The sequence below is a fragment of the Dendrobates tinctorius genome, unplaced genomic scaffold (assembly GCF_039654945.1).
Source record: "Dendrobates tinctorius isolate UK_male_01 unplaced genomic scaffold, ASM3965494v1 ptg000050l, whole genome shotgun sequence".
Lineage (NCBI taxonomy): Eukaryota > Metazoa > Chordata > Amphibia > Anura > Dendrobatidae > Dendrobates > Dendrobates tinctorius.
In genome coordinates this window covers 1,185,684-1,474,041 of record NW_027361718.1, presented here as the reverse complement: position 1 = coordinate 1,474,041, position 288,358 = coordinate 1,185,684, and the positions used below count along the sequence as shown (strand labels likewise).

Here is a 288,358-nt window from a genome sequence, read left to right as displayed (position 1 = left end):
TAAAAAAATTGGGGACTAAAAGATCATGTTTGTGGAAAAAATGCAATTTTTTTATTTTCACGTTCAGGCATTATAAACTTCTGTGAAGCACTGGGGGGTTCAAAGTGCTCACCACACATCTAGATAAGTTCCTTGGGGGGGTCTAGTTTCCAAAATGGTGTCATTTGTGGGGAGTTTCCACTGTTTTGGCACATCAGGGGCTTTCCAAACGCGACATGGTGTCCGATCTCAGTTCCAGCCAAAAAAGTCAAATGGCGCTGCTTCCCTTCCGAGCTCCGCCCAAACAGTCATTTACACCCACATATGGGGTATCAGCGTGCTCAGGACAAATTGCACAGTAATTTTTGGGTTCCTGTTACCCCTGGGAAAATAAAAATTGGGGGTGAAAAGATCATTTTTGTGGAAAAAATATGATTTTTTAATTTTACGGCTGTACCTTATAAACTTCTGTGAAGCCCTTGCGAGTTCAAAGTTCTCACCACCTATCTAGATAAGTTCCTTGGGGGGTCTAGTTTCAAAGATGGGGTCACTTGTGGGGGGTTTCCACTGTTTAGGCACATCAGGGGCTCTCCAAATGTGACATGGGTTCCAATCTGAATTCCAGCCAATTTTGCATTGAAAAAGCCAAACGGCGATCCTTCCCTTCTAAGCTCTGCCATGCGCCAAAACAGTGGTTCCCCCCACATATCAGGTATCAGCGTACTCAGGACAAATTGCACAATAACTTTTGCTGTCCAATTTCTCCTGTTACCCTTGGTAAAATAAAAAAATTGGACCTGAAGTAATTTTTTTGTGAAAAAAAGTTAACTGTTCATTTTTTTTTAAACATTCAAAAAATTCCTGTGAAGCACCTGAATGGTTAATAAACTTCTTGAATGTGGTTTTGAGCACCTTGAGGGGTGCAGTTTTCAGAATAGTATCACTTTTGGGTATTTTCTATCATATAGATCCCCTCAAAGTGACTTCAAATGTGATGTGGTCCGTAAAAATAAAATGGTGTTGCAAAAATGAGAAATCACTGGTCAACTTTTAATCCTTATAACTTCCTAACTAAAAAAAATTTTGGTTCCAAAATTGTGCTGATGTAAAGTAAACATGTGGGAAATGTTATTTATTACATTTTTTATGTGCCATATCTCTGTGAATTAAGGGCATACAAATTAAAAAAAAATTTCGCCAAATTTCTGTTTTTTTCACAAATAACCGCAAGTTATATCAATGAACTTTTACCACTAACACGAAGTACAATATGTCACGAGAAAACAATGTCAGAATCACCGGGATCCATGGAAGCGTTCTAGAGTTATTACTTCATAAAGGGACAGTGGTCAGAATTGTAAAAATTGGCCCGGTCATGAACGTGCAAACCACCCATGGGGGTAAAGGGGATAAAGTGAGTGTTTTTCTATAATAGAAAAATGAGGAATTTTTTTTTCCGGTTTTCAAAAGGAAGTCAAAATTAGTGTATTACCAAGATAAGCAGAGGCTGAGGCCTGTGCCTGCACTAAAGCTGGAACAAATATTCTAAGTAGCAGCAAATACAGTACATATGACTTGATCGACCAGATGTTTTATCTGCTGCTGCATTAACCTGATACACTTCAGGAAACAGACAAACCACCTGAAATACCAGATTCAGTTGTACCTGCACTGAGTCCTCTCTCCTGCATATGCCTTAAGCCCCAAATCCATGGACTTCAAATGTTAGCAGATTGGACCCGTGAAAATAACTGGCTCAGTTTGTGGTGGAAGTACTGTCTTGTCCAGCCTCCAGTGTAGTGTCAGATGATATTCTGCAGTGCAGGTGGAAGCTTTGTCACACCCAAGGGGGTCAGATTGCTCTCTGCAGGTATGGAAACCCTTTGGCCGGGGTCATATTGCGTTATGGCAGTCCGTTAGATGGACTGCGTTACACCGCATCATAGTGCAGTGTAACGCAGTCCACTAATGCTGCCATTGACCCCCATGTCGGGCACACCGCGACACATGCCGTAAAGCGGCATGCGTTCGCAATGTGCCATCATTCAGTGACGGAGCCTCAGACGCGGGCTGCAGCGATCACGTTATGCTATACAGTTAACGCAGCCCGTTAACGCTATGCATTGAACGGGCTGGGTTAATGCAATGTGAACCTGGCCTTACATTTGTCAAACTAAATTAGGCTTGAACAAGTCGATTTTCTTTCTACTACAGTTGATGCCAATGATTTGATCAGCTATAGCATCTGCCTGCCTGTCCGATATGTTATACAATGTCCTGCTGTTGCCAGTGCCAATGCCCCCACCCAGAAAGACTTCTCCTGCCTGTAAATAATGTTATATTCGTATTGTGCTACTGCTGCTGCTGCCTCCATAGTTCTGGTACTACACAGCCAGACATTTCCTTGAATGCCCCATCAAATTCTATACTTTACGGTTGCAGATGCTGCAACTTCCACTGGCACTGCTGATAGACAGATCCACACATTTCCTACTTGTTCATTGTGTTTTATAGGTATACTGTACTACTCATGAGAACCATGTGCAGAGTAAGTAAGCCAAAAACTTCTACCACAAAGGGAATATTTTTCATGACTTGACATTGCCTCTTCATTTTCCAAACAGGCCTGCTGCTAAACCCAAAATAAGTATAATTTTTAAAGAGTCTGTTAAACATGCTTCTTCTCCTAACAAACCTTAAACCCATCGCTGCTCTCAAAAAAATGATAATTTTTGGAAAGCTTGTTAAAAAGTAATAGTGTCACAGGTTTACCACGACAGAGAGGAGCTAGAAGACCACAGCATCTGATTTCTCCTACTCCTGCACTGTTTAGAAGCACTTCACCTTCATATTAAATTATACAGGCTTCTTTTAGCAGTGCAGGGGAGCTCAGTTGAGAGCTCTTGGAAGCTTTCCTGCATTAAGGCTCTCAGCTGTTCACTGTTAGCAAATTCCATCTCCTATATAATTTGGGCCCAGCAAAGAACTCATTGCCAGAGCTACAATATGTTGTATGATTTGGGGATGATGGTTTGTGGTTGTTTGAGAAAGCTAAAAAATAAAAATGTGTTGTTTGTCATGCTAGTCTGTTTGTATTGTATGGGTCATATAATTCAGGACTTTCAAGTGTTATAATTACTATGGAATCAGTCTGGCCTCTGGTCAGCGTTTTCCTTCTTTTCAGTAGTGCACAAAACTGTGGCCAATGGCGCTTTTATGCACAGCTATAAAGACTGACACCGCCGGATCATAGGTCAGACGACGTCCAGTGTCCCTGTCTCATTCTGGGGAACCTTCACTGGAGGTTCCGTCTGAATCACATATTTCAAAGATTTACATGGAAATCCCTGTGTAAGTGCTCAATGTAGCGCGCAGGATAAATATGAGCTGAGCCTTACTGCGATCACTAGGAGAAAGAATGAAAAAAATCAGAAGTAGGTCAAGAATTGGTTCTATTTATTTTTTATGCCGTTCCTCATGTGGTATAAGTGACTAGTGGACTTTATTCTACTATTGTATGACCTTAGTCAGTTGTATCCTTCGATACCCTTTGGCTATTACAGCATTGGTTTAACACCTTCTCAACATGCGCCGTACCTGTACTGCTCTGCGGGAGCTACGTTCCCACAAACAGCAGTACAGGTATGGCACACCGATCACGCAGATTCACGCTGAGCACCGCAGCGATCGAGTACGGGTGTCAGCTCTGTGTGAGAGCTGACACCCCGCAGCAATGCCCACAATCGGTGCTAGCACCGATCACAGGTATTTAACCCATCTGATGCCGCAGTAGTGACAGCGGCATAGATGAGCATCACGCAGAGCGTGAGTTGCCTGCGTGCTTCCATCAGGACAATGCCTTGTGATCGCACTGTCCTGATGGTCTCTATGGAGACCCCCAGCAGCAAGATGGTTGCAGGGTCCTGCAGGGAAGTTGCCTTGTGAGCGACATGCCTCCTTCCCTGCCTGTCAGATGCTGATCAGATCAGCAATCTCACACCAAAAAGTGATGTCCCAGGATGGGACAATGTAAAAAAGTAAAAAAAAAAATTTAAAAAGGGTTAAAACATTTTGTAAAAAAAAAAATTCCCAAATAAAGAAAAAAAATCAAATATTTTTCCAATAAACACATTTATGTAAATAAAAAAATAAACCATAAAAGTGCACATGTGGTATCGCCACGTCCGTAATGACCCACTGTATAAATCATCATACCGCCGAACAAAAAGTGCAATAAATAGTGATCAAAAAGATGAATGTAAATAAAAATGATTCTGCTGAAAACGTCATCTTGTCCAGCAAAAAACAAGCCATCATATAGCTCCATCAGCAGAAAAATAAAAAAGTTATAGCTCTCAGAATAAAGCAGTGCAAAAAATTTTCTTCTATAAAATAGTTTTTATTGTGCAACTGCGCCAAAACATAAAAAAGATATAAATTGGGTATCGCTGTAAACATTATCGCTGTATTACCAATTTTACCACACGCGGAACGGTATTAAAAAAAAAAACAAAAAGCAATTCCTGAATTGCTGGTTTTTGTTCATTCTGTCTCCCAAAAATCTGAATAGAAAGAGATCAAAAAATGTCATGTGCCCGAAAATGGTACCAATAAATATGTCAGCTTGTCCCACAAAAATCAAGCCAATATATGGAAAAATTAAAGCTCATAAAATCTGGTGATACAAAAACTAGTTTTTGCAATAAAAAGTGTCTTTTAGTGCATGACAGAAGCCAAACATAAAAACCCGATATAAATCTGGTGTCGCTGTAATTGCACCGACCCGAAGAATAAAGTCGCCTAATCACTTATACCGCACCAGGAACGGTGTAAAAAATAAATAGAACCAATTTTTCACATGCTGTTGATTATTTCATTCTGTCTCCCAAAGATCGTAGTAAGACTCAGCGCATATTTATTTAGATTGAAACCTCAATGTAAGTGCTCAGCGTAGAGCGCCAGATAAATGTGATCATAAATGTCATGTAAAATGTTCCCAATAAAAATTTCAACTCAATCCACAAAAAAAGCAAGCCCTCACTCCGGTCCATCATATGTTAATGGAAATATAGGGGCTTCCATGTTACTGGTAGCACAAAGGCTCTGGAAAAGTGAAATAGCTCCTCGCCCTCCAAAATAAATTCAGCAAATTCTGCACTCCCAAATCCAAATTCTCCCTTCTGAGCCCCAGGGTGCCTAAAACACATTTAGCATCCACATGTTTGGCATTTCTGTAGTGATGAGAGCCCACCTAATTTACAGGTGCGTGTCTCCAGAAGCATGAGTTGGGCATAATGTACTGCTTTTCTAGCACTTAGGGGCTTTGTATATGGAGTCTGCAAACTAATCTAGGAAAATCTGTGCTCTAGGAGGCAAATAGTGCTCCCGAGTCTCTCTGTATAGCTAAACAGTACTGTACATCCCCATATTGGGTATCGGTAAACTCAGGAGAAATTGCAAAGCAATATTTGGGGTCCATTTTCTCCTGATACCCTTGTGAAAATACAAAATTTGGAGCTAAAAAAGATTTTTGATGGAAAAATGTGATTTTTTTTTTTTAATTTTCATGCCTCTATATTGTAAACTTCTGTGAAGTACCTGGGGGTTCAAGGTGTTCAATACACATCTAGATAAGCTCCCAAAGGGGTCTAGTTTCCAAAATGGTGTTACTTGTCTGGGGTGTCCACTGTTTAGGCACATCAGGGCCTCTCCAAACGTGACATAGCATCCGCTAATTATTCCAGCAAATTTTACATTCAAAAAGTCAAATGGCGCTCCTTCCCTTCCAAGCTTTGCTGTACGCCCAAACAGCTGTTTTCCTCCACATACTGTATTGGGTATCTGCGCACTTAGATTAAATTGCACAACAAACTATATGGAGCAATTTCTCCTTTAACCCTTATGAAGATGCAAAATTTGGAACTTAAAAAGATTTTTGTGGGAAAATTTTTTTTATTTTCAACGCTATAAGTTATAAATTTCTGTGAAGCACCTGTAGGTTCAAGGTGCTCAATACACATCTAGACTTGGGGGAATAGGACAAACACCAGGACAGGATGCTAAATATGGGTAAATACCTATAATTATACATTTACACTCACTTTCTTGTTTATAGTAGGGCACTCTATCTATCTGAGATTGCACTCACTCTATTTAAGTCACTGGCACTTTTTATGCGTACCAGCAGAGCATTGTATACTGATTAACTAGGTAACCCACTGACATTTTATACAACCTGTTACTTTATAACACTTTATACGAATTTGGACATATTTTTCCTTGCTTTGTCCTGTCCTTGGTCCCCCTTGTTTTACCTTGGGTCACACTGTTATAGACCTATTTGTATCCATTGTACTATCTTATATGTTGATTTATTTTTGTGATATTGATGTTTAACCCCTAAATGACCGGAGCTTTTTTCGATTTTTCGCATCCGTTTTTCGCTCCCCTTTTTCCAGAGCCATAACTTTTTTATTTTTTCATCTATATGGCCATATGAGGGCTTATTTTTTTGCGGGACGAGTTGTACTTTTAAATGACACCATTGGTTTTACCATGTCGTGTACTCAAAAACGGGAAAAAAATTCCAAGTGCGGTGAAATTGCAATAAAAAGTGCAATCCCAAACTTGTTTTTTCTTGGCTTTTTTGCTAGGTTCACTAGATGCTAAATCTGACCTGCCATTATGATTCTCCAGGTCATTACGAGTTCATAGACACCAAACATGTCTATGTCCTCATTTATCTAAGTGGTGAAAAAAATTCAAAATTTTGCTAAAAAAAAAAAATTGCGCAATTTTCCGAGACCCGTAGCGTCTCCATTTTTCATGATCTGGTGTCGGGTGAGGGCTTATTTTTTCCATGCCAGGCTGACGTTTTAATGATACCACTTTTGTGCAGATACGTTCTTTTGATCGCCCGTTATTTCATTTTAATGTAATGTCTTGGCGACCAAAAAAACATAATTCTGGCGTTTTGAATTTTTTTCTCGCTGCGCCGTTTAGCGATCAGGTTAATGCTTTTCTTTTATTGATACATCGGGCGATTCTGAACGCGGCAATACCTAATATGTGTATGTGGGATTTTTTTTTACTGTTTTATTTTGATAGGGGCGAAAGGGGGTGATTTGAACTTTTAGGTTTTTTTAATTTTTTTTTATTTTTAAACATTTTTTTAACTTTTGGCATGCTTCAATAGCCTCCATAGGAGGCTAGTAGCATGCGCAACCCGATCAGCTCTGCTACGTATGGGCGATGAGCAGATCGCCCATATGTAGCAAATTTACTCCTGTGCTTTCAGTGCCGACCACCAGGTGGCGCTGAAAGCCATATGCCTGGAACAACCATAGAGGTCTCATAGAGACCTCTGGTTGTCCAGGCAACATGACGCCGACCCCCGATCACATGACGAGGGTCGGCGATGAGGTCATTTCCGGCCCGGCGGCCGGAAATGCTATTTAAATGCTCGCTGCCAGCTTTGACAGCGGGATTTGACTAGTTAATAGGCGCGGGCAGACGGCGATTCCACTCGCGCCTATTGCGGGCACATGTCAGTTGTTCATTACAGCTGACATGTCCCGGCTTTGATGCGGGCTCAGCGCCGGAGCCCTCATCAAAGTAGGGGATATGTCTAATGACTGACTGTGTCCATCATTGGACATTAAGGGGTTAATAAAAAAATTTCATTTGATTTACAATGGCATAAATTGACTCTTTGTTTCTCCTCAATATACTAATTGCTATAAGTCGCCAATTTATGGGTATATTTAATATATGGAACTGGTACCTTTTTTGCACATATCTAGATAAATTCTACTGTTTAGGCGGATCAGGGGCTCTCCAAACATGACATGGCGCTAATTATGCCAGCAAATTTTACATTCAAAAAGTGAAATGGTCCTCCTTCCCTTTCGTGCCCTGCCGTGTGCCCAAACAGTACATTTCCCCCATATATGGGGTAAAGGCATGCTCAGGATAAATTGCACAACAAATTGTATGGTCAATTTTCTCCTGTTACCCTTGTGAAAGTAAAAAAATTAGGTCTAAAGGAAAATTTTTAAGAAAGAAATTTTTAAGAAAGAAAAGTAAATGTTTATTTTTTCCTTCCACATTCCAAAAATTCTTGTGAAGCACCTGAAGGGTTAATAAACTTTTTGAATGTGGTTTTGAGTTATGGGTACAGTTTTTAGAATGGTGTCACTTTTGGGTATTTTCTGTTATATAGACCCCTCAAATTCACTTCAAATGTGAGGTGGTCGCTAAAAAAATGGTTTTGCAAATTTTGTTGTAGGAATGAAAAATAGCTGGTCAACTTTTAACCCATATAACTTCCTAACAAAAAAAATTGTTTCCAAAATTGTACTGATGTACAGTAGACATGTGAGAAAAGTTATTTATTAACTATTTTGTGCAGTATGACTGATTTAAGGGCATAAAAATTAAACTTTAAAAATTGCTAAATTTTCAATATTTTTGCAAAATTTCCATTTTTTTCACAAATAAACGCAAGTCATATCAAAGAAATGTTACCACTATCATGAAGTACGATATGTCATGAGAAAAAATTCACAGAATTAGTGGGATCCACTGAAGCGTTCCAGAGTTGTGACCTCCTAAAATGACAGTGGTCAGAATTGTAAAAATTGGTCTGGGCAGGAAAGTGAAAACAGACTTCAGAGTGAAGGAGTTAATGGATACATTTCTGAAAGCTAATGAACAGTTCTTATTTAAAAGATTTCTGTGTGGTACGCTGTCTGTCACACTTAAAGTACTATGATGCTGTAAGGTATACCAATATATTGAGTAGCATAGCCTACTACATTATTCTATACTGGAACAAATATAGAACAAATGCACATAAAGAAGCAAAAAGGTAATAAAACAATGTATATTGAAAAAATATTAAAACAGTTTTGAAAGTATGTTAGAATACAGAGCAAAAAGAAAAAGGGCAAACAGGCAATGAAAAACAACCAAAGAGAGGAACTACAGGTCTGAGGCATGAATATAAATACAGTAAGTCATAGACCATTCACACTTACATTTTCCACTTACCAGTGGAAAAGCCAAACTTCACATGCCACAAATGCAAGCTTGTATACCTGTTGGAGGAAAAGTTGCAAAATCTCGAAGAGAGGTTAGCTAGGTTGAAGATCATTAAGGAAGGTGAAGAGTTCTTAGACAGAGCAGAATTATCTCTTCATGTTACAGAAAGAGAAGAAATTCGAAGTGCACCTGAAGAAACAGAGGAATGGAAACATGTGACTCAGAGAAGCATGAGGATCAGGAGGCAGTCAGCACCCATACTGCTCAGGAACCAGTACCAGGCTCTCACGCAGGAAAACGATGAAGAAATACATCAGGATAAGACTTTGTCCACAAACAGCAACCTTGTACGCCTTCAGAGTACTCCTGGATGGAAAAAGAAAAATGTTGTGAAGAAGAAACGGAGAGTGGTGGTTATGAGGGATTCCAGAAAAAGCCATACACCTGACAAATGCTATTGAGAACTCTGCTATTAGAAGTGGAAAGGAAGAACAAAGACAAAAGAATCTAATTAATAAAAATATTGGATAAATAGAAACCAATCACAAACTAAAATGTTTCTATACTAATGCACAAAGCATGGGCAACAAACAAGGAGAATTGGAACTACTAACACAGGAAAAGAAATATGATGTCATTGGAATCATTGAAACTTGGTGGGACAATACACATGATTGGAATACAAGACTAGAAGGATACAACTTATTTGCAAGAAACAGACTTGATAAACGAGGAGGAGGTGTCGCATTGTATGTTAGAAACGCGTATATCTGCACAGAGATTGAAGCTTCAGAGACTGGGAGTTCTGTGGAAACTGTTTGGGTAAGAATACAAGGACAGAACAATGGAAAGGACACCATTGTAGGCATTTACTACAGGCCGCCTGTGCAAGCTGAAGATATGGATGAACTCTTTATGCATCAAATGGCCATGTTCTCCAAAAAATATGACATAGTTGTCATGGGAGATTTCAACTATCCAGACATTTGTTTGGAATCTCTCTCAGGCAAAACTAACAGGTCAAGGAAATTCTTATCCTCTCTTGCTGACAACTTTATCTTCCAAAAGGTAGGGGAGAAAACAAGGGGAACTGCTACTTTGGATCTAATCCTTATAAACAGGGAGGAAATGGTTGAGGAGATAAGTGGCTGGGACCCAAGGAGGTAGCGACCATGCTATTTTAGAATTTTGGATAACTAGAGGAGGAAGACCTGTGAAGACTCAGACGTCAAGGTTAGATTTCAGAAAGGCAGATTTTAAGGAATTCAGAAAGAGAATTGGAGGGATCCAATGGCTGGATATCCTTAAAGACAAAAATGTCCAGGAAGGATGGGAAATCTTGAAAAATGAAATTCTCAAAGCACAATTGTTAACAATTCCGAAAAGAGGGAAGAATAGGAAGCATTTAAGGAAACCAGGATGGATGAATGAACACAGAACTTAAGCACATGCTAAAAAGGAAGAAAGAAATGTTTATAAAATGGAAAGAGGGAGGCATATCTAAAGAAGAATATAATGCTGTCTGCAGAACCTGCAGGGCACAAATCAGATTAGCTAAAGCTGACAATGAATTGAGGCTTGCAAGAGATGTCAAAAGCAATAATAAAGGATTTTGGGGATATGTCAAAAGTAAAAGAAAAGTCAAAGATGCTATAGGATTTTTACAGGATGAAAATGATGAAATGGTAAGACAGGATGTTGAGAAGGCCAAACTTTTAAATTCCTATTTTGCATCTGTTTTCTCTCAGAAAGGAAATGTAACATCAACTGTTCTTCACTGTCCTATTAAGGGAATAGAAGAATCCAGGATATCTATAAACAGAAAGATAGTGAGGAAACACTTAGCTAACCTAAATTAATTCAAGTCTCCAGGTCCAGATGAATTACCCCCGAGAGTACTGAAGGAGATAGCAGAAGAAATTTTTGAACCCCTCTCCATAATCTTTGAAAATTCTTGGAGAACAGGAGAAGTCCCAGAAGACTGGAGAAGAGCAAATGTTGCTCCTATCTTCAAAAAGGGGAAGAAATTGGTCCCAGGCTACTATAGGCCAGTGAGTCTGACTTCTATACCAGGAAAGATCTTTGAACAAATTATTAAACAACATGTATGTCAGTACCTGGATAAGAATGAAGTGATTAAACAGAGTCAGCATGGGTTTGTAACTAATAAGTCATGTCAGACTAACTTAATTTCCTTCTATGACGGAATCACTGATTGGGTGGATCAAGGAAATGCTGTAGATATAGTATATCTTGACTTCAGCAAAGCATTTGACAAAGTATCTCATACAATCCTTATTGAAAAAATGACTAAGTATGGAATGGACAAGGCAACTGTTAGGTGGAGTCATAACTGGCTTAGTGATCAGACCCAAAGAGTGGTTGTAAATGGCTGCACATCCAGTTGGAAGAATGTCTCAAGTGGGGTACCACAGGGCTCTGTCCTGGGCCCTGTATTGTTCAACATCTTTATCAACGATTTAGATGAAGGAATTGAGGGTAAACTGATTAAATTTGCTGATGACACAAAGCTAGGAGGGATAGCAAATACTAGAGAAGAGAGAGAGAGGAATCAAAAAGATATAAATAAACTGGAGCAGTGGGCAGCGACTAACAGAATGGTTTTTAACAGGGAAAATGCAAAGTACTACATATGGGCAATAAAAATGAAAAAAGCATATACAGAATGGGAGGAATAGGGCTAAGCAACAGCACATGTGAAAAAGACAGGTATACTAATAGATCACAGACTGAATGAGTCAACAGTGTGATGCAGCAGCAAAAAAGGCAAATGCAATTCTAGGATGTATTAACAGAAGCATACAGTCTAGATCACATGAAGTCATTATTTCCCTCTACTCCTCTTTGGTCAGACCTCATCTGGAATATTGTGTTCAGTTTTGCGCACCACATTTTAAAAAAGACATCAACAAACTGGAGCAAGTTCAGAAAAGAGCGACCAGAATGGTGACCGGTCTGCAAACCCTGTCTTATGAGGAAAGGTTGCAGGATTTGGGAATGTTTAGTTTGCAAAAGAGAAGACTGAGAGGAGACTTAATAGCTGTCTACAAATATCTAAAGGGCTGTCACATTGTAGAAGGATCATCTTTATTCTCATTTAGATATTGGAAAAAACTTTTTGACAGTTAGAGTGAGCAATGAGTGGAACAGGCTGCCACGAGAAGTGGTGAGTTCTCCTTCAATGGAAGTCTTCAAACAGAGGCTGGACAGACATCTGACTGGGATGATTTAGCGAATCCTGCTTTGAGCAGGGGGTTGGACCAGATGGCCCAGGAGGTCCCTTTCAACTCTACGATTCTATGATTCTAAGTAAATCTAGTAAGAAAAGGAATCTGTATTGTAAGAGAGGAGGGAACCTGAGAACAAATAATAGTAACAGATTTACCTCAGACCTGCGGTACCCTTGTCCCCCGGAAGAAGGCACAGAGCCGAAACGCACATAGGGGTCCTGGCACCACAGGTCTGAGGTAAATCTGTTACTATTCTTTGTTCTCATGTTCCCTCCTCTCTTACAAAACTGATTTATTTTCTTACTAGATTTACTTCCATGACTTACTTAATACTATGTGAATGGTCTATGACTTACTGAGGGGTCCTGTGTTTAATATTTCGGCAATAAATAATATTTTATTACCTTTTTGGTTCTTTATGTGCATTTGTTCTATATATGTTCTTATGCTCTTTTGCACTGGACCTTCTCCATTGTCCATTTTTTTGTTGGTTATTTACGCTCATGATAATTTTGTCACAGTGTTTTTGTTATCCTTTTATATATTCTAACTATTCTATACTGGTCAGAAATTGTGATTTTTCGGGGGATGATTGCTTCTTCTACCCTTCTTACATGTACACTATAAATAAAACGATACCTATACAGTCTCATGACTAGGCAGAGTGGACAATGCCCCTTACCTTGTATACAGTACATACAGTAGTTTAGTTGTTGCCTATAAGAATGTCTACTTTATTCAAGAAACAGCACCACTCTTGTCTATGGGCAGTGTCTGATAATGCAGTTCTGCATAGAGTGATAATTTACAGTACATGGTAACATATTAAATGTTTATTTGAAAAATCGTCAAAACAACCTTCAGATTCTATAGATAGAGCTTATATTAAAACATTCTGTAAGCAATTTATATACACAATATGTTTTCTCAAGTGGCCAGCAAATATTTTTTCTTGTCCTTTTCAACTTCTTTGTCATATTTTCCACACTCCATTATCTCCTCGTGTTCATTAGCCTCCTTGGTATGTCTTGACCTTCTTACATCATTCTGTGTCTGTCATGTACAATCTCCATGTGATTGATGGCACTTCTGTGGGTGATTGTAAGGGCTGGCTTGGATAATCTCATACCTTCATAACATTTTCCAACTTCTATTTATCAACATTTTTATTATGATTTAATTCAGTGCCAGAAATCTTACACAATCTTCTATAATAGTCAAACTGAGTTTGTTCAATGATTCATTGTTAAAGCTGACTAAAAGGAAGTATGTTATTCCATTCTCCTTAGTTATCTACTGCACTTTGAAAGAATTGTCTCATCAGTCACCATTTTGATGGATTCAAAAGGGCTGGAAAGGAGATAAAAAAAAAAAAAGTTAAAAATAATTAACACTCAGCTTTCCTAGGCTTTCTACTTACCTGTCTAGCTTCCCATTTAGTCTTTCGTGTCCAGTCTTCATTCATAGGCAGCCAATCTTCTTCATGCTACGGATACCATTGGGTCTTTGCTACCTCTGGATCCCAATAAGACTTGAAGGGAATCTGTCACTGGAAGTTGGCGGCCTATGCAAATGGCCTGTGTCTGGTCCGATGGGCGGTGTTTTTTCTTTTTTTCTGCACCCCATCCGTGGCCCCCATCTGTGATCTTTTCCGGAATTCTAGTAGATCGACTCCATAGTTCACGCATGCGCAAAGCAATCTTGCTTCGCGCATGTGCAGTATGCTTTGCCCAACTGCGGGCAAAGCCGAAAATCATTACTGAGCATGCGCCGGTACACTATGTCCCGGAACACAGCGAAATACTTCCGGGACATAGTGTACCGGCGCATGCGCAGTAATGATTTTCAGCTTTGCCCGCAATTGGGCAAAGCATACTGCACGTGATAGAGGCAAGATTGCTTTGCGCACGTGCAAACTATGGAGTCGAACTACTAGAATTCCAGAAAATATCGCGGACGGGGGCCACAGATGGGGTGGAGAAAAAAAGAAGAAACACCGCCCATCGGACCGGACACAGGCCATTTACATAGGCTGCCAACTTCCGGTGACAGATTCCCTTTAAAGCAATTATGACATTAGAAGGCCTAGTGGGTGCAAATACCCATCGGGACCCATGACATGAAGATGTTAACAGGACTGTGAATGAAGACCATACTATGGTGCATTTTTGATGGAGTTTTTCTTTCATACTATAACACAATGTAAAGACAATCAAAACACATATTGTCAAGAAATCCTTCTTTAATTGTGCATTAATTATTCAAATATAAATATGTGAAACAGCCTAAAAGAAAATAGCCATGGCCCAGAATGCTCCAAAATGTCCTAATTTAGTGCATTCCAATAATCCATTATCGTCTACACAAATGGGTCATTTTGAAGGCATTGACAAGCCATTTAATGATAACACAAGCAGCAGAGAAGAATACAGGAGGAAGTTCAAGATTGTTAAAAAGTCATCTTCAGCCAGGTTCTCAAACAATGTATCAAATATCCTACACATTTAGTGTTTTAAAAAGAAACCCTAAATCTTTTAAAGGGATAGGGTAGGATCAACCCTCCTAAACTGTCTATACATCATGCAGATCATAGGAAGCTAAATACTGCAACTTGTATGGTGAAATCTGGTGACAGACACACTTTAAAGGTAAAGTACCATTTGTGATGACGATGATTTATGGATGATGGAGAAGAATGGAAAAATGAACATGAAATAAGTCAATATGGAGTATTGAAATATACATTAACAATTTATTGTTCCCATATTGGGGCACTGCTATTTGGTCTGGTTTTATGCATTAATATCACCATACATTATCGCTGTACTGTCATATCATTATTACACACTGCGACATCTTTGTTTGTAAGGTTCCTCACTTGTACCTATACTGAGTTGATTATCCTTGCACTGTGACATCACTATGTGCATTATCTCTGTTCTGTGTTATCACAGAACAGAGTGATTGCATTTGGTATAAATTTATGCATTGCAAATTTGCTGCAGATTTTCCACTTTCCATTTCAAAGTGTGAAATCCACATAAAATTTCACCCAAAAAACTGACACATGGAAGATTTTAAAATCAGCACCGCAGGAAAATATCAGCATATACATTTTCAACAACATCACAAAAAAACCTCTTAGCAAATAAGTCAAAATGAGATCCAGAGTATTTTATACAAAACTAATCATTTTATTAGACCAACAACAAATTATTTTTATATTTTTTCAGAGTATCACAAACCAAGCAGGGTGAAGGGGGAATTCTACCAAAATACAAAATAAAATAAATTATACGCTAGAAAATAGAAAAAATCATATGAATCAATGATCTGTCAAAATAAAACTGACCAGATGGACTTGGATGCAATGAGACAAATTGTCCCATAAGAAAACATAATGAGCTAGTGCCCTAATAAGACTGATCAGATGGACTTTAAGATTATTGCACAAGTTGTCCCATAGGAAAAATAAAGTGGCAGTGCACGGAGCCTCAGTGCAATACGACAAAAAAAGTGCAGAGAAGTGAATGTAGTGGAAGCAATTAAGTAGGAAGTAAAGTGCACGTGCTATCATGTAACTCATATTGTAGTAGTAGAAAACATGAACAGCTGACATGTGCCTGCAATAGCCGCAGGTGGAATCGCGATCCACCCGCAGCTATTAACTAGTTAAATGCCGCTGTCAAACGTTGACAGTGGCATTTAGCAAGGGCTTCCGGCAAGCGCACCGGAAATACGCTCACCTGTGACCCTCATCACGTGATTGTGGGTCACCGGTGTGTTGGCATGACACCCTAAGGTATCCTGGAGACCTCTATGGTTGTCAGTGCCGGCTTGCTATGACCGCTTAGCAAGTGAGAAAATCTGCTACTGTATATAGAAGCAATCCACTCATCACCTCTATGTAGCAGTGCTGATCGAGTTTTGGCAGCTTCTAGTCTCCTATGGAAACTATTGAAGCATGCCAAAAGTAAAAAAAAAATGTTTAAAAATATGAAAGAAAATAAAAAAAATAAATATTCAAATCACCCCCCTTTCGCCCCATTCAAAATAAAACAATAACTATAAAATCAAACTAAAAATATTTAGTATTGCCATGATCAGAATTGCCCGATCTATCAATAAAAAAACGGATTAACCTGATTGCTGACGGGAGTAGTGAGAAAAAAAAGTCAAAACACCTGAATTACGTTTTTTGGTCGACGCAACAGTGCATTAAAATGCGATAACAGGCAATCAAAAGATTGTGTCTGCATCAAAATGGTATCATTAAAAATGTTAGCTCAGCACGCAAAAAATAAGCCCTCACCCAATCCGAGATCATGAAAAATGGAGGCGGCACAAGTCTCGGAAAATGACGCAATTTTTTTTTTTTTTTAGCAAAGCTTGGAATTTTTTTCACCACTTAGATAAAAAATAGCCTAGACATATTTGGTGTCTATGAACTCATAATGATTTAGGGAATCATATTGGCAGGTCAGTTTTAGCATTTAGTGAACCTAGCAAAAAAAACAAATAAGTGTAGAATTGCACTTTTTTTTGCAATTTCACAGCACTTGGAATTTTTTACCTGTTTTCTAGTAAATGACATGCTAAAACCAATGATGTTGTTCAAAAGTACAACTCTTCCTGCAAAAAATAAGCCCTCACATTGCCATATTGATGGGAAAATAAAAAAGTTATGGCTCTGGGAAGGAGGTGAGTGAAAAACAAAAATGCAAAACCGAAAAAGCTCTGGGGTTATGAGGTAATGGTACAAGACTATACATAACAAGAGAAGACACTACGTAATAAGGAATGGAGCCATACATAGCAGAAAACATGCTGTGTAATAAGGGATGGTGTGGTACATAACAAGAGAGGATGCTGTGTAATAAAGGATGTTGCTATGCACAATAGGAGAAGAAACTAGGTACATCTCTATACAAGAAATTACAATATATACTAAAAGACGGTGCAATACATAGCAAGAAAGTACACTATATAATCAGAACTATACATAACAAGAGAGTACACACTATACAATAAGGGATGGTGCTATACATAATAAGCTTAGATTCACACATTCATGTGAAGTATTGGTGTGCTGCCGAGTTTTTTCCTGGACAGCACACAGATCAATTGAGTGTGTTCTATTCTGATCTTCAAAATCGGATCAGAGTGAAATATGCTCTGAATCTCATAGATCTCATTCTTGGATTTGTGTTTTTCTCACAATAAATATTTGAACACAGTGACCTATCAGAGACGTCTCATCCGATTAATTATTTTTTTTATTTCTTCTTTGCTTGGTCAGACGTTCCAGATATCTTCCAGCCATGATTCGTCTTGTCACACTAATCACTGCAGAAAATAAGGTCCCTTATATATTTCCCATCTAAATAAAAAAAATATCCCACACAGTGTCCATGAATACAAATATGAACCACACTATTGTTACACAATTAGTCATGTAGCAAGCAAACCATAAATTGATAAACCACCACTGTGCCCACCATTAACTATAATTTCTGCCACCAAATAAATATAAAGTAATTAGTCACTGTGATTTTCTTTCCAATTCATTACAAGTCCCTGTCCTATGTCCTCTCTTCCCAAAATTCATTATATGTTCCTGTCCTATATGTAGCATCCACTCCTCACTCCCCATTTCATTATAAGTCCCTGAAAGTGTCCTCTTTCAACCCCAATTCATTATAAGCCCAATTGCATCATCACCACCTCCTTCCCCACTCCCCTATTCATTATAAGTCCCCAAGTCTTGTCCCTCAGACGTCAATTCATTATAAGTCCCTGTAAAGCGTTCCTTCCCAACCTTCAATAAATTACAGTATTTTTTTGGATTATAAGACGCTCCGGATTATAAGACGCACCCCAAATTTTGAGGAGAAAAATACGGAAAAACTTTTTTAATGAAATGGTAGCGCCTCTTATAATCCATGCGTCTTATTGCTTATCGGGGGTGGTGGCTGTAGTGAAGCGGAGTCCCAGGGTAGCCACTGGAGGAGGCAGGAGTGGAGCGTTGCTGCAGGCTGGGATGAGGGGTATTCTGATGTGCGGCGTGCCGCTGCTGCGCTGTTTCCCAGTGGCGTGGCGTGGCTGTGCTGCGCTGTATCCCAGTGGCATGGCTGCGCTGTGTCCCGGTGGTGTGGTGTGGCTGTGCTGTGTCTCGTGTTGCTGCGGGGTACTCTGCCGACATGTTGTGAAAGGCCAGAGCCCCACAGCAGTTCTATTGTTTCCTGTGATGTGGACTTTGAGAAAATAGCCGCAGGGGGCAACGCATGCACAGATGGAGATCTCGGCGCCGAAATCTCGGGAGATGAAATTTCAGTGCTGAGATCTCATCTCCCGAGATTTCAGAGTCGAGATCTCCATTTGCGCATACACCGCCCCGGCATCCATTTTCCCGAAGTCAACCGCACAGGAAACAATAGAACTGCTGGGGGGCTCTGGCCTTTCAGAACATGTCGGCAGAGCCTCCCGCAGCACCATGGGACACAGCGCAACACTGCCACGCCACGCAACCGGTACACAGCGCAGCACCGCCATGCCACTGGAACTTAGTGCAGCACCACCACAGCGTGCCGGTAAGGTATGTACACATTATAAGACACACCCCCATTTCCCCCCAAGTTTGGGGGGAAAAAGTGCATCTTATAGAGCGTAAAATACGGTATATGTCCCTGATAACATCTACACCATGCTTCAATTCAACAAGTCCTTTATAGCATTCTTCCTCATTTCCCAATGTATTATAAGATCTTCTAAGGTACCCTTTCCTATTCCTAAATTCATAAGTCCCTAATAACATTTTCTCTGAGACCCTAATTCTTTATAAGTTCCAGCAAATCAGTTCTTCCTCTCCCTCAGTTTATTATAAGTCCCTAATTATTCATTATACGTCCGTGATAGTATCTTCACCACCTCCCAATTCATGAAGTCCTTTTATAGAATCCTCCACCACCTCTCAATTTATAAGTCCCTGACAAAGTCCTCCCCAATCCTCAATTCATTATTAGTCCTTCTATAGTATTCTCTCCCACCCCCAATTTATTATAAATCCTTATATAGTCTACTACCCTACCCCCTAATTCATAACAAAGCATCCTATCTCCCTCCCCACCCATTCATGCTCTCCCCACTGTGTTAGAAAAAATATAAAAATAATCATTCACCTCTTCAGGCAATCTCCTGGCATTGCTTCCTTCCTCTTCTGGCCAGGTACTTTCTAAATAATGCAGGAGGCATGCTGATGTTATCACGTCACATGCACTTGTGTCATAGAGAAAGCACTTGGCAGGAAATTGAGGATGGTTTTCTACAGCTCAGCTGCCATCTTCTAATGATGAGGGTAATTTGTCCATGGGCTCATCTGAGCCTTGGTCTTCAAGCAATAGGCTAGATTTCCCTCATGATAAGCCTCCCCTGCAGGGGACCCGTCCACCTCTGGACTGCACTGGCATCACCTACTATATGTTGGCACCTCCAAATGTCTCCAATATTCCAATATAGCCAAAGCCTAATTAGCAAATACATGTTAGGTCCCTTATCAATAGGATGTGTCACTACACAGTCTGTCTGATACTATGTTATGATTGGATACTGTCAGTATTTATGTACACAGCCGTTTAAAAAAGGGAATAGAGAAATTTAGTTATTGTTAGCACAGAAGGATAGTATTCACTAAATTCATGTCAAAGGATAATGATGTTGTTGGAATGGGCTACAAAACCATACTTAAGGTGCTGAGTGAGAAGGAGATTACTGTTAGTGCAATAGTAAAAAAATGGAAGAAATACAAAATTACTGTCAATTGACATTGATCTGGGGCACCATGCAAAATCTCACCTCATGCGCTATCCTTGATCATGAGGAAGGTGAGAGATCAGCCTAAAACTACACAGTGTAACTTGTAATGATCTCAAGGTAGTTGGGACCATAGTCACCAAGAAAACCATTGGTAACACATTACGCCGTAAAGGTTTAAAATCCTGTAGGGCTCGCAAGGTCTCCCTGCTCAAAAAGGCACATGTGCAGTCCTGTCTGAAGTTCGCTAATGAGCACCTGGATGATTCTTTGAGTGATTGGGAGAAGGTGCTGTGGTCAGATGAGACAAAAATTGAGCTATTTGGCATTAACTCAACTAGCCGTGTTTGGAGGAAGAGAAATGCTGTCTATGACCCAAAGAACGCTATCCCCGCTGTCAAGCATGGAGGTGGAAACATTATGTTTTGGGGGGTTTTCTATGTTAAGGGCACAGGAATACTTCACCTCATCAATGGGAGAATGGATGGAGCCATAAACCGTAAACTCTTGGGTGACCACCTCTTTACCTCCTCCAGGACATTAAAAATTGTCGTGGCTGGGTCTTCCAGCAAGACAAAGACCCAAAACATAGAGCAAAGACAACAAAGGAGTGGCACAAAAAGAAGCATATTAAAGTCATGGAGTGGCCTAGCCAGTCTCCAAACCTTTAATCCCATAGAAAACTTATGGAGGGAGTTGAAGCTCCGAGTTGACAAGCAACAGCCACAAAATCATAATGATTTAGAGATGATCTGCAAAGAGAAGTGGAGCAAAATTCCTCTTGACATGTGCGCAAACCTCATCATCAACTACAAAACATGTCTGACTGCTGTGCTTACCAACAAGGGTTTTGCCACCAATTGTTTGCCAGAGGGATCAAATCCTTATTTTTCACTGCAAAATGCAAATTAATTTATATAATTTATACAATGTGATTTTCTGGATTTGATTTTTTATATTCTATCTCTCAATGTTAAATTAACCTGCCCTTAACAATATAGACTGTTCATGCCTTTGTCAGTGGGCAAACTTTCAAAATCAGCAAGGGATCAAATAATTATTTCCTTCACTGTATATGATAAAAAATATGTTTATATCATATCCTGATTTCATTACTATATTTACTTGCATACAAATAATAATCGTAAAACAGACATCATTGGTTGAAACGTCAAGTTCATGTATCTGTATTCCTAAGTTGGTATTGGAATAGTAAAGCATCTGTGAAATTACAAAACCATATTGGATCATTAAGGGTGGTTTCACATTAGCGTTTCAGGGCGCAGCGACGGCCTGCGCACGGCCGCCGCTAAGCCCCGCCCCCTGCCGCGCCTCCTCTGGTAGCTCTGCATACGGACGCATGACGCTGCATGCGTCCTGCGTCCTCTATCTTTATCACTGGGGACGCAGGCCGTGCGCAGTATGCATTTGGCGGCGCATGCGTCCTTTTGACGGTGCGCCGAGTGCAACCAAATTGCAACAGGTTGCGTTTGGTGCTGGTCGGCGCACCGTCAAAAGGACGCATGCGCCGCCAAACGCATACTGCGCATGGCCTGCATCCCAGTGATAAAGATAGGGGACCCAGGACGCATGCAGCGTCATGCGCCCGTAGGCGGAGCTACCGGAGGAGGCGTGGCAGGGGCGGGGCTTAGCGCCGGCCGTCGCTGCTCCCTGAAACGCTAATGTGAAACCACCTTAAGTCATGTGCCAAAAATGTATCTTCTTTTATATGATCTAGGCAATTTTTTTCTGCGCACAGCCTTTTCTTTCTATTAAACCACATAGACAGAGGTAAATACTTGCCCCATCAGTTCTTAAAGCCACACCCTTGAGTAGTGACCTGACCAGTTGATAGAAGATGTAAAGCTGGAGTCACACATAGCAACTTACCAGCGATCCCGACAACGATATCAACATGTCAGGATCGCTGGTAAGTCGCTATGTGATCGCTGGTGAGCTGTCAAACAGACTGCTTCACCAGCGATTAGCACAGCGATGCCAAGCGCGCAGCATCGCTGTGTTCGTTAGCGCTGATGCCATGGATCCATGTAAAAAATTAAAATAAAAAATATTGTTATTCTCACCTTCCGACGTCCCGCGCAGCATTCCCGCCTCTCTCCACGCTCCAGTCCCAGTAATCCTTTGCGAGAATGACCGCGATGACATCTGTTCTCGTAGGATCGCGAAGTCTCGCGGTCATTCTTGCAAAGGATTACTGGGACCAGGAGCGTGGAGAAAGGAGGGAAGACTGCGCAGGACGCCGGAAGGTGAGAATAACAATATTTTTTTTTTTTATTATTTTACAGCTGATCGCTGGTCTCCCGCCTGTCACACGCAGCGATGCATGCTGGCCAGCGGGAGATCAGCGACAAAAAAATGTCCAGAGGTTTCTTGCAGTGATCAGCAATACTGGCAGGGGGGCCAGTCGCTGATCGCTGTCACACACAGCGATCTCGCTGGTGAGATCGCTGTTGTGTCACAAAAGTTGTGACTCAGCAGCGATCTCGCTAGCAAGATTGCTATGTGTGACGGGCCTTAATGGTCAGAGTCAGGATGTCAGACAGACATGTGGCATAATATAGTGATGTTTAAGTCTAGATAGCCAAGGTCAACACCACAAAATGGTTAGACACAGGCAGAGAATTTTGGCATGATCAAAGCTACAGCTAGAAACAGAGTTGTATTAGATACCACAGAATTCAACAGGGAAGTTACCAGGATTAAATTCAAAGGAGAAAGCCAGATGTGAAGTTCAGAACATGACATAGGAAAGTTCGTAACTGGAAGAGAGAAAGACCAAACAATGGAAACACTGAAAGTAGTTAGGAGGAGACATGAACTTTAGGTTTAGGCAAAGTCTGATTCTTTTTAAACAAACTGTCAATGGCGAAGTTATTGAGCTAAGCCATTTGGCATGCAGCAAAACACAAAGAATAGAAAGTTACTACAGGAACCATATGGTTTTCTACACTGAACACCAAAGTTCAATAGCCCCAAAATATGTATTAATCTTTAACCTAATTGTCCAGTTTCCCATATATAATGAGCATCAGCGCACCAAATAACCTAGACAATTTTGTCTAGATGTATAATTTCATTCAAGGATCTTTTATAGGTCTTCCTTTCTCTGTCATCCAACTCTTCAACAAATGCCACACAGCACTGACTATTGGTTCAAATATGCTACACCCATAGCACCTTATCAGAATTGATTGTTGTTTTTGGATAATCTATCATTTGGATTGTCTTATTTTAAGCATTCACAATAGTGACTGCTTTATCTTCTTGACCAGGCCAAATTTTACAATTCTAACCAGTGTCACTTTATGTGTTAATAACTCTGGAACACTTCAAAGGATCCCAGTGATTCTGAGATTGTGTTTGGAACAGGTGCCTCTTGTGGTCACATACAACCCTCTCATGAGCATCCTAAGGAAAATTGGTGCTGATCTCCAACCCATATTCCACAGAGACCACAAATTGAAAGAAATATTCCCAGAACTACCACTTCTCTCCTACAAACAGCCCCCTAACTTAAGGAATCTCTTTGTCAGAAGTGTACTCTCATCACCATCAGTGACTGGCACATTGCCATGTAGCAATGAAAAATGCAAAACTTGTACCCACATATTACCCACAAATACAGTCTGCATACCCAACACAAATCAGGACTATAAGATCATGGGTTTCTTTTCATGTTCATCCTCCAATGTGGTGTAAATGATACAATAATACAAGGTGCCCTGGAGGTATCTATATTGGGGAAACCATGCAAAACTTACAAACAAGGATGAATCTACACCGACACACAATCATGAATGAAATGGACTTGCCTGCGGGAAAACATTTCTCTGGACCTGGACACTGTATGACAGACTTAAACGTCTTAATACTAAAAAGTCATTTTAAGGACGACAGAGAGAGAAAAATTTGGAAATTGAAACTGAAAAAGATGTTCAATTCTTTGACATTAGGACTCAATTTAACACCTGGATTTATGACTCACTACATGGATACAATTCATACCTCCACCAGACAGACTCCAGATACATTAACTAAAAAGAACATTCCCACTGCCTCTCCATTTGTAATAAAATTCATAATTTAATTTCTTTGTCTTATCTTTAGGAGGCATTACCTCTCCCACCTCATGAACAAATGTCCTGCTGTAATATCCCTTAAATGTTGTGCCTTTTTCTTATTGATTTATTTGAAATCCAACCTGAAGAAGGAGTCTCTGTGGTCTGAAAGCTTGCAAACCTATATTATTTTCTGGTTAGCCAATAAAGATATCACTCCAAGAATACTTTTTTCATCATTGGGCAGAAAAGTATTCACATTGATTTTCACAAAGGTAACTGGAGAAAATGGACTCTAAAATTTGTTTTTCAATTTCTCCTGAGTATGCTGAAACCTCCTATGTGTGAAAACCTCTGTTTGGGCACATGGGAGGGCTCGGAATTGATGGTGCACTGTTTGACTTTTCGAACGCAAAAATGGCTGAAATTGAAAGTGTAATATGGGCTTTTTTTTTTAAGAGTATGACATGTCACGTTTGGAGAGCCCCTGATGTGCCTAAACAGTGGAAACCCCTAACAACTGAACCCATTTTGGAAACTAAACCCCTCAAGGAATGTATCTAGATTTGTGGTGAGCACCTTGAACCCCAATGTGCTTCACAGAAGTTTATAACGTAGAGCCGGTAAAATAAAAAATCAAATTTTTCCTGCAAAAATGTTCTTTTTACCTCCAAACCTTTTATTTTAACACGGATAACAGGAGAAATGTTCTATTTCTCCTGAGCATGCCAATACTCCATATGTGGAAGAAAACTGCTGTTTTGGCACATGGCAAGGCTCGGAAAGGAAGGAGGGACGTTTCAGAATGCAGATTTTGATGGAATGGTCTGGAGTCATGTCACATATTGAAAAATAGACCCTTTAGGGAATGTATCTATCTGTGTGGTGAGCACCTTGAATCCACAGGTGCTTCACAGAATTTTACAACATTGAACTGTGAAAATGAAAAAAATAAATATTTTTCCACCAGTGTTGTTTTTGATCCAATTTTTTTAATTTTCACAAAGATAGCAAGAAAATGGACCTAAAAATGTATTGTACAATTTCTTCCTAGTACACTGATACCTCTACTTTTGAGGCACAGTGAATAGCTCAGAAGAGAAGAAGCGATATCTTGGAGTTCAGATTTTGCTAGAATGGTTTGAGGGTGCCATGTCACATTGGTAGAGCCCCTGAGGTGCCAGAAATCGCCCATAAGTGACCACATTTTTGAAACTACACCCTCCAATGAGTTCATCTAGGGTTGTAGTGAGCATGTTTACACCACATGTGCCTCTCATAATTTTGTACCATTGTGCAGTGAAAAAAGAATTGTTACATTTTTACCACTAAAATGTTTCAGCCCCAAGTTTTTAATTTTTCTGAGGGCTAATAGGAAAAAATGGACCTCAGTTTGTTGTGCAATTTCTCCAGAGTGCATCAATACCCTACATGTAATCCAGAACTACTTTTCAGGCACAGTGCAAAGCTCAGAAGGGAAAAAAGCACAATATTATAGTCAATATTATAGTACAGATTTTACTTTATGGTGCTATGACGCATTGGCCCTGAGGTGCCAGAACAGCAGAACCCCCTTATGTGACCCCATTTTACAAACTGCTGGATCCTTTTTTTAACATTGAAGTCTGTTGACAACAAATCCGTTAATTAGTCATCCATTGTCTTGCATTTATAATGGATCGTGCAAGCAAAAAAATTGGATCCGTTATAAATGGGAGAACAATGGAAGGCTAATAAAACGGATCTGTTGTCTATTGTCTTCAGTATTAACAAAAAAGGATCCAGCAGAGCTCCTATGACTGTGTAATAGTTACATTTTGATATGTAACTTGCTATTTTTGGTATTCACCTGTTCAGACTAGTTCGTGATGTTTCAGTCAGTTTTTCTGTTATTTATATACGAGGAAAATTATATAGCATCAGTCTGTGTACACTAATAATGCTTCCAGAAAATGATGGGTTAAACAGCAGATCTGAGCAGCAGTAGGTACAAGATGTGAAAATCAAAGAAGAATTCCGAGATGATTGCTGCATCACATATAAAGTAGTCTCTAGATAACAGTTTGTATTTCTTACGGCAAACAATGAGTTAACCAACAGGTTTGATGAGCTGTTGATGCAAGTTAGAGAAAGAACAAGAGAATGTAACGATGATTGCAATGTAATGTGAATAGTCTCTAAATATTCATTCGTAATGCTTACAGCAAAAGATGATGTCAGAGAGCCACTCCAGTAAGTAGTGAATCCCAATGTAGAGCACAGCAAAGGATGGTAGCTATATGGGAAGGGAGCAGAATCTGACCCTGGAGTCCAGATGGGTAACAGCAAAATTCATATGTTCAATATTCACCTTAGCAACTCAGTGCACTGATGTATCTCTTTGTATACTAATGCAGTTACAGCAAAGTGCTCCTGTTTTCAATTTACTCATTTTGGATTTGGATGTACTCATCCTCATTTTTTTTTATAAGACCTGAATTCTGACTGTTGTTTAATTTTGTTGGGCTTGAGCCAGGAGAGGCAAGTCTAGGCTACCATCTACAATGAAGGAATTACTTTTCATGGCAGATGAACATTCACAAATTGTTTAACCCCTTTCTGCCAGATGACGTACTATCCCGTCCATGTGCCCTGGGACTTAATTCCTAAGGATGGGATAGTAAGTCATCATCGATCAGCCGTGCTCACGGGGGAAGCGAGGCTGATCGCGGCCATATGTCAGCTGATTATCACAGCTGACACCCGGCATTAAGTGCCAGGAGTGGTCACGGACTGCTCCTGACACTTTAACCTCTGGCACACTGCGATCAAACATGATCGCAGTGTTCCAGTGGCATAGGGAAGCATCGTGCAGGGAGGGGGCTCCCTGCGTTCTTCCCTCAGAACAACGTGATGTGATCGTGTTGTTCCGAGGACCTCCTCCCTGCAGGCCCCCGGATCCAAGATGGCCACAGGGCCCTTCCAGGTCCTGCAGGGAGGTGGCATGTCAGTGCCTGCTGAGAGCAGGCACCGGCAAGGCTCCTACATTGCCAGTCAGATCGCTGATCTGACACAGTGCTGTGCAAAGTGTCAGATCAGCGATCTGACACTATATAGTGATGTCCCACCCTGGGACAATATAAAAATATTTTTTTAAAAATCCCTAAATAAATAAAATGTTTCCCCAATAAACACATTATTATTATGTAAAGTAAAAAAAAACAATAAAGGTACACATATTTAGTATCGCTGAGTCTGTAACGACCCGCCCTATAAAACTGTCCCACTAGTTAACCCCTTTAGTGAACCCCTTATAAAGAATCAAGGCCAAAAAATTATGCTTTATCATCATACAGTTGAACAAAAAGTGGAATAACACGCAATCAAAAAGACAGCTATAAATAAGCATAGTACCGCTGAAAACATCATCTTCTCCCACAAAAAACGAACCACCATACAGCGTCATCAGCGAAAAAATAAAAAGTTATAGCTTGCAGAATAAAGCAAAGGAAAAATGATTATTTTTATATTACATTTTTTTATTGTATAATAGCACGAAAACCTAAAAAATTATATAAATGAGGTATCACTGTAATCGTACTAACCCGAAGAATATCACTGCTTTATTAATTTTACCACATGCGGAACGGTATAAACGTCCCTCAAAAAAAGAAATTCAGGAATTGCTGTTTTTTGTTCATTCTGCCTCCTAAAAATCGTAATAAAAAGCGACTAAAAGAAGTCATGTGCCCAAAAATGGTACCAATAAAAACGTTAACTCGTCCTGCAAAAAATAAGACCTCACATGTCTCTGTGGGCCAAAATATGGAAAAATCGTAGCTCTCAAAATGTGGTGATGCAAAAACTATTTTTTGCAATAAAAAGTGTCTTTTAGTGTGTGACAGCTGCCAAACATAAAAACCCACTATAAATCTTAAATCAAACCCCCCTTTATCACCCCCTTAGTTTGGGAAAAATAATAAAATTTAAAAAATGCATTTATTTCCATTTTCCCATTAGGGTTAGGGTGGGAGCTAAAGTTAGGGTTATGGTTGGGGCTAAAGTTAGGGTTAGGTTTAGGGTTAAAGCTAGGGTTAGGGTTTGGGCTATGGCTAGGGTTGGGGCTAATGTTAGGGTTAGGGTTGGGATTAGGGCTAGGGGTGTGCTAGGATTAGGTTTTTGGTTAGGGTTATGGTTAGGGTTGGGATTAGGGTTACGGGTGTGTTGGGGTTAGGGTTGGAGTTAGAATTGGGGGGCTTCCACTGTTTAGGCACATCAGGGGCTCTCCAACCGTGACATGGCATCTGATCTCAATTCCAGCCAATTCTGCGTAGAAAAAGTTAAACGGTGCTCCTTCACTTACGAGCTTTGCCATGTGCCCAAACAGTGGTTTACCCCCACATATGAGGTATCAGTGTACTCAGGACAAATTGCACAATAACTTTTGGGGTCCTGCTACCCTTGGGAAAATAAAATTTGAGGGTGAAAAGATCATTTTTGTGGAAAAAATGATTTTTTAATTTTACGGCTGTACATTAAAAACTTCTCTGAAGCCCTTGGGGGTTTTAAAGTTTTCACCACACATCTAGATAAGTTCCTTGGGGGGTCTAGTTTCCAAAATGGGGTTCCTTGTGGGGGGTTTCCACTGTTTAGGCACATCAGGGGCTCTCCAAAGGTGACATGGCATCAGATCTCAATTCCAGCCAATTCTGCACTGAAAAAGTCAAGCGGCTCTCCTTCCCTTCCGAGCTCTGCTGTGCACCCAAACAGTAGTTTACCCCCACATATTCAGGAGAAATTGCACAAAAAATATTGTGATTCATTTTCTCTTTTTACACTTGTGAAAATAAAAAAAATGGTTTTAAATTAAAATGTTTGTGAAAATAAGTTAAAAGTTAAAACGACCCTCTCCAATCCGGTTTCCGCTCTTTATACTCTACTGAAACTGGCCTCACTAGAGTCTCTAATGATCTACTAACAGCTAAATATAATGGTCACTACTCCATGCTAATTCTCTTGGATCTCTCTGCAGCATTCGACACTGTGGATCATCAGCTCCTCCTCACTATGCTCCGGTCCATCGGCATCAAGGACACTGTTTTCTCCTGGTTTTCCTCCTATCTCTCTGACCGCTAGTTTACTGTATCTTTTGCTGGTTCCTCCTCCTCTCATCTTCCGCTTACTGTTGGGGTTCCTCAAGGATCAGTCCTAGGCCCCCTCCTCTTCTCCTTGTACACTGCCCCTATTGGTCAAACAATCAGTAGATTTGGTATCCAGTACCATCTCTATGCTGATGACACCCAATTATGCACTTCTACTCCTGATATCACGACTGCCTTTTTAGAAAACACCAGTGATTGTCCAAACGTTGTGTCTAACATCATGTCCTCACTATATCTGAAACTGAACCTGTCAAAGACTGAACTCCTTGTGTTTCCTCCCGCAACTAATGTACCTATACCTCACATTGCCATTTCCGTGTGTGGTTCCACTATTACTTCCCAGCAACATGCCCGCTGTATTGGGGTCATGCTTGACTCCGAGCTTTCCGTTGCCCCCCACATCCGATCACTGACTCGTTCTTGTTATCTGCACCTCAAAAACATTTCTATAATTCGACCTTTTCTTACTTTTGACTCCACAAAAACTCTTACTGTTTCTCTTATTCATTATCGTCTGGACTATTGTAACTCCCTTCTAATTGGTCTCCCTCTTACCAAACTCTCCCCCCTCCAATCTGTCTTGAATGCTGCAGCCAGGATCATATTCCTCACCAATCATTACACTGATGCCTCTATCCTGTGCCAGTCATTACAGTGGCTACCCATCCACACAAAAATCCAGTACAAACTTATTACCCTCACCCACAAAGCTCTCCATGGCTCAGCACCACCCTACATCTCCTCCCTCGTTTCAGTCTACCACCCTACCTGTGCCCTCTGTTCTGCTGATGACCTGAGGTTAGCATCCTCAATAGTCAGAACCCCCCACTCCCGTCTCCAAGACTATACAGTTGTGGCCAAAAGTATTGACACCCCTGCAATTCTATCAGATAATACTCAGTTTCTTCCTGAAAATGATTGCAAACACAAATTCTTTGGTATTATTATCTTCATTTAATTTGTCTTAAATGAAAAAACACAAAAGAGAATGAAGCAAAAAGCAAAACATTGATCATTTTACACAAAACTCCAAAAATGGGCCAGACAAAAGTATTGGCACCCTCAGCCTAATACTTGGTTGCACAACCTTTAGCCAAAATAACTGCGACCAACCACTTCCGGTAACCATTAATGAGTTTCTTACAATGCTCTGCTGGAATTTTAGACCATTCTTCTTTGGCAAACTGCTCCAGGTCCCTGATATTTGAAGGGTGCCTTCTCCAAACTGCCATTTTTAGATCTCTCCACAGATGTTCTATGGGATTCAGGTCTGGACTCATTGCTGGCCACCTTAGAAGTTTCCAGTGCTTTCTCTCAAACCATTTTCTAGTGCTTTTTGAAGTGTGTTTTGGGTCATTGTCCTGCTGGAAGACCCATAACCTCTGAGAGAGACCCAGCTTTCTCACACTGGGCCCTACATTATGCTACAAAATTTGTTGGTAGTCTTCAGACTTCATAATGCCATGCACACGGTCAAGCAGTCCAGTGCCAGAGGCAGCAAAGCAACCCCAAAACATCAGGGAACCTCTGCCATGTTTGACTGTAGGGACCGTGCTCTTTTCATTGAATGCCTCTTTTTTCTCCTGTAAACTCTATGTTGATGCCTTTGCCCAAAAAGCTCTACTTTTGTCTCATCTGACCAGAGAACATTCTTCCAAAATGTTTTAGGCTTTTTCAGGTGAGTTTTGGCAAACTCCAGCCTGGCTTTTTTATGTCTCGGGGTAAGAAGTGGGGTCTTCCTGGGTCTCCTGCCATACAGTCCCTTTACATTCAGACGACGACGGATAGTACGGGTTGACACTGTTGTACCCTCGGACTGCAGGGCAGCTTGAACTTGTTTGTATGTTAGTCGAGGTTCTTTATCCAACATCCGCACAATCTTGCGTTGAAATCTCTTGTCAATTTTTCTTTTCCGTCCACATCTAGGGAGTTTAGCCACAGTGCCATGGGCTTTAAACTTCTTGATGACGCTGCGCACGGTAGACACAGGAACATTCTGGTCTTTGGAGATGGACTTGTAGCCTTGAGATTGCTCATGCTTCCTCACAATTTGGTTTCTCAAGTCCTCAGACAGTTCTTTGGTCTTCTTTTTTTCTCCATGCTCAATGTGGTACACACAAGGACATAGGACAGAGGTTGAGTCAACTTTAATCCATGTCAACTGGCTGCAAGTGTGATTTAGTTATTGCCAACACCTGTTAGATGCCACAGGTAAGTTACAGGTGCTGTTAATTACACAAATTAGAGAAGCATCACATGATTTTTCGAACAGTGCCAATACTTTTGTCCACCCTCTTTTTTATGTTTGGTGTGGAATTATATCCAATTTGGCTTTAGGACAATTCTTTTTGTGTTTTTTCATTTAAGACAAATTGAATGAAGATAATAATACCAAAGAATTTGTGTTTGCAATCATTTTCAGGAAGACCCTGAGTATTATCTGACAGAATTGCAGGGGTGTCAATACTTTTGGCAACAACTGTACACATGCTGCGCCAATTCTTTGGAGTGCACTTCCCAGGTCAATACGATTAGTCCCCAATCCCTACAATTTTAAGCGTGCCCTGAAAACGCATTTAGTCAGACTGGCCTACCGCCTGAACACATTAACCTAACTATCCCTGTATGACACAGTCAAACGTTTTACCATAACCAGGTTCCCCACATCATGTTCCCACATGCTTTATGCATCTATTAGCCCTCTGTGTCTGTACTGTTACTTAACATTATGGCTGGTCCAAACGATCAGTGCAATTGTTACCACCCACCTTTCATGCCTATGGGTCGCCCTCCCAGGGCTGTGGGGTACTCGGTACTGGGCCGGTCTCTCAGAGGGGAATGTCACAGCAGCGGTGACCCGATCCGTGGCCCTGGGCGCCCATATAAAAGGGGTAGAGTGGTGGAATAAAGTTTGAGTGATTCGTGACGCCACCTGTGGTATTTGGCAAAGAAGATGTTAAGCCAACGCTAAAGACAGATCCTCTGGGACAGATGGTGTGGTGCAGCAATGATGGTGTAGCCCTCCACAGACAGGGCTGTAGTCCCAGGGCAGTGTAGATCGGTGTTGGGGAAGAGGGTGCAGTGTCTGGCACAGAGATGTAGCAGTGCTGGAGAAGTTGCAGAAAGAAGGCAAGGACACAGCGGAATGTAGTTTCTTTAACCTTTACTTTGTAAGTGCAGTCCAGGGTCCAGATTACAGATGGCACGGGAGCTGATTAGCCTGGAAGCAACTCAGGAATCTCTCTATGCAGATAGGTTGTGTAGTCTCCTTCCTAGCGCTTACTTGAGGTACATCCAGTACTGTGTTACACTGAAGGTCCTCCTTCACTTTTGGATCTACCTCGTATGGCAGACAGCTGTAGCCTTCTATCTCCTTTGGCTCACATGTCGCTGTTGTGCCTCCGAGTCTTAGATGGGAATAGAGCATTTACAGCTTCCTATTCCTCTGGTTTCTGTTGCAGGACCTTCAGTATCCAAACAACCATGGAGACCAGGCTTCAGATCATGTGCTCCAGCTGGGAACGAGTTCTCAACTCCGCTCAGTCCCCCAGCTTCACTCTCCACGTCTACATACTTCGGCCTCCTCACACTAACTCCTCATTTTCCTTCCAGCCCCACAGAGAGCACTCCTCCCCCAATTCTGGTTCAGAGCTCCCTCTGCTGGCCCGGAGTGGAAACTGTGTTGCATGTTATGGTTAACTGCTAGAGAGACCCTTCATTGCTTCCAAGCCTGACATCACCCTCCCTGGAGGAAGTCAATGCCACTGTGGCGACCATACTCCTGGGGGCGCCACATCTACCTTTTTTCCTCATAGATTGTAAGCTTGCGAGCAGGGCCCTCTTTCCTCTTGGTATCTGTTATGATCTATGAGATTATTGTTATGCTGTAATGTCTATCATCTGTACAAGTCCCCTCTGAAATATAAAGTGCTACGGAATATGTCGGCGCTATAGAAATAAAATGTATTATTATTATTAAATGTTTATTTTTTCCATTCATTCATGTCAAGCACCTGAAGGGTTAATAAACTTCTTGGATGTGGTTTTGAGTACCTTGAGGGGTGCAGCAGTTTTTAGAATGGTGTCACTTTGAGGTATTTTCTGTTATATTGACCCCCAAACTCGCTTCAAATGTGAGGTGGTCCCTAAAAAAAATGGTTTTGTAAATTTTGTTGTAAAAATGAAAAATCGCTGGTCAACTTTTAACCCTTATAACTTCGTAAAAAAAAAAAATGTGTTCCCAAAATTGTGCAGATGTAAAGTAGACATGTGGGAAATGTTATTTATTAACTATTTTGTGCTTTATGACTTTCTGATTTAAGGGAATCAAAATTAAACTTTAAAAATTGCAAAATTTTCACCAAATTTCCATTTTTTTAACAAATAAACACGTCATATGAAAGAAATTTTACCACTATCCTGAAGTACCATATGTCATGAGAAAACCATATGTCACCAGGATCCGTTGAAGAGTTCTGGAGTTATGACCTCATAAAGTGACACTAGTCAGAATTGAAAAAATGGCCCGGTCACGAAGGCAAAAACAGGCTCTGGCGCAAAAGGGTTAATTAACAACTGTAAGAGAATATGAAAAGGTTGATTTTATTCAGCCAAAGAGGAATCCTAAGAAGTGTGGGCACATCCTGTTAGGCATGTAGGCATGTTAACTAATGGCATGGCTGTGATTGGCTTCTGAAATGATGTCATGATGCACTATAAAAGCCGCCACCGCCATTTTGGGTTCACTCTTTTGTGAATTCAGTTAGGGACAGGACGCTGCTGTTCAAGACTCTGAGGGACAGTTAGAGATATCGATTAGCTATATTGTGCTTTACCCAGGCTAATTTAGCAACCACTGTGTGAAGCTTTCTTTTGCCTTGCAGCGCTGTTCACAGCTGTCTGCAAGGTCTGTGTGTGTGAGTGCAGCTCACGCTGTAGTGTTCTGCTACCACCTCTGGTTGTAGTCCGCTCAGCGTGCGTCACTGCCTCATACATAGTCCTTTTTTTGTTTTATTGCTACTCATTTTTCCTGATTTTTCCTATTAGTGTGCTTCCATCCGTATCCATCTACACTGGTTGCAAACACTATAGGAGTAGATAGCGGAGCCTTTCTGCAGCCTTTCAGTGCTAGTGCCCAGTTTTCTGCACTGTTCACGGCTGTCTGTGAGGTTTCTGTGTGTGAGTGCAGCTCACGCTGTAGTGTGTTCTGCAGCCACCTCTGGTTGTAGTCCGCTCAGCGTGCGTCACTGCCTCATATATTGTCCTTTTTTGCTGTAGTGCTGCTTATTTTTCCTGAATTTCTCCTATTAGTGTGCTTCCCTCCGTATCCAGCTAGATTGATTGCAAACACTATATAGGAGTAGATAGAGGAGCCTTTTTGCTGGCTTGTGCCCTGCAGCCCCAGCCAGATTAGTATTAGCCTATTTTTTGGAGCCTCATCTATTGCATTGTAGGTTACCTTCCTGCATTGTAATAGCTCCAAAAAGTTTGTGATACTAACGCTTTTACATCTTTGGTCACATCCTTTTTGTTTTTTGAAAAAAAAACATGTAAATAAAGTTCACCAAACACTCCACTTTACAGTTGTGTAGGCCACATTAGCTCATATTAAAGTGTAGTCCACACACTTTACAAAATTAGTGTTTCTTATGCCTGTTAGCAGCTGTTCAGAAATAAGCACACTAAGCCCTTAGTACTTTTCTGCCTATCTTTATCAGTCTACCAAGATGAAGAAGGCAGGGAGTAAGGCACATGGTCGTGGGCGTGGAGTTTCAGCAGGGAGAGGACGTGGGGATTCTGTGCCTGCTGCGGGCACCAGTGACTCAGCATCCCCCAGTTTTAACAGGGAACAGTCCTTTATGCGCAGCTTTGTAGGAGCTCGCCATACCGCACTGCTGCGGGAGGGACAAATTGAAGCCGTTGTCAGATGGATGGCAGCTAACACATTGAATTCAATTACTTCCACATCCTCTCAGGTCCAGAGCACTGAAGAGCAACCATCTGTCTCTTCACCACCTGCCAAATTGCCCAGGCAGTCAGAGAGCCCTGGACAGGAGCCATCTCATTCTCTACTTCTGTTCTCTGAATCTCTTGGCTTGGAAAGAGGGGGCCAGCCAAGCAGCATTCTAGAATGTGAAGAAGAAGGAGTATGCAGTGATGCGCAACAAGTTTGTCTCTCTGAATCTGAAGAGGCAGGTGGGCCAGTGCCTATGGTCAGCACACCTCAGTACGCATCTGATGATGAGACTCAGGTGCCACTTTCTGGTGCGTACTGTGCTGGCGAGACTACCCAGGAGAAGCAGGTGTTTGAAGAGGGTAGTGTAGATGATGAGGTCCTTGACCCATCGTGGTGGGAGCAGCTCTGAGGAAGAGATTCCCCGAACGGCCAAGACAGGAGGGAGAGGGAGGGGGCAGACTTGGTTGCCTGTTGCCTCCACTTAGGCACCCATTAGGAGCATTCCTCTTCCAAAACACAAAATGGGTGCTCCCAGAACTTGCAGTGCATGGTCCTTTTTTGACACAGTTGCAGATGACATTTGCTTTGTCAAATACAAGCTGTGTAATCAGAAAGTGATAAGAGGGAAAAGTGTCAGCAACCTCAATACCACAAATATGTGGAAACATGTGCGGACCAAGCACGTGGTGGTTACAAAGACACACTGAAGACCTAGGCCAACCTACAGCACCACCTAGAATCATAGAATCATAGAATCATAGAATCGTAGAGTTGGAAGGGACCTCCTGGGCCATCTGGTCCAACCCCCTGCTCAAAGCAGGATTCGCTAAATCATCCCAGTCAGATGTCTGTCCAGCCTCTGTTTGAAGACTTCCATTGAAGGAGAACTCACCACTTCTCGTGGCAGCCTGTTCCACTCATTGATCACTCTAACTGTCAAAAAGTTTTTTCTAATATCTAATCTGTGTCTCCTCCCATTCAGTTTCATCCCATTGCTTCTAGTCTTTCCTTGTGCAAATGAGAATAAAGTTGATCCTTCTACAATGTGACAGCCCTTTAGATATTTGTAGACAGCAATTAAGTCTCCTCTCCTACCACCTCTTCAGCTCGTGTTGTAGCCTCTTCCTCCAGCTCACACACAGCTGGTTCGGCTTCCTCACAGGATCGCCATGGAAGAACCTCTGGCACTGTTGTCCAGAGACCCAGTGACATTCCACCCACAGCACCACATTCTCTGTCATCCTCACACTCCCAGGCCACTGTACATCCATTGGTAGCACAGGCATGGGAGAAAAGGCGGCCACACTCGGCAAACCATCCCCAAGCACAGGCTCTGAATGCTGGCATTGCAAAACTATTGGCCCTTGGAATGCTCTCATACAGGCTGGTGGAGACTGACACCTTCTGTAACTTCATGGCATTGGCCGTCCCACAATACAATGTGCCCAGCCACTTTTATTTCAGCAGGAAAGCCATCCCTGCCCTGCAAAAGCATGTGGAGGGAAAAATTAAACATACGCTACTAAACGTCGTCAGTAGCAAGGTACACCTGACCACCGATGCGTGGACCAGTAACCATGGACAGGGATGATACCTTTCCCTCACTGCCCGTTGGGTAAATGTTGTGGAGTCGGGTACAGATCTTGAGAGTGGCTCTGTACGTGTTCTGCCAACTCCAAGGATTGCAGGAATCCAGTCTGTACACATTGACTCCTCCTCATACTCCAGTTCCTCAGAATCAGCGCTGCAGGAGCCGTCACAGTCTACCTCCACATGGACCCGTGAATGCTTACCTGTTACGACCGATATGAGCACAGCCATGGCCAAACGTCACCAAGCCGTACTGAACTTAATTTCTTTGGAGAATCGAAGCCACACAGTGCAGGAGCTCTGGAATGCCATCAAGCAGGAGAGCGACATGTGGTTTGTGCCAGCGAATCTCCAGCCAGGCTTGGTAGTGTATGACAATGGCCGAAATCTGGTGGCAGCTCTGGGCCTAGGCAACCTCACTCACATCCCATGTCTGGCACATGTGCTCAACTTGGTCGTGCAGAGTTTTTTGAGGGACTATCCAGATCTTGATGCACTGCTGCACAAGGTCCGCATAGAGTGCGCTCACTTGCGGCATTCCAGCATGGCAAGATCGCGCATTGCAGCGCCGATTCCGCCTTCCGGAACATCGCATCATATGTGACCTACCCACCAGGTGGAATTCAACGTTACATATGTTGGAGTGGTTGTGTGAGCAGCAGGCAGCAGTAATGGAGTACCAGCTGCATCAAGCGCAAACAAGTCGCACTGCTCGCCATTCACACTTCACCACCACTGAGTGGGTCTCTATGAAGGACATCTGCCACGTTTTGCGTGCCTTCAATGATTCCACGCGGATGGCGAGTGCAGATGATGCACTAGTCAGCATGACTGTCCCTCTCATCTGCCTGCTTCAAAAAACACTGCAAGCACTAAGGGAGGTTTTGGAAGAGGTGGAGGATGAGGAGTCACAAATGCCTTCTGCTTCTGGACAGTCTGCGCAATGTGGTTCCTCACAAAGGCCTAGGCAGGGGACACTTTGTGAGGAGGATGAGGAGTCGTCAATGGAGGAGGAAGACATCTCTCCAGAGGAAGGAGGTACACAATGCTCTAGTTGTCAGTATGTAGAGCGAGGGTGGGGTGATGCAGAGCAGGCAGAGATAATGCCTCAAGCAGGGGACAGCGTTTCTTGGCCAGTTGGGAGTCTGAAGCAGATGGTTGATTTCATGCTGCAGTGCCTGAGAAACGATCGCCGCATCGCCCACATTCTCAACATGGCTGATTATTGGGTGTACACCCTCCTAGATCCTCGCTACCGAGACAACTTACAAAGCCTCATAACAGCATTGAACCGGGAGCGTAAAATGCAGGAGTACCAAGACACACTGGTGCATTCCATCATGTTCTCCATTCCACCCGAGAGCAGTGCTGCTAGTGCTTTACAAAGCAGCTCTGTGTGTCGAGGCAGTGGAGGAAGCTCTGCACAAAGAGGGAGCAGAGGCAGCACCTCAGCACAAGACAAGACCAGTATGGCCCAAATGTGGCAAAGTTTTGTGTGCCCGCCACAAATGTCTACACCATCACAGACAGCTCCAGTCAGCAGGAGGCAACGTTTCCGTCAGATGGTGACAGACTACATGTCTTGCCCTCTCAGTGTACTCCCAGACGGCTCTTCCCCCTTCAAGTTTTGGGTCTCTAAGCTGGATACATGGCCAGAGCTTAGCCAGTATGCATTGGAGGTGCTGGCTTGCCCTGCTGCTAGTGTATTATCGGAATGAGTCTTTAGTGCCGCAGGTGGTGTACTAACAGACCGTCACACGCGACTATCCTCTGATAAAGTTGACCGGCTTACTTTTCTGAAAATGAACAAGGCCTGGATCTTGCTGGAATTTGCCAGTGCTCTTCCAGAATAAATAATTGGTTGGCAACAGTATCCAGGTCTCCTGTTGTGTTCATGTTTCTACCACTTGAACTGTAATCCCTGGGCTCCCACACCGCCAGTTGCTGCTCAGAAGTGCCGTCTGCACAGAGAAAAACACTAGTGCCTATGTTAGTGAGGTTCAGTAACGCCAGCTGCTCCCCTGCTGTGTGTCCGGCAATATTTCCTGCTCCCTCCACATTCATCCCAACATCAGATATTAAACATGCTCTAATTAGGCCTTAGCTTACTCCATGATTGACCCTGGGCTCCAACACCACCAGTTGCTGCTCAGAAGTGCCGTCTGCACAGAGAAAAACACTAGCTCCTGTGTTAGTGGGGTTCAGGAACGCCAGCTGCTCCCCTGCTGTGTGTCCGGCAATATCTCCTGCTCCCTCCACATTCATCCCAACATCAGATATTAAACTTGCTCCAATTAGGCCTTAGCTTACTCCATGATTGACCCTGGGCTCCAACACCGCCAGTTGCTCAGAAGCGCCGTCTGCACAGAGAAAAACACTAGCTCCTGTGTTAGTGGGGTTCAGTAACGCCAGCTGCTCCCCTGCTGTGTGTCAGGCAATATCTCTTGCTCCCTCCACATTCATCCCAACATCAGATATTAAACTTGCTCCAATTAAGCCTCAGCCTACTCCATGATTGACCCTGTGCTCCAACACCACCAGTTGTTGCTCAGAAGTGCCGTCTGCACAGAGAAAAACACTAGCTCCTGTGTTAGTGGGGTTCAGTAACGTCAGCTGCTCCCCTGCTTTGTGTCCGGCAATATCTCCTGCTCCCTCCAAATTCATCCCAACATCAGATATTAAGCTTGCTCCAATTACGCCTTAGCCTACTCCATGAATGACCTTGGGCTCCAACGCCGTCAGTTGTTGCTCAGAAGTGCTGTCTGCACAGAGAAAAACACTAGCTCCTGTGTTAGTGGGGTTCAGTAATGCCAGCTGCTCCCCTGCTGTGTGTCCGGCAATATCTCCTGCTCCCTCCACATTCACACTACAACTGATTTTAAACTTGCTCAAATTAGGCCTCAGCCTACTCCATGATTGACCCTGGGCTCCAATGCCACCAGTTGTTGCTCAGAAGTGCCGTCTGCACAGAGAAAAACACTAGCTCCTGTGTTAGTGGGGTTCAGTAACGTCAGCTGCTCCCCTGCTGTGTGTCCAGCAATATCTCCTGCTCCCTCCACATTCACACTACAACTGATTTTAAACTTGCTCCAATTAGGCCTCTGGCTACACTCTATTTCTACTGTAATCCCTGGGCTCCAACACCGCCAGTTGCTGCTCAGAAGTGTCTTTGGCACAGGTACTCCCTCCAGCCCAGCCTGGTTCCAGCACACCAGCTGTTTCCAGGTAGTGTCAACGTCACTTTGGCACCAAAACATTGTCCAGTTGTGTTGTGGTCGGGTTAGCCGACTCTATGGTGTCTGCAGTTTAGGTGCTTCCTATGTGGGCTGCAGGATCTGGCAATAGAGGCTGGTTCCGTAGTGCCAATAGGACAAGCACCCCCTGTAGAACTGTGGGTTTCGATAACTGCGGCCGGCTCGCGGCCTTGCAACGTTGTTTTTCAGGGGTACCTTCTGCTGCCCCTCCAGGTTCCAGTACCGTCAGCTGGTTCTCGGCAGTGCCTTTGGTTTAGGTGCCTCCATCTCGGTATCCGAGTTCCAGCAACGTCTGCTGGTCCTTGGTAGTGCTTTCTGGCACAGGTACCTCCTGCTTAGTAACCGGGTTCAAGTACCGTCAGCTGGTCCTTGGTAGTGCCATTGGCTCTTGTTCCTTCTGCTGCCCCTCCGGGTTCCAGCACCATCAGCTGGTCCTCGGTAGTTCCATTAGCTCTTGTAGCTTCTGCTACCCATCCGGGTTCCAGTACCGTCAGCTGGTTCTTGGCAGTTCCTTTTGCTTAGGTGCCTCCTTTTCAGTATCCGAGTTCCAGCAACGTCTGCTGGTCCTTGGTAGTGCTTTCTAGCACAGGTACCTCCTGCTTAGTAACCGGATTCCAGTACCACCAGCTGGTGCTTGGTAGTGCCATTGGCTCTTGTTCCTTCTGCTACCCATCCGGGTTCCAGTACCATCAGCTGGTTCTCGGCAGTTCCTCAGCCTTCTTGTACCTTCTGCTACATTTCCAAGTTCAAGCTTTCTGAAATGGTTTTTGGTAATCACACTGGATCTCCCTGACGACGACCCTGAAGACGACGACCCTGAAGACCACCCTGAAGAAGACGATGACCCCAAAGACAACGACCCTGAAGATGATGACCCTGAAGACCACCCCAAAGAAGACCAAAAAGATGACCCTGAAGAAGATGACCAAGAGGACAAAGAACATGAAGACAACCACCAAGATGCAGAACAACAAGAGACAGAAGACCAAGAAGCAGAAGAACATTAAGCATAAGACTAAAAATCAGAGCAAAAGATATTATCTAAATTATAAGCAGAAGAAGACTAAGCAGTGTATGGGGGTGAGTCCGTTCCTCCTCGTGGTGCCCCTGGAAAATGCCTGCCGCTGCAGGCCAAACTGAACGCAGATAAATCCTGTTGTAAATCTTTTGTGACTGGCAGAACGGAAGGTGTAATCTTCAAACTTTTATAGATAACAACTACAGGAATGCCTGTCACAAATAAGAATATGATGAAGAAGAAGAATAGGAAGAAGATGAAGAAGTAGAATATGAAGAAGAATAATGGTTGATTAAGAAGAATATGAAGAATGTAAAAAAAAAAGAATAATAGGAAGAACGTGAAGAAGAAGTTGATGAAAAAGATGCTGCTGCTACTGAGGATCATGAAGGAGAAAGTGTGGGAGAAGTAAAAAAGAAGGTGAAGAGCATGGAAGTTGTGAAACATACATATCTGACAAAATATAAAAAAGGTTAACATAGTCAATATCTTTGTAACTCCGAACGTCTTAAAAAAAAATTATTCCTGCTATTCCATTTGATTGGGCTAAACCTCTATGCCTTTAATGTCTCCTCCACCTCCCCCAATACATTCTACATTATTCTTTGTTGTTTTTCTTCATGTAGAATTAACCTACAAGGAAAGAAAGGGTTTATTTTAATTCTGATATTTCTGTCCCATTGACTTGCATTGGTTTACTGTATCGGAATCGGCGATATCCGATACTTTTTGGGTATCGGTCCGATCCAATCTGATCCGATATTTCACGATATCGGAAGGTATCGCTCAACACTAGTTATCATGTGAACTAGTCGAAGCCACTGCACCTTCACTGAGACTTGAGTCCTAGTCCATAGTTATATAGTCTCTTTTATTCTGGTAGCCTTTATTCCTATTAGAGATCTTGTTTTTACTGCATTTAGGATAATTTCTACCAGACTGCAAAGTGCTGCCAAGAGGTTTCTTTTTATTCCATGAAAATATCTAACTAGTTTCAAAATCATTCTTGTCGCACATAAATTTATCTCTTTTTCTTTGTTTTATATCTGCTTGTATGGTAATAAATTTATTATCCATTTTTTATTAAACACAATCCACTGATTGTCTGTTAATCGACTTTTCAATTCAGCCTGAGTTTTCACCAAGTCAGCATTGACTGCTTCATAATTCTGTATGTTGGTTTTGTAAACTAATCGTAACAACTCCTGAGAACTCTTTAACAAAATTTTGTCCCACTCTGTGCGAAACAACTCATTGTCACTGAAATTGGAAATGTCTTTCCAGACTCTCAATCCGCGGGGAACCCTTCCACATTCTATGTAAGATTTCAATGAATTATTCGTCCAAAACAGTCTGATTTCCCTTTCAGCTAAATTCATGAGCTTGAATTCCAGTGACTTTGTGCTTAACGATTGTATTTCACCGCAATGCTCACACTCCTTAAAATAGTTTTCAAAGCCCTCCCAGCCAGCTTGTAAGCCTTTTCTGATGGGTAAAGCCTCTGATTCCTTGTCTTGTGACATCATGAGGAATAAACAATACAGCAAAAACTGCCACCTGATAGCAGCTGGCATCTGTGAGGCGTGCCTGACTTACAACAAAATGCACACTCGATTCAACTGAGAGAAAAGCCGGTCAGCACCGCTGGTCCCGCTGCCAGGTTATGCCATCAAACTCGTGCTGTGTTTTAGGCTCTATACCATGATCTCGGGTGCTTGTGTCCAGAAAATGCAGTTGTATAAATCCAGTGTCAAGAAAGGAAGACTGTAGCACTCACCGATCCAAAAGAAAGGTCCACTTTATTTGCACACAATTAAAACTTCATGGCCGGGTGGCTGAAGGAGAGTGAGTACGCACCGACGACGGACATTTTGTGCCCAATAGCACTTCCACGGGTCAGTTAGTGGAAGGATGTGATGGTGGAAAATGTATACCCCGTCACTACTTTGCTCCTCCCTCCACAGCTGTTGCCATAATAGCATGAAATTCATGAAAAACAATATAAATAACCAAGCATGAATATGAAATCGCACAGTTATATACATGCATATAGGGAGAAAAATCGCATCAACAAATTTGATAAGAATATATAAGAAAAAACGTATGCAATGGCAAAATTATGCATTACTCAGAAAATCCTGTACACTTACCCCGCTAGAAAACACACATTTATTATTGCTATCAGACTAATTCCCATCTGAAATGTGACTGGTAAGCATGTAATTATTTTTGCTTAACATCTGCAACCACCTTTACAAATAAGTGGACAGCATTATAAGAAAATGGACATGTCTACCCTATCGTTAAACCCTATAGGGCCCATAGCATTAGTATCCATAATCCAGTTTGCCTCTTTTGTAAGAGTCTGTGTAAGTTACTACCTTGTGGAGGCAGGCTAACCTTCTTTATCCCCGCAAATGTTAATACCTTGGGGTCACCTGCATGTACTTCTCTTACATGATTGATCAATATTGGTACTCCTATTCCTGACAATATAGATTTATAATGTTCCCTAAAGCGCACATATAATGGCCGTATTGTCTTACCTATGTAGTAATTTTTACACGGCCAAAAGACCACATAGACAACAAAATCTGTTTTGCACGTAATAAATTCAGAAACTGCATGGTTAATCCCCCCATGCGGATAATTTCGTCTGTTACATGATGTCTACAATAGGAGCAATGGCCACACCTGTGGTTTCCTTTCGGGATTCCTGCTTGTAACCAATTCAGATGATCCTTTTTAATGCAGTTATGAACCAAAATGTCTCATAATCTGGTGCTGCGCCTACAAGAAATAAGTGGTCCTTTCTGTTGTGATTTCGCTTTCTGGCCTCCCTCTGGTTATTACTGAAGGTAGTGGAGCTGGTCAGATTGACAGAGGGGTTGAGAGTTCTCTTTCTGGGCTCCCTTTGGTGGTTACTGGAGGTAATGGAGCTGATCTGATTGACAGAGGCTTGCCACCTGATAATGATGATGACAATTGGAGATCTGGGGTTTCAGATTGGGATTTAAGACAGTTGACTCCCTCTATTCCTGCTGGTGATTTGATTCCTGTTCCTCCTGAGGTCTGATTTCTCCAGCTCTGTCCCTGCATGTTCAGCTAACTGGTTTATTTGCTATTCTGTTTGCATTTGATCTGGTTTTGTCTATCTCTTCTTGGTGCGGGTCAGCCAGCTTCGACTGGGGCTGTGCTAAATCACCGCCCATATGTTACTGCTTGTGCCAGTTTGTTTTATTCCCTGTTAGATTGGTCTCTTTTTGCTCTGCTTTCAGAATATACCAGAGTGCTGATATACACTGTGTGCAGAATTATTAGACAAATGAGTATTTTGATCACATCATCCTTTTTATACATGTTGTCCTACTCCAAGCTGTATAGGCTTGAAAGCCAACTGCCAATTATGTAAATCAGGTGATTTGCATCTCTGTAATGAGGAGGGGTGTGGGCTAATGACATCAAAACCCTATATTAGGTGTGCTTAATTATTAGGCAACTTCCTTTCCTTTGGCAAAATGGGTCAGAAGAACGATTTGACAGACTCTGAAAAGTAAAAAATTGTGACATGTCTTGCAGAGGGATGCAGCAGTCTTGAAATTGCCAAACTTTTGAAGCGTGATCACCGAACAATCAAGCGTTTCATGGCAAATATCCAACAGGGTCGCAAAATAACTGCCCATGAATTGAAGAAAATCAAGCGTGAAGCTGCCAAGATGCCATTTGCCACCAGTTTTGCCATATTTCAGAGCTGCAACGATACTGAAGTATCAAAAAGCTCAAGGTGTGCCATACTCAGGGACATGGCCAAGGTAAGGAAGGCTGAAAAACGACCAACTTTCAGCAAGAAACATAAGATAAAACATCAAGACTGAGCCAAGAAATATCTTAAGACTGATTTTTCTAAGATTTTATGGACTGATGAAATGAGAGCGACTCTTTATTGGCCAGATGGATGGGCCCGAGGCTGGATCAGTAAAGGGCAGAGATCTCCACTCAGACTCAGACACCAGCAAGGTGGAGGTGGGGTACTGGTATGGGCTGGTATCATCAAAGATGAACTTGTGGGACCTTTTCGGGTTGAGGATGGCGTGAAGTTCAACTCCCATACCTACTGGCAGTATCTGGAAGACACCTTCTTCAAGCAGTGGTACAGGAAGAAGTCGGTATCGTTCAAGAAAAACATGATTTTCATGCAGGACAATGCTCCATCACATGCATCCAAATACTCCACAGCGTGGCTGCCCAGTAAAGGTCTAAAAGAAGAAAAAATAATGACATGGCCCCCTTGTTCACCTGATCTGAACCCCATAGAGAACCTGTGGCCCCTCATAAAATGTGAGATCTACAGGGAGGGAAAACAGTACCCCTCTCCGAACAGTGTCTGGGAGGCTGTGGTGGCTGCTGCACGCAATGTTGATCGTAAACAGATCAAGCAACTGACAGAATCTATGGATGGAAGGCTTTTGAGTGTCATCGTAAAGAAAGATGGCTATATTGGTCACTGATTTTTTTTGTTTTGTTTTTGAATGTCAGAAATGTTTATTTCTACATTTTGTATTGTTATATTAGTTTACCTGGTGAAAATAAACAAGTGAGATGGCTATATATTTGGTTTTTATTAAGTTGCCTAATAATTATGCACAGTAATAGTTACCTGCACAAACAGATATCCTCCTAAGATAGCCAAATCTGAAAAAAAAAACACCCCAACTTCCAAAAATATTAAGCTTTGATATCTATGAGTCTTTTGGATTGATTGAGAACATAGTTGTTATTCAATAATAAAAAGAATCCTCTCAAATACAACTTGCCAAATAATTCTGCACACGGTGTAGTGGTGGGCGAAGTCGTGTGACTTCAGTGTTTTTTGCATCAGACTCTGCACGGTTTTTTGCGTGATTGCAGACATTGTCTTTCCTTTCCTATCCTGTCTAGTCAGTGTGGGCCCCATCGTTTGATCAGTCTATTTTACTGTCTGTGTTTGTAGTTTCATCTTGTCTCACTGACAATATATGTTTGGGGGCTATCTATTCCTTTGGGGTCTGCTCTGGGGCAGTTTAGATTTCCCCTTTCTTGCTTTAGGCTTAGTTAGCTCTCCGGCTGAGCCGAGGCATCTAGGATCATCGTAGGTACGCTCCACGGCTACTGCTAGTTGTGTGGATAGGATCAGGGGTCTGCAATCCGCTTAGGTACCAACCTCTCTGGTTTTCTGTGGCTTAGCCTTGACCTGCTCTCCTCCTCTGTGACCCATTCATAACACCTTTCGCTACTATTTCCGCTAATTCCTTATCCCTTTCTAGAATGTGCCAGTTTTTCCTTATGGAGGCTAGAATTTGATGATCCATAGGACCGTATCGAAAACAAAATGTGAGTTTCTTTTCTTTTTTACCGATTACTTTATTTTTCACCAAAATCCCATTGTTTGTGGCTGTTTCCCTATCAACTCTGTCCAAAGCCGCTGTAAGAAGTGTATTAGGGTACCCTCTTTGACTCAATCTATTATGCAATTCTGCAAATTGTGTAACGTATCCCTTTTTGGTGTTATTCACCCTATGTGTTCTGAGGAATTGACTATAAGGCAGGGATTTTTTCGTATATAGGGATGAAAGCTGTCAAAATGCAACATCGAATTTGTCACTGTGTCACTGTGGGTTTCCTGAACAGGGAAGTACAAATTGCCCCATCATTAATTTCCACCAAGACGTCAAGAAATTCTAATCTCAATCCACCAAGACTGATGTGAAAGACATATTCATGGTGTTATAATGATTAAAAAAAGATACAAAAGCCTCAAAGTTCTCTCTGGGGCCATCCCACACCATGAAGATGTTGTCAACAAATCTTAAATACAGTTTGATGTGTTTGAGGAAGCTATTACTAGTGGAATAAATTAACTTCTCCTCAAATAATCCTAAAAACAAATTAGCAAACATGTAATCTGATTACGTACAAAAGAGAAAAAAAAAGGAGGACCCGTTGAAGCGCAAGTGCGTGAAATGGCCGTCGGCCACTGTCTGTATGTTCCTCCCGTGCCAATGCCTTTTAATCAATAAAGAATTTTCATGACAGAACAGTGAGTGCCATCACTTTTATTCATGAGTCAAATGTCCCAGGAAGCCGGCAGGGAGGGGGTGACAGGCAGGAGCCTGTGGCAGTGGCTAATGCCGGCGCCACTGCTAAAGAGAAATGAATATTCATTTCTCTTATAGCGCGCACAGTGACACCCACAGCCGCCGACTTCCAGAAGACATCCTACTCATCCTCTTCCGCACCCTCGCAGCATCTCGTTGGTTCCAGCTTCCAGCAGCTCTTCCGGCTGAGAGATCATGTGGCCCTGCTAATTAAGGTAATGAATATACTCGCGTGTCCACTCCCATAGGCGTGGAGGGAATATTCATTAACTTAATGAGAGGGGCCATGTGATCGCTCAGCAGGAAGAGCTGCTGGAAGCCGGGACAAGCCGGAACAAGATGCTGCGAGGGCACCGGAACCAACGAGATGCTGTGAGGGCACGAAGGTGGGTGAGTAGGATTTTTTTTGTAATAGGAAGCATGCATACAATGATGGGAGGGGGGAGCCATGCATACCAGGACAGCGACAGGGGGATCAATGCATACAAGTACGGGAGGGGACGAGCCATGCATACCAGGACAGCAAAAGGGGGAGCAATGCATACCAGGACGAGAAGGGGGAGCCATGCATACGAGGACAGCGACGGGGGAGCAATGAATACCAGGACAGCGACAGGGGGACAAGGATAGGGACGGGGGAGCCACACATACCAGGATAGGGATGTGAGGACAATGCATACCCGGCTTATGCTCGAGTCAGACCCAGTTTTTTGTGGCAAAATTAGATGTCTCGGCTTATACTTGGGTCAGCTTATACTCAAGTATAAACGGTATGTTCCCAAAATGAGATGTGACCAATGTCTTAATAAGGTGACCTTCAAATGTTGTCCAGTCAATGTCATTTTGGCTGCAGTGGTGATGTCATGCTGACAGTGCTACCCTTTAGCATTGATCTTTCTATGATTTTTCAATTAAAATGCATTTACATTTGCTGATTATTGTGAAATTGTGTTCCTAAAAACACTAATTTCTCTATAATCACCCAACAAATGAGTAAAATTGTAGTTTATTTTGTGAAATGATTTTTAAGCTTGCTTAAAAATCACTTTTCTCAGCATCACATGGTTCTGTTCCATGTAAACAGCACATGTACTTTTTGTGACAGTTTATGGCAGGTTTCTGCTCCTATACAGGCATACAGGTGCATATAGATCTCTTTACTGTATGATCAGAAGGCTCAGTTAAAACCATCCCACTGAACACCAAATGTCGTGTGAATTTAGCCTTATAGACACAGAATTTGTTTTTGTTTTTCTGTTTTTGCAATGAAAAATGCAGCATATTACTGTTTCAGCAAAGTTAATGATATTTCTGAAATTTCATGCACATGTTGCTTATTTTTTATTTACAAATTTGAATAAGTGTCTTATCTGCAGTTTATCAATTCTTTCAGCATTTTCACCCATTTTGATGAATGTGAAAAAACGCATCCAATACAGATGTAAAAACCCAGCAAGAATGCTTGTTATTATACACAGTTTTTTTGTTTCTGATGCAGAAATGTCTTCTGAAATACTCGAGTGGACATACCCGTAATATTGATGTGGTTACTTTGTTCTACTGTTTGTTTTTAAGCAACATACAGTGCATTTCCCAGTCTAGTAACTGAGTAATGAAAGAAAATGTCATTTGCCCAAGGTCAGCCTCTTCATTTGTTTGCAAGTGTTGAAATAATGATCATCTGATAATTAATTTAATAAAATGAATTCTAACTAGAGGACAAATATAATGTCACTACCTTTGGAAATATTATATTATTGTCTGAACTGGTCAGGAATAAAACCAATGCTCTACTATATACAGTGGGGAAAATACGTATTTGATACACTGTCTATTTTGCAAGTTTTCCAACCTACAAAGAAAGGACAGTACACTTCAACTGTGAGACACAGAATCTAACAATAAAAAACTGAAAATCACATGGTTTTTGCGTAATTAATTTGCATTCTGTTGCATGAAATAATTATTTGGTACAGTAGAAAAACAGAACTTAATATTTGGTACAGAAATCTCTCTCTGTAATTACAGAGGTTAGGCATTTCCTGTAGTTCGTGACCAAGTTTGCACACACTGCAGCAGGGATTTTGGCCCACTCCTCCATACAGATCTTCTCCAGGTCTTTCAGGTTTCAGGGTTGTCGCTGGGCAACATTGAGTTTCAGCTGCCTCCAAAGATTTTCTTTTGGTTTCTGGTTTGGAGACTGGCTAGGCCACTCCAGGACCTTGAAATGCTTATTATAGAGTGTGACAGATCGCACAGGGGAAGGGGTGTGTTGCCTTCACTCACCTCTGAGAAGGGGAGAGAAGGACCCAGCAGGGATCGGCTCTCTGGCGCCACCACTTGCCCCATGTCAGTCAGGTAACTGCAACGAGGGCAAATAGTCGCCGGAAAGGCTTCACTTATAGGTACGAGCTATTGAGGCACTCCCAGTGAGGGGGGCATATACATCACTAGTCCAGGCTGGGGATATATGTATATAACCCTCCGGACCGTCACTGTCAGGGCTCCTCACTAACACAGTACGGTATGCTGCCATCATTTCCTCTTTCAAAAAAAGCCCCATCCAACAGCAGGCTTATATCAGGTCAGAAACCAGCCTGGGTAGTGTATAATAGCCAACTGAGTGTGTGTACATGGGGATTCATGTATCGAGATAAAAGAACAGCCCAACATTAATTTTGTATTTAATCACCGAAAAGGCGCACTAGAAAAAAAAAAAAAATATATATATATATATATATATACACAAGAGCAAATATATACAGTCAGGAGTGTAGTACAAGGGTAGGGTGGTTACAATTACCGTGTTATGCAGCATGTGACCACAGGGAGGTGCTGATGGATCACTTGTCCAAATCTTAGTAATCTTAGTTACGTGATTCCCCTGGCTGTGTCAGCTAATGGTCCTCCTGCCAGTTGAAAACTAAGTCCAAAATGAGGGGCTACATAATATCTCCTAGGCTGCTCCCTCCCACACTCTGCACTCACCCCTGAGCTGGGCCACCTCCCTCCTCCCAGATCTGAGAGTATGATTTTCCAGCCAGAACCAAGGATGGCCCATAACTTTCCGCCCATAGCTCCAAATGGGTCGGCAGCGCCGCCACTGGGTTCCGCTGGATTTTATCTGTACAGGGAGACCAAATACGGCTACTGTATTTAATTCCTGATGATTACATTGATTACTCATCAGCTGTTTCACAAATGCAATTTCCTCTCCTGAGCACGATATCAAATCAGGAGTTTTGTTTTTTTGCTTATTATGGGCAGCACGGTGGCTCAGTGTATGGCATTGCAGCCTTGCAGCGCTGGAGTCCTGGGTTCAAATCCCACCATGGACATCTGCAAGGAGTTTGTATGTACTCCCCGTGTTTACGTGGGTTTCCTCCCACATTCCAAAGACATACTGATAGGGAATTTAGATTGTGAGCCCCATCAGGGACAGTGATGATAATGTGTGCAAACTGTAAAGCGCTGCAGAATATGTTAGCGCTATATAAAGATTATTATTATTGATCTCCAATCATATTTTTAAGAGGATTTGAATAGAGAATAAGTTTTTTTACATATCAAGAAGATGTGCTGGATAATTATGGATTAACTTTACATGAGGACTTGAATGCTATTCCCTGCACCTTCATGGATAACTGCACCTTCTGTATCAATTTAAGGGTGAGCTGATAAACTTTTCTTTTTATTTTATTCCTGGTAGCTATGCTTTATATCTCCATAACACAGGGTTCTGGAGGTGGCTAAATGGTATGGGCGTGTGGGGAAAGGAATGCCGATTCCGATTATTTGCTCAGCTAGGTTCAGAGATATTGCATTCTTTTATTATAGGTCATTTTCTAGATTCCATATATCAATGCCTTTTACTGTTGTGGCTGAGATCTCTTGTGCCACTATGGCAGACTGAGTGAACAAAGGGTCCCTTTTTGCTGTAGCTGCACAACAGTTCACACCTTTGTGATAATTACTGGGGACACACTGTCTATGCCTTTTCAGCCCCCCTGGAGAGGCGCTTTAAAAGACTTCTTGCTAACATTGGTCCTGGGGAATCCCATGGGTGGGGGGTTGAGTTTGGGAGCACGCATTCTGGGCCACAGCAACTGATAAGAATTCCATCAGATAGAAAAATTATATCAAGTAGATATCATTTACCTATATCTCACATAGAGCCACTCCTTAGTTGCCCTGGCTGTGTGTTTCGGGTCATTGTCATTCTGGAAGACCCAGCCATGACCCATCTTCAATGCTCTTACAGAGGGAAGGAAGTTGTTGGCCAAAATCTCAAAATACATGACCCCAAGTATCCTCCCTTCAATTTGGTGCAGTCATCCTAACCCCTTTGCTGAAAAACACCCCAAAGTGTGAGGTTTCTCCCACCATGCTTCACGGTTGGGATGATGTTCTTGGGGTAGTACTAGTGTTGAGCTTTCCGATACCGCAAGTATCGGGTATCGGCCGATATTTGCCGTATCGGAATTCCGATACCGAGTACCGATACTTTTTTCGTATCGGATACCGGAATCGGAAGTCCAAAATGCAATGAGCCACTTTTGTGGCTCTGATTGGCTGCCGAAATGACGTCATCATGATGCGCTGTCTGTGCGCATCATGATGCGCCGTCAGTTCGGGCCTTCGGGGGGTCTGTGCCGACTGTCCGGGGGTCTGTACCGGCCTGCCGGGGGGCTGTGCCGACTGTCCGGGGGTCTGTACAGGCCTGCCGGTGGGCTGTGCAGGCTCCGGGGGTCTGTGCCGACTGCCCGGGGGTCTACCGGCCTGCCGGGGGGCTGTGCTGGCCTGCCGGTGGTCTGTGCAGGCTCCGGGGGTCTGTGCCGACTGCCCGGGGGTCTGTACCGGCCTGCCGGGGGGCTGTGCCAGCCTGCCGGTGGTCTGTGCAGGCTCCGGGGGTCTGTGCAGGCATCGTCCGATGGGACTACAAGTCCCATCGGGCGATGCCTGCTACCATGACAGTGATTGACACATTAGCCAATGATGGGACAGTAGTAGTCCCATTATCCGGCTAATGTGTTGAATGTAAAAAAAAAAAAAAATTTACATGCTACATACATGCTACATACATACTACATACATGCTACATACTACATGCATACTACATACATGCTACATACTACATACATGCTACATACATACTACATGCTACATACATACTACATACATACTACATATATACTACATGCATGCAACATACATACAACATATATACTACATGCATGCAACATGCATACTACATATATACTATATATACTACATGCAACATACATGCTACATACTACATACATACTACATACATACTACATGATACATACTACATACATACTACATATATACTACATGCATGCAGCATACATACAACATATATACTACATGCATGCAACATGCATACTACATATATACTATATATACTACATGTAACATACATACTACATATATACTACATGCTACATACATGCAACATACATACTACATACTTGCTACATACATACTACATACATGCTACATACATACTACATACATACAACATATATACTACATGCATGCAACATGCATACTACATATATACTATATATACTACATGTAACATACATACTACATATATACTACATGCTACATACATGCAACATACACACTACATGCTACATACATACTACATACATACTACATACTACATACATACTACATACATGCTACATACATACTACATACATACACTACATGCATGCAACATACATACTACATATATACCACATGCATGCAACATGCATACTACATATATACTGCATATATACTACATGCATGCAACATACATATATACTACATACAATTAGTGTTGAGCGATACCATCCGATACCCTAAAATATCGGATCGGAGGGTATCGGCCCGATACGAAAAAAGTATCGGGTATCGCCGATTCCGATACCGGAAGTCCCATTCAAGTCTATGGGACTTCCGGTATCGGAATAAGAAAAACCCTTTTCTCTCCTTGTACAGCCTCTCGGGGGGGTGTACGGACCTTTCAGCGGTCTGTGCCGACTACCCGGTGGTCTGTGCGGACTGCCGGGGCTCTGTACCGACTGCCCGGGTGTCTGTACCGGCCTGCCGGGGGGCTGTGCCGGCCTGCGGGTGGTCTGTACCGACTGCCGGGGGGCTGTGCCGGCCTGCGGGTGGTCTGTTCCGACTGCCCGGGTGTCTGTGCGGACTGCCGGGGGGCTGTGCCGGCCTGCCGGTGGTCTGTACCGACTGTCCGGGGGTCTGAGCAGACTGCGGGGGTCTGTGCAGGATCGTCCGTTGGGACTACAAGTCCCATCGGGCGATGCCTGCTACCATGACGGTGATTGACACATTAGCCAATGATGGGACAGTAGTAGTCCCATCATCCGGCTAATGTGTTGAATGTACAAAAAAAAAAAAAAAAAAAACATCCCTACTTCATACATGCTACATACATGCTACATACATGCTACATACATGCAACATACATACTACATGCTACATACATGCTACATACATGCAACATACATACATACTGCATATATACCACATGCATGCAACATACATACATACATACTGCATATATACCACATGCATGCAACATGCATACTACATATATACCACATATATACTACATGCATGCAACATGCATACTACATATATACCGGGGGTCTGTGCCGACTGTACGAGGGTCTGTACCGGCCTGCCGGGGGGGCTATGCCGGCCTGCCGGTGGTCTGTACCGACTGTCCGTGGGTCTGTGCAGGCTGCGGGGGTCTGTACCGGCCTGCCGGGGGGCTGTGCCGGCCTGCCGGTGGTCTGTACCCACTGTCCGGGGGTCTGAGCGGACTGCCGGGGGTCTGTACCGGCCTGCCGGGGGGCTGTGCCGGCCTGCCGGTGGTCTGTACCGACTGTCCGGGGGTCTGAGCGGACTGCCGGGGGTCTGTACCGGCCTGCCGCGGGGCTGTGCCGACTGTCCGGGGGTCTGTGCCGACTGCCCGGGGGTCTGTGCGGACTGCCGGGGGTCTGTACCGGCCTACCGGGGAGCTGTGCTGGCCTGCCGGTGGGCTGCGCCAGCCTGCCGGGGGACTGTGCCGACTGTCCGGGGGTCTGTGCCGACTGCCCGGGGGTCTGTGCGGACTGCCGGGGGTCTGTACCGGCCTACCGGGGAGCTGTGCTGGCCTGCCGGTGGGCTGCGCCAGCCTGCCGGGGGACTGTGCCGACTGTCCGGGGGTCTGTGCCGACTGCCCGGGGGTCTGTTCGGACTGCCGGGGGTCTGTACCGGCCTACCGGGGGGCTGTGCTGGCCTGCCAGGGGTCTGTGCCGACTGCCCAGGGGTCTGTGCGGACTGCCGGGGGTCTGTACCGGCCTACCAGGGAGCTGTGCTGCAACATGCATACTACATATATACCACATATATACTGCATGCATGCAACATACATACATACAACATATATACTACATGCATGCAACATGCATACTACATATATACCACATATATACTACATGCATGCAACATACATATATACTACATGCAACATGCATACTACATGCATGCAACATACATACTACATATATACCACATGCATGCAACATGCATACTATATATATACCACATATATACTACATGCATGCAACATACATATATACTACATATATACCACATATATACTACATGCATGCAACATATATATAATACATATATACTACATGCAACATACATACTACATACATACTACATATATACCACATGCATGCAACATGCATACTATATATATATACCACATATATACTACATGCATGCAACATACATATATACCACATATATACAACATGCATGCAACATATATATAATACATATATACTACATGCAACATGCATACTACATACATACTACATATATACCACATGCATGCAACATGCATACTATATATATACCACATATATACTACATGCATGCAACATACATATATACTACATATATACCACATGCATACAACATGCATACTATATATACCACATATATACTACATGCATGCAACATACATACTACATATATACCACATGCATGCAACATGCATACTATATATATACCACATATACACTACATGCATGCAACATATATATAATACATATATACTACATGCAACATACATACTACATACATACTACATATATACCACATGCATGCAACATGCATACTACATATATACTACATGCATGCAACATACATGAATACTACATACAATACATTCATACAATACATACATATAGACATACAGTACATATAACATAGAGTACATACTCACCATCACTTGTCACTTTGATCCTCGAAGCCATTGTCGTCTATGGAATAAAGATTAAAATAACAAAGCACAAATATACTCACCCCTGATCCGCAGAAGTCCACGGGTGTCCCACAACGATCTTGCGTGGAGAACAGCAGCATCAGCTGATGCTACCGTTCTCTACGGGGCCCAGGAAACCAGTGTCGGGAGGTAGGTATCCTTCCGCCCTGTATTCCTCCGCCAGTGTAAAAAAAAAAAAAAGTCCCTAGTCTCACTTTATGGCAAAAGCTGCATGGGAAATTTTTCACACAGCAATGCCATGAAATGAGACTAGGGACTTTTTTTTTCTTTACAGTGGCGGAGGAATACAGGGCGGAAGGATACCTACCTCCCGACACTGGTTTCCTGGAGCCCGTAGAGAATGGTAGCATCAGCTGATGCTGCTGTTCTCCACGCAAGATCGTTGTGGGACACCCGTGGACTTCTGCGGATCAGGGGTGAGTATATTTGTGCTTTGTTATTTTAATCTTTATTCCATAGACGACAATGGCTTCGGGGATCAAAGTGACAAGTGATGGTGAGTATGTACTCTATGTTATATGTACTGTATGTCTATATGTATGTATTGTATGAATGTATTGTATGTAGTATATATGTATGTTGCATGCATGTAGTATATATGTAGTATATATGTAGTATGCATGTTGCATGCATGTGGTATATATGTAGTATGTATGTAGTATGTATGTTGCATGTAGTATATATGTATTATATATATATGTTGCATGCATGTAGTGTATATGTGGTATATATGTATGTTGCATGCATGTAGTATATATGTGGTATATATATAGTATGCATGTTGTATGCATGTGGTATATATGTAGTATATATGTATGTTGCATGCATGTAGTATATATGTGGTATATACACTCACTGGCCACTTTATTAGGTACACCTGTCCAACTGTGTGTTAAGACTTAATTTCTAATCAGCCAATCACATGGCGGCAACTCAGTGCATTTAGGCATGTAGACATGGTCAAGACAATCTCCTGCAGTTCAAACCGAGCATCAGTATGGGGAAGAAAGGTGATTTGAGTGCCTTTGAACGTGGCATGATTGTTGGTGCCAGAAGGGCTGGTCTGAGTATTTCAGAAACTGCTGATCTACTGGGATTTTCACGCACAACCATCTCTAGGGTTTACAGAGAATGGTCCGAAAAAGAAAAAAAATCCAGTGAGCGGCAGTTCTGTGGCCGGAAATGCCTTGTTGATGCCAGAGGTCAGAGGAGAATGGGCAGACTGGTTCGAGCTGATAGAAAGGCAACAGTGACTCAAATTGCCACCTGTTACAACCAAGGTAGGCAGAAGAGCATCTCTGAACGCACAGTGCGTCGAACTTTGAGGCAGATGGGCTACAGCAGCAGAAGACCACACTGGGTACCACTCCTCTCAGCTAAGAACAGGAAACTGAGGCTACAATTTGCACAAGCTCATCGAAATTGGACAGTAGAAGATTGGAAAAACGTTGCCTGGTCTGATGAGTCTCGATTTCTGCTGCGACATTCGGATGGTAGAGTCAGAATTTGGCGTAAACAACATGAAAGCATGGATCCATCCTGCCTTGTATCAACGGTTCAGGCTGGTGGTGGTGGTGTCATGGTGTGGGGAATTTTTTCTTGGCACTCTTTGGGCCCCTTGGTACCAATTGAGCATCGTTGCAACGCCACAGCCTACCTGAGTATTGTTGCTGACCATGTCCATCCCTTTATGACCACAATGTACCCAACATCTGATGGCTACTTTCAGCAGGATAATGCGCCATGTCATAAAGCTCGAATCATCTCAGATTGGTTTCTTGAACATGACAATGAGTTCACTGTACTCAAATGGCCTCCTCAGTCACCAGATCTCAATCCAATAGAGCATCTTTGGGATGTGGTGGAACGGGAGATTCGCATCAGGGATGTGCAGCCGACAAATCTGCGCCAACTGTGTGATGCCATCATGTCAATATGGTCCAAAATCTCTGAGGAATGCTTCCAGCACCTTGTTGAATCTCTGCCACGAAGAATTGAGGCAGTTCTGAAGGCAAAAGGGGGTCCAACCCGTTACTAGCATGGTGTACCTAATAAAGTGGCCAGTGAGTGTATATATATAGTATGCATGTTGCATGCATGTGGTACATATGTAGTATGTATGTATGTTGCATGTAGTATATATGTATTATATATATGTTGCATGCATGTAGTATATATGTAGTATGCATGTTGCATGCATGTGGTATATATGTAGTATGTATGTAGTATGTATGTTGCATGTAGTATATATGTATTATATATATGTTGCATGCATGTAGTATATATGTGGTATATATATAGTATGCATGTTGCATGCATGTGGTATATATGTAGTATATATGTATGTTGCATGCATGTAGTATATATGTGGTATATATAGTATGCATGTTGCATGCATATGGTATATATGTAGTATGCATGTAGTATGCATGTTGCATGTAGTATATATGTATGTTGCATGCATGAAGTATATATGTGGTATATATGTAGTATGCACGTTGCATGCATGTAGTATATATATATGTATGTTGCATGCATGTAGTATATATGTAGTATGCATGTTGCATGTAGTATATATGTATGTTGCATGCATGTAGTATATATGTGGTATATATGTAGCATGCATGTTGCATGCATGTGGTGTGCATGTTGCTTGTAGTATGTACTGTATGTATGTTGCATGCATGTGGTATATATGTAGTATGTATGTATGTTGCATGTAGTATATATGTAGTATGTATGTAGTATGTATGTTGCATGTAGTATATATGTATTATATATATGTTGCATGCATGTAGTATATATGTAGTATATATGTAGTATGCATGTTGCATGCATGTGGTATATATGTAGTATGTATGTAGTATGTATGTTGCATGTAGTATATATGTATTATATATATGTTGCATGCATGTTGTATATATGTGGTATATATGTAGTATATATGTATGTTGCATGCATGTAGTATATATGTGGTATATATAGTATGCATGTTGCATGCATGTGGTATATATGTAGTATGTATGTTGCATGCATGTAGTATGCATGTTGCATGTAGTATATATGTATGTTGCATGCATGTAGTATATATGTGGTATATATGTAGTATGCATGTTGCATGCATGTAGTATATATGTTGTATGTATGTATGTTGCATGCATGTAGTATATATGTGGTATATATGTAGTATGCATGTTGCATGCATGTAGTATATATGTAGTATATATGTATGTTGCATGCATGTAGTATGCATGTTGCATGTAGTATGTATGTTGCATGCATGTAGCAAGTATGTAGTATGTATGTAGCATGTAGTACGTATGTAGTATGTATTTTTATTTTTTTTTACATTCAACACATAGGCCGGATGATGGGACTACTACTGTCCCATCATTGGCTAATGTGTCAATCACCGCCATGGTAGCAGACATCGCCCGATGGGACTTGTAGTCCCATCGGACGATCCTGCACAGACCCCCGCAGCCTGCTCAGACCCCCGGACAGTCGGTATAGACTACCGGCAGGCCAGCACAGCCCCCCGGCAGGCCGGTACAGACCCCCGGCAGGTCAGTACAGACCCCCGGCAGGCCGCTCAGACCCCCGGACAGTCGGTACAGACCACCGGCAGGCCAGCACAGCTCCCCGGCAGGCCGGTACAGACCCACGGCAGTCCGCAAAGACCCCCGGGCAGTCGGCACAGACCCCCGGGCAGTCGGCACAGACCCCCGGGCAGTCGGCACAGACCACCGGCAGGCCAGCACAGCCCCACGGCAGGCCGCCACAGCCCCCCGGAAGGCCGGTACAGACCCCCGGGCAGTCGGCACAGCCCCCCGGCAGGCCAGTACAGCCCCCCGGCAGGCCGGTACAGACCCACGGCAGTCCGCACAGACCCCCGGGCAGTCGGCACAAACCCCCGGGCAGTCGGCACAGACCACTGGCAGGCCGGCACAGCCCCCCGGCAGGCTGGTACAGACCCCCGCAGCCTGCACAGACCCCCGGACAGTCGGTACAGACCACCGGCAGGCCAGCACAGCCCCCCGGAAGGCCGGTACAGACCCCCGGGCAGTCGGCACAGCCCCCCGGCAGGCCGGTACAGACCCCCGGCAGGCCGGTACAGACCCACGGCAGTCCGCACAGACCCCCGGGCAGTCGGCACAGACCACCGGCAGGCCAGCACAGCCCCCCGGCAGGCCTGTACAGACCCCCACAGCCTGCACAGACCCCCGGACAGTCGGTACAGACCACCGGCAGGCCAGAACAGCCCCCCCGGCAGGCTGGTACAGACCCACGGCAGTCTGCAAAGACCCCCCGGGCAGTCGGCACAGACCCCCGGGCAGTCGGCACAGACCACCGGCAGGCCGGCACAGCCCCCCGGAAGGCCGGTACAGACCCCCGGGCAGTCGGCACAGCCCGCCGGCAGGCCGGTACAGCCCCCCGGCAGGCCGGTACAGACCCACGGCAGTCCGCACAGACCCCCGGGCAGTCGGCACAAGCCCCCGGGCAGTCGGCACAGCCCCCCGGAAGGCCGGTACAGACCCCCGGGCAGTCGGCACAGCCCCCCGGCAGGCCGGTACAGCCCCCCGTCAGGCCGGTACAGCCCCCGGCAGGCCAGCACAGCCCCCTGGAAGGCCGGTACAGCCCCCCGGGCAGTCGGCACAGCCCCCCGGCAGGCCAGCACAGCCCCCCGGCCGGCCGGTACAGACACCCGGCAGTCGGCTCAGACCCCCGCACAGTCGGTACAGACCACCGGCAGGCCGGCACAGCCCCCCGGCAGGCCGGTACAGACCCCCACAGCCTGCACAGACCCCCGGACAGTCGGCACAGCCCCCCGGCAGGCCGTTAAAGACCCACGGCAGTCAGCACAAACCCCCGGGCAGTCGGCACAGACCACCAGCAGGCCGGCACAGCCCCCCGGCAGGCCGGTACAGACCCCCGGCAGTCCGCTCAGACCCCCGGACAGTCGGTACAGACAACCGGCAGGCCAGCACAGCCCCCCGGCAGGCCGGTACAGACCCCCACAGCCTGCACAGACCCCCGGACAGTCGGTACAGACCACCGGCAGGCCGGCACAGCCCCCCGGCAGGCCGGTACAGACCCTCAGACAGTCGGCACAGACCCCCGGTATATATGTAGTATGCATGTTGCATGCATGTAGTATATATGTGGTATATACAGTGGGGAAAAAAAGTATTTAGTCAGTCAGCAATAGTGCAAGTTCCACCACTTAAAAAGATGAGAGGCGTCTGTAATTTACATCATAGGTAGACCTCAACTATGGGAGACAAACTGAGAAAAAAAAATCCAGAAAATCACATTGTCTGTTTTTTTTTCATTTTATTTGCATATTATGGTGGAAAATAAGTATTTGGTCAGAAACAAAATTTCATCTCAATACGTTGTGATATATCCTTTGTTGGCAATGACAGAGGTCAAACGTTTTCTGTAAGTCTTCACAAGGTTGCCACACACTGTTGTTGGTATGTTGGCCCATTCCTCCATGCAGATCTCCTCTAGAGCAGTGATGTTTTTGGCTTTTCGCTTGGCAACACGGACTTTCAACTCCCTCCAAAGGTTTTCTATAGGGTTGAGATCTGGAGACTGGCTAGGCCACTCCAGGACCTTGAAATGCTTCTTACGAAGCCACTCCTTCGTTGCCCTGGCGGTGTGCTTTGGATCATTGTCATGTTGAAAGACCCAGCCACGTTTCATCTTCAATGCCCTTGCTGATGGAAGAAGGTTTGCACTCAAAATCTCACGATACATGGCCCCATTCATTCTTTCATGTACCCGGATCAGTCGTCCTGGCCCCTTTGCAGAGAAACAGCCCCAAAGCATGATGTTTCCACCACCATGCTTTACAGTAGGTATGGTGTTTGATGGATGCAACTCAGTATTCTTTTTCCTCCAAACACGACAAGTTGTGTTTCTACCAAACAGTTCCAGTTTGGTTTCATCAGACCATAGGACATTCTCCCAAAACTCCTCTGGATCATCCAAATGCTCTCTAGCAAACTTCAGACGGGCCCGGACATGTACAGGCTTAAGCAGTGGGACACGTCTGGCACTGCAGGATCTGAGTCCATGGTGGCGTAGTGTGTTACTTATGGTAGGCCTTGTTACATTGGTCCCAGCTCTCTGCAGTTCATTCACTAGGTCCCCCCGCGTGGTTCTGGGATTTTTGCTCACCGTTCTTGTGATCATTCTGACCCTACGGGGTGGGATTTTGCGTGGAGCACCAGATCGAGGGAGATTATCAGTGGTCTTGTATGTCTTCCATTTTCTAATTATTGCTCCCACAGTTGATTTCTTCACTCCAAGCTGGTTGGCTATTGCAGATTCAGTCTTCCCAGCCTGGTGCAGGGCTACAATTTTGTTTCTGGTGTCCTTTGACAGCTCTTTGGTCTTCACCATAGTGGAGTTTGGAGTCAGACTGTTTGAGGGTGTGCACAGGTGTCTTTTTATACTGATAACAAGTTTAAACAGGTGCCATTACTACAGGTAATGAGTGGAGGAAAGAGGAGACTCTTAAAGAAGAAGTTACAGGTCTGTGAGAGCCAGAAATCTTGATTGCTTGTTTCTGACCAAATACTTATTTTCCACCATAATATGCAAATAAAATGAAAAAAAAACAGACAATGTGATTTTCTGGATTTTTTTTTCTCAGTTTGTCTCCCATAGTTGAGGTCTACCTATGATGTAAAGTACAGACGCCTCTCATCTTTTTAAGTGGTGGAACTTGCACTATTGCTGACTGACTAAATACTTTTTTTCCCCACTGTATGTAGTATGCATGTTGCATGCATGTGGTATATATGCAGTATGTATGTATGTTGCATGCATGTGGTATATATGCAGTATGTATGTATGTTGCATGTATGTAGCATGTATGTAGCATGTAGTATGTATGTAGTATATATGTTGCATGTATGTAGGTTGTATGTAGTATGTATGTAGCATGTATGTAGCATGTAGTATGTATGTAGCATGTATGTAGCATGTAGTATGTATGTAGCATGTATGTAGTAGGGATTTTTTTTTATTTTTTTTTGTACATTCAACACATTAGCCGGATGATGGGACTACTACTGTCCCATCATTGACTAATGTGTCAATCACCGTCATGGTAGCAGGCATCGCCCGATGGGACTTGTAGTCCCATCGGACGATCCTGCACAGACCCCCGCAGTCTGCTCAGACCCCCGGACAGTCGGTACAGACCACCGGCAGGCCAGCACAGCCCCCCGGCAGTCCGCACAGACACCCGGGCAGTCGGAACAGACCACCCGCAGGCCGGCACAGCCACCCGGCAGTCGGTACAGACCACCCGCAGGCCGGCACAGCCCCCGGTAGGCCGGTACAGACCCCCGGGCAGTCGGCACAGACCACCGGGAGGCCGGTACGGACCCCCGGCAGTCCGCTCAGACCCCCGGGCAGTCGGCACAGACCCCCGGCAGGCCGGTACAGAACCCCGGGCAGTCGGCATAGACCCCCCCTCCAGAAGGCCCGAACTGACGGCGCATCATGATGCGCACAGACTGCGCATTATGATGACGTCATTTCGGCAGCCAATCAGAGCCACAGCAGTGGCTCTTTGCATTATGGGAACTTCCGATTCCGATATCCGATATTGTAAAAATATCGGTACTCGGTATCGGAATTCCGATACAGAGAATATCGGCCGATACCCGATATTTGCAGTATCGGAATGCTCAACACTACATACAATACATACATATAGACATACAGTACATATAACATAGAGTACATACTCACCGTCACTTGTCACTTTGATCCCCGAAGCCATTGTCGCCTGAGGAATAAATATCAAAATAAAAAACACCAATATACTTACCCCGATCCGCAGAAGTCCACGAGGGTCCCACGTCGATCTTGCGTGGAGAACACAGCATCAGCTGATTCTACCGTTCTCTACCAGCTCCAGGAATACAATGACGGAAGGTAGGTATCCTTCCGCACTGTATTCCTCCACCACTGAAAAAAAAAGTCCCTAGTCTCACTTTATGGCAAAAGCTGCGTGGGAACTTTCTCACGCAGCAATGGCATAAAGTGAGACTAGGGACTTTTTTTTTACAGTGGTGGAGGAATACAGTGCAGAAGGATACCTACCTTCCGTCATTGTATTCCTGGAGCTGGTAGAGAACGGTAGCATCAGCTGATGCTGCTGTTCTCCACGCAAGATCGACGTGGCACCCTCGTGGACTTCTGCGGATCGGGGTAAGTATATTGGTGTTTTTTTATTTAGATATTTATTCCTCAGGCGACAATGGCTTCGGGGATCAAAGTGACAAGTGACGGTGAGTATGTACTCTATGTTATATGTACTGTATGTCTATATGTATGTATTGTATGTAGTATATATGTATGTTGCATGCATGTAGTATATATGTTGTATGTATGTTGCATGCATGTAGTATATATGTTGTATGTATGTTGCATGCATGTAGTATATATGTATTATGTATGTAGTATGTATGTAGCATGTATGTAGTATGTAGCATGTATTTTTTTTTTTTTTTACATTCAACACATTAGCCGGATGAAGGGACTACTACTGTCCCATCATTGGCTAATGTGTCAATCACTGTCATGGTAGCAGGCATCGCCCGATGGGACTTGTAGTCCCATCGGACGATGCCTGCACAGACCCCAGGAGCCTGCACAGACCACCGGCAGGCCGGCACAGCCCCCCGGGCAGTCGGCACAGACCCCCCGGCAGGTCGCACAGACCCCCGGAGCCTGCACAGACCACCTGCAGGCTGGCACAGCCCCCCGGCAGGCCGCACAGACCCCCGGGCAGTCGGCACAGACCCCCGGAGCCTGCACAGACCACCGGCAGGCTGGCACAGCCCCCCGGCAGGCCGCACAGACCCCCGAAAGGCCCGTACAGACCCCAGAGAGGCTGTACAAGGCAAAAATAGTGGTTTTCTTATTCCGATACCGGAAGTCCCATAGACTTGAATGGGACTTCCGGTATCGGAATCGGCGATACCCGATAATTTTTTTAGATCGGCAGATCCATTCCGATCCGATACTTTTAAGTATCGGACGGTATCGCTCAACACTAGGTAGTACTCATTTTTCTTCTTCCTCCAAACATGGCGAGTGGAGTTGATACCAAAAAGTTCTATTTTGATCTCACATGGCCAAGTGAACTTCTCTGATTCCTGTTCTGGATCATCTAGATGGTCGTTGGTAAACCTGGACACTTGCTGGCATTAGCAGGGGACCTTGCATGACCTGTAGGATTTTAAACCATGAAGGCGTAGTGTGGTACTAACGGTAATGCTTGAGACTGTGGTCCCAGCTATCTGCAGGTCATTACCAAGGTCTTCACAAGTAGTTCTTGGATGATTCCTGACCTTTCTCAGAATCATCCTTGGCCCGCAAGGCGAGGTCTTGCAAGAAGCCACAGAACGAGAAAGTTCAGACGAGTTCAAACAAATCAAATTAATACAGGTAATGAGTACAGAGTAGGAAGGATTCTTTAAGAAAAACTAACAGGTCTGTGAGATCCATAATTCTTGCTGGTTGGAAGATGATCAAATATTTACTGTATGTCAAGCAATAAAATGCAATTTAAATATTGAAAAATCATACAATGTGATTTTCTGGGTTTTTTTTACTAGATTTTGTTACAGTTGAAGTGCATATATATGTGCTTATAGATATATCATATATGTATTAATATATATCTATATATACAGTACATAAATATATATATATATATATATATACACACACACTGCTCAAAAAAATAAAGGGAACACTCAAATAACACATCCTAGATCTGAATGAATGAAATATCCTCATGTAATACTTTGCTCTGCACAAAGTTGAATGTGCTGACAACAAAATCAGACAACAATCTTCAATGGAAATTAAATTTATTAACAAATGGAGGCCTGAATTTGGAGTCACACATAAAATTAAAGTGGAATGTAATGTCCTTAAAACAAGTCAAAATGATGCTCAGTATTGTTCAGTATTATGTGTGGCATCCACATGCCTGTATGACCTCCCTACTGTACAACGCCTGGGCATGCTCCTGATGGTCTACTGAGGGATCTCCTCCCAGACCTGGTCTAAAGCATCCGCTGACTCCTGGACAGTCTGTGGTGCAACGTGACATTGGTGGATGGAGCGAGACATGATGTCCAAGATGTGCTCAATCGGATTCAGGTCTGGGGAATGGGAGGGCCAGTCCATAGCTTCAATGCCTATATATTGCAGGAACTGCTGACACACTCCAGCCACATGAGGTCTGGCATTATCCTGCATTAGGTGGAACCCAGGGCCAACCGCACCAGCATATGGTCTCACAAGGGGTCTGAGCATCTCATCTCGGTACATAATAGCAGTCAGGCTACCTCTGGCGAGCACATGGAGGGCTGTGCGACCCTCCAAAGAAATGCTACACCACACCATTACTGACCCACTGCCAAACCGGTCATGGTGAAGGATGTTGCAGGCAGCAGATCGCTCTCCACGGCATCTCCAGACTCTGTCACATGTCCTCAGTGTGAACCTGCTTTCATCTGTGAAGAGCACAGGGCGCCAGTGGCAAATTTGCCAATCCTGGTGTTCTGTGGCAAATGCCAAGCGTCCTGCAAAATGTTGGTGTCATGATCCAGGTTGGATGATGACAGTTAAAAGCACATGTAACCTTTTCTTTCTTTAAGCTGTGTGCTTAAGCCTGGTTTTTGCCCCTGGTGGCCATTGGGATTATTGCACTGTGGTGTCCTTTGTGCTAAGTTTGCCCCCGGTGGTGGTGAGCGTCATTGCACTCTGTTTCTTTAGTTTAGTGCACATGATTGTAATGCAGGTGTGATTGCTGGCTCTGCTATAAAAGAGTCACAGGCGTTGCAATCAGCGTTGGTGATAGTATTCATTTCCAACCATCCCTGGTAGAGGAAAGAGCTGGAGAGAGCTCCTTGCAGCACGGTCAGAGCCCTGGTGTGGAAGGAGTCAGAGGGGATTTCCTTACAGCTCTGACAGAGCTTGGTGGCAGCGTTTCAGCAGGAGAGCTGCATTCTGGTGGTGGACTCTGTTGCCAGGAGCAAGGGCAACAGAGTAAAGCTAAGTGGCGTTTCCCTATTTGTGCCTTTCCTTTATGTGTGTTTTAGTGCAGTGGTGGGATTAGTCTCTGCACCGGCCATTTCACTAGAAAGGGGTATGTGCAGGGCGAGCTAGGGTTTAAAGGTATCCTGAGCGGCGCCCGGTGTGGAACCGGCCTAGGGATCGGTAGGAGTGTAGTGACACTGACTCAGGGGAGTGCAGGAGGTCTCCACGTCCCCGTTCCCTAGCGCAGGGCCCACCATTGTAATTGTTTCCCTGGTGTTTCCCCTTATTATTTAAATTCGCCCTGCTGGAGGCGGTGTATCTGGTTTTACATGTATTTCTGAAATTTGCCTGCTGGAGGTGGTGTATCCAGCTGCACGTCTTATTATTTAAATTTGCCTGCTGGAGGGGGTGTATCCAGGGTCACGTGTGTCCTATAAATTCGCCCTGCTGGAGGCGGTGTGTCCAGTTGCACGTAACCATTACAGTTGGGCTGTGAGCACAACCCCCATCTGTGTGTAGTACGTGTGCTGACTGGGGGGTGGTCCCTTTCGGCTGCGAAACGGACTGACGACAGACGCAGAAACTCGTTCAACCAGGTCCAACTTTAGTGGGTGTCCTCTTGACATCAACAGCAAAGACGACAGCTTCTGCTCCTAGGCCCGAGTACCCGTCACCTCCTTCTCCGGGTTCTCTCGCCGTGGCTGCCGTTAGGCCCACGGCCACAGCGTTTCTCCCGGACGAGTCTGGCCGCTGCAACACTTACTGCTCCTTCAGTGTCCAGCCGTCCGGTATCCCAGGCCTCCATTAGTCAGTCCCTTCCTGACCTGCAGCTGTCCTCTCAGGGCCACCCCCCCTCTCTGAGTCTCCGTCTCTCTCCTCTGTCTTTCCTGAGCTCATCCTTCTTCCATCCTCTCCTAAGCTCTTCTCTCTTCTGTCTCCTCCTGGGTGTCTTCCCTGCCCCTGGGACTCTCCTTCCTTTTATCTTCTCATCCTGGAAATCCCCTTCCTAGTCCCATAACTCCGCCCACCATGACTCTGCAGTTTCCCTAGCCTAGAGCTTGCTGTTGAGTCCTTTTCTCACTACTCTATGTCCCCTTCCTGTGGCCAAAACCCGGTACTACACCATCTTTCACTAATTCTAGCTTTTATGCCACACATATATATTCAAGTCAGGATAAAGCATAGTACACATCATCGTTTACATTTTCTTTCCGCATCAGACAGGTCCATAGTTCAGTCCACCCCCTACATGTGGACGTCGGGCCCTCAGACCATCCTCATGGAGTCGGTTTCTAACCGTTTGTGCAGACACATGCAATTTTGTGGCCTGCTGAATGTCATTTTGCAGGGCTCTGACAGTGCTCCTCCTTGTCCTCCTTGCACAAAGGCGGAGGTAGTGGTTCTGCTGCTGGGTTGTTGCCCTCCTACGGCCCCCTCCACGTCTCCTGGTGTACTGGCCTGTCTCCTGGTAGCGCCTCCATCTTCTGTACACTACGCTGACAGACACAGCAAACCTTCTTGCCACAGCTCACATTGATGTGCCATCCTGGAAGAGTTGCACTACCTGAGCCACTTGTGTGGGTTATAGAGTCTGTCTCAAGCTACCACGTGTGTGAAAGCACAAACAACATTCAAAAGTGACCAAAACATCACCCAGAAAGCATTGGTACTGAGATGTGGTCTGTAGTCCCCACCTGCAGAACCACTCCTCTATTGTGGGTGCCTTGATAATTGCCAATAATTGTCATCTGTTGTCTATTCCATTTGCACAACAGCATGTGGAATTGATTGTCAATCAGTGTGGCTTCCTAAGTGGACAGTTTGATTTCACAGAAGTTTGATTTACTTGGAGTTATATTCTGTTGTTTAAGTGTTCCCTTTATTTTTTGAACAGTGTGTATATAGATATATATATATTTATATATGCTGTATATATAATATAAATACATTGCATTATATTATTTTATATTGACACTGAGTTATACTTTGTTTTGTACTTCAGAGCTCCTCTGATGATCATTTGTATTCTGAGCTGTGTTATCTTTAGAGTTCACTGACATCTGCGTATAAAATCGGAGAGTGCAATGTGAGAAAAAATTGCATTGCACTTGTTATCCAATTAGGTAGTGTTTAGCTGCGAGTTTTTTCTCACCTGAAATGGGAGCAAGGAAAAAATCGCAGCATGCTGCATATGGCCCCGTAAAACGGCTGAGAATCACCAATGCAAGTCAATGATGCGAGAAAAAAAATTGCACGACACACGGGTCATGTGTGTGAAGTGCAATTTTTATGCATCCATGTCATAGGAAATTCGCTATTTCATCTGTCGAGTACAGTAAATTCACAGCGTGAGCAGTCAGAAAAGAATAGATAGAATAGATATATAGATAGAAAGAAGTTAGTGAGATGTAAAATTTGGGCAGTGTGTGTAGCTTACTGTACATGTATTTAGCTAATAATTAAATAAATAAAAGAAAAAAATGGCATGGGGTTCCCCTTATTTTTATTAACCAGCTGAGATAAAGCAGACAGCTGAGAGCTGTACTTAATAGTCTGGGAAGGAGGCAATAAACACAGAGCTTCTCAGGCTATAAATCTCATGGGGGACCCCAAAAATGACCTGGGTTCCCTCTCTATTTTTAATAACTAACAAAGACTAAGCAGACAGTTGCATGCTGATATTAATAGGCTGAGAAAGGACCTTGGATATTGGCCCCCTCCTAGACTAATAATGCCAGCCTTCAGCCGCCCCATTAGATGTGCCAAATCTGGCGCTTATCCTCGGCTCTTCCTGGTTGCCCTGGTGCACTGGCAAGCGGGGTAATGGTTTTGGGGTTGATGTCAGTTTTGTAATGTCTATGGACATCAAGCCCAGGGGTTAGTAATAGAGAGACATCTATAAGACCCCTATTACTAACCCATAAATTTAAAGCAAAAAACATACAGAAAAGTACTTTATTTGTGCAAAGCACTTCTCAAACCTCTTTTTACCCATATATTAACTTTAACAAGTCAAACATTTCAAGGGGTCAAACATAAATCCATCCCACGACGATCTTAAATTCTGCTACATCCAGATGGTGTGTTCAGCAGTGACATGATTAATGCGACCACTCAGCAGGCCTTCTGAAATATACTGCCAGTAGCGTGTGAATCCGGCTGCTACGACAAGCGCTGACGTCACTTAGGTTATGTGCAAAAAATAAAGTTAACCAGCTCACCTGCTTTCTTGGCTAGTAGTGGTGCGTGGAAGCTCGGATATTTCGTGAAGCCACACGTGGAGTAAATCAATAATGAAAAAGTTTCCAGCTTCCTAATGTACAAAAATTTTATTCAAGGCATAAGAACAAGGATAAACGGACATGCCCCATCATAGCGGAAAGACACAGCAACGCGTATCGAAAAATATGTTCTTTTTCAAGACGGTTCATAGCCAATGAACTGTGGTAACCTTATTGACGCCACCGCTCGCTGCGTGAGACCAGTCAAACCCATGATGATCAGTTGATCAGTGACCCAGCCTCATTTTTAGAAGGGGTCCACTATCAATCTATGTGAAATTATCCTTAGCATTCTCTATCCATTAGTCAGTCAGGAATCTACTGAATATTTTTAATTCTCTAGGGGGGTAAATTCAACTGGATACTAAATCATTATTCGGAAGAAATTACTAATATAATCCATATTTTCCTGCCTTATAAACTAATTCAGCATAGATGGTTGTGCTGTCACAAGTGAGTCACCTAATTAGTACATGAAATGTGTCTTGTAATGTATGTTTTCCAAAGTGAATCTGGTAATCAGGGCTGTAGTAAAACAGATGAAAATAAAGCCTAAGCATTGCAAAATATATCTTTAATTTTATAGGGAAACAATTTATTTCTCAAATGTAATAAAATATTGGGCAATATAATTTTTGAGAACCAATTGTGGCAAAAACCTGGGATAACGTGACTTGACTTCCATGGCATCCAATATTTCACCGTTGTTTTGTCTCACTTTTTGAGATGAAAAGTAATGAAACCTAAAAATTTTGGATGGAGGCTGAAGGAACAGAGGCTGCAATAGACAACAGTGAAGCTAGCGACTCAGCAAAGTAGCAGAGTTGAGTAATGTAGCAGCATAAAAGCAGAGCTGGGTATTTCAGGAGTCTTAGAAGTCATGTAGAAGAGTCTGTCTTAAAAGCAGACCAGAGGGTGTTAGGTGGCTCAAAATTCAAGGTGAGTCTTTATAGTATAGTAGGGCAGCACAGTGGCTCAGTGGTAAGTATTGCAGCCTTGCAGCGCTGGAGTCCTGGGTTCAAATCCCACCAAGAACAACATCTCCAAGGAATTTGTATGTTCTCCCCGTATTTGCGTGGGTTTCCTCCGGGTTCTCCAGTTTCCTCCCACATTCCAAAGACATAGTTCCTTGTTGTGAATTCCCTTGCTCGACCTTCTGAGCCGAAGCTCCCTCTGGTGATTACTGGGAGTAGTGGAGCTGGCCAGGTTGATGGAAGTTTCCCACCTGACGACCATAATTGGGAACCTGGGATTACTGGCTGGGAGCATAAAATTGAGCTGTCTGCTCTTGGTGGTTGCTGGTGATTTCCTCCTTGAGCATTTGGAGTTCTTTTGCCTCCTGCCTGATCTGCATGGTTCAGTTAAGTGATTCTTTTGCTAATCCTTTGCATCTAATCTGGTTGTGCCTTTTTTTGCTTTCTGCTTTGTTGCTAGGGTTCAGCGTGCTCGCTGCTGGGAGCAGCGCTGGGCCCCACTCCATATGTTACAGCTTGTGTCAGTTTGTTCAGTTCCCTGTTATGTTAGCATCTTTTGCTTTGCTTCCAGTTTATATCAGAGTGCTGATCTAGCGGGGGTGAGGTCGTGTGGCCTCAGGTTTTTTGCATATCAGATGTGTTGGATTTTTTTTAGGGTTTTGTGCGTGATTGCAGACAGTATCTTTTGTGTCCTGCCCTGTCTAGACAGCTTGGGCCCCACCATTTGCTCAGTCTGTTCTCTGCCTGTGTTTGTGTCTCATCTTGTCTCACCAACAATAAATGATTGGGGGCTGTCTGTTCCTTTGGGGATTTGCTACGGGGCAGTTTAGATTTCACCTTTCTGGCTTTAGGCTTAGTTAGTTCTCTGGCTGTGACGAAGCATCTAGGGTATCATAGGAACGCTCCACGGCCACTGCTAGTTGTGTTGATAGGATCAGGGGGTCTGCAATCCGCTTAGTTACCAACCTTTCTGGCTTTCTGGTGGCTTAGCCTGTTCCTGCCATCCTCCTCGGTGGCCCATTCATAACAGTTCATCCTCCTTAACCCAAATTTGCCACTCCCCACTGTCATGTTCTTGTGGTCATGGCTCTTAGTTTTGTGCATCACTAAACAGCATGTCATCCTGTGTCCCTCATGGAGCCTGGAGGTTGAGAGACAACAATCAAGAAATGTAGTGGCAAACAGCACCTTGGAGTATCCTAGAGCGGGATCACTAGTCTACCGTGACTCAACATCGTGGGAGGAAGGAGGATGAGGGTGAGGATTAAGAGTTCCAGACTTTAGGCTGGTGAAACTAAGCCGTGTGGAAGACTGTGTGGTGCTGCCAAGCCTGCTGGAAGAATTTTTTGCTCCCAAACCGACCACCTGTTCACACTGCTTTGGCTTCAGAAATGGTGTACTGTACCTCCCTGCAAAGTGGTACAGGAACCTACAGTATGTGTCATGGATGGGTATGTTTCTTGTACTCCAGCAACAGGCATAGTCACACATTTCCCACATCCTCAGCATATGTGTGCACTATCATCAGCACCTCTACTTCCCCATCCCTTAACGTACGCATTATGCATTTTGTAATTGTTAGGTCTTTTGAAATCAAGTTTATTATTAAAAAAGAAAAAATTGGTCACATGCAGCAATCAAAGTGGTTGTTGCAAGTTTATTCCACTGTAATGTAACAGAAAGAATGCAAAATATTATCGATGACAATCAAATTCAATCCAAAAAAATGTTTCAATGCTTTTTCTCATTTTTAGAGATTATGCAAATGTTCACAGACCACGTAACCCTGTGTATCTGAGAAATGGAAGCCTAAAATATTTTTAAAAGCTTGTTATCAGTTTTAGAGATCACAAAATTGATCACATACTTCACAACACTGTATGTCTGAGAAATGGAAGCTTAAAAATTTATAAAAGTGTTTTACAAATTACAGAAATGTCCATAGACCATGTAACACTGTATGTCTTAGAAATGAAAACCTACAACATTTTTAAAGCTTTTTAGCAGTTTTACAGATTACAGAACTGTTTACAGAGCATGTGACATTGTATGTCTCACAAATGGAAGCATACAAAATTTTAAATGCTTTTTGGCAGTTTTACAGATCACAGACCTGTTCACAGACCACGTTAAACTATGTCTGAAAAATGGAGGCCTACAACATTTTTTAAAGCTTTTTAGCAGTTTGACAGATCACAGAAATGTTCACAGGACACTTAACACTGCATGTCTGATAAATGGAAGCCTACAAAATTTTTAAAAGCTTTTTAGTATGTTTGACAGATCACAGAAATGTTCACAAACCATGTAACACTGTATGTCTGAGAAATAGAAGCTTACAAAATGTTTAAAAGCTTTTTAGCAGTTTTACAGATTATGGAAATGTTAACAGACCACATAACACTATACTGTATGTTTGAGAAATGGAAGCCTACAACTTTTAAAAGCTTTTTAACAGTTTTACAGATCACAGAAATTAATTCCACGCTACAGAATAATGTATGGCTGAGGAATGTAGACCAGGAAAATGTTTCAGTAATATTTGGGTGTGTTATATAACACAAAAGAGGACATCAAAGCATATAATTCTTGATGGATCAAAATATTTTAATTTTTTTCAGCCCCGACAAAAAATGTTGCCATATATTTGCAAAAGGACTGCACAGGCCTAATCCTTGTCTATAGACTGCATTCTGTCACTCTACCTGCTCCTGTGACTCTCTCTACCTCCCCAGGCTAAATGCAGATTGTATGTACTGTAAACGATTAGACCTTAGAAGGGCTGTTAGAATGGTGATGCACCTTCAGCACCAGTATCAAGACTACAGGCCTCTGATTAGTTAAACTGTGCACACAGGCATAGACAAGCACTCTATCCCTCCAATACAAAATGTCTCAAAGCTGTGTTATGGCATCAGTGTGCTGAGTCTGGCAGCACCTGTCCGTTTTATAGTCCCAACCCTGATGATGTCAGATGGCGAGGCAATCACAGTAATGCCACAACCAATATGACTACAATATTACAGTGGCTCACAGGCAATCCTTGCAAGCTTACTGACTGCATGACAGGCGCCAAAGATGTGGGTCAGGGATGAGAGTTTACCATCAAGCACTGCTCATTACTCACAAGTAACGAACACGTCCGAGCACCATGATACTCAAGTGATAACTGAGCATCACCAAGCACGTTCGCTCATCCCTACAACTAACAAAGCACTCAAAGGAGAGAGGTATATAAGGAAGGGTAGGAATATACAAAGCAAATGGGAATAGGATAATGAGGAAAGTATGCACTCAAAAACAGCAAGCAACATTCTCCAGCAACAACAACAATCTTCATCTCAGCACATCGAGTCCAAGGAGCTAGGCAGTAAAACTTTCACTGGCAAGGAAGAGAAGGTCTGGCCAGAATTTATAGGGAGAGGAAATGACCAGGTCAGGAACAGCTGTGAGATTGAGCTGCAAGTTTCTAACCAGAATAGATAGGGCTGTTAACCTCTTCAGCACCAAAGGAAACAAAATCCACTTAAATATGAAGCACAGAGTGAATTTCTAACTCTAAATCTCCCAGGAGGACATGACCCACCCATGACAGTAACCTCCTTTTACAAGGAGCTACAGGAACCCCGGGGCCAGGTTTATCCGGATAGGCCAAATCAAAGGATCCTATCAACCTACCAGTATTAACCACAAAGCCCAGCACCCACATCCTCACCAATGTACCAGGTTCTGTACAGAGCGGCGAGCCATACTGGAGTTAATGATTTTCACTACCTGAAATTCTAAATTGAAATTACCGGTGTTGGTGGTGAAGGTGACAGTGCCACAGGTGAAACAAATTTTTTGAGCTAAGACCTGTGAAAAACATTATGGATCTTGAGAGTCGGAGGAAGCTTGAGACAAAAAGCTACAGGGTTGAATATGGCGACCACCTAATAAGGACCGTTAACCCTAGGACCTAATTTCCAAGAAGGAACTTTCAGTTTAATATTTTTGGTGGATAACCATACTAAATCATTCAACCCCAGGTCCGGAATTGACAATGGTTTCTTATCAGCCATACGTTTGTATTTGTCCCCCATGATATTTAAATTATTCTGAACCCCTTCCCACACAGATGCATGCCATATAAGCGATCAGCCTGCACAAAATGAGTGTCCCATAGTGGGACACAGTGTAAAACATAGAATGAAATTTAAAAAAATGTAAAATAATATTAAAAATATAAAAAAAATAAAATATTTATTCTACCATTAAATTAATATTTGAATTTAAAAAAATCTAAACAATAAAAGTACATATATTTGGTATCGCCGCATCCGTAACGACCCAACCTATAAAACTGTCCCACTAGTTAACCCCTTTAGTGAACACCATTAAAAAAAGATAACAAGGCAAAAAAACAATGCTTTATCATCAAACCACCGAACAAAAAGTGGAATAACACACAATTAAAAAGATGGATATAAATAATCGTCGTACAGCTGAAAACATCTTCTAGTCCCGCAAAAAACAAGCTGCCTTAGGCTGGTTTCACATTAGCGTTTTTTTGCGCAGCGCATTGTGTGCGTCCATGGCAATGCATCATGCGCACCTATGTTTAACATGGGGGCGCATAGTCTAGCGTTTGCACGCGTTCATATGCATTTTCGTGCACATGCTTTTTTTAAGGTGTGCACCCAGGCGTGCCAGACGCAACCTGTTGCATTTTTGGGTCCGTCCAATGGCGCCAAAAAAACGCATGCGCACATTTGCGCATGGAATGCGACAAAATAATGCATTACAGTCTATAGGAATTCAGGAGTGTGCATGGACATGCGCACGCCTTCATTAAAAAAACGCATGCGTTTTAAGAGTTAACATGGGTTGAAACTGGTTAAAACGCTTGCGCCAAAAAAGCAAACGCATGCAAAACGCATGATGCGCTTTTGCATGCGTTTCTATTGCACACGAAGTGCTACGCTAAAAAACGCTAATGTGAAAGTAGCCTTATATCTCCATCACTGGAAAAATAAAAAAGTTATAGCTCTCAGCATAAAGTATGCAAAAATAAATATTTTTTTCTATAAAATAGTTTTTATTGTATAAAGTGCCAAAACATAAAAAAATATAAATGAGGTATCACTGTCATCGTACTTACCTGAATTATAAAACTGCTGTATCAATTTTACCACATGTGGAACGGTATAAATGCCCCCTCAAAAGAAATTCATTAATTGCTGGTTTTTGTTCATTCTGCCTCCCAAAAACCGGAATAAAAAGCAATCAAAAAATGTCATGTGCACGAAAATAGTACCAATAAAAATGTCAACTCGTTCCGCAAAAAACAAGCCCTCACATGACTCTTTGGGTCAAAATATGGAAAAATTATAGCTCTCAAAATGTGGTGATGCAAAAACTATTTTTTGCAATAAAAAGCGTCTTTTAGCATGTGACAGCAGCCAAACATAAAAACCCGCTATAGTAAATCAAACCCCCCCTTTATCACACCCTTAATTAGGGAAAAATAATAAAATGAAAAAAATGTATTTATTTCCCTTTTCCCATTAGGGTTACGGTTATGGTTGGGGTTGGGGTTGAGGTTAGTGTTAGGGTTAGGGCTAAAGTTAGGGTTAGAGTTGGGGCTAAATTTAGGGTTAGGGTTGGGATTAGGGTTATGTCTTTGGTTAGGGTTATGGTTACTGTTGGGATTAGGGTTAGGTGTGTGTTGAGATTAAGGATGGAGTTAAAATTGGGGGGTTTCCACTGTTTAGGCACATCAGGGGGTCTCCAAACGCGACATGCTTCTGAACTCAATTCCAGTCAATTATGTGTTGAAAAAGCCAAACGGCGCTCCTTCCCTTCTGAGCTCTGCCATGTGCCTAAACAGTGGTTTATCCTCACATATGGGGTATCAGCATACTCAGGACAAATTGCACAACAACTTTTTGGGTCCAATTTTTCCTGTTACCCTTGGGATAATAGAAAATTGGGGCAAAAAGATCATTTTTGTGAAAAAAAATATGATTTTTTATTTTTACGGCTCTACATTATAAACTTTTGTGAAGTCATTTTGGGTTCAAAGAGCTCACCACACATCTAGATAAGTTCCTTAGTGGGTCTACTTTCCAAAATAGTGTCACTTGTGGGGGGTTTCCACTGTTTAGGCACATCAGGGACTCTCCAAACACGACATGGCATCTGATCTCAATTCCAGCCAATATTGCATTGAAAAGTCAAACGGCTCTCCTTCCCTTCCGAGATTTGCCATGCGCCCAAACAGTGGTTTACCTGCATATATGGGATATCAGCACACTCAGGACAAATTGTACAACAACTTTTGGGGTCCAATTTCTCTTGTTACCCTTGGTAAAATAAAACAAATTGGATCTGAAATAAATTTTTTGTGAAAAAAAGGTAAATGTTCATTTTTCTTTAATCATTCCAAAAATTCCTGTGAAGCACCTGAAGGGTTAATAAACTTCTAGAATGTGGTTTTGAGCACCTTCAGGGGTGCAGTTTTTAGAATGGTGTCACTTTTGGGTATTTTCTCTCATATAGACCCCTTAAAGTGACTTCAAATGTGATGTGGTCTCTAAAAAAAATGGTGTTGTAAATATGAGAAATCGCTGGTCAACTGTAACACTTATAACTTCCTAACAAAAAAAATGTTGATTCCAAAATTGTGCTGATATAAATTTAACATGTGGGAAATGTTATTTATTAATTATTTTGTGTGACATATTTCTCTGTTTTAAGGGCATGAAAATTCAAAGTTGGAAAATTGCGAAATTTTTTCAAAATGTTTGCCAAATTTCCTTTTTTTTCACAGATAAAAGCAAGTCACATCAAATAACTTTTACCACTATCATGAAGTACAATATGTCACAAGAAAACAATGTCAGAATCACAAGGATCTATGGAAACATTCCAGAGTTATTACCTCATAAAGGGAAAGTGGGCAGAATTATAAAAATTTGCCTGGTCATTAACATGCAAACCACTCTTGGGGGTAAAGGGGTTAAAAACCATTTGTCAAGTGACATGAATATGGATAAGGGCTGAGAAGGACTGAGCCCAACTCATGCACACACAGACATGAGAGACCATATCAATATAGTGCCCAGCTCAAAGGAAAGGCAGGACACACCTTTATATGCACATGGTGCAAACAGACTGCAAAAACCCAAAGGTATGAACTGGGATATAAACTGGTGTGCATGCAGTGTGAACGCACATGTTCATACTAGCTACTAAATTCAAATTCAAAGAAGCTTTATTGGCAGGACTAAATACACATTAGTTTTGCCAAAGCAAGTGTACAAAAGGGAATAGGGATAGGGACTGTAGGGATGTTGGGTAGGGGCTGTAGGAAAGCTGGATGGGGGCAGATCCAGGATGGGGCTATAGAAGTCCATGGCATAGGGAAGGTGGATGGGGGGATGGGGCAGATCTAGGATGGGGCTATAGAAGTCCATGGCATAGGGAAGGTGGATGGGGGGATGGGGCACATCCAGGATGGGGCTATAGAAGTCCATGGCATAGGGAAGGTGGATGGGGGGATGGGGCAGATCCAGGGTGGGGCTATAGAAGTCCATGGCATAGCGAAGGTGAATGGGGGGCATGGGGCAGAAAAAAACAGAAAAAAAACAAAGGCAGAAACATAATGATTAAATACCCTGCAGTAAATAAATAAACAGCATAGTGCATGAAAATAATATATACAGTACTTAGTTAACATGTTTTTTGATCAAAAATATGAGAAAGCCATCCCACCATTCCACTGTGAGAATGATTTGGTCTAAAACAGTGGGAGGTCAGACAGCCTGATGTTGAAGTAAAGAGAGGTAACTAATAGCTATGATGTAAATTTTAGACAACTTTGATCAGTTGCCTGGACACCCGTCATAAAAAATAAATGTACATCGATTTCCAAACAAACCTAAATCTTCATATTTTCATCTTGGCTATATGTTCATCCTCAAAACATTGCATGAATTTTCAGAATATTCATTGAAGTGCATGAAGAGAGACATTATGTACTACCATCTTTCCATTCATGGTTGAATGAAACAGGGACAATCTCTCAAGATATATGGAAATCTTATAGTTGGAACCAACATTTAATAGACATCTATGTCTGATCCTACAGATTAGCACAGACTAGTAATTATTTGCCATTATAAATGCTATTAGGAATAGTCCTTTGGATGAAATGATGGTTACTATGGCTGAGATACAGTAGGTGTATGGTCACAGTAGCTATATTGTGGGATAAGCTAATAGTGACACTATTTGGTCTGAGTTTATCTGTGGTGATATATGTATCACCGGGGAACACAATTTTCCTTGAGTTAAATTTGACACGTTTTTTTTCTAACTTTTGGCTTCTTAATCTGAAAGTGACACCAGTTTTTCTCTATCACAACAATTATTTAAAGGGAATTTGTCACCCTTTTTTTGGCCTTGCAGCTGCCGGCATAGACATTGGGGGCTTATCTACAGCATTCTGTAATGCTGTAGATAAGCCCCTGATGTAACCTGAAAGAGAAGAAAAACACATTAGATTATACTCACCGAGGTGGGCGGTCCGGTCCGATGGGTGTCGTTGTCCCGTCCGGCGCCTCCCTTCTTCATGCGATGACGTCCTCTTCTCCCGTCCTGTAATGGCTCCGGCGCAGGCACATAGCTCTGCCCTGTTGAGGGCAGAGCAGAGTCCTGCAGTGCTCAGGCGTCGGGAGACACCGCGTGTCTGGTTACACAGTTCTGCATGCATAATGGAGATGGGATTTCATAAAATCCCCTCCACTATGCAGTAACATCTGGACGCTGCAGATTGGATGCTGCGGCAGTATGCAGTGTCCAATCTGCAGCGTTTCCTGAATGTGGAACTATACCCTTACATTGAAGGTATCTATTAAATCAGTATGACGGCACCATTCTGCCCATATCTTTAGTTAACCCCTTCACACGGCAGCCTATTTTCATTTTTGAGTTTCTATTTTTTGCACCCCTTCTTCAAAGAGCCATAACTCTTTTTTATTTTTCTGTCAATATGGCCATGTGAGGGCTTGTTTTTTTATGGGACGATTTGTACTTTTGAATGACACTATTGGGTTTACCATATAGTGTATAGGAAAACACGGAAAAAATTCCAAGTGCGATAAAATTGCAAAAAAAAAAAAAAGTGCAATTCCAAAATTGCTTTTTGTTTGTTTTTTTTACCATGTTCACCAAATGTTAAAACTAACCTGCTATTCTGATTCTCCAGGTCATTATGAGTTTGTAGATACCAAACATGTATAGTTTCTTTGTGAAAAAACAATCCAAAGTTTGTTAAAAAAAGAAATAAAAAATGTTTCATCTTCTGAGACCCATAGCATCTCCGTTTTTATTATCTGGGGCTGGGTGAGGGCTTATTTTTTGTGTGCAGATCTGATGTTTTTATTGATACCATTTTGATTTAGATACGATCTTTTGATTGCCCATTATTGCATTTTAATGCAATGTTGCAGTAATCAAAAAAATGTAATTCCAGTGTTTTTCTTTTTTTTCTCATTATGTCGTTTACCGATCAGATTTATTCTTTTTATATATTGATAGATTGGACTATTCTGAACGTGGCAATATCAAATATATGTATTTTTTATTTATTTTTAATTGTTTTATATTGAATTGGGCAAGTGGGGAGTGGTTTACACTTTCATTATTTTTTTGTAATATTTTTAAAAACTTTTTTCACTTTTCACTTGCTTCAATAATCTCCATGTGAGACAAGAAGTTGCGATCATCCAATCACTTGTGCTACCCAGAGCAGGGCGGCGCTCATAGCAATCTGACTATGACAACCACAGGGGTCTACTTCAGATCCCGAGTTGTCATACCAACCCATCGGCGACCCGCGGTCATGTGAAACAGCACCGATGGACAGATTTAGTGGCGTACTTCCACCGTGATCGTGTTAAATGCAGCTGTCAGAGTTTGACAGTAGCATTTCCCAGGTTAGCAGTAGAGATGAGCGAATTTGTTTGGATTTTGGCCCCGAATCTGATTTTGACAAATTCGGGCCATATTCGAACACTATTCGGCCCAAATGTGTCTTATGTTCGGTTACGAACATATTCGGTAATTTCTACTCTCTTTGACTTTAATGAAGTTCATAGCAGAAAAAGAGGAAAAAATATATTCAGCCTACCGTACATCAGTGTCCATATAGTCCATAAGCGGTCTGATGCGAGGAGATGTCCAGTGCGGTTCAACTGGCGCTATAAATCCAATTCCAAAAAAAAGAGGGGGTCTCCAGCACCAAAATTAATGAAAAAAGATAAAACTCACATTTATTAGGAAGGTTTTAAAATCATATTAATAAGCCACCATGACAGGCAAGGCTACCTTACGCGTTTCAGACAGATATTATATGTCCATAGTCATTTCTACTCCCTTTGACTTTAATGAAGTTCAGCTGTGTTCGACGAATAATGCAAAAACAATATTCGAATCCGATCGTATTCAGAATCAAATCCGAACAAATTCGTTCATCTCTAGTTAACAGGCGTGGGTGAATCCCGAATCCACCCGTGGCTGTTAGGGGCACATGTCAGCTGTTCAAATCAGCTGACATGTGCCAGAAAAGATGTGGGCTGAGCACCAGAGCCCACATCAAAGAGTGAGATCCGACATGCACTGTACATGTATGGTGCATGTTATCAAGGGGATAACATGCTTAATCCTCTTTAATTCACAATACAAGGATAATTGGGGGTGTGGCGTGGGCTCTGAGCATGTAGGAGGATAGAGCCCTAAGCTCCCACAGTCACACACAAAGGCTACAAAAAAAACATGCAAAGGGTTAAGCAAGTTATCCATACTGGACCCTATCCTATTCCTGAAACTTGGGTGCCCATTTTGAGCCTAAAGCCAGGACCCAGGTCCAAACAGGACCGAAAAAATAAGCTTTTAAAAGTTTGGGACACCTGTAATATAGGAGAAACTGAGGAACTTCATCCCTCATCATCTGCCTTCCTGGAAGGAACTGAAGCACTACTGTGGGCTATATTGAGGCCAGGACTGATCTGGAGGCTCACCGCCAGCAATAAGGACATTAAGAACTTTATTTGGACCCCTCCATTAGGCACAACTGGATTTTAACTGCCTGCAATGCTTGGTATCTGCGGGGTTTGAGGATAACGGTGCAGCTGTGGCAGAGGGATACGGACACATGCATGATCTCCCCTGCCAATTTTTGAAGGAGTGCCACTGAAATCTAAACGATCTTCGATTGGGGTGAGGAGCGCGGGGGCAGAGGAGTTAATTTGGACCCTTTATTGAGTAGCACACCGAGGATTTAAGCAAAGGACACCGGCGGGGACTCTTTTCTTGGAACGGAGCTGAGGCGGAGGGATACCACTGGTTCCACCGAACAGGCATCAGGAACAGCCAGGATCAGCTCTCAAAAGCTACAGGGAGGACCGGACAGGAGGCGACTAGCACCGGGGGAGCCTCTCAGCATAGAGAAGGTGAGGCACAGGTCAGATTGGGGCACTGAAACCGGCCTTGGATCAGCGCCCACGGCCGCCATATACTTCAATTGGAAGTAGATCCAGCAGCTCCCAGCCTGTCAACACTGAACTGACGTCACAGGCCCTGCAGTGTTCAGCCAGTGGTCTCCTGGTGATAGTCCCAGCTTCACATACAATCTGCACAACGCAGCAGAGACTTAACCCTATAGATTCTGGGGAAAAGATTTAAGCATCTGGGAGGACCTGACTACCTTCTTACAGTGGTCCAAGGGAGCGTTCACTGGCTGATCTCAGCATATAAGTGGTGCAACCTTACAGCATAACAGAGCCTGCAGATTATGGTTGGTGGTCCAGGTGCCATATAACCATCTGATCAGTGTATTATAATAAAAGAGTACCTTCATTCCAAAAGAGGATCAGAGCCACAACGGACAGACTGTATTATTACCATTGAATGGAGCAACTTTGCGCGCGCTCACTGAGGGTTTCTCAGTTGACTCCCTTAGTGAAATCTGTTTTTTGACTTTTTTTCTCAACTTTTTTCCCTGTTCATTCTAAAAGGGTCATATATCTGATGCCTGGGAAGGCTACGGGCAAACTAAGATGCAGTCGGGTAGGGACAGAGCTATCAATAGCTCGTGCACAGTCACGAGGCACAATTTTGGGGCATACTCTAACTCCTATGATGACATCCCTAATTTGTTAAGCCCTACAAAATCTAGGTCACCCCTGAAGGGAGACGAGCCAAAAACACCTTATCTAAAAAAAACTCATAATCCTCTATCTGTTAAAGCTGCAAAAGGGGGATCAAGTACTAATAACTCACCGGCAAAAAAAGTATCTAAAACACAACCTGAAACGCCCCAAACAAAGAAAACTTTAGGGGGCAACATAAACCCCCCCTCCAACTGAGGCCCTCACGGAGGAAATGGACACTTCCAAATCAAACAAAAGAAAGGAACCAGGCGATCAGGAAAACACTGGGAGCCACTCATCTGAGGACTCCGACAGTGTCTCAGCTGATTATACCCCAAACACCAGCCCTGAAAGGCAGAGGCCTAGAAGGGACACTGGGGGTCCATTTCCTTCATTTGAGGTTCCCCCTCCATCCATCAACCTGGGGGAATACAAGGGGTCCAACAAACAAGCCACTGAAGGATTCATGGCGGATCTCTTCCAGTCCTTCAATGACGCCCTAAAAATAGGGTTTGAGATTCAGGCCAAGGCCCTACAAGAAACCTGCAGAAATCTTAGCCAAAAGGTTGAGAAATATGAGGTAAAGATGGTACAGGCGGAGAGAGACATAGTCTACCTCTCAAAGGAGAATTCACTCCTCAAAAAGGAAGTTATTTCCCTTAAAAACAAATTGACGGATCTGGAAGACCGAAGCAGGAGAAATAACTTAAAGATACGAGGTATCCCTGAGTCGGTCCCCTAGGCAGATCTCTCTGATTACACTAAAAATTTGTTTAAAAAAATTATCGCCAAAATTGACAGAATTAGAAGTTAATATCGGTCATATACACAGCCTCCCAGGTCCAAAAGGGGTCCCACGGGAAAAGCCTAGGGACACTATCCTTAGGGTCCATTTCTTTGAAACCAAGGAGAAGGTTTTAAAATCTTTGCGAGAGAGAGGTTCACCTCCAGAGCCTTATAAAGATCTTAGGATTTTCCAAGACTTTTCCAAAGAGACTATGGATGCAAGAAGGTCCTTCAGAGATCTGACCTCTAAACTTAGGGAACTTAGAGTGTCATATAGATGGGGTTTCCCTACCAAGTTATTAGTCTGGTATAATGACAAACACTACCCCATCTATACTCCACATGAGGGTCAGAAGTTTCTTAAATTCCTGATAGATGAGCCAGCATTTAGAGACAGGGATTAGGATTGATTTTTTATCTTTTGTTTGAATTTATATACGGATCACTATTATTTCCTTTTCCTGAACATGAATATATTAGTACCCATATTTACAGTTTATTGATGTCACTGTGGGAGCTTGCCACTTAATTTTTTCTCTTTTTTTCCCCTGGTCTAAGGTGAGACACCAACCGGTTTGGAGTCCTCCATGAGAACTCTCAAGTTCTTAATTTTTTTCTGTTTTTCACTGTTCTATTTGTTTTCCTTTTCCTGTTTTGATATTGCATTCTAACAATGAAAATTTTATCGTACAATGTTAGGTGGCTCAACAGTCCTAATAAGAGGTATGCAGTATGGAAGGAGATCGACCGAACCCGGGCCGAATTGGTATGCCTCCAGGAGGTTAAACTGGCTTCCGATCGACACCTGGTTTTCCAGCACAAGAACTATCCACACATGTACAAGTCACTCTCCACAAAGAAAAAGGCTGGGGTCATCACATTGGTAGGTGGCACCGTTCCTTTTCAGCTCATCAAAGAAATACCAGACTCCTTGGGCAGGTTTCATATACTCGTATGCTTACTCCACAAAAGGCCATGCACAATAGTGAATGTATACGCACCCAACAAGGGACACATTCGTTTCTTGAACAAGCTTATCAAAAAAATAGGCAAAGTTAAAACAGGTGAACTCATCTTACTGGGCGTTTTTAATATTGTCCCAGATAGCAGCATTGATTCATCCTCTTTAGTTCACCACAAGGTACCATCTTTAAAAAACTGGTTAATTCAAAATGAGCTTTATGATGCTTTCCGTTGCATAAATACATCATCTCGTGAGTATTCTCACTTTTCTGATGTACATAAAACAGTTTCCAGGATAGATCTACTACTTACTAACATATTTACTCTTTCCAAAATTAAGGACATTCGTCTCATGCAGAAGTCCATCTCGGATCATACCCCGGTTCTCATTGAATTCCTTGTGGGTCCTCCCAATGACAAACCATTCCACTGGAAGCTTAACTCAGCTTTGTTATATATATCAGAGTACAAGCAAGAGATAGAAAACGTTCTCTTAAACTACTTCAAGGAAAACATATCTGGTGAAGTAGATCAGTTCACGGTCAGGAATGCCCATAAAGCGGTCCTGAGGGGGTGCCTTATGCATATTCTTTCTAAACACAAGAAAAGAAATAGGGAAAATATCACAAACCTACAGGGCCAAATTAATGATCTAGAAAAAAAAGCAAACAAACTTAAAAGTTCCTTCCCAGACCATCCAGGCTGAGATTTTGAGACTTAGACAGAGTTTGAGATCTGAAATCTACCAGGAATATGATGCAGTTATCAAAGCATCTAGGTACAAATCATATGCGTCTCTTAACAAGCCTACCAGGTTTATGATGAGGAAATTAAAAAGAGAAAGAATTAAAAGGAGAATAAATAAGATAGTATCTCCCTCGGGTGACCCCAAAACTCACCCTAGGGACATTGTCAGCTCGTTTGCAGAATTCTTTAAAAATCTCTATAACCTGAAAGATGACCCCCAAACACCGGTGGTTAACTCAAATTTTGCAGATTCTTTCCTACAGAGTATCGATCTACCAAGAGTTGATGAGCTGGACTTGAATTATGTCAATAGCCCCTTTACAGAGAGAGAAGTTGTTACCGTTATCAAGAAACTGCAGTCCCAAAAATCACAAGGGCCGGATGGCTTCTCTGGAGATTACTATAAATCCTTTTCAAAAGTTCTGGCTCCACAGCTGGCTTCTGTCTTTGATCTGGCGTCCTCTCGGGGTTCCTTCCCAAAGGAGATGTTAGAGGCAACAATTATCATGATTCCAAAGGATGGGGGGACCCCGAGAGGATACAGAGCTATAGGCCAATATCGCTCATAAATAGCGATATTAAAATCTACTCAAAGATCATTGCAAACTGATTAAAAAACATCCTTCCACGTCTGTTGGTGGATGATCAAATAGGCTTCACAGAGGGCTGCCAGGCCTCAGACGGAACTAGAAGGGTGTTGAATCTGATAAATTTAGCGAACAACCTGAGAACCCAAACTGCTTTTCTGGCACTGGACACCGAGAAGGCGTTTGATAGACTAAACTGGCTTTACTTAAAAGCAACTCTCGCTAGATTTGGCTTTGACGAGAAGTTTCTATCAACAGTCTTCGCCTTGTACTCAGGTCCTAGTGCCAGGATTTATGCAAACAATTTCCTCTCTGACCCGTTCGACATTACCAATGGCACGAGACAGGGGTGCCCCCTGTCCCCCCTTCTATTTTTGCTTGCCATAGAGCCCCTAGCCGAAAAAATAAGAATAAACAATGATATTAAAGGCTTTGAACTGCCATCACGAAATTTTAAAATTGGATTATTCGCAGATGATCTATTCCTCACGCTACTGGATCCTGCAAACTCCATTAAAGCCCTTTCAGATGAACTAGAAAAATTCTCTAGAGCATCTTATTTTAAGATAAACCCAAACAAATCAAAATTTATAACTCTAAACATGAAACAATCCGAAATTAACGAAATAAAGGCCCAAAACCAGTTCATTTGGAAGGCGAAAGAGATTGTCTATCTAGGGATTAGAATAGCTGTATCAATCCAAGCCACAGTTAGGGCCAATTTAGACTGCATTATAAAGACTATTACAGGCGATCTATCCTTTTTGGCTCAGCTAGAGACTTCCATCTTTGGGAAGATTCTGGCAGTCAAAACATTTATCCTTCCCAAAATTTTATACATATTTAGGACTTTGCCAGGTAGCTTTCCGAGCCAAACCATTGATAAAGCTCAAGAGCTCATCCGACTATTTATTTGGAAAGGTAAAAAAGCAAGAATATCTGCAGACTTGATGTACAAAAATAAAAAATATGGGGGCGCAGGACTGCCCAACATATACGCTTATTATCAGGCCTCACTCATCAAACAGAGCTGGCACTGGTTTACTGAAAATATGATGCATCCAGCTTGGTATGGCTTGGAGAGAGATACTAGTGATAGAGATTCCATGCAAAAGCTTTTCTTTCACTTCCTTCTGCAAAAGCACAGTGCAAACTCATCTCATCCTATATTCCGGCCGATATTCTCAGCCTGGAGGGATCTCATTAAGCCGACTAAAAATATCAAAAAAGCAGAGCAAATCTTAAAGTTGCCTCTATCTTCATTGGCACTGATGGATGATCTCCCGATACCGGAAGTTTGGGGGAAATCTGGAATTAAAAGGGTGGGGGATGATTTTAGTGGAGTAGAGTTCCTGAAATTCGGTGAGATCAGGGTTAAATATAATTTACCGTCATCTGAGCTAGTCTTTCACACCATGTTGAAAGACAGAATTTGGAAATTCATAAAAGGGAAGACTTTGAATTATGAAATGCTATCTTCACTACTGTGCAACCTTAAAAATAAAAACCTCTGGAGTCTGCGTAATTTGTATAGATCTGTTGTCAAGGACCTAACGAGCCACAAAAACATATACATGAAGAGATGGGAGTCCGATTTTGGTGCTGATATCCGTCTCGAGAACTGGAACGATGCCATCAAAAACACTTACAATTCCAACATATCAATGGGTCTTCATGAGAGTTATTTAAAATTGTTAAATAGGTGGTACTATACCCTGACAAGGTTATCGCATTTTAACACAGAGCTATCTTCCTTGTGCTGGAGAGATTGTAGACACCAAGGGAACCTCTACCATTTTTTCTGGGGTTGTTCAAATATCAAAAACCTCTGGCTTCAAGTCACACAGCACATTAACCTCATTGCTAAGGACTTCACAATTACACCCGAAAGAGCACTTCTTTCATTAAACATGGAACAATTTGATGATTCGGCAAGACACATTATCAAACACATCCTCTTAGTGACCAAGACCATGTTAGCACAATGGTGGAAGAAAGCCGAGGCTCCCAAGTTTTCAGACATACTTGACAAGATAGGCCAACACAGCGATTTAGAACACAGATTTGCGATTAACAACAATCACATCCACAAATGTACAAAAAAATGGAAGACCTGGAACAACAAATTTCATATCAAATAGACTTAACAAGAGGCATTATATTTTGAGATTTAAACTTGGGTGCTCTAGTACTGGGATGCTGTATCTCCTTCCAAGAATGTTACCCCATAATAAAGAATTTTTTTTTCTTTCCTTTTGTTGTTATTCGATATATGTTATTTTATGCCTATTTGTGGGTTCTCTAGTTTTTACATTTTTTTTCCATACCTGTACAAGGTTGTTTATTCCCCACTCCCTTCCCACCTTCCTTTCCCTACCCTGTTTATTTCTAAAAAAAACAATAAAATTATTTGAAAACACAATACAAGGATAATTAACATGGAAGAAACATAGGAGGATAGGACACTACTATTATCCCTAAAAATTATAGGGATAATAATATAGGGACGAAGCTCACGCGAAACGCGCGTCGGGGACCTTCACACCCACAGGTCGTATGCTCTATCTTCACTTTACCCTTCTAGGTTCTTAATTATTATACTCATGTGCAATTTGTTCTGCATATCCCAGTTGGATATGCATACAGCCATCTACCTCTCAGTCCACCTTTTTACACCTAGTTGTCATTCGACAGTTTTACAAAATAGCAGGTTTCTGTCCCACCATGGAATTGTCCGTGCGCCATTTAGGGACATATTCTGCTGATTTGTGTAATTGTTAGATACTAGATCTTCCCTAGGATATACCATCACCTAGGTACTTATGTATGGCAGTGACAAGTAGCATTTCACCAGTGCTCGAGTTGTTGTAATCATATTTCTAGCTCTGTCCACCCACTGTTTGGTGGAATTATTTTAAATTTTATATTATATTAAGAGGGCTATACATTGGTGACTTTTTGGCTGTATCACTTATAAATTCTTTGAATCTCTGCTGCATAATTGTTTACAGGTGATGTGCATAGTGTCAGCACTGAGTATATCACTTATATAGTGCATATGTACTCTGTAGTGTGATATTGGATACTCATCTCCTTTTATCTTATATATGTCTGTGTCTTTGAGTCTTTTGCATTGATTAAATAAAACACTAGTATTTTATGGCTATATGCTTCCGCAAATCTTTTTTGATGATAGTTGTGTTGGAAGAGCCACTTTTCTAGGCCTAATTTCTATGAATAATTAATTTAATATAAAATGCAAATATAAAAAATGGACATATCAGGAATCTGTGGGTTGTCTTTAACCACATGCAATCACCTAGGACCCATTATACTATTTATAATAGTTCTCCAAAAAATATCACCAATGCTTCTACTAAGATATATAAAACATAGGCCTTAAAGGTGTCATCTTAAGGACTACTCAATGACTTTAGCAGCAACAGACATTGTGTGGCAAAAGATCGCTCGTGGTATGCAATGTGACCCAACAGGATCAGATTTTTTGTGACTTGCTTGTCATGGTCGATGTACAATAAGAGTCGCAATCTGAACAGATTCACTTGTTTTCCTCTACTATGTAGCAGTGACACATACCAGTCTTTGTTGGTGAGACCCCTGCCCCAACCACAGTTCTCCTGTAGCCTGCCCTTTACACATGCCTAAAGGGAATCTATCAGTTGGGTAAACCCTTCTAAGCCATCCATATAGGCATGTAAGTCATGGGAAGCTGAATAAAATGATGCATTGAGATCTGTGGCCAGATTTCTTATTCCAGAGAAATCCACATTTTTCTTGAAATGTAAATAAGCTGTTTAGATCTATGGGCCAGACATTTCCCTCCAAAGGTTATTTCAAATGAAAAGGGGAAGTAACAGTGTGAGACATGTAAGGACTGACAGTCTGTTCTCATGATCTATATGTCTCACACTGGTAATGCCTCCTTTTATTTAAAATAGACTCAGGAGGCAGATTTTCAGGGCGATCAGTGTCCGACCAATAGATATTAACAGTTCATTTATATATTTAAAGAAAACATGGATTTCTATGTTATAAAACATCAGATTGCAAATATCAAGGTATCATTTTATTAAACTTTCTATGACCGACATTCCTATATAAACAGCTTAGGAGGGATAATCCTATCGACAGAGTCCCCTTAAGATAGTAATAGACTATTAGTCATATATATATATATATATATATATATGTAACTTCTGCTTGTTCATTAGCAAAATTGTGGCAAAAAGGCATTGAGTATAATGAAACACAGGCGGCTTCATATGTGACTTATGACTAACAGCAATAAAAATGCTACATTCTGTGGCAAATGAAACGTCAAATCATAAAACCCCACTTGTTTTGTTATACACAAGGGTCATAATGTTTCATTGGAAGTTGCAGTTTTGCATGTGAGTTGGCAGGGTCAGTTAACACATCACATATGCTTAAATAATGGGAGGATATGTGTGTGAGAGAAAAAAAGAGGAGTGTCTTTGGAGCCAGGCTGAAATGAATACCTCCTTTCAACACTGTATCCACATGCCTGGAGCAGCAGAGCGTTGATGTGCTCCCTCGCTTCTCAACTTTCTGAGATTGCCTAAATAGTTGCACGCTTTAATCCCATTCCTGCTTTCATCCTCTCACCTGCAAAAGGAAAATTTCTTTATGACTTACAACCGGATCAAACACTGACCTATTTAAAAAAGTAAGAAAATCAACCCTATATTTTCTTTCTACACAAAACTTTAGATTTAATATTGCAGATTATACTGAAAAATGTATGCAGCTTTCCAGATGAGCAATGAATCCGCACTGTTTGTTAGCTATTTGATAAGAGTATGTTGACTTTTTTGGCGGCGCCTTATGCTCAGCTGTTCATTACTACATTGCATACTTTCATGTTTTATTCATGATATCAAAAGGCATTGAAATGGGAAAAACAGAGTTTTATGACTCACTTCATTTCTTCATTGTCAGCATTGGATAAGTCCAAGGTTGGATTAGTAAAGTCGCATACGGCTGACTCACAGTTACTATTATCCAAGAAGGAGCCAACCCAGTAAATGTGATAAGATACCTAGATATTATATAATTGTGCTCATAAATGAGTTTGTTTCCTTAGCAGTATTAGATACAGTAAAGATGTAGTAGCTCCTATGTGATCATATTTATCATAATGTAACTAGTGAAAGCAATATAATTATTAATATATGCTTCTAAATGGAAAATTATAAGCAAGCCTTTATATCTTTGTTGCATTACTCACTTTTAACATTGGGTTGTTGGTAGAAAAAGATGCATTTAAAAAGAAAAAAAAAATCAGTCTTGTGTAATCGGAATAATATTCGCCCTACATACGATATTTACAAGTATTTTGAAATTTCATAGTTTGTCTTTGATTCACAGAAAATTAATATATTTTTATATTCATTTTGTAATAATGACTTAAAATCATATTTTGTCTTGGCTGCTTCAAGCCACTTGGATAAGGTGAACTATGTGGTCATTTTAGGATGTAATGCTATCTGACCCAATGTGGGTATAATTGATGAATAGCTAAATAGTATATCTTTGGCCATATGGATGGAAGTGTTCAAAGGTGTAAGAATCCTGCTCACATTGCATGAAATATCTTTTACTTAGGTAACTTGTGTATGATGCATAGTGGTGCTGTATCTATATAAACATATATATTTAAAGGGAACCTGTCACCAGATTTGGTCAATATGAGTTACGACCAACGCCTTTCAGGGCTGATATACAGCATTATACAATGCTGTATATCAGTCCCCAACCTGACCTGTAAAAGAAGAAAAATAACTTTTATTATCCTTATCTGCGGGGCGATCCAGTCCGAGGGGAATCACTCTTCTTGGTCCGGCGCCTTCCCTCTTCTTGCGATGCCGCCCTCCTGCTTGCTTTGGGTGGATGACTGGCCCCTGCATCATTCACACAGTCTCTCCTTTGTATTGCCTCCTGGCAGATGTACTTATCTGCCCTGTTGTAGGCAGAGTAAAGTACTGCAGTGGGCAGGTGCCGGAGCTCTTTGACCTATCCCAGCACCTGTGCACTGCAATACTTTGCTTTGCCTTCAACAGAGCAGATAAGTACGCCTGCGTAGAAGCGTGATGCCAAGGAGACTTTGTAGATCACGCAAGTAAGTGTCATCCACACGAAGCAAGCAAGAGGGCGGCAACATAAAAAGATAGGAGGCTCCAGACCCAGGCCAGTGACACCCCTCAGACCAGACCACCCCGCAGGTAAGTATAATAAAAGTTATTTTTCTTCTCTTACAGGTTGGGTTGGGGGCAGATATACAACATTCTAAAATGCTGTAAATCAGCCCTGAAAGTTGATGGCCTTATCTCATATCGGCCAAACCGGGTGACAGGTTCCCTTTAAATCTATGCATATACTGTATATTGTATATAGATATTATAAACATAAATAGAGAGGAAGAGAGATGAGTAGAATTGGACTGATCATCTTCGTGGGTCCAGTCCATTGACCGGGTCAGTAGTCTATGGCCACAAGACTGGAGGCTTGTGAATCACTTTCCTTCCAGGATCTCCAGCTGTTGATTGGTGCAACATCGGCATGACACACAGATGACATTACGCCTGCCCAGCTAAACATTGGAAATCCTGGAAGGCAAGTCATTAGCGAGCCTCCTGATCTATGCCCAGAGACCTTTGATTTGGCTGATGTACCAGAATCCCGCAAATTGATCTGCCAAACTCTAGAGATGAGTGTGAATCTTTTGACATTTAAATTTGACACCTTCAGCAATATTTTCCAAAAAATTCAATATGCAGCAAATCAAAATACAACTAGAAAGTCTCCAAATACTACTACAATGTCTCCAATTGCCCTTAACAACTTGAATAAGACCTTCAGGTCTGCCAGGACTGTATCCGACCCCTTTCAAGCTCTTTGTTGCAAGCACAACCTAAATAATGTCATAGCGATTTCAACATTTCTGACTATGGATAAATAGATGGTAACAGGTGATGCCCAACAGGCTGTTTCTCACACAATAATCGTCTGCACTGGTTTACTATCAAACACTATATAAACCGTTTTTTTCAGTGTCTTATGGCTTTCTCTCTCTCTCCATCTCTAAAGCTAAGTTTTGAGCTGTGACATCCTCTAACTTTCCAGATTCACTAGCTTCAGCTTTGATACAGGCTATAATAGTCCCTCCTGATTGACTGATACCAATGTGATGTAAAAGATGCAAAGCATTGTGGGAAACGTGCCCAGCTGTGCTTGTGGTCATATGAGCCTTCTCTGGTTGATGCAATCATCTGCATTGCATAAAATGGTGATGACAATTTGCATGAAGCAAATAACAATTTGTTTACGTTTCCAAGATCAGTGAATTCCTTACAAATCGACACAAATTTGATTTGCATAAAATTAGTTTGCTCCTCTCTACGGCTCACTTTTAGAGCTGAAACATATAATTTGTCATAAAATAAATCACCAGTTTTATCACCAAGTTATAAGGCTTGCCTACCTTTTTTCCACTTTATGTTTGGGGCCCAGTGTTCTGGGAATGTACAGTGATCAGCATATATGAGTGCATCTCTTTTAACATCTTAATGACCACAAATACGTCTTAAAACTAACCTGCGATATAAGAGAACTAGCTATGAACCCGTTCTACGCCCACGTGGGGAGCATTTTTATTGGTATATGGTCTCCCATCCTGATATGTGCTGCCCTCCTTCTATCCTGGTATGCATGGCACCCCTCATACCTATCCTGGTATGCATGGTACCCTCACACCCCCAATCCTGGTATGCATGGCACCTCATTCCTCATCCTGGTATGCATGGTCCCCTCACCCCCCAATCCTGGTATGTATGGTCCTCTCACCCCCCTATCCTGGTATGCAAGGTCCCCTCATCCCTATCCTGGTATGCATGGTACCCCCTTATCCCTATCCTGTATGTATGGTCCCCTCACCTCCTATTCTGGTATGCATGGTCCCCTCACTCCCCTTTCATGGTATGCACGGTCCCCTCACCCCCCCTTTTGTGGTATGCACGGTCCCCTCACTCCCCTTTCGTGGTATGCATGGTCCCCTCACTCCCCTTTCATGGTATGCACAGTCCCCTCACTCCCATTTCGTGGTATGCACGGTCCCCTCACCCCCTTTGGTGGTATGCACGGTCCCCTCACCCCCCTTTCGTGGTTTGCATGGTCCCCTCTCCCCCCTTTTGTGGTATGCATGGTCCCCTCACTCCCCTTTCCTGGTATGCATGGTCCCATCACCCCCATATCCTGGTATGCATGGTCCCTTCACTCCCCTTTCGTGGTATGCACGGTCCCTTCACTCCCCTTTCATGATACAGTATGCACGGTTCCCTCACTCCCCTTGCGTGGTATGCACGGTCCCCTCTCTCCCCTTTTCGTGGTATGCACGGTCCCCTCACTCCCCTTTCGTGGTATGCATGGTCCCCTCACTCCCCTTTCAGGGTATGCACAGTCCCCTCACTCCCCTTTCGTGGTATGCACGGTCCCCTCACCCCCTTTCGTGGTATGCACGGTCCCCTCACCCCCCTTTTGTGGTTTGCATGGTCCCCTCACCCCCCTTTTGTGGTATGCATGGTCCCCTCACTCCCGTTTCCTGGTGTGCATGGTCCCTTCACTCCCCTTTTGTGGTATGCACGGTCCCCTCACTCCCCTTTCATGATACAGTATGCACGGTCCCCTCACTCCCCTTGCGTGGTATGCACGGTCCCCTCACTCTCCTTGCGTGGTATGCACGGTCCCCTCACTCCCCTTGCGTGGTATGCACGGTCCCCTCATCCCCCTTTTCGTGGTATGCACGGTCCCCTCACTCCCCTTTCGTGGTATGCATGGTCCCCTCATCCCCCTTTTCATAGTATGCATGGTCCCCTCACTTCCCTTTCGTGGTATGCTTGGTCCCCTCATCCCCCTTTTCGCGGTATGCATGGTTCCCTTCACTCCCCTTTCATGGTATGCACGGTTCCCTCACCCCCCTTTTCATGGTATGCATGGTCCCCTCACTCCACTTTCGTGGTATGCATGGTCCCCTCACTCCCCTTTCCTGGTATGCATGGTCCACTCACCCCCCAATCCTGATATGTATGGTCCCCTTGCCCCCCAATCCTAATATGCATGGTCCCCTCACCCCCCTTATCCTGATATGTATGGTCCCCCTCACCCCTATTAAACTACAGACATACAAAAAAAAACATTTATACTCACCCTTCTTTCTTGTGATTCAGCGCTGTCACGTTCTGCTGGAGGCTGGGGGAGGAGTCTGGCGCAGGAGTACGCGCATGCCCATAGCGCTGTCCGGCGCCATATTGATGAAGATACACTGCAAATATGTCTTCAGTAAAATAGCGCTGGATCGCGTCATGCGCGTGCGCGATTCTGGCCACACTCCTGCCGTGTTGTTGCTCCGTAATCGGCGCCTGCGCATTCCTCTCTTTCCGGCGCAATTATCTTGAAGACACACTGCAGTGTGAAGACAGTGTGTCTTCCACAAAATGGCGCCGGAAAGCGCGGACTGCACATGCGCACCTTCCAGCGCCACAACCCGCCCTCTTCAGTCATCACAGCAAGACGCAAGACCCCGCAGCCACACCGAATCGGTAAGGTGTTGTGCCGGTGATCTCCTGGGGGGTGCATGTGCCGGCGGTCACCTGGGGGGGGTGCATCACTCTGTCTGGAGCCAGACTGCGCAGGCGCGTCGCACTTGTGCAGTCTATAAAGGCTTTGGACAGAGTGACGCTTAGCCCGTTATATTATAGATAGCATCCCCCTACAGGTGACAAGCCAGCAGCTGTCGACTGTACACTGTAGCTGACAACTTGCTGGATCAGTCATGATCAGTGTTGGCACCGACCATAGCTGTTTAACCACTTAAATAGTGATTATAGCATCTAGATGATTATCAGAGTGTGGGGCTCCCTCCTTAATCCCATGGGAGCCCTGAGATCTTGATCGTGTGATCCTGATGTTTGCAAATGCAATTCATGGCCAAATAATGGCCTTAATTTCTTCCAGCTACAGTGGCCTGTTCAGAAGTTAAAAACATTTAGATGGTAAAAATAAATGTTTTCATTCATGTCATGTCACTTTGCATTAATAACCTGAAAAGCACCTGAGGAGTTAATGAACTACCTGAAAGCAATTTTGAATACATTGACCCCCAAAGTCACTTCAAAACTGAATTGGTCCCTAAAAATTAATTTTGTAAATTTGCTTGAAAACATTTAAAATTACTGCTACATTTTTAAAGATTTTAAAATGTTAACAAAATAAACCAACATTTTACAAATGGTGCTGATGTAAAGCAGGCATGAGGGAAATGTCATTTTTTATTGTATTTGTGTGGTACAACTATATGGATTAAAGAGATAATCATTCAAAGTTTGAAAATTGCCATTTTTTAAAAAAATTTCTCAAATCTCTGATCTTTTTATAAGTAAACACAAAACATATCAACTTAAGTTTACCATTATCACAAAGTATAATGTGTCACGAAAAATCAATCTCCAAATCAATGGGATATGCTGAAGCATTTCAGAGTTATTGTTACATAAAGTGGCAATAGTCAGATATAAAAAATTTAGCCGAACTTAATCTCCATTAGAGCTCACACAGGAAATTATTCTTTAAGTCTTATTTATGAATCAATAAAACCTTCCATACAGTGGTCAGACTCTTCACCAGGCCCGGGGAGTTGGGTATCTCAACTAACCGACTGTCAGGTAAAAGACCTTTTGAAAGCCACATTACATATTAACTCTATGTTACCGTATGATAATTACATAACCATGACTCTCATGATATTTCATAGAGCATATATCTCCCCAGAGATTAAAGCTAAAATGTCCCCTCAGGTGAATTTCCTTGCCCTAAATGCTTTCATTCTCCAGCTGATATTTTTCATTGTCTCTGGACTGTCCAAAAATAAGGGAAGTTTGGGATGCACTTTTGCAATATCTCACTAACACTTTTGGTATAAATATTTCTCTTTCTCCTGAGTGGGCCATATTCAATAATCTACCATGAGATCAATTGGTGAGGCTTTCTCTTCAGCAATGTCGTATTCTATTCGTGTGAGCGGCAGCTACTCGCAAAAGTATAATGCATCCATGGGCACAGGATAGTACCCCCTCTTTGAACTTAATTTCTTCAAAGGTGGCCTATCTTTTCAGGATAGACTGGATAGAGTCCATATTGAATAAATAAAAACACACTAAATGGTTTTTTCTTACATGATCTTCTTTTATTAATACACAGACATGATCTATAAGCCAGGCGATTCATGACTGCTTCAAATTTACAGATTGGTACATGAGAGAGCAAATTGATGGCAGAACTCCGGTTAAGCTGGATTAAAGTTATTTTTTGAAAATAACTTTTGGTATCAATTCCACTCGCCGTGTTTGGAGCAAGGAGAAGTACGAGTACAACTCCAAGAATACCGTCCCAACCGTGAAGAATGATGGATGAAGCATCATACTTTCGAGGAGCTTTTCTGCAAAGGGGCACTTCAAAGGGGACTACACCATTTTGAAGGAAGGATGGATGGAGTTATGTATTGCGAACTTTTGGCCAACAACCTCCTTACCTCAGTAAGAGCATTGAAGATGGGCCTTGGCTGGGTCTTCCAGCATGACAATGACCTGAGACACACAGCCAGGGAAACTAAGGGCCCCGTCACACATAGCGATCTTGCTAGCGAGATCGCTGCTGAGTCACAAGTTTTGTGACACAACACCGATCTCACCAGCGAGATCGCTGTGTGTGACAGCGATCAGCCTCCCTGCCGGTATCGCTGATCGCTGTAGGAAAGCCCTGGACTTTTCTTTGGTCGCTGGTCTCCCGCTGGCCAGCATGCATCGCTGCGTGTGACAGGCGGGAGACCAGTGATCAGCTGGTAACTAAAGTACACATCGGGTATCCAAGGGACATGCGTCCCTTAGAAACCCGATGTGTACGTTAGTTACCAGCTCCCTGCATCAGCGCACTGGTAACTAACGAACACAGTGACGCCGCGCCCTCGGCGTTGCTGTGCTGATCGCTGGTGAAGCTGTCTGTGTGACAGCTCACCAGCAATCATGTAGCGACTCACCAGCGATCCTGACACATTGATATCGTTGTCGGGATCGCTAGTGAGTCGTTGTGTGACAAGGCCTTAAGGAGTGGCTCCATAAGAAGCATTTCAAGGTCCTGTAGTAGCCTAGTCACTGCAATAACAATTACAGACCTCTCCATGCTTTGTAAGTGAGAAACTTGCAAAATCGGCAGTGTCTCAAATTCTTATTTTCCCCACTGCATGTTAAAAAGCATTAGATCTACCAGGTAGATGTTCTTACCCGTCTGTTTTTCTCTCTGTCTGTCTGTTTATTAGTCTATTTATCTGTCTATTGTTTAGCGCGTATGTGTGTGTGTGTGTATACTAAATGATAGATAGATAAGAAGTAAGATGATTTTCACTAGTTGTTTTTGTAGTCAATATATGAAGTCCACTAAAGACCTTGGTCCCCTAAACATTTGTCAAAATTCTCTTTTCATAGAATAACATAACATATGGAGAACATTTTCTCTTAGGTCAAAGAAATCTCTTATTTTTGGCTACTAACTTAATCTTTCCCTGATGGATAGTCAGCTTACAATATCAGCCAACAATCATTAGGTGCAATGCTCCTGGTAGTAATCCTTTCTATGGGTAATGTGATTTATAACAAGCTACTGTAATGCCACATAGAGAACAGATCATTTGTGAACTCTTTTACTAAGAACTTGGCCAAGATTACTGCACTTTCTCCTTAGATTTCTAAAAGCATTTTATCAATTTTAACAAAATATTACATAAATAATGTCTTAAGGGATGTTTCCGTTTTGCACAACTCCTTATTACACAACAATGTCCCGCCTGTTGGCTAATGATGGTAGATCACCAACCACCAGCATCCAAGTTATAGTTTTATTTGTAGTTTTTTAACTAAGCACTTTGTTAAGATTATAGTTGCTTCTCCTTAATCTAAATGTAGAATTTTCTCTTTTATAAAAAAAAAAGTACCTAAAGAATTTTTGGCTTGTTAGATGTTTATCCTTTTAACAACTCCTTGCTATTCAACATTGTCCTGTATTGTTAGTGGATAATGTAAGAAATGGTAATCAGCCACCATATTTCAAAAGGTTGAACTAGGATGCTACTGCTAACCACATTGCTGTTCTTTACAGAACCTATATGCCTACCTGTCCTTCATAACCATGATCTCTAGAGCAAATAAATGCTGTGAGTGGCATGTGGTTGCAAAGTTAATCAATATTCTTCCAATTCTTATACAGTTAATATTGGGAAAATAAGGCTGGGGCAGTTTGATGTCAACATACCTGATCCTTTGTTTTCACAGAAAATAACTGCTTATTCCTAACTTGTCACCATTGCTAAAAAAAGATGAGCACATGGTTTGGCCATGTTTATGATCCAACTGAAATATCTGTCAACTTAATGATCATTTAGACAAAAGCTATCTAAAGTGTATCACCAGCTTAAAACTTCAAATAAGGGGTCCCCAACCTGTATTTCGAGAGCCACATGTGGCTTGCAGGTACCTGATATATAACTTGTGGCTATATGTCAGGTTGGTACATTAGTATCAGGTCTAGCAAACAGCTATGAAGAGCGGGTTTCCATATGCTGTATTCTGAGGATGGCCCTCCACAGAAGAGCAGATCTGGATGAGCATATACTGGCCTTGGTTTTCAATTATGCTTCCAGTCATGAGGTCCTTGAAGCTGTATGTGATAGTGTGGTGTGAGTGCTCAATGCGAGAATACCAAAGGTAGTTAAGGTGGGAACTCCTGGATCTAGCAATACTGCCTCAGTGTTATTTTTATGGGGAAACTTTGGGAGTCATTATACCAGTAATGGGATCAGATGTCATTACTGTGGTGAAGAGGGAGCACAGAGGATGGATATCACTACTCAGGGGGCTAAGGGATGAGGGCTGGATGTGACTCGCAACCCTCTATCAAAACTGAATATGGCACTCAAGGTAAGTGAGGTTGAGGGCCATTGCTTTAGATACTTCTGTTGAGCAGACAATTATAGCCAGATTGCCAAAAGTAACAAAAAAAGTTTTATTGTCTCTACTGTGTGATATGCTTCTGCAGATCACAAATGCTTTTTCATGAAACTCTAAAACAAATGAATTACATATGGGCACTACAGATGAGCAGATGACTTTGTGCAAGACCGGACCATAGTCTTGGTCAGGATTCTCTGCCCATAGATAGAAATTGTGAAAATTTCTTTACCCTCTGTGATCCAAGGTTCAGCTTATGATTATCTGGTCTGGCGAAACGTCACCTGTGTGATGCATGACATACAGATGATTTCATGCCAAACCAGCGAATCAAAACTATGCCAAGGAATCTGAAAGCTCAGGAAATATGCACAGCTTCTGTCCATGATCTGGAAGGACTGACTTGGACCGTGGACCTGAGTCATGTGAAGCGATCAGTTTATTTATAGTTGGCATGGTAAAATTGTTCAATATCATCCAATGGCTGTAGTTCTGGTTTGATTTCCCCATACGATTTTTCAGTGTTCAGTAGTTTTGATGCTGAATAAGAGATATGAGTTGGACTGGTGTGAGACTATGGATGTGTCTGTATTAGTACAATCTACAAAGTTGAGCTTTCACCTGTTCGAAGCATATTCTTTCAGCACATGAGAAAATAGTAAGATTCTCTTGAATTTATAGTTAATAGAACTTAATATAGCTGGAAAATAAAGAACAGTAAGACTTGGGATTTTTAACAAACTTAGCAGTGTGTAACAATTATATGGGTACTACAGAATCTGATTGCATGGGATAATATGAAACTGAGACCAAAGTTGATGCTAATAAGTATATTTAACAAGTGTGACAAAACTAACAGAGCACTTCCTGCAATAGTAACGAAAACACAGTACAATATAGAATGATGCAAGTAAAGTAAAACTAACAGAGCACTTCCTGCAATAGTAACGAATGCACAGCTCAATATAGAAAACCAGAGAAACCGCTAATATAACCATATAACCAGTCCAACATAATATAGTGCAGGTGTGTACAAGGCACTAAACGTAGAAGTCCAGCAGAAAGTATGTGAGTTAGCACACTGCTTTTAATGAGGCATTCCAGCGATATTTAAGAATGAGCACGCACACAGCACTAAAGTGTAGAAGTCCAGAAATTATAAGGGTAGAAATGCACTTAAACGTAGAAACCCAGCATTATATAGAAGTGGCATTAACCAGAGAAGGTCACTATGTGTACCTTTTGGGCTGAAAGTACTGCACAAGTCCAGCACCGCAGCCTAGACTAACACAGACCTAGAGGAGATGATGATGTCAGGATTTCTTACTGGCCACAGCAGTTCCAGGGGCGAATAGCTCCAACTAACAGTCCAGACAGTAGTCAAGCACAGACAGCATCAAGGAGACAAACAGAGTACTCTAGGCAGCAGAACGTGGAGAGGCAGAGCAGCGAGTAACGAGCAGCAGTTGCAGGGAGTCCACCAGCAGACAGGGAGGAGCTCAGGAGCCTACAGCAACAAAATACTCAGACACAGAGGAGCACTCAGGACAGACCGGAAGTTCCATGACAGGGCGAGATACAAGACTCCATCTCGGATCAGGGCAAAACAGGCACAAAGGAAAGTATGGAATCCTTAGATTACTCCCACCTCAGAAGCAGCCTCAGGACAATCCAGGACCAGGCTTTTCAGGATATTTCTGATGGAATAGTGTAATCTTTTGAAGAGCACAAATATTGCTCACCGGCTCCCAAGAGTTCTCCTCAGACAGATATCATTGCCACTTGATGAGGTACTGCAGCTGATTCCTGCAGATCCTAGAGTCCAGAATCTTCTCCACAACAAACTTTTCATGTCCGTCCACCCACACAGTCTGAGGAGGAGGCGTAATCCAACCATGAAAAGTATTTGGAGACACTGGTTTTAATAGGGAGACATGAAACACAGGATGTACCTTCAAGGTCCTTGGTAACTTCAGACGACAGGCAACGGAACTCACGATCGCAGAGATCTTCAATGGGCCGATTAATTTTTGTCCCAGTTTCTGTGACGGAACGTTCAATCTCAAGTTTTATGTGGATAACCACACAGAGTCCCCTATCTTGAACATCAGTGCAGGCCTCCAAAACCTATCAGCAGATCTTTTATATCTCTCCTGTGCAGTAGATAGCGATTCCTTTAGGTTTCCAGATTCTGTCTCATTGCTGCCAACCTCTCATGAACTGCAGGCACTGGTGCATCTGGGAAGAATACTGGGATGAAAACCCAAGCTGGCAAAGAAGGGTGTTACCTTAGTAGATGAACTCTGAGAGATGTAACAAAATTCTGCTATCGGAAGCAACTCCAACCAAACATCTTGCGAATGGCTGATATAGCATCGAAGATACTGTTCCAGAGTCTGATTAATCCACTCCTTCTGCCCATTAGTCTGAGGATGATACGCAGAAGACCGACAAACATCAACAACAAGCGCAGAACAGAATCCCTTCCAGAACCTGAATGTAAATTGCAAATGAAAACCTTAGCCAAATTCTCATCAATGTATTCCTTCAAAGCCTGCAACTCCGGAGCTTCTAGTGGGTAGACATTCATAAATGGAATAGCTGCCCCCGGAAGCAGTTCAATGGGACAATCATAAGGTCTGTGAGGAGGAAGCTGGTCTGCCATTTTCTTCTCACAAACATCCGAAAATTCATTATAAATAGATGGTAGTAAAGATACCTCACTGTTACTTTCTGTATCCCGAGGACTTGCCTGACTTGTTACTGGTGTTTCTCTTGATAGGAAAGTGATCTCCTTGGTCTCCTAGCTGATGATAGGATTTTGTGACTGCAGCCATGGAATTCCTAAAATTAAAGGGAAATGTGGTGAGGAAATCAACATAATGGATAGCATTTCCTGATGATCGGGTTCCATGGAAACTTGCAGAGGTACAGTTTCCTGATCTACTGGTCCAGAAACTAGAGGGGAACCATCCACTGTTTCCAAAGTTACCGAGGTGGCTCTCTGCTGAGTCTGAATGCCGTGTTCCTTGACTAAGGTTAAGTCCATAAAATTACCTCCTACTCCTAATCCACCATAGCTGCACAGGGAATCCATTTTCCCGACAATCGGATCTTAATGGAAAGGGAGCAATATGTCTCCTTATCCCTCTGTGTTTTAGGAGAGGCAGTCACAGACAGAGATTGAAAGATGGCATTCACAGAAAAACTAGACTCGGACCTAATAGATTCAGCATCCTGATTCTCAAATTCCCCTACCGTGGCCAGTACCTTGCGAGGCCGCTTGGAACAGTTGATAAGGAAGTCATCTGACTGACCGTAGTAAAAACACAGACTTTCCCGAAAACAATGTTCCCTACGCTCATTACTCTCACTCCGCTGTAAAGCATCTACCTGCATGGGAACTACTTCAGCCTCCCAAGAAGATTTGCCTGTAGATTCTTTAGGAGAAAAGGAAGAGTTAGAGACACAATTAGAGGCAGCAAATCTCTTCTGTCTACGCTCAGAAATTCGTATGTCAGTGCGTACACAATGCTGTATAAAAGTGTCTAACTCTTGCGGAGCATTTGCATGAGCTAACTTCTCTTTCATCACACTAGCCTATCCTCTCTTAAAAATGGTTAATTGGGCATAAGAGTCCCAAATCGTATCCACCGGCAGCCGTCTAAATTCAGTAGCGTATACAATGACAGAACGCTTACCCTGACGTAAAGATAGCAAGGTGGTCTCAGCTGTAGTGCGACAATTTGGATCATCAAACACCATAAACATTGCAGCATGAAAATTGTCAGGGTTATTCAAATGAGAGTCACGAGTCTCCATAAGCGGATTTGCCCAAACGAGAGCTCGGGAAGTAAGTAACATGATTATACATAAAACCTTGAATCGATCAGTAAGGAATTGGGCGGCATGCACATCAAAATACAAAAGGCATTGATTCACAAACCCACGAAACTTATAGCGGTCTTCACTGGACCTAAAAGGTGTTAACTTGGGAGAAGTAGCTGCCCCGGGGGGGTGGAGGCGCCCGTGCTGTCATCTGATTACTTAAAAGCGTATTACTGCAAGTATATAGGAACCTTCACCATAGAAGAAATTCCCAAGATGCATGGAAATATAGGGGTGTGTAAACCTATAGCTACCTCATAAATGGATATAGAGTATCCAAAACACACCACTCACAAGAAGAGTATTAGAAAAGTGATGAATTTTATTCAGAATACAATTTATATAAAATATCAATGTCATGAAGTGACATCATAATACATATAAAGAGGAAAGGAGTTTTACCCGAGTAAAGTGCATAAAAAATGATAAAGGGAATATATACAGGCTCTGGGATCATGTGACACTTATATAAGCACCAACACATCAACATGCATAGAGTGAATCAAATCCATAATAGTCAATTAAAGTGCATAGTGCCAAAGAAAGATACGTCAGTAAGCATGTAACCAATGACACATACCCATAATAGTCCGCCTGTCTACAATATCACAGATGCTCAACGTGCGTTTCGTGTTCCGCTTTTTCACAGGGGAGTGTGCATGTCATGTCTCTGAGGGTGTCTGGTTTATATGGCATAGATACTCACTCACGGACCAATGGTATGTCGCACATGGCACCGCCGCCCCCGGGTCTCAGGTGTAACAGCGTCTGGCACTCAGCTCCAGCGTGCGGGGAGGAAATCCTCCGTGATGTCACATCCGCATGCCATGGGTGAAAGAGGTCTTAAGCCAGAAGCAGGAGATTCGGGAACAGTGCGCATGTGCATTGCCATGTTATTGAGGCCCTGCATGTGGGGAGATCACCCCGATAAAACCACGCCTGCGCAAAGGAACTGTTTATAGAGCAGTCAGTGTTTGTGAGATGCGATGTTGACAGGATAATATATAATTTATCTAAGGGAATACATAGAGAGGGGCTCAATATATTTAAGAATACCTCGATTTATGCCCACAGACCATTTAAAGCGTGCTAACAGTTGGTCATATGCACTTAAGCAATATTAGATACCCCTAATTACAGAGAAATGCTACATAGTATTACCAAATCATACAAAGCATCACAGAAAAATACATCAAATTAGTCAGAAGACAATTAGGGCCTGCAGTATTAAAATATAAATATATTGTCCATAATATATAACTAGCCCAGCATACAAGATTATAGAGATGATGTATAGAAAATTCCGTACAATTGAGGAAGATCCTTTTCATAACCCCGCCATAGGTCCCAACTACAGCCATAGGTCCCAAATGTTCCAGGGTAAGTAAATGGAGCCATACTTCAATCTGAGGCAAATACAGAAAATGTTTTTACTAGAGTAAAATAATAATAAAAAGGAAGAAGAAAAATATGAACAAGACATAACAAAGTGATTGCCATGGTGACATTGATGTCTTTGTGGGTTGTCATGGCGATGATGATGTAATAATTGGTTGGCATGGCGACGGTCATAGTAGGTTGCCAAGCGACAATGATATCTTAATGGGTTGCCAGGGTGAAGATGATGTCAAAGTTATTGCCATGGCGACATGATGTCATAAAGGGATGCCATGGTTGCGATGATTTCACAGTGGTTGGCATGGCAACGATGATGTGTTTGAGGGTTGCCATTTCGACGATGATGTTATAGTGGGTTGCCATGGCGATGATGATGTCTTTGCAGGTTGTCATGGTAATGATGATGTGATAACAGGTTGCTATGGTGATGATTAAGTTTTTGTGGGTTGTCATGGTGACGATGATGTGATAATTGGTTGTCATTGTGATGATGTAATCATGTGGGTTGTCATGGCGATGATGTCATAATGGGTTGCCATTTGAAGATGATGTCATAGTTCTTGTCATGGCAACGTGATGTCATAATGCGATGCCATGGTGACAATGATGTCACAGTGGTTGCCATAGCAGCAATGATTTCATAGTGGGTTGCTATGGCGATGATGATATCTTAGTGGTTGCCATGGCAACGATGGTGTCAAAGTAGATTGTCATGGTGATGATGTCATAATAGGTTGCCAAGGTGAAGATGATGTCATAGTTGTCGCCATGGCGACGTGATGTCATAATGGGTTGTTGCAATGACAAGGATGTCATAGTAGGATGTCAAAGCGAAGATGATGTCATAGAGGGTTTTCAAGGTGATCATGTCACAATAGTTGCCATCGTGGCGATGATGCATTTGAGGGTTGCCATGGCGACTATGGTGTCATAGTGGGTTGCCATGGCGATGATGTCTTTGCGGGTTATCATGGCGACGATGATGTCACAATGGTTGCTATGGCAACGATGATGTCACTATGGTTGCCATGGCAGCAATGATGCATTTGTGCGTTGCCGTGGTGATGAAGATGTCATAGTGGATGATAGTGTGATTCCTGGGTCGTCTTGCACACATTGCTATTTTAAGGCCTAACCACAGAATTTTAATGAAGCTCAGATAAGGGGACTGTGAGGGCCATTGTAAAACCTTCAGCTTGGCGTTTTGAGGTAGTGGTTGTGGATTTTAACGTGTGTTTAGGATGATCATTATCCATTTGTATAAGCCATCCTATTTTCAACTTCAGCTCTTTTTTTATAAATGGTGCTATGTTTGCATCAATAATTTGTTGAAATTTCATTGAATACGTTCTTCCCTCTTCCCTCTTCCAATTATAGTAGCTGAGTGAAATACTTTGTACCTTTAGTGAGCCGTGGCACTCCGACGCGCGTTTTGCATCCTGCTTCTTCCAAGGGAACGCATCGGGGTGCCATTGCTCACTAGAGGTACAAAGTATTTCACTCAGCTACTATAATTGTCTATCAATCTTTCCTCGTGACATTTCACTTGCATGCTTTCATAGTGGCATTTACTATTTGTATTCCTGGTGATACACGTTCGAGGACATTAGACTTGCTACACTAATTAGCTGCTTTACCTGAATGTGAGCTATATATGGTTGATTCAATTCCGCTAAAAAATCCTCTTTTTTGCACATTATGCATTATATAAAACACTTTTTGTGTTTTTGGTCTCATTAACCCCTTCCCGACCTGTGACACAGCGTATGCGTCATGAAAGTCGGTGCCAATCCGACCCATGACGCATACCCTGTGTCATGACTTCAAAGCCCCCCTGTGGGTCAGGTGACCGGGGTCACTGAAAGGTCACCCGACCCGCAGTGACAGGAGGCCTTGTATTTCACCCCAGGGGGGTGGCTTAGCTCCCCGTGCCTACGATCGCTCTGATTGTCTGTTGAAAGAGAAACAGCCAATCGGAGCGATAGTAATATTTCATCAATGAAAATTGATTAAATATTACAATCCAGCCATGGCCGATGCTGAAATAGCATCTGCCATGGCTGGAGACACTAATTTAACCCCCCCACACCGACTGACGGTGCCGAACTGCAGCGATCGGCCGCCGCTGTCATAGTCTACCCCCCTCCCCATTCCCTATGCTCCATCCCACCTTCCGATCCCCCCCTCACCCCCCCACGATACTTACAAAGCCCCCTGACCATCCCGGTGTCCCGCCGTCCAGGTTCATGGGCGCCGCCATCTTGGAAAATGGTGGGTGCATGCGCAGTGCGCCCGCCGGCACTTCCCGGCTGCAGATTTTTTTTTTATTTTGATCACTGTGATAGACTCTCACAGTGATCAAAATAAAAAAAAAGTAAATCACCGCCCCCCTTATCACCCCCCATAGGGACAAATAATAAAATAAATAAAATATTTTTATTTTTCAATTAGGGTTAGGGTTAGAAATAGGGCTAGGGCTAGGGTTAGGGTTATGACTAGGGTTAGGGCTAGGGTTAGGGCTAGGGTTAGGGTTGGAATTAAGGTTAAGATTAGGGTTAGGGGTGGGTTGGGGTTGGGATTAGGGTAAGGCTTGTGGTTAGGGTTAGAGTTGGGATTAGGGTTAGGGGTGTGTTGGGGTTAGGGTTGTGGTTAGGATTATGATTAGGGCAGGGATTAGGGTTAGGGGTGAGTTGGGGTTAGGGTTTGAGATAGAATTGAGGGGTTTCCACTGTTTAGGCAGATCATGGGGTCTCCAAACCACGACATGGCGCCACCATTTGTTCCAGCCAATTTTGCGTTCAAAAAGTCGAACAGTGCTCCCTCCATTCCGAGCCCCGACGTGTGCCCAAACAGTGGTTTACCCCCACATATGGGGTATCAGCGTACTCAGGAAAAATTGCACAACAACTTTGGGGGTCTAATTTCTCCTGTTACCCTTGGAAAAATTAAAAATTAGGGGCTAAAAAAATTATTTTTGTGGGAAAAAAATTATTTTTTATTTTCACGGCTCTGCGTTATAACATTCTGTGAAGCACTTGGGGGGTTCAACGTGCTCACCACACATCTAGATTAGTTCATTGGGTGGTCTAGTTTCCAAAATGGGGTCACTTGTGGGGGGTTTCCACTGTTTAGGTACATCAGGGGCTCTGCAAACGTAACATGACGCCCGCAGACGATTCCATCATGTCGACATTTCAAAACGTCACTACTTCCCTTCCGAGCCCCAACAGTGGTCACCCCCACATATGGGGTACCAGCTTACTCAGGACAAACTGGACAACAACTTTTGGGGTCCAATTTATCCTGTTACCCTTGTGAAAATAAAAAATAGTGGGATAAAAATCATTTTTTGAGGGAAAAAAATATTTTTTATTTTCACGTTTCTGCGTTATAAACTTCTGTGAAGTACTTGGGGGTTCAACGTGCTCACCACACATCTAGATTAGTTCATTGGGTGGTCTAGTTTCCAAAATAGGGTCAATTGTGGGGGGGTTTCGACTGTGTAGGTACATCAGGGGCTCTGCAAACGTAACATGACGCCCGCAGACCATTCCATCAAGTTGACATTTCAAAACGTCACTAGTTCCCTTCCGTGCCCCAACGTGTGCCCAAACAGTGGTTCCCCCCCACATATGGGGTACCAGCGTACTCAGGACAAACTGCACAACAACTTTTGGGGTCCAATTTATCCCGTTACCCTTGTGAAAATAAAAAATAGTGGGCTAAAAATCATTTTATGAGGAAAAAATTTTTTTTTTTTATTTTCACGGTTCTGCGTTATAAACTTCTGTGAAGCACTTGGGGGTTCAGAGTGCTCATGACACATCTAGATAAGCTCCTTAGGGGGTCTAGTTTCCAAAATGGGGTCAGTGGAGGGGGAGCGCCAAAGTTTAGGCACACAGGGGCTCTCCAAACACGACATGGTGTCCGCTAACGATTGGAGCTAATTTTCCATTCAAAAAGTCAAATGGCACTCCTTCTCTTCTGGGCCCTGCTGTGCGCCAAAACAGTGGTTTATGACCACATATGAGGTATAGGTGCACTCAGGAGAAATTGCCCAACAAACTTTATGATCCATTTTATCCTGTTGCCCATGTGAAAATGAAAAAACTGAGGCTAAAAGAAAATTTTTGTGAAAAAAAAGTACTTTTTTTTACAGATCAATTTGTGAAGCACCTTGGGGTTCAAATTGCTCATTATTAGTGTTGAGCATTCCGATACTGCAAATATCGGGTATCGGCCGATATTCGCTGTATCAGAATTCCGATACCGAGTACCGATATTTTTTCAATATCGGAATCGGAAGTTCCCATAATGCAAAGAGCCACTGCTGTGGCTCTGATTGGCTGCCGAAATGACGTCATCATGATGCGCGGTCAGTTCGGGCTTTCCGGGGGTCTATGCCGACTGCCCAGGTTTCTGTACCGGCCTGCCGGGGGTCTGTGCCGACTGCCCGGGGGTCTGTGCGGACTGCAGGGGGTCCGTACCGGCCTCCCGGTGGGCTGTGCCGGCCTGCCGGGGGTCTATGCCGACTGCCCGGGGGTCTGTGCGGACTGCCGGGGGTCTGTACTGACTGTCCGGGGGTCTGTGCAGGCTGCGGGGGTCTGTACCGGCCTGCCGGGGGCTGTGCCGGCCTGCCGGTGGTCTGTACCGACTGTCCGGGGGTCTGAGCGGACTGCCGGGGGTCTGTACCGGCCTACCGTGGGGCTGTGCCGGCCTGCTGGGGGGCAGTGTCGACTGTCCGGGGGTCTGTGCAGGCTGCGGGGGCCTGTACCGGCCTGCCGGGGGGCTGTGCCAGCCTGCCGGTGGTCTGTACCGACTGTCCGGGGGTCTGAGCGGACTGCCGGGGGTCTGTACCGGCCTGCCGGGGGGCTGTGCCGGCCTGCCGGTGGTCTGTACCGACTGTCCAGGGGTCTGTGCAGCTGCAGGGGTCTGTGCCGGCCTGCCGGGGGGCTGTGCCGACCTGCCGTGGTCTGTACCGACTGTCCGGGGGTCTGAGCGGACTGCCGTGGGTCTGTACCGGCCTGCCGGGGGGCTGTGCCGGCCTGCCGGGGGGTTGTGCCGACTGTCCGGGGGTCTGTGCATGCTGCGGGGGTCTGTGCAGGCATCGTCTGATGGGACTACAAGTCCCATCGGGCGATGCCTGCTACCATGACGGTGATTGACACATTAGCCAATGATGGGACAGTAGTAGTCCCATCATCCGGCCTATGTGTTGAATGTAAAAAAAAATAAAAATACATACTACATATATACTACATGCTACATACATACTACATACATGCTACATACATACTACATGTATGCAACATACATACATACTACATATATACCACATGCATGCAAAATGCATACTACATATATACCACATATATACTACATGCATGCAACATACATACAACATATATACTACATGCATGCAACATGCATACTACATATATACTACATGCATGCAACATACATACATACTACATATATACCACATGCATGCAAAATGCATACTACATATATACCACATATATACTACATGCATGCAACATACATACAACATATATACTACATGCATGCAACATGCATACTACATATATACTACATGCATGCAACATACATATATATACACTACATGCAACATGCATACTACATATATACTACATGCATGCAACATACATATATACTACATGCATGCAACATGCATACTACATATATACAACATATATACTACATGCATACTACATATATACCACATGCATGCAACATACATACATACTACTAGTGTTGAGCATTCCGATACTGCAAATATCGGGTATCGGCCGATATTCGCTGTATCGGAATTCCGATACCGAGTACCGATATTTTTTCGATATCGGAATCGGAAGTTCCCATAATGCAAAGAGCCACTGCTGTGGCTCTGATTGGCTGCCGAAATGACGTCATCATGATGCGCGGTCTGTGCGCATCATGATGCGCCGTCAGTTCGGGCCTTCCGGGGGGTCTATGCCGACTGCCCGGGATTCTGTACCGGCCTGCCGGGGTCTGTGCCGACTGCCCGGGGGTCTGTGCGGATTGCTGGGGGTCCGTACCGGCCTCCCGGGGGGCTGTGCCGGCCTGCCGGTGGTCTGTGCTGACTGCCTGTGGGTCTGTGCCGACTGCCCGGGGTCTGTGCGGACTGCCGGGGGTCTGTACCGGCCTGCCAGGGGGCTGTGCCGGCCTGCCGGTGGTCTGTACCGACTGTCCGGGGGTCTGTGCAGGCTGCGGTGGTCTGTACCGGCCTGCCGGGGGGCTGTGCCGGCCTGCCGGTGGTCTGTACCGACTGTCCGGGGGTCTGAGCGGACTGCCGGAGGTCTGTACCGGCCTGCCGGGGGGGCTGTGCCGGCCTGCCGGGGGGGCTGTGCCGACTGTCTGGGGGTCTGTGCAGGCTGCGGGGGTCTGTACCGGCCTGCCGGGGGGCTGTGCTGGCCTGCCGGTGGTCTGTACCGACTGTCCGGGGGTCTGAGCGCACTGCCGGAGGTCTGTACCGGCCTGCCGGGGGGGCTGTGCCGGCCTGCCGGGGGGGCTGTGCCGACTGTCCGGGGGTCTGTGCAGGCTGCAGGGGTCTGTACCGGCCTGCCGGGGGGCTGTGCTGGCCTGCCGGTGGTCTGTACCGACTGTCCGGGGGTCTGAGCGGACTGCCGGGGGTCTGCATCGGCCTGCCGGGGGGCTGTGCCGGCCTGCCGGTGTCTGTACCAACTGTCCGGGGGTCTGAGCGGACTGCCGGGGGTCTGAACCGGCCTGCCGGGGGGCTGTGCCGGCCTGCCGGGGGGCTGTGCCGGCCTGCCGGTGGTCTGTACCGACTGTCCGGGGGTCTGAGCGGACTGCCGGGGGTCTGTACCGGCCTGCCGGGGGGCTGTGCCGGCCTGCCGGGGGGGCTGTGCCGACTGTCCGGGGATCTGTGCAGGCTGCGGGGGTCTGTACCGGCCTGCCGGGGGGCTGTGCTGGCCTGCCGGTGGTCTGTACCGACTGTCCGGGGGTCTGAGCGGACTGTCTGTGGGTCTGTGCAGGCTGCGGGGGTCTGTGCAGGCATCGTCCGATGGGACTACAAGTCCCATCGGGCGATGCCTGCTACCATGACGGTGATTGACACATTAGCCAATGATGGGACAGTAGTAGAGTTGAGCGATACCGTCCGATACTTCAAAGTATCGGATCGGAATGGATCGGCCGATCTTAAAAAAAAGTATCGGTATCGCCGATTCCGATACCGGAAGTCCCATTCAAGTCTATGGGACTTCCGGTATCGGAATAAGAAAAATCCTGTTTTTCCCTTGTACAGCCTCTCTGGGGTCTGTACGGGCCTTTCGGGGGGCTGTGCCGGCCTGCCAGGGGGTCTGTGCAGGCTCCGGTGGTCTGTGCCGGCCTGCCGGGGGGCTGTGCATGCTCCGGGGGGCTGTGCCGGCCTGCCGGGGGGCTGTGCAGGCTCCGGGGGGCTGTGCCGGCCTGCCGGGGGGCTGTGCAGGCTTCGGGGGTCTCTGCAGGCATCGTCCGATGGGACTACAAGTCCCATCGGGCGATGCCTGCTACCATGACAGTGATTGACACATTAGCCAATGATGGGACAGTAGTAGTCCCATCATCCAGCTAATGTGTTGAATGTAAAAAAAAAAAAAAAAAAATTACATGCTACATACATGCTACATACATACAACATGCATACTACATACATGCTACATTCATACTACATACTACATACATACTACATACTACATACATGCTACATTCATACTACATATATACTACATGCAACATACATACTACATGTATACTACATGCAACATACATACTACATATATACTACATGCATGCAACATGCATACTACATATATACTACATGCTACATACATACTACATATATGCTACATACATACTACATATATACTACATGCATGCTACATACATACTACATACATACTACATATATGCTACATACATACTACATATATGCTACATACATACTGCATGCTACATACATACTACATGCTACATACATACCACATATATACTACATACATACTACATGCATGCTACATACATACTACATGCATGCTACATACATACCACATATATACTACATACATACTACATGCTACATACATACTACATATATACTACATGCATGCTACATACATACTGCATGCTACATGCATGCTACATACATACTACATACATACTACATGCTACATACATACCACATATATACTACATACATACTACATACAATACATTCATACAATACATACATAGACATACAGTACATATAACATAGAGTAACATACTTACCAATACTTGTCACATTGTTCCCCGAAGCCATTGTCTTTTACGGAATAAATATTAACATAACAAACCACAAAAATACTCACCCACGATCCGAAGCAGTCCACGAGTGTGTCCCACGACGATCTTGGGTAGAGAACTGCAGCATCAGCTGTTGCTGCCGTTCTCTACGGGCTGCAGGAATCCAATGACGGAAGGTAGGTATCCTTCCGCACTGTATTCCTCCGCCACTTAAAAAAAAAAAAGTCCCTAGTCTCACTTTATGCCATTGCTGTGTGGGAAATTCCCACGCAGTGTTATGTATGTAGCATGTATGTAGCATGCATGTAGTATGTATGTAGTATGTATGTAGTATGTATGTAGTATGTATGTAGCATGCAGTATGTATGTAGCATGTATGTAGTATGTATGTAGTATATATGTAGTATGTATGTAGCATGTAGTATGTATGTAGCATGCATGTAGTATATATGTAGTATGTATGTAGCATGTAGTATGTATGTAGTATATATGTAGTATGTATGTAGCATGTAGTATGTATGTAGCATGCATGTAGTATATATGTAGTATGTATGTAGGATGTAGTTTGTATGTAGCATGCATGTAGTATGTATGTAGTATGTATGTAGTATGTATGTAGTATATATGTAGTATGTATGTAGCATGTAGTATGTATGTAGCATGCATGTAGTATATATGTAGTATGTATGTAGCATGTAGTATGTATGTAGCATGCATGTAGTATGTATGTAGTATGTATGTAGTATGTATGTAGTATATATGTGTTATGTATGTAGTATGTATGTTATGTAGTATGTATGTAGTATGTATGTAGTATGTATGTAGTATATATGTGGTATGTATGTAGTATATATGTGGTATGTATGTAGTATGTATGTAGTATGTATGTAGTATGTATGTAGCATGTAGTATGTATGTAGCATGCATGTAGTATGTATGTAGTATGTATGTAGTATTTTTTTTTTTTTTTAACATTTAACACATTAGCCGGATGATGGGACTACTACTGTCCCATCATTGGCTAATGTGTCAATCACTGTCATGGTAGCAGGCATCGCCAGATGGGACTTGTAGTCCCATCGGACGATGCTTGCACAGACCCCCGGACATCAGCACAGCCCCCCGGCAGGCCGGCACAGCCCCCCGGCAGGCCGGTACAGACCCCCACAGGGTGCACAGACCACCGGCAGGCCGGTACAGACCCCGGGCAGTCCACACAGCCCCCCGGCAGGCCGGCACAGCTCCCCGGCAGGCCGGCAGAGACCCCCGGAAGGCCCGAAATGACGGCGCATCATGATGCGCACACACCGCGCATCATGATGACGTCAGGCTGTCAATCAACTTTGAACTTCCGATTCCGATGCCGACTTCCGATATTGAAAAAATATCGGAAGTCGGTATCGGAATTCCCATACAGCAAGTATCGGCCGATACCCGATACTTGCGGTATCGGAATGCTCAACACTAGACAGTAGTAGTCCCATCATCCGGCCTATGTGTTGAATGTAAAAAAAAAAATACATACTACATGCTACATACATACTACATACATGCTACATGCTACATACATACTACATGCATGCAACATACATATATACTACATATATACCACATGCATGCAACATGCATACTACATATATACCACATATATACTACATGCATGCAACATACATACAACATTTTTACTACATGCATGCAACATACATACAACATATATACTACATGCATGCAACATGCATTCTACATATATACTACATGCATGCAACATGCATATATACTACATGCAAGATGCATACTACATATATACTACATGCATGCAACATACATACTACATATATACCACATGCATGCAACATGCAAACTACATATATACCACATATATACTACATGCATACTACATATATACCACATGCATGCAACATACATATATACAACATATATGCTACATGCAGCATACATACTACATATATACTACATGCATGCAACATGCATACTACATATATACTACATGCATGCAACATACATATATACTACATGCAACATGCATACTACATATATACTACATGCATGCAACATACAGTACATACATACTACATATATACCACATGCATGCGACATGCATACTACATATATATATACCACATATATACTACATGCATGCAACATACATACATACAACATATATACTACATGCATGCAACATGCATACTACATATATACTACATGCATGCAACATACATACTACATATATACCACATGCATGCAACATGCAAGCTACATATATACCACATATATACTACATATATACCACATGCATGCAACATACATATATACAACATATATACTACATGCAACATACATACTTCATATATACTATATGAATGCAACATACATATATACTACATGCAAGGTAGGTATCCTTCCGCCCTGTATTCCTCCACCACTGTAAAAAAAAAAAAAAAAAAGTCCCTAGTCTCACTTTATGGCAAAAGCTGCGTGGGAAATTTCTCACACAGCAATGCCATAAAATGAGACTAGGGACTTTTTTTTTACAGTGGTGGAGGAATACAGGGAGGAAGGATACCTGCCTTCCGACACTAGTTTCCTGGAGCCCGTAGAGAACGGTAGCATCAGCTGATGCTGCTGTTCTCCACGCAAGATCGTCGTGGGGCACTCATGGACTTCTGCGGATCAGGGGTAAGTATACTGGTGCTTTGTTATTTTAATATTTATTCAATAGATGACAATGGCTTCGGGGATCAAAGTGACAAGTGATGGTGAGTATGTACTCTATGTTATATGTACTGTATGTCTATATGTATGTATTGTATGAATGTATTGTATGTAGTATATATGTATGTTGCATGCATGTAGTATATATGTAGTATGCATGTTGCATGCATGTGGTATATATATAGTATGTATGTATGTTGCATGCATGTAGTATATATGTATGTTGCATGCATGTAGTATATATGTAGCATGCATGTTGCATGCATGTGGTATATATGCAGTATGTATGTAGTATGTATGTTGCATGTAGTATATATGTATTATATATGTATATTGCATGCATGTAGTATATATGTGGTATATATGTAGTATATATATATATATATGTTGCATGCATGTAGTATATATGTGGTATATATGTAGTATGCATGTGGTATATATGTAGTATGTATGTTGCATGCATGTAGTATATATGTATGTCGCATGCATGTAGTATATATGTGGTATATATGTAGTATGCATGTTGCATGCATGTAATATATACTGTATGTTGTATGTATGTATGTTGCATGCATGTAGTATATATGTGGTATATACAGTATGTAGTATGCATGTTGCATGCATGTAGTATATATGTTGTATATATGTATGTTGCATGCATGTAGTATATATGTAGTATGCATGTAGTATATATGTAGTATGTATGTTGCATGCATGTAGTATATATGTAGTATGTATGTTGCATGTAGTATATATGTTGTATATATGTATGTTGCATGCATGTGTTATATATGTAGTATGCATGTAGTATATATGTGGTATATATGTAGTTTGCATGTTGCATGCATGTGGTATATATGTAGTATGTATGTTGCATGCATGTAGAATGCATGTTACATGTAGTATATATGTATGTTGCATGCATGTAGTATATATGTAGTATGCATGTTGCATGCATGTAGTATATATGTGTATGTATGTTGCATGCATGTAGTATATATGTTGTATGTTGCATGCATGTAGAATATATGTGGTATATATGTAGTATGCATGTTGCATGCATGTAGTACATATGTAGTATCTATGTATTTTGCATGCATGTAGTATGTATGTAGCATGTATGTAGTATGCAGGCCGGTACAGGCCCCCGCAGCATGCACAGAACCCCGGACAGTCGGCACAGCCCCCCGGCAGGCCGGTACAGACCCCCGGCAGTCCGCTCAGACCCTTGGACAGTCGGTACAGACCACCGGCAGGCCGGCACAGCCTCCCGGCAGGCCGGTACAGACCCCCGCAGCCTGCACAGACCCCCGGACAGTCGATACAGACCACCGGCAGGCCGGCACAGCTCCCCGGCAGGCCGGTACAGACCCCCGGACAGTCGGTACAGACCACCGGCAGGCCGGCACAGCCCCCCGGCAGGCCGGTACAGAGCCCCGCAGCTTGCACAGACCCCCGGACAGTCGGCACAGCCCCCCGGCAGGCCGGTACAGACCCCCGGCAGTCCGCTCAGACCCCCGGACAGTCGGTACAGACTACCGGCAGGCTGGCACAGCCCCCCGGCAGGCCGGTACAGACCCCCGCAGCCTGCACAGACCCCCGGACAGTCGGTACAGACCACCGGCAGGCCGGCTCAGCCCCCCGGCAGGCCGGTACAGACCCCCGCAGCCTGCACAGACCCCCGGACAGTCGGCACAGCCCCCCGGCAGGCCAGCACAGCCCCCCGGCAGTCCGGTACAGACCCCTGGCAGTCCGCACAGACCCCCAGGCAGTCTGCACAGACCCCGGGCAGTCGGCACAGACGCCCGGCAGGCCGGTACAGAGCCCCGGGCAGTCAGCATAGACTCCCCGGAAGGCCTGAACTGATGGCGCATCATGATGCGCACAGACCGCGCATCATGATGACGTCATTTCGGCAGCCAATCAGAGCCACAGCAGTGGCTCTTTGCATTATGGGAACTTCCGATTCCGATATCCGATATTGAAAAAATATCGGTACTCGGTATCGGAATTCCGATACAGCGAATATCGGCCGATACCCAATATTTGCAGTATTGGAATGCTCATCACTACTAGTATGTATGTATGTTGCATGCATGTGGTATATATGTAATATGCATGTAGTATATATGTAGTATGCATGTTGCATGTAGTATATATGTAGTATATATGTGTGTTGCATGCATGTAGTATATATGTGTTGCATGCATGTAGTATATATGTGGTATATATGTAGTATGCATGTTGCATGTATGTGGTATATATGTAATATGTATGTATGTTGCATGCATGTCGTATATATGTAGTATGCATGTTGCATGTAGTATATATGTATGTTGCATGCATGTATTATATATGTGGTATATATGTAGTATGCATGTTGCATGCATGTGGTATATATGTAGTATGTATGTTGCATGTAGTATATATGTTGTATATATGCATGTTGCATGCATGTAGTATATATGTAGTATGTATGTTGCATGCATGTAGTATATATGTGGTATATATGTAGTATGCATGTTGCATGCATGTGGTATATACAGTCATGGCCAAAAGTATTGACACCCCTGCAATTCTGTCAGATAATACTCAGTTTCTTCCTGAAAATGATTGCAAACACAAATTCTTTGGTATTATTATCTTCATTTAATTTGTCTTAAATGAAAAAACACAAAAGAGAATGAAGCAAAAAGCAAAACATTGATCATTTCACACAAAACTCCAAAAATGGGCCGGACAATTGTATTTGCACCCTCAGCTTAATACTTGGTTGCACAACCTTTAGCCAAAATAACTGCGACCAACTGCTTCCGGTAACCATCAATGAGTTTCTTACAATGCTCTGCTGGAATTTTAGACCATTCTTCTTTGTCAAACTGCTCCAGGTCCCTGATATTTGAAGGGTGCCTTCTCCAAACTGCCATTTTTAGATCTCTCCACAGGTGTTCTATGGGATTCAGGTCTGGACTCATTGCTGGCCACCTTAGAAGTCTCCAGTGCTTTCTCTCAAACCATTTTCTGGTGCTTTTTGAAGTGTGTTTTGGGTTATTGTCCTGCTGGAAGACCCATGACCTCTGAGGTAGACCCAGCTTTCTCACACTGGGCCCTATATTATGCTGCAAAATTTGTTGGTAGTCTTCTGACTTCATAATGCCAAGCACACGGTCAAGCAGTCCAGTGCCAGAGGCAGCAAAGCAACCCCAAAACATCAGGGAACCTCCGCCATGTTTGACTGTAGGGACCGTGTACTTTTCTTTGAATGCCTCTTTTTTCTCCTGTAAACTCTATGTTGATGCTTTTGCCCTAAAAGCTCTACTTTTGTCTCATCTGACCAGAGAACATTCTTCCAAAATGTTTTAGGCTTTTTCAGGTAAGTTTTGGCAAACTCCAGCCTGGCTTTTTTATGTCTCGGGGTAAGAAGTGGAGTCTTCCTGGGTCTCCTACCATACAGTCCCTTTTCATTCAGATGCCGACGGATAGTACGGGTTGACACCGTTGTACCCTCGGACTGCAGGGCAGCTTGAACTTGTTTGGATGTTAGTGGAGGTTCTTTATCCAACATCCGCACAATCTTGCATTGAAATCTCTTGTCAATTTTTCTTTTCCGGCCACATCTAGAGAGGTTAGCCACAGTGCCATGGGCTTTAAACTTCTTGATGACACTGCGCACGGTAGACACAGGAACATTCAGGTCTTTGGAGATGGACTTGTAGCCTTGATATTGCTCATGCTTCCTCACAATTTGGTTTCTCAAGTCCTCAGACAGTTCTTTGGTCTTCTTTCTTTTCTCCATGCTCAATGTGGTACACACAAGGACACAGGACAGAGGTTGAGTCAACTTTAATCCATGTCAACTGGCTGCAAGTGTGATTTAGTTATTGCCAACACCTGTTAGGTGCCACAGGTAAGTTATATGTGCTGTTAATTACACAAATTAGAGAAGCATCACATGATTTTTCGAACAGTGCCAATACTTTTGTCCACCCTCTTTGTTATATTTGGCGTGGAATTATATCCAATTTGGCTTTAGGACAATTCTTTTTGTGTTTTTTCATTTAAGACAAATTAAATGAAGATAATAATACCAAAGAATTTGTGTTTGCAATCGTTTTCAGGAAGAAACTGAGTATTATCTGACAGAATTGCAGGGGTGTCAATACTTTTGGCCATGACTGTATGTAGCATGTGTGTATGTTGCATGCATGTAGTATATATGTAGTATGTATGTAGCATGTAGTATGTATGTAGTATGTATGTTGCATGTAGTATGTATGTAGTATGTATTTTTTTTTTTTTTTGTACATTCAACACATTAGCCGGATGATGGGACTACTACTGTCCCATCATTGGCTAATGTGTCAATCACCATCATGGTAGCAGGCATCGCCCGATGGGACTTGTAGTCTCATCAGACGATCCTGCACAGACCCCCGCAGCCTGCTCAGACCCCTGGACAGTCGGCACAGACCACCGGCAGGCCGGCACAGACCCCCGGCAGGCCGGTACAGACCCCCGGCAGTCCGCTCAGACCCTCGGACAGTCGGTACAGACCACGGCAGGCCGGCACAGCCCCTCGGCAGGCCAGTACAGACCCCCGCAGCCTGAACAGACCCCCGGAGAGTCAGCACAGCCCCCCGGCAGGCCAGCACAGCCCCCCGGCAGGCCGGTACAGACCCCCGCAGCCTGCACAGATCCCCGGACAGTCGGTACAGACCACCGGCAGGCCGGCACAGCCCCCCGCAGCCTGCACAGACCCCCTGACAGTCGGTACAGACCACCGGCAGGCCGGCACAGCCCCCCGGCAGGCCGGTACAGACCCCCGGCAGTCGGCACAGACCCCCGGAAGGTCCGTACACCCCCCCGAGAGGCTGTAAAAGGACAAAAAAGGGTTTTTCTTATTCCGATACCGGAAGTCCCATAGACTTGAATGGGACTTCTGGTATCGGAATTGGCGATACCCGATACTTTTTTCGTATCGGGCCGATACCATCCGATCCGATATTTTAGGGTATCGGATGGTATCGCTCAACACTACTCATTATGCATACATATAAGTTCCTTGGAGGGTGTAGTTTCCAAAATGGGATCACTTGTGGGGGAGCTCCAATGTTTAGGCGCACAGGGGCTCTCCAAACGCAACATGGCAACCGCTAAATATTCCAGCATATTTTCCATTCAAAAAGTCAAATGGCGCTCTTTCCCTTCTGAGCCCTGCCGTACACCCAAACAGTGGTTTATAACCACATGTGAGGTATCGGTGCACTCAGGAGAAATTGCCCAACAAATTTTAGGATCCATTTTATCCTGTTGCCCATGTGAAAATGAAAAAACTGAGGCAAAAAGAAAATTTTTGTGAAAAAAAGTACTTTTTTTATGGACGAATTTGTGAAGCACCTGGGGGTTCAAATTGCTCATTATGCATCTAGATAACTTCCTTGGAGGGTCTAGTTCCCAAAGTGGGGTCACTTGTGTGGGAGCTCCAATGTTTAGGCACACAGGGGCTCTCCAAAAGCGACATAGCAACCGCTAAATATTCCAGCAAATTTTCCATTCAAAAAGTCAAATGGCGCTCCTTCCCTTCTGAGCCCTGCCGTGCGCCCAAGCAGTAGTTTATGACCACATATGAGGTATCGGTGTACTCAGGAGAAATTGCCCAACAAATTTTAGGATCCATTTTATCCTCCTGTTACCCATGTGAAAATGAAAAAATTGATGCTAAAAGAAAATTTTTGTTGGAAAAATTAAAATGTCCATTTTTTCCTTCCACGTTGCTTTAGTTCCTGTGAAGCACCTGAAGGGTTAATAATCTTCTTGAATGTAGTTTTGAGTAGCTTGAGGGGTGCAGTTTTTAGAATGGTGTCACTTTTGGGAATTTTCTGCCATATAGACCCCTCAAAGTGACCTCAAATGTGATGTGGACCCTAAAAATAATGGTTTTGTAAATTTTGTTGTAAAATGAGAAATCGCTGGTCAACTTTTAACCCTTATAACTTCCTAACAAAAAAAAATTTTGTTTCCAAAATTGTGCTGATGTTAAGTAGACATGTGGGAAATGTTATTTAGTAACAATTTTGTGTCACATAACTCTCTGGTTTAAAAAATTAAATTTCAAAATTTGAAAATTGCTACATTTTCAAAATTTTCTCGAAATATCTGATTTTTTCACAAATAAATGCAAAAATTATCGACCTAAATTTACCACTAACATGAAACCCAACATGTCACGAAAAAACAATCTCAGAATCACTAGGATCCGTTGAAGCGTTCCAGAGTTATTACCTCATAAAGGGACACTGGTCAGAATTGCAAAAAATGGCCAGGTCACTAAGGTCAAAACAGGCTGGGTCATGAAGGGGTTAAAGCCGTTTTTCCGGCTATATATGCACTTAGCACTTTACTTATGGACCAACTAATTATTTGCTAATATATAATATATATGCTTGTGTTTTGCGGGTTTATATGCCCAATGATTTTTATATGCTCAATCAGGCTCTCTGTAACTTTTCTAGTGACTGCTTTTTTTGCATTGTTTTGTCCCCATTTTTTAAATATATTGGTGTATAAAAAATGTTTTTAAAAATGATTTTCAAATAAAATATCTTGGAATTTTATGATATAATAGCTTCCTTATTTTCTCTTTTTGTGATGGTTTGTATTTGGAAGTTGCCACGTATCTAGGCAATTAATATTTTTGGAAATTAATGTCCACAATAGTAATTTTGACCAGAGGTGCCCAAACTTTTACATGCCACTGTACACTGCACAATTTATCAGCGGTTCTCTAGCGAAAATTAGTTGAAAGGAGAATGTTGATAAAAAATTGATAGCTTTGTTTACAAATGCTTATTCCTTATTAAATAGGCTGCTGCTCCTAGTTTTAGGGCAACAAGTACCCAGGCATCTGCCATGAAAGCTTGAGAACATGCTGGATATCAGACCTAATAAATGTATCCATTATTGAAGAAGTTGCAGTGCAGACAGTTATTTGACCAACTGGCCTGGAGATGATAGGAGATCAATCAGACACGGTCCACTGTTTGGAAACATCTAGGGACCCTTACAGCATTTTAAGCACTAGGATAGAGAGTTCTTATCAAGATTGAGTTGTGTTATCTCTCCCCATTCTAGCAATGTGTCTGTTCATTCCCAGCTCCAGTTGCTCACGTCTAAAGGGCCCGTTACACATAGCGATATCGCTAGCAATATCGCTGTAACGTCACTGGTTTTGTGACGCAGCAGCGATATCGCTAGCGATATCGCTACATGTGATACTTACCTCCGACCAGCTCCCCCGCTGATTATCGCTGATCGTGCGAGAATGTCCTGGATCATTTCTCGTCGTCTGCTTCCTGCTGGGCTTCCTGTGGCACCGACGAGCGACGCGTGGACGCGGGCGGGAGGATGTCAGGATCGCCGCGTCTGACAGGTAAGTAGCAACCCCCGACCACTGCTATATCGCTGGTGAGATCTGCCTGTGTGGCAGCTCACTAGCAACCACTTAGCGATGCACCAGCGATCCATATCGTTGTCGGGATCGCTGGTGCATCGCTAAGTGTAACGGTACCCTAAGATCCATAACAGGGGCTCCCCTCCTTCGCTCTGTCATCCAAACCTATTGTCCTAGGCAATTTTGGTAGGGTTGTTTTATCGGACACTGCTCCTACTTGGAAAGAAGCAAATATCTAACAATGACAAACTCCCGAAATTTACATCTCAAGTCCTAGTTGTTTTCTGCTCCAGTTTTCCATTATTCAGCTCAGAGGTTTTGGGGGATGCAAAGTTTAAGCCCTTTTTGTTTCAAGTTAGGAGGCAGTTTTTTTCCTGAAAAAAGTAAATGCTCTCACTTCCCTTCTAACTTTTTGTCTAAGAAATTTTATTCCACTGCTGAACTTTTTCTATTAATGAGTGTGAGTTGTTGGAGTTGAAATTGACCTTGGAAGAATCACAATATTTGTTAGAGGGTGCCAAGATTATATTGTTTGCCTAGTTCCAATTGTATGTCTGGTTCTGACCCATGGCTAACTCCTGACTACAATCCTGTGTCATCCTCTGGAAGGTAACATCTTTTATGGATTCACAAGTGATGACCCTTGGCTCCATTTCAAACTATGTTACTGTGCCTTCACTGCCCGTTCCACCAAAGGGAACAGGAACATAGAGAATCTAGAGAAAGTCCATAGTTTATTTTGGCAGTTATGGGATAAAAAACATTAACAATTTTTAGACTCCACGCTCGAGTCTTACTAGATCCAAATCAATAAAATATTTTATGACAAACATAATCATTATAGAAACATAAATGTTACTTTCTCTACATACATGTATTTCAAACCTGGACAGATAGTGAGATAGCCAGGTGTTTTCTAGGTTCAGATTTAATAAGGTAAGGTGGAAACCTTCATAAAACATTAAATCTAATATATTATTAACCATTTCTCTCATATTAGTGTCCTTTAGTGTTTTTTCTTTAAGGTGACAGGTATTTTATGGCCATGTAGCCCCTACAGCATTTGATTATTGGCACTTTGCCTATTTACCTAATTCAATATCCTGCAAAATAATCAAGATCTGCAACTGAAGTATGTAGATTTGTGTGGATCAACTAAAAAAAAAATCTAGATTTAACATAAAATTACAGAATATAACTTACTCCTGACATCTTTTATCAAAAAATAAACTATGCATGCTCTTGTTACTTTGAAATATATTTGCTGGAATGATACCATCCTACACTGCACACACACAAAGGTACAGATGTGCAGCAGATTCACCCTACTCCTCTCTGGTCATGTATTATCAACTGCTATAAACATAGGAGATTTCTGAACACAATAAAAATAAAAAGAATTACAGGCATTCAAAAATTGTTCCCATGACATGATATGTGAAAAAATGCTATTGACCTGCAGGTATGGGGTTTATCTGCAGCTTAAAAGTGTCCGTAAGCCACGCATACAAATATCAAAAGACTGACCATATTTCCAAACAGAAAACTAGTGTGTACAGGTGCTTACTAAGCGTCGCCATCTCCATACATAACTAACAAATAAAGTAGCACTCTGTAACGCTATAGCATGTAAACGTGAAATATGTGAAATATGAATTGCATTACTGCACTAGAACATATTAAAAAACGAAGATACTTAGCACATAATTTAGCCAATTCATGCATGCCCAGCAGCCACAATAAAGCGATTCTCTTTACTGGGAAACTATCTAAAGTGAATCCTCTCCTAGGCTGAAGCCTACATTTATGTTGGTAGATAGGATCATGCTGCTGCTTAAAAGCCTCAGAGGCTGAGGTGTGGAGTGCTCAGTCAGAGAGCCTATGTATACAAATATCAAAAGACTGACCGTCACTTCCAAACGGGAAACTGGTGTGCACAGTTGCATACTAGGAGTAGCCATCTCCAAACATAACTAACAAATAAAAGTTACACTCTGTGATGCTATAGCATGAAACATGAAATGCCACTGCACTGAAAGTCCCACTACAGGTAGAAAATTAACTTTAATCCTCCCGGCAGTTTCTGGCTTTCAGTCACAGAGACACGGCCAGTGCGGCTACAGTCACTACTCAGTACATAGTGAGCAGCAACTGTAGCCGCTCCTCTAAACTGACTGACAGTCAGCTCTGTGCTGATGCACTGTTGAGCCTGCTGTCAGTCCGTGCCGGGGCATGGTTATACCTTGCTTGCAGCGGTCGCACAGCTTCAGATTGCTAGTAAACTGCAGTTTAACCCATATGTGTAGGTTAATAGCTTTTCTTCACATGACAGGGTCCCTTTAAAGTGATCTGTAATTTTGACTTTTGATAAAGGTGGCTTATACTGTTCAGTGTCATGTCCGAAATCAGAGATGTTGTTTGACTTATTAATATGCTAAGCTTCCTATTAGGCTACTTTCACACATCAGGTTTTTTCTGACAGGCAGGATCCGGCTATTTTTCAAAAAAACGGATCTGGCTAAATCAGGCGCCGTATCCGTTTTTCTCTCATTGAATTGTATTATCGTTTTTTGTCTCCGGCGAAAAACCGGACGGCGCCGGATTCAGCACTTCCGGCTTTTTGCCACAATGGAAGTCTATGGGCGCCGAATGCGCCGGATCCGGAAAAAGACGGATCCAGCCACCGAATCCGTTTTTTTAAGTGTGCACAAGCTCAGATCCAATTGGCCAGCCCCCAGGAAACAAATATGACCTGCTAGACGGATCCGGCAGAAAAACTTGATCCGTTTCTTCAGTTCTCCAAAATTTATGCCGGATCTGGTTTTTATAAAAAATAGTCGGATCTTGCCTGTCGGAAAAAACCTGATTTGTTAAAGTAGCCTAAGAAAAAGACAGAACTGTAACAATTAAAGACCACAATATAATTTGCCATGATTGATGCAGATTTCTGGGTTTAAAATGTTAATTATCTAGTGTAAAGCTATAAAAAATAATAAAAGTATTGTTTCATTTAACATTATGGTCATCATAATATCAGAAGTCAGCTATCACTATTCAGTAGTGTAAGAAAATGTAAATTAGCCTTTTCACTGCTAATAGCATATGTAATATATCATGGATTTAAACACTAGAATTTCAGGACAAGAGCATAAATCTAGATATTAAATTACAAAATCTTACATGTTAGAATGATACCAATATTCTCCGGATAATGTTTGGGCCGCAGAGCTTGTTTGAACTCGGAGCAGCATGGTTTTACTTCCTGATTCTTTGATTTTTTTTGCACCTAATCAAGACATTTGTTGATTCAATGACTGAGATGTTTAACGGTATCCAGACAGTACCAATTTTTGGTATATTTAGTATTGGTGAATTCATTCAGATATGCATGCATTTAAAGGCATAAATAGCATGTATGAACTCATCAGATCCAAAACCAATAGGTTTCACATGAATCTGACCCTGCTTAGTTGGACTTTTAGCCACAAATGTAACATTTTATGCATTTTTTACAAGACATCATCTTTTGATTTTTTTAAAGGGAACCTGTCACCCGGTTTTTCCCATAAAAAGTAGAGCCAGCACCTGTAAGCCCTCTGCTACAGCAAACTAGAATGCTGAACATATGTCCCCAATGTGTGCTGCATAACACAAAAAAGACCTTTTATTATACTCACCTACGCTGTGATCCAGTCCCATGAGCATCGCTGGTCTTGATCCAGCACCTCCTCTCTTTTTACAATTGCTGTTAGCAGGGCATAGAGCGCAATGGAAGACACTGTGTGTAGGACATAGGATGCATCATCCACATGAAACAGGGAAGGAGGACGGCGATCATAAGAAGAGAGGATCAAGACCAGTGACGCCTATTGGACCAGATCGTGTCATAGGTGAGTATAACAAAAGATATTTTTTCTGTTAAGTCGAGCGCATTGTGGGCATATATACAGCATTCTAGAAAGCTGTATATGAGGGCGTACAGGTGCTTGCCTTACTTTATATAGGAAAAACCTGGTGACAGGTTCCCTTTAAGGCGCTCACATTTAGGGTAAGTTCACACATTGGCTTTTTTAAGCGTTTTTTTCTCCCGCAGGCAAATCCTGCTCTCTTGTCAGTGAAGAAGCAATGACAAAAAATCAGGCTTTGCTGAGTGGTTGCTGCTTTTTTGCAATTACAAAATCTTTTTTGCAGCATTTTTTGCGCTATCCATTGCTCTCAATGGGTGAAAAAAGTGGCAAAAATGCTGAAAAAACACTGAAAGAAATGGCATGCTGAATTTTGCAAAAATACAATGCTTTGACATAACAGTCAGAAAAAAACAAAGTGTCTGCATGAGATTTCTAAAGTCTCATAAACGTTGATGGTACTGTAAAACGCAGCTGAAAATTAGCATTAAAAAATGCATGAAAAAAATGCTGCAAAAAGGCAACATGTGAACATAGGCTTATAATGTGCTGGCTGGTATTTTCACAATAACGTAAAGGACAATTTTTTGCTGATGACTCTAACTTAAAACAGGAGCTGATCCTCTAGCTGTGAAACCCACACTACTTTAAATTATTGGCAAATTAACCCCGCAAAAAAGAGGGCAGCAGTATTTACCTGCCCAGGTCTCAGAACTAATGTATTCAGGATGCAGTAAACCTATATAGTAAAGATGGTGGCAACACAGCTACAAAATACAACCACTAACAACATACCAATTCATGGAGGAGGTGGTTGCTTAGTATTAAAATTACACACAAAAAAGGCTTGTAAAGGCAGCTGGTCACACACAGGTAATGCACTGTGTCTGGCTTACAGCCTATTAGTGATACTCATGCTATTAGCTTAAGCTGGCTGCCCAGGACTATATAAGTGCACCCCACGAGTACAGACACCCGAGTTTACAAGGCCAACTTTAATGGGCCTGACTGCACTCTGAGTGTAAATAACGTGCAAAAAATATATATAAAATATATGAGGTATTGGCCACAATAGGCAAGCTCGCAACCTGTGTCAAGGGTCCTCACACTTGCGAGTACCTACACTAAAATAAAAGCAAAGACATAATAAGTAGTGTTGAGCGATACCTTCCGATATCGGGAAATATTGGATTGGAATGGATCGGACCGATACCCCAAAAATATCGGATATCGCCGATTCCGATACCGGAAACCAATGCAAGTCAATGGGACACAAATATCGGAATGAAAATAAACCCTTACTTTCCTTGTAGGTTAATTCTACATGAAGGAAAACAACTAAGAATAATGTAGAATGTATTGGGTCAACAACTTCTTCTTCACCTTATTCATCTTCTTCTTCTTCACCTTCTTCCTATTATTCTTTCTTTTACATTCTTCATATTCTTCTTATTCAACTATTATTCTTCTTCATATTCTACTTCTTCATCTTCTTCCTATTCTTCTTCTTCATCATATTCTTATTTGTGACAGGCATTCCTGTAGTTGTTATCTATAAAAGTTTGAAGATTACATCTTCCGTTCTGCCTGTCACAAAAGATTTACAACAGGATTTGTCCGTGTTCAGTTTTGCCTGCAGCAGCAGGTATTTTCCAGGGGCGCCACTAGGAGGAACGGACTCACCCCCATACACTGCTTAGTCTTCTTCTGTTTATAATTTAGATAATATCTTTTGCTCTGATTTTTAGTCTTATGCTTAATGTTCTTCTGCTTTTTGTTCTGCAGCTTCTTGTTCTTATGCTTCTTGGTCTTCAGTCTCTTGTTCTTCTGTATCTTGGTGGTTGTCTTCTTGTTCTTTGTCCTCTTGGTCATCTTCTTCAGGGTCATCTTCTTGGTCTTCTTCGGGGTGGTCTTCAGGGTCGTCATCTTTGGGGTCGTTGTCTTCTTCGGGGTGGTCTTCAGGGTCATCGTCTCCAGGGTCATCGTTTTCGGGGTCGTCGTCTTCTTCGGGGTGGTCTTCAGGGTCATCGCCTTCAGGGTTGTCGTCAGGGAGATCCAGAGTGATTGCCAAAAACCATTTCAAAAAGCTTGAGATTGGAAATGTAGCAGAAGGTACAAGAAGGCTGAGGAACTGCTGAGAATCAGCTGACGGTACTGGAACCTGGATGGGTAGCCGAAGGTACAAGAGCCAATGGAACTACCGAGGATCAGCTGATGGTACTGGAACCCGGTTACTAAGCAGGAGGTACCTGTGCCAGAAATCACTACCAAGGACCAGCAGACATTGGTGGAACTCGGATACCGAGAAGGAGGCACCTAAGCCAAAGGCTCTGTCTGGAACCAGCTGAGGTTACTGGAACCCAGGGGGACATATTCAAGATTGACTTCCAAAGAACCAGCTAATGGTACTGGAACTCAGATAGGCAGCAGAAGGTACACATGAAAAAAAAAGTTGCAAGGCCGCGAGCCGGCCGAAGTTACCGAAACCCACAGTCCTACAGGGGGAGCTTGTCCTATTGGCACTACGGAACCAGCCTTCATTGCCAGATCCCGCAGCCCACATAAGAAGCACCTAAACTGCAGGCACCGTAGAGTCGGCTAACCCGACTGCAACACGACAGGACAATGTATTGGAGGCAAAGTGACGTTGACACTACCAGGAAACAGCTGGCATGCTGGAACCAGGCTGGGCAGGAGGGAGTACCCGTGCCAAAGACACTTCTGAGCAGCAACTGGCGGTGTTGGAGCCCAGGGATTACAGTAGAAACAGAGTGTAGCCAGAGGCCTAACTTGAGCAAGTTTAATATCTGTAGTAGTGTGAATGTGGACAGAGCAGGCGAAATTGCCGGACACTCAGCAGGGGATCAGCTGATGTTACTGAACCCCAATAACACTGGAGCATGTGTTGACTGTGCAGACAGCACTTCTGAGCAGTAACTGGCGGTGTTGGAGCCCAGGGATTACAGGAGAAACAGAGTGTAGCCAGAGGCCTAATTGGAGCAAGTTTAATATCTGTAGTAGTGTGAGTGTGGTCAGAGCAGGAGAAATTGACGGACACACAGCAGGGGATCAGCTGACGTTACTGAACCCCAATAACACAGGAGCAAGTGTTGACTGTGCAGACGGCACTTCTGAGCAGCAACTGGCGGTGTTGGAGCCAAGGGATAATACTAGAAACAGAGTGTAGCCAGAGGCCTAATTGGGGCAAGTTTAATATCTGTAGTAGTGTGAATGTGGACAGAGCAGGCGAAATTGCCGGACACACAGCAGGGGATCAGCTGACGTTACTGAACCCCAATAACACTGGAGCGTGTGTTGACTGTGCAGACGGCACTTCTGAGCAGCAACTGGTGGTGTTGGAGCCCAGGGATTACAGTAGAAACAGAGTGTAGCCAGAGGCCTAATTGGAGCAAGTTTAATATCTGTAGTAGTGTGAGTGTGGTCGGAGCAGGAGAAATTGCCGGACACACAGCAGGGATCAGCTGACGTTACTGAACCCCAATAACACACGAGCAAGTGTTGACTGTGCAGACGGCACTTCTGAGCAGCAACTGGCGGTGTTGGAGCCCAGGGTAAATACTAGAAACAGAGTGTAGCCAGAGGCCTAATTGGAGCAAGTTTAATATCTGTAGTAGTGTGAATGTGGACAGAGCAGGCGAAATTGCCGGACACACAGCAGGGGATCAGCTGACGTTACTGAACCCCAATAACACTGGAGCATATGTTGACTGTGCAGATGGCACTTCTGAGCAGCAACTGGCGGTGTTGGAGCCCAGGGATTACAGTAGAAACAGAGTGTAGCCAGAGGCCTAATTGGAGCAAGTTTAATATCTGTAGTAGTGTGAGTGAGGTCGGAGCAGGAGAAATTGCCGGACACACAGCAGGGGATCAGCTGACATTACTGAACTCTAATGACACAGGAGCAAGTGTTGACTGTGCAGACGGCACTTCTGAGCAGCAACTGGTGGTGATGGAGCCCAGGGATTACAGTTCAGGTGGTAGAAACATGAACACAACAGGAGACCTGGATACTGTTGCCAACCAATTATTTAATCTGGAAGAGGACTGGCAAATTCCTGCAAGATCCAGGCCTTGTTCATTTTCAGAAAAGTAAGCCAGTCAACGTGATCGGAGGATAGTCGCATGCGACGGTCTGTTAGTACACCACCTGCGGCACTAAAGACGCGTTCCGATAATACACTAGCAGCAGGGCAAGCCAGCACCTCCAATGCATACTGGCAAAGCTCTGGCCATGTATCCAGCTTAGAGACCCAAAACTTGAAGGGGCAAGAGCCGTGTGGGAGAACACTGAGAGGACAAGACATGTAGTCTGTCACCATCTGACGGAAACGTTGCCTCCTGCTGACTGGAGCCGTCTGTGATGGTGTAGACATTTGTGGCGGGGACACAAAACTTTGCCACACTTGGGCCATACTGGTCTTGCCTTGTGCTGAGGTGCTGCTTCTGCTCCCTCTTTGTGCAGAGCTTCCTCCACTGCCTCGACGCACTGAGCTGCTTTGTAAAGCACTAGCAGCACTGCTCTCGGGTGGAATGGAGAACATGATGGAATGCACCAGTGTGTCTTGGTACTCCCGCATTTTACGCTCCCGGTTCAACGGTGTTATGAGGCTTTGTAAGTTGTCCCGGTAGCGAGGATCTAGGAGGGTGTACACCCAATAATCAGCCGTGTTGAGAATGTGGGCGATGCGGCGGTCATTTCTCAGGCACTGCAGCATGAAATCAACCATATGCTGCAGACTGCCAACTGGCCAAGAAATGCTGTCCCCTGCTTGAGGCGTCATCTCTGCCTGCTCTGCATCACCCCACCCTCGCTCTACATACTGACTACTAGAGCATTGTGTACCTCCCTCCTCTGGACAGATGTCTTCCTCCACCATTGACTCCTCCTCATCCTCCTCACGAAGTGTCCCCTGCCTAGGCCTTTGTGAGGAACCACGTTGCGCAGACTGTCCAGAAGCAGATGGCATTTGTGACTCCTCATCCTCCACCTCTTCCACAACCTCCTCCCTTAGTGCTTGCAGTGTTTTTTCAAGCAGGCAAATAAGGGGGATAGTCATGCTGTCTAGTGCATCATCTGCACTCGCCATCCACATGGAATCATCGAAGGCACGCAAAACGTGGCAGATGTCCTTCATAGAGGCCCACTCAGTGGTGGTGAAGTGTGGTCGGCGCGCAGTGCGACTTGTTTGCGCCTGATGCAGCTGACACTCCATTACTGCTGCCTGCTACTCAGACAACCTCTCCAACATATGTAACGTTGAATTCCACCTGGTGGGTAGGTCACATATGATGCGATGTTCCGGAAGGCAGAATCGGCACTGTAGAGCTGCAATGCGCGATCTTGCCATGCTGGAATGCCGCAAGTGAGCGCACTCTATGCGGACCTTGTGCAGCAGTGCATCAAGATCCGGATAGTCCCTCAAAAAAACTCTGCACGACCAAGTTGAGCACATGTGCCAGACATGGGATGTGAGTGAGGTTGCCTAGGCCCAGAGCTGCCACCAGATTTCGGCCATTGTCACACACTACAATGCCTGGCTGGAGATTCGCTGGCACAAACCACACGTCGCTCTCCTGCTTGATCGCATTCCAGAACTCCTGTGCTGTGTGGCTTCGATTCCCCAAAGAAATTAATTTCAATACGGCCTGTTGACGTTTGGCCACGGCTGTGCTCATATCGGTCGTAACAGGTGAGCGTTCACGGGTCCATGTGGAGGTAGACTGTGACGGCTCCTGCAGCGCTGATTCAGAGGAACTGGAGTATGAGGAGGAGTCAATGTGTACAGACTGGATTCCTGCAATCCTTGGAGTTGGCAGAACACGTACAGCGCCACTCTCAAGATCTGTACCCGGCTCCACAACATTTACCCAATGGGCAGTGAGGGAAAGATATCGTCCCTGTCCATGGTTACTGGTCCACGCATCGGTGGTCAGGTGGACCTTGCTACTGATGGCGTTTAGTAGCGCATGTTTAATTTTTCCCTCCACATGCTTTTGCAGGGCAGGGACGGCTTGCCTGCTGAAATAAAAGTGGCTGGGCACGTTGTATTGTGGGACTGCCAATGCCATGAAGTTATGGAAGGTGTCTGTCTCCACCAGCCTGAATGAGAGCATTTCAAGGGACAGTAGTTTTGCAATGCCAGCATTCAGAGCCTGTGCTCGGGGGTGGTTTGCTGAGTATGGGTGCCTTTTCTCCCAAGCCTGTGCTACCGATGGCTGTAGACTGGCCTGGGAGTGTGAGGATGACAGGGAACGTGGTGCTGTGGGTGGAATGACACTGTGTCTCTGTACAACAGTAGCAGAGGTTCTTCCATGGCGATCCTGTGAGGAAGCCGAACCAGCTGTGTGTGAGCTGGAGGAAGAGGCTACAACACGAGCTGAAGAGGTGGTAGGTGGCGCTGTAGGTTGGCCTTGGTCTTCAGTGTGTCTTTGTAACTCCACCACGTGCTTGGTCCGCACATGTTTCCACATATTTGTGGTATTGACGTTGCTAACACTTTTCCCTCTTTTCACTTTCTGATTACACAGCTTGCATTTGACAAAGCAAATGTCATCTGCAACTGTGTTAAAAAAGGACCAGGCACTGCAAGTCTTGGGAGCGCCCGTTTTGGGTTTTGGAAGAGGCATGCTCCTAATGGGTGCCGAAGTGGAGGCTACAGGCAACTGTGTCTGCCCCCTCCCTCTCCCTCCTTTTTTTGGCCATTCGGGGAATCTCTTCCTCAGAGCTGCTCCCACCACCTTCCTGTACCTCACGACATGATGGGTCAAGGACCTCATCACCTACACTACCCTCTTCAAACGACTGCTTCTCCTGGGTAGTCTCGACAGCGCAGTACACACCAGAAAGTGGCACCTGAGTCTCATCATCAGATGCGTACTGAGGTGTGCTGACCATAGGCACTGGCCCACCCGTCTCTTCAGATTCAGAGAGACAAAGCTGTTGCGCATCACTGCATACTACCTCTTCTTCAAATTATCGAATGCTGCTTGGCTGGCCCCCTCTTTCCAAGCCAACAGATTCAGAGAACAGAAGTAGAGATGGCTCCTGTCCAGGGTTCTCTGACTGCCTGGGCAATTTGGCAGGTGGTGAAGAGACAGATGGGTGCTCTTCAGTGCTCTGGACCTGAGAGGATTCAGAACTAATTGAAGTCGATGCGTTAGCTGCCATCCATCCGACAACGGCTTCAATTTGTTCGTCCCGCAGCAGTGGGGTACGACAAGCTCCTACAAAGCTGCGCATAAAGGACTGTTCCCTGGTAAAACTGGGGGATGCTGAGTCACTGGTGCCCGCAGCAGGCACAGAATCCCCATGTCCTCTCCCTGCAGAAACTCCACACCCACGACCACATGCCTTACTCCCTGCCTTCTTCATCTTGGTAGACTGATAAAGCTAGGCAGAAAAGTACTAAGGGCTTAGTGTGCTTATTCCTGAACAGCTGCTAACAGGTATAAGAAGCACTAAGTTTATAAAGTGTGGACTAGACTTTAATATGCGCTAATGTGGCCTACACAACTGTAAAGTGGAGTGTTTGGTGAACTTTTATTAACTTTTTTTTATACAAAAAGACACCTAATGTGCCCAAAGATGTAAAACTGATAGTATCACAAACTTTTTGTAGCTATTACAATGCAGGAAGGTAACCTACAATGCAATAGATGAGGCTCCAAAAAATAGGCTAATACTAATCTGGCTGGGGCTGCAGGGCACAAGCCAGCAGAAAGGCTCCTCTATCTACTCCTATATAGTGTTTGCAAATATTCTAGCTGGATATGGATGGAACCACACTAATAGGAAAAATCTGGAAAAATGAGCAGCACTAATGCAAAAAAGGACAATGTATGAGGCAGTGACGCACGCTGAGCGGACTACAACCGGAGGTGGCTGCAGAACACACTACAGCATGAGCTGCACTCACACACAGAGACCTCGCAGACAGCCGTGAACAGTGCTGCAAGGTTGCAGAAAAGCTCCTCTATCTACTCCTATATAGCGTTTTCAAGCAATCTAGCTGGATACGGATGGAACCACACTAATAGGAGAAATCAGAAAAAAATGAGCTGCACTAATGCAAAAAAGGACAATGTATGAGGCAGTGACGCACGCTGAGCGGACTACAACCAGAAATGGCTGCAGAACACACTACAGCGTGAGCTACACTCACACACAGAGACCTCGCAGACAGCCGTGAACAGCGCTGCAAAGCAAAAGAAAGCTTCTCACACAGCGGTTGCTAAAGTAGCCTGGGTAAAGCACAATAAAGCAAATCGCTAGCTCAAAATGTCCCTCAGAGTCAGAACAGCAGCGTCCTGTCCCTAAGTAAATTCACAGCAGAGTGAACCCAAAATGGCGGCAGCTGCTTTTATAGTGCATCATGACATCATTTCAGCAGCCAATCACAGCCATGCCATTAGTTAACATGCCTAACATGCATAACAGGATGTGCCCACACTTCTTAGGATTCCTCTTTGGCTGAATAAAATCAAACTGGCTCATTGCAATATGAGAACTTCCGATTCTGGTATTCGATATTCTAAAAGTATCGGAACTCAGTATCGGAACTCCGATACCGGGAATACCGGCCGATACCCGATATTGCAGTATCGGAATGCTCAACACTAATAATAAGAGGAATTAGAATTCCTCCAAAAAAGTTCAAAAAATAGCACAGCAAAAAAAGGGCAACAGTATTTACCTGACCAGGTCTCAGAACTAATGCACTCAGGATGCAACAAAGCCATGTAATAAAGATTGCAAATACACAGGCTGGTATTTTCACAATAACGTAATGGAAACTTACTTTAACTTAAATCAAGAGCTGCAAAATACTTTATCTTATTGGTGCAGCAAAGCATGCTCAAGACTTGGTCCTCTATCAATTGCAATGCCTAGACAACCATCTGTCTCCACCCATGGCACTAATTTATGGTTCAAGGAACAGTTGAACTCTACCAGTGCATAACAACTACGATCATAGTTGTGTGTACACTGTGGTTGGTGCTTACCCCATGTTGACCAAATAATCAAGGTCTTAATAACCAGTACCACTTGACTACAGACTCCTAGTGGTTAAAGACAGGTAGTCTTTACGTTTACCAGTAGCTCCAGTTCCCCAAAACAGGAGAATTCTCAATTTGACACTTACACACTAGAAGGCTATAGTCCTTGCAGTCACTCAAGCATTATAATCCCTACAGGACCGTACACTACCTGTGTCATTGGTGCAACAAATGTCCATTGGTTTTGCCTTGTCTTTTTCACAAATACATGTCACCGTTGATTTTATTGGTCTTTACATTGTATGACCAATATTTCTGGTTTCTCACTTCTAACCTGCCGCAAACTGTGCTGTAAACGGGGGTAGCGCGCATGGCTCTCTCTCCTCTGCCCTAATGGATTCTGCAAAAGGAACCTAAATCTGCCACTGCCCTTTTGCTGCCCTTTTCCTAACTTTGCACTGTCTATGCTTTGGTCTTTACTCTGATCTTTACTCTGACAACTAACCAAAACTCTTTTGTGTCTTTCAAACTACTTCCTGTTTTGCAGAGCTCTCCTCTCTGGAAACCATATCTCTTCATTCTGTACCTTTTTATACAGGTTATATACAAATCAGATCTACAGTTTTAGCTGAAGATGAAGTAGCAAAAAACTGGTAACAGATTCCCTTTAAGCATCTCTGTGCTGGTACAGAATAGTGTGCCATAAAGTCAGTATAAATTAATTTATTCCTCACTGATTTAATAATGACTAGATAACATGCAACAAGAATTCCTGGTTACCAGGAAGCCAGCATTAAGCATATCTTTGATGTTGGTGCCAAACATATCATTGGTTATATAATATAGTTCTAACAAGAAGATGCCAACAAACTGGTCACAACAGTTAGCGCTTGAATTACCAAAGTTGTCCTAAAAGCGACATGTAACACCCATCCACAGGATATGTAATAAATGTATAATCACTGTTGGTCGACCAATGTAGTACCACCAATCAAGAGAAAGGGGACCCTTCATTATCTAGAAGTCCAGCTATCGATTTCTCATCTATCCAATGGAGAAGTGATGAATGTAGTTTATGATACAATTTGTTTAATAAGACTATTAAACACTAGGCAAAAAGCATGTCACTGACGGGCACAATGTTTACTACTGGACCTGCCAAATGTGTGACTAGGCCACCGAAGGTTGGTGATCATTTAGAGAATAGTATATACAAATGTGTCACTAGTTACAGTCTACAATAAGTAAAAGTTTTATTCGGTGTTAGTTTTTCCAGCAAAACATGGTGGGATAATTAATAAATGCTAGTTTGAGTTTTCCACTGTGGTTTCACCACAACAGTAAGATGTGCGATTGGAGATTGGCAATATAATCTTGTAGAATCCATATTACAACCACTATTCCAACAATAAAAAAATATCTTTGAATTCTCAGCCAAAATTCCCAATGGGGCTTTTCAAGAGAAATTCAACAGAGAATTCTACAGCTAAGAACACATCAGATAGAATTCTCAAGCTCTTTCCTAAGGCAGCTTTACATCTGCTGCTTTCTTTATTGAGTTGTAGCATTCCGCAAGTGCTGAATGGGAAACACCTGCCTTTGATTTTCCTAGCTTTAGAAAAACCCTAAAATGTAAAAAATGAGTACTTTATATGAAAAGCTGCAACCTTTAGTTAAGAAATGTGTTATGTGAGAGAAATAAAACTCTTATTCCTTCTTATCACACTTTAAAGTGTATTTTTCTGAGGCCATCAAACAACTGAAAGCAAAGCCATATGTTCTTTGTGACTGGAAATATACGCTTGCTTGAGAGTTATGGAAGACATTTTCTTTTTCTGTTCCTATAGATGTTATCCATTGCTGAGTGGCCTTATGCAAAGTGTGTTACATAAAGATTGCTGTATATATTTTAGCCAATTACATGACAATTCTGGAACTAATCCACAACAAATAGAACAGGCTTTATGAAACTCTTCCAATCCATTGGGCCATTGTTTAACCACCTTTTACATCCAGTGCACAATACTTTATTTTATAGTTTTTAGATAGGACATGCACCAAATATGAACATGACTCCATATCTGCATTTGTTTTTCACAGCAAAGTTATAATCCAAATTCACTTTTGTGCTGCACTTTAGGAAATTATTAGCTAAATTTCACAGAAATTAGCTGACTTCGTGTATACATGGCTTAAACATATGGACAAAAAAACACATTTAAAATCTCGGCAACTGATGGTTAATTTTATTATTGTTATTTATTTTAGAGCACCAGGGGTTTACATACATATATATTAAATACTTTATATATAACATCAGAGTCCCAGTCTCTCTGCAAATAGGTTCATAAAAAAAAACAAATACACAGTCCACAGTCCACATGAGCTGGTTGTCGCTTTAACACAGGTGACCAAAGTCTTTGAAGTGGGCCTCATTCAGACCCAAAAGTCTTTCTCTGTGTGTGGCTCCACGTGACCCTGGTCCTTCTGAGGACAGTCTTCCCCTCCCTCCTTTCAGCGGACCATGGGCCCTTTAACGGTGGTGGGCTGCATTTTAAACATGAGGCTAGTCCAAGGGTCAAAGTGGGGCAAAGTTCAGGAGCACCCAGTCCAGCAGCCACATCCAGAGTCCACTGTCCTTAACCCCCGTGGTGTTTTGGTCCCATGATCCAGCAAGGGAGGCACCAACGGGTGCAAAACACACTTGGATGAGGGGAAAGCCATTACACGTGGCTGTCAACTGGTGGCCACATCAGACGCCATTGTCCTTGGACGTTATGCAGGGCTGACTGCCCTCTTAGGGACACGGAATACTCGCTTTGCTCTGGGTGCAACTGGCACCAATATCAAAACTTAAAGGGGCCGCTCAGTCTGTACTCGGCCGCTGAGTTGCACAGTAGGCCGCATTGGGACCCTGTACCACCACATATACCTGAGATGAGGACCCACTGGAGGAGGAGTCTTCACTATTCCTCCAGCTCCGCACTCACTCCAGTGGTGGTCCTGTAGTTCCTTGAGCCACCAGCACCGCTGACACATTGAAGCCGCCTCAATGCCCTGAGGCACTGCTCTCTCCTGTGCGGCCGGGGCAACTGCGCCTGCAGCAGCTGGCCGCTCCACATCTAAGGTCTCCAGCGGTGGACTGTTCCCCCTGTCGGAGGCCATTCTTATGGCCACTACGTAGGGCCCCCGGGGTCCCTGCTCTTTAATGAAATCCATGTAGTCTCCTTCTCGGAGGGGACCACAAAACATGAGGGACCCAGCGTTAATGTATACCTTGGCCCCGGTCTCCAACTCTTGCAGGAATCCATACCCCCGGTTCTGATTGAGGTACTGGATGAGGCTGCGGGTCATCCGGCCTGCTGCAGTTCCCCTGCCAGGACACTGCAGTTCCACAAAGATGCAGTGCTCCCGAATTACCTCAAAGATCCACTTGACCTCCGTAGGCACATGAGGCTCCTCTGCACGCAAGTTGCGGATGTCAGCTGGAATGCATGCGGCCTGGGGAAGCACGTGTTCTGGCGCATCCAGGGAAGATGGTGGAGTCGGTAGCCGAGGCATCTCTGGGGATGACGGCGGGGCCATGGGAGGTGAGTAGGTCGAGGGCAGAGGAAAGGGGTGGCCAGACAGGGGTCCCTTACTCACCACCACAGCCATCTGTAGTCCTCTTGCATGGCCGCCAGCATCGATGATAGCAGCTGTCATGATCCCCTGCAAGACCACCTCCAAAGTCTTCCGCACTCCTCGGAGTTCCCACCGAAGTGCCATCAGGTCCTCATCCTCCGCCGGTTGCTGGCTTGGCCGCCAACATGGGGTCGCTCCTCCAAGTCTTCTGACCACAAGGCCTCGAACCTCAGGCCCACCTCCACTTGGACCTTGGAGCGCCTCCAATCCTGGCAGCCGATGCCGCGGTAGGACATGCTGCACCTCTCCGTGTCAGCCGATAATGGCATCTAATCTGACAGTCCAACTTTTTCAGGTTCCACCCATTCATGGGTGGAGTCATTCCTTTTTGTTCCACCCATTCTTCCTGCTCAGGCAGTAAGGTCGGCAGCTCCTTCTTCGCCCGCACCCATTCTGGGCGGGCATCTGTCACTACAGAGTGCGGCCTTCTCTCTCCTGGTGACAAATTTCCTCTAGGATGTCCACAAAAGGAAGGAGTTCAGGTCTGAGAGAGACTGAGTCAGAGTCAATGAGCAATATGTAGTGAGTAATGGAAGCTATTAGTACATTAGTTACATTACATTAGTACATTAGTACAGTCATGGCCAAATGTATTGACACCCCTGCAATTCTGTCAGATAATACTCAGTTTCTTCCTGAAAATGATTGCAAACACAAATTCTTTGGTATTATTATCTTCATTTAATTTGTCTTAAATGAAAAAACACAAAAAGAATTGTCCTAAAGCCAAATTGGACATAATTCCACGCCAAACATAACAAAGAGGGTGGACAAAAGTATTGGCACTGTTCGAAAAATCATGTGATGCTTCTCTAATTTGTGTAATTAACAGCACCTATAACTTATCTGTGGCACCTAACAGGTGTTGGCAATAACTAAATCACACTTGCAGCCAGTTGACATGGATTAAAGTTGACTCAACCTCTGTCCTGTGTCCTTGTGCGTACCACATTGAGCATGGAGAAAAGAAAGAAGACCAAAGAACTGTCTGAGGACTTGAGAAACCAAATTGTGAGGAAGCATGAGCAATCTCAAGGCTACAAGTCCATCTCCAAAGACCAGAATGTTCCTGTGTCTACCGTGCGCAGTGTCATCAAGAAGTTTAAAGCCCAAGGCACTGTGGCTAACCTCCCTAGATGTGGACGGAAAAGAAAAATTGACAAGAGATTTCAACACAAGATTGTGCGGATGTTGGATAAAGAACCTCCACTAACATCCAAACAAGTTCAAGCTGCCCTGCAGTCCGAGAGTACAACGGTGTCAACCCGTACTATCCGTCGGCATCTGAATGAAAAGGGACTGTATGGTAGGAGACCCAGGAAGACTTCACTTCTTACCCCGAGACATAAAAAAGCCAGGCTGGAGTTTGCCAAAACTTACCTGAAAAAGCCTAAAACATTTTGGAAGAATGTTCTCTGGTCAGATGAGACAAAAGTAGAGCTTTTAGGGCAAAAGCATCAACATAGAGTTTACAGGAGAAAAAAGAGGCATTCAAAGAAAAGTACACGGTCCCTACAGTCAAATATGGCGGAGGTTCCCTGATGTTTTGGGGTTGCTTTGCTGCCTCTGGCACTGGACTGCTTGACCGTGTGCATGGCATTATGAAGTCAGAAGACTACCAACAAATTTTGCAGCATAATTTAGGGCCCAGTGTGAGAAAGCTGGGTCTACCTCAGAGGTCATGGGTCTTCCAGCAGGACAATAACCCAAAACACACTTCAAAAAGCACTAGAAAATGGTTTGAGAGAAAGCACTGTAGACTTCTAAGGTGGCCAGCAATGAGTCCAGACCTGAATCCCATAGAACACCTGTGGAGAGATCTAAAAATGGCAGTTTGGAGAAGGCACCCTTCAAATATCAGGGACCTGGAGTAGTTTGCCAAAGAAGAATGGTCTAAAATTCCAGCAGAGCATTGTAAGAAACTCATTGATGGTTACCGGAAGCGGTTGGTCGCAGTTATTTTGGCTAAAGGTTGTGCAACCAAGTATTAGGCTGAGGGTGCCAATACTTTTGTCCGGCCCATTTTTGGAGTTTTGTGTGAAATGATCAATGTTTTGCTTTTTGCTTCATTCTCTTTTGTGTTTTTTCATTTAAGACAAATTAATTGAAGATAATAATACCAAAGAATTTGTGTTTGCAATCATTTTCAGGAACAAACTGAATATTATCTGACAGAATTGCAGGGGTGTCAATACTTTTGGCCATGACTGTATATGGCAGATCAGTTTGGTCTGCCAGTGACAAATAACACCACAATGGCTAATTTTCCCCTAGAGCTAGATGTCCCAGGTTAATTTGAATAGTGCAGGATACCATATACATACATGTAAAATGTGAATGTCCCCTAGAGGTTTTTTTGACATCTAAGGGATATATTATAAACGTGTAAGGAAAAAGCCGGTCGGCACTCAGAGGTTCTACTTCCCAGTGATCCAGCGGAAGGGTGAGACTCTCATGTGCACCATCTTATGTACTTGTTTGGACTGTACTATATGTTGCTGACTCTTGGTGATCCAATAAAGTATTACCGCAGTGTATTACCCTCACCTTGTGTTGTCTGAGTAGTATTCTGCCCAAGGGGAAGGAGTACAAGTGTTTAGTGGAATGAGCTCTGGTCGTGTAGTCTTTCTAAAGACAGCCAGGCCAGCGGATGAGAGCACTCACTGACCCTCATGTCTCCATCATGCAATTATGTTCTTCAGTCCAGGTTGCAAAAATGTTCTCTTTGACCAACTTTTTTGACTCCAGTGATGAGTCCTGTCCTGGCTGTCCCATTCACACAAAATAATGGATACTTTGTGTATCCTCTTTGCTGCCAAAGGAGCAAAGAGAGAACTATCAGATCAACACATACTGACTATTCTTGATCCTCATAGTTAAGCTTCTTAAGAATAAAGTCTAAATTCTCATAGCTTTCCTTCAAGTGTACAGAATGCCCTACAGGCATTGAATCATGCTGCCATTGTGCAGTAGCACAGCTTTCAGACTTTTTTGGATTAATCAATAAAGTATTTCCACTCACTTATATTGTACTCAATGTAAAAATGTTTCCATCAGCCCAGGAACATCACTGAAATACACTAGAGCACTATCTTGAGGAAAGTATGGAAGGAATTTGTTTTCTCTGCTTTGTGCCATGAAAACCATTTCTAATCAATCTAATGACACTAAAATCATCCACCAAAGGTCACGCAAAGGTGTCAAAGTACAGTATGCTGCAAGAAAAAGCCTATGGAGTCGGTGTTTGTAAAAAAAATGTATATGATGGAATTTTTTTATTTTTTTACTGAGCTCAGTGAAAACAGATTTTCCCATTGCTGAGATAGAGGAAGGCAGTGGCTGCTGATAAAATTCTATACTGATCGAAGGAGGGGAGTAGAAGGAAGGAGCCAGAGGAGGAGCTCCTCCCTCCTCTTGTCTACATAGAATCTTATGGGCACTAAATGCCATTTCCTATCTCAGTAATGTAAAAATCTATCTTCACTAAATACAGATTTTACCCATGAATTGAGAATTTTGGGTAGGAATAATCAGTTCAGTAGAAGAAAGAAGATTTCTCTGCTAAGATAAATTACAAGGTTTCTTATTTTCATGTGAACATTTATGAAATTAAAATGATGGATACTCATTATTAAAAGTGGAACATAAAGCGTAACTGTAAGGACATATTACAAAAGAGTCCCATGGATGATGAAAAAAATGTAGCCAAATGTTTTTTTTTCATTTTGTGCATAATACCCTTAATAAAAGGGATAAAAAAAACTACATAAAGGTATAACATAACAATAATATGTGCAAAAGATATTTTAGTAGCCCAAGAAATTCTGCATAAGTTCCATCCTTTGGTCATTCAGTAAATGGAGGAATAACTCATCAGCATGTTTTTTGTATACAAAGATCTCATCTACATAAATAAGTAAAATGACTTTCTAAATCATGTATGCCAATAAGGTAATATGGATTCTTTTGTATGGTATTGCTGCTGAACTTAGTCCGAATATGTTACTGCAAAAAAAATAAACATCCCCAAGTCTATGTTGAAAGCAATAAAGGGTGAAAATCCAGCCTCATGCACATTTACGATTTTGTAGTTCGATAGTGAAACTTTCTTTGACCTTGCTTATATGTTTTTCTTAACTTTCAGCATGTTGGGGATTCTGTTTTTTGCAACACTGATTCCATCAATATCAACACAAGACACCGATGAGACCATAACATATACGGTAAGACTATTCTAATCAATTTACATGTATTTTTAAGTCCATAAATCTACTATATTAAGATTTTATGATTGTATTAAGGTTTTTTTTACATTTCTAGATACTTCAATATTGATGATTTAACCTTAAATCAGCTGATTGGTGTGGGTGCCTTAAGTGTGAACCCTACATATTCGATAATAATAATCGGTGGAGGCTTCTAGGAGAAATATAGGATAAGAGCTTGAGACTCTCTAGATTTTATGTAGATGTAGACTCCCTGGGACCTCAGAAAATGGTCAGCTTCATACGTGTTGCCACCATTCCACTTTTTTTGGCTGGTAAAAATCAGCAGTCATTAGGAGAATTGATGGTAAAGGCTCAATTGATCTTTAAAGTGGCGAAAAAGGAAAAACTTACCCCTTTATATCCAGGTTATAACTATACTATATGATTGGAAAGTTTTGGGAACACAGTGTGGATATATTGTTACAAAGTCACAGTTATTCCTAACCATACATAAGCATAACCATTAACACATAAAAATTGAGAGCAATTTCCAACATTTACAATTTCTGCTGCTTGAACACTAGCAATTTCAAGGTCAAGAAAATGTATCAGGAGTAACTAAGTAGGAGTGGTATTATTTGTTACTAATATTACTGGGTTATGCAATAAGTAAAAAAAAAAAAACAAAGGAATGCTATGTAAAATAATAATAACATCATTTCTACCAATAGTAATAACTAAAAGCTGCCTCAGTTTAGCAACCTTTTGCAGAACACGTTTTAATTTAATTTGTCCATGGCCATGTTAATATTCAATTTCAGCTGCCAAAACTATCCACATTTTTTTCCTTAGCATTTCCCAGGGGACTATTTCCTATAAATTAGATGAGTGATGAGCATTTTGTGTTTTTTTCTGAGTTAATACACAATAATGATTCTGCACATTGTCAGGCAAAAGTGAAATTGAAGAACCATCAAGAATCTACAACTTTGTATAAAAATGCACAAATATAGACATAACCACTCTGGGACTATGCCATATATTTAAACCATAAAGTGGCCTGTATGTAGACATAGAGGGGGACATTTATTGTAGAGTTTCTTATGTCAGGGTGCTTTGGATTAGGACTGGGGTATTTTACATCTGTCTTAATAAATCTGCTCGATACTGCTCAGGAGTAAAGTAGGGGCCTCTGAGATTAGCAGTGTATTTTGTCTAGTGCCGAATACTTTATATTAGTAAAGTGTAAAAAAAAAATCACAAAACAACTTACAAGTTGTCCACACATGAATTACCAGATGCTCAAAAATTTGGCCATTTTAAGGTTAAGTTTTCTGGCATTTTTGGGCTGGATTGACTGGACGGCAAAAGGAGTACATGCCCTGGGGCATCCAACAGCTTGAAGATCACAGGGGCTTCTGCCCTCCCTGATGACTGATTAATGATTCTATCCAGATTTTATAATGATCTGTAGCATTTAATTTATTAAAAATGTTGGAAATTAATTATTTGCCCTGAGATGGGCATATATCTCATCAATCATAAGTGTTACCACAATTTTAACTATGACTATTCATGTTGAAATTGAATAAACTGCCTGATTTTGAGAGGAACATGTGTTTTGTGGCTCTCTTAAATCTCTCCTTTGTTCCCCTGGGAGAGTGCGGCTGCATCGGGACCAAGAGGCTCCAGAGAGCCCCTGCAGGGCTTCTAATTATGAGGGCAATCTGGCCTATTTCTCCGGGTCTGAGGTTCTGGGGGCCCCTGGCCAGATTGCCCTCATGTGTGGCAGACAGGGAGCGATCCCAGCAGCTCCGCTGCCTACAAGAGAAAACAGGAGCGGAGCTGCAGGGATCCATCTTGCTTCCTGCCCGGCAACTGTGCTTCCTGTCACTGACACAGACAGCAGCACCGCTGGATGACGTCGCTGGATGATGTCATCATTCAGCGGCCAGCTGTGCCATAGAGAGGAAGCAGCCGGAGGCAGTGATGCTGCGGGAGAGCATGCAGACAGGTGAGAGGTGCTGTGTGTGTGTTTCTTTTTTGTATGTATGTGTGTTGTGTGTTTGTAGAGATGAGTGGTGGTGTGTGTGTGCGTGCATGTGTAGCGCTGCGGGAGAATGTGCACAGAGGTGAATGGTGCTGTGTGTGTCTGTGTGTGTAGGTGGAGGAGAAGGCAATGATGGGGGTGATGGGGAGAAGGCAATAATGGGGGTGATGGAGAAGGCAATGATAGGGAGAAGGCAATGATGTGGAGAAAGCAATGATGGGGTGATGGAGAAGGCAATGATGGGGGTGATGGGGAGAAGGAAATGATGGGGTGATGGAGAAGGCAATGATGGGGTGATGGGGAGAAGGCAATGATGGGGGTGATGGGGAAAAGGCAATGATGGGGGTGATGGAGAGAAGGCAATAATGGGAGTAATAGGAAGAAGACAATAATGGGGGTGATGGAAAAGGCAATGATGGGGAGAAAGCAATGATGAGATGATGGAGAAGGCAACGATGGGGGTGATGGGGAGAAGGCAATGATGGGGTGATGGGGAGAAGGCAATGATGGGGGTGATGGGTAGAAGGCAATGATGGGGATGGTGGTGGAGGAGGAAATGATAGAAGTGGTGGAATGGGCAAGGATGGGGATGGGGAGGAGGAAATGATGGAGGCGGTGGGAAGGGCAATGATGGGGTGGGGAAAGGGCAATAATGGAGATGGGGAGAAGGGAATGATGGTGATAGTGGAAAAGACAATAATGTGAGTGATGGAGAAGGAGGCAATAATGGGGTGGTGGAGAAGAGGGCAATGATGGTGGTGGTGGAAAGGGCAATGATGGGGTGATGGACAGGTCAATGATGGGGTGGTAGGGGAGAAGGCAATGATGGAGGTAGTGGAAAGGGCAATAATGGGGGTGGTGGGGAGGAGGAAATGATGGTGGTGGAATTGGCAATGATGGGAGTGGTGGGGGAAGAGACAATGATGGGGTGGTGGGGGAGGAGGAAATGATGGAGGTGGTGGAATGGGCAATGATGGGGTGGCAGGGGAGAAAGCAATGATAGTGGTGGGGGAGAAGGTATTGATGGAGATGGTTAAAAGGGCAGTGATGTGGTGGGAAGAGGAAAATAATGGGATGCGGGGGGAGGAGGAAAATGAGAGGTGTGGGGGATTGGGATGGGAGGAAGGGGAACTTATAATGGACTTAGTAACAGGGGTAGGTGGAGGAAGACATTATTATCACTTATTATGTCTAACACAGTCCCTTAGTACATAGTGTACGTACTTATTATGTATAACACAGTCCTTTAGTATATAGTGTACTCACTTATTATGTCTAACACAGTCCCTTAGTATAGTGTACATAATTATTATGTATAACACAGTCTCTTAGTACATAGTGCACTCACTAATTCTGCATGACACCATCCTTAGTTACATAGTTTCCTCTTTTATTATGTATAGCACCATCCCTTATTACATACCATCCTCTCTAGTTATATATGTTGCCATCCCTTATTATATAGCTTCCTCTGCTATATAGTGTATAGTGCTGTCTTTTACATAGTGTATTCTTGTTAATTTTGTTATTCACAGCGCTCTCTTTTATTAAATAGTCCCCTCTCTTTTTAGATATAAAATGACTGCTGATGGAGCAGCCGGTGACCAGAGTACCAGTCCATCAGCTCCTCCATTAGAAAGGAAGCTTTCCCATGCTCCATCAGCCATCATTGCATTATACAGCTAACAAGACAGGACAGTATGTACTGAAAAACAGGGCTCTATATAATCCAATATGTAAGGGACAGTATTGTACATAGCAAGAGAGGGCCCTGTATAAGGGACAGCAATATACATAATAAAGGAGACTATGTAATATATATATACATCTATGTGTGTATGGCTATATATATATGTAGCTTTGTCGCCATAAAAGGAAGGGGGCCCAGACACATTTCTTGCACAGGGGCCCCAAGCTGTCAGTGTCCGCCCCTGATTCACTCTACAAAAAAAAAACATAAATGCATCTGCTCAAACAAGATGCACTGCCAGCTTGCTGTAATATTGTGTGACACAGGTCATTATACTCTATAGAGAGGGGAGAAGAGAGGAGTATGGAGCAGTGAGAGAAAACAAGCAGAGTGAAACACAGAAACATTATGCTGAGCTTTCCAACAAGTCTTTAACCTCATGCCAAAGCTTGATTCACATCCAGTTAACTCTGAACTTCTGTAAAATAGCCTCCATGCTGCTACTGTTTATCTCTGTGTGCTAAAAAAAATGAAAAGCAGGAATACATCTCTTTATACTGTGCTGTGTACGGGAGAGATCATAGCAACAGAGATATATTGAAGAGATCCCTGCAAATAGTCTCATCCAATCAGTTTAAAGAGGAATGGAAATTAAGAGATAGGGCCTGCAGATGGAAAACTGGATAAAATGTAGGATAGAACTCACATAATGGCCAGATATGGTGTTATTCCTCATGTACGAACACTGGACAGTTTAACCTGAAAAATTACTAGAAAGTATGCTTACCCTTTAATATGCATTAATAAGGATCTCAGTTTTCCCATATTGAAAGTATTTGTAGGACAAGCTCCTACAGGAACAATCAGAATTAAAAGGCATTAATACAGTTAAAGGAGTTGCCTCTTAATGAAATGTCCCAATGCCCCTATTAGTATATATGGACAGATATCTATTTAGTAATATATGCAGTTTGTCTTGTGAAATCTGCTGACAGATCATTCTGAAGCTTATGCAGAATTAGTGAATTAACATGTTTCCCTTGATGCCATAAAACATAAAAATTATACAGCAGAAAGCAAACTAAAATGCTGAACTGTAGCCAACAACTTGACATGACACATTCAATAAGATTAGAATTCTGACAGCAGATGAAGAAAATGAGTCTACCTAGTCTTTCCATTTAACTTGTTAGTGATTTCAGTACATATCTGCATGGATTTTAGGCAACTTGTCAAATTATTTCCTGCTAGTTCTTGCTCACAGAAAGAAAAACTATTAGCAGCTGATTTAGCCTGCTAGCTATCATTTGGGAATTCTTCAAAATCGAGTGATGATCTCCGTGCATTTTATTACTCATCTATCCTTTGGGATTGTAGGGTGAGGCCTGACAAGAGATTAAGCGAGATTTCTAAGGATACATGATCTAGCAACTTTCTCAGAAAAGTGTATACAGTAACTCAGCCATGCTGTCTATTTCGGACCTGATTATCCTTGCCGTTGGCTTTACTGTGGTTTTATATTTTGTTGATGTGTGAGAATAATTGAAATAATAATATCATAATGTTAATAATCTGAGGCAAGATTGTATAACACTTGAAAAAAATTGATTTCCTTTCCTGTATATTGTACACTCTATTGTGTTACAGCACCAATTAAAAAAGGTGTTAATTCACTAATTCTGCATAAGCTTAACAGTTCTAAGAAATTTGTTTAAGGCTACTTTCACACATCAGGTTTTCGGCGTCAGGCGCGATCCGGCATCGTGCCGGAACGCCGGATCCGGCAAATGTTTAGTAAAACCGGATGTGACGGATCCGGTTTTCTGCCGGATCCGTCTTTTTCTTGACAGACAAAACCGGATCCGTCTCATCCGGTTCATCCGTTTTTCTATCCGTTTTTCGACGGATTACGCCGGATCCGGTTTTTAAAATTGACCCTTGTGGCCTTCCGAACGGGATTGGCCACTGGAAAACTATATATAGCATGTTCCTACAGCCCTTCTTTGACAGGTTGTAGAGGAGAAAGTGCAGGTTGGAGAGAAGAGCAAGTTACTGGCGAAGATGGATGTTGTCATTGGAAATATTTTGAAGAATTTGGCGGATTTTATAGCGGAGGCGAATCGTTTGAGGGTGATTGTTCTGGAGAAGGAGAGAGCGAGACAGCAGCGCATCAGGCATCGTAGACGACGTTTGTGGATCCACCCCATCACAGCCAAGAGAATGACGCGTGGGGTCTATTCTACACTCTGCATAGACCTTCGACGAAACCCGGATAAATTTTTTGGATATGTTAGGATGAAAATGGAGAATTTTGATTACTTGGTGGAGCGCATTGCACACCTCATAAGAAAAGCGGACACCTATTGCCGCTTCTCAGTTTCACCCGCAGAGCGTCTGATGGTGACTTTAAGGTAAGCCACATTTATTGGATGTGATCGCATCAGAGCACACTTTCACTGCAATCTTGTTGGTGGTAGTTTGTATCTCCAAGTGTTATAGGTCAGTTTTGGTATGTAATGCTGTGATTTAAAACTAATTTATTGTTTTTTAATTCCCCACAGATTTCTTGCAACTGGAGAATCCCTTTCGTCACTGCATTTCCAGTACAGACTCGGGATTTCCACCATATCTGGAATTGTGAAGTACACATGCCGTGCACTGTGGGACTCCTTAGCTGAAGAGTTTTTACCAGAGCCCACAACAGAGAGGTGGATTGAAATTGCTGACAAGTTTCAACAGATATGTCAGTTTCCCAACTGCTTGGGCGCTGTGGACGGGAAACATATCCGCATTGTAAAGCCAGCTGGATCGGGATCGGAATATTTCAATTACAAGAAATATTTTTCAATTGTCCTCATGGCCATCGCTGACGCGGAATACAAATTTATTGCGGTTGATATTGGGGCCTATGGCCGCTCCAATGACTCTCAAGTTTTCAAACTGTCTGCCATGGGGCGTAAACTGTATGGAAACACCTTCCAGTTCCCACCACCTAGACCGCTGCCGCAAACATCTGGTCCACCTATGCCATTTGTCTGTGTAGGGGATGAAGCCTTCCAGCTGTCAGAACACCTTTTGAAACCGTACTCTAGCAGAGGATTGACAAGACCAAAATGCATTTTTAATTACCGCCTCACAAGAGCAAGAAGAATGGTTGAATGTACCTTTGGTATTCTGACAGCCAAATGGCGGGTCCTATTGACTGCGATCAACCTCAAGACAGAAACTGTGGACGAGGTGATCAAAGCGTGCGTGGTACTCCACAATTTTGTTATCTGCAAGGAACCCATTTCCATTGAGGACACCTCTGAAGAAACCACCTTGCAAGATTACCATGACATTACCACTAGAAGTTCTGTGATGGTTTCAGTAATGAGGGACAATTTTGCACTATACTTTATGTCACCTCAAGGCAGAGTACACTGGCAGGATGACAGAGTGTGAAAGATTTGTGCCCTAACCAAACTTGTGTACCTTCTGTACCAACAGTATATACCTTTGCCAACCAAAGTTGGCTATCTTGTCATGGTCTCTATTTTTAGCTTTAGGCCACAGGTGTGTACCTGGTTGTGTTTTATGCAAAGTATTTCACCTTTTAACAAAAGTTGTGTACATTGTTAGGAAATCACCAACAATAAACACAACTTTTTAGGTGAAATACTTTGCTTCAAACACAACCAGGAACACAACTGTGGCAAAAAGCTAAAATTTACCCACAGTTATATACCTAGTTTTGAATACCATTTCACCTTTTAAATACCCTGTATTTAACCTTTTTCGACGCAGAAAGAAATGACAGACAACCAGTGTAAAATAATTTAACTTTTATTGAAAAATGTTTTTTTTAGTAAACTTTTTTAAAATTTTAATAAACTTGTTTAATAAAGCTTTGAAACCATAAAACTGGTCATTTTTATTTAAATACACACATTATAAATCTGTGTAGTGTGTGGTGGAAATACTGCTGGAGGGGCTGCGGGACACTTCGACACTGGGAGTGTGGAGAGAGGACTGGGATCGTGGTGGGGAAGGAACAGTTAGAGGTGAAGGTGTGGAAAAAACTACAGAATGGGTGGACATGTGGGAAGCAGAAGAGGTGGTGGGTGGTGGAGTGGAGGGTTGGGCAGGGACTGTAGGAGCAGATGATGTTGATGGCAAGTTGTATGGGGAAGGAGTTTGGTACGGGGCAGGTTGCTGGAAGTGGGGAGATGTCTGGTACGGGGCAGGTTGCTGGAAGTGGGGAGATGTCTGGTACGGGGCAGGTTGCTGGAAGTGGGGAGATGTCTGGTACTGGGGAGGTTGCTGGTACTGGGGAGTTTGCAGGTACTGGGGAGGTTGCTGGTACTGGGGAGGTTGCTGGTACTGGGGAGGTTGCTGGTACTGGGGAGGTTGCTGGTGCTGGGGAGGTTGCTGGTGCTGGGGAGGTTGCTGGTGCTGGGGAGGTTGCTGGTGCTGGGGAGGTTGCTGGTGCTGGGGAGGTGGATGGTATGTAATAGGAGGGGGAGGATGGAAAGTGGCTGGAGGGGGTGTAGATGTAATAGGAGGGGGAGGATGGAAAGTGGCTGGAGGGGGTGTAGATGTAATAGGAGGGGGAGGATGGAAAGTGGCTGGAGGGGGTGCAGGTGGAGGAACTACTGTGGTGGGAGGAGGAGGTTGGGAGGTAACTTGCTGGAGAGCAGCGTGGCATGAATGCATTACATGCATCTGCTGGGCAGGAGAGAGCGTTTCCATGCGCTCCACAACAGACCTGAAAAAGGTGTGGTTTGGCGAAGATCTTGCTTCTGAATGCATGGTTTGCAGAAGTGTCTTCACCTCCAGAATGCTGGAGTTGATCTGCTGATAGCCTGCGGAGATTTGCTCTGACAAGACTTTTAGACAGTTCTGGAAAGATGCATTCAGATGCAAGAACTCTGGTGCATAAGTCTTTTCCTGACCCCTCTGCCGCTGCCGCCCAGTACCCGCAGGTGTACTAGAGGTGGCAGGGGCAGAAGGGTGGGGTAAAGGGAAAGCGATCTCCTCACCAGCAGCTTCATGTAATGTAGGCGGCCACGATGCTCCTGTGCTGGTGGATGGGACAGATGGGTCGAATGTGTGGGAAGGCTGGGAAGGTGCAGATGTACCGGGGCGGTCGAAGTGTCCCTCGGTGCCGGTCTCCTCAGGGATCGCCTCAGAAGGGTCCAATCGTGCAGGCTCCCGAGTGCTGCTCACCGTGCTGTGGAATAAAGAGAAAAAAAACAATTAAAATAGTGACATGGTATGGCCCTGGCTGAAAAAAAAAGTTACATCTAAACATTTTTTTGTCACATGTGGTGTGTAATATTTACCTTCTGGTGAGCATTGTCTCCCGGAGGAACGACAGGGCTCGTGCGTACTTGTACTTGCTCCTGCGTCCTCCAGATCCACTCGGGGCCCGCATCTCTTTATTGAACTCCTTCTTGAAACGATCCCTCACAGACCGCCACCGCTTCACAATTCTCTCCCCTGAAACGAGAAAGGACAAAGTGGTTAGTATACAACATCAGTGTTTCCCAAACTCCAGTCCTCATGGTCCCCAGGGGTCATGTTTTCAGGATTTCCAAAGTAAATAGAAATCCTGAACACATGATCCGTGGGGACCACGAGGACTGGAGTTCGGGAAACACTGGTTTAAATCAAGCAACCGGTACTGTATATACTTACGCTCTTTAATCTGGGCCCGAGCTTCGAGGTCCTCCCAGCGGTCCACAAGGAGTGAACAGATTTCCTCCCAGAGTCGTCGGGTAACGATCAGGTCAGCGTGGCGGCGGTCAGCCATATTCCAGAGCGGCTCCCTTTCTCTGACGAGATCGATGAGGCGGTCCACATCAATCCCTCCATCCTCACCGTCAGAGTCGGGAGCACGCTGTGAAGGCTGTTAAAGAAAAAGACAAAAATAACATAATTAGCCTCCACAAAAGAAATGAAATAAAAAGTGCAAAAAAAACAAAGCAAAAATATTTATACTTACACGCTGGTGACCGCCGCGTTGCTGTCGCCGACGACCCTGGGAGGCACTGCGAGGACCTCTTGGCCGAGCACCAGATTGGGAAGACTAGAGAAGAAAACAAAAAATGTTATGTCTTTGGATGTAGGCATTTGTTTGCTGTGTGTGGTCTGCAGAACATTGTTTTCTATGTGTTGTGTGTAGTGTGATGTTGTGTTTCTGCGTTTGATGCAAAAAACTTACCAATTGTGAGCCCACTCCAAGTGTCTGTCCACCCCTTCCTTCTTCTTCTGGGAGCTCCTCTTCATCTTGTGATTCCTGTTTTGAAATAAAAGGCAATGAATACACATATATTACAGAGATGATGGATTTTGGAAATAAAAACTTACCGTCAAACGCTGACGATGCGAGGGAGGGCTCCCAGAAGATGTGCTGTCTTCCTCATGGCCAGACTCCATGGCTGTGGGTGGTGTTTCTGCTGCTGCTGCTGCTGCTGCATCTATTGGGCGGCTGTTGAATAAAGAGAAACAAAGGGCCAATGAATATCTTGATATTCCATAGCCCTAGTTTGGAGGAATGGGGGATTTGATAATTACCGTCTCTCATCTGCTGCTGGACTCCCCTCCCGTTGTTCAGCATGCTGCTCCATTTGGGGTGGTGCTGATGGTGCTGCTGCTGCAGATGTCTGCTGCCTTCTCCTGCTCCTGGTTCTTGGCTTGGGTGGCATGTTGGGTGTGGCTGAGGGTCCCATTGTCTTGCTTTTATATATGTCCTGTGGGCAGAGCTACTGAGCATGCTCAGACCAAAGAAACCGGATCCGGCCGCCGGATCCGGCTTTCGCCGGATCAGGCGCATTGCGGCGCTCTTAGGCTTTCATTGTATGAAAAAGCCGGACACGCCGGATCCGGCGTGTCCGGCTTTTTCGCCGGAGACAAAAAACGTTACAGTAGCCGTTTTTTCCAGACGCCGGATCGCGTCACATTGCCGGATCCGGCGAAAATCGGATGAAACGCATGGCCATCCGGCTCGATCCGGCTCTAATGCAAGTCAATGGGGGGGAAACCGGATCCGGCATTGCATTTCGCCGGATCCGGTTTTAGTCAAAAGCGCCGGATCGCGCCTGACACCGAAAACCTGATGTGTGAAAGAGGCCTAATAATATTATCTCTTTATAAATGTAAACATATCTTTCTTTGATAACATAACATTAAAAGTGAACAACAGAAATTCAACTTAAAATGCTGAATATTTTTAACGACTAAGAATGAGATAGATGCCTAATATGTACTTTCTCACCTTAAAAAAGCCCAGTATTGTCTAAATAATATTAAAAATCAATTAAAGAATCTGTATTTAGAAATGATCTAACATATACTGTAAAATACCTGACTATGAGATAGTTAACCAATTAAGGAAACATGTTTTTTGCACCTTCAGGACCTGGCAATTTTTTTTATTTCACTTTTTCATCATCATTTTCCAAAAACTGAAAAAAAATTATATTCAAGTCAATGTGGCCATATGAGGGCTTTTTGCAAGATATTTTTGGGTACATACAGTGCTTTGAAAAAGTATTTATGCCCATTACACCCATAAACGTAAATGTATTTTATTGTGATTTTATGTGATATACCATCATAAAGTAGGAAGTATTTGTGAAGTGTGAAGGAAATTACCATATATACTGGCGTATAAACCGAGATTTTCTGCCCATTTTTTGGGGCTGAAAGTTCTCCTTTCGACTTATTACGTGGGTCATATATCAGGGGTCGGCAGGGGAGGGGGAGCGGGGGTGTCAGATCATACTTATCCCCTCTGGCATGGTCTCCCAGCCCCCCTGCTTCTCCCACTGTCGCAGGCGCCTTCCTTCAGCGGTCACGTGGTACCGCTCATTAAAGTCATGAATATGCGCATATTCATGACTTTAATGAGCGGTACCACTTGACCGCTGAAGGAAGGAATAGCTGTCAGAGAACGTGGGAGAAGTGGGGCTGCAGAGACCGCACCAGGAAGGGGTAAGTATATGCGATATTCACCTGTCCTTGGTCCACTGCTGTGTTCTGCTCTGTCCTTTGCATCCTCTGTCTGTGACGTTCAGGTCAGAGGGCACCATGACACAGTTATTGCGCTCCGCACCTTCTGCCTGAACAGTCACTGACAGAGGGACCTGGAAGACAGAGCGGAGTGCAGCAGTGGACTGGGGACAGGTGAATATCTCAGGTGTCGGGGCTTTGAGCCAGCGGTGACACCGGCACCTGGCACCTGTCCCCCATAGCGCGCTGGTGTCCCCACCTGCTTAGTACACTGGCACCTGGCCCCCAGTGACAAGAGGTGAGTATGTCATTTTTATTTTATTTGCAGCAGCAGCAGCATCTTACGGGGCAGCATATGTAGGCTATCCTATGGAGCATCTTAGGCGGCAGCATATGGGGCCTATTCTATAGAGCATCTTATGGGGCAGCATATGGGGGGCTATTTTATGGAGCATCTTATGGGCAGCATATGGGGGCATAATCTATGGAGCATCTTATGGGGCATAATCTATGGAGCATCATATGGGCATAATCTATGCAGAATTTTATGGGGCCATAACCTTTATGGTGCAGCCTATGGGGCATATTATTCTATAGAGCATCTTATGGGGCCATTATTAACCTTTGTGCAGCATTATATGGGGTTTATTTTGTATGGAGCATCTTATGGGGCCATCATTAACTGTATGAAGCATTACATGGGGCTCCTGATTCAATATGGATATTCAAAAACATTTAACCTACTGATGTCTCAATTAATTTTACTTTTATTAGTATCTTTTTTTATTTTTGAAATTTACCAGTCGCTGCTGCATTTCCCCCCTAGGCTTATACGTGAGTCAATATGTTTTCCCAGTTTTTTGTGGCAAATTAGGGGGGTCGGCTTATACTCGTGTCGGCTTATACACAGGTATATACGTTCTATATGGTTTTCTAATTATATAAATCTGAAAATTGTGATGTGAATTTGAATTTAGCCCTCTATATCCTGATACTCTTAAATAAAATCATCAATCATCTTCAGAAGTTACATACAGTCATATGTAAAAGTTTGGGCACCCCTATTAATGTTAACCTTTTTTCTTTATAACAATTTTGGTTTTTGCAACAGGTATTTCAGTTTCATATATCTAATAACTGATGGACTCAGTTATATTTCTGGATTCAAATGAGGTTTATTGTACTAACAGAAAATGTGCAATCTGCATTTAAACAAAATTTGACAGGTGCAAAAGTATGGGCACCCTTATCATTTTCTTGATTTGAACACTCCTAACTACTTTTTACTGACTTCCTGAAGCACTAAATTGGTTTTGTAACCTCATTGAGCTTTGAACTTCATAGCCAGGTGTATCAAATCATGAGAAAAGGTATTTAAAGTGGCCACTTGCAAGTAGTTCTCCTATTTGATTCTCCTATGAAGAGTGGCATCATGGGCTCCTCAAAACAACTCTCAAATGATCTGAAAACAAAGATTATTCAACATAGCTTTTCAGGGGAAGGATACAAAAAGTTGTCTCAGAGATTTAACCAGTCAGTTTGCACTGTGAGGAACATAGTAAGGAAATGGAAGAACACAGGTACAGTTCTTGTTAAGCCCAGAAGTGGCAGGCCAAGAAAAATATCAGAAAGGCAGAGAAGAAGAATGGTGAGAACAGTCAAGGACAATCCACAGACCACCTCCAAAGACCTGCAGCATCATCTTGCTGCAGATGGTGTCACTGTGCATCGGTCAACAATACAGCGCACTTTGCACAAGGAGAAGCTGTATGGGAGAGTGATGCGAAAGAAGCCGTTTCTGCAAGCACGCCACAAACAGAGTCGCCTGAGGTCTGCAAAAGCACATTTGGACAAGCCAGTTACATTTTGGAAGAAGGTCCTGTGGACCGATGAAACAAAGATTGAGTTGTTTGGTCATACAAAAAGGCATTATGCATGCGCTGTATTGTTGACCGATGCACAGTGACACCATCTGCAGCAAGATGATGCTGCCGGTCTTTGGAGGTGGTCTGTGGATTGTCCTTGACTGTTCTCACCATTCTTCTTCTCTGCCTTTCTGATATTTTTCTTGGCCTGCCACTTCTGGGCTTAACAAGAACTGTACCTGTGTTCTTCCATTTCCTTACTATGTTCCTCACAGTGGAAACTGACAGGTTAAATCTCTGAGACAACTTTTTGTATCCTTCCCCTGAAAAGCTATGTTGAATAATCTTTGTTTTCAGATCATTTGAGAGTTGTTTTGAGGAGCCCATGATGCCACTCTTTATAGGAGAATCAAATAGGAGAACTACTTGCAAGTGGCCACTTTAAATACCTTTTCTCATGATTTGATACACCTGGCTATGAAGTTCAAAGCTCAATGAGGTTACAAAACCAATTTAGTGCTTCAGGAAGTCAGTAAAAAGTAGTTAGGAGTGTTCAAATCAAGAAAATGATAAGGGTGCCCATACTTCTGCACCGGTCAAATTTTGTTTAAATGCAGATTGCACATTTTCTGTTAGTACAATAAACCTCATTTGAATCCAGAAATATAACTGAGTCCATCAGTTATTAGATATATGAAACTGAAATACCTGTTGCAAAAACCAAAATTGTTATAAAGAAAAAAGGTTAACATTAATAGGGGTGCCCAAACTTTTACATATGACTGTAATTAGTAAACTGAGTCCACCTGTGTGTAATTTATTCTCAGTATTACTACAGCTGTTCAATGAAGGCCTCAGAAGTTTTGTTTGAGAACATTATGGATCAAATTGCATCATGAAAACCAAGGAACACACCAGACAGGTCAGGGATAAAGTTGTGGAGAAGAGTAAAGCAGGGTTAGGTATGTAACATATGTATGGCACAACTGCAAACCTACCAAGACATGGCCGTCTACCTAAACTGACATGCCAAGAAAGGAGAGTACTAATTAGAAAGGCAACCAAGTGGCCCATGGTCACTCTGGAGAAGCTGCAGAGATCCACGGCTCACATTGAGAAGCTGTACACAGGACAGCTACTAGTCGTATTCTCCACAATTCTAGCCTTTATGGAAGAGTGGCAAGAACAAAACCATTTATGAAAGCAAGGCATAAGAAGTCCCGTTTGTGGTTTGAAAAAAAAACATGTAGGAGACACAGCTAGCATCTGGATGAAGATGCTCTGGCCAGATGAGACCAAAGTACACATTTTGGGGCAAAATACAAAATGATACAGTATGTATGATGGAAAAGTAATACTGAACATCACCGTGAAAACACCATATCCACAGTCAAACATGGTAGTGGCAGCATCATTCTGTGGGGATGCTTTTCTTCAGCAAGGACAGGCAAGCTGCTCAGAGTTGATGAAAAAATGGATGGCGCTAAATACAGGGCAATCCTGGAAGAAAACCTGTTAGAGGCTGCAAAATAATTAAGACTCGGGCATAGGTTCACCTTCAAGCAGGATAATAACTTTACTGACAGAGGTACAATGGAACAGTTTACATAAAAGCATGTTCATGTGTGTGGCCCAAACTCCAGACCTAAATCCAATTGAGAATCTGTGGCAAGATTTGAAAATTGCTGTTCACAACGGCTCTCTATCCAATCTCACTGAGCTAAAGCGAGTGTGCAAAAAAGAATGGTCAAAAATTTAATTCTCTAGATGTGCAAAGATGGCAAAGACATACCCAAAAGATTTACAACAGTAATTGCAACAAAAGGTGGTCCTCCAAAGTATTGACTCATGGGGGATGAATACAAATGCACTTCACTATTTTCAGATTTATATTTTTCAAATAATTAGAAAACCTTGTATCACATGTATCATTTCCTTTCCTCTACACTTCTCAAATACTTGCTTCTTTGTGTTGGTATATCACATAAAACACACATAGGATACATTTAAGTTTGTCGATGCAACGTGAAAAAAATCTGGCAAAGTTCACGGGGTTTGAATACTTTGTCAAAGTACTGTATCAACATTTTTTATTGGGAAAAATTAAAATAGCAGAAATTTTGGAGGTTTGATTTTTAGATTTCGATTTTAAGGTATTCACCTCACATTAACAATGACTCAAAAAAGGTAGTATGAAACACCTCCCACACATTTTAGTTTGGAATGTTGTCAATTGTTGTATCTACCATTTGAAAGGACACTGATTTAAGGCCCCGTCACACATAGCGACTCACCAGCAATCCCGACAACGATATCAACGTGTCAAGATCGCTGGTGAGTCGCTACATGATCGCTGATGAGCTGTCAAACAGACAGCTTCACCAGCGATCAGGACCAGCGACGCCCAGCGCGCGGCGTCGCTGTGTACTTAGGTACCAGCGCGCTAATGCAGGAAGCTGGTAACTAAGGTACACATCGGGTTTCTAAGGGACGTGCGTCACTTAGAAACCCGATGTGTACCTTAGTTACCAGCTCCCTGCATCAGCACATTGGTAACTAAGGTACACAGAGGGTTTCTAAGCACAGCGCCATGCTTAGAAACCCTGCGTTTACCTTAGTTACCAGCTGATCGCTGGTCTCCCGCCTGTCACACGCAGCGATGCCTGCAGGCCAGCGGGAGACCAGCGACCGAAAAAATGTCCAGGGCTTTCCATCAGCGATCAGCGATACCGGCAGGGGTGGCGGTCGCTGATCGCTGTCACACACAGCGATCTCGCTGGTGAGATCGCTGTTACGTCACAAAACTTGTGACTCAGCAGCGATCTCGCTAGTGAGATCGCTATGTGTGACGGGGCCCTTACAGTCCCAGAATTACAGAGAAACAATATCTTAATTTTTATCTTTTCTTGTTAGCAAAAAAAATCTAACTCAAATCACTAAATCTGGAGAACACACAAACGAGCTTGTAGTAATTTAGCAGCTGATCTACTGAACTTACTTTTACTCCCTTAAGTGCAATGAACCTATAAACTGAGCAGTGACCAACATCTGTGTGCCAGATTCAGTGGATATTACTTTTCAACAAGAAAACACTGGAAAGCAACAGAGGTTTTAACTTGGATTCTAAAAATGTGCATCTAGTTTCAGAGAGCTTGGAAAATAGCTTTCTAAATTGAACTGTGTATAAATAAATCACTTCACAGAGAAAAACATCATAATCTTGTAACCTGATGGTGCAGAATAATGAATTGTAGCATTGGTTTGATCCCAAAGATTTATACCATAAGATCTCTCCTTGACAGTCAATTTTAATGCCTGAAATTGATTATTGTGATTCTAGAAAGATATTAACCATATTAATGTTCTGTTCTCACCCAGCAATGTACTGATGGTTATGAGTGGGACCCGATACGGCAGCAATGCAAAGGTAACAGATGATTGCTTTTTATTCTTTATTACTGCTACAATATACATGGCACAAAGAGGAATACAGTCATACAGGAGTATAATCATAAATTAACCACAGAGTACAGACAGGGTAGAATATATTTGCATAATTAATACATGATTTATTATTAGGGACTTTGCATTTAAATTACGTAAATGTTTGCTTGCAAATGCATCTCTAAGGCTAGTTTCACACTTGCTTTTTTTTGCAGCGCGTTTTTCCCGCAAAAAAACGCATTGAAAAAACGCATACAAAAGCATACAACTGCTGCGTTTTTTTCAAGCATTTTTATGAGCATGCATGAAAAAAACGCAGCGTTTTTATGCGTTTGTATGCGTTTTTAGTGCGTTTTTACCGCGTTTGCGTTTTTTTCCAACATTAGGTGGCCCCTCACACTAACCCAAACCATGACTTTACTAACCCTAACCCTGACCCTAACCCTAACCCTGACCCTAACCCTAATCCTAACCCTGACCCTAACCCTTAACCAAACCATACTTAACCCTAACCCAAACCCTAAACCCTAACTAACCCTAACCCTAACCCTAACCCTGACCCTAACCCTAACCCTAACCCTAACCCTGACCCTAACCCTTAACCAAACCATACTTAACCCTAACTAACCTTAACCCTAACCCTAACCCTAACCCTAACCCTGACCCTAACCCTAACCCTAACCCTAACCCTGACCCTAACCCTTAACCAAACCATACTTAACCCTAACTAACCTTAACCCTAACCCTAACCCTGACCCTAACTCTTAACCAAACCATACTTAACCCTAACTAACCTTAACCCTAACCCTAACCCTAACCCTGACCCTAACCCTAACCCTAACCCTAACCCTGACCCTAACCCTTAACCAAACCATACTTAACCCTAACTAACCTTAACCCTAACCCTAACCCTGACCCTAACCCTAACCCTAACCCTAACCCTAACCCTGACCCTAACCCTTAACCAAACCATACTTAACCCTAACTAACCTTAACCCTAACCCTGACTCTAACCCTTAACCAAACCATACTTAACCCTAACCCTGACCCTAACCCTAACCCTAACCCTGACCCTAACCCTTAACCAAACCATACTTAACCCTGACCCTGACCCTAACCCTAACCCTAACCCTTAACCAAACCATACTTAACCCTAACTAACCTTAACCCTAACCCTAACCCTAACCCTGACTCTAACCCTTAACCAAACCATACTTAACCCTAACCCTGACCCTAACCCTAACCCTGACCCTAACCCTTAACCAAACCATACTTAACCCTAACCCTGACCCTAACCCCAACCCTAACCCTGACCCTAACCCTAACCCTAAACCCCCTTAACTAACCCTAACTCTAACCCAAACCCCTAAATTCCATGGTTAACAAAAAAAAATGCATGTGCAAAAAAACGCATACATGAGCATGCCAGTGCGCATGTATGCGCATCCATAGGCTATAATGGCCATTTTTAGCGCAAAACGTGCGCATATGTGCGCATGCGCTTTTTTGCAGGGCCAAAAAATGCAACATGCTGCGTCTGGAAAATACAAACGCACACCCCAAAAAAACGCAGCTCATGAAAATCGCATACATGCGCTTACCAGCGCGCAGGTATGCGCACCCATGTTAAATATAGGGGAAAAAACGCATGCGCACGTATGCGTTTTTTTCCAGCGCTAAAAAACGCAAATGTGAAACCAGCCTTAGAAATACATTAAAGTATAGATGGTATATCTGTCACACTTAAAAATAGCAATTAAAATGGCCAAACTTTTATATATGGGACATAGCCGCTATTGAAATCATATTAGGCATGTATATTTTAACTTAATATTTTATTCAAAGTGAGCATTTATTTATTATGCAAATGAGAGCGATTTGGTGCACCCTTGGCGTGTCCTATACCACACTCTGATAGTTAATGTGAGCAGACCGCAGCCAGATCTCAGAATGACTGTAACAGGAGTGCCATGGTCCAAGGAGACCATGGAGGTAGGTGAGCACCTGACTCTTCACTAGAGCACCTGATGGTGGGGTTAGGCTTGGTGCTACTCCAGGACAGACCTCGGTCGCACGAAAACTATCCCCCAAGGGACTGGTAGCTGGAAGAGCCCACTGGGAGAGTACTGCAGATACAGGCAGGCACTACAGTAACACAGGAAACCCAAATATATATGGGTTCGGCTGATATACAGATTGGAATGGAAGGGGCAGATGGGTCCAGCTGATATATAACCGGGCATGACAGGTGCTGGTGGTTCCGGCTGAAATACAGACTGACAAGGCAGGTATTGTCAAGGACAGACAGGGACAAGGCAAGGCAAGAACCAGCAGTCTGGGCAAGGAACGGGCAGACACTAGCGGAACTATCGGGTACTAATGGACAGGGACCAGAGAACTAAAAAGCATGCTGGAAACAGACTAACTACGTTGCACGGGCACCTTCATGCAGATGGAGGTGCCTTAAATAATAAGTGTCTCCCAGCCATTGGCTGGAGACACTTTAGGATGGTGCATGCAGCCCATTTAAGAAGGAGAGAGCGCACGCCCTAAGCAAACCCTAAGTAGTAGTAGCCGGATAGTAAGGTGGAGGAAGTGCGGGACGTGGGCCATGGCCGTGAGTGAGTTGGCATCCCTGCCGGGGGAGGGGAAAAGCATGCAGAGACAATGGCAGAGTTATGCAAGTGTGCAAAAAAACTACGATCATTGGTGGCAGTGGGAGGTGCAGTCACCGCCGTGCCTGTGCAGTGAATGAGTGCACCTCCCACTGCCACCAATGATTGTAGTTTTTTGGCACACTTGCATAACTCTGGAATCTGGACTACTGGCCATAGAGGACGAACTACAGACGGTAGAAAAATTGCCTATCAGTGAAACTATTTACCCGGTGACTACAACCTCTCTTCTATAAAGGGCGACTATATGATAAAGGCCGTTGTGAGGTTGAAACGTCAGCTGTCGCTTCTTCACCGTCAAATACAAATAAATATATTCCACTTGAGCAAACTTCACGTGTGCAGTGACTTTATATCAAACTTGTGCTTACGGGACTATCAGTTCCCTTCTCACTAGCACCATATATCTACATCATTTAGTCGAGTGCTAACCATCTTTACTATCCAGTGTATAGGTGTGGACAAGCAAATGGAATGATACAGCATTGACTCTAAGCTTCTAAGGCATGTCAATAATTATAATGTAAGGGTTTTATTATGCAAATGGTAGGGCATAACTATTCACCATGGCATGAGGTTTCATTAAAAAAAATTGCACCATTTGGCTTTTACAGGATTTTTTCAATGTACATTGCTGGATTCTGGCATCTCATTCAGTGAGAGTTTATACTTGTTTTATCTGTCTGTTTCTAAACTCTTTAAAGCTGATTTATGACCACAAAGTTTAGCTCAGCTTTCATGTGGTCCATGTTCGTAAATCAGCAGAGAAGAGCTCAGAAAAAGACAGATAAAAAATCACTACATTTCCCATCAGAAGGAGATCAATTAAGGAAGTTCCCACTTTTAGTAATGTGAGTCCCAAACACTGGAAAATATCTAAAATAAGAAACAGAGCAGAATTCAGCCTCCCTGGATTCATCACCAGCTCTCCTGCTTCAGTTTCAGTGACTAGTTACAGTGGTGATGGGCGCTATTGAAGTGACCTCAATGTTGTAGGTATTTTGCAGTGTTTAGGGTCCATTTTCCTGAAATAATCTCTTTAACTCATTCTGCAGTCAGCAATGGGCTGCGAAACAAAAAGCCTATAAGCATTTAAATTAAAAAAAACACATCACAATGTATCCATATTATAGCCATCAAAATAAGAAAAACAAAATAACAATATCTGAAACAACCTCAGAAAGTGGAGGCTTGGGAAGTGCTCAGCCATACCTGCAGCATTTAACCTCTCATCTGCATATTAATTAAAACACTGATTTTTAGGGAATGCAGAAACAGATAGAAGATGAAGAGGTGTCGATAGACTTAGCTTTCAAAGTCCTGCATGCCCATATATGCAATTTGGGAGAGTTAGCTCATTGACAAATTACGGTACCTTTAAACCAGTTCTTCCTATGTCCCTTATTTGTTAATGTTGCACTGGGTGTGAGGAGACCTAAGATGCCCTTCTATAGGAGCTATCACTATGTACACCTATGGAAGGATACATGAAGTGATATTAAGCAAGGTGGTCATTAACTTAGGCATTGTAAGGGTGGATTCACACATTGCATTCTTTTTCTGGAATTTCAGCTTTGTAGAAATTCTCTGTGGCCTGTAGGCATGCTCCAATTTATTACAGAAATTCTCTGCATATTCACCATGCATTGCATGGGTTTCAATTGTGGATTTGTGTAGGATATTTACGCTGGTTCCTCTGCTTCGTATTTTCACTGTGATTAGAAATCTACAGATATTAAGATTAATATCAAACTGATATTTTCCTTATCAAAATAAGAACAGCAGGACACTAAAATCTAAATGGCTCCCTTCCGTTACATTTTAACTTTGCAAATCACGTTTTTGTTTCCTTGTCACAGATATTGATGAGTGTGGAATAATGCAAGAGCCTTGCAAGGGAGGAATGAAATGTGTTAACCATTATGGAGGATACCTGTGCCTACCAAGAACTGCACAGATTTTGTTAAATAATGGTCAGGAGGAAACAGTCGTCTCACAGAATTCTGGATCTCAACAAAGCACTAGCCAAAATGCATTTGTAGAAAGACCCAATAGCCCTGCAGATCCACAACGCATTCTACCCAGCACAGTTCAGTTAATGCAGTGCTCGTCAGGCTATGAGCTAAATGCACAAAACATGTGCCAAGGTAAGAAATGTTCTTTTTTAATCTGCTTATCATAGTTTTAAAACCACATAAATAATATACATTTATATGGATCATTGAACAAGGCATCAGTGATAGCCTTCCGTTATATATGCTGGAAGCTTTCCCAGTGGATGCATTTAACTGAAAGTAAATATGCAGTGTGAAAAGTGTCTTACTGCAAGTGAGTAAGGAAAAAAGTTTAAAATATCCTTAGGCTGATAAACCAGATATAGACAAAAGTGCTGTAAAAGTTTTGGGAAAAAAGTGTGACGCTGAGTCACTTCTCACAGACAAGCCATAAGTCTGGGCAGAAGGGTAGAGACAAAGGCGTAGTCAGGTCACAGTCCAAGGTCAGAATTCCAAGAAGTTAGTGGATAAAGATAAAGGGGCTAGGTGGATGGTCAAAAGCAAATCCAAGGTCAGGCAACAAAGATCAGAATATAAGAACATAGAGCAAACACACACCACTTCAGCTAAGCTACAACTGGCAATATTCGGATCATTGCCAGCCAACTAAATAACTAGGTAATTATACAGAACGTGCAATACTTGGAGGAAACCCCACAGGCTTGGCCAGATTGGACAGCTGAGCTTTCATTCACAATCCTGACAGCTCAACACGCCCCTGTTAGCATCGTTAGGACACTGTGAGTGGTGGAATTTTGACAAAAAGTTAATAAGATAGGTAACTAATAAAACTATGAAAAAGATTGTCTGAGAGTTTGAGGAAAAAAAAGGAAATGTGATTAAAAATAATTAAAAACCCACAGTTCCAGTGCAAGGTGCAATGACATACATGTTTGTGACTTCTGCAGCACAAGCTTGCTGAAGCCAAAGATTGACTGCTGTACAAGGTCCCTCTATAGCAAATAAAAGAGACAGTTAAAATTTCCATTGTATAAGAGGGTAAATAGTAATCACAAAGCCCCCATTGCAAGATTAAAGGTGTGTTCTTGAGTTCTTAAATTGATTTAATTAGACAGCATGACATTAAGCAAGTTTGCAATTGGCTTTGCTTTTTCTATCTGCTGTCATCCTCCTGCAATGAGAGATTTTAACTTTTATAGTGAACAGCTCATTTTCATGGGGCACAGTATCTAGTGCCTGGCCAAGAATGCAGACAGTAGTTATATTCCAGGATAGGAGTTAACTCTTAACATCCCAGTCAGCTCTCTCTCGTCCATTGATTTCTATATAGCAGTTAGCTGCTCACATCCATCCCCTTCCTTTCTTTCCCTCTCAAATCATCAGCAGGAGTCACAGCAGGTCACTCTGCTGTCTGGACCTGTGAGCTTGTTTAAATGCCACTCTTTCGCTATGTGTAAGTACAGTAATAACTCAGAACAAACCACTGATACCTGAATGTGCTATAGCTGAACTTGTGCTGGACTTTGTAGTTCTAATACTACTACAGTTTTACTATTTATCAGAGCTGTCACTCAAGGCAGAGAGCCAGCCCTGACAGATACCAGGAATTAAGAAATCTGTAACAAGATTGCATTGCTCTGAAGAACTCAGGAGGCAACTTGAAACTACACCTTTACAGAGAACATGTCATGTAAAAAAATGAAGTTAACCTGCAGATATGTGATTAATCTACAGGTTAATAATGCTTCCACTTGCAAGTGTGAACAATACAAAGTGTTGGGACACTAATGTGAAACCGTAAAACATTTTTGTTTAAAAAAAAAAAAGAGCAATTTGATCAAATTATTAAGTAGAAAAGGTTTTTTATGTCTTTAAAAATAGTGGCTACTCTGAATATAAAAGCTGGATCCATGTATGAAGTGCAGCCACAAACTAATATGAACTAATATGAGCAGGGGCGGACACTGACATCTTGGGGCCCCTGTGCAAGAACTGTGTCTGGGCCCCCCTCCTTTCATATATATTTTATATAGCCACACACATATATGTATATATATTACATAGTCTCCTTTATTATGTATATTATGTATATTTTTATAAGGAGAGTAAAACTAATCCCAAGCTGGTCTTCAACTATATCAATAGTAAAAGAATCAAAAGTGAAAGTGTAGGCCCATTAAAAAATTGTGAGGAAAGTATGGTTGTAGATGTTGAGGAAAAAGCTAATATATTAAACACCTTCTTCTCCACGGTATTCACGGTGGAAAATGAAATGCTAGGTGAAATGCCGAGAGACAAAGAAAACCCTATATTAAGGGTCACCAATCTAACCCAAGAAGAGGTGCAAAACCAGCTAAATAAGATTAAAATAGATAAATCTCCGGGTCCGGATGGCATACACCCACGAGTACTAAGAGAACTAAGTAATGTAATAGACAAACCATTATTTCTTATATTTAGAGACTCTATAGCGACAGGGTCTGTTCCACAGGACTGGCGCATAGCAAATGTGGTACTAATATTCAAAAAGGGCTCTAAAAGTGAACCTGGAAATTATAGGCCAGTAAATCTAACCTCTATTGTTGGTAAAATATTTGAAGGGTTTCTGAGGGATGTTATTCTGGATTATCTCAATGAGAATAACTGTTTAACGCCATATCAGCATGGGTTTATGAGGAATTGCACCTGTCAAACCAATCTAATCCGTTTTTATGAAGAGGTAAGCTATAGACTGGACCAAGGTGAGTCATTGGATGTGGTATATCTTGATTTTTCCAAAGCGTTTGATACCGTGCCACACAAGAGGTTGGTACACAAAATGAGAATGCTGGGTCTGGGGGAAAATGTGTGTAAATGGGTAAGTAACTGGCTTAGTGATAGAAAGCAGAGGGTGGTTATAAATGGAATATTCTCTAACTGGGTCGCAGTGACCAGTGGGGTAACGCAGGGGTCGGTGTTGGGACCTATTCTCTTCAACACATTTATTAACGATCTGGTAGAAGGTTTGCACAGTAAAATATCGATATTTGCAGATGATACAAAACTATGTAAAGCAGTCAATACAAGAGAAGATAGTATTCTGCTACAGATGGATCTGGATAAGTTGGGAACTTGGGCCGAAAGGTGGCAGATGCAGTTTAACAATGATAAATGTAAGGTTATGCACATGGGAAGAAGGAATCAATATCACCATTACACACTGAACGGGTAAACCACTGGGTAAATATGACATGGAGAAGGACTTGGGGATCCTAGTTAATGATAAACTTACCTGGAGCAGCCAGTGCCAGGCAGCGGCTGCCAAGGCAAACAGGATCATGGGGTGCATTAAAAGAGGTCTGGATACACATGATGAGAGCATTATACTGCCTCTGTACAAATCTCTGGTTAGACCGCACATGGAGTACTGTGTACAGTTTTGGGCACCGGTGCTCAGGAAGGATATAATGGAACTAGAGCGGGTACAAAGGAGGGCAACAAAATTAATAAAGGGGATGGGGGGACTACAATACCCAGAGAGATTAGCAAAATTAGGATTATTTAGTCTAGAAAAAAGACGACTGAGGGGCGATCTAATAACCATGTATAAGTATTTAAGGGGACAATTCAAATATCTCTCCGAGGATCTGTTTATACCAAGGAAGGTGACGGTCACAAGGGGGCATTCTCTACGTCTGGAGGAGAAAAGGTTTTTCCACCAATATAGAAGAGGATTCTTTACTGTTACGGCAGTGAGAATCTGGAATTTCCTGCCTGAGGAGGTGGTGATGGCGAACTCAGTTGAAGGGTGCAAGAGAGGCCTAGATGTCTTCCTGGAGCGTAACAATATTGTATCTTACAGTTATTGTTAGGTTCTTTAGAAGGACGTAGATCTGGGGATTTATTCTGACAGAATTTTATAGGCTGAACTGGATGGACTAATGTCTTTTTTCGGCCTTACTATGTTACTATGTTACTATATTGCCAATATTATACAGTGCCCTCTCTTGTCAAGTTCAGTACCATCCCTTACATATTGGATTATATAGAGCCCTGTTTTTTATTACATACCGTCCTGTCTTGTTAGCTGTATAATGCAGTGATGGCTGATGGAGCATGGGAAAGCGTCCTTTCTAATGGAGGAGCTGATGGACTGGTAGTTTGGTCACCGGCTCCTCGATCAGCAGTCATTTTATATCTAAAAAGAGAGGGGACTATGTAATAAAAGAGGGTGCTGTGAATAACAAAATTAACAAGAATACACTATGTAAGAGACAGCACTATACATAGCAGCAGAGGAAGCTATATAATAAGGGACAGCACCATATATAACTATAGAGAGGATGGTACGTAATAAGGGACGGTGTTATACATAGTAAAAGAGGAAACTATCTAACTAAGGATGGTGTTATACAGAATTAGTGAGTACACTATATACTAAGGGACTTTGTTATACATAATAAGTATGTACACTATATACTAAGGGACTGTGTTAGACATAATAAGCGATAATAATGTCTTCCTCCACCTCCCCCTATTCCTAAGGTCATTATAAGTCCCCCTTCCTCCCATCCCAATCCCCCACACCCCTCATTGTCCTCCTCCCCTCTCATCCCATTATTGTCCTCTCCCCCACCCCTTCATTGCCCTCTTCACCACCTCCATCATTTTCTTCTCCCCACCACTATCTTTGCTTTCTCCCCCACCACCCACCATTGCCCATTCCACCACCTCATCATTGCCCATCCACCACCTCCATCATTTCCTCCTCCTCCACCACCCCCATTACTGCCCTTTCCACCACCACCATCACTGCATTCTCCCCCACCCCATCATCATTTCTTTTTTCCCCACCACCCCATCATTGCCCTCTCCGTCACCCCCATTATTGCCTTCTCCCCATCATAGCCTTCTCCCCATCACCCCATCATGGCCTTCTCCCCATCACCCCATCATGGCCTCATCCCCATCATGGCCACCTCCCCATCATGGCCTTCTCCCCATCACCCCATCATGGCCTTCTGCCCATCACGGCCTCCTCCCCATCACCCCATCAAGGCCTCCTCCCCATCACCCCATCATGGCCTCCTCCCCATAACCCCATCATGGCCTTCTCCCCATCACTCCTATCATGGCTTTCTCCCCATCACCCCATCATAGCCTTCTCCCATAATCCCATCATTGCCTTCTCACCATCACTCCCATGATCCCATTAATGTCTTCTCTCCATCACCCCATCATGGCCTTCTCCCATCACCCCATCATGGCCTTCTCCATCACTTCCATCATTGCCTTCTCACCATCACTCCCATGATCCCATTAATGTCTTCTCTCCATCACCCCATCATGGCCTTTTCCCATCACCCCATCATGGCCTTCTCCCATCACCCCATCATGGCCTTCTCCCATCACTCCAGGGCCCAGGCATCATGGCCTTTTCTCCTCATCACTGCCTTCTTCTCATGCCCCCATCATTGACGGTTGACCTTCTCCTCCAGGGCCAGGCAGCTCCACCTACACACACACAGACATACATACACACATACTGACTGACACACACACACACTGACTGACACACACACTCACACACACACTCACAAACACACATACTGACTGATACACATACACACTCACACACACTCTCTAACACACACACACACACACACATACTGACTGACACACACCACACCACCTCTCTCCGCTCTCACCTGTCTGCAGCATCGCCCTTCCTCGCTCTGGTACAGCAGCGGCCGCTGAATGATGATGTCATTCAGTGGCACACTCCTCTGTGTCAGAGATGGTGGGCAGGAAGCAGGATGGATGGATACTTGCAGCTCCGCTCCTGCAATTTTCTCTTGCAGGCAGCAGAGCTGCTTGGATCGCTCCCTGCCCCTCGCTGCAAGACTGCTGCACATGAGGGCAATCTGGCCAGGGGCCCCCAGAGCCTCGGGCCTGGAGAAAATGACCAGATTGCCCTCCTCATTAGCCACCCTGCAGGGGCCTCCTGGAGCCTCTGGGCCCCGGTGCAATGCACTGGTTGAACCGGCGGTATGTCCGCCCATGAATATGAGTTCATGAAGAACAGCAGAGGAAAGTTGAGTTGGTCAGACATTGTTTACCTTATCCAATATCACTAATTTAATTAAACTGCATTAATAAGAACATCAATGCCCATGTAAGGATACTGTCACGACCCTGTTGTCGGATGTACCGGGACCAGTGGTTCCTTCCCTGTCCCTAATGCGAGGGGCACCCTAGCTCGCCCTGTCCCACGGATTACTTCTGATGGTGAAGATGCCAGGGCTTGTCTTAGTTCCTTAATCCGTCCTCAGTCTATACCCTTCCCTTACCCAGGAAATAAGGGGAATAGTAGTATACCGTAATATACCAAAACCAGACGAACAAGGCTAACGAAAAAATACCAAACATACAAATATACTCACACATGTAACAGAGGAATGCATTGGGGAGTGGAGGATGAAGGAGAAAAAAGGGAATTATCACACACACAAAAACTAGCAACAGTCACAGATAAATCCATAAATGCCTTTCTCCAAGAATGACCACTAACAACCTGCAGCCAGGCAGCTAAAGCTAGATCTGAGGATGAGTGTTAGTTGGGACCGAGATTATATAGGAGATGGGAGTGGCTAACAGTGCACAGCTGAGAGCCTTAACACTCCAGGATCTCTCAACAGAGCAGATTAATCCCTGCACTGCCCAAAGAAATTTACACCGTTTAATAAGAAGGTGAAGTGCTTTTAATCAGTGCAGGAGTTGGAGAAATCAGACGCTGCAGTCTTCTAGCTCCTCTCTGTCGTGGTAAACCCATGACAGATACCAATACATTATGGATTAAACCTTCAAAAATCACATCCTGCTGTACCTGTGTTTTTTTTCACCAAAAAATGCTGCAAAAACTGATGGAGTTTTTGCTGCATATTTGCTGCTTTTGTGCACTTAATTATTGCTTTCTATAGGTGAAAAAAACAAGCGTATGCCCGAGATTCCTGAAGTCTCATAACTTTTGCTAGTACTGTAAAAAGCAGCTTTTAATTTGCATTAAAAAACGCTGCAAAATGCAACTTGTGAACATAATCTTTAAGCCATTCTGCAACAATACAAACTGCATGGTCTAAAATGTTGTTTTGGGGTCCCGGGCGAGCAACCAGGTGGGGCCGACCCCTTTACAGGGACCGTGAGGAGCAGGCCCAGGGGTTCGAATGCCACGGCAGCCGATACCAAGAGGGGTGGCTCGGAATGGACTGGAGCGAGACAGAGGACCCGGTACTAAGAGCACAGAGAAGGTGCAGGGCTCGGGTGGAGAGACTGGAGTAGGACAGCAGGAGACAAAGGGAAACAGGCGGGACGGAGCAAGAACACACAGGACAGGAGTAGGACTGCAGGAGTAAGACACAGGCAGGCAGGACGGAGCAGGAACAAACAGGACCGGAGTAGGATTGCAGGGCAAGACACAGGCAGGCAGGACGGAGCAGGGCTGCAATAGAAGCACAGGAAGATATGAGAATAGGACAGGGACACGGGGGCCTAACGTGCGGATAGAACAACAACGATCAGGCACCTCCATTACAGGAGGGCGGCCTGAAATACCCTGGACACAGCCCCATTGGTCCAGCGGTGCTTCCAGGTTAGGGCACCGCCGGAGCATAAGAAGCAAGAGGGGGACGTGGGTGCGGCCTACGGCGCATGCGCAAAACATGCAAGGACGTCGCAGGCAGCGGGCCGGTCACAGGACGCCGCTACTGACGGGAGAAGCCAGGCTGCGGCGTGGGAGCGGACCGGTAAGTACCATAGGGGGCGACGGGGGCTGTAATAGTACCCCCCTCCTTAAGCCGCCCCCTACTGCGATTGGCAAAAAATCTCCTGAGAAGGCAGGGAGCGTTGATGTTCTCCCGGGGCTCCCAGGACCTCTCTTCATGGCCAAAACCCTTCCAGTCAATAAGAAAAAAGGGCCTACCCCTGATTCTTTTCATGGCGAGGATATCTCTTACCTCGAAGGTGTCATCGGTACCAACCGGCCAAGGAACGGAACAGGGTGATGAGTGAAACCGATTTAGTACCACAGGTTTCGGGATAGAAACGTGGAAGGTGTTCGGGACTCGAAGCGAAGCAGGCAACCTCAGCTTGTAGGCGACTTCATTGAGTTGATCAAGAATTTCAAAGGGACCGATGTACCGGGGGCCCAACTTATACGAGGGTACTTTTAGCCGGATATATTTGGATGAGAGCCAGACTTTACCCCCAATATGAAACAGCGGAGGATCCAATCTCCTCTTGTCGGCATGATTCTTCATCCGCTCGCTGGCTTTCTTGAGGGCTGTGTTGGTCTCGGCCCAGATCTCCAAGAACTCCAGGGACACAGAGTCGGCCGCAGATACTGCGGAAGCTGGACCTAACGGAAGAGGAAGACCGGGATGTCTGCCAAACACCACAAAAACGGAGATTTGGTCGAGGATTCGCCAGTATGGTTGTTGTAGGCGAACTCCACCCAGGGAAGCAGGTCAACCCAGTCATCTTGGTGGACGTTGGAAAAATGTAGATATCCAGTCATCGTCTGGTTGGTTCGCTCCACTTGCCCGTTAGTCTGCGGGTGGTAGGCGGAGGAAAAATCTAAAGATATATCCAATCGTTTGCAAAGTGCCCTCCAGAACTTGGAAGTAAACTGGACCCCCCCGGTCAGACACAAAGCGTCGAGGTAGACCATGGAGCCTGAAAATCTGGTGGATGAAGATCTTGGCTAGTTCAGGCACAGAGGGAAGTCCAGTCAACGGGATAAAATGTGCCATCTTGGAAAAATGATCTACTACCACTAGGACCACCGTGCAGCCAGATGAGCGGGGCAAGTCGGTGACAAAATCCGTGGCGATGTGTTCCCAAGGTACTGTAAGGACGGGCAGGGGGAGGAGCAAGCCAGATGGAGGTCATCGTGGTACTTTGTTTCTTGCGCAAGAGGGACAAGAGGTCATGAAGTCCGCCACATCTTGGCGGAGGGTAAGCCACCAGTAGTACCGAGAGATGAGAGTGAGAGTCTTCTTGGTTCCGGCATGGCCTGACAGTTTGGAGGAATGGCCCCAGAGTAGAACTCTTCTCATGGCATCCTCGGGCATGAGAATCTTGCCTGGGGGTGGAGAAAGCAGATTCACTGGGGCCACGGTGATTATCCTTGAGAGCTCAATAATGTGAGCGGGTTCATCTCCATCCTCGGACGGCTGGAAGACTCTGGATAAGGCATCCGCTTTGGTGTTCTTGCCATCCGGGCGAAAATGGAGCTCAAAATTGAAGCGAGCGAAAAACAAGGACCACCTAGCCTGTCGAGGATTGAGTCTCTGAGCGGAGTGAAGATAGGCCAGGTTCTTATGGTCTAAGTAAATCACAAAAGGGTGGACAGCCCCCTCCAAAAGGTGATGCCATTCCTCCAAGGCCAATTTTATGGCCAAGAGTTCACGGTCTCCAATTGAGTAATTGCAATCGGACGGAGAAAAGGCCTTGGAAAAGAATCCACAGGGGTGTTGGCGACCAGAAATGGTCTTCTGAGATAGTACAGCCCCGGCTCCTGTTGAAGAGGCATCCACCTCTAGCACAAAGGGTTTGCTGCTCTCGGGACGGGACAAGACTGGAGCTGTAGAGAATGCCCGTTTTAATGTCAGAAAGGCCTCTTCAGCCTCCGTGGTCCAAGAGTTGGAGCTCGTCCCCTTTCGGGTGAGGGTGGAAATGGGTTTGGTAATTGAAGAAAAATGAGAAATAAATTGCCGGTAATAGTTGGCGAATCCGAGAAACCGTTGGATAGCTTTTATGCTGACGGGACGAGGCCACTTGAGAATGGCGGACAGTTTCTCCGGATCCATCTTCAATCCAGCATCAGAGATGATGTAGCCCAGAAACGGTAACGAGGTCTGCTCAAAGAGACATTTCTCCATCTTAGCGTACAGGCGATTCTCTCGAAGGCGCTGGAGAACCAAGCGGACACTCCTCCTATGAGACGAAAGGTCTGACGAGAAAACAAGAATGTCGTCCAAGTACACTACCACACAGGAGTACAAGAGGTCCCGGAAGATCTCATTGACGAATTCTTGAAATACAGTGGGAGCATTGCACAGACCAAAGGGCATGACAAGGTACTCATAGTGACCGTCTCGAGTGTTAAAAGCGGTCTTTCATTCATCGCCCGCGCGGATGCGGATCAGATTGTAGGCTCCTCTGAGATCTAACTTGGAGAAAACCCGTGCTCCTCTGAGGCGATCAAACAGCTCCGGAATGAGAGGAAGGGGGTACCTATTCTTGATGGTGATGTTGTTCAGGCCCCTATAATCAATGCACGGACGCAGAGAGCCGTCCTTCTTTTTGACAAAGAAGAAGCCGGCTCCTGCGGGAGAGGAGGATTTCCGTATGAAACCCCTGGCGAGATTCTCCCGGACGTATTCGGACATGGCCAAGGTCTCTGCAGGAGACAGTGGGTAGATTCTACCCTGAGGAGGGGTGGAACCGGGAACTAGCTCGATGGGACAATCAAAAGGCCGGTGCGGGGGAATGACCTCCGCTTCCTTCTTATCAAAGACGTCTGCGTAGGACGTATAGGCTGAGGGTAAACCCGAGAGGTCAGAAGGTGGACGTGAAGAAGCAGCCGGATGAATAGGATTCAGGCACGATCATGGCACGAGTGTCCCCAGCGAAGAACCTCCCCGGATGACCAGTCGAGAACTGGCTGATGTGTCCGTAGCCACAGAAGTCCCAGGAGGATCGCGTGGGAGAGACCAGGGAGCACATAGAAGACTATTCTTTCATGGTGTAGGGCGCCGACTTGCAAGTCTACCTCCTCGGTGACCATGGTAATGGATTCCAGTAGCGGTTAGCCGTCCACCGACACAATTAGCCGAGGATTCTTCAGACTGACCATGGGAATCTGGTACTTCTCCACCTCTTCACGCCGGATGAAGTTACCTGCTGCGCCCGAATTCACGTAAGCCACCTCGGAGCCACGTCTCTGCCCCGAAATCAAAAGAACAGAGATTGTAAGTGGTTGAGAGGAATCATGGACACCTAGGGAGGCCTCTCTTACCTGGCCTAGGCGGACGAGTCTCTCAGGACAGGAACGGATGAAATGCGAAGCTCCACCAAAATAGAGACACAAACCTTGTGCCTGTCTCTCTCTTTGCCTGACCTCGGCCAACTTAACACGGTCAACCTGCATAGGTTCAGACTGAGGAATATGGGGAACCCCGGCTGGACGAGGACTCGAGGACTGGTTGGGGGAAGGAACTGGTCTTGTGGGTCTCCTGTCTCTAGCCGATTCCCGGGCATGCTCCTGAAACCGGAGATCTATACGGGTAGCCAGGGAAATCAGGTCCTCAAGAGTGGTGGGGGTATCTCGACCTGCCAACTCATCCTTTATCCTGCCCGAGAGGCAACACCAGAATGCCCCTACCAGTGCCGTGTTATTCCATCCCAGCTCAGAGGAAAGTGTGCGGAACCGGATAGCATACTGTCCGACGGTGAGAGCGCCCTGGTGGAGGTTGAAAAGGGACTCAGTAAGAGAGGCTAGCCGACCTGGCTCATCAAAGACCCTCCTGAATCTATCCAAAAAGACCGGAAGATTCGAGACCATGGGATCGTCCCTCCCCAGTGAGGGTTTAGCCAAGACAGGGCCTCCCCCTCTAGATGGGACATGATAAAGGCCACTTTGGCCCTATCGGAGGGATACTGGTGAGTTAGTAGCTCAAAGTGAAGGCTACATTGGTTTACGAACCCTCTGCAATGTTTGGGGTCGCCATTGAACCCGAGGTGGTTTGGCAAGGCAAGGAGAAGGAAAGGAAATGGGATCGGGGGGAGAGGTAGATGCTGCGGCGGCGGACTGGAGAGCCACCAAGCGATTGCCTACAGAGGCCATATAAGTCAAGATATGGGACTGGGCGTCACGCTGCTGGCCCAGCTCCTGTTGGAGACTGGCCAGCTGAGCAGCATTTCCCGGATCGGCGACCTGAAGAGCTGACAAACGCGATTCCATGGATTTCATTACGGACATGATGCACCCCTGGTTCTCCCACAAAAAGAGCAACTCCTTTTGAATGGGGGCAGAATCACCAGCGGGATCCATGGCCTGATCGTACTGTTAGAGTTTTGCTAGGCAAGGCAGGATTCCAGGAGTGAACCCTCTGGACCGTGGCACCGAGGGGCCCCGGGAGAGCAACCAGGTGGGGCCGACCCCTATACAGGGACCGTTAGGAGCAGGCCCAGGGGTTCGAATGCCACAGCAGCCGGTACCAAGAGGGGCGGCTCAGAATGGACTGGAGCGAGACAGAGGACCCGGTACTACGAGCACAGAGAAGGCGTAGGGCTCGGGTGGAGAGACTGGTGTAGGACAGCAGGAGACAAAGGGAAGCAGGCAGGATGGAGCAAGAACACACAGGACCGGAGTAGAACTGCAGGAGTAAGACACAGGCAGGCAGGACGGAGCAGGAACACACAGGACCGGAGTAGGACTGCAGGGCAAGACACGGGCAGGCAGGACGGAGCAGGGCTGCAATAGAAGCACAGGAAGATAAGAGAACAGGACAGGGACATGGGAGCCTAATGTGTTATGAATGAGTCACCGTAGGAGGCAAAAGCAGAAATACTAGCTAAGTCCAGAAAACCAGAGACGTTGGCAACTATCAGATTGCAGACCCCTGAACCTATCAACACAACTAGCAGTAGCCGTGGGGGGTTCCTACGATGCCCTAGACCCCTCGATCACAGCCGGAGAATTAAATAGGCCTAAAGAAAGAAAGGGGAAATCTAAACTGCCCCAGAGCAGACCCCAAAGCAATAGGCAGCCCCCAACATATAATGACGGTGAAGCAAGATGAAAACACTAACACAGACAGAAAGATAGACTGAGCAAAGACGGGGCCCAAAACTACCTTGATAGGAAAGGACAGGAAGGCTCCTGTCTGCAATCTGCCAAAACCTTATCAAAGACATAAGCCAACAAGCTGAGATGAAAAAGGCCCTGAAGCAGCTAGGCTTCAAAAACTAAATCAGCACTCAGGTATTTTCAGAAGACAGAGCTAAAGGAATTCAGCACACCCCAGCAGAGAATGGCAGAAATCCAGAAAAACAAAGCAAAACAAAGTCAAAGCACCAATGCAAAAGGCCGAGCAGCAAACTTAGCTTTAGAGGAGCAGGAATTCAGACTGGTCTCCAAGGATCCCACAGAGAAATCACCCGCAGGGCAGAAGGGCGTTGGCAGCCTTATATCCAGTCAGTAACTCCACTCAGCCAGTCATCATCATCAGCCTCAGGTGTTTGATAATCAGGCTCACTACCTTTCTTTACCAGAAGAGGGAGTTCCTTGGGCCTCAGTAATGAAGGGGAAAATGAACTCACAACAGTACCTCCCCCTTGAGGAGGGGTCACCGAACCCTCAACTACGCCACCAGGGCGATCAGGGTGAGCCCGATGAAAGGCACGCACCAATCTTTTGGCATGAATATCAGAGGCAGAGACCCAGGAATTATCCTCCTGACCATAACCCTTCCACTTAACCAAATACTGGAGTCTCCGTCTAGCCAGACGGGAATCCAGTACTTTCTCTACCTCATATTCCATGTTACCTTCAACCAATACAGGGTCTGGAAGTGCCACCCCCGGAACAACAGGTTCAACAAACCTCTTCAACAAAGATTTATGGAACACATTATGGATTTTAAATGTGACAGGAAGAGCCAAACGAAAAGAGACCGGATTAATAATCTCCACAATCTTGTAAGGTCCAATAAATCTAGGCTTAAACTTAGGAGAAGCCACCTTCATAGCAATATTTTTTGATGATAACCACACCATATCACCAACCTTAAACTGGGGACCAATGGTCCTATGTCGGTTGGAAAACCGCTGGCCCTTTTCCTGGGAGAGAGATAACTTATCCACCACTTGGTCCCAGATCTGGTGCATTCTCTCCACCACAGTGTCAACACCTGGGCAGGCAGAGGGCTCCACCTGCCCTGAAGAAAATTGAGGATGAAACCCAAAGTTACAAAAAAAAGGTGACATCAAAGTGGCAGAACTAGCTCTATTATTTAAAGCAAATTCGGCCAAGGCCAAAAATGAAACCCAATCATCCTGATCAGCAGAAATAAAACATCTCAAATATGACTCCAAGGTCTGGTTTGTTCTCTCTGTCTGCCCATTGGTCTGAGGGTGAAAAGCAGAGGAGAAGGACAACTGAATTCCCAGCCTGGAACAGAAAGTTCTCCAAAATCTAGACACAAACTGGACTCCTCTGTCAGATACAATGTTCTCAGGAATCCCGTGCAAACGAGCCACCTGTTGTAAAAACAGGGGCACCAACTCAGAGGAAGACGGCAACTCAGGGAGTGGTACAAGATGAACCATCTTAGAGGACCTATCACAAATCACCCAAATAACAGTCATCCTTTGAGAGACAGGCATATCAGAGATGAAATCCATTGAAATATGGGTCCATGGCCGCTTGGGGACAGGCAAAGGCATCAACAACCCACTAGAGCGAGAACACGATTTAGACCGGGAGCACGTCCCACAGGCTGCACAAAATTCCTGACATCACGAGACAAGGAGGGCCACCAAAAAAAACGACTCACCAGATCTCTAGTACCAAAAATACCTGGATGACCAGCCAAAGCAGAGCAATGAACTTCAGACATCACTCTCTTCTTCCACTGGTCAGGAACATACAACTTTCCACTGGGACAACGCTCAGGTTTGTCCTCCTGGAACTCTTCCAGAGCACGTCTCAAATCGGGCGAGATGGCCGAAAGCACTACCCCTTCGCCTAAGATGGTAGCAGGCTTGGTCACCACAGGAGAATCAGCAAAGAAGCTCCTAGAGAGGGCGTCTGCCTTGACATTCTTCGTTCCAGGAAGAAAAGAAACCACAAAATCAAAACATGTAAAAAACAAGGCCCACCTAGCCTGTCTAGGGTTCAAGCGCTTAGCCGACTCTAGGTAAATCAAATTCTTGTGGTCAGTGAGGACCACGACTTGATGCTTAGCTCCCTCCAACCAATGTCTCCACTCCTCAAATGCCCATTTCATGGCCAACAGTTCCCTATTCCCCACATCATAGTTACGTTCAGATGGAGAGAACTTTTGGGAAAAGAAAGCACAGGGATTCATTTTAGATGTTACAGGATCCTTTTGGGACAAAACAGCTCCTGCACCAATCTCAGAAGCATCCACCTCTACCTGGAATGGAAGTGAGACATCAGGTTGCCGCAAAACCGGGGCGGAGGTGAATCTTCGCTTCAGCTCCTGAAAGGAAGAAACAGCCTCCAGAGACCAATTTAACACATCAGCACCCTTCTTAGTCAAATCAGTCAATGGCTTGGCAATACTAGAAAATTTTGCTATAAATTTCCGATAAAAATTAGCAAAACCCAAAAACTCCTGGAGGGCCTTCAAAGAAGTGGGCTGAACCCAATCGTAAATGGCCTGTACCTTGGCCGGATCCATTTCAATAGTTGACGGGGACAAAATAAATCCCAAAAAAGAAATCCTCTGTACTCCAAAAAGGCATTTAGATCCTTTGACATACAGGGAATTCTCCCTCAAGATCCGGAACACAGTCCGAATATGTTCCACATGAGAATCCCAATCCTTGGAGAAGATCAAAATATCATCCAGATAGATAATCAAAAATTTATCGACAAAATCTCGGAAAATATCGTTCATGAAGCACTGGAAGACAGAAGGGGCATTAGTGAGCCCAAAAGGCATCACCAGGTACTCAAAATGTCCCTCCGGAGTATTAAACGCCATCTTCCATTCATCCCCATGCTTAATGCGAATAAGATTATACGCCCCCCTGAGGTCAAGCTTGGTAAACCAGCAAGCACCTTTAACTCTGGAGAATAGATCAGAAATCAGGGGTAACGGATACTGATATTTAACAGTAATTTTGTTGAGGGCACGATAATCAATACAAGGTCTTAATGATCCATCCTTTTTGGCTACAAAAAAAAAACGGCACCTAAGGGTGACGAGGATGGTCTAATATGACCCTTCTCCAACGCCTCCTTAATATAGGATCGCATAGCCTCGTGCTCGGGTACAGATAAATTGAAGAGCCGACCCTTGGGAAATTTATACCCCGGGTTCAGTTCAATTGCACAGTCATAACTCCTATGAGGAGGCAGAGACACAGACTCATTCTCACTAAATACATCATAAAAGTCCGCCAAATAATCAGGAACATCATGCGACTGAGGAGAGGTGGAAAACACCGGAGCCTCACTAAAGGCACACCGACAACCCCAACTCACCACAGACACAGATTTCCAATCCAAAACTGGATTATGAATTTGTAACCAGGGAAACCCCAGATTCATGCAGATTATGCAACCCCAGATTCATGCAGATTATGCAACACCAAAAATCTGCAATTTTCTTGATGGTCTGGGGCGACCCGCATTACCACCTGGGTCCAAAACTGAGGTTTATTTTTAGCCAAAGGAGTAGCATCAATCCCCCTCAAAGGGATAGGTGTCTGCAGAGGTGTCATCGGAAATCCACAACGTTTAGCAAAATCCAAGTCCATTAGGTTTAGGGCTGCTCCCGAATCCACAAAAGCCTTGGCGGAAAATGTGGACAGGGAGCAGATCAGAGTAATAGCCAGAAGAAACTTAGGTTGAACACCCCCAACAGAAAACGTGTGTGCAAAGCGTTTCTCTCGTTTAGGACAGACAGAAATAATATGCGAGGCATCTCCACAGAAAAAACACAACTTATTACGCCTTCTGAACTCCTGACGCTGCTCTCTGGAAAAAACTCTATAACATTGCATAGGTTCAGACATTTGTTCAACAGGTGGCAACACCTCTCGTGCAGCTTTGCGTTTGCGCAAACGCCGATCAACCTGAATGGCTAATGAAATAGAATCATCAAGACCAGAGGGAACAGGAAATCCCACCATAGTATCTTTTACGGCTTCTGACAACCCCTTCCGAAAGAGAGCAGCCAAGGCATTATCATTCCAGGTAGTAAGTACTGCCCACTTTCGGAATTTTTGACAGTACAATTCTGCAGAATCACGACCCTGGTTCAATGCCAGCAGGGTCTTTTCAATGGCATTGGGTTCGTCATACAACAACCCCAAGGCCTGAAAAAATGCGTTCACATTAGTCAGAATAGGATCATCTGGTTTCAAAGAAAACGCCCAATCCTGGGGATCGCCACTCAGCAAAGAGATGACAATTTTAACCTGCTGCACGGAGCTCCCTGACGAGTTAAGCTTCAAGGCAAAAAATAATTTACAATTATTTTTGAAATTCAAAAATTTAGACCGATCCCCAAAAAATACATCAGGTGTAGGAATCTTTGGTTCAGCAGCATGTGAATGAGCAAGGTAGGCGGAAATTCCCCGCACTTCCACAGCGAGCTGCTCCACACGATCAGACAATTGCTTTATCTCCATTGAGAGAAAAAAAAATTCCCCCTACGGCCTCAGAGATATAGAGGAAAAAATATACACACTTTTTTTTTTTTTTTTTTTTTACAATTCTTTCCTGCTATTGAGTACTCTAGGATCTGCGGTATGGCGGGTGATTCTGTTATGAATGAGTCACCATAGGAGGCAAAAGCAGAAATACTAGCTAAGTCCAGAAAACCAGAGATGTTGGCAACTATCAGATTGCAGACCCCTGAACCTATCAACACAACTAGCAGTAGCCGTGGGGGGTTCCTACGATGCCCTAGACCCCTCGATCACAGCCGGAGAATTAAATAGGCCTAAAGAAAGAAAGGGGAAATCTAAACTGCCCCAGAGCAGACCCCAAAGCAATAGGCAGCCCCCAACATATAATGACGGTGAAGCAAGGTGAAAACACTAACACAGACAGAAAGATAGACTGAGCAAAGACGGGGCCCAAAACTACCTAGATAGGAAAGGACAGGAAGGCTGCTGTCTGCAATCTGCCAAAACCCTATCAAAGACATAAGCCAACAAGCTGATATGAAAAAGGCCCTGAAGCAGCTAGGCTTCAAAAACTAAATCAGCACTCAGGTATTTTCAGAAGACAGAGCTAAAGGAATTCAGCACACCCCAGCAGGGAATGGCAGAAATCCAGAAAAACAAAGCAAAACAAAGTCAAAGCACCAATGCAAAAGGCCGAGCAGCAAACATAGCTTTAGAGGAGCAGGAATTCAGACTGGTCTCCAAGGATCCCATAGAGAAATCACCAGCAGGGCAGAAGGGCGTCGGCAGCCTTATATCCAGTCAGTAACTCCACTCAGCCAGTCATCATCATCAGCCTCAGGTATTTGATAATCAGGCTCACTACCTTTCTTTACCAGAAGAGGGAGTTCCTCGGGCCTCAGTAATGAAGGGGAAAATGAACTCACAACACTAACATGCGGATAGAACAACAACGATGAGGCGCCTCCATTACAGGAGGGCGGCCTGAAATACCCTGGACACAGCCCCATTGGTCCAGCGGTGCTTCCGGGTCAGGGCACCGCTGGAGCATAAGAAGCAAGAGAGGGAAGTGGCCGCGGCCTACGGTGCATGCGCAAAGCGGGCCGGTCACAGGATGCCGCGACTGACAGGAGAAGCCAGGCTGCGGCGCGGGAGTGGACCGGTAAGTACCGTGTGGCGCGACGGGGCTGTAATACTTACTGATGCAAGTTGAGAAAAATTGCATTGTACTTGCATGACACTCATCTTACTTTTCTGGATCAGCATCGGAATGATTTTTTATACGCTATTGTAACTTCAGCCTTTAGCCCCCTTCACACATCCGTTTTTTATGTCCATATACGGTCCTTTTTTAAGGGCCACAAATACGGACACAAGCACACCCATTGTATTCAATGGTGGTGTGCACATGTCAGGTTTTTCACACGGACCGTGTGTCTGTGTGAAAGACTCACAGACATGTCACTATTTTATCAGCATCACGGACAAAATGTATGCCGCACACAGATGACATACGCATCTCATATCTTATTCTACCTTTATTATTTGGTGCGTTCCGCCAGCCCATAACATTGACTTTCTAAAATGTGCACACAGGCGGCGTACTTTAACCAGCAGATCTGGCAGCTCCGGATAGCATTTTAGAAAACGTTGAACAACGAGGTTCAGCACATGGGCCAGGCATGGTACATGTGTAAGTTTGCCTCGCCTCAGAGCCGCCACTAGGTTCCTGCCATTGTCACACACAACCATGCCTCCCTGGAGATTCAGTTGTGTCAGCCACACATCTGCCTGCTCTTTCAGAGCTGTCAGCAACTCTTCAGCATTGTTCGGTTTGTCACCTAAGCAAATTAGCTTCAGCACAGCCTGTTGCCACTTTGCTTTGTCAGTGCTGCAGTGCTTCCAGCTTGTGACTGATGTGCTCCTTTCAGACATGTAGGCTGAAGAGGAGGAGGAGGTGCAGGAGCTGTACACAGTGGGGGCATCCCAGATTGACGTAGGGCCCGCAATCCTTGGCGACAGGAGGACGTGTTCCATACCAAGGCCTGACTGGGTCCCAGCTTCCCCTATATTAACCCAGTGTGCCGTCAGCGAGATGTAACGTCCTTGGCCACAAGCACTTGTCCTCGTGTCCGTGGTTAGGTGTACTTTCCCAGTAACTGCATTGTTGAGGGCACGGGTAATGTTGTGGGACACGTGTTTGTGTAATTCCGGGACGGCACAGCGGGAGAAATAGTGGCGGCCGGGGACCGAGTACCTTGGGACAGCCGCCACCATCAGGTTGCGGAAATCTTCCGTCTCCATGAGCCTAAAAGGCAACATTTCGACTGCAAGCAGATGATAAATATGAAAATTGAGTACTGTGGCCTGTGGGATGTTGGCTGTGTATTTATGCTTACGTTACAATGACTGGGGTATGGACAACTAAAGGCTGCACTGAGATAAGGAAGTGGATGTGCTTGATGATGCTGGTATTTGACTGTGGACAACGGAAGGTGCAGGGCAGGAGACATCTTCGCATGCACCTTGGACAGGGGTTTGGCTTGCACACACAACCGTGGAAGAAGCAGTGGTGTCACCCGCAGACATTGTTCCTGGAGCCTGGCGTTGGGCCCACAAAGTCGGGTGCTTTGCTGCCATGTGCCTGATCATGTTGGTGGTGGTAAGGCTGATAGTTTTGTTACCCCTGCTAATGCTGGCATGACAGGTGTTACAACTGGCCTGTTTGGGGTTATCGGCAGAGTTTTTAAAAAATAACCAAATTCGGGAAGACCTAACAGTTGGACTGGCAACTTCTGTCAGGTTGGTGTTATGAGGAATGGTTGCACGCCTTCTGTCTGCAGCCACCACACTGCTTTTTCATGCCTGATGACATGACACCTACCTCCCCTGTTGTGAATACCTGGCTTCTGAGTTTGGGCTCCCTCTGGTGGTTGCTGCTGGTAATGGAGCTGGTTTGGCTGACAGAAGTCAATCACCTGAGGATGATGATTGGAGGTCAGGTGTTTCAGACTGGAGAGATTAAAGTGAGCAACCTTCCCTCAGTTGTTGCCGGTGATTTGGTTTGCTTCCTGAGCATTTTGGAAGTCTGCTAGCCTCCTGCTCTGTCCTGCATCTTTCAGATAAGTTATTTGTCTTCTTGAATCTTTTTGCATATTGATTCATTTTTGCTTTTCTCTGATTTTTGCTTGGCTGGTGTGAGTCAGCCTGGTTCCCTGCGGGGACCTGTGCTGGACTCTGTTTCATATGCCACAGCTTAGGTCCAGTTCACACCAGAGTTCTGATTTAGTGGGGGAGAGGAGAGGTCATGTGGCCTCAGTATTTTTGAATATCAGACGTGTTGGATTTTTCTTAGGGTTTTTTGCATGATTGCAGACAGTATCCTTTCCTGTCCTGTTCTATCTAGACAGGTTGGGCCCCATCATTTGCTTACTCTATTTTCTGCCTGTGTTTTGTGCCTCATCTTGTCTCACCGGCAATATATGCTCGGGGGATATCTATTCCTTTGGGGTTCTACTCAAGGGCAGTTTAGCTTTCTCATTTCTCTCTTTAGGCTTAGTTAATTCTTTGGCTGTGCCGAGGCGTCTAGGGCATCGTCGGTATGTCCCACGGCTAATTCTAGTTGTGTCGTCAGTTTAGGGGTCTGCAATCTGCTAAGCTACCAACCTCTCTGGTTATCTGGTTACCTAGCCTATTTACCTGCTATCCTCCTCAGTTACCTAATCATAACACTCCCCCCTGTTTGCTGCTTTCCTCACTCTGCATGTCCTCCTGCCAGGTTAGGTCTGTTACTACATCATTCACCACATCATTTTCCACTTCCCCACCCTGGGCCTCCTCCTCACTTTCCAGCTATTGTGCTTCATCATTGTCCACCTCTTGTGACCGTGGCTGCTCAAAGATTTGTGCATCGCTACATGGAATATCATCTTACCCCGCTTCAAGTGGACCGCGCGAGAGGCACTAATCTCCAAATGGAAAAGTGAACAGCTCTTTGGACTGTCCGAGTGTGGGATCAGTTGTCTCAAGGCACTCAGCATGGTGGGAGGAAGGATCAGGGTAAGGAATATGTGGTCCTAATTCACGGCAACTGTGACTTGACCGTGTTGAAGACAGGTTGCTGGTGGTGGAAAAAAAGTAACTGGAAGTATTATCCGCTATCCAACTAACAACCTTTTCACACTGCTCGAGCTTCAATAGTGCTGTCTTGCCACGGTCCCCTAGGACTTTGGACACTAAGGTCCAGCTAGAAGATGTGGGTGTTTTTGGAGACCCAATTTAAGCTTGCCCACGTCCTCGGCCTGCACCATCACCATCACCATCACGTCCACTTCCCTGTCCCTTGCCATGCGCCTTGCCCATTGTAAATGGACTAGAGTATTAGACACGTTCAATACAAAAGGGTGATTTGGAAGGCAACTTGTACGTGATACGTGTGCTGGAAAACCACACTTTTACCTATCTGTACTTTTAGGTTTAAAAAAATGTGTTTTGCCTTATCAGATTTAATAAGTACTATAACAGACTGCAAATAAAATGCAATGTATAGGCCTAAAATGGCCAAATTTATGGCAAGGATAAATGAGGCCTGTTAGGGAGATGCCACAACCAAAAATTTCTGGCCTGTATTTTTTATACAAAATTTTGTGCTAAATACTGCTGTATATAAGTCCAGTGACGCCCCAGACAAAAAAAGAAAACAGGCATAGACTGGCCAAACTTTGAGCACACACAGATATGAGCAGTCACGCAGATACCACACCGAAAAATGTGTGGCCTGTATTTTTTTAATTTTTGGGGTAAATACTGCTGTATCTAAGTCCAGTGATGCCCAGGACCAAAAAAGAAATCAGCCGTAAACTGGCCAAACTTTGAGTAGGCACAGATATGAGCTGGCACAGAGATACCACTACAACAATTTTTTGAAAAAAATTTTTGGGGGGTAAATACTGCTGCATATAAGTCCAGTGACACCCCAGACAAAAAAAGAAAACAGCTGTAAACTGGCCAAACTTTGAGCACACACGGGTATGAGCTGGCACGCAGATACCACAACGAAAAATGTGTGGCCTGTTTTTTTTAAATTTTTTGGCTAACTAGTGATGTATTTAAGTACAGCACCAGACAGCAAAAAAATGAATTTAGGGCTAAAAAGACCAAAATTTTTTGCAGACGGATGGATGAGGCGTGTCACAGATATACCACACTGTAAAATATGTGGCCTGTCTGTATTTTTTGGGGGGTTCAGCAAAATACTGTCAAGAAATTGTGTAAAAAAACTACTCAACCATACCACATAAAAAATAAATATTTCTCTGCACACTCAAAAGGGATGTTTGGGACCTCTTTAAAATTGCTGGATTTTCACGCTGTGCTAGGAAAAGGATCTGGCTGTATTGTGCACTGTCAAAAAGCAAATGGAGGAAAAAAAAGGGCTCTGGATTGCTTTGCAATAAAAAAAAGCTCTAGCCCTGGCCCAAACAATTTTCAAAGCCAATTACACCTGGGGCTAGGTATATACGGCCAATATATCCCACAGGTAGCAGCAGCAGCAGCAGCAGCACCAGAACACAGGACCCTCTTGATATATGCAATGATATGTATATACACACATACAGTGCCTGCAGGCCTTGCACTGATGTGTATACAGCGACGTACACTACCCTGCCTGCCTAACACTGGAACCTATATTCTCCGGAATTAGTCCTTAGAAGGATTGTTGGTTTAGCTGGATTTGAGTTGTTTAGGATGGTAAACCCCATACTCACTAATAAATCCCGAATTCTGACACTATCAAGGCAGTAGCTCTCCCTACACTATCTCAATCTAGAGCTGACTGCGGCGAGCAGGGTGGCGTCCAGTCTCTTATATCCCTGATGATGCTGTGTGGCCAGCCAATCACTGCATGAGCACAACAAAGATGGCTGCAGTGTTTCATTGCCTGGCAGACAATCCCTGCATCGTGATTGGTTCTGTAAAGTCCGCCAAAAAAGCTGGGTGGAGACCGAAGTTCCTGCCGAGTAATCCCGGAAATGCTCGGTGCTCACCAAGTACAGTGATACTCCGGCGAGTACCAAGTCGTGGTGAATATGTTCGCTCATCACTAGTTGTGACCTCTTGTTATTTGACCCGGCTTGCCCCCTGACCTGTTTTATTGTCTTCCATCTCTGGCTTTCCTGCTCCTGACCGGCTGTGACTTCTTAGGCTTGTTTCTGACCACGTGTATTGCTATGACCTCTGGTACTTCGTTCTCTCTCTGATCCGGGTTTTCTGACTACTTTTCCGCCACCTAGTGGCTCCTGCCTGCTGCTCTGTGGTTTCTCTGTGAGTTTACCTATCTTCCTTCACCAGCACCCTCTGGTGGAGTTTGTGTGCTACTGTGCTGCAGCAGGCGTTACAATTGTCACTCGCTCTCCCTGAGAACAGTGCCACCAGGCAACTACAGTCATATGTTAAAGTTTGGGCACCCCTATTAATGTTAACCTTTTTTCTTTATAACAATTTTGGTTTTTGCAACAGCTATTTCAGTTTCATATATCTAATAACTGATGGACTCACTAACAAAAAATGTGCAATCTGCATTTAAACAAAATTTGACCAATGCAAAAGTATGGGCACCCTCATCATTTTCTTGATTTGAACACGCCTAACTACTTATTACTGACTTCCTGAAGCACTAAATTGGTTTTGTAACCTCATTGAGCTTTGAACTTCATAGTCAGGTGTATCAAATCATGAGAAAAGGTATTTAAGGTGGCCACTTGCAAGTAATTCTCCTATTTGATTCTCCTATGAAGAGTGGCATCATGGGCTCCTCAAAACAACTCTCAAATGATCTGAATACAAAGATTATTCAACATAGCTTTTCAGGGGAAGGATACAAAAAGTTGTCGCAGAGATTTAACCTGTCAGTTTCCACTGTGAGGGACATAGTAAGGAAATGGAAGAACACAGGTACAGTTCTTGTTAAGCCCAGAAGTGGCAGGCCAAGAAAAATATCAGAAAGGTAGAGAAGAATGGTGAGAACAGTCAAGGACAATCCACAGACCACCTCCAAAGACCTGCAGCATCATCTTGCTGCAGATGGTGTCACTGTGCATCGGTCAACAATACAGCGCACTTTGCACAAGGAGAAGCTGTATGGGAGAGTGATGCGAAAGAAGCCGTTTCTGCAAGCACGCCACAAACAGAGTCGCCTGAGGTATGCAAAAGCACATTTGGACAAGCCAGTTATATTTTGGAAGAAGGTACTGTGGACTGATGAAACAAAGATTGAGTTGTTTGGTCATACAAAAAGGCGTTATGCATGGAGGCTAAAAAACACAGCATTCCAAGAAAAACACTTGCTACCCAGAGTAAAATTTGGTGGAGGTTCCATCATGCTTTGGGGCTGTGTGGCCAATGCCGGCACCGGGAATCTTGTTAAAGTTGAGGGTCGCATGTATTCAACTCAGTATCAGCAGATTCTTGACAATAATGTGCAAGAATCAGTGACGAAGTTGAAGTTACGCAGGGGATGGATATTTCAGCAAGACAATGATCCAAAACACCGCTCCAAATCTACTCAGGCATTCACGCAGAGGAACAATTACAATGTTCTGGAATCGACATCCCAGTCCCCAGACCTGAATATCATTGAACATCTGTGGGATGATTTGAAGCGGGCTGTCCATGCTCGGCGACCATCAAACTTAACTGAACTGGAATTGTTTTGTAAACAGGAATGGTCACAAATACCTTCATCCAGGAACTCATTAATAGCTACAGGAAGCGACTAGAGGCTGTTATTTTTGCAAAAGGAGGATCTACGAAATATTAATGTCACTTTTATGTTGAGGTGCCCATACTTTTGCACCGGTCAAATTTTGTTTAAATGCAGATTGCACATTTTCTGTTAGTACAATAAACCTCATTTGAATCCAGAAATATAACTGAGTCCATCAGTTATTAGATATATGAAACTGAAATAGCTGTTGCAAAAACCAAAATTGTTATAAAGAAAAAAGGTTAACATTAATAGGGGTGCCCAAACTTTAACATATGACTGTATGATGGGAGTTGTGTTCAGCACCCGCTGTATCCCTTCTGTGTAAAATAAAGAATTATATTGAAAAAATGGTGTGGGTTCCTGTGCCATTGTCAGATGACAATAGAAAGCTGACATCAACTCCACAAATATTACCCCACTTCCTACCACACCAGGGCAAGTGGAAAGAGCGAGGGTAAGTGCCAGATTTGGCTCAGCTTATGGGTGTACCATTTCTGAGGCAGCTGAGAGCTGATGCTGGAAGCCTTGGAGGGGAGACAGTATCTCTGGCCCCTTCCTAGGCTGTTAATATCAATTTCCAGCTGTCTGTTTAGCATTAGCTGGTTTGAATTTATTAATGGACTCTACGTCATTCTTTTAGGGGGTCCCCCATAAATTCACCAGTAAAGGCTAAGCAAACAGCTGTGAGCTGGTATTAATAACCTGGGAACTTTATGGGGTATTGTCCCTTTTCCCATATTATTAACATCAGCCCCCAGCCATGGGCTTTCCCTCTGCTGGCTATGAAAATTACTTGGATGCTCATGCCCTTTCTTTATTTAATTCTTTATTTTTCACTGAATGTACACAGTGGGTGCCAAATATAACTCCCGTCATTGTTGTCTGGTTGTGCTGATCTCAGGGATGTGACACATGGACAGCAAACAGATACACAGATGTCACATATGTACATACGGAGGGCACACAGACACGTACCACGGACCTCACCAGTACTGTTTTTTCCTGTTCAGGAATCAGGAGACTGACACTGATAGAAGTCGACTTTCCCCTCTCCAGTCCATACTTAATGCAGCAGCCAGGGTCATCCATCTGGCTAATCGGTACTCGGATGCGTCCGCCCATCGCCAATCATTACACTGGCTGCCCATTCATTATAGGATCCAATTCAAAGTACTTGTTCTCACCCACAAAGCTCTCCACAGTGCGGCACCCCCCTACATCTCCTCTCTCATTTCTGTCTATCGGCCTAGCCGACCGCTGCGCTCTGCAAGAGAATTTCGACTAACCTCCCACTCCTGACTCCAAGACTTATCCCGCGCTGCGCCATTCCTCTGGAATGCTCTACCCCAAGAAATTAGGACTATCCACAATTTGCACAGTTTTAGGCGCTCCCTCAAAACATGACTGTTCAGAGCGGCCTATCACGTTCACTAATCAAAGTCATTTTATGTGGAAGTGTGCGTGTGTAGCCCATTCACTATCTCTATCCCCCACCTTCTCAAGATGGCTGGACCATCATTGTAAATACATCATTGTAAATATACACCTGTACTTTGTATCTCCTTCACCTCATTGTAGATTGTAAGCTCTCACGAGCAGGGTCGTCTTATTTTACTTTAATTATTGTATTGCTACCGATGTTACTTATGACTTGGGTTTTGAAACTGTTAAACTGTAAAGCGCTGCGGAATATGTTGGCGCTATATAAAGATTATTATTATTATTATTATAGAAGAGCAGTAAGGAGAGCAAAAAGATCCAGCAGAGCAGGGAACAAGGGCTCTGACAGATTTGAAACATTTTTACAGAGCACACTGCTAAATATACAATTTACAGACACTATGCAGCAGTGAAATTATAGAATTTTGTTTATAAAACTATTTAGAAAGTTGCCTATCTTTGCATCTAGGCAGTAAAGGAGCACTTAAAAAAAATCTGTGTGAAGCTGTACATAACCATTAAAGCGGTTGTCCAGTCAAAGCCAATAAGTCTTATAAATGCAGACTTACGAATGCCTCTAGTGCATGCACTGTGGACTGCGGGGAATCACTGGTTTCAGACCCGGGAACGGATGGTATATATATGTTATACTTACCCCCAGCGGATAGGCAGAGGATCACTCTCAATACACTTGAATAGGCCAACCAGTATGCAGATGGCCAGTGGGCGTGTTCGACTAGAGGACGTGGCCTAGCTCCATACAAGTGTATGTAGAACAAGGCCGCGTTCACTGACTGGGGGTATGTATATCTCACACATTTCCTCCGTTCCCGGGTCTGAAATTGGCAAATCCTCGCAGCGTACAGTGTTAGGGGCTAAGGGTGATTCGTAAGTCTGCAGTCACACAGAGTGACTGCAGACTTATCGGTTTTGACCAGACAACCCCTTTTAGTCAAAGAAACATGGCATGTTTTTTGGCAGAATAATACAGAATCTGACACAGATAAGCTCTGTATGAGGTTGAAGGTATCGAGAGATTAAAAAAAATCCCATTCACTTCTATGAATGCCGTATTAGAGCTCTGAATATACACTCTGAATATACAGATTATTCTTGGCTCTCATATCTTTATTTTACGTCGTAAAAGTGTAATTCATGGGGGGAATAAACAGCACACATACATGCATCGAGAGTCACACTTTAAGTTGATTTTATTGTAAAGTTAATCAAAACATGATGTGCACCCTCATGTAATTACCCACAGATGTATGACCTTTTTCTTCCACTCCAGCGGCACTAAATTATATTTTACGAGCAACGTGATGTTGTGGGACCCATTTTAAAAATAATAGTTGACTCAAGGGAGCTGTAATACTCTTACTGACATCATGCTGAACACTAAAGGACCTTCTGTTTAGATATAGGCGTCCACTCCCTTCTGAGCATTGCACGGCTTAAATCTGATCCATGTAAGCAGAACGTTTTTCCTCTGATTTGGCTTAAAATAAATGGATACTTACTCGTGACTCATGCATAAAATGACTTTGAACTTTCTCTTCATGTTTTTCATTTTTATTTGGAATAGTATATACTAGTATTTTTATTGGAGTATGAGTATGAAAAAAAGTGTACGCTTCTTTAATGATGTCCATTGAGAATCAGATGTTAAACTTGTGATATAGACGTCAAGTCTAAAAATACAGTATAATTCTATATGTGGTAAGAATCTGGCATTTAGACCAGTTTCACACATCCGTGTATCCATATATTATGATAGGAGTACAGACAAATCAGACTGAGGACACCTTCAGCGTCTGATTTCTCCTACTCCTGCACTGAATAGAAGCACTTCAACGTCTTTTTAAACAGTGAACTTTCTTTTGGCAGTGCAGGGGTTAATTTGCTCTGTTGAGAGCTCTGGTAGCTAGGGCCCTCAACTGAGCATGGTTAGCCACTTCTATCCCCTATAAAATCTGGGTCCTGACACATTGTCAGAGCTAGCTTATGCTGCACTGGGAGGATAATAGTTGGTGGTTATAGGAGTAGGCGCTTGGTTGATTTATCTGTGATCATTGCTTGAATTAGTAAGTGTGATAATTCCTTTTCTTCTCCTACTTTGGTTTTATCCCATACTCCACTCCCCAGTGCATTCCTCTGTTATATGTGAGTGTTTAATTGTATGCCTGGTATTTTCTGTTTCCCCTGTTTGAGTTACCGTGCTCATCTGGTTGTGTACTATCAGGGCTGCTACTAAGAATTTCAGGGCCCCATACTGGCAAAATTTTCGGGGCCCCCTTGAGACTCCGCTCAGGCTCCACCCCAGCCCCGCCTCCATCCCTTGAACTGTCCACAGCCCCACCACTTTCTCTTGGAAAGACTCCACCTCACCAAAGAATAAAAATCCACAGCACCTCATAGTAATAGGGGGTCAACTTTATCCACAACAGAGGCGCACGTCAATTCCAGAGAGTCCTTCCCGGAAAATATCCAGACATCCACATAGAAAATGAAGACAGCGCCTCAAAAGTTGGTGAAAAATTCTTTCAGTTTCTTCATTCTGCCCTCTGTGGCGACGTTTCAATTTTGCATGCTTGAAAAAGATCATGTAAGATCGAAACGCCGCCACAGAGGGCAGAATAAACAAACTGAAAGAATTTTTCACCAACTTTTGTTTTCATTTTCTATTTGGATGTCCACTTCTCAACAATCACACATTAACAGTTCCCATCACCAGATCAAACATATAACCAGCAGCCTTTGTCTTGGCCAAAAAAAATTTTTAAGCCGCCACCACGACAAGGTAGACTCTTTTTGGTCGGGCCCTACTCTATTCTAACCTATTAAACATTTGTTAAAATAGGCAATACAATTTAGGTACATTTTTAAATTTTTAAAATGACCAATAATATCACACACAAGGGACAAATACCACCGTACCATGACCAGACACCATATTACCACCAGATAGTGACCTATAATACCACAGACAAATAACACATACCGCCACACCATGTCCAGACCACATATTAAAACCACAGTGGCCGAATAATATCACATACAAGAGACAAATACCACCACACCATGTCTAGACCACATATTACCACCACAGTGACCGAATAATACCACATACAAGGAACAAATACTACCACACCATGGCCGGACAACATATTACCACCACTTTGTGACTGAATACTACAATACTGATCAGTAATAAAAAAACACAATACTAATCTCACCATATGTGCCATTATACACAGGAGATCTGTACTTAGTATGCACTGGCCGTGTAAAGGTAATACAGTGATCACTGTTGACATTGTACACATGACCGCTGTATATAGTATACAGTGTATAGTATCAGTGTATAGGTAACACACTGATTCACCAGCGATGCCTCTAGGTGAAGTCTTTCATCTTCATCCAGCACAAATAGACATCACTTCTTCCAGTCAGGGCTCGTCTCTGCAGGAAATAGCACAGTTATCGAGAGCTCCACTTGCAGAACACATTACTTATTTTTTCCACAACTTCAACACTACACCAAATGAAGAAAAGAAGGCAACATAGTGTCGCTCTGCACAGTAACATGATGACCTTCCCATTTAAAACAGTATACTCAAAAAACAAAATAAATACATGACTGCAGTAATAATATCCCTTAATTAGCCCCTATCGTAATAATATACCCCATCCCGGCCCTTGTGTGTCTCATTCCTGGCTCCTGCCATATATTCTCCCATCCTGCCCTCATGAGTATCCATTCTGCCCCATATGATCTCCCCATCATGCCTCATCTGTCCCATGATCCTGCTACAACTGTCCCATTATCCTGCCCCATCTGTCCCATGATCCTGCCCCATCTCTCCCATGATCCTGTGCCATGAACCTGCACCATCTGTCTCCATCCTGCCCCATGATCCTGCCCGATCTGTCTCCATCCTGCCCGATCTGTCTCCATCCTGCCCCATCTGTCTCCATCCTGCCCCATATGTCTCCATCCCGCACCATGTCTCCAATCCTACCCCCTGTGTCTCCAATCACGCCCCCTGTGTCTCTCCAATCATGCCCCCTGTGTCTCCAATCATGCCCCGGCCCCATATCTTTCATCCTGCCCCCTGTCTCAATTCTGCCCAGTCTCTATTCTGCCCCCGGCAGGATGGACACTTGTCTCCATCCTGCCGGCTTGCCGCTTTCAATCAGAATAAAAAAAAACCTTTCTCCTTAGTTTGCCACGCTCCTGCGGCGAGCGATCTTCACCCCCAACCTGAAAGCGTGCAATCACCAGGAAATGACAATGACATCAGACGCCGGCAATGTGCGTGCTGACATCAGCTGCCAGCCTCCTATTGGCTTGCAGCTTTAACTATTGCCATGCGGACGCAGGGTTCAGTTACTGCACCGGCAACATCCTGCCGCTGGGGCCCGATCAGCAGAAAAGACGGGGCCGGATGTGGGCCCCCTCTGCTGACCAGGCCCCGTACACCAGTCAGGACAGTAATACCCTGATGGCGGCCCTGTGTACTATGTGCACTGCTACTCCCCTCTTCCCTGAGTGGGGAAAGGGTACAGATGGATGATGGATTCAAGAGATAAGGCAAGGTACGTGGCCTCAGCATCTTCACCTTCCGAAGTAACCCGGGGAACAGGCAGAGCTAGGGTGCACCATAGCGTTAGGGACAGAGAAGTCACCCGACAACAGAGTTGTGACAACCCACCAATACAACTGGAATCAGAGTACAGACCATAATGTACAGACTGGCTGGGGGTATCCCAAGTCAAACTCAACAGTTTCATTGGCAAATATCAGGCTGCTGAGTACAGGACGGTAGACCTGCGGCCAGTGCAGATGCCAGTATAGTTCAATGCGGTGGGAGGAGTCGGCGCTGGTGGCAGGTGGGCCCCCCGCCTCACAGGCCCCATAGCAGCTGCCTGGTCTGCCTGCCCCTAATGCTGGCCCTGCCTGTAGTTCTAGACTGGATTGAGACTCTGTAAGCTGTTTGGCCTGTTCTAGAGAGCTCAAAAATGTAACCGATGTACGATAAATCCATATTCTCCTTATGAAATTATTGCTGTCAGAATAAAGAAATTAGACTGAATTGTACCCACATGGCTCAAGGTGTGAGATCTGTCACTCACAGTGTTTTGAAGCTGTACCTCTGCTGAGCTTTTATAATGTAAGCCCAAATAAGATTCAAATGATTGACATGAAATTATATCTCCCATATTCTTCATAGTCTATAAAACTAGATCATTTTTTCCACTGTTTGTAGAAAAATAATGATCCATGATTTTTTTAAGCTACAGAAATAAATAAAATTTATTATAATTGTAATTATCATTTTACAGTTCACGGTAATCGCTGTTCATATCAGTCTTCTAAGCTTTAGACGTGTATCACTGATATAGATCATTATGGTTTCCCGCTGTGTCAATAAAAAAAATGTTGACTGTGATACTTGATAAGCTGTCCAGAAAAAAAAATCAAGTTTGTAACCCTGGAACGGATTTTCCATCATAGACATTTATTTAACAAGTCTTGAGAATGTAAATTCCTCCCAAGGGTCCCTTCTGATCTAATATGATCTCATTTTCCATTTTGGAAGTTAAAAATAAAAAGGAGAATAAACTGCTGATCGTAAATATGCATGCAGCATAGCAAGTGGGAGACCTATTAAATGGTGGTGTCCTGCCATTGTGATAGTCACAAATTACAAGGGGTCATCTCAGTAGGACTGTGCATGTCCTGTTATTATATTGAATTCTAAGTGCACAGCACACCTACCTTTTACCTTTTGCTGTGCTGCTCACCTCCATCCCCTGGATCCACTCTTTTATCGTTCAATCTTTGTTTATAAAACATAAAAAAAAGGAACAATCATGCAGTCATAAACTGTAGAGAACATTACAAGTTATAGGCATACAGACAGTGCAACTTTTCAATTTCCTTAGGCCTGTTTCACACTTCAGTTTTTTTGGGTCAGTTAAAATCCGCCAAAATGGCAGAAAGCGGATCCGTGGCTAACTGATGCCACCGGATCCGTTTTTTGACGGATCCGATGAATGAAGAATTTTAAAGGAGCCGCTGCCGGGAAGGAGAGAGAGAGAGAGAATTTTTGTCGTCCGCCAGAAAGGATTTCAGGGTTAAATTTCCAGCTGACTTCCTTTCTCCGGGCATGCGCACTGTAAAATGCGGATCCTGCAGCAAAAAAAAGTTGCAGAGTCCGTCCAGGCATGTCGGCGGACGCAAAAAATTTGGCGGATCTGCAAAAAAACGGATCCAACGGATGGCCATCCGTCAAGATCCGCCGGTAATGCAACTCAATGGGGAAAAAAACGGATCTGCCAAAAAAAATGGCGGATCCGGTTTTTTCAAAAACTGGCGGATTTTGACTGGTGGTCAAAAACGGAAGTGTGAAACAGGCCTTAGCTCTGTCAGCTTAGAGGAAGTGAACAAATATAGAGCTATAATAAGAGTCCTGATAGAGTATTTTCACAATTTCACTCAATAGTCTACAACTTTTTGTAGCAGAACCGTCTGTAGCCGGATACAGGACTCCATTATTGTTACAATTGCATTTAAGGTATTCAGGAAGTTCTCCGTATCTGTTAAACTTATAAACTAAGGGAACAAACTAGTAGTCGTAGCGGAGCTATAAGTAAGCCTCTCAGCCAAGTCCCTCAACCTTTATCAAAGGAAGTGGGTGCGAACCTTAATGTAAATCAGAAAAACAACTAAAACATCTTAACATCTATATTTACCTATGGAGAACCAGAGATTATATACAGCATACCAGGAAACATGATAAAGAAGACTAGAGAGAATAGAACAAGAAAAACAAGGGAGAGAGAGGAATCAGGGGAAAAAAAGGAAGGAAAGAAAGAAAAAAAAGGGGGGGAACCCCTCTATAGCATACTGATCGGGTTAATTTTTGTGAAGTAGATCTATGTGAGATGAGCAAAATCAAAAGGGAGTGGATTTAAGTCCAGTACAGGCGAACTTACACTATCCAGTTACAGTTTAATCTAGGGGTGCCCCAAATGCTTCATTAAATCTTGGAGACTTAAGAAACAGGACCAATTGACTCCAGGTACAAAGAAATCCATCCCTGGCACCAGTCATCTCCGCAGTAAGGTCTTCCATCTTGTGAATCCGACCCATTTCTTCAAACCATTCAGTCAGTGAAGGACAATGGGGTGTCTTCCAATGTCTTGGAATGACCGCTCTAGCCGCCGAGAGGTAGAATCGGAGTATGTCCTGTTTTTGGGACTTAATGAAGCCCGGAAGTATTGATAATAGTGCTATCGTGGGTATCTTATCTATCATCTGCCCACTGATTAACTGATAGATGTGAAACACTCCCTCCCAAAATGGCTGAATCTTTCCACAGCTCCACCAAACATGTAACATAGAGCCTCTCTCATATTTAAAGAAAAGTTCAGCTCACACACCACCAGGTGCACGGATCACACAGGCTTTGTGTAATGAGGGGAAAATAAATCACAAAAAATATGAATAAGACACATGAAGAAGGGTCATAATTGATCTGAAATTCAGAACACCTACACTCTGCATCTTGTTCATATTTTTTGTTGATTATTCAGTAAAACCTTCCATTATTTTATTTGATTGCAGGAGCTGGATGTTTCTACATTTTCTGCTTTTGGCCCACTTCTAAAAATGCTTGAGACTCTTCCAGCATTTCTACTGAAAAACAAAATGCTGTTCACACATTCAGTCTTTTGATAATTTTAAATTAGCTTCTGGTTTTATTTTAAAAAAAGACAAGTCTTATAAAAGAAAGGGAACTTCTTCACACCTGAGCATCTTTTTGAGTCTTTTGCCAGAGTTCTTTTTAGGTGTTTTTGCCTAAAAATGTTAGTGTTTTTATTCATTGCTTAATAGATTAAAAAAACATGAGAAAAAGCCCATAATAACATGTTTACGAATGTTACAAAAGTTTGCTAAACATTAACAGAAAAATCTTCAAGAAAATTGTTATCATGGGTTTACCGTGACAGAGAGGAGCCAGAATACCACAGCATCTGATTTCTCCTACTCCTGCACTGATTAGAAGCACTTCACCTTCATATTACACGGTGTAAATTTCTTTTAGCAAGGCAGGGGTTAATCTGCTCAGTTGAGAGCTCCTGGAAGCTTTCCTGCATTAAGGTTCTCAGATGTGCACTATTAGCCACTCCCATCTCCAATATAATTTGGGTCCTGGCTAGCCCTCATTGTCAGAGTGAGCTTATGATCCATAGCTGGAGGTTGTTGGTGGTTGTTATTGGAGAATCTGAGACTCTTACTAGGCTCTGAGTGTGATAATTCCCTTTCTTTTCCTACCTTGGTTTAACCCCATCCTCCACTCCCCGGTGTTTACCTCTGTTGTTTATGTGTGTGTATTTGTATGATTGGCATTTTCCTTTATCCCTGTTCATATTATCTTGTTAGTCTGGTTTGTGTATTATGATACACTACTACTCCTTGCTTCCCTGGGTAGGGGAAAGGTACAGACTGAGGGCAGATTCAGGAGCTAAGGCAAGGAACGTGTCCCCGGCGTCTTTACCATCAGAAGTAATCAGGGGGAACAGGGCGAGCTAGGGTGCCCCTAGTGTTAGGGACAGGGACAGAGCCCCTGGTCCTGGTGACACCAGACAACAGAGTCGTGAGAAATGTTAACAAGAAGCCTCAGGAAATGTTAACACCGTGCCAACAATAATCGCTTTTGGAGAAAAAAAAAGCTGAGAAAATATCACATAGGTGTGTTTTCTGAAACGTTTTCTGCTTGAAAAACTTGTTGTTTTTGACCACTTCAAAAACACTCTGTGTGCACATGCCCTTACAGAGAAATCACTGGGTGCTTTATGATGAGTAAATAAGCACAGACATGCAATACAAAACAAGATCAACACGATAATGCTGAAAGAATTTTCACTGCTGGAAGTGGCTCAAGAATCCAGCTATTTACTTAGGAGGTGTCAGAACCTTGTTACAGCAAGTGGACAGGGTAATCCTTGCGAAGTCAAAAACTATCTTTCCAAAGAAACCACATACCACTGATTAACATTTTATTCTAAATTAAATTTGCTCCAAAGCTTTCTTGTCCAAATCACATTACTCTACAAATTGTTTTGAAAGCGTAAAAATCTGAAATGCATGTTCCATTAATTTACTGGAGGCAATGGAGAACTTATAAACTAGAAAAATCAATTTTGCCTAGACAGTTGACTAATAAGTGCTAGAACGATTTGTTTTCTTTTAAAAAGGTTATGCAGGACTATTTTTTTTTTTTCACTATGGGCCTAAGAACTACCTGCCTGTTGTGCCTGGTGGCGTTCTTGGCCAGCACAGAATGATCATAGACCACTCCTGCAAGTGATTTGGTGGCTTCCACTGATGTCATGTTGACAGAGCAGCATTGTTTCTCTTGCAGTCTGCTCTGTTGGTGGGGACTGACTACTGACATCATGCTGATTGACAGCCTAAAGGTACTGTCACACTAAGCGATATCGCTAGCAATATCGCTATAACTTGTGACGTTATAGCGATATTGCTAGCGACATCGCTGTGTCTGATACTTACCTACGACCCGCTCCCCCGCTGGTTATCGCTGATCGCGCGAGAATGTCCAGGACTGTTTCTCGTCGTCAGCTTCCTGCGGCGCTTCCTGTGGAGAGACGAGCGACGAGCGTGGAGCCGGGCGGCAGGATGCAGGATCACCTAGTGTGACAGGTAAGTAGCGACCCCCGTCCCCAGCGATGTCGCTGGTGAGATCTGCCTGTGTGGCAGCTCACTAGCGACCACTTAGCAATGTACCAGCGATCCTGACCGCGGCATATCGCTGGTCGGGATCGCTGGTACATCTCTAAGTGTGACAGTACCTTTACTGCAGGGAGAAAGCTATCAATTAGCATGACTTTGGCTGTCATGCCCAGCCAACAAAGCAGACTGGAAGAAGAGTTGCTCTATTAACTTGGAGCAGCTAAATCGCTGACAAGAACAGTCCAGGACCACTCTGAGCCAGCGCTAGGTAGATCAGGCAGGTAGTTGCCTCTGTTAGCAACTATTGCCTGTTAGATTTTAGGACGAAAGTGAAAAAATAGTCCTGGACAACTCTACTAAGTTAATAAATAATCAGATAAGTGTCTTGCACTCTTGACAGCAACCCCTCCAACCAAGGCTTAAATGATGGGGAAACATGCTGAGGGTATCAGACATGTCAATCATATCTAGACTGCAAAAGTTGCCGTCTTGATTAGAAGACAGTTGCCTACTGAAGAAATGCTGAGTGGCCACTTGGAGAGTAAAATACTTATGGCACAGGAAATGTTATAATGTTTTTTGTAAAATATATTTTATTATTCCTACTCTACATATATTATGTGTCTCTAGCCCCGTATAGTGGTTAGGCGATAATGACAGGTTATGGACAAAGGGCTAATCAGCACATCTTACTGTCAAGGACCAAAAAATTACTTAAATGTGTTGTCCACTTTTAGGACAACTTCTTCGTAATCAAAATGTTTGGCTCCGATAACATAATAAAGCTTATACTCATCTCCCATGCCGGCGCCGTTCTCGTGGTGTCGGCACTCGTTCTCCCCGGGGCAACCAATCAGCACCTACCATACTGTCTCCGCCTTTGGACAAAATGAACATGAAGAGGAAGTTGAGGCTGCAGCTAATCCCTAGCTTCCTCTTCATGTTTGATTCTTCCGAGGGTGGAGACAGTGACGCCAGCGCTGATTGGGCGCTAGCGTCAGGTGTCACAACACCGTACGAGAGGTCCGGAGAGAGCGAGTGCTGACACCGCAGGAACAGAGCCGCCACAGGTGGTCAGTATAAGCTTTATTATGTTATCGAGGCCAAGCAAGGGGTTTGAGAAGAAATTGTCCAAGTAGTGGACAACTTCTTTAAATTTTGCTGAATTGCTCTCCTCCAGAAAAAAGAAAAAAATCCAATTAGTGTCAGTTATTGTTGGCTACCCTGTAAGTCAATGCATACATTTTATTGAGAGTTAAAACATAACTTGGATTGTCAGCAAAACCAAAGAACATTGTTAGGCAGCTCTTTATCAGGGCAAAGTATGATTTTATTATGGCCAGAACAGTGCTGTCTACTTCTAAGTATCCCACGTTTGGCTGAGAAGTCCTTTTGTCAAACTCTATAACATTTTTGTATTGTCATACAGACTAGTCACTTTTAGGTGGCATTAAAGAGATGGTTTTCTTCTGAAAGAAAACTATTTTGCATATCTTTTTTCCAGGAATCATAGCCATAAATTCTTATACCAGCTGGATTTCCTCTAGTCCTATAGAGTATGGAAATTTTAATTTAATGCTTGGGGGCCTGTCACACTACTCAGCATTTCTGCCATATTATACCACTAATACCAGTAATTCATACTAAAGAGTGTTGCCATAATCATGCCACTTCATTCTCCTTGGGAAGAATAATTCTGTAAAATAGATTCATCATACTTGTTAGGCATCGGGTTCCTGCAGCTGCACAGCAGGAATCCAGAGCCTTGCATTCAGCGGTCTCCCATTCTCCACCGACCGCTCAGGAGCCTGTACAGCAATCCCGGCGTCTCAGATGCTCTGCTCAGACCAGCTCTGTGGGTCTCGCTGTTGCTGCCACTTCTGGGCCAGCAATAGCAGGGCAGGCTGCTCAGCAACGAGCCACTCCAGAGGGTTAGTCCTCCAGTTCCTCTACTGGGCATGCTCACGAGATGATCTCCCATTGGAGATCGGGAGTCACACTCCCAGGTTCTTCGCGTGATCTGATTGGTCCATCTCAGGGATCTTGAAGCTTCCGGAAGGTCCCGGCTATAAAAGGTTCCCATGGCCGCTCGGCCATGCACTAGTATAGTCTCTAGTTGCCTACTGTGTGAATGATGATGGATGCATGAACCTGCGAATGACTCATTAAGATCCCCTCCCTCTGATATTATGAGAGTGTTCAGGGACTTAGGCTTAGAGTCAGCGCCAGCCAGTGGCAAGCCACAAGCCACAGCAGCATCATCAACAGTGCTAGCATCTGACAGAGCACCTGTTACTGGACATTGTCGATTAGCGGCAGTATCTGTTGCCGCACTGCAGTCTGCAGCTCCCCTTGGTGTCCGCAGTAGCGACGCCGCACGCACGGTTGGTCTAGATGGACGCTGACCCTATGCCTAGGGTTCAGCTCCTGTGACCAGATACGGTGCGTGCACTTCTCTGAGACCTGTGGCATTAACAGGCTCAGCCTTTTGTGTTTAACACATAGGCATCTCTGTGAATTAACAGAGATCGCTCAGCGCACCCCGATGACGTTCAACCCGCGTGCGTCATACTGCCATAATGTATGTCCGCCATTATCTAGCAGCAGTGTTAACACCTTCTGCACGGTGGACCCCGGGCGGCGAATGCACTTTACGTTATTTTATATTTAGTGCGTTCCGCCGTCCCTAACAATACTGCTGTTCATTGAGTATAGTTGTTCATCATACTGTAGTTCATTGAATGTATAGGGATTAAAGATGATGCAAATAGATTCACTAGTCCCAGTCGAGCGGACAGCTCAGTAATCTGTGGCCATCAGATGGGAGTTCTGAGAAACATCTCTTACTGGACAGAGTCCCATGTTTCTCCTGATTAGCTGGTCTATGCAATATCATTGCTGCAATGTGATGCCACCACCCGAGACATCGCACCAGATTGGTTAATGAAAAGATGAGCGTAAATGCCATGAGGTATAAGGCACTTCTCAGGGCTCTCATTCAACATCCAAAGAATTCTGATCTGGCCTCTGTATTGCAAATTAATTCACAACTATAATAGCGACACGTGTTACTTACCCACTGATTCCCATTCAGTGAGATCAAGAAAACCCTTACCTCTGCTCATCTCGCATCATGAGATCCCATACTGTTCTTATCCTTAAATTATTCTGTATATTTATAGGGGCTATTGAGCTTGGCCATGGACATGAGCTTTAAACCAAATTTTTATGTTTATTTCTTCAGTTAAGAACACACAATTGTGAGAAATATAACAAAAGTGTCTACTGTTCACCAGAACTCACTGTATGTTGTGAATGCTACAGGCCATCAGCGCAAAACTGGGATTTGTATTTTTAGGACTTGCCCATTGGTCTATAAGAAGCAGTTGGTAAAAATCCAATTTTTCCAAATTTTTGTTTCTGTTGACCACAGATTGAGAAGATGCCTGATTGTGTAAAATGACAAACATTTCCATTGGTAAATTTATCTTTATCACACCTGCTAAACCTGCAAAAGGATGATTATGGCACTTTATTGGCCTATGCATGGCCCAAATAAATTTTATTGTCAGGTCATACTACCAGAAATAGTTAGATCTGCATGAAGCTCTGCTATCCACCATTAACCATCCCAATCTTAACACTACTTGTTGTATGTTAGCCTAAATAGGTGTACATCCTGATAACCACTGCTTTAGGATATCTCAGAAATGTATATTTTTCTATTATTGAAATTATAAAATGTTAAAGTAATTTGATTGAGCTTAGACAAACTAGTTCTGAGTTGTCACATTCTAATACTCCAGTCTGTTTATGGTCTAGTAGTAACATACAGTATATGTCGCTTTCATCACTTTACCTAAATAATATTCTAATAGAAAATGTATTTTGTTTTTGACAGATGTAGATGAATGCCTAACTGGAACCCACAATTGCAGACCAGATCAAGTGTGCAATAATGTCAGAGGATCATTCACTTGTTTGTGTCCCAGAGGATACCAAAAGCGAGGAGAGCAATGTATCGGTGAGTAAAGTTGCTTGACTCATTACTATTATGTGTGATGATAGCCCTTCAGAGTGAAGCATACATAGTTTACATATATGAACAGGTGCATACTAAACTGCTGAGAGAGTCTACAGCATTTGACTGTGAGGCACAATATAAACATAAAGCTCCATGTTGTGTGCAGTGGTAATACAGCACCCTAAGACATCTTTGGGCCAAACTTTACAAAAGCTCCATTCATATTTATCTGTCATATGTGTGAGATCAAAGACTTATAAGATGTCTTATCTTCTCTTCTCGAAAAGGATTATTTCAGTAATTAAAAAGGGTTAAAATTGCAGGAGCTTGTAGTAAGCAACTTTGCAATTATCTTGCTATTAGAAATCCTCTCCATTTACAAGAAGAGAAGGATTTTTAATTTTATTGTGTTGTGTTCTGCTCATTGCCTAGCTTAACCCCTTTCCCACCTTAGACATATAGTTACGTCTAAGGTGGGCTCCCCCTGTTTGCTGCGGGCTCCGGTGATGATCCCGCAACTTTTCCGATACATGTCAGCTGACATGTAGTCTCGAAAGCTTGCAATGTGTTACCATCTTTTCAGTTAGCCATTAAAAGGTATCAACCACTGAGGACTCTCAATTCTGAATATTTTTCTATCTACTGGCTAACACGGTACAAAGATATACATCTTTCCTGTATCAAAATAAAGTTTATTACAATTTCTGTGGTTTTGTTTGTCAATTCTCTTTTTGAGGATTCACCACAGGTTCTCAAAGAGATTAAGATCTGGGGAGTTTTCTAGCTATAGACCCAAACTTCAATGTTTTGTTCACCCAGCCACTTGGTTATCACTATTGCTTTGTGACAAGGATCGTTGGGAGAAGATGCTTTTGGAGGATAATTAGATATCATTCTTTATTCATGGCAGTGTTCTTAGGTAAAATTGTGAGTGATCCCTCTCCCTTGTATAAAAGGTTACCTAGCACATGGATAGTCTCATGAATGCTTTGCTGGTGGCAAGACAAAGAATGCATGGTAGTGCTCACCTTTTCTTTTCTGAGCAATTATTACAGATGTCACAAACAGGCTGAGCAGTGCTTCATCAGACAAAATAACTTTACTCCAGCCTCTGCAGTCCAATCTCTGAACTTCATTCATTCTGTCCTTGATGTTTTCCTTGGACAAAAGTAACTTCTTTGATACCAAGCCAGCCTCCAAAAGCCTTTGCCTCAATATGCGTGCAGATGCACTGACCAGCTGCCTGCTGCAGTTACTGAGCAAGCTCTGCACTGGTGTTGACACCATAGCTCAAACCTCTTTATGACAAAATTCCTGCCACTTACTGGACTCTCTTTGGGCCTTGAAGCCTTTTTCATAGCAATTGAAAGTCTCTCTTTATAGAGCTTGATAGTCCAAAAAATTGTTGCTTTAGGGAAATCTTAAAATCAGCAATGTGCTTGCATGTAAATCCCTTTTGATGCAAAGCAATGATGACTGTACATTTTTCTTTGGAGGTAACCATGTTCAAAAGGAGAAGGCTATGATTTTTATGGCAAATAATGACTGCAATGTTTTGCAATTCATTCGATTAATCCTCATTACTATCTAGAGTTAATGCAAATTGAGACTTTAAAAACTGAAATAGCAAACTTTATGAAAACCAAGATTTGTACTCTTTATTTTATCACAATTTATGTTATGAACTCTAATACATTACAAAATGTTGCTTTTCATTCAAGAGAACCTGCCATCATTTTTTACATATCTGACATATTTGCTTTCCCCATAAAATATCAATTCTAAAGAATCTTTTATTAGAACTCTGCATTTTGCTGCTCCTTTGTTATTCCTCTTAGAATTGAATGAATAAATTGATAACCAGGCATTAATATTTTTCTTATCAAATGGGTGTGCCCTTCACCGTTACCTCAACCGGTAACGCCTGCTTGTTAATTTTGCATTTCTAAGAGGAGTAACAGAGGGATGCTAAAAAGCTAATTTTTAAGAAAATATGCTTCAGAATTTTTTTTATTATGGGACATACATTTATTTATTTAAATAGACTTATAATAAGAGCTTAAACATCCTTTTTTCATACATCCAGCCCATCACTATCAGTTTTTTGTGCCCAAATTGTTGACAACTGATATCAAAATAGCATCAGTGGTCATCAGGTTTTATCAAAATTTGTACAGCCAAACTGGAGAGCAGGATAGAAAAATGCAGCATGAAGTGTTTTCTGATCCGATTGTTTGAAGGATGCAAAAACTGATGTGTTGGATTAATATGAATGATCCCATAGCAGACTATGGACTATGTCCTCACATCAGTTTTTTTTGGATATTTCACTGCCACCACCAAGTGGAAAAAAAACAGATCACTGGATATATGGAAGAGGTCTCACATTCACCACAATACTTATTCGCATGTTTTCAGACACTAACATCTATAATAAAACCTAATTAAACTGTATACATGATGATGTTTGCAGAAAACTGACACTCAAATGGCTCTACTGAACAGAACTCATATCATAGAACACAATGATGATTTAGGCCATGTTCCCATGTAGGTAAACGCTGTATTTTTTTGCTGCTTTTTTTTGTCCTCCATGTATTTAAAGATGCTCTTAAATTGTCCATTTTTTTTGTTTGTTTTTTTCTTACATGTCTCTACAGAGAGCCTAAAATTACATGTAAAAATGCAATTGCATTTTTAAGTGCAGAACACCATCAATTTTGCTCTAAGAATGCATTAACAAATAATGCAAAAAACACATAAAAAAAGGGAAAATGTGACAAAAATGCAATAATTACAGCAGATTACTATTGCATATTTTGATATAGACCTGCTAAAACAAATGCAGAAGGAAAAAAATACAGCATCTTCACATATAGGAACATGGCTTTAGGGCTGGTTCAGGAGAGCTAATGGCGGGGATGAATGTTGCATAGCATAGTCACTAAAATGCAATCACATTGACAGGAACCTGTCAGCAGGATTGTGCACAGTAACCTACAGACAGTGTCAGGTCAGTGCCATTATGCTAATTAAAATGATACCTTGGTTGATGAAATCCGTCTTGTGGTTGTTGTTTAATCTTTATTTTCAGTTCTGAGTTAATGATATGCTCGTGCCCTGGGGAGGCCTGTGGGGGGGGTCTGCATATGGTGCTCTGCTTAGGTATTAATAATGCAGACTGCTGACAGGTCACTGATCCCTCAGTGACCTGCCCCCTAGTTTACATAATGAATATATGTACACACTAAAAAACCTGCAGGCAGGTGCCGGCCGTGCAGCGCCGGACTGGAGCACCTTGGGCCCACCAGAGAAAATTATTCTTGGGGCTCAATATGTAGAAAAAGAGAAATAAACAGAAGACCACCAATTGTGTGGTAAAATGCGCTAATATCCGGGTATAATATAAGGTAGTACACATCTTAATTAGGTAGCAGGTGTTGGGGTAGCGCCCCTCATAGAATATAATGCAGTCCCCCTCATAGAATATAATGCAGTCCCCCATAGAATATAATGTAGTCCCCCATAGAATATAATGTAGCCCCCCTAATAGGGTATAATGCAGCCAGCCTGATATAGTATAATGCAGCCTCCTCACAGAATATAATGTGAGCATAATGCAACCCCCTCATAGGGTATAATGCAGCCCCCCATAGAATATACTGTAGCCCCCTCATAGGGTATAATGCTGCCCCCTCAAAGGATATAATGCAACCTGGACTCACTGATATATATATATATAGATATATATTTAAAACACAATACTCACCTCTCCTCCTCGCTCCCACACTGATTCCAGTGGCGGCTCTGCTCCGGTGTCGAGAGCTGGCACTGCCATCTGCCATACACACAGTGGATATGTGATGAAGTGATGTCATTGCACACTGGCAGTGTCAGAGGCAGAGCGGAATGATGGGAAAAGGAGCGTCATCTGACGCTCTCTCTTCCTTTATTGCTTTCAACTGTATCGGCATCTATGATGCCAATACAGTTGAATGCGGCGCTGGTGCCGGGCCCCTCCTGACTTACTGCTCCATAGCGGCCACGTGGGCTGGGGGCCCCTGGAGGAGCAGGGACCCTGGTCTGTCAGCCCTGATAGCGGGCAGAGTTAGCCGCTGCAGCTAACACTGTTACTGTCCGCTATTAAAGTTAAATGAATATCCACCCCTCTCCACGCCCATGGGGGCATGGGGAAGAGTGAATATTAATTTCTCTTTAGCAGCGGGGACAAACTTTAGCCGCAACTGCTGACTCCTGCCTCCTGCCAACCGCTGCTGCTCTGCTGACACCAAGGGCCCCCATAGCAGCTGAGTGGTGTGCAGCTATTAGCAACACGCCACTGGCTGGGGTCCTAGGCAGCTGCTATCCTGTATGCTAGCAGGTGTCAGTGCCAGGGCCCACCGGAGAATCCTCCAGTTCTCCGATGAGCCAGTCCGACCTCGATGTGCTTGATGTTATTCAGAAAGTGCAAAAAAAAAAATCAAATTTAAGATGGCGCCCCCCCGCACCTGCGCAGTGGCAGCTATCGGAGTATATAAAGGTGATCCAATAGCTGCTATTGTGCAGGCGCTGGAAATGCCATCTTGCTAGAGAAGAAAAAAATTGTCCTCCACCAAGATGGCTCCGCTAGAGCCTGCACAGTAGCAGTTATTGGATCACTACTATACACACCAATAGCTGCTACTGCGCTGGCGCAGCAGACGCCATTTTAAAATTGATTTTTTTTTTTGTACTATCTGAATAACATCAAGCACAGTTACTATTAGGACAGTAAACATGCGATTATGCTGCTGCGCAGGTGCCATGGCTGGCACCTGCCTGCAGAAGGGTTTTTTTCAGTATGTACATATATTCATTATGTAAACTAGGGGGCAGGTCAGTGAGTGATCAGTGACCTGTCAGCAGTCTGCATTATGAATAGCTAATCAGAGCACCACATGAAGATCCCTCACAGGCCGCCCCGGGGCAAGAGCATATCATTAACTGTATCTTTGTATCTCCCCCACCTCATTGTAGATTGCAAGCTCTCACGAGCAGGGTCATCTTATTTTACTTTAATTATTGTATTGTTAACGTTGTTACTTATGACTTGTGCTTTGAAACTGTTAAACTGTAAAGCGCTGCGGAATATGTTGGCACTATATAAATAAAGATTATTATTATTAACTGAAAACTGAAAAAAAAGATTAAACAACAACCACAAGCTGAATGTCATCAACCAGGGTATCATTTTAATCAGTATTACAGCGCCGACCTGACAGTGTCTGCAGGTTACTGTGCACAATCCTGTTGACAGGTTCCCTTTCAGAACATATTAATTCTAAAAGAATTTATATGTAATTTATATAAAGAATCTATGAGCTTTTTTTCTTTATCTCACCATGCAGACATCGACGAATGTTCAATATCTTCATTTTGTCACCATCATTGTGTGAACACACTTGGTTCCTATTATTGCCAGTGTAACACTGGCTTTCAGCTGGCTCCTAATAATTACAGTTGTGTAGGTAAGTTCAATAGTCTAATTTCTTACAAGTTTTTAAATTAACCTTTAAAAAAAAGTTTTAAAAAAACTATTCCAGCTATAAACTAAAAACATTCAATTGGTTGTCTGTTCTAAAAAGACAAGTCTGCAGTCATCCTATGTGACTGCAGACTTGTGAATCTTCACATAGCGAGCACTATGCATTGTGAGGATTTTCTGATGTCAGCATTGGGAACGGTGGTCACATAACCACAAGTATGTGAAAAGGACACTCCCGACCGGAATCTGACTAGACTTTTCCAGCATGCTCAATGCAAGTGGACAAAAAAACATACGTAAGTTCTTTGTAGAGCATAATGTGGAACTTTTGATTTCGTGGACCTACAATGTGATAACAATTGTATTTCAAGTCTTTCAAGTCAAGTCTGGCCAAACATCAGTACCTCAAGTCTAAAGAGGGCCACACACATAAAATAACTGTTGGTCAAAACACATCTGGAAGAGATTACTCATTACTCAGGAATCAGAAGCAGTGATGAGCGAACATGCTAACATAAGGTGTTATCCGAGCATGCAAAGGTGCTAACCAAGTGTTTGCAGCATGCTCGAATAATATATTCGAGTCCCTGCACCTTCATGTCTTGTCTTGCGGCTGTTTGACAGCCACAACACATGCAGGGATTGCCTGTTTCTACCCAAATATCCCTGCATGTGTCGAACAGCCACAAGACATGCAGGGACTCAAACAGATTAATCAAGTACGCGGAAGACCCTCGTTAGCACCCAAGTATGCTCAGATAACACCTTATCTGAGCATGTCCGCTCATCACTACTTAGGAGAAGAAAGAATCAGTCATCTAATATCATTACCAAGCAAGCACGGTGGCTCAGTAGCAAGCACTGCAGCCTTGCCGCGCTGGAGTCCTGGGTTCAAATCCCACCAAAGAAAACATCTGCAAGGAGTTTGTATTGTTCTTCCCGTGATTGCGTGGGTTTCCTCGGGCTCTCCGGTTTCCTCCCACATTCCAAAATTCCCTATCAGTATGATAGGGAATTTAGATTGTGAGCCCCATCAGGGGCAGCAGTGATAATGTGTGCAAAGCTATAAAGTGCTGCAGAATATGTTAGCTCCAAATTAAAAAATATATATTATTATTACCAATCCTTAACTTTAACCTGCAACAGTTTCCAGAATTGATGACATTTATTTAATAAATGGTAATTTATGGTCATGAGGCCCATCAGTCTAAAACCTTAAGGAAAGCTTTCTAAAAAAAATATTGGATTACAACTGCAAAGTGAATATTAACTACATGTGTAAAGGGTCACTAAATTATGTGTTCAATAAGCACATATGAATGTGATGTGTGTTTTCTATAAGTTACACAAAATAAATCCTTCTTGAGTTATGTTTCCTTCATAATTTCTTACCCAGTAGGGTCAACAGATTATGGACTTCACAGTGGTTGGAAAATCATACAGTGGTTCTATAGAAACCTGCAAAAATCTTCATAATGATCACTTCCGTGTAAATATGGGCATCTATGTTGTCACTTGCTCAAAAATCTGAATGAAACAACTCGTAAAAATCCCTAAGCGCCCCCGATTCTGATGTACTTTACATATTGTGCTTCATCACTCCATTGCAGAGATAAGCACATTTGATGCTTTTGGAATGCTATATGTGAAATTTCTGTTTGCAGTTCAACTGCGCTTTTCTTCAGAGTTTTCTCTGTGGCGTATACCTTCACCCATCCCTCCTAGATGCTGCTAATCACAGCTTGGCAATACCTGATTCTGTTAGATCAGCCATCGAGCTCTGATTGGTAGCATCTAGGAGGGATGAAAGCATACACCCAAGAGAAGACTGTGAAGAATTGCACAGTTGGACTACAAACAGAAATTTCACATACTGCACTCCAAAACTGACAAATGTGAATATTTCTGCAATGGAGAGCAAAAAGGATTTTTACAAAGTATTTCACTCAATTTTTTGAGCAACTGACAGGTCCTTTTTTAGAAAACAAACAATTTCAAATCAAATCTTGCACTATTAGTAAATCAGTAAAGAAACAATATAATGAGCCCTATCATAATAAGACTGCCACCAATATACCAGACCTATAACTATTAGAGGGATCCTGTCACCAGAAAAAAAACACTATTACCCTGTAGAGATGGGGTTAACCGGCAGGCTAATAGCATTACTAATCTGCCTGGCACCTGCACTTAGCTGAACGCAACATATACAGAGCAATGGCTGTAACCGAGCCCCCAGTACTGACAGCCGGCCCCAATGCAGTGCCAGTCAGGGCTAGGGGCGCAGTTACAACCGCTGCTCTGTATAGTCAGAGCAGTGACTGAATCGGCAACACCCTCATGACTGAAACAGGAACCCTGCCTGGGGAAATAAAGTTCATTTTCTCCCTGCACCATTCTTTTTTTCTAGTGACAGATTGCCTTTAACACTGAGCAGGAAATGTATTCATATATCTGGCAATACCAAAATTAGTAAGCTGCAAATTTCATACCTATAAGCAAAAGGGAAAACCGTGAAAGGGTTATACTAACAATATTTGGGCTACAGAAGCTAGATTTGGGAGCAGAGGAAAATTACCTTTCAAAAATATGTATAATAAAGGGTGTGATTACAGGTATTATACTGACCATTGTTGCATATGTCTTTCCCTCTTTCATGTCCCTTTATCTCTTACCATATATGTTTTATGTGAATTAACATGATTAATATTCGTGAACATGTGTACTTATTACTTAAATCTTTAGATGTTGATGAATGTAGCACCAGCAGCCCCTGCGCACAAGAATGCTATAATATGATTGGCTCATACATGTGTCAGTGTAATCCAGGCTATGAACTGAGCAGAGATAGAGTCAATTGTGAAGGTAAATATCATCCACTTTTCATGTAACTCTTAGTGTTGTGTTTTTTTAATGTGCAACTTCATATTCAGACCCATGTATATATATACTGTATATATATATATATATATATATATATATATATATATATATATATATATATATATACACACAGTGGCGACCAAAAATGTAGGTATGGTCACTTAATTAAGGAAACCTGACTGCCAAAAGTGCATATACTATTTATTGATCACAACATAGAGAGTAATTCATTGATTACAATGCCATAGCTTAGTATTTTGTAGCATAACCTCTTGCTTTATTAACTGCTCCAGACCGGCAGGGCATTGAAGCCACTCGGGTTTTCAAGACATCTGCAAACAATTCATCTTTATTGCTATGGGTACGGGCCCCTCGTCGCCCTAACTCATCCCAAAGGTGCTCTGTGGGGTTTAAATCAGGTGATTGGCTTGGCCATTGCAACAGGCAAACATTTGTCTTTGCCAACCAATTTGTTACTAAATTGGATGTGTGCTTAGGATCATTGTCTTTCTGGAATTTCCAGCCCCTGCCTACTTTGGTTTTTACCATTATTCAGCATTACATTCTACAGTACATCCTTGTACATGGTAGCATTCATATTTCCATCATTTCTATGCAGAGGGCCAAAGGCAGTGGTAGAAAAGCAGCCCCAAACCATGGCATTACCACCACCATGTTTCACTGTAGGTCTTTAGTATCTTACATCATTATGTTTTCCATTTGAACAGTATATATAGTGCTTGCCATCACTACCAAACAGACTGAACTTGGATTCATCCGACCACAACACCTTAGACCAATCTGTCTCTTTCCATTGGCTGGGTTCTTTGGCATACTGAAGTCGGACCTTATTGAGGCTTCTTGACTGAAACTAGTGCATTCAACCTTACTGCTTTTAGCCATCGTACCACAGTTTGTCGACTCACTTTGATCACAGATTCTTCATTCATTTCATGTGAAATCTGTACAGCACTTTTATGGACATCTGACTTTTTAATAACGTGATCAACTTTGGAGGAAGTTTTCCGTGGCCGTCCACTTCTAGGTTTGTCACCTGTTCCATAACTTTATTGTCATGGTATAGGACATGGTTAATGTCCTGTTCTCACAGGGTTAACTTTTGCTGGCCTCCCTTTGGATCTGGGAGGGGTATTTATACCCACTCCAGACTAGGATTCCCTGTCAGCTATACTGTTGTTCTGGCTGTGTCTGACCCCTGGTGTGCATGCATACTGCTTTGCTTGATTGCCTCCTGTGTAGAGTTGAGCGACTTTGGTCGGATCAGGTTTCATGAAACAAAATTTGTTTCAGATGAAACTCGTCCGACTAGGGCAAAAAAAGTCGGAGTTTCGTCCGAAACCCGACCCCAATGCAAGTCAATGGGGAATAAAAGTCGGCATTGAGTGGCTGACATTCATCCACTCAATGCCGACTTTTATTCCCCATTGACTTGCATTGGGGTCGGGTTTCGGACGAAACTCCGACTTTTTTTGCCCTAGTCGGACGAGTTTCATCTGAAACAAATTTTGTTTCATGAAACCCGATCCGACCAAAGTCGCTCAACTCTACTCCTGTGTATGACCTGGTCTGTCCCCTCACTCTGTTCTCTGTCTCACGTTTTGGTACTATTATCTTCTCCGGTTCTGACCTCCTGGCTGGCTATCGTTACTCCATTACCGTTTGACCCTATTGTACCGTCTAATGCCTGTTCTGGTTTACTGATCTATTGCTTCATCCTGACTATCCGTTCTGTCTAATCCTTTGGTACTGTCGTGCTATCTCGTGCTTTGACTCTGGCTTGATCTGATTTACGTCTATCTGTGCCCGTTGGTAACTTTGGCCCGTAGTTACCCTTTTAGGAGTTTTCCTCAGTTCCTAGCTCTCTGGAGTTTAGACCTCGCCCTCAGCAGTCACGTGCTTCAGGTCCTGTTAGTCTGGAGCATGCATTGTCACCACTGCTGCCCCACTCCACAGGTATCTTTGTGCACAGTTTTTGCACTCAGGACACACACACTGGCCAGTGAGCAAGTGCAGTGCTGTGCTCCTGACATTATAGCTGACCATTTCAGGGTTTTTTTTCTCTCTGAGGGGAGAAAAAAAAAGGTGTTTTCCTCATGAATCCCATGCAAACTTTAGCTGATCAGGTCAAGCACCTGACCCAAATGTTCCATAAGCTCAATGTGGAACAGCGCACGATGGCCCATACCCAGCAACAGTTGGTGGATACTGTGCAGGGGGCTGTCACTGCAGGGGCGCCGAGTTCTGGGGGTAGAGATGTGTCATTAGCATCTCCCGAATCTCCGGTCAAATTGCCAGACCCTTTCTCAGGGGATAAAAGGGAGTTCAGGTCCTTCAGAGAAGGATGCAAGCTTTTTTTTTCCCTAATGCCCCGCTCCTCTGGGGACAAGTTCCAGAGGGTGAGGGTCATCATTTCCCTACTTCGGGGGGCTCCACAGGCATGGGCTTTCTCTCTCTCTTCCTCTGCTCCTGAACGTATGTCTGTAAACCTGTTTTGAGGCTCTGGAGCACATATATGATGAGCCTGATAGAGTGCGTCTGGCAGAGGATATGGTGATGAGTGTGACACAGGGGAGGAACTCTGCTGAATGATTCTGCTCAGAGTTTAGATGTTGGGCCGCCGAAGTATCCTGGAACGATGCCGCCCTGAGGGGGTTGTTCCGCAGGGGCCTGTCTGATCGTCTGAAGGATGCTCTGGCATTACATCCGTATGGACCGGCGACTCCGTGCTAGAGGAATGATGCAACAAGAGTCTCCCTTGTACTCCAAATTGTGTGACACTGCACCTGTATCTGAGCCCATGGAGATTGGGTGGGTCAGTCTCAGTTAAGGAGAAAGAGAGAAGGCACTGTAGAGACAACCTACTATGCTTTTACTGTGGAGCCTCTGGACTTTGGAAAAGAAATTGCCCCTCCTGCCCTTCTTCTGTGAAACCATCAGAGAAACGACTGAGTCTGGGCAACAATCGGGAAGGTTGTCCAGACTCCCAGGTACATTTTTTATCTCTTATAAAGATGGTGCTCCAGGTTGAATTGGAACTTACTGGTGGTCCTGTTGTGACTACAGCCTTTGTTGACTGTGGTTCCTCTATTAATCTGATTGATGCCCAAGTTGTGACTCTTAATAAGATAGGGACAGTCAGGTTGAAAGACCCTGTTAAAATTGTGGCTGTGGATTCATCCCCTCTTACCCAGGATGGAATTTGCTTTATGTCTGAAGTTTTTTCTATGAAAGTGGGTTCCACTCATGCGGAAAAGTTAAGTTGTTTCATTATGAATAATCTGCCTGCAGGACTGGTATTGGGGATGTCCCGGCTGCAACGCCACAATCCTCTCATTGATTGGGTGAAGGGGGAGATCACCCGATGGGGATGTAATGTTAATGGTCTGTGTTGTAACCCGATTCCTTTTGTCAATCCGTTAAAATCTGTATCTGTGTCGTTTGTCAGTCTGAAGGGTATTCCAGAGTACCTGAGAGACTTTGAAAACGTGTTTTCAGAAAGTGAGGCTGAGGCGCTCCCACCACATATGATTGTGCCATTGATTTAATTCCTGGAGCCAAATTACCCAAGGCTCGTTTGTTTAATTTTTCCGGGCCTGAGCGCCAAGCTATGAAAGAGTACATCAAAGAGAGCCTTCGCAAGGGGCATATTCTGCCCTTGGTCTCACCCATGGCAGTGGGGGTTTTTTTGTAAAGAAAAAAGATGGTGGGTTGCGACTGTGCCTTGACTTTCGGGAACTGAACAAAATTACCGTTAAGAACACGTACCCTCTCCCGTTGATTCCCGATTTATGTAACCAACTCACGAGGGCCAAATGGTTTTCTAAGCTCGATCTACGAAGGGCTTATAACCTTATAAGGATCCGGGAGGGGGACAAATGGAAAACAGCATTCCTGACGACTGAGGGGCTGTTTGAAAACCTGGTTATGCCATTAGGCCTCACTAACGCCCCTGCTGTTTTCAGAACGTCATTAATGTTGTTTTCTCTGACCTAATTGGGCGTTATGTGGTCATTTACCTGGATGACATCTTGGTATACTCTGAGGACAGTCAGTCACACTTACACCATCTTCGTACGGTTCTTATGAGACTACGGGAGAACAATTTATACGCTAAGCTGGAGAAGTGCTCCTTTTTTATGCAAGAACTGTCTTTTCTGGGTGTAATTGCATCTGAGGAGGGATTTCGCATGGATCCAGGGAAGGTTCAGGCCATTACAGACTGCGTGCAGCCTCATCTAAAGGGGTTGCAGCGATTTCTGGGCTTCGCTAATTATTATAGGAAGTTCATTAAAGGGTTCTCGCAGGTGGTGAAACCCTTGACGGACCTCACTCTTAAAGGGGCAGATGTAAAAAAAATTGGTCCGTGGCCGCAAAAAATTCCTTCCTTACATTAAAGAAATGCCTTACTTCAGCCCCTGTGTTGGTACAACCCAATTCGTCAAGACCTTTTATCATGGAAGTCGACGCTTCGGAGGTGGGGGTGGGGGCAGTGTTGTCCCAGGGCCCCTCTACCCTGACTAACCTCAAACCCTGTGCCTTTTTTTCTAAAAAGTTCTCTTCGGCCAAGAGAAACTATGATGTCGGCAACAGGGAATTGTTAGCGGCTAAATTGGCCTTTGAAGAATGGAGGCATTTTTTGGAGGGGGCCACTCATCCCATTACGGTCATCACTGATCATAAAAATTTGGCCTATATTAATCTGCTAAGAGATTGACCCCCAGACAGGCTCGGTGGGCACTTTTTTTTTCTAGATTTCATTTTACAATTACATTCCGACCTGGGTCTAAAAATGTAAAGGCGGATGCCTTATCCCGAAGTTTTGATTCTGAGTCCCCTCCAGAACCTCCTTCCTTTATTCTTCAACCTGGAGTGGTTGTAGCCGAAGTCTCCTCTGAGTTACAGAGAGAGATTCTGGAAGCACAAGCACAGGCTCCCAGGAATAAACCCCAAGTTAAATTGTTTGTACCCGAACATTTCCGTCTCACACTCCTGCAAGAATTTCATGATTCTGTTTCAGTGCGCACCATGGTATTGCAGCTACCTGAGGGGCAGTGGCCAGGGTTTTTTGGTGGCCCTCTATGGGTAGTGATATCAAAAGGTTTGTAAATACTTGTGGGGTGTGTGCTCGCTCTAAAAGCTCTTAGGTCTGGCCGGCCAGGGAATTGGTGCCTTTGCCAATTCCAGATAAAACATGGACACACCTGTCCATGGACTTTATCACTAATCTTCCCCTTCCAAGGGCAACTCAGTGGTATGGGTAGTAGTTGACAGATTTTCTAAGCAAGCCCACTTTGTGCCATTACCTGCATTACCATCTGCTGAAACCTTGGCCCGCTTGTTTATACAGCACATAGTTCGGTTGCATGGAGTACCTCTGAATGTGGTGTCAGACAGGGGTGTGCAATTTGTGGCCAGGTTTTGGAGAGCATTTTGTAAGAAATTGGGGGTCACTTTATCATTCTCCTCTGCCTATCACCCGGAATCCAACGGACAGACTGAACGCACCAACCAGTCGTTGGAGCAGATTCTGAGATGCCTGGCCTTCTCCAGACAGGAAGACTGGTGTGAGGTATTACCCATTGCAGAATTTGCATTCAACTGTCGTATTAATCAGTCTACTGGAAAGTCCCCCTTTCAGGTCAATTATGGGTTTGTTCCGCAGTTTGGGGATTTTTCCCATATGGATTCGGGTTGCCCTGGTGCCGAGGGGATGGTACAACAGTTAAAAACTCTCTGGAGGGAGGTGCAGGGGAACATTTCTAAAGCCCAGAAGAAGTTCAAACATTTTGCGGACAGGAGGAGGGGGGTGGTTCCTGCGTTAACAGTGGGGGAAAAAGTCTGGTTGCCCACCCGTAACATCAAACTTAAGATACCCTCTATGAAGTTGGGCCCCAAATTTATTGGCCCATACAAGATTGTAGAGGTGATCAACCCAGTGGCCTACAGATTACAGTTGCCCACCTCCTTCAAAATATCTAACGTCTTCCACAGGTCCCTATTAAAACCTGTGGGGACAGTTAGAGAGAATCCCTCATCTGTGGTTCCACCAGTATTGGTAGAGGGTCAACTGGAGTACAAGGTAGGGCGCATCATTGATTCACGGTGGGTGTGCCGGAGACTTCAGTACCTTATTCATTAGAAGGGATAATCCGTTGAGGATTGGTCATGGGTTCCGGCCAGTTCGGTGCATGCTGATCGACTGGTGCGGGCTTTTCATGCCAGATACCCTGAGAAGCCTGGGGGTCCAGTGGCCCCCAATTAAGGGGGGGGTACTGTCATGGTATAGGACATGGTTAAAGTCCTGCTCTCACAGGGTTAACTTTTGCTGGCCTCCCTTTGGATCTGCGAGGGGTATTACTCACTCCAGACTAGCATTCTGTCAGCTATACTGTTGTTCTGGCTGTGTGTCTGACCAACCCCCCTGGTGTGAGTGTACTCCATTGCTTGTTTGATTCCCGTGTATGACCCGGCCTGTCCCCTCAGTCTGTTCTCTGTCTCACGTTTTAGGTACTATTGTCTTCTCTGGTTCTGACCTCCTGGCTTGGCTATTGTTACTCTACCATTTGCCCCTATTGTACCATCTATTGCCTGTTCTGGTTTTCTGATCTATTGCTGCGTCCTGACTATCTGCTCTGTCTAACCCTTTGGTACTGTCCTGCTATCTCGTGCATTGACCCCGGCTTGATCTGGTTTCCGCCCCTGTCTATGCACCTTGGTAACTTGTCCCGTAGTTACCTTTCTAGGAGTTTCCCTGCAGCTCCTAGCTCTGTGGAGCTTAGGCCACGCCCCCAGCAGTCACATGCTTCAGGTCCTGTTAGTCTGGAGCACGCATCGTCACCACTGCTGCCCCACTCCACAGGTATCTTTTTGCACAGTTTTTGTACTCAGGACACGCGCACTGACCCAGTGAGCAAGTGCAGTGCGGTGTTCCTGACATTTTTTTTTCTTACTTTTCTATCTTTATTATACGTGACACTTGACTCTGAGAGCAGTTGAATTCAATAGCTCCTCTTTTTGGATTTTGCCTGAATTCACTCTCAGAATAATAAGCTTCCTGACATCTAGTGATAATTTTGGCTTTACCTTTGCCATGTTTCAATCGAAAAACACACAAACAAAAATATAAATTTTAGGTAAAATTCGACTACCCATAACAAAATATGCAAAACATTTGTCCCAGCAAATGTTGAAAACTAATACATAAAGGGATAAAACAATGTCAAACACAATTTTCATTCTTATAGCTGACAACCATTTGCTTCTAGTTTACTAAACATCACCAGGAAAATGGCATCACAATAACCAGACAGAAGTAAACACACTTTTAAAAATAAAGCAAAACTTTTGGTCGCTACTGTATACGATATGTATATACTGTAACTACACAGAATGCATGCATACATTGTAAATACAGGAGCTAATGCAGCAATTGGGTGATTACCGGCCTGGTGCCCATGAGAAAATATCAATTCACCAGTAAAATAAACTCAGACATGGAAATTATATATTATATTGCATACATTCCAGTGAATGGCCATCCATATAATACATGGTTGGCCTATGTCTTCTGTAGCAAGAGCTGCTGCTTGTTGGCTTATAGGTGATTGGCCCAAGTGGGGACTGTCCATGTTTCTAGTACAGCAAATGAATGGGACAACCACTTTAGAACAGATTTTGAAATTATGTGATGTCTTCTACTGTAATGACAGATCTACCCTTTGTAATAAACACCTTAGCTGCTGAATAACATCTTTATAAAGCGTAAACTTCCCAACCATGACAGCTTGATTGAGAGAAAAACTTTTACACTCAAATGGTAGGTTTATTATCCAATATGAAAAATAAGGCAAGGACCACCACCATACAAAAATATCAAAAAATTACCCTAGTGAAAAATAGATGTACTTCTGCAACGTTTCGGCATAAACATGCCTTTTTCAAGCCAAATCTGTTATGGAGTAGGGTCTCTGATTATGGAAACTAATCTCCATTCATGTCTTCAATGGAAGCCTACCAACATCCTGGATAAGTGCAATTTGTGAGTAGTAGAAGAAAATGAAGGTTCTTGGCGCACAAATTGGCCAATTCATGTATGCCCATCAACCACGGCAAGGTGACCTCCCTCTGATGGCCTGATGGCTCCCTACTCTACAGTATAAGCCACTTCTGGGCCACAAGCCTACAATTTTGGACAAAAAACCTCAACCAAAAAGACCTTAATATTGTTTGTACAAATTTCTGGGTAGGAAAGTGCCACAAGCCAACAATCAACCAAATTGTAGTACATAAGTAATTTGTATGAAAACCCCCGCTGGTCGAACATTAAATTAGTGAAAATAGTGGAAAGGAAGGAGGAAAAGAGTAAGAACAGAGGCAGCATAGCACTCGTTTTCAGACATCAGCAGAGAATAAAATTTACAAAATCCAAAACAGTTTCCTATGTTAATAATGGCAATGTATTCACCAAAATTGGATGCTATATGGTTGATCCATAAGGGGTCCGATTTTTATTGCACATCCATAGACTTGAATGGGTGAGTCTCATCCGAACTATGGAAAAAACTTGTCCATGCTGTGATTTTTTTTTTTCACACCGGCATTCAGTCTGTGTGATGTCAGTTTTTTCCACAGGCAGCACTAGGACCAAAACTATGGTCTTGTGAACATAGCCTAATGCAATGATTATCAGCTGCTGATGGAATGCCGCCTACTTTGTAGCTGCAAATAAAATCCCATTATCCTCGGAAAGCACAGAAAAAATTGGCAGGTTGAAAATTCTTTTCCTAATGTGTAAATATTTCCATATTTTAAACAAATTGTGTTGAGTCATGTTGAACTGCCGAGGCGTTTCACTTAATGTTGCATCTGTTTGGGAAATAAACAAAAATGATTAAGAGATAAACACATTATGTTCCGGGTTTGTTTCATTCAACAGATAACACATGTGATATTTTAAAGACATGTGTATTGATGGGGCAAAGGAAACAAAGATGTCTGGCGCAAAAGTCAGACTTTGGAAAAAAAATGTAAATTATTTGATATTTTAATATTTTACATACAGTTCTTAATAAGAATCCAATTTATTAGCATATTATGGTACAGTACAATGAATTTGACAGCCTTTTCTATGCAAAAAAAACTTTCTCAATGATCAACTGGCCCAGCGTTGGGATCCTATCAATCACCTGATTGAGATTTTCATCCAGTTATATAGTTGTGCAAAAAGATTTGCAAGACCCTAGTCCAGTGTCCATGTTGGTAGGTCGTGGCCACCGATGTCCAGTGTCCATGTTGGTAGTACATGGCCACCGATGTCCAGTGTCCATGGGGTAGAGCCTGGCCACTGATGTCCAGTGTCCATGTCTGTAGTGCGTGGCCACCAATGTCCAGTGTCCATGTTTTGGTAGTGCATGGCCACCGATGTCAAGTGTCCATGTTGGTGGTGCGTGGCCACCGATGTTCAATGTCCATGTTGGTAGTGCGTGGCCACCTATGTCCAGTGTCCATGTTGGTAGTGCGTGGCCACCGATGTCCAGTGTCCATGGTGGTAGAGCCTGGCCACCGATGTCCAGTGTCCATGTTGGTAGTGCGTAGCTACCGATGTCCATGTTGGTAGTTCGGACTGGACCAAAGCTCTGCAAATCTCTTCCAACCTGCCTCTTTTAATTAGATTGCCTAGCAGAACGTCATGCGTGCTAATAGATATGCTTGGATAGTACACAGAGACAAGATTTTCAAGGCTCTTGACTGGTGGCCACAGACTACCAATGTGGATGCTTGACCTGGGTCCTGCAAATCTTATATCTCAACTCTATTCACTTACTCAATTCCCAAGAAGCAGGTGCTTGTAGTATTGCATGGTGCGCATTTAAGTGAATGGGTACCTTAGTAATAGAGTATATACATGTTTTGTGTCCTCTAAACCAGGGGCTGTTACTTTCGATTAACAAGTCTCCCCCTCTTTGTGTTTATAAAGAGAACCTGATAGCTTCTCTAGGCCCCCAAAAACACCACTATGTATTTATTACTATACGGTTATTCCCTTCCTAGCAAGTCCTATTTATTGTATCAATGATCCCTTCAAAAGCCAAAAAACTTCAGAACTGTAGTGGCAATAGTGGATGAGTAGTTGTGGGGACATCGATTTCCCAAAACTAATCATCCCACTAATAAGTATTTTTAGGGAGGCAGAGACTAGCATTGATGTCGCTCTTGCAAGTCATGTTACTTACACCGACAAGATTGGTGAGATGATTAGTCTGGAGAAAACAATACCCTCACGACTAGTCACCCACTAATTAGCATATCAGCACTGCAGTTATAAAAATGATTCTTGGCCTATGAAGAAATCAATAGCACAATAAAATGGACTTGTTAGTAAGAGTATAATGGTACCAATTACATGGTGATAGTTTGGGGGGCCTGGAGAAGCTATAAGGTTCCCTTTACTATTTGTTAAGAGGGTGGTGGAATCATTTTCAACACTCTTACCTATAGGGTGATAAAAGAGGACCTGTCAGCAAGTCAAATGTAGCAAGCTGAGTCATCCTTTTTTTGCATCTAACATCCAGGTTCAGAGATGTGCCTTTTTATTTAGTGCTATTTTTTATGGTCTTTCCCAGAGGTGTGTTGCTCACAGGGTAATAATGCAGAGCAGCCTACAGACTCACCCCAGAGAATTCTGTGAACAACGCCGCTTCGGTAAACATTATAAAAATTATCACTAAATAAAAAGGTCCATATCTCCGGATCCACATGGCAGATTTAAGAAAAAAAAAACAACAAAAAGATTACTGAAGGGAGCAGCCGGAATAAAAACTGATTATTTTAAGAAGCCCTAGAAGCTAATTTAGAGAAAAAAGAAGAGAAGCTGGCACCAACATCTGTTTAGGGAATGCTCGAGAAGAGAGGAGGAGGAAGTAATTGGTAAGGAGATGACAGCTGAAGAAAAGTCAGGTGGAGAGGGGATGAAAGACAAGATTACTGGTCGTCTCCACATTAATGACTTCTGTCAAACAATATTTTTCCAGAAATGCTACAATCTTTCAGAGTAAGACAGATGATGCCCACAATGAGAGAGCTGGCTCTGGTGAAGGCACTATGACTAACCTGACAGGCTCTCCTTAAAGTGGGCTTTGACCTGTGGACTTGTATCGAAGACTTAGGCTGGGGTCACACTTGCTAGTGCAATGTGAGAAATTCGTGCGAGTCTCTCGCATCAATACCCGGCACTGCCGCCAGCATTCAGGACCAGACTGTGCGGCTGCATAGAAATACATGCAGCTGCACACTCCGGTCCCGATTGCCGGCGGCAGTGCCAGGTATTGATGCAAGAGACTCGCGTGAGTTTCTCGCATCACACTCGCAAGTGTGACCCCTTCCTTATATACAGATCAGCATTACATTTAAAGCACCAGTATAATATTTTTTTGGCACCCTTTGATCCATTAATGGATGAATTGCAGAGGGCTTGAGTCTGAACTTGTATACTATTGTCTCAAACACTTACTAATTCATAGATAAATGCTCCCAAATTATGGAACATTTATTTGGAAAAGGTATAAGTTGGGAGGAACCACAATCAGGCTGACAGGTCAAGGCCTCGCTCATCATGGTGTCCGTAGCTCTCTACTATCTACTCCTCTTACGTATCATCTTCTGAACTCAACAGAGAATATTCCAGGCATATTCACTTTCCACATATTGAGTGCAAGAAATTTAAGAAACCTCATGCACGCGCTATTAAAAATATCCACAAAGCAAATTGACAAGATCTGTGGGTGTGAAATCCATAGAATGGAAATTTATGCTATAGATGTACCGTAATTGTGAATTTTAGGGTTCGCTTACACTTTGCGTATAAAACAGACGAGGGCAATCTGATAAAAAAAATCGGATTGCACTCTGACCAACGTTATTCAATGAGGCCATGCAGATCTGCAGATTTTTTCTCAACCATATTCGGCGTGCTGCGATTTCACTCCAAAATCTGATAGGTGTGAGGAAAAAAATCACATTGCATACGGAGCTTCAGAGAGGCATCTGATTTTTACGGATACATTACAGTTCTGTAGTATAGGAAACTGTCCATGATCCCGATCCCATAAAAGATTAATAGCTGCTACTGTAAGTAAAAAAACGGACAGCACAAAGATGGCAAGTGAGAAAAAAATCGTCCCGCTCTCCTAGATGAGAACGGGACCTATTTTTTTGTGAGCTGTGTGTGACACTTATCAGCGACCAGCTCCCCTGCCGGTTATCGCTGATTGTCCTCGAATGGCCTGGACATTTTTTGATCGCTGGTCTCCTGCTGGCCAGCATGCATCGCTGCGTGTGGCAGGCGGGAGACCAGTGATCAGCGAGCTGGTAACAAGGTAAACATCGGGTTTCTAAGCACCGCGCAGCGCTTAGAAACCCGATGTGTACGTTAGATACCAGCGCGCTGGTGCAGGTAGCTGGTAACCAAGGTAAACATAGGGTTTCTACGCGCCGCGCGTCACTTGTTACCCACGTGTCGCTGTCCTGATCTCTGGTGAAGCTGCCTGTTTGGCAGCTCACCAGCGATCATGTAGCGACACACCAGCGATCCTCACGAGTTCATATCGTTGTCGAGATCGCTGGTGAGTCGCTATGTGTGACGGGGCCCTTAGGGTGAAATCTGTGCCCCCTCCAAGCATATTCATAGCAGTAAATACAATCCGTGGGAACGCAGCCCAACAGATTTGTATTTAATTGTAGCTTAATTAAATGTATGAGACTTTCCCTTTCATAGAGCCTGTGTTTGCCGTACAGTTTTTTCTTGTAATGAAGTCTGTCAACATGCTTAGTAATTTATTTCTAATTACTTGCTGAAAGACAAACACACATCAGTGCATTTATTGTCAGTGTTCCCGTTGTAACTGTCTTATTCAATAGATATCGATGAATGCAGAACATCCAGCTACTTGTGCCAATATCAATGTGTTAATGAGCCTGGAAGATTCTCCTGTGTTTGCCCAGAAGGATATCAACTTGTCGGCACACGATCATGTCAAGGTTTGTATGTTGTTGTTTTTCTAACTAGTACATATCATTGAAAAATTGCATTTTATTTATATCAGACTTCTATCACAAATTTTTTTTTTAAATTTGTTATGTTTTTATTTGCGTGTACACTTAAAAAAATCGGATATCTTTCAGTTTTCACACTTATTGACAAGTTCCTGTTCTCCGCACTTCACTTGTCAGCTTTTCTGGGCAGACAAACAGAATGTGAAGAGTAGAGATGAGCGGATTGATCCATGGAGGACTAACTTTGAGTCAAATTTTCTGAAATTGTGGGTGTCCAAGAATTCAATATGCAATTTAATTCAAGAGAATTGGGATTGTTTCACAAACTGCTGAATACTGCTGAATACTCAGAGGGCGTCAAAACAATGAAAATGTGGAGCTAAGACAGGTCTATCAGAGGGGCTATCAAAGGAACTCTAAAATAAGCAGCACCATTTTATGCTTATACAGAGTAAAGATAAAAGCTTAAGTGCCCAATTCATTCCACATAAGGATAGAAAAAGTGACAACTCTTTCCCTACGTGCATGTATAAGTAGAGACCTGTTGGCCACTAGCAGCGAGTGGAGAGAAGACACAGAGGACCCACCTGTCCGACTAGTCTCCTGTGCAGCTCAGTCATTGGCGGCTTTTAATGTACATTTTTATGGCCGCTGTTAATTTCTTATATGTCCAAAGGCGGGTACAGTGAGGTCGGCGCTGATTTGGCGCAGGGCTCGCATGATGTATCAACCTCACATGAGCCACAGGAGAGCAAATGCCGACACTGCTGAAATGGTGCCAGAGGTGAGTATAAGCTTGTTTATTTTAATGGGGCCAAACGTGTTGAATGAGAAGGGGTTGTCCAAGTAGTGCATAACCCCTCTAACAGCTAGGGTGAGAGACTACCCGTGACACTCAGATGGCTCCCATGTTCAGTGACTGCAGATTTACAATATGTTTCCACTGCAGTCGGAGAATAATGAAGGCTCCTAGAGGTCTACCATTTTAATAATCCAGGCAAGGCCTTTTTTGCTGACAGGTGTTAGAATGCAATACAGAAGTTTTGCAGTGTGTTATACCAATGATCAGACAAATCAATAATCAAGTTCCCTTGTGAGACTATAAATAAGGGTAAATATGAGCTTCATGTTCAAAGAAGTATCTAAATAAAATAAAAACAAAACCCAACAAAAAAAACCTCAAAATAGTGAAACTGCAGTTTTTCTTCCATTCTCCTGAAAAAAGTACTTTTCAATACATTGTATGTACCCTTAGGTGGTACATACAAAATAGTCCACATACAACAAGGAAAACATTGCCAGAAAAATTAACAAGTTCTTACTCTTGAAACAGTGATGCATAAAAAAAATTGATGTTGCCTCAATGCCCAAAACACCTGCATCCTTAACAGGTTATTGGAATACTTTGAAACAAAATTTTTGGCACTGTTATTAAAAAAAAAGTTTTGTTCTATTTAATATATCTACAGACATAAATGAATGTGAAAGTAACACTCATGACTGTGGGGAAGATGCCACATGTTGGAATTATTTTGGAGGATTCCGATGTTACCCAGCAAACCCCTGCCAAGACCCTTACGTTCGTATGTCGGATAAGTAAGTAGATGCAGGTCAAAAAATTTTGAGCGAAAGTGTAAATTTAAAATATTTCTGTCCAGGCATCTGCATTGTGTGAACTACCTTACAATGGGAGGGGTTTGTATTTGCAAATGGAGTTAACAACAAATCAATAAATCATAGCTTAGCATGGGGAGGCTTGGCTAGAGTAGTCATTTCTGGGTTATGTACAAACAGGTTAAATAAAAAGAAGAAAAATAGTTTTTTTCAGAAGTTTTTTGAAGAACCTTATTTCCTTCTCAAAATGTGTAAAATATTCAACTATTCAAAAATGACATACTGGCAGAAAAAAATGTCATAGGCGCCAGGGGGAAAGGCACTCTCATGAGAATCAGAAGTCTACCGATAGACATGTTTTGAGTCTTTTTTCACAGCACACAGACATGCATAACACTCCTCACATGCTCTTGAGTGGAGGCGCACAGACATGCACGACACTTGTCAGAAGATCTTGATTCATTAAGACGAGCCTCAAATTCCACCTGTCTCCTCATCAAGACAGGTGTGAAAATCACCAGTCTTGATGACTATAGACTGCTGCACTCACAACTATTTCAAGACGTTTGATATTATTGGGACATTTATTTGTTCATATGGAACAAATTTATCACCATTTATTATTAACGTTTAATGTTTTAAAAATAATATATTTTTTTTTGTTTCAGCCGTTGTGTATGCCATGTTACAAATCCTCTTTGTCGAGATCAACCATACAGCATTGTCCACAAATACATGAGTATCAGATCCAACCGAGCTGTACCTTCTGACATCTTCCAAGTTCAGGCTACATTGATTTACACTAATACAATTAACACCTTCAGGATTAAATCTGGAAATGAAAATGGAGACTTCTACTTACGGGTGAGTTGATTAAATCAAATGTTTTTGTTGGTTGTATTTAATTGAAGATTTCTTAATTCCTATTAAGTTTCTAAAGATTAAAGCACTAAAGATTGCTATTATTCTGAAGAGAGTCCTTCACACGTATTAAAGAAATAACTCTGTAGATCCTTTGCTAATGCAGATGGCAATAGAGCAGAACAGCATGGTCATTTTCCATACAACACATAGGGGTAATGCTTTGTCTTGGTCACCTCTGGTGGCTCTTTTTACCTAAACCGAACAGATCAAGGAAGCATATTGCCATAAAATACACATTGCTTTATTGAAGTTCATACAAAAGACACAGACAATTATAAAAAGAGATGGATATTCAAATAGATACCACACATACATATGCCTACATGTAGTGCCTAAAAGTACATAAGGGGATACAGTCATGTGTGCTCAACACATTTGAAAAGTCATAGTGTAATACAACTTGTGTGAAATATAGGGGGCACCAAACATGTGACCTGTACGAAATCTACACTGCAGAAAATACCACCAAATTGTATATCACCAGCATAAAGATGAGAAAACTATCTGCAAGTTGTATGTGCCTATTACTGGATTCTATCTGTGCAAATAAATTAGGATTACAGGCAGAGAGCTTATAATGCAGTACTTGGCAACAGTGCCATGCCAATTTAATCAAATGACACCGGAGGTATATGACAGTGTGTAATAGGGATTAAATATAGAATCATAGAATCATAGAATCATAGAATCGTAGAGTTGGAAGGGACCTCCTGGGCCATCTGGTCCAACCCCCTGCTCAAAGCAGGATTCGCTAAATCATCCCAGTCAGATGTCTGTCCAGCCTCTGTTTGAAGACTTCCATTGAAGGAGAACTCACCACTTCTCGTGGCAGCCTGTTCCACTCATTGATCACTCTAACTGTCAAAAAGTTTTTTCTAATATCTAATCTGTGTCTCTTCCCATTCAGTTTCATCCCATTGCTTCTAGTCTTTCCTTGTGCAAATGAGAATAAAGTTGATCCTTCTACAATGTGACAGCCCTTTAGATATTTGTAGACAGCTATTAAGTCTCCTCTCAGTCTTCTCTTTTGCAAACTAAACAATCCCAAATCCTGCAACCTTTCCTCATAAGACAGGGTTTGCAGATCGGTCACCATTCTGGTCGCTCTTTTCTGAACTTGCTCCAGTTTGTTGATGTCTTTTTTAAAATGTGGTGCCCAAAACTGGACACAATATTCCAGATGAGGTCTGACCAAAGAGGAGTAGAGGGAAATAATGACTTCACGTGATCTAGACTGTATGCTTCTGTTAATACATCCTAGAATTGCATTTGCCTTTTTTGCTGCTGCATCACACTGTTGACTCATATTCAGTCTGTGATCTATTAGTATACCCAAGTCTTTTTCACATGTGCTGTCACTTAGCCCTATTCCTCCCATTCTATATATGCTTTTTTCATTTTTATTGCCCAGATGTAGTACTTTGCATTTCTCCCTGTTAAAAACCATTCTGTTAGTTGCTGCCCACTTCTCCAGTTTATTTAAATCTTTTTGAATCCTCTCTCTCTCTTCTCTAGTATTAGCTATCCCTCCTAGCTTTGTGTCATCAGCAAATTTAATCAGTTTACCCTCAATTCCTTCATCTAAATCGTTGATAAAGATGTTGAACAATACAGGGCCCAGGACAGAGCCCTGTGGTACCCCACTTGAGACATTCTTCCAACTGGATGTGCAGCCATTTACGACCACTCTTTGGGTCCGATCACTAAGCCAGTTATGAATCCACCTAACAGTTGCCTTGTCCATTCCATACTTAGTCATTTTTTCAATAAGGATTGTATGAGAGACTTTGTCAAATGCTTTGCTGAAGTCAAGATATACTATATCTACAGCATTTCCTTGATCCACCCAATCAGTGATACCGTCATAGAAGGAAATTAAGTTAGTCTGACATGACTTATTAGTTAGAAACCCATGCTGACTCTGTTTAATCACTTCATTCTTATCCAGGTATTGACATACATGTTGTTTAATAATTTGTTCAAAGATCTTTCCTGGTATAGAAGTCAGACTCACCGGCCTATAGTTGCCTGGGTCCACCTTCTTCCCCTTTTTGAAGATAGGAACAACAATAACTAGTGCCAAGACAATGAGCATTAAAATACCAGCATAAGTGCTCACATGACATTAATCCCCCTATCCCAAATGTGTTGCAACAACCCCTAAGAAGTAGGGTGGCAAGCATATGACCTGTAATATCGCAGTCTCCTGGTACCGTATATACTCGAATATAAGCCGAGATTTTCAGCCCAATTTTTTGGGCTGAAAGTCTCCCTCTCGGCTTATATTCGAGTCATATACACCGGGGGGTCGGAGGGGGAGGGGGGGCGAGGGTGTCAGGTCATACTTACCCGTCCTGACGCTGTCTCTTGAGCCCCCAGCTTCTCCCCGTGCTCTCTCTTCCTGCCTTCAGCGGTCACGTGGTGCCGCTCATTAAAACTCATGAATATGCGCATATTCATGAGTTTTAATGAGCGGTATCATGTGACCGCTGAACGCAGGAAGAGAGAACGCGGAGAAGCTGGGGGCTCAAGAGACAGCGTCAGGACGGGTAAGTATGGCGATACTCACCTGTCCTGCGTCCATGGCTGCTTGCTGCTGTCTGCCATCGGTCAGTGACTTCAGACAGCAGAGGGCGCGGTAACGTGGTTAGTGTGCGCCGCGCCCCCTGCAGTCTGAACGTCACTGACTGATGACGTGGTAGATAGCGGTGAGCAGCCATGGATGCAGGACAGGTGAGAATCTGACACCCAGCGACGGAGAGGTGAGTATGTCTTTTTTTATTTTTACATGCAGCAGCGGCAGCACATGGGGGAATAATCTATGGAGCTTCTTATGGGGGCAGCATATGGGGGCATAATCTAAGGAGCTCCTTATGGGGGCAGCATATGGGGGAATAATCTAAGGAGCTTCTTATGGGGGCAGCATAAGGGGGAATAAGCTATGGAGCTTCTTATGGGGGCAGTATATGGGGGAACAATCTATGGAGCTTCTTATGGGGGCAGCATATGGGGGAATAATCTATGGAGCATTTCCCACCCTAGGCTTATACTCGAGTCAATACGTTTTCCCAGTTTTTTGTGGCAAAATTAGGGGGGTTGGCTTATACTCGGGTCGGCTTATACTCGAGTATATACGGTATATGGTATTTTAATGCTCATTGTGTTGGCACTAGTTATATTTAATCCCTGTTACATACTGTCATATACCTCCGGTGTCATTTGATTAAATTGGCATGGCACTGTTGCCAAGTACTGCATTATAAGCTCTCTGCCTGTAATCCTAATTTATTTGCACAGATAGAATCCAGTATTAGGCACATACAACTTGCGGAGAGTTTTCTCATCTTTATGCTGGTGATATACAATTTGATGGTATTTTCTGCAGTGTAGATTTCGTACAGGTCACATGTTTGGTGCCCCCTATATTTCACACAAGTTGCATTATACTATACTTTTCAAATGTGTTGAACACACGACTGTATCCCCTTATGTACTTTTAGGCACTGCATGTAGGCATATGTACGTGTGGTATCTATTTGAATATCCATCTCTTTTTATAATTGTCTGTGTCTTTTGTATGAACTTCAATAAAGAAATGTGTATTTTATGGCAATATGCTTCCTTGATCTGTTTGGTATACATATTTCTAGGGAAGTGCCATTTTCTTTAGGCCTAATTTGTGGAATTATCTTTTTACCTAAAGTTTATACCTAGAGTCAGTTATACTGTATCTCAAGAATTGACCTCCGCTGCCTCCCGTAAGAATGTGGCATCTAAGATAAGTTTAGGAAATATCAAAGATGATGTATGTAACTCGTACAAAAAAAAACGTTTTGCCCTGGTGGAAAAAAGTTAATGACACTTCATCAGGACAGTGCAGAAGTCCCATTAGGACAACCCATATTATAAAAAAAAGCTGATTCGGTAATCAGCTGCTCTTTATTAGGCCTGCTTCTAAAACCACAGATAGACAGCTGATATTGTACAGTGTCCTCTCTTGTTAGATATAAACTGAAAATACCCCTGATGGAGCATGGAAAAGAAAGCTTCTTTTCTGATGGAGGTAGCTGATGGACTGGTCAGATGCTGCTCCATCAGAAGTTATTTTATATCTAATGTAGCAAGCGAGGACTATGTAATAAATAGAGGACACTGTGACTGACAAAAATAACAAGAATACGCTTTGTAAGAGAGGGTGCTATACATAACAAGAGATGATAATATGTAATAATGGGAAGGCGCTGTACATAACAACAAAGGATACTATATAATATGGGGTAGTGTTGTAGATAATTAGAGAGGATGCAATATAAGAAGTAATAATTAAGGACTGGGCATTACATAATAGAGTACACTATACATTAAGGGACAGCGCTATACATTATATAAGAAGGCTACATTCCTGTATCTGTGTGAAGTGTCAGTGTGCTTTTTTCTCAGACAGCACATAGACCAATTGAGTATGTCCTCAAAATTGGTTCAGAACAGGACATGCTCTGAATCTCGCAGATCTGTCCCAGATCTGTGATTTTCATGGATGTGTGAATTAATCTATGAAACTCTTGAGTCCGTTTGCCACCCAGTAAAAGAAATCTGGCAACACATGGACGGATCACAATACTCTTAGAATGTAGTACAGATTTACACCAAGTCATACAGTACAGATATAGAATAAATACTTACATCCAGTGACTGCTGATGTCTCGTCTTATTAGAGCCATTTTCTGTTACATCTTCTCCATCTGGTCAGACCTTCATGTCGACATCTTGCAGCTTCATCTTGTCTTGTCACACTCATCACTGCACCCCTAAATATAACAAGGTCACATATATTGCATGTATACATTTGTCTCCTGAATAAAAAATCCCCCACAGTGCACCCCTGAATACAAATATGTACCACACCATTAATATACACATGGCTTTAGTCCCTGTCTTATCCCCTCCCATTCATTATATGTCCTTAATTATAATAGAATGAATGGTGGGGTATGAAAAGACTTTATCAGGGACTTGTAATTAATTGGTGGTGGAGGAGGGTGCTATCAGGTATTTACTCCCTGATAGCATCTTCTCCCACCCCACAATTCAATATGATGCTATCTGGGACTCATCATCCTTTCCCACCACCCAATTCATTTTAAAACCATATTAAATGTCCTCCTTCCCTTCCACTTGTTTATTAAGAGTCTTTGAAGTCCCTCTAACACCCCTTACTCCCATCACATCCCCCTCCTTATTGTCCTCTCCCAATATACTAAAAAAAAACAGCAACAGCACACAGTCACCTCTCCATACATTCCCATGTGGCATCATTGCTTTCCTATTCTTGCTGGGAACTCTCTCAATGACACAGGGGCTGGCTGCATGCTAACGTCATCAAGCCACGAGCCTGTGTCACATAGAGCTAGGCCGGAAGCTGAGAACGTATTCTTGCGGCCCCGCTGCCATTTTCTACTGTAGGCAGCAGAGCTGCATGATTGCTCCCAGCCCAAAACGGTGCCTTTGATGATGGGAATCTGGCCAAGGGCCCCTCGGAGTCTCGGGCCAGTTTGCCTTCATTATTGATTGCCCTGCAACGACCTCCTGCCATTGCTGGGCCCTGATGTAGCTGCATCGGCTATATGTCCAGCCTTGTGACAAATCCAAAAGGTGTCCAAAAGACCTCATTGACCTGTATGTGGTTGTTCGGGATTTACTAGAGAGTTCCAGGTTTTGATGTCAAGAATCTTATCCTTATAATAGGGACTTGTGAAAAGGTCAAAAGGGATCAGTTTTTACTTTTATTTTGTTCCCGCAGCTCCCCTGAGTATTCCATTTTTTTTCTTTTTTTAAATCCACCATAGGTTTCCACACATATCAGGCTTTAAATTTACTACAAATTTTGATGGTTTTTACAAGTGGGTATGGCTCACATGGTAACTAGGCAGATCAGTCTAGACACATACCATAGAGATTTTCTTGACCCATAACCCCCTTGGTAAAAAGAATGAAAATAAGAATTAAATAAAAAGACTCATAAAAACTGTCTTGGTTTGACTTGGTGGCACGTCTACTTTAACTATAAGCGAAATAAAAACAAATGATACTAGAGGGGTTTCCCAAGTGGAGTCTTGATGACAAACCCTCTTTAAACTAATATTCTAAGTACACTATGAAAATATGAAAATACATTAAAATTGTTAAAATTTGAATAAAGTTGTATAAAAATACATTATTCTGACGTCATTAATGATTCTCATTTACTTTCCAGCATACAAGCGGAGTGAGTGCAATGCTTGTTCTGATCAGACCACTAACTGGACCAAGAGAATACATTGTTGACTTGGAAATGGTGACTGTGAATAGCTTAATGAACTACCGGTCAAGTTCCATTTTACGGCTTACTATAATAGTTGGCCCATACCCATTCTAGTAGCTTTACCATAACACTGGAAGCAGTAACATATTCCACTCTGCATACATTACCTTTTGTTTATAGATATTTCTTCTTTTAATCACATTGTATACATAGACCACTCACATCTTTTTGTAATTACATTCTGAATTCAATTTTTTTTGTCAGATTTTATTCATAGCTTACAGTTAGTGGTTTAAGACATTTTCTGGTCAGAAACAAGAATTACTTAGGCTCATAGCTCTGGACAAGTCTACTTTAATGAATATTAGGATTTCCTCTTTCATCACAAGTCTGGAAAATTTTGGAACTCTACATTGTGGCTTCACACTGTTATTCCTATTGGAAATGTATGAACAGATTGAAATATAGTTTTCTGGGAAAGGATTTGGGAAAACTGTTTTATTCATTTAACAACTATCCCTCTTCAGTCTCTATTTATAAGTTCAGTGGGCGGTCCCAATCAGAGATTGGCAGCTGTATATCTGCATAAAGACATAGCAGTCAATCACCGATAGGACCAACCCCCTTGAGGTTTTTAACACTAAAATCTGCAAAAAAAATTTGCTGTCACCATGAAAATATCTCCACCATTAAAATAAGTGAAAAGTAACTTATTTCTGGCAGAAAATATAAGTACAAGCTGAAATGATTGACATCCACGAGCCATTATGCAGCAGCTCAAACTGCAAACCTACGGCTAAAAACTAAAGGCTAGCCCTAAAATACATGTCAGATTAAAATCCATCTCATATGTATAGCTTAACAATGGGGATAATCTGTGATGCCAATCCACTGGTCAGTCTGGAATATAAATTTGAGTTTCAACTTTACGGCTCATGCATATGACCAATTTTCTCATACGGTTTTCATGGATAGCATTCGTAGCTATAATATTCCCTGGGTCTGTGCACTCACCAAATGGTCAGCAGATAAAAACAAAGACATATCCAATTTTGATCTGAGGGATTTGATCAAAATCGGAAATGCAAGCCTATGGGTCCATGAAAAAAAGTGGACCACACTCGGGTCACATCCGAGTGTGGTACTTTTTCACAGACTGATAGAAAGGGCAAGGTGAAAAAACTGATTCCACTCTGACCAAATTCTGATCAGAATAAGGCCTCTTTCACACATCCGGTTTTCAGCATCAGGCGCGATGCGGCGAAAAGTGTAAAAACCGGATCCGGCGCCGGTTGCCACCGGATCCGGTTTTTCCCCCATTCAGTTTCATTATTGCCGCATCGCGCCGGATGCCTATGCGGCGTATCCGGTTTTTGCCTGATCCGGCAAAAACAGCCTGTCCGGCGTCTGGAAAAAACGTTCCATGTAACGTTTTTTTGCAGTGCCGGACTGGCTTTTTCCACAGCGCATGCCCGGACTCTGTGAATGTTAACCCCACAAGTGCCCGGCGAGAGAGAGAGAGATCTCTCTCTGTCACCCGGACACTTGTGAGAGATCTCTCTCGCCGGGCACTTGTGGGGTTAACACTCACAGTGTCTGGGTGAGAGAGAGAGATCTCTCTGTGGGGTTAACCCCACAAGTGCCCGGCAAGAGAGAGAGATTCTCTTGCCTGGACACTAAGTGTTAACCCCCATGTCTCTCTCTCTCCACCCCCCTCCCCTCCCCTCCCCTCCCCTCCCCTCTCCTCCCCTCCCCTCTCCTATCCTCTCCTCCCCTCACCTCCCTTTCAGCAGCTGTCTCATTGGCTGCCTCTGTCCACCTCGTCCTGCGGCTCCTTTAATAATGTCCGAGCCGTATCGTCTCGCCGCACACACATCCGGTGTCACGGCTGCAGGCCGGATCCGGCGGCCCGGCTTTTCGCCGCACGCCGCTGGACCCCACACACCGGATGTGTGAAAGTAGCCTAATCGGTTAGTTTTTAAAGTCTGTGAAAAAATCAGTCATGTAAACCAACTCTTGAAGTGTAAATCATTTTCAGGTAGCTTTTAAGAATAAGCTTTACACTATTTCTGGCCATTATATGACTTGTATTTTGCAGTTTTTTTGTGTGTGCTGCCTTTTCCTCCCTCGAGTTTCTCTACCCTGTCCTCTCCATATATTTTCAGGCAGAAGGTGTAATTTGGTCATCAACTGAAGAGAGATTTGTAGACAGATTTAGATAGTTTTTGAGAATGAATGACTGATCAGTGCTGGGAAATAAGAAGCGACCTTTAAATGAGGAAACAGGGATTTTTGTGTACTCACCGTAAAAATCCTTTTCTCTGAGCCACTCATTGGGGGAGGTCCTGTGTCCCCCAATGAGGCAAAGGAGACAGAAGCATTTTTCTCTAAAGATATAAAACAAAGTTTCTCACCTTTATTTTTACTATCAAGAAAAAAAAATCTGTAGTTACCACCATTTCAATTTTTGCTGTGGACTCTACAAAATCCACAGCAGATTTGCCTATGACAAACTTATCGGGTAATCAGCATGGTCTCGTGGTAATACTTAATCGTCAATATAATCATACATTTCCAGAAGGAGTAAAAAAAGAACAGTGAGCTCTAATAAAAGATGCTCCAGAATTGTTATTTGCTACAACAGACATAATAGGAAAGCTAAGAGCCTTCAATAAATTCTTTACTTTGGATACGTTCACATGGAGCATTTTTACAGTGGAATATTCTATCGGCAGAAATCTGTGGCCATCAGAATTGCAACACAGATCTGGGAGGATTTCACATGGATATTTGCAGAACACGTGCTGAAAGCAATAGTAAAAAAAACCTCCATGTGAACGAACCCATAGAGTTCAACTTGCTGCAATTAAATGGCTCTTTCCAGTGTAAGTGATAATACAATAAACATTTCCTTCTATTATCCACATAAGCAAGATCTAAGAACTATAGCAATTATATTTTGTTCATACCATGTAAATATATTTCTAGTAGATACATGTTAAATTTATTTTTTTCTTGAATTGTGCTCCTGTCTGCATAGTATTTACCTTTTTGTCTTGTTTACCATATTATAGAAAAGTTTTAATGACTTTCAATAGCAAAGTGCCTTTTCTTATTATAGACATAAATCAATGTATCCTTACCCTGAGGCATGAGGTTTATTTTATGTGTTATATCCTTTCAAAGATATTTGACTTAATTAAAATTAATTTATAGAAAAATGCAATTTCCTTCTTATACATACAATATGGGGAGGCTATAAAAAAAACCTTCCTAAATGCTGATTTAAAGGGGTTTGAGTATAAAATGCATCCAATCTGTGGACTCTGAGCATCAGAATGAAGGGATACAAGTGTCTCAATAAATGTGCTTGTGCTTGGTACTGCTGTTGCGTAACCCCCCTCATGGAAGATCCATCAGTTTAGAAAAACTTTATATTTGGCGTTTTGTTGAAAAAATATTTTTCTTGGGAGTGAATTTATCTTGATGACTTTTAGGTTCGGCCATCTATGTGTGTCTAGTGGGGTTCTGATCCTTGCCATTCTAGACCGGACAACCCCTTTAAGTCAGTAGAGTTCAAATTAGGATGGTCTACGATACCAGTCATGGCTCCATGTACATTAACAAAAGCAGCCTCTCTGTTCTGCAGATAGGAATCTCAAGGATCAGAACCCCACTAGACACACAACGATGGCCAAACGTATAAAGGGCATGTCACACTAAGAGATATCGCTAGCAATATCGCTATAACTAGTGACGTTATAGCGATATTGCTAGCGTTATCGCTATGTGTGATACTTACCTACGACCGGCTCCCCCGCTGGTTATCGCTGATCGCGCGAGAACGTTCAGGACTGTTTCTCGTCGGCCACTTCCTGCAGCGCTTCCTGCTGTGAGGACGAGCGACGCGTGGAGCCGGGCGGGAGGACGCAGGATCGCCTGGTGTGACAGGTAAGTAGCGACCCCCGTCCCCAGCGATGTCGCTGGTGAGATCTGCCTGTGTGGCAGCTCACTAGCGACCACTTAGCGATGTACCAGCGATCCTGACCGCGTCATATCGCTGGTCGGGATCGCTGGTACATCGCTAAGTGTGACAGTACCTTAAGTCATGAAGATAAAGTCACTCTCCGGAAAAAATATTTTTTAGACAAAATGCCAAATATATAGTAGAGTTTTTCTAAACTGATGGATCGTGCTTTAGGGGGGTTGGCCAATGGTACCAAATTATCATCTATCCACAGAATAGGTGATAAATAGTTAATTACTGGGGAATTCCACTGCTGGGATCCCCATTGATCCTAAAAATAAATTCTGGCCTCCCCATTTGATTATTGTGATGAGCATCCATGCATGCCACCACTCTATTCATGGACATCAATTCATATATGGAACTTACTAATGTAGAAGGACACTGTACTTGGCTGTCTGTCTATCCCATAGAGTGGTGGTGTGCTTACACCATTCAAACAAGGGAATCCAAAGGATATTTGCATTAATGGTGCCTATCAGTTGTCCATAAGACATAGAAATTAGTTGATCAGATTGCCATGAACTAACAAATATATTACCTTCTTACACAAGGGCTACATCCTTTATGATTGTGTTTAGGAACACCAAATGCTGAGCTACTTCATATTATTAAAATTATAAATAGAAATGATATTAAAATAATGGGTAGTATAAATAAAAATGATGTGCACAAGTATAGTCGCAAAAACACTAGACACAATCAATAAATTTAGTTAAATATGGCAGCACTGCATTGTAAACTGAAATACAATTCTAAACGTAACAATTTCCTATATGAAATCTTAGAATTGTACATGACCAATACACGTGAACAGAAATATTTGTATTATATCTCTTGTGATTTTTATGATTTCATATTTCATTATCTTTGTCATGTATTATTAGGCATTTTACATATTTTAGTTCTTTAATGTACAAAGTTTTATTAAAATAAATGTAAACTAAAAAAATCATTATTTTTAAATTTGTTTTATTTTAACATGAGAGGTGTGAGTGTCCTTCAATGGAAGTCTTCAAACAGAGGCTGGACAGACATCTGTCTGAGATGGTTTAGTGAATCCAGCATTGAGCAGGGGGCTGGACACAATGACCCTGGAGGTCCCTTCCAACTCCAACATTCTATCATTTTAACATGTTCCAAATAGAAAATGCAATGAGGTGGATCAAGATATGCAATCAAATAAGTGATTATACAAATCAGAAGTCATATTATTACAGGCCAGCAGAACATATATGTGGAACAGAGAATTATAAAGGACTCTCCAGCTAGATAAGATATCCTGACTGATTATCAGATTCGCATGCCATGAGAGGAGAGTTGGTATCAAGTTCCCAACACTTCAGGTTGAGATGAGTTAAGAAAAAAACAGAACACATACGAGGGGCTAAATGATAAAGCCCCCTTCTCACATAGCGAGATCACTAGCGATATCGCTAAAGTGTCACCGATTTTGTGATGCAACAGCGATATCGCTAGCGATCTCGCTACATGTGACACGTACCTGCAACCAGCCCCCCTGCTGGATATCGCTGATCGCACTCGAACATCCTGGGCCATTTTTCTCTCGTTGATGTCCCGCTGGCGCCAATTAGCGACGCATGGACGCAGGCAGAAGTCGTCATCATCGCTGCCGTGTGACAGGTAAGAGTGACCCCCGACGGATCGCTTATCACTGCTGCGTCGCTGGTGAGATCTGCCTGTTTGGCAGCTCACTAGCAAAAATTTAGTGATGCACCAGTGATACTGACCAGGTCGTATCGCTGTCGGGATCACTGGTGCATCGCTATATGTAATGGGACCTTAAGTCTTTGGCTTTACCCAGAAAGAAAATGAAACTTTACATATATTCCACATACTCTCCACTGATGTCAACAGACTTCTTATATCGGTATACCAAGTTCTGTAAGCCTTGTAAAAAGAAGGATTTCGATTGTGCCTCAAACCAGGTATCCGTAACAGCCATGGCATCAGAAATGTGTGAAATTTGGTACCCCTGAGTTGTTTATTCAGGTTTGGAAACAGATGATAGCTAGAGGGAGCTAGATCTGGTGAATAAGGTGGGTGGTCAACCAGCTGGAAGCCCAGCTCCGCCAGTTTTGCCTTGGTCACTTTTGCAGTGTGAGCGGAGGCGTTGTCTTGCAGGAACAAGATTCCTTTGGACAGCTTGCCGTGCCTTTGGCCTTCAGAGCTGCCTTCAATTGGTCCAAAAGTTCAATGTAATACCTTGCATTGATGGTGGAACCCTTTTACACTAGCAGCATGCCTTCCTTATCCCAGAACACAGACGCCATCACCTTAGTGGATGATTTTTGAAGCCCGAACTGCTTTGGACGAGGAGAACCACTGTGCCGCCACTCTTTTGACTGCTCCTTGGCTTCAAGCTCATAGAAATAAATCCAGGTCTCGTCCATAGTGACCAGTCGATCCAGGAGGTTCTTATCAGTTTGGAAATGATGACAAATAGACCGGGAAGTTTTCACTCTCATGCTTTTCTGACCTGTGGTCAAAAATTTAGGGACCCACTTTGCAGATAGCTTTTTCATGTCCAAATGTTCATGGATAATTACACAAACACGTTCACGGGAAATCCCCATGATGTCTGCTATTGCTTTAGCTGAAATTCGCCATTTCTCCAGTATGAGGTTGTGCACAGCATCGACGATCTCCGGAACAACCACTCTCGGTCGTCCAGGACATTCCTCATCGTTGGCAACCCAATTTCTTAACTGTAGAATATGAAGGGCATTGATCCCACAATGTCTGCGACATATCACCATGAATATCCTTTGCAGACTTTCCTTGCAGAAACAAGAATTTTATCACTCCTCTGCTCTCATTTGCTGTGAATATCGCATTAGACTCAGCCATTTTGTTGTCCCGCCTGCATAGAACCCTACTGCCATAAGCTAAAAACACAAAATTTTGAAAACCTATATTAGACACACAAGGCTTTCATGTGATGTAACATTCGTTGCCACAGAAGCAAAAAAAAATCACAAAGCCAAAGACTTATCAGCATCCCCTCGTATAACAGAAAAGTAACATATCATAAAAAGTAATTATTTTATTGGTTGTCTTCCTTTTAAAAAAATATACTTTATATATTATTTTTTTATTGTTTTTTTTTTTACATTTCCTTCTTTAGTATAAAAAATATATAGTAATCTTGCAATTTTAACACTGGTCAAAGGCTTTTTTAAACTTATATTTCCAGTCCTTTAATGAAGCATTTATAGCAAGGCTTCATACTATCAGAGGCAGGTTTACTATAGCGATAACACCTTTATGCACAGATGATAAACCAAGATCCACCAATCACAAAGGGGAATGTCACAGCTGCCCCTCTTGCCTCTCACTGCACAATGTCCTTCACACAATAATTTTTTTCATTAGGCACTTCAATACAAAATTTACTGTCTAGATCTGACTATTGTGACTATAACTTCCTGTTGTTTAAGGAAACAACACATGTAAAGAGTCTAAAAAAGCCCGATTGGTCAATGTAAGAATTGCAAGAAATCTGTTTTTTATTTTTAATACAGATTGTGATATGTAAAAAAAAGTGACAAGAAAAAAATAAAACATTTGACATGAAATCTTGATTAGACAATGGGTAGTTTTGTGATGATAACGTTCCCTTAATATTCTAAATGATATATTTGTACAGAAAGTAATTTAGACTTTAGCTACATTCAATGTGAACTGTAAAATGATAATTACAGTCCTAAAAATCTATCCATGTTTCTCCACTCCACATCCAAGAAAATCACTTACATATTTTTTTTTCTACGAGAGGGAAAAAAGTACCCTATATTTTATGAGTTGTCCAGGAATTTGTGGTTGGTTGACAACACTGAATTTTACCCTTAGGGGATCATAAAAGATCAATGAGGGACAGTCACACTTATCATTATCATGTCATTTTTTTTTCTAATGTAACTGGGGAATCTACAGGAACCCCAGTTACAGTGGAAAACATTCCTCTATTGTGAAATTAGTGCAGAACTAATCTTGGTGGCATGTGTACTGATGGGATGATCATGTGATCGCAAAGTCAAATAGAGGTAGCTGTATTATTGCTGCAATCTATCCATTACATAGAGATCAATACATGCTGTAGACTTCCTAAAATACTGAAATTGTTACAATTTTCCTTACTGTTCTCCTTAGGGTCTCTGGCTGTACTTTTGTACATCCAAGTCCTAACTCTGTCAATTAAGAATTAATGCACGATACCTTAATTGTAAACATTATTATTTGGGCTATATCGTTAGCCTTTGGTCCCCATTATAAAATCAATTTTTTTGCTTTCTGTCTTAAGAGTGTCCAAAAAACAGATGTTACTTGTAGTAAAGTCCTTGTCGATAGCCACGTACACAGGGTCACACTTACAAGGCAAACAATGTCAACATGCATCAAACACTTTTTGTTATAATACAGCTGATACATAATAGAAACCGCCCAGTAATGTTTCATGCCAAGACCTCCCAGGATGGAGTTTTTAATACAATTTAGGTTAAGATATGTGACTAAATTATATTAGTAAATTAAGGTATTTTAACTACAGAATTTGTTAGAAGAAATAGTGATTATTATTTATAATGCAATCTAACCCTTTGATACAGTGGGTTAGATTGCATTATAAATACTCAAAGCTTCTTTTAAGAGAAAAAAGGAGTATAATTCTGGACTTATTTGTGTTATACAGAATGGGAAGTACACTAGTAATGTGTTGAAATGAGCCAAAAATGACCAAATGAGGAAAGAAAGATTGCTCTCAGATGCACAGGCTTTTCGAATCTACTATCTTGGATGTGTGCCATCAATATGTCTGTGTCCTCTGGCTATTTTCATTTTCAACCAAACTTTCATTTTATTTCTCAGTTTTCTATCCAGTATTGGATGAAGTTGACTCAGCATGTAGAGAGATCTAAGGGGAATCGACTTCTATAAATATCTTATGTTTGCCCATATTAATATAATTAAATGGAGTAAAAGTTCATTGAAACAACTACGGTATTTCTTCTAGTGCTATTTCATTTTCTATTGCTAAGTTAGCTATAGAACTTATAATCCATCACCAAAAAATCTAATATTGGAATTTAGCATTTCATCTGTCATGCACACATGGATAATGGACCCACTCTGCCAAGATCCGGGCTTATCTAGGAGGTGTGTAGTTAAGTGGCTAACTATTTTTTGATAGAGCTCTTGATGGTAGAGTTAGACTTGAGCTGCAGGTAGCCACCAGGTATTGCTCCTGGGCAGTTTCCGGGACTGCAGATTTCCTAACATGAACATGGGCTCACAGTAACTGGCAGGACAGGACTTGGACTTTGTTCAGATAACAGTGGTTCTGGGTCATCCAGTAGAATGGATACGGACACGGAGTCACAGGCATAACTGAATTCAGATACCGGAACAGGCTCCGACAGTATGGACTCTGGAACACAAACTAGAGGAGGCAATGGTGCTGGTTCAAATGCCGTTGCACCAGTTTCATGTTCAGGTACGGCAGGTGGGACTTGAAGGTTCAGGTACCGTGGGAGTGGTTCAGGGTTTAGGTACCGTGGGTGTGGCTTCAGGCATCAAGTACCACGGGTGCGGATTCAGAATTCAGGAACTGTGAGTGTGGATTCAGGATTCCTGTATCGCCAATGCAGCTTCAGGGATTAGATACCCCCGATGCGATTTCAGGGTTCAGGTACCCCCAATGTGGCTTCAGGTACTCCCAATGCGGCTTCAGGTACCCCCGATGCGGCTTCAGGATTCAGGTACCTGATGCGGCTTCAGCGTTCAGGTAGCAGCGATATGGCTTCAGGGTTCAGGTACTGCCGGTGCGACTTCAGGGTTAAGGTACCTCTGGTGTGGCTTCAGGGTTCATGTACCGCAGAGAGCACAGTGTAAGGCTCAGGTACCGCAGGGAGCGGTGCCAGGGTTCAGGTGCCACCAGTGCAGCTTCAGGCTCTGGAAACGCAGGGAACAGTGTCAGAGTTCAGGTTCCACCAATGTGTTTTCAGGCTCAGGTACCACAAGGAGCATTGTCAGGGATTAGGTACCACAGATGCAGTTTCAGGTTCATCCACTGCAGGGTGTGGTGTCAGGCTCAGGTACAGCAAGAACCAGTGTCAGAATTCAGGTGCTGCCTATGCAGCTTCAGGCTTGGGTACCACAGGGAGTGGTGTCAGGGTTCAGGTAACACAGGCAATGGGAACAGGTTCAAGGTTAGACAACATGGGTCACAGGCACGGGTTCAGGAGTAGGTTCAGGGACATGACAACAAACTAATAAGAATGAACACAAGCACTAAGAAGGTTGTTGTACAGGCACCTCTGTACAGGGGAGCGTGCCTTAAATACTAGATGCCTGCCAGCAACTGGCTGGGGGTATTTCTAAAATGTGGGAGACCATGAAGCCGTACAGAGCAGGAAGGCTCTGCTGAGCAGCCAGGACAGTGAGTATATTGCCTGGAGGTGGGTGAGGGAGCATACAGGGACAAGGCACAGTATTACATAATCTTTATATATTCAACATTCTGTGCAATTTTTAATCTTTATATTTCTATTCAAAATTAAGAAGGACTTGTCATCATGGCAAAAATAAATGGCTAGCTTTCTTTCCCATTTTATTCTCACTGCTCCCCTAAGTATTTCAATATATATATATATATATATATATATATATACACACAGTGGGGCAAAAAAGTATTTAGTCAGTCAGCAATAGTGCAAGTTCCACCACTTAAAAAGATGAGAGGCGTCTGTAATTTACATCATAGGTAGACCTCAACTATGGGAGACAAACTGAGAAAAAAAAATCCAGAAAATCACATTGTCTGTTTTTTTTTCATTTTATTTGCATATTATGGTGGAAAATAAGTATTTGGTCAGAAACAAAATTTCATCTCAATACTTTGTGATATACAGTCATGGCCAAAAGTATTGACACCCCTGCAATTCTGTCAGATAATATTCAGTTTCTTCCTGAAAATGATTGCAAACACAAATTCTTTGGTATTATTATCTTCATTTAATTTGTCTTAAATGAAAAAACACAAAAGAGAATGAAGCAAAAAGCAAAACATTGATCATTTTACACAAAACTCCAAAAATGGGCCGGACAAAAGTATTGGCACCCTCAGCCTAATACTTGGTTGCACAACCTTTAGCCAAAATAACTGCGACCAACCGCTTCCGGTAACCATCAATGAGTTTCTTACAATGCTCTGCTGGAATTTTAGACCATTCTTCTTTGGCAAACTACTCCAGGTCCCTGATATTTGAAGGGTGCCTTCTCCAAACTGCCATTTTTAGATTTCTCCACAGGTGTTCTATGGGATTCAGGTCTGGACTCATTGCTGGCCACCTTAGAAGTCTCCAGTGCTTTCTCTCAAACCATTTTCTAGTGCTTTTTGAAGTGTGTTTTGGGTTATTGTCCTGCTGGAAGACCCATGACCTCTGAGGGAGACCCAGCTTTCTCACACTGGGCCCTAAATTATGCTGCAAAATTTGTTGGTAGTCTTCTGACTTCATAATGCCATGCACACGGTCAAGCAGTCCAGTGCCAGAGGCAGCAAAGCAACCCTAAAACATCAGGGAACCTCCGCCATGTTTGACTGTAGGGACCGTGTACTTTTCTTTGAATGCCTCTTTTTTCTCCTGTAAACTCTATGTTGATGCTTTTGCCCTAAAAGCTCTACTTTTGTCTCATCTGACCAGAGAACATTCTTCCAAAATGTTTTAGGCTTTTTCAGGTAAGTTTTGGCAACCTCCAGCCTGGCTTTTTTTATGTCTCGGGGTAAGAAGTGGAGTCTTCCTGGGTCTCCTACCATACCGTCCCTTTTCATTCAGATGCCGACGGATAGTACGGGTTGACACCGTTGTACCCTCGGACTGCAGGGCAGCTTGAACTTGTTTGGATGTTAGTGGAGGTTCTTTATCCAACATCCGCACAATCTTGCGTTGAAATCTCTTGTCAATTTTTCTTTTCCGGCCACATCTAGGGAGGTTAGCAACAGTGCCATGGGCTTTAAACTTCTTGATGACATTGCACACGGTAGACACAGGAACATTCAGGTCTTTGGAGATGGACTTGTAGCCTTGAGATTGCTCATGCTTCCTCACAATTTGGTTTCTCAAGTCCTCAGACAGTTCTTTGGTCTTCTTTCTTTTCTCCATGCTCAATGTGGTACACACAAGGACACAGGACAGAGGTTGAGTCAACTTTAATCCATGTCAACTGGCTGCAAGTGTGATTTAGTTATTGCCAACACCTGTTAGGTGCCACAGGTAAGTTATAGGTGCTGTTAATTACACAAATTAGAGAAGCATCACATGATTTTTCAAACAGTGCCAATACTTTTGTCCACCCTCTTTGTTATGTTTGGTGTGGAATTATATCCAATTTGGCTTTAGGACAATTCTTTTTGTGTTTTTTCATTTAAGACAAATTAAATGAAGATAATAATACCAAAGAATTTGTGTTTGCAATCATTTTCAGGAAGAAACTGAGTATTATCTGACAGAATTGCAGGGGTGTCAATACTTTTGGCCATGACTGTATCCTTTGTTGGCAATGACAGAGGTCAAACGATTTCTGTAAGTCTTCACAAGGTTGCCATACACTGTTGTTGGTATGTTGGCCCATTCCTCCATGCAGATCTCCTCTAGAACAGTAATGTTTTTGGCTTTTCGCTTGGCAACACGGACTTTCAACTCCCTCCAAAGGTTTTCTATAGGGTTGAGATCTGGAGACTGGCTAGGCCACTCCAGGACCTTGAAATGCTTCTTACGAAGCCACTCCTTCGTTGCCCTGGCGGTGTGCTTTGGATCATTGTCATGTTGAAAGACCCAGCCACGTTTCATCATCAATGCCCTTGCTGATGGAAGGAGGTTTGCACTCAAAATCTCACGATACATGGCCCCATTCATTCTTTCATGTACCCGGATCAGTCGTCCAGGCCCCTTTGCAGAGAAACAGCCCCAAAGCATGATGTTTCCACCACCATGCTTTACAGTAGGTATGGTGTTTGATGGATGCAACTCAGTATTCTTTTTCCTCCAAACACGACAAGTTGTGTTTCTACCAAACAGTTCCAGTTTGGTTTCATCAGACCATAGGACATTCTCCCAAAACTCCTCTGGATCATCCAAATGCTCTCTAGCAAACTTCAGACGGGCCCGGACATGTACAGGCTTAAGCAGTGGGACACGTCTGGCACTGCAGGATCTGAGTCCATGGTGGCGTAGTGTGTTACTTATGGTAGGCCTTGTTACATTGGTCCCAGCTCTCTGCAGTTCATTCACTAGGTCCCCCCGCGTGGTTCTGGGATTTTTGCTCACCGTTCTTGTGATCATTCTGACCCCACGGGGTGGGATTTTGCGTGGAGCACCAGATCGAGGGAGATTATCAGTGGTCTTGTATGTCTTCCATTTTCTAATTATTGCTCCCACAGTTGATTTCTTCACTCCAAGCTGGTTGGCTATTGCAGATTCAGTCTTCCCAGCCTGGTGCAGGGCTACAATTTTGTTTCTGGTGTCCTTTGACAGCTCTTTGGTCTTCACCATAGTGGAGTTTGGAGTCAGACTGTTTGAGGGTGTGCACAGGTGTCTTTTTATACTGATAACAAGTTTAAACAGGTGCCATTACTACAGGTAATGAGTGGAGGAAAGAGGAGACTCTTAAAGAAGTTACAGGTCTGTGAGAGCCAGAAATCTTGATTGCTTGTTTCTGACCAAATACTTATTTTCCACCATAATATGCAAATAAAATGAAAAAAAAACAGACAATGTGATTTTCTGGATTTTTTTTTCTCAGTTTGTCTCCCATAGTTGAGGTCTACCTATGATGTAAATTACAGACGCCTCTCATCTTTTTAAGTGGTGGAACTTGCACTATTGCTGACTGACTAAATACTTTTTTGCCCCACTGTATATATATGGGTATACTAATAGATCACAGACTGAATATGAGTCAACAGTGTGATGCAGCAGCAAAAAAGGCAAATGCAATTCTAGGATGTATTAACAGAAGCATACAGTCTAGATCACGTGAAGTCATTATTTCCCTCTACTCCTCTTTGGTCAGACCTCATCTGGAATATTGTGTCCAGTTTTGGGCACCACATTTTAAAAAAGACATCAACAAACTGGAGCAAGTTCAGAAAAGAGCGACCAGAATGGTGACCGGTCTGCAAACCCTGTCTTATGAGGAAAGGTTGCAGGATTTGGGAATGTTTAGTTTGCAAAAGAGAAGACTGAGAGGAGACTTAATAGCTGTCTACAAATATCTAAAGGGCTGTCACATTGTAGAAGGATCAACTTTATTCTCATTTGCACAAGGAAAGACTAGAAGCAATGGGATGAAACTGAATGGGAGGAGACACAGATTAGATATTAGAAAAAACTTTTTGACAGTTAGAGTGATCAATGAGTGGAACAGGCTGCCACGAGAAGTGGTGAGTTCTCCTTCAATGGAAGTCTTCAAACAGAGGCTGGACAGACATCTGACTGGGATGATTTAGCGAATCCTGCTTTGAGCAGGGGGTTGGACCAGATGGCCCAGGAGGTCCCTTCCAACTCTACGATTCTATGATTCTATGATTCTATGATATATATATGCAGTACATATATTTCTGATATATGTGTATATATGTGGACATTTTCATTTTGTGCTCATTTTATGGTCTTTACTCACAGGTTGCTAATGCAAAGCAGCCCAAAGACATACATCCAGGGAATGTGAGCACTGACCGCTTAGTAAACAGGGCTGTGGAGTCGGTAAGCCAAACCTGCGACTCCGACTCCTCAATTTCCCTTACTCCAACTCCGACTCCACGACTCCGACTCCCACATATATTGCTTATATTTAAGTGAAAAATTTATTGTAGTACAATGTGAACATCAGACATTTAATCATTTCTATGATCCCATAATCAAGATATTTAGATATAACATAATATCTATTTATTGGAATACAACTTTAGAACACAAAAAACTGTAATAAATTGTAAATGTCATACACTATGTAATATCGATTACATATACACTCACTGGCCACTTTATTAGGTACACCTGTCCAACTGTGTGTTAAGACTTAATTTCTAATCAGCCAATCACATGGCGGCAACTCAGTGCATTTAGGCATGTAGACATGGTCAAGACAATCTCCTGCAGTTCAAACCGAGCATCAGTATGGGGAAGAAAGGTGATTTGAGTGCCTTTGAACGTGGCATGATTGTTGGTGCCAGAAGGGCTGGTCTGAGAATTTCAGAAACTGCTGATCTACTGGGATTTTCACGCACAACCATCTCTAGGGTTTACAGAGAATGGTCCGAAAAAGAAAAAAAATCCAGTGAGCGGCAGTTCTGTGGCCGGAAATGCCATGTTGATGCCAGAGGTCAGAGGAGAATGGGCAGACTGGTTCGAGCTGATAGAAAGGCAACAGTGACTCAAATTGCCACCCGTTACAACCAAGGTAGGCAGAAGAGCATCTCTGAACGCACAGTGCGTCGAACTTTGAGGCAGATGGGCTACAGCAGCAGAAGACCACACTGGGTACCACTCCTCTCAGCTAAGAACAGGAAACTGAGGCTACAATTTGCACAAGCTCATCGAAATTGGACAGTAGAAGATTGGAAAAACGTTGCCTGGTCTGATGAGTCTCGATTTCTGCTGCGACATTCGGATGGTAGGGTCAGAATTTGGCGTAAACAACATGAAAGCATGGATCCATCCTGCCTTGTATCAACGGTTCAGGCTGGTGGTGGTGGTGTCATGGTGTGGGGAATTTTTTCTGGGCACTCTTTGGGCCCCTTGGTACCAATTGAGCATCGTTGCAACGCCACAGCCTACCTGAGTATTGTTGCTGACCATGTCCATCCCTTTATGACCACAATGTACCCAACATCTGATGGCTACTTTCAGCAGGATAATGCGCCATGTCATAAAGCTCGAATCATCTCAGATTGGTTTCTTGAACATGACAATGAGTTTACTGTACTCAAATGGCCTCCTCAGTCACCAGATCTCAATCCAATAGAGCATCTTTGGGATGTGGTGGAACGGGAGATTCGCATCAGGGATGTGCAGCCGACAAATCTGCGCCAACTGTGTGATGCCATCATGTCAATATGGTCCAAAATCTCTGAGGAATGCTTCCAGCACCTTGTTGAATCTCTGCCACGAAGAATTGAGGCAGTTCTGAAGGCAAAAGGGGGTCCAACCCCTTACTAGCATGGTGTACCTAATAAAGTGGCCAGTGAGTGTATATAGTACAGACCAAAAGTTTGGACACACCTTCTCATTCAAAGAGTTTTCTTTATTTTCATGACTATGAAAATTGTAGATTCAGTCTGAAGGCATCAAAACTATGAATTAACACATGTGGAATTATATAATTAACAAAAAAGTGTGAAACAACTGAAAATATGTCTTATATGCTAGGTTCTTCAATGTAGCCACCTTTTGCTTTGATTACTGCTTTGCACACTTTTGGCATTCTCTTGATGAGCTTCAAGAGGTAATCACTGGAAATGGTCTTCCAACAGTCTTGAAGGAGTTCCCAGAGATGCTTAGTACTTGTTGGCCCTTTTGCCTTTACTCTGCGGTCCAGCTCACACCAAACCATCTCGACTGGGTTCAGGTCTGGTGACTGTGGAGGCCAGGTCATCTGGCGTAGCACCCCATCACTCTCCTTCTTGGTCAAATAGCCCTTACACAGCCTGGAGGTGTGATTGAGGTCATTGTCCTGTTGAAAAATAAATGATGGTCCAACTAAACACAAACTGGATGGAATAGCATGCCGCTGTAAGATGCTGTGGTAGCCATGCTAGTTCAGTATGCCTTCAATTTTGAATAAATCCCCAACAGTGTTACCAGCAAAGCACCCATACACCATCTCACCTCCTCCTCCATGCTTCACGGTGGGAACCAGGCATGTAGAGTCCATCCGTTCACCTTTTCAACGTCGCACAAAGACATGGTGGTTGGAACCAAAGATCTCAAATTTGGACTCATCAAACCAAAGCACAGATTTCCACTGCTCTAATGTCCATTCCTTGTGTTCTTTAGCCCAAACAAGTCTCTTCTGCTTTTGCCTGTCCTTAGCAGTGGTTTCCTAGCAGCTATTTTACCATGAAGGCCTGCTGCACAAAGTCTCCTCTTAACAGTTGTTGTAGAGATGTGTCTGCTGCTAGAACTCTGTGTGGCATTGACCTGGTCTCTAATCTGAGCTGCTGTTAACCTGCGATTTCTGAGGTTGGTGACTAGGATGAACTTATCCTCCCCAGCAGAGGTGACTCTTGGTTTTCCTTTCCTTTGGCGGTCCTCATGTGAGCCAGTTTCTTTGTAGTGCTTGATGTTTTTTGCCACTGCACTTGGGGACACTTTCAAAGTTTTCCCAATTTTTCGGACTGACTGACCTTCATTTCTTAAAGTAATGATTGCCACTCATTTTTCTTTACTCAGCTGCTTTTTTCTTGCCATAATACAAATTCTAACAGTCTATTCAGTAGGACTATCAGCAGTGTATCCACCAGACTTCTGCACAACACAACTGATGGTCCCAACCCCATTTATAAGGCAAGAAATCCCACTTATTAAACCTGACAGGGCACACCTGTGAAGTGAAAACCATTTCCGGTGACTACCTCTTGAAGCTCATCAAGAGAATGCCAAGAGTGTGCAAAGCAGAAATCAAAGCAAAAAGTGGCTACTTTGAAGAACCTAGAATATAAGACATATTTTCAGATGTTTCACACTTTTTTGTTAATTATATAATTCCACATGTGGTAATTCATAGTTTTGATGCCTTCAGGGTGAATCTACAATTTTCATAGTCATGAAAATAAAGAAAACGCTTTGATTGAGAAGGTGTGTCCAATCTTTTGGTCTGTACTGTATATCTAATATATAAAGCTCAAAGTGTGTATGTATGTATGTATATATGTGTGTATGTGTGAATGTCCGGGATAGGCATCTGCCCCGTCGCAGCTGCAGACAGAAAATTTGGCACAGTCACACGTCTGGACCCCGAGAGCATCCTAAGCTATGTTGTGAGGCGAAATTTTAACCCCGCACGTTCCAATTCACCAAACAATTTTGCCCCTAACTACATACTGGGGAAAAAGTGTATGCGTGTCAAGCCCCGCCCCTCATTATGATGTCATAATGCCCCTATTTGCATAATGGGGAAGCAGTGTGTGCATATCAAGCCCCGCCGCTCATTATGATGTCACAATGGCTGCCATGGCGACGCTGATGTCATCATAGGTTGCAAGCCCCGCCGCCGCTCATTATGATGTCATAATGGTTGACTAAGGGATGGAGGATGTGTGATGGGTATATGGGCACTGGACTATGGGATGGAGGATATGTATGACGGGTATATGGGCACGGGACTATGGGATGGCGGATATGTATATGGGCACGGGACTATGGGATGGAGGATGTGTGATGGGTATATGGGCACGGGACTATGGGATGGCGGATATGTATGATGGGTATATGGGCATGGGACTATGGGATGGAGGATATGTATGATGGGTATATGGGCATGGTACTATGGGATGGAGGATATGTATGATGGGTATATGGGCACGGGCCTATGGGATGGAGGATGTGTGATGGGTATATGGGCACGGGACTATGGGATGGCGGATATGTATATGGGCACGGGACTATGGGATGGAGGATGTGTGATGGGTATATGGGCACTGGACTATGGGATGGCGGATATGTATGATGGGTATAAGGGCACGGGACTATGGGATGGAGGATATGTATGATGGGTATATGGGCATGGGACTATGAGATGAAGGATGTGTGATGGGTATATGGGCACTCGACTATGGGATGGCGAATATGTATGATGGGTATAAGGGCACGGGACTATGGGATGGCGGATATGTATGATGGGTATATGGGCACGGGCCTATGGGATGGAGGATATGTATGATGGGTATATGGGCATGGGACTATGAGATGAAGGATGTGTGATGGGTATATGGGCACTCGACTATTGGATGGCAGATATGTATGATGGGTATATGGGCATGGGACTATGGGATGGCGGATATGTATGATGGTTATAAGGGCACGGGACTATGGGATGGAGGATATGTATGATGGATATATGGGCATGGGACTATGAGATGAAGGATGTGTGATGGGTATATGGGCACTCGACTATTGGATGGCAGATATGTATGATGGGTATATGGGCATGGGACTATGGGATGGCGGATATGTATGATGGGTATAAGGGCACGGGACTATGGGATGGAGGATATGTATGATGGGTATATGGGCATGGGACTATGAGATGAAGGATGTGTGATGGGTATATGGGCACTCGACTATGGGATGGCGAATATGTATGATGGGTATAAGGGCATGGGACTATGGGATGGCGGATATGTATGATGGGTATATGGGCACGGGCCTATGGGATGGAGGATATGTATGATGGGTATATGGGCATGGGACTATGAGATGAAGGATGTGTGATGGGTATATGGGCACTCGACTATTGGATGGCAGATATGTATGATGGGTATATGGGCATGGGACTATGGGATGGAGACTATGTATGATGGGTATATGGGCATGGGACTATGGGATGAGAATATGTATGATGGGTATATGGGCATGGGACTATGGGATGGAGGATATGTATGATGGGTATATGGGCACGGGCCTATGGGATCGTGGATATGTATGATGGGTAAATGGGCATGGGACTATGGGATGGAGGATAATTATAATTTGCTATAACTAACCACAGTTAGTTACTATGCCCGGGCAGCGCCGGGCTCTTCAGCTAGTATATATATATATATATATATATATATATATATATATATATATACATATATATATATATATATATATATACAGTATATATATATATACACACACATACACACTATGACTTATCTCGGCTAAGATAAAGCCTAGATCCTCAGGCTACATTCACACTATGGGCGTAGCCAGGATCAAACCTAGGGGGGGGCAGAACCTCATACTGTTCAGCAGAATTTCATACTGCACTCCCCTACACTTGAAAATAAAACCTGCACCTTAAGAAGATGTGGTGATGAATGCAGTCTATTTATTCCAACTATCAATTGATGTTGATGTGTTACTGAAGACGAGCAATGCCTGTCCTGGGCGTCCTTTTGGGCAGCTATGAGGTGTACCTGACTGGTGCTAAAAAAAAGGAGTGTTAGTCTGTGTGCTATCCGGCTTTCATTCTTTATATGATATGGATAGACAGATATGGATAAATGGATAGATAGATGGATAGATAGATGGATAGAGCAGATTTCTAATCTGTTTTTGCTATTGAAAACATTAGCTATGAGCTCAAAAACCTTTCAGATGATGCAGTTTTTTAAAAAGCTGATCTGCTTTTGCAACTGAAAAACGTATCCTCAAAAAACGAAGGAAAAATGCTGTGTGTTAATGTAGCCTTAGATCAGGAATAGAACAGTCATTTATAGGACATTTCATAACTTTCCCAAATTCCTATGAAAAAATATTCAGCACATTCTGCACTGAACTACTGTACCCAATTTATTATATATTTTAGGAGTCAGAGTCGGTCCATTTTATACAGACTCCAACTCCACCAAAATGAGCTCCGACTCCGACTCCACAGCCCTGTTAGTAAAGGCCATAAAAATTAGCATCAAGTAATAAGGCTCTTACCTCTGGAGCCTTATGGTGGATTTATTAAAAAAGGAATACTTAGAGAGCAGTAGAAATTAAATAGCAAAAAAAATTGGCAACTTTTGACATGGTGAAAAGGTCCTCTTTAGATGCTAAAATTCTGTCTGCTTATAGCCACTGAAAAGTAGTGATGAGAGAATCCAAACGGTAAAGTTTGAGGTTGATATAGGTGTTCGGTGCCAAACCCTGAACACGAACTTCTTACTGTACATCTGTATTACTGTTCAGGTTTGGCACCCCAGTAAAGCTTGTTGAAAGGCTGCAGCACAGCCAAATCAACAAGCTTTTAGGCTGTGGGCACTTCCGGCCCCATCACAGCTATGCCAAGCAATGGCATGGCTGTGATTGGCCGGCGCACCAAGTGACCCGGCCTGTCAATGTAAAATAAATAAACAAATAATTTTAAAAAACGGCTCTCAGTTTTTACTAACCAGCCAAGGGAATGCAGACAGCTGTGAGCTGGTCTTATTACACTGGGAAGTGGTCAATATCCATTTCCCTTCCCAGCCTATTAATGTCAGCCTCCAGCTGTCTGCTTCACCTTTACTGGTTATTTAAAATGGAGGGACCCTAAAAAAAATTAAGCTTAGGCCCGCATATTTTTAATAACCAGCAAAGGCATCTGGAGGTTGATTGTAATAGGCTCAGAAGGGCAAAGGATATTGGCCCCTTCCCAGTCTAATAAGACCAGCTCTCAGCCACCCCAGAAATGCTGTGGCCGTTCATCATTCTGGCTCTCGTACTGTACTCCGTAAGAACCAGCCACTGTGAACTGAGGTAACCCTAATGACATCACCTCAGTTCACAGAGGTCGATTCTCGCGGAGTACAATGTGAGACCTGGCATCAGCTGTTGTTCCAGTGTATGGAAAATTGTTCTCTGAATGGGACCTTATACCCTGGACAAGAAAACAGGGATCATCATGGGACCTCCATGTGGATTATGGTGGACCGATGTGGATTATTATTTTTTTTAATAAATAGGTGAAAGAGGGAAATTGTCGGGGACTGATTTTTTCAAATACAAAACTTTTGTGTGTGTGTTTATTTTTTTTTAACTACTGGTTTAGTAATGAGGTGTCTCACAGATGCCAGCTGTTTTCCATAGTCTGGTTATTAAAAATAAGGGGACCCCACATTGTTGTTTTCATTTATTTATTAACAAGTACATACAGTAAACTACACACTCAAGGCACTGCTCCACTTGGACTTCCGCCTCAAGATTATTTTTTTATTATATGTTATTTTAAGTCATTTTCCTATCCACATTTGTTTGCAGGGCAATTGTCTTGATCTAACCCCCATTTTACTTCCCTTTGTATCGCCTTAGCCCTTACTATGACCATTTTACAGCTATTTTACAGCACCAAAGTCCGGGTCTGAATTGACTTACATGGTGTTGGGGTCCACGGACAAGTTTGGGTCAAGTTCTGAGATCTCAATCAAACTTTGAACACAAGTTCAGCTAAACCCGACGAATCGTACATCTATGGGTCTGTTCACCCTTGGTCTTAGTAAATTATTTTTTAGTGGCAAATGTCAGCTGCAAAAATCTTAATATAAAATTGTATGGTCTTATAAAGGGATGCTTAGTATTTGTTGCTCTGTACCTGAGAAAAGGATCTGTGGTTACTCAACTGAGGATGTAGATTATACCAATTAACAAACAGTAGAACGACCCTGTATACTTGAATGACTGATGATGAAAATCCACATCATGGTGGAATGCTAGTTACCACCTGCAAAAGAACTCTTTGGCCATAGTGATCCTTTTGGCGCTGACAGTGTACCTGGGAGGTCAGCATCAGATGTGGATCGTTATTATACAGTCTGCCCTCAACTTCTTTGAATGGAGAAGATCTGCTTTTTAGATAAGCAGCTAATGCAGCATCTAAGGTGCATGACAGAAAGATGGATCTCTCTTTGTCAGCCCGTTAGCAATCCACAACACAATTATGGGACTCTAATGAACTGACATTACAGATGCATGAATTTGAGTGGAAGTGACGTCTACTTGAATTCTACAAAAATCTGTATTCTCCAGAATTCAGATTTTTGTAACTCACTACAATTGAATTCAGCAAAATGGTGGCCAAACAGATGCCATTTTGCAGAAACATAGAGGGCCAGCAAATGGCGTAAAAGAAAAAAAAAACTAATACTCAGCTCTCTGGTCAGCTCTTAGGCCACATCCACTTCCCCTGTATGGTCCTCAGTGCAACCTCTTATCACCACTGCATGCTGCATCTTCATGTTAGGTTTGGAATTTTGTCTGAAAATAGGCCAATGCCTGGTTGTGGCTGGAAGTCCTGGCCTAGAGTGCGCATCATAAGGACGCAGTGCAAGTAGTTTCGACCTAACGTACACATCAACATATTATCCTCTTCAATCCAGAGTACCTTATCTTGATGTATTTCAAACTCTGATAGAGCAAGACCTAAGAAAGTTACATGAACTAACCAAGGAGTTGAGTCACTGCAAAAATGTCAGCAAGAAACAATTTCAAGCTATCATGGATTTACAACGCAACCACAATTTGTCTATACATCAATCTGACAAAGCAGTCTGCGTTGTTGTCCTGGCTACATCATTGCACTTTAAATTAGTTTGGTCCATTCTGATTGACAACCACACGTATAGGCTTAACCACTGTTTCCACTCCTTCCATCAAAAACACCCTATCCAAATGTCTGCAAGAAGGGGTATTTATGGATATTATTAATTCCAAATTACATATATGGCTTCTACCAGATCATCCCATTTTTCATGGACCCACAAAAAAATGTTTTTCTGGCTTAGGAGCCCTCAATGAAAATCTGAGTGAGTGGCTTGATGAGCATCTCCAACCGCTGGTAGCCAGAACTCCAGATTATCTACGGGACATCTCCTCAGTTCTCAAGGTTTTTGAATCATATCATTGGCAATCAGATTTTTCTTTTGTTACACTTGATGTAATCAATATCTATTCTTTTATTCTCCATATACTAGCCAAAACAGAGATATATTACTATCTTGACACATACAGCTCCTATTCCCAATGCCTAAAACAATTCATTATTATGTCCAATATCTTCTGGGTCACAATTTGTTTAAGTTAGACAAAAGGTTTTTTTTTTGCAAATTCTTGGTGCCCACCCCCATGGGAACCAAATTCTTGCTTACACTACCAATCCTTTTCATGTCCTGGTGGGATAATTTTTTTTATTTTTACAGAGGATAATCCCTTCTTTCCACATACCTGTGGTGCGGAAGATATGTGGATGATCTCCTGCTTGTATGGAAAGGAGACAAAACCTTGCAGAAATTTTTAATTACATAAATGCCAATGCATGTAATTTACGCTTCACATTAAATCATCCTTCTAACCACATTTCATTTCTTTACATCATGCTAACAGTCAATTCTGTATCCCACAAGGTGGACACTTCATTGCTCAGAAAGGATAACACAGGAAGTAGTATTTTATTATCCTCCAGTTCCTAGCCCCATCACACAATCTGGGCAATTCCTCATGGAGATTTCACATGGGCCAGAAGAATTTGCTCCAGTGACAATAGCTTTTCCACTGAAGGAGCCATTATAAGTAATAGACTTGCAGATAGAGGATACAGCAGATCCAATATCAATAAAGCCTTCAGAGACATACAGAAAAAAATCCAGAGGTAATTTATTACACAAACAAAAATGTAATTCCAGCAAACCTGATTCCATTGCTCCTGTTACCTTTTCAACCCCATACAGTAAAGTATTTGGTGAAATTAAAAAAATAATTCTAAAATATCTACCCATTGTTTATCCTTATAACACATTATATCAGATTATGGATGATGGCTATAAATATATAGCCAAAATAGGCAGGTCATTGGGCAATGTACTGTCCCCCAGCATGATACATTCACCACAACCCCCACAAGCATGGCTCCAGTGCAAAGGCTTTCACAAATGCGCTAACGGCAGATGCAATGTCTGTGAATTTGCCATTAAGAAAAAAACTTTTCTCTTCCCGTAATGACCAAAACACACCATCAATTCCTTTATTACCAGCGACTCCAATCATATTGTTTACTGCATTGAATGTCATACCTGCATTACACAGTACATTGGCTGCACAATGAGAAAACTCAAAGAAAAAGAATTTCGGAACACATATCCAACATAAACAATAACATTTTTCTTCTTTCTACATAGAAGCAATTGGCAAAAGCAACTGGCCCTCATAGAAGCATTTTGGATCTTTCAATTAGACACAAAACATCCCAAAGACATGAACTATAAAAATGATTTATTTTTATTTATTAAGAAATGCATGATACATAATCAATTTGTGTGTTGATTATTTCACACTTCTGTGCTTTTTTCATTGTTATTTTTCTTTTTTCTTTGTTTTTGATTGATCTTCATAGCATTGGCTTCAGCATTTGAATCAATTTGGAATCACAAAGTTTTCGTCTATGCAATGCAATCACTCTTAGCTTGTTTATGATTGGCTCCTGCCATGTATATAATGATGTTTCTTCCCTTCTGCAACATGACTAAGGGTGCTCTATGAGTCAGAAACACGTCAGGTGTTGCTTTTAACTATTTTTAATGGTTTCCTAATAAAATAAGGTTTTTTATTACTTGGAAGGTTGTGTTGGATTGGAATCCACCCCCCTCCCAATCCTCATTATTTTTGTTTTCACCAGCGGGATCGGTACCCTCTAGTGAACTCCACCGGAATGAATACTGTTTCCAGTGAGGTGAGCTGTACTCACCCCTTTTTTATGTCAGGACTTTCAGCTGCAATTAGGCCTTCAACAATCTTGGCTGGAAATCCCAGCCTAGCATGAAGATGCAGCATGCAGCAGAGGTAAGAAGAAGCTCAGAAGACTGTGGAGGGGGCAATGAGCAATAGAGGTAAGCAGTAAGGTATTAGATTTCTTTAATCTTCTACATCAAGTTTAATATGCCCTGACCCTGGAACAATGATCCTCAACCTGTAATGTTTGCCATCAAAGAGTCTACATCCGACTCCTCTAATCCTGATATTTGTATTGAGCAAAGTAAATTGGAGAAATTAATGAAGTCAGAAACTAAGGTATGGTGGGACCATACGACTCTCAGAAGATATATGGATAAAAAAAATGATCCAGAGGGGTCTGCGTATTAAGAAAATACCGACAACCATATATTCCCAGAATTTTGTTACCAAATGGAATATCATACTATCTGACTGCTCATTTGAACTTATAAAATTAATCATGGAAGAGGAGGAGAGCAAATTAAATTCTTTACAGAACGAAATTGAAATTATTACCAATGAGGTTAAAGCTAAACTGGAAGGGTCTGCTTTTGAAGATATGTTTCAAAAAATCCAGAAGGATATATCAAAACTAGAGGAAACTATTATAAGCAGAAAACAATCCAAGTTTCAACCCGACAGTAATGATTACAAAATGAATCAAGTGCATGAGTGGGGGAGGTGGGAAAAACCTCCCAGATCCACTCTAAAGCGTAACAGTTCTCTGGATAGAAGCTCGTCCAGAACACATGTCAGCTTTAACTCTATGGATCTTGACTCTTTTTGTTAGTAATAGCACTGAAACAGAATCTAACACTCCTTGTCAGGATTTCTCTTATTTCAGGAAAACAAAAAACAAACCAAAAACAGAGAAGGCGGGCAGGACGGAGACACCATAAACGTCCAAGGGATGGTAACCAGACGCAGGAGAAAGTTTTAAACAGCGTGGACTTTTCAAATGTTTTGAACTTATCGTAACAGGTATTAACCCCTATGTAGTTACGTGTGCTCAGTTATGGACTTAATTTTGTACCAGCCAAAACTTTTGATCTTTTTGGGACATTATTGGATGTTAACCGTTGTGTATGAAATCTTACGGTTAAAAGACATTTTTTTTCTGATTATGACAATGATATTGAAGATGACATTTTTACATTTGGCATCAATGAATACAGGTCACTTGATTTTGATGAACAGTTGACCTTATTGAATCTACAGGATTTAGGTGACGGAGAAGGGGATGCACAAATTTTATTGGAAAACATGCCTAAATTTCAAACAAAAAATCCCACTTTTTATCCTGTTCAGTCCAGATCGGACCTGATGGATCAGTTTCAAGAAGCGATTCAGCGTGATCTGAAAAAATTGCATGCGTCTTTGCCATCTAATTCTAAGAAATTTAACCTTACTCATGCTGAATCCATGGCTTTGAAACAGCTTAGATCCTTAGACAATGTCATTATTAAAATGTCTGATAAGGGGGGTCTAGTTGTTGTTATGGATTTGGATATGACTCCCAAATGTATGCGCTATTATCCGATTCATCTATTTACACCAAATTATCAGGGAATCCGATAAAAACGTATATGAAAGAAACCCATTCCATTATCAATGAAGGTTTCGTTTTGGGGGTTGTAACCCAGCAACAAAAAGAATATATGACTGTTGATCAACCTAAAATTTCATATATTTATGGTTTACCAAAAACTCATAAAGCGATCTTTCCCCCTCCCATGAGACCAGTCATCTCCGGGATCGGTTCAGTAACCGAATGTGCAGGAGAATGGCTTGACCATATGCTGCAACCACTAGTACAAAGAGCATGCGGTTTTTTGAAAGATTCCCGGGATGTTTTACAACAGCTGTCCCAAGTGTCCTGGAATGCCAGTTATTCCTGGGTCAGTTGTGATGTAGTGTCTTTGTACACTTGCATCCCTCATAAGGTTGCCTTGGAAGCATTAAAATTTCATTTGAGCTGTTATAGTAATTACTCAGCAGATTTATGTAATTACATATTGGATTTGTTTTTTTCTGATGACGCACAATTTTTTCATTTTTGACAATCAATTTTATTTACAATGCAGGGGCGTCTCAATGGGGGCGAAATTTTCTCCATCAGTAGCAAATCTAGTAATGTCCTATTGGGAATTAAATTATTTATATACAAGCTCTAATCCATTCATTTCCAATATAGAGTGGTATGCAAGATTTATTGATGATCTTCTGTTTATTTGTTGGGGTGATAGTGCTACAGTACCTGACTTTGTAAACTACATTAATAATAATGCATTTGGACTTTCTTTTACATCCAATACTCATGCATCTTCCATTTCTTTTTTAGATTTTTTTTGGACGGCAAAGGTAATGTTATAATGACTTCTACCTTTTCTAAACCAATGTCAGGCAACAGCATACTGCATGCACGCAGCTGTCACCCAAAGCACACGATCAGGTTGATCCCTGTAGGGCAGTGGTCCCCAACCTTTTTTGCACCAGGGACCGGTTTCAAGCAAGACCATTCTTCCATGGCCCGGCAGGGCGGGGATGGAGGCGTGGCAGGGGCGGGGCTTTGGTCATAAGGGGGCGGGGCTATGGACACGGTTGTAGTGTAGCAGTGCATACTTATAATTAAATAACATTTATAATGTGACAACTCACCATAGGTTTTGAATAAGTGCTCCATCACTCCCTTCTCCCCATCACTGCCATCTCTCCATCATTGCCTTCACCCCATCACTCCCTTCTCCCCATCACTGCCATCTCTCCATCATTGCCTTCACCCCATCACTCCCCTCTCCCCATCATTGCCTTCACTCCATCACTCCCTTCTCCCCATCATTGCCTTCACCCCATCACTGCCATCTCTCCATCATTGCCTTCACCCCATCACTCCCTTCTCCCCATCACTGCCATCTCTCCATCATTGCCTTCACCCCATCACTCCCCTCTCCCCATCATTGCCTTCACCCCATCACTCCCTTCTCCCCATCATTGCCTTCATCCCATCACTGCCATCTCTCCATCATTGCCTTCACCCCATCACTCCCCTCTCCCCATCATTGCCTTCACACCATCACTCCCTTCTCCCCATCATTGCCTTCACACCATCACTCCCTTCTCCCCATCATTGCCTTCACCCCATCACTCCCTTCTCCCCATCTTTGCCTTCACCCCATCACTGCCGTCTCTCCATCATTGCCTTCACCCCATCACTCCCCTCTCCCCATCATTGCCTTCACCCCATCACTGCCGTCTCTCCATCATTGCCTTCACCCCATCACTCCCTTCTCCCCATCATTGCCTTCACCCCATCACTGCCATCTCTCCATCATTGCCTTCACCCCATCACTCCCCTCTCCCCATCATTGCCTTCACCCCATCACTCCCTTCTCCCCATCATTGCCTTCACCCCATCACTGCCATCTCTCCATCATTGCCTTCACCCCATCACTCCCCTCTCCCCATCATTGCCTTCACACCATCACTCCCCTCTCCCCATCATTGCCTTCACACCATCACTCCCTTCTCCCCATCATTGCCTTCACCCCATCACTGTCGTCTCTCCTTCACTCCCCTCATGGCCTTCTCCTCATGTCCCCATCTCTTCCAGGGCCAGGCTGCACAAACACAGACCAACACACACACACACACACACAGACATACATGTACACACACAGACAGACATACATACACACACACACACACACCACCTCTCTCCTCTCACCTGCCCGCCGCCCGCGCTTCCTCGCTCTGACACAGCAGCGGCCGCGCTCCTCTCAGTCAGAGACAGGAAGCGCGGGCGGCGGGCAGGAAGCTGGACGGGTCCTTGCAGCTCCGCTCCTGCTATTCCCTCTTGCAGGCAGCGGAGCTGCTTGATCGCTCCCTGGCCGCCGCTAAGAACTGCTGCGCGCCGCCCCAGCCCCCGCTACGCCACTGACCGCCCCTGGCTCTCCTTGTGTCCGCGGACCGGCAAGGGCACTGCAGCGGCCCGGTGCTGGGCCGCGGACCGGCGGTTGGGGACCCCTGCTGTAGGGGAATTCACCCGTATAAAACAGAATTGCAATGATGTAGTAAAATTAAAGGGGGAACTGGAAGAAAGTGAAAAAAAACTCTCTAATCGGGGCTATTCAAATTGGATGCTACATAGAGCAAAAAATATAGTTGAGAAAAAGGATCGTTTTGAACTTTTAGTGGAGGATTCATCCAAAAAAAAAAGAAAAAATGGCAAACTAAGCCTGTATTATCTTTGCAATATAGTCCACAATTTTGAAATATCAAAAAAATTATACTTAAATATTTACCCCTTTTGGCGGAAGATAGGATATTATCCAAAATTTTAGAACCGGGTTGTACGGAAGTAGTAAAAAGAGCCAGAACATTAGGCAGTCTTTTATCAGCTCCAAATAATAGGAGAAAAATGATAGTTCTACATTGCTTGATTGCAAAGGTTTTTTTAAATGTGGTGAAAGCCGATGCAGAATATGCAAATTCGTGACAAACACTAAGAATTTTTCTAACTCAAATTCCTCTGAACAATTTAGTATAAAACAATTTATGAATTGTAACAGTCAATATGTGGTATGCATAATTAATTGTTCCATATACAATAAAATGTATGTTGGGTGTACCATTCGTAATTTGAAGAAACGTATTTCTGAACATTTAAACGATATTGGTAACATCCCTAATTCTTCTCGCACAATGTCACAGGCTTCTAAACATTTTATACAATGCCATGAGCGCAACACTGCATATTTTCAAGTTTTTGCAATAGAAAAAATTGTTTCATCAGCAAGAGGAGGTGACATCCGTAAATATCTGCGTGATCGTGAGGCTTTCTGGATATTTAATTTGGACACCTGCCATCCTTGTGGACTTAATCTTCGGAGAGAGCTATTATTTCATTATTGATTCTCTGTTACAATTGCATGTTTTGTTTTTTTTTTGTTTTTTTCTTGTCAACATGTGTTTTCTTGTATCACATATGTTTTTAATTGATTGTTTAAGTGCACTACAATTGTTATTCCAATCGTGTGATTCATGAGGGGAAGTGTTTTTTTTGCTGAGTATGTACAAATTGTTTTTCTAAATGTCAATGTGCAGCTCTGACAAAGAACACATGTAGTGTTCGAAACGCATAGCTGCGTTGCCGCTAATTGTCTGCGGGCGCTGATCTTAACTTGAATTTTTTCAATAAATAGCCGTTTTTTTATCAGCTGGACTTTTCTTTTTTTATCAAGTTTAATATGCCCTGACCCTAGAGCTATGATCCTCAACCTGTAGTTCATGAGCCACATGTAGCTCGCAGGCTGTGTCTGACTGGGATGCCAAGGGCCCACTAGTAACCAACTGCAGAGCACCACATTTCAACTACATGCAAATGTGACAATATCCTCATTTGTAAATTTCTATAACAAAGAATTGGATAGATTGTTAAATGAATAAGATTCTGCCTTTGTCTGTACATAGTGATTCAAGTATATTGTGCAAAATACTGCTCAAACAGGAGGGTGATGGCCACTCCTGCACAGGGACCCACCAGAGGATTCTCCTGTGGGTCAGTCCGAACCTGCTCATGGGGCCCTCCTGAGTGGTTTGCAGCTGTCTGCTTTATCAGCACATTAGTGCAGTGTAAAGCAGACAGCCAGGAGCAAGATAAAGTGCAGGAGGAGGAGGATGAGCTATGAAAAGGTTAAGGCTGCCTCCTCCTCCTTGTGACGTCATTCCCCTCAATGTGTGGTTGCCACAACTTCCTGTGCAGGGTTGTTACTAGCACTCATTGGATAAGCAGCAAGACACAGCATAGATTCCCCGTCCTTATTTCACCGTCACTTCTGATCAGACTTGGAGTAGTCCACAGGAGAACAGGAGAATCATCCGGTGGGTTATTGTGCAGGAGTTGGCCACCCACCACCCTTTTATATGAGCACTACTTGGCACAATATACTTGAATCACTATGTACAGACAAATGAGGCATTTTATTCATTTAACAATCTGCCCAGTTCATTGTTATATAAATTTGTGATTGAGGATAATGTCACCAAGCTCAGAGAGAGAGCTGAGGAATTTATGGCTCCCTCCCTCTCAGATAAACAGAACAGGTTGCCACTAAATAGCCCTTAGCCCCACTACAATAAAGGTGATGTCCATGTCAGTAAAGCAGTCCCAAAAGTGTAAAAATTACATAAAATAAGCTCATAAGATACCGTATTTTTCAGACTATAAGACGCACCGGACCGTAAGACACACCTAGGTTTTAGAGGAGGAAATTAGGAAGAAAAATTGAAGCACAAATGTGGTGAATTCTGCCGTTATTATCCCCTGTTCTGGTATGCATGGATCCCTCATCCCTATCCTGGTATGCATGCCCCCTCATCCCTATCCTGACAGGAATGATCACCCTCATCCCTATACTAGTATGCATGACCCCATCCCTATCCTGGTATGCAGGGCCCCGCATCTCATCCTAGTATGAACGGCTCCATCCCTATCCTGGTATGCATGGCCCCATCCCCATCCTGGTATGCAGGGCCCCATCTCGTCCTAGTATGCATGGCCCCATCCCTATCCTGTTATGCAGGGCCCCCATCTCATCATAGTATGCATGGCCCCATCCCTATCCTGGTATGCAGGGCTCCAAACTCATCCTAGTATCCATGCCCCCATCCTTATCCTGATATGCAGGGCCCCCATCTCGTCCTGGTATTCAGGGCCCCATCCCTTTTCTGGTATACTTGGCCACATCCTTATAATTGACATCCACCCCCATCCTGGTATGCATGGCCCCATCAGAAAACATTAAAAAAAATTAAACTTACCTTCCTGCTTTCCCTCGCAGCATCTGCTCCGGTTCCAGTAACTGCTTTATGCTTGTAAGCAGCGCATGGCAGGGACGTCATGCACTGCTCACAAGCAGAGCACACTTCCAGAATACTCGTCGGGACTGTGCGTGCATAGAGCAGTAAGTATTCATTGCTTTTCAGTAGTACACAGTGTAAGCCACCAGCTTCCTACTTCTGCCGGCAGTCATGTGTGTCGCTACATAAGAGAGATGAATATTCAAAAAGTGAAGGTTCTGGAGTGGCCATCTCAGTCTCCTGACCTCAATATCATTGAGTCACTCTGGGGAGATCTCAAGCATGCAGTTCATGCTAGACAGCCCAGGAATTTACAGGAGCTGGAGGCTTTTTGGCAAGAAGAGTGGACAGCTTTACCATCTGAGAAAATAAAGAACCTCATCCACAACTACCACCAAAGACTTCAAGCTGTCATTGATGTTAGAGGGGGCAATACACAGTATTAAGAAATGGGGCATGTGAACTTTTCATCAGGGTCATTTGAATATTTTGGGTTGTCATTATGAGTTAAAGGGAGGAAACACAGTAGTTTGACAATAAATGGCTTCACCCAACCACTAACCATGAGTGGAGATAAAGTTTTGGTGTTATCATTCATATTCTCTGAAAAAAGGCCAAGAAAGCAAAAATTCTGCTGGGGTATGTAAACTTTTGAGCACAACTGTAGCTTCACTAGGAGCAATATTTCAGTGTGGGCGCATGTAGAGGACGATGAAATTAGGGTACTGACTTAGCATAAAATAAATATTGCCACACCACAGTAAGTGTTCTTCATTCTTACCTTTCACTTTCATAGTTGGGAGCTATGTGTATTCCTATAAGGCGGTTGAGTTCAGAAAACCCATGATTACTCTGTACATCACGGTCTGTGCTAGGACAGACACGGATGGTTGAATACAACCTAAAGCTTCATTCAGACACTCATATATCATGGAGGGAAACTGCGATTCACGGACTGACTTTGGATCTCCTATCCCCAACTTAGGCCTGTTTCATACCTCCGTCGTCGGCGATCAGCTGAAATCCACCAAAGGTTAACAGCAACTGATCCATCTCCGTTCAGTGGCGGACGGATGGCAGCGGACCCAGCGGATCTGTGGGAGAAGGCAAGCGGCGAGTTTTAAAGCGACCGCGACTTGTAGATCGTGCGGCGGCCGTGACTTGTAGATCACGCGGCGGCCGCGAGTTGGAGGTTGTGTGGCGGCCTGGAACGTGCGAGGTGAGGAGGAACGTGCGAGGTGAGGAGAGAGAGAGAGAGAATTTTAGTGGCTCCCGGGACGGCATTTCAGGGTTAAAACTGCTCCCGGCTTTCACCTTTTGGGCATGCGCAGTTAAAAATAGCGGACCCGTCAACCAAAAAAAAGTTGCAGTGTCCGTCTGGTCCACCTGGGAGCTGCTAAAATTCTCACGGATCCGTCAAAAAACGGACCCAACGGACGACCATCAGTCAAAATCCGCCACTAATGCAAATCAATGGGGGAAAATAACGGATCCGCCCAAAAATGGGCGGATCCGTTTTTTCTAAAAGTGGTGGATTTTGACTGACGTAAAAAAACTGAAGTGTGAAAGAGGCCTTAGCAGACGCACATATGCCTATGAGGCTGTTGAGTTAAGCCAGGAGTCCAGAAGTCAGTCTGAAAAATTGTGGTCCATGCTGGAATCGTGATAGGCAGATTTCTCAATTCAGTCTTAAGGTACGTTCAAATGAACTTACTTTCGCCCTGTATACTGCTAGATGTCATCCTATATGTTGTGAATAAAAATTGCAGGATGCTGTAGTCTGGCCCGATTTACAGGCCAGAATAGTGCTTATAAATAGCAGACCGTTCATGCATTTGTCCACAATTTCTAAATTTGTGGACGTGACTGGCCCAAGTTGTACAATAGCTATATGAAATATGAATATAGCATAAACAAAATAGTAGATACACTGGCCCTCTGATCCAAAATAACTAGAATAACGACCTTGATAACCATTATAACCATTTCATAACTAGTGATCTGTTATTTTTTTTTTTCGAAACACGGCTTTTATAATTTTTTCGCACAGATTGTGGCTTGTGACCATTTCCCAGAGCAAAATATGGCTCTCAAGGTAAAAAATGGTTGGGGACGGCTGCCCTAGAGCATAATACGAGACATTCAATTAGCAGAGAAAAGAGAAAAAATTTGCAAAAACAATTTGCCAGTAAAATTTGAATATCATCAGATCTGTTCATCTCTCTAGTTGACATAAAAGCCATTGGACTAGAAAATGCCCCCAGGCCTACATTGGTTATATACCTAGTATATAGGTATGGTCTAATAGTTTGACAGTTAACTTGCTCACAGGTAAAAATGTTTTGATATACACCAAAAAGTAGTAATGTGTGAATGAATTTTACAGATTTGGTATTTCTAGAATTGTATTGACCAATTGAGGTCACATGTTATAGATATCACACTGTAAGAAGCATAAGGCATAACACCAAGAATTGTTCCAGAATAACATTTTTTCATTGCTTCTAAAAATCATAATAAAAGTTAGTCACCAAGTTATATACACCCAAAAATGGGCCACAACAAAATCATACTGCAAAAATCAAGCTTTCATACAGCTGGCACTTTACTGCAACATCCAAGATCAGAGATGATGCCAAGCCCAGTCATTTAAGCCTTTACAGTCTGTAGCAATTGTGACATCCTAGTGGTAAAACAGACGGAAAATGCTACCTATCGTGTAGAGTTGAGCGACTTTTGTTTTTTTAGGGTCGCGTTTCGTTTCGTGAAACCAGACTTTTCCAAAAGTCGGGTCGAGCAAGATCGTCCGATTATAGGGAAAAGTCGGGGTCGTCCCGAAACACGAAACCCAATGTAAGTCAATGGGGAATAAAAGTCGGCAGTGAGAGGAGGACAGGAAACACACCTACAGTGCCCATTTGAATGCCAAAAGCATCAATTCTTCTTACTTAAGCTTGTCAACCTTAATTAACTTCATAATACAAGTTACGCACTGAAAAATGGGGGTTATTTGGCTAAAGTTGTGGGGGGGGGGCTGCCTGCAGGTTTTCATGTGCCCTGGGCGAAAGAGCGCCCTTTTAACACATACCACAACTCATCATGCTCCGATACGGCAGAGAAATAGCGGTATAGTACAATGAAAAATACCTCACTTTTTACATCTCATGACGAGGCCCATCTATTTCTCCATACAAAATCATTGGTCCCATATAATGTTTGAAACAGTATATGATGAGCTCCACATAATGCTACAGTATATGTTGGTCCCCATGGATGAAGCTCCACTGTCTTATGGGCCCAAATAATGCTCCAAACATAATGGGCCCCATTTCTAATGCTCTAGTGTATAATGGGCCCTGTAAATGCTGCTCCAGTGTCTGATGTCCACCTTTGGAATGTTCCAGTGTATGGTGGGCCCCATCTATCATTCTCCAGAGTATAGTGCTCCCCAAAAATTGCTGTCCCAACATTGAAAACAATCAAATAAGTCTCCTCGCTAGGGAATCCCTGTACTTGTCTTGACTCCTCGTCGTCCCCATCTTCCATCTCACTGCACAGTATTTCAACTTTGCAAGTGCTGTGATCCTGAGCAAACAGGGGGGGCCCACTCGTTGGCGACGGCACTGGCACAGGGCCCCTGATAGAACGGTGGTGTGTCTGATGGCGGGTGGGCCGAACCTGCACTTTCATCTGCAGCTTCCTCTTTGTCACCGTGTAAGATGGAACTGTATATGGGAAGGGTAACCTGAGTTTCATCAGGGTCAGATTCAGGTAGTGTAGCGTGCAAGGGGAATGTAGTGGTCTGGGTCAATGTACCAGCAGATTCATCGAGCAGTGGCTGGGCATCAGTGCACTTGTGTCGCCCCCAGGAGTACGGTCGCCACAGTGGCATTACCTTCTTCCTAGGGAGTGTGATGTCATGCTTGGGAGCAAGGAACGATCTCTCTAGCAGGTTAACTGATTAGGCGGCGTTATTCCCACGAGTCATGACCCTCCAAACAGCGTTCATGAAGGCAAAGTGTTTGTTTTACGTGGGCAGTATGGTTGCAATGCTGAACCTTAAAGGAATGTCCAGAAGGGCACCACCAGGAGTGGAGCCTACGGTTAAATTCGACTCTACCTGGGAAACCTCAACCATGCCAGCTACAGAACAGATGCACACATTGCAAGCTTAATTCCGTTAACGAACGAGACTCCGTCATGCCCCGCGGTCCGAGTCCGGATTACTAGAGGGACACGTGAGGCTCTGGCACATGAGATTGGCCAATAACTGGTGTGTCATGCCCTTACATGACCGTGGCTGCATGTGCGCTACACTGAAAAGGCCAGCGTTTGTCGCTTACAGGTGCAGATAACCCGCTGAACAACGTTAGTGATGGGGATCACTGATTACAATTATTACCCGCGAACAATGATTTCCCAGTAAGTGCAGGTCAACCGCAGTTCCGGAATTAGGCCTAACCGTCATTCCTGAAAAAATGAAAAACTTACGTGTGCAAACCACAGGTGCTGTAGCTTGCTTAACAGCTCGCCAGCCGTTCTCACACCCAGTATGGATTACACGTGATTGCACAAAGGTGAGAAAGGGTACCGTATCCCCAGATAACATGTATGGATAGCGTACACATTCAAAATATATGTCTATACATCAGGAGGCAGGCTCAGACGGTGTTAGGCCCAGTATGGATTGCACGTGATTGCACAAAGGTTAGAAAGGGTACCGTATCCCCGGATAACATGTATGGATAGCGTACACATTCAAAATATGTCTATACATCAGGAGGCAGGCTCAGACGGTGTAAGGCCCAGTATGGCTTGCAAGTGATTGCACAAAGGTTAGAAAGGGTACCGTATCCCCAGATAACATGTATGGATAGCGTACACATTCAAAATATATGTCTATACATCAGGAGGCAGGCTCAGATGGTGTTAGGCCCAGTATGGATTGCACGTGATTGCACAAAGGTTAGAAAGGGTACCATTTCCCCAGATAACATGTATGGATAGCGTACACATTCAAAATATATGTCTATACATCAGGAGGCAGGCTCAGACGGTGTTAGGCCCAGTATGGATTGCACGTGATTGCACAAAGGTTAGAAAGGGTACCGTATCCCCAGATAACATGTATGGATAGCGTACACATTCAAAATATATGTCTATACATCAGGAGGCAGGAAGACGGTGTTAGGCCCAGTATGGATTGCACGTGATTGCACAAAGGTTAGAAAGGGTACCGTTTCCCCGGATAACATGTATGGATAGCGTACACATTCAAAATATATGTCTATACATCAGGAGGCAGGCTCAGACGGTGTTAGGCCCAGTATGGATTGCACGTGATTGCACAAAGGTTAGAAAGGGTACCGTATCCCCAGATAACATGTATGGATAGCGTACACATTCAAAATATATGTCTATACATCAGGAGGCAGGCTCAGACGGTGTTAGGCCCAGTATGGATTGCACGTGATTGCACAAAGGTTAGAAAGGGTACCGTTTCCCCGGATAACATGTATGGATAGCGTACACATTCAAAATATATGTCTATACATCAGGAGGCAGGCTCAGACGGTGTTAGGCCCAGTATGGATTGCACGTGATTGCACAAAGGTTAGAAAGGGTACCGTATCCCCAGATAACATGTATGGATAGCGTACACATTCAAAATATATGTCTATACATCAGGAGGCAGGCTCAGACGGTGTTAGGTCCAGTATGGATTGCACGTGATTGCACAAAGGTTAGAAAGGGTACCGTATCCCCAGATAACATGTATGGATAGCGTACACATTCAAAATATATGTCTATACATCAGGAGGCAGGCTCAGACGGTGTTAGACCCAGTATGGATTGCACGTGATTGCACAAAGGTTAGAAAGGGTACCGTTTCCCCGGATAACATGTATGGATAGCGTACACATTCAAAATATATGTCTATACATCAGGAGGCAGGCTCAGACGGTGTTAGGCCCAGTATGGATTGCACGTGATTGCACAAAGGTTAGAAAGGGTACCGTATCCCCAGATAACATGTATGGATAGCGTACACATTCAAAATATATGTCTATACATCAGGAGGCAGGCTCAGACGGTGTCAGGCACAGTATGGATTTGACGGCCCAGACTACACAGCGGAGGAGCAGGGAGAGGTAAAGATTGCAAATGCTGGGGCCCTGCCCAAGCAAGGGGGCCCACTCATGGGCGTCGGTACTGGCACTGGGCCCCTCATAGTACGGCGGTGTGTCTGACGGCAGGTGTGCACCACCACCTTCAGAGACACTTGATTGCACTATGAAGGACCCTGTGCCAGTGCCCGCTCCCAAGAGTCGGCCTACCCACCTGTCCAGGGCAACGGCACTCGCACGGTGTCGTGCGCTAGGTGGTGACCCCGGCCATGGGGGGGGAGGCAGCACAGTTAGGGAGTTTTAGAAAGTGGCATATGTTGATGTTGGACATTCAGCTGATGCAAAAGGTGAAATAGGTCAAGTCCCAGGAAGAGGTGGACCAAAGCAGGCCATTTTTCTGTCACCCTATGTGTCATCAGGGGAAGGTGGGACAAAATCCTTGGAAACCCATGTGTGGTTCATTTTAATGAAGGTTAGATCATCCACATTTTGGGTTGACAGACGGGTCCTTTTTTCTGTCAGGATTGATCCAGCTGCACTGAAGACTCTTTCCGATAGCACACTTGCAGCTGGGCAAGCGAGCTCCTGTAAGGCATATTGTGCCAATTCAGGCCAGGTGTCCAGTTTAGCGGCCCAATAGTCAAAGGGGAATGACCTGTGTGGGAGAACATCGATATGGGAGGAAAAGTAGTTTGTAACCATAGTTGACAACTGCTGTCTCCTGTCACTTTCCATCGATGCAGTATTACCAGTTGTGTGAGCGGTACTTGAAAAATCAGTCCACAACATTGTCATGAAACCCCTGTCTCCAACGCCACTTCTGCTGTGTGCACCACGAACACCTCTGCCAAGCTGCCCCCGACCCGTACGGCTCGTGTGAGAACCATCACCGCTGCTGTGTGCTGGGAATGCCTCAAGCAACCGATTTACCAGAGTTGCTTGTTTATTAGCCAATATTAGGTCAAGGTTCTCCTGTGGCATGATGTTTTGTAATTTGCCTTTATAGCGTGGATCCAGGATGCTGGCCAACCAGTAGTCGTCATCATTCATCATTTTGGCAATGCGTGGGTCCCTTTTTAGGATCTGCAAGGCATAATCTGACATGTGGGCCAATGTTCCCGGTGTCAATGATGCACTGCGAGTGCTGGTTGGAGGAGCACTTTCTGGCAAATCCACATCCCTCCAGTCACGCACAAACCCTGTACCAGACCTTGCCACGCCAACATTTTCACTTGCCCCACGAGATGCATCCTCCTCCCCTAAGTAATCATCCCCATCATCCTCCTCCTCCTCCTCTTCTTCCTCCACCTCGTCCAGGAGAGGTCCCTGAGCAGACAATGGCTGAATGTCATCAAGGATTCCCTCCTCTTCCTCCTCATCAACATTGGCTGCAGACGCCTGCTCCTTAAGGTGCGTCAAAGTTTGCATGAGCAGACGCATAAGTGGGATGCTCATGCTTAGGATGGCGTCGTCTGCGCTTACCAGCCGTGTGCATTCCTCAAAACACTGAAGGACTTTACCGAGGTCTTTCAGCTTCGACCACTGCACACCTGTCAACTCCATGTCTGCTCTCAAAGTGCCTGGCCGTGTATCCTCCCACATTTGCATTATGGCCTGCCTCTGCTCGCACAGCCGCTCTACCATGTGCAGGGTGGAGTTCCACCTTGTTGCAATGTCGATAATGAGGCGGTGGTTGGGAAGGTGGAGCAATCGCTGCAGCTTCTGCATACGAACGGAGTGTACAGGCGACCGGCGGATGTGCGCGCACAGTCTTCGCACCTTCTGGAGCAGGGCTGTTAACTCCGGATAATTTTTGAGGAAGCACTGCACCACCAGGTTCAAGGTGTGAGCCAAGCAAGGTATATGGCTGAGTTTTGAAAGGGCTATGGCTGCCACAAAATTACGGCCGTTATCACTAACTACCTTTTCTGCCTCAAGATGTACACTGCCCAGCCATGACTCAGTTTGTCGCTTCAAGTACTCGGCCAGCACCTCGGCGGTGTGTCTGTTGCCCAAACACATCATCTGCAACACAGCCTGCTGACGCTTTCCACTAGCTGCTCGATAGGGGGACACATCGTGTGCAACAGTGGCAGCTGCAGATGGAGTACTCTTCCAGGGGAAGAGTCTTGAGGAGATCATTTGCATATTCCCAGTGCCTTCTGGGATAAGTGAAGAGTCTCCGCGAGCTCAACGATCACTGGGTTTTGGCCGTTGCAGCTGAAAAGAGGAAATCGGAAAACCAGGGGAAGAGTCTTGAGGAGATCATTTGCATATTCCCAGTGCCTTCTGGGATAAGTGAAGAGTCTCCGCGAGCTCAACGATCACTGGGTTTTGGCCGTTGCAGCTGAAAAGAGGAAATCGGAAAACCAGGGGAAGAGTCTTGAGGAGATCATTTGCATATTCCCAGTGCCTTCTGGGATAAGTGAAGAGTCTCCGCGAGCTCAACGATCACTGGGTTTTGGCCGTTGCAGCTGAAAAGAGGAAATCGGAAAACCAGGGGAAGAGTCTTGAGGAGATCATTTGCATATTCCCAGTGCCTTCTGGGATAAGTGAAGAGTCTCCGCGAGCTCAACGATCACTGGGTTTTGGCCGTTGCAGCTGAAAAGTGGAAATCGGAAAACCAGGGGAAGAGTCTTGAGGAGATCATTTGCATATTCCCAGTGCCTTCTGGGATAAGTGAAGAGTCTCCGCGAGCTCAACGATCACTGGGTTTTGGCCGTTGCAGCTGAAAAGAGGAAATCGGAAAACCAGGGGAAGAGTCTTGAGGAGATCATTTGCATATTCCCAGTGCCTTCTGGGATAAGTGAAGAGTCTCCGCGAGCTCAACGATCACTGGGTTTTGGCCGTTGCAGCTGAAAAGAGGAAATCGGAAAACCAGGGGAAGAGTCTTGAGGAGATCATTTGCATATTCCCAGTGCCTTCTGGGATAAGTGAAGAGTCTCCGCGAGCTCAACGATCACTGGGTTTTGGCCGTTGCAGCTGAAAAGAGGAAATCGGAAAACCAGGGGAAGAGTCTTGAGGAGATCATTTGCATATTCCCAGTGCCTTCTGGGATAAGTGAAGAGTCTCCGCGAGCTCAACGATCACTGGGTTTTGGCCGTTGCAGCTGAAAAGAGGAAATCGGAAAACCAGGGGAAGAGTCTTGAGGAGATCATTTGCATATTCCCAGTGCCTTCTGGGATAAGTGAAGAGTCTCCGCGAGCTCAACGATCACTGGGTTTTGGCCGTTGCAGCTGAAAAGAGGAAATCGGAAAACCAGGGGAAGAGTCTTGAGGAGATCATTTGCATATTCCCAGTGCCTTCTGGGATAAGTGAAGAGTCTCCGCGAGCTCAACGATCACTGGGTTTTGGCCGTTGCAGCTGAAAAGAGGAAATCGGAAAACCAGGGGAAGAGTCTTGAGGAGATCATTTGCATATTCCCAGTGCCTTCTGGGATAAGTGAAGAGTCTCCGCGAGCTCAACGATCACTGGGTTTTGGCCGTTGCAGCTGAAAAGAGGAAATCGGAAAAACCGCGCGCCGATAGAATTTTGGCTCATCTTTCATCGTTTTTAAGAAATCTCAAGATGGAAGAGGCCAGGAGCCATTTGGTGAGCTGCATTTCTTGCTACATGTTCACAGACTTACCAGTGGAAAAGCCAAACTTCACATGCCACAAATGCAAGCTTGTGTCCCTGTTGGAGGAAAAGTTGCAAAATCTCGAAGAGAGGTTGGCTACGTTGAAGATCATTAAGGAAGGTGAAGAGTTCTTGGACAGAGCAGAATTATCTCTTCATGTTACAGAAAGAGAAGAAATTCGAAGTGCACCTGAAGAAACAGAGGAATGGAGACATGTGACCCAGAGAAGCAGGAGGATCAGGAGGCAGTCAGCACCCATACTGCTCAGAAACCAGTACCAGGCTCTCACGCAGGAAAATGATGAAGAAATACATCAGGATAAGACTTTGCCAACAAACAGCAACCTTGTACGCCTTCAGAGTCCTCCTGGATGGAGAAAGAAAAATGTTGTGAAGAAGAAACGGAGAGTGGTGGTCATGGGGGATTCCCTGTTGAGAGGAACAGAGGCCGCTATCTGCAGACCGGATATAACTTCAAGAGAAATGTGCTGTCTTCCAGGTGCAAAAATTAAAGATGTGTCTGACAGGATATCAGGACTCTTCAGACCTACAGATGACTACCCATTCCTGCTACTACATGTGGGGACAAATGACACCGCAAGAAACGACCTGGAAACCATCTGCAGAGACTTTGAAGACTTAGGCAAGAAAGTGAAAGAACTGGGAGCGCAGGTGGTCTTCTCTTCCATCCTCCCAGTGGATGGCCATGGACCAAGGAGGTGGAATAAGATTCTGCAGGTGAACAACTGGCTACGTCGATGGTGCCGTCAGCAACGATTTGGATTTCTGGATCACGGAGTGAACTACTTATACGATGGACTACTTGCTAGAGATGGGGTGCACCTTACGAAGACTGGAAAGCATGTATTTGGAAGTCGCCTTGCTACACTTGTAAGGAGAGCTTTAAACTAGAACAACATGGGAAGGGAAGCAAAAGACCAGAAAAAGCCATACACCTGACAAATGCTATTGAGAACTCTGCTAATAGAAGTGGAAAGGAAGAACAAAGACGAAAGAATCTAATTAATAAAAATATTGGAGAAAGAGAAACCAATCACAAACTAAAATGTTTCTATACTAATGCACAAAGCATGGGCAACAAACAAGGAGAATTGGAACTACTAACACAGGAAAAGAAATATGATGTCATTGGAATCACTGAAACTTGGTGGGACGATACACATGATTGGAATACAAGACTAGAAGGATACAACTTATTTGCAAGAAACAGACTTGATAAACGAGGAGGGGGTGTTGCATTGTATGTTAGAAACGCATATATCTGCACAGAGATTGAAGCTTCAGAGACTGGGAGTTCTGTGGAAACTGTTTGGGTAAGAATACAAGGACAGAACAATGGAAAGGACACCATTGTAGGCATTTACTACAGGCCGCCTGTGCAAGCTGAAGATATGGATGAACTCTTTATGCATCAAATGGCCAAGTTCTCCAAAAAATATGACATAGTTGTCATGGGAGATTTCAACTATCCAGACATTTGTTGGGAATCTCTCTCAGGCAAAACTAACAGGTCAAGGAAATTCTTATCCTCTCTTGCTGACAACTTTATCTTCCAAAAGGTAGGGGAGAAAACAAGGGGAACTGCTACCTTGGATCTAATCCTTATAAACAGGGAGGAAATGGTTGAGGAGGTAAAAGTGGCTGGAACCCTAGGAGGTAGCGACCATGCTATTTTAGAATTTTGGATAACTAGAGGCGGAAGACCTGTGAAGACTCAGACGTCAAGGTTAGATTTCAGAAAGGCAGATTTTAAGGGATTCAGAAAGAGAATTGGAGGGATCCAATGGCTGGATATCCTTAAAGACAAAAATGTCCAGGAAGGATGGGAAATCTTGAAAAATGAAATTCTCAAAGCACAGTTGTTAACAATTCCGAAAAGAGGGAAGAATAGGAAGCATTTAAGGAAACCAGGATGGGTGAACACAGAACTTAAGCACATGCTAAAAAGGAAGAAAAAAATGTTTATAAAATGGAAAGAGGGAGGCATATCTAAAGAAGAATATAATGCTGTCTGCAGAATCTGCAGGGCACAAATCAGATTATCTAAAGCTGAAAATGAATTGAGGCTTGCAAGAGATGTCAAAAGCAATAATAAAGGATTTTGGGGATATGTCAAAAGTAAAAGAAAAGTCAAAGATGCTATAGGATTTTTACAGGATGAAAATGATGAAATGGTAAGACAGGATGTTGAGAAGGCTGAACTTTTAAATTCCTATTTTGCATCTGTTTTCTCTCAGAAAGGAAATGTAACACCAACTGTTATTCACTGTCCTATTAAGGGAATAGAAGAATCCAGGATATCTATAAACAGAAAGATAGTGAGGAAACACTTAGCTAACCTAAATGAATTCAAGTCTCCAGGTCCAGATGAATTACACCCCAGAGTACTGAAGGAGATAGCAGAAGAAATTTCTGAACCACTCTCCATAATCTTTGAAAATTCTTGGAGAACAGGAGAAGTGCCAGAAGACTGGAGAAGAGCAAATGTTGTTCCTATCTTCAAAAAGGGGAAGAAGGTGGACCCAGGCAACTATAGGCCGGTGAGTCTGACTTCTATACCAGGAAAGATCTTTGAACAAATTATTAAACAACATTTAAGTCAATACCTGGATAAGAATGAAGTGATCAAACAGAGTCAGCATGGGTTTGTAACTAATAAGTCATGTCAGACTAACTTAATTTCCTTCTATGACGGTATCACTGATTGGGTGGATCAAGGAAATGCTGTAGATAAAGTATATCTTGACTTCAGCAAAGCATTTGACAAAGTCTCTCATACAATCCTTATTGAAAAAATGACTAAGTATGGAATGGACAAGGCAACTGTTAGGTGGATTCATAGCTGGCTTAGTGATCGGACCCAAAGAGTGGTCGTAAATGGCTGCACATCCAGTTGGAAGAATGTCTCAAGTGGGGTACCACAGGGCTCTGTCCTGGGCCCTGTATTGTTCAACATCTTTATCAACGATTTAGATGAAGGAATTGAGGGTAAACTGATTAAATTTGCTGATGACACAAAGCTAGGAAGGATAGCTAATACTAGAGAAGAGAGAGAGAGGATTCAAAAAGATTTAAATAAACTGGAGAAGTGGGCAGTAACTAACAGAATGGTTTTTAAATGCAAAGTACTACATCTGGGCAATAAAAATGAAAAAAGCATATATAGAATGGGAGGAATAGGGCTAAGTGACAGCACATGTGAAAAAGACTTGGGTATACTAATAGATCACAGACTGAATATGAGTCAACAGTGTGATGCAGCAGCAAAAAAGGCAAATGCAGTTCTAGGATGTATTAACAGAAGCATACAGTCTAGATCACGTGAAGTCATTATTTCCCTCTACTCCTCTTTGGTCAGACCTCATCTGGAATATTGTGTCCAGTTTTGGGCACCACATTTTAAAAAAGACATCAACAAACTGGAGCAAGTTCAGAAAAGAGCGACCAGAATGGTGACCGGTCTGCAAACCCTGTCTTATGAGGAAAGGTTGCAGGATTTGGGAATGTTTAGTTTGCAAAAGAGAAGACTGAGAGGAGACTTAATTGCTGTCTACAAATATCTAAAGGGCTGTCACATTGTAGAAGGATCAACTTTATTCTCATTTGCACAAGGAAAGACTAGAAGCAATGGGATGAAACTGAATGGGAGGAGACACAGATTAGATATTAGAAAAAACTTTTTGACAGTTAGAGTGATCAATGAGTGGAACAGGCTGCCACGAGAAGTGGTGAGTTCTCCTTCAATGGAAGTCTTCAAACAGAGGCTGGACAGACATCTGACTGGGATGATTTAGCGAATCCTGCTTTGAGCAGGGGGTTGGACCAGATGGCCCAGGAGGTCCCTTCCAACTCTACGATTCTATGATTCTATGACTGCGCTCTGTGGACGAGCTTTCACTTCTGGAGGAGGAGGAGGAGGAGGGTCGAACGCCTACAGCCAACTGTTTCCTATACCGTGGGCTAGGCAGCACTGTCCCACCACCGCTGTCCCCTGTGGACCCTGCATCCACCACATTAACCCAGTGCGCAGTGATGGACACGTAACGGCCCTGGCCATGCCGACTGGACCATGCATCAGTTGTGAGGTGCACCTTTCCGCTCACTGACTGCTTGAGTGCATGGACAATGCGGTCTTTCACATGATGGTGGAGGGCTGGGATGGCTTTGCGAGAGAAGAAGTGGCGACTGGGTAGGTCATAGCGTGGTACTGCATAGGCCATGAGTTCGCGGAAAGCTGTGCTTTCCACCAACCGAAAGGGCATCATCTCAAACGAGATTAGTTTGGCAATGTGGGTGTTCAAACCCAGTGTACGCGGATGAGAGACTGAGTACTTTCTTGACCTACTCATAGTGTCTGGGAGGGTGAGCTGGACTTGAGAGCTGCATATGGTGGAAGTAGCGGTGGACAGGGCGGACTGAGAGAGGGTTGATGATGGTGATGGAGTTGGTGTTCTTTCTGATGGCCTAGAATCAGTCTTTCGTTGATATAACAGTGGGATTCCCTAACTGCTGTGGCCTTTCAACGACACCTCAACATTTGCTGCTGTGCTAACCGGTGGGCTTACAGTGGGGGAAACAATGTAGCGTTGCTGACTACCTTCGTTGTGATCAGTTGCACATGTGGCACTTGAGGTTTGGTGTTGTGTCCACGCTTGCAAGTGCATGCTGGTTAAATGTCTAAGCATGCAACTGGTATTCAAATTTTTCAGATTTTTCCCTCGGCTAAAGGTCTTTGCGCACTTCTTACAGATAACCTTGGCCTGATCATGAGGATTTTGGTCAAAAAAGTGCCACACTGCACTCTTCCTACTTTGGCAGACATTTTGCGGCCTAGCACGCTGTGATCTTTTGACCCTCTGGACAAGCTGTCCAGCAACTCTTTTGATGTTTGGAACCTGTCTTTGGAGTGCTCCGGGCCTGCCAGATAACAGCTGTTGCGATGTCGATGTCTGCTGTGGATGCTCCTCATCTGAGCTATTGGAAGCAGCACCCTCTTCCCCCAATGGATGCCAATCTGGGTCAACAACTGGGTCATCCATCACCTCCTCTTCTATGTCATGTGCACCTTCCTCTGTGTCACCGTGTATGGTGGTATAGTGTGCGGGAAGGGGCACCTGAGTCTCATCAGGGTCAGAATCTGGCTCTGTACACTGCGAGGACAATGTAGTGCTCTGAGTGAATGTACCAGCAGAATCATCCATCAGCGGCTGTGCATCAGTGCACTCCATGTCAGATTCATCTTGGCCTGGGTAATTCACCATTTCACTTGATAATCCAGGCATGGTATGTGAAAACAGCTCCATGGAGTAATCAGTAGTATGGCCTGCGTCATCCTTCAATCTTGGTTGGGGTGAAGGACACAAGGAAAGGTGTGGTTCATGAACATGAGCCCTCCAATGATGACTCAGTGCTTTTACTTTTAACAACTTCAGAAGAGGAGGCGATAGAGCTGGAGGCTGAGTCAGCAATGTAAGACAAAACTTTTTCCTGATGCTCTGGCTTTAAAAGCGGTTTGCCAACTCCTAGAAAACTAAGCGTTCGAGGCCTTATGTAGCCAGACGATGACGCAGGCTCAACACCTCCTGCATTCGGTCCTATTTTGCTCTTGCCACTACCATCAGATCCACCACCAACACCATCATTACCAGCTGCCAACCCCCCGCCCAATTCCACGGCCTCTTCCACCAGCCTTCCTCATTTTTGGTAGAAATGTAGACAAAATCCAACAAACTATATAGTAATGTAAAACAAGGTACAAGGTGTCTATAGGACAGGGGAGATTTTGAATTTCTGCAGACACTTGTGGACACTGGACACTTTTGGATTGTGTGAGGCCCACTGATATCTGAGCGCTATGTCACAGGCTCGATGGCACAGCTGTGACAAAAGTGACGAGAGGATAAGGGAGATTTTGAATTTCTGCAGACACTTGTGGACACTGGACACTTTTGGATTGTGTGAGGGCCACTGATATCTGAGCGCTATGTCACAGGCTCGATGGCACAGCTGTGACAAAAGTGATGAGAGGATAAGGGAGATTTTGAATTTCTGCAGACACTTGTGGACACTGGACACTTTTGGATTGCGTGAGGCCCACTGATATCTGAGCGCTATGTCACAGGCTCAATGGCACAGCTGTGACAAAAGTGACGAGAGGATAAGGGAGATTTTGAATTTCTGCAGACACTTGTGGACACTGGACACTTTTGGATTGTGTGAGGGCCACTGATATCTGAGCGCTATGTCACAGGCTCGATGGCACAGCTGTGACAAAAGTGACGAGAGGATAAGGGAGATTTTGAATTTCTCCACACACTTGTGAACACTGGACACTTTTGGATTGTGTGAGACCCAATGAATATCTGAGCGCTATGTGACAGGCTCGATGGCACAGCTGTGACCAAAGTGACTAGAGGATAAGGGAGATTTTGAATTTCTGCAGACACTTGTGGACACTGGACACTTTTGGATTGTGTGAGGGCCACTGATATCTGAGCGCTATGTCACAGGCTCGATGGCACAGCTGTGACAAAAGTGACGAGAGGATAAGGGAGATTTTGAATTTCTGCAGTCACTTGTGGACACTGGACACTTTTGGATTGTGTGAGGCCCACTGATATCTGAGCGCTATGTCACAGGCTCGATGGCACAGCTGTGACAAAAGTGACGAGAGGATAAGGGAGATTTTGAATTTCTGCAGACACTTGTGGACACTGGACACTTTTGGATTGTGTGAGGGCCACTGATATCTGAGCGCTATGTCACAGGCTCGATGGCACAGCTGTGTCAAAAGTGACGAGAGGATAAGGGAGATTTTGAATTTCTGCACACACTTGTGAACACTGGACACTTTTGGATTGTGTGAGACCCAATGAATATCTGAGCGCTATGTGACAGGCTCGATGGCACAGCTGTGACCAAAGTGACTAGAGGATAAGGGAGATTTTGAATTTCTGCACACACTTGTGGACACTGGACACTTTTGGATTGTGTGAGGCCCAATGAATATCTGAGCGCTATGTGACAGGCTCGATGGCACAGCTGTGAGAAAAGTGACTAGAGGATAAGGGAGATTTTGAATTTCTGCACACACTTGTGGACACTGGACACTTTTGGATTGTGTGAGGCCCAATGAATATCTGAGCGCTATGTGACAGGCTCGATGGCACAGCTGTGACCAAAGTGACTAGAGGATAAGGGAGATTTTGAATCTCTGCACACACTTTTGGACACTGGACCCTTTTGGATTGTGTGAGGCCCAATGAATATCTGAGCGCTATGTGACAGGCTCGATGGCACAGCTGTGACCAAAGTGACTAGAGGATAAGGGAGATTTTGAATTTCTGCACACACTTGTGGACACTGGACACTTTTGGATTGTGTGAGGGCCACTGATATCTGAGCGCTATGTGACAGGCTCGATGGCACAGCTGTGACCAAAGTGACTAGAGGATAAGGGAGATTTTGAATTTCTGCAGACACTTGTGGACACTGGACACTTTTGGATTGTGTGAGGGCCACTGATATCTGAGCGCTATATCACAGGCTCGATGGCACAGCTGTGACAAAAGTGACGAGAGGATAAGGGAGATTTTGAATTTCTACAGACACTTGTGGACACTGGACACTTTTGGATTGTGTGAGGCCCACTGATATCTGAGCGCTATGTCACAGGCTCGATGGCACAGCTGTGACAAAAGTGACGAGAGGATAAGGGAGATTTTGAATTTCTGCAGACACTTGTGGACACTGGACACTTTTGGATTGTGTGAGGGCAACTGATATCTGAGCGCTGTCACAGGCTCGATGGCACAGCTGTGACAAAAGTGACGAGAGGATAAGGGAGATTTTGAATTTCTGCAGACACTTGTGGACACTGGACACTTTTGGATTGTGTGAGGCCCACTGATATCTGAGCGCTATGTCACAGGCTCGATGGCACAGCTGTGACAAAAGTGACGAGAGGATAAGGGAGATTTTGAATTTCTGCAGACACTTGTGGACACTGGACACTTTTGGATTGTGTGAGGGCCACTGATATCTGAGCGCTATGTCACAGGCTCGATGGCACAGCTGTGACAAAAGTGACGAGAGGATAAGGGAGATTTTGAATTTCTGCAGACACTTGTGGACACTGGACACTTTTGGATTGTGTGAGGCCCACTGATATCTGAGCGCTATGTCACAGGCTCGATGGCACTGCTGTGACAAAAGTGACTAGAGGATAAGGGAGATTGGATTGCTTTTAAAAAAGCAGTTTGCAGAGCAGTGGGTAAACAGCAATGCCAGCCTGTCAGGAAGCCTTAAAAGGCAGCCCAACAACCAACACCACTGATACACCACAATATAGCCTCCCCTTGCACTGCACACACAGTGACTGGTGTGTTGTGCAGGCCAAATCGCTAGCAGCAGAAGCAGTTTTTTTTTCTTCTCAGGACAAAAAAAAAAAATTGGGATTGCTTTTAAAAAAGCAGTTTGCGGAGCAGTGGGTAACAGCAATGCAGGAATGTCAGGAAGTCTTAGAAGGCAGCCCAACAACCAACACCACTGATACACCACTATATTGCCTCCCCTTGCACTGCACACACAGTGACTGGTGTGTTGTACAGGCCAAATCGCTAGCAGCAGAAGCAGTTTTTTTTTCTTCTCAGCAGGACAAAAAAAAAAAATTGGGATTGCTTTTAAAAAAGCAGTTTGCGGAGCAGTGGGTAAACAGCAATGCAGGAATGTCAGGAAGCCTTAGAAGGCAGCCCAACAACCAACACCACTGAT

At 43.4% G+C, this 288,358-nt stretch overlaps 1 protein-coding gene across 1 annotated transcript; it reads left to right on the top strand.

Annotated features, from left to right (window-relative positions):
- Window positions 1-90,774: 90,774 nt before the first annotated feature.
- Window positions 90,775-242,404, top strand: EFEMP1 (EGF containing fibulin extracellular matrix protein 1). Its single transcript, XM_073576655.1, has 11 exons — window positions 90,775-90,955; window positions 144,886-144,964; window positions 161,928-161,976; window positions 166,528-166,815; window positions 206,983-207,105; window positions 212,493-212,612; window positions 215,375-215,494; window positions 228,449-228,568; window positions 230,053-230,179; window positions 230,866-231,061; window positions 237,375-242,404. The coding sequence occupies exons 2-11, from the start codon at window positions 144,887-144,889 to the stop codon at window positions 237,534-237,536; spliced, it is 1,383 nt and encodes a 460-aa protein (XP_073432756.1). The 5' UTR covers window positions 90,775-90,955; window position 144,886; the 3' UTR covers window positions 237,537-242,404.
- Window positions 242,405-288,358: the final 45,954 nt, after the last annotated feature.

What these genes read in the sequence shown, in the direction of transcription:
- EFEMP1 (XM_073576655.1), top strand. Translation starts at nt 144,887, where the DNA reads ATGTTGGGGATTCTGTTTTTTGCAACACTGATTCCATCAATATCAACA. An exon ending in AGATAGAGTCAATTGTGAAG is followed by an intron (nt 215,495 to 228,448) that starts GTAAATATCATC and finishes CTTATTCAATAG; the next exon opens with ATATCGATGAATGCAGAACA. An exon ending in CGGCACACGATCATGTCAAG is followed by an intron (nt 228,569 to 230,052) that starts GTTTGTATGTTG and finishes ATATATCTACAG; the next exon opens with ACATAAATGAATGTGAAAGT.